The sequence below is a fragment of the Dermacentor andersoni genome, chromosome 6, assembly GCF_023375885.2.
Source record: "Dermacentor andersoni chromosome 6, qqDerAnde1_hic_scaffold, whole genome shotgun sequence".
NCBI lineage: Eukaryota > Metazoa > Arthropoda > Arachnida > Ixodida > Ixodidae > Dermacentor > Dermacentor andersoni.
In genome coordinates, this window is record NC_092819.1 from 55153444 (window position 1) to 55441801 (window position 288358).

General features: G+C 48.8%; 1 protein-coding gene, 1 long non-coding RNA gene, 3 other non-coding genes and 1 pseudogene across 7 annotated transcripts; 4 read left to right on the top strand and 2 right to left on the bottom strand.

Annotated features, from left to right (window-relative positions):
- Positions 1-12298: 12298 nt before the first annotated feature.
- On the bottom strand, positions 12299-12390 carry TRNAY-GUA (transfer RNA tyrosine (anticodon GUA)). The gene is given in 2 exon segments: positions 12299-12334; positions 12354-12390. It is a non-coding gene; the product is annotated as a tRNA-Tyr (tRNA).
- A 1002-nt stretch (positions 12391-13392) lies between these two features.
- Positions 13393-13464, top strand: TRNAW-CCA (transfer RNA tryptophan (anticodon CCA)). The gene has a single exon. It is a non-coding gene; the product is annotated as a tRNA-Trp (tRNA).
- Positions 13465-18096: 4632 nt separating this feature from the next.
- On the bottom strand, positions 18097-196744 carry Blimp-1 (PR domain zinc finger protein 1). Of its 3 annotated transcripts, none has more exons than XM_050171683.3 (6): positions 196197-196744; positions 122956-123039; positions 101871-101914; positions 33842-34018; positions 27225-27597; positions 18097-26524 (listed from the first exon to the last, which is right to left on the bottom strand). In XM_050171683.3, the coding sequence occupies exons 4-6, from the start codon at positions 34007-34009 to the stop codon at positions 24477-24479; spliced, it is 2589 nt and encodes an 862-aa protein (XP_050027640.2). In that variant the 5' UTR covers positions 34010-34018; positions 101871-101914; positions 122956-123039; positions 196197-196744; the 3' UTR covers positions 18097-24476. The 3 variants fall into 3 exon arrangements, with proteins under 3 accessions (XP_050027640.2, XP_050027639.2, XP_054922558.2); XM_050171682.3 differs by lacking the exon at positions 196197-196744 and adding an exon at positions 178780-180078; XM_055066583.2 differs by lacking the exons at positions 101871-101914; positions 196197-196744 and adding an exon at positions 178780-180078.
- TRNAW-CCA (transfer RNA tryptophan (anticodon CCA)) lies at positions 50922-50993 on the top strand. The gene has a single exon. It is a non-coding gene; the product is annotated as a tRNA-Trp (tRNA).
- A 13513-nt stretch (positions 196745-210257) lies between the features above and the next one.
- On the top strand, positions 210258-213531 carry LOC129382399 (uncharacterized). The gene is made up of 2 exons (XR_008610464.2): positions 210258-211543; positions 213408-213531. It is a non-coding gene; the product is annotated as an uncharacterized lncRNA (long non-coding RNA).
- A 4463-nt stretch (positions 213532-217994) lies between these two features.
- Positions 217995-218172, top strand: LOC126523109 (U2 spliceosomal RNA; annotated as a pseudogene).
- Positions 218173-288358: the final 70186 nt, after the last annotated feature.

Below are 288358 nucleotides of genomic sequence, written 5' to 3' on the forward strand. Positions count from 1 at the left end.
ACGAATCAGTGTTTTCGGGATACCTTATTTAACGTGGCTGAGACGATATTTTCATGGGCTATAGTCTTACCATTTTTTCATATTTTCGAGAAAATTAATCTGTGCCTATTCTTCAATTTATCGCGTAAATAAGCATCAGCGCGTACGTGGGGAGTGATCTATACGACGAATCAGAGCTTTCGGGATACCTTATTTAAAGTGGCTGAGACGATATTTTCATGGGTTATAGGCTTACCATTTTTTCATTTTTTCGAGAAAATTAATCTGTGCCTATTCGTCAACTTATCGCAGAAATAAGCATCCGCGCGTGTGTGGGTAGTGATCTATACGACGAATCAGTGCTTTCTGGATACCTAATGTAAAGTGGCTGAGACGATATTTTCATGGGCTATAGGCTTACCATTTTTTCATTTTTTCGAGAAAATTAATCTGTGCCTATTCGTCAACTTATCGCGTAAATGAGCATCCGCGCGTGCGTGGGGAGTGATCTATACGACGAATCAGTGCTTTCGGGATACCTAATTTAAAGTGGCTGAGACGATATTTTCATGGGCTATATAGGCTTACCATTTTTTTCATTTTTTCGAGAAAATTAATCTCTGCCTATTCGTCAACTAATCGCGCAAATAAACATCCGCGCGTGCGCGGGGAGTGATCTATACGACGAATCAGTGCTTTCTGGATACCTAATTTAAAGTGGCTGAGACGATATTTTCATGGGCACTAGGCTTACCATTTTTTCATTTTTTCGAGAAAATTAATCTGTGCCTATTCGTCAACTTATCGCGTAAATAAGCATCCGCGCGTGCGTGGGGAGTGATCTATACGACGAATCAGTGCTTTCGGGATACCTAATTTAAAGTGGCTGAGAGGATATTTTCATGGGCTATAGGCTTACCATTTTTTTCATTTTTTCGAGAAAATTAATCTGTGCCTATTCGTCAACTTATCGCGTAAATAAGCATCCGCGCGTGCGTGGGGAGTGATCTATACGACGAATCAGTGCCTTCTGGATGCCACATTTATAGTGGCTGAGACGATATTTTCATGGGCTATAGGCTTACCATTTTTCATTTTTTCGAGAAAATTAATCTGTGCCTATTCGTCAACTTATCGCGTAAATAAGCATCCGCGCGTGCGTGGGGAGTGATCTATACGACGAATCAGTGCCTTCTGGATGCCTAATTTATAGTGGCTGAGACGATATTTTCATGGGCTATAGGCTTACCATTTTTTCATTTTTTCGAGAAAATTAATCTGTGCCTATTCGTCAACTTATCGCGTAAATAAGCATCCGCGCGTGTGTGGGTAGTGATCTATACGACGAATCAGTGCTTTCTGGATACCTAATGTAAAGTGGCTGAGACGATATTTTCATGGGCTATAGGCTTACCATTTTTTCATTTTTTCGAGAAAATTAATCTGTGCCTATTCGTCAACTTATCGCGTAAATGAGCATCCGCGCGTGCGTGGGGAGTGATCTATACGACGAATCAGTGCTTTCGGGATACCTAATTTAAAGTGGCTGAGACGATATTTTCATGGGCTATATAGGCTTACCATTTTTTTCATTTTTTCGAGAAAATTAATCTCTGCCTATTCGTCAACTAATCGCGCAAATAAACATCCGCGCGTGCGCGGGGAGTGATCTATACGACGAATCAGTGCTTTCTGGATACCTAATTTAAAGTGGCTGAGACGATATTTTCATGGGCTATAGGCTTACCATTTTTTCATTTTTTCGAGAAAATTAATCTGTGCCTATTCGTCAACTTATCGCGTAAATAAGCATCCGCGCGTGCGTGGGGAGTGATCTATACGACGAATCAGTGCTTTCGGGATACCTAATTTAAAGTGGCTGAGAGGATATTTTCATGGGCTATAGGCTTACCATTTTTTTCATTTTTTCGAGAAAATTAATCTGTGCCTATTCGTCAACTTATCGCGTAAATAAGCATCCGCGCGTGCGTGGGGAGTGATCTATACGACGAATCAGTGCCTTCTGGATGCCTAATTTATAGTGGCTGAGACGATATTTTCATGGGCTATAGGCTTACCATTTTTCATTTTTTCGAGAAAATTAATCTGTGCCTATTCGTCAACTTATCGCGTAAATAAGCATCCGCGCGTGCGTGGGGAGTGATCTATACGACGAATCAGTGCCTTCTGGATGCCTAATTTATAGTGGCTGAGACGATATTTTCATGGGCTATAGGCTTACCATTTTTTCATTTTTTCGAGAAAATTAATCTGTGCCTATTCGTCAACTTATCGCGTAAATAAGCATCAGCGCGTACGTGGGGAGTGATCTATACGACGAATCAGAGCTTTCGGGATACCTTATTTAAAGTGGCTGAGACGATATTTTCATGGGCTATAGGCTTACCATTTTTTCATTTTTTCGAGAAAATTAATCTGTGCCTATTCGTCAACTCATCGCGTAAATAAGCATCCGCGCGTGCGTGGGGAGTGATCTATACGACGAATCAGTGCTTTCGGGATACCTAATTTAAAGTGGCTGAGAGGATATTTTCATGGGCTATAGGCTTACCATTTTTTTCATTTTTTCGAGAAAATTAATCTGTGCCTATTCGTCAACTTATCGCGTAAATAAGCATCCGCGCGTGCGTGGGGAATGATCTGTACGACGAATCAGTGCTTTCTGGATACCTAATTTAAAGTGGCTGAGACGATATTTTCATGGGCTATAGGCTTACCATTTTTTCATTTTTTCGAGAAAATTAATCTGTGCCTATTCGTTCATTTATCGCGTAAATAAGCATCAGCGCGTGCGTGGGGAGTGATCTATACGACGAATCAGTGCTTTCGGGATACCTTATTTAACGTGGCTGAGACGATATTATCATGGGCTATAGTCTTACCATTTTTTCATATTTTCGAGAAAATTAATCTGTGCCTATTCTTCAATTTATCGCGTAAATAAGCATCAGCGCGTACGTGGGGAGTGATCTATACGACGAATCAGTGCTTTCTGGATACCTAATGTAAAGTGGCTGAGACGATATTTTCATGGGCTTGAGGCTTACCATTTTTTCATTTTTTCGAGAAAATTAATCTGTGCCTATTCGTCAACTTATCGCGTAAATGAGCATCAGCGCGTGCGTGGGTGAGTGATCTATACGACGAATCAGTGCTTTCGGGATACCTAATTTAAAGTGGCTGAGACGATATTTTCATGGGCTATAGGCTTACCATTTTTTTCATTTTTTCGAGAAAATTAATCTGTGCCTATTCGTCAACTAATCGCGCAAATAAACATCCGCGCGTGCGCGGGGAGTGATCTATACGACGAATCAGTGCTTTCTGGATACCTAATGTAAAGTGGCTGAGACGATATTTTCATGGGCTAGAGGCTTACCATTTTTTCATTTTTTCGAGAAAATTAATCTGTGCCTATTCGTCAACTTATCGCGTAAATAAGCATCCGCGCGTGCGTGGGGAGTGATCTATACGACGAATCAGTGCTTTCGGGATACCTAATTTAAAGTGGCTGAAACGATATTTTCATGGGCTATAGGCTTACCATTTTTTTCATTTTTTCGAGAAAATTAATCTGTGCCTATTCGTCAACTTATCGCGTAAATAAGCATCCGCGCGTGCGTGGGGAGTGATCTATACGACGAATCAGTGCTTTCGGAATACCTAATTTAAAGTGGCTGAGACGATATTTTCATGGGCTATAACACTACTTACAGGTATGACTCGCTGTCCGATACCGTGGTACCAATTTCGCGATAGCTAGAAGTTAACCCGATAACATGCGCGTCTGACAACCCCTCTGCTGCGCAACATACACACATCGAGCCTTCGTACCTAGCTTTATCATTTACTAACATTCGTAGTATAATTTCTAAACGCACCGAAATCGTATCGTACTTGGAAAATAGTAACTGTGATATTATGGCACTAACGGAAACTTGGCTCTGTGACGGCGTGAATGACAGCGAAGTTTTTCCTGATACGGAGGACTATGTCATTTATCGCCGAGACAGACATAATCGAAGAGGAGGTGGTGTCTTGCTGGCAATAAAGAAGCACATCACTTCGTTTATAGTACCGATACCCTCCGCTATTGAGATAGTGTGGGTTTGTGTAACATCGACACTATCAAAGTCACTTTACGGAGTGTGTTACAGGCCTCCTGACAGCACTGATAACTTCGTTTCTAACTTGCGTGAGAACCTTACTGCTGTTCGTTCTAAATTCCCTAAAGCTGATATATTCATTCTTGGTGATTTTAATTTCCCGGACATAGATTGGCCTAACTTAAGAGGCAATTCGCGTGCATCTAATGACTTTGTCCAGCTCATCCTTGATTTTTCTTTTGAGCAACTAGTCCTCCAACCAACGCGCATTACTAACGTCTTAGACCTTGTTCTAACAACAGCACCTAATAGAGTCAGCGCCATTTCAATCACTGATGGGTTCAGTGACCACTCGTTATTAGAATTTACAGTTCGCACACCTTCATGTACACGTAATCTAACAACAAAACGAATATTTGACTATAAAAGAGCAGACTATAATGCCATTAACCGAGATTTACAAAGCTTTTCATCAAGATTTATCGCAACATTTTCTCAACGATCAGTCAACAAAAATTGGTGCTTGTTTAAAGAACAACTACTAGGTTTAGCAAATAAATACATACCTCAGATCTCATTTCGCACCAACTGCTCCAAACCATGGTTTAATAAAACTTTGAATGCGTTAAAAAACAAAAAGAAACGTTTATACAGGGCAGCCAAAAGTGTCAACACGTTAGGTTCGTGGAATAAACATAAAGCCTGCGAAAAAGCCTACTGCAGTTCCCTTCGTCGTGCAAAGCATAAATTCTTTTCCGATGACCTTCAGTCACTGATAAAAAATAATCCTAAGAAATTCTGGAAAACGATATCTCCTTCAAGCAGCACTGACACTCCCACACTCGTGGATAGCACTGGTCTTCCCATACCGCGAGAGCACTGCGCATCTGTATTTAACAACTACTTTCTTTCCACGTTCACAAAGGAAGACCATTCCAATATGCCAAAGATGGCAGACTCTGATTACCAATATATGACTCCAATTACCGTAACAGCCGCTGGAATCGCTACTTTGATTAACAATCTCAAATTATCGAGTAGTTCCGGATTTGATGGCATCAACACGAAAATCCTAAAGAATACAGTAGTCCCTTCCAGTACAATCCTTAGTCATATATTTCAGCAGTCCCTGTCAACAGGGGAGCTGCCGAATGATTGGAAAGTTGGCAAAATCATACCCATTTTCAAGTCAGGTGACAAGAGCGATGTGAGTAATTACCGTCCTATATCACTAACCAGCGTTCCCTGCAAGTTACTCGAACACATCATTTTTACTAATGTCGTTCATCACTTAGAATGTAATAACTTCTTTTTTAAACATCAGCATGGATTCAGAAAAGGCTTTTCATGTGAGACACAACTAATTGAATTCACTACGGATCTTTTTCAAAATATGGACGACAATGCTCAGACTGACTCAATATTCATCGACTTCGCTAAAGCATTTGATCGCGTGGCTCACTGTCGCCTCATTTCTAAACTCTCATGCTTAAACCTTGACGAACTAACAATTTCTTGGATAAGAAACTTTTTGTCTTTTCGAAAGCAGTCCACTGTCATTGACCAGTACTCTTCCTCTTTCAGTAACGTAACATCAGGCGTACCTCAGGGAAGTGTCCTTGGACCCTTACTCTTCCTGATTTTCATCAATGACTTGCCATTTAACATTACATCCAGTGTTCGACTATTCGCAGATGACTGCGTTATCTACCGTCAAATCCGCTCCCCCGCTGATCATATTGCTCTTCAACGTGACCTTCAATGTGTCACTAACTGGTGTTTGGATTGGCAAATGACCCTAAACACTAACAAATGCAAACTGATGACATTTACTCGCAAAAAGTCCTACTCCATTTTCAGTTACTCACTTGACAATAGTATCGTCGACCGCACATCTTCATACAAGTACCTTGGAATTATTCTAACACCTAGCCTTTCATGGTCATCCCACATTGAGAAAATAACGGCTAAAGCATCGCGCACTCTCGGATATTTAAAACGTAACCTTCGCAGCGCTCCTTCCCTCACAAGAAAGATAGCCTACCAGACATTAGTGCAACCGCAGCTCGAATTCGCAGCTTCTATATGGTCACCTCATCAGGCATATCTAATCCATCTTCTCGAGTCGATCCAAAACCGTGCTGCACGTTTCATTGCCAGAGATTATAGCCCATTTTCGAGCGTAACTAACATCAAGCTGTCGTTGTCGCTTTCATCTTTGGAATCGCGCAGAAATATAGCATTACTTTGTCTTCTGCACAAAATCATGCATAATGTACGTCCATCAACTTTACCACTCGTTCGTCCCTCCCGCACATCTAGACGCCTGCATAATCATCTGAGTTTCCAACGCATCTTCGGTCACACCAATGCATTCAACTGCTCAGCTTTGCCACGTGCGATTGCACTGTGGAATGGTCTTCCTGATAACATCGCTGACATTAATGACCCATTAACCTTCAGACAAAAAATCACTGCATATTTGGCTAGTACATAGCTAAAAACAAGTATCTGTTCAGTTTTGTTACTTTTAACTTCATTGTTATTAATTTGTCAGCATTTGCTCTAAGGTTGCTTGCTTTACTGTATACTGAAAGCTAACACCTGTTCGTTTACCTTCCTTGCCTTTTATCTTTGTTTACTTCGCGTTCTTTTTTTATTATTTGATTCTCGTTTTGTTCATATTTATGTAACAAACACTATGTTTTTGCTCCGCATTTGTTATCTGTACCGCGCCCCTCACGCAATACTCCTTCTGGAGCCTGTGAGGTATATGAAATAAATAAATAAAAAAATGGGCTATAGGCTTACCATTTTTTCATTTTTTCGAGAAAATTAATCTGTGCCTATTCGTCAACTTATCGCGTAAATAAGCATCCGCGCGTGCGTGGGGAGTGATCTATACGACGAATCAGAGCTTTCCGGATACCTTATTTAAAGTGGCTGAGACGATATTTTCATGGGCTATAGGATTACCATTTTTTCATTTTTTCGAGAAAATTAATCTGTGCCTATTCGTTCATTTATCGCGTAAATAAGCATCAGCGCGTGCGTGGGGAGTGATCTATACGACGAATCAGTGCCTTCTGGATGCCTAATTTATAGTGGCTGAGACGATATTTTCATGGGCTATAGGCTTACCATTTTTTCATTCTTTCGAGAAAATTAATCTGTGCCTATTCGTCAACTTATCGCGTAAATAAGCATCCGCGCGTGCGTGGGGAGTGATCTATACGACGAATCAGTGCTTTCGGGACACCTTATTTAACGTGGCTGAGACGATATTTTCATGGGCTATAGGCTCACCATTTTTTCATTTTTTCGAGAAAATTAATCTGTGCCTATTCGTCAACTTATCGCGTAAATATGCATCCGCGCGTGCGTGGGGAGTGATCTATACGACGAATCAGAGCTTTCCGGATACCTTATTTAAAGTGGCTGAGACGATATTTTCATGGGCTATAGGATTACCATTTTTTCATTTTTTCGAGAAAATTAATCTGTGCCTATTCGTTCATTTATCGCGTAAATAAGCATCAGCGCGTGCATGGGGAGTGATCTATACGACGAATCAGTGCTTTCTGGATAATTAACTTAAAGTGGCTGAGACGATATTTTCATGGGCTATAGTCTTACCATTTTTTCATATTTTCGAGAAAATTATTCTGTGCCTATTCTTCAATTTATCGCGTAAATAAGCATCAGCGCGTACGTGGGGAGTGATCTATACGACGAATCAGTGCTTTCGGGATACCTTATTTAAAGTGGCTGAGACGATATTTTCATGGGCTATAGGCTTACCATTTTTTCATTTTTTCGAGAAAATTAATCTGTGCCTATTCGTCAACTTATCGGGTAAATAAACATCCGCGCGTGCGTGGGGAGTGATCTATACGACGAGTCAGTGCTTTCGGGATACCTAATTTAAAGTGGCTGAGACGATATTTTCATGGGCTATAGGCTTACATTTTTTCATTTTTTCGAGAAAATTAATCTGTGCCTATTCGTCAACTTATCGCGTAAATAAACATCCGCGCGTGCGTGGGGAGTGATCTATACGACGAATCAGTGCTTTCTGGATAGCTAATTTAAAGTGGCTGAGACGATATTTTCATGGGCTATAGGCTTACCATTTTTTCATTTTTTCGAGAAAATTAATCTGTGCCTATTCGTCAACTTATCGGGTAAATAAACATCCGCGCGTGCGTGGGGAGTGATCTATACGACGAGTCAGTGCTTTCGGGATACCTAATTTAAAGTGGCTGAGACGATATTTTCATGGGCTATAGGCTTACCATTTTTTCATTTTTTCGAGAAAATTAATCTGTGCCTATTCGTCAACTTATCGCGTAAATAAACATCCGCGCGTGCGTGGGGAGTGATCTATACGACGAATCAGTGCTTTCTGGATAGCTAATTTAAAGTGGCTGAGACGATATTTTCATGGGCTATAGGCTTACCATTTTTTCATTTTTTCGAGAAAATTAATCTGTGCCTATTCGTCAACTTATCGGGTAAACAAACATCCGCGCGTGCGTGGGGAGTGATCTATACGACGAGTCAGTGCTTTCGGGATACCTAATTTAAAGTGGCTGAGACGATATTTTCATGGGCTATAGGCTTACCATTTTTTCATTTTTTCGAGAAAATTAATCTGTGCCTATTCGTCAACTTATCGCGTAAATAAACATCCGCGCGTGCGTGGGGAGTGATCTATACGACGAATCAGTGCTTTCTGGATAGCTAATTTAAAGTGGCTGAGACGATATTTTCATGGGCTATAGGCTTACCATTTTTTCATTTTTTCGAGAAAATTAATCTGTGCCTATTCGTCAACTTATCGGGTAAATAAACATCCGCGCGTGCGTGGGGAGTGATCTATACGACGAATCAGTGCTTTCTGGATAGCTAATTTAAAGTGGCTGAGACGATATTTTCATGGGCTGTAGGCTTACCATTTTTTCATTTTTTCGAGAAAATTAATCTGTGCCTATTCGTCAACTTATCGGGTAAATAAACATCCGCGCGTGCGTGGGGAGTGATCTATACGACGAATCAGTGCTTTCCGGATACCTTATTTAAAGTGGCTGAGACGATATTTTCATGGGCTATAGGCTTACCATTTTTTCATTTTTTCGAGAAAATTAATCTGTGCCTATTCGTCAACTTATCGCGTAAATAAGCATCCGTGCGCGCGTGGGGAGTGATCTATACGACGAATCAGTGCTTTCTGGATAGCTAATTTAAAGTGGCTGAGACGATATTTTCATGGGCTATAGGCTTACCATTTTTTCATTTTTTCGAGAAAATTAATCTGTGCCTATTCGTCAACTTATCGCGTAAATAAACATCCGCGCGTGCGTGGGGAGTGATCTATACGACGAATCAGTGCTTTCTGGATAGCTAATTTAAAGTGGCTGAGACGATATTTTCATGGGCTATAGGCTTACCATTTTTTCATTTTTTCGAGAAAATTAATCTGTGCCTATTCGTCAACTTATCGCGTAAATAAGCATCCGCGCGCGCGTGGGGAGTGATCTATACGGCGAATCAGTGCTTTCTGGATACCTCTTACCATTTTATCATTTTTTCGAGAAAATTAATCTGTGCCTATACGTCAACTTATCGCGTAAATAAGCATCCGCGCGTGCGTGGGGAGTGATCTATACGACGAATCAGTGCTTTCTTGATACCTAATTTAAAGTGGCTGAGACGATATTTTCATTTTTTCGAGGAAATTAGTCTGTGCCTATACGTCAACTTATCGCGTAAATAAGCATCCGCGCGTGCGTGGGGAGTGATCTATACGACGAATCAGTGCTTTCTTGATACCTAATTTAAAGTGGCTGAGACGATATTTTCATTTTTTCGAGGAAATTAGTCTGTGCCTATTCGTCAACTTATCGCGTAAATAAGCATCCGCGCGTGCGTGGGGAGTGATCTATACGACGAATCAGTGCTTTCTTGATACCTAATTTAAAGTGGCTGAGACGATATTTTCATTTTTTCGAGAAAATTAATCTGTGCCTATACGTCAACTTATCGCGTAAATAAGCATCCGCGCGTGCGTGGGGAGTGATCTATACGACGAATCAGTGCTTTCTTGATACCTAATTTAAAGTGGCTGAGACGATATTTTCATTTTTTCGAGGAAATTAGTCTGTGCCTATACGTCAACTTATCGCGTAAATAAGCATCCGCGCGTGCGTGGGGAGTGATCTATACGACGAATCAGTGCTTTCTTGATACCTAATTTAAAGTGGCTGAGACGATATTTTCATTTTTTCGAGGAAATTAGTCTGTGCCTATACGTCAACTTATCGCGTAAATAAGCATCCGCGCGTGCGTGGGGAGTGATCTATACGACGAATCAGTGCTTTCTTGATACCTAATTTAAAGTGGCTGAGACGATATTTTCATTTTTTCGAGGAAATTAGTCTGTGCCTATTCGTCAACTTATCGCGTAAATAAGCATCCGCGCGTGCGTGGGGAGTGATCTATACGACGAATCAGTGCTTTCTTGATACCTAATTTAAAGTGGCTGAGACGATATTTTCATTTTTTCGAGAAAATTAATCTGTGCCTATACGTCAACTTATCGCGTAAATAAGCATCCGCGCGTGCGTGGGGAGTGATCTATACGACGAATCAGTGCTTTCTTGATACCTAATTTAAAGTGGCTGAGACGATATTTTCATTTTTTCGAGGAAATTAGTCTGTGCCTATACGTCAACTTATCGCGTAAATAAGCATCCGCGCGTGCGTGGGGAGTGATCTATACGACGAATCAGTGCTTTCTTGATACCTAATTTAAAGTGGCTGAGACGATATTTTCATTTTTTCGAGAAAATTAATCTGTGCCTATACGTCAACTTATCGCGTAAATAAGCATCCGCGCGTGCGTGGGGAGTGATCTATACGACGAATCAGTGCTTTCTTGATACCTAATTTAAAGTGGCTGAGACGATATTTTCATTTTTTCGAGGAAATTAGTCTGTGCCTATTCGTCAAATTATCGTGTAAATAAGCATCCGCGCGTGCGTGGGAAGTGATCTATGCGAAGAACCCGCGCTTTCGAGAGCACTTATTTTACGTTGCTGAGACGATATCTTCACGGGCTATATTATTTATGGCCTAGGGAAGGATTCTCAGAGGACGTAGTAATAATCAGCTTGCGCAGCAGTATTATAGAATAGGCGGAACGCAATCGAAATATACAAAGAAAGTACGATACGAGAGTGCCGAACAGAGAATTGTTCCATGCCAGTGCCGAGTTGAATAACACGTTGCGCTCTTTTGAAGTAAATAGAAACGTACTGCGCATTTCGTGAAAGAATGTGGCATTTGAGAGCAATGTAAAGATCAGTTCACGTCAGACTGGGCGTATCGTTTTAGGAAATCAGGTTAAATCGCTCACACGGAACTCCGCAGTTTATTCCATGAGCGGTAACGTGGCGATGGTGCTGCCACCTGTAGTGCAAGCTCGCCGAATATTTTCAGTTTATGGTAATGTGGCGCCCTCTCTAGTTTGTCAGCGTAGGTATTGAGAGCAAAGTGCAGTTTTTAAAACATAATCTCCGAGATTTTTGTTGCCTGCACGGCAGAATGTTTTACGTTTGCGATTGTCGGCCCTTGGTGGCCGTCCCGGAGGCAGGGTGCCATCGCGGATCCTTTTCTCATTGAGTAAAAGATGGCACTGCCATTCCTTGCGCTGCAAACCATGGCCGCAAACGATTTCCTTTCTTTGTTTCTTTATTTTGCCCTTTTCTCGTCATGTGTTTGCGTGCGTGCGTGTCAACCGCGCTGAAGAAACTAAAGTTGCAATCGGCCAGGTATCTAGGCCAGTTAATGTGACATCGTCGACAAACGTCGCGCGTTTATGCCATATGAACTTCAAGGGCAAAGGAGCGCGTGGTATCTTTAGCCAGAAGAGCCACGTGACTTTCTCATTAAAGCACTCTCATCATATAAAGCGGCATTTATCTATATCGTTTATGTGAGCGTACAGATGTTGCAGTCATACATACCACAACACCGGTTCACTTCAGACGTTAAAAAACGTATCACTCTTATTGCGAGTTTCTAAAATCAGAACGTTGTTAGAACATAGCTTTTGTATCTGGCGTTGCGCAGTCGCAATTCTGCTGCACCATAAATGCCCGTGGAATGTTAAAAAAGAAAAAAAAATCACGTCCGTCGAGCCGGATTCGAACCAGCGACCTATGGATGTCCATAGTGTTGTCACCTCTACAGTCCACCGCTCTACCAACTGAGCTATCGACGGGGATGGCTTTGTGCGATTTATATGCCTGTTTTGTGTTTTCTGAGAAGTTATTAGAATTCTGTTTTCATTTCAAGCGCGTCGTTGTGTGTGGTGACACTGCCTCCTTTACTTTAGTACTACTTTAGTAAAGGAGGCATTGGTGATGGTCATGTTCCCAGAACTTTAACGTGCCGGGTACGACATATGTTTTGCAACAGCCTGACAAAACCGAGGCCGCTTGCACGAAAACCTACAAAAATTTTCATTACGACGCTGCGATCAGTTGTACGGCAGTAAACACCACGGTCAGAATAGTTATCATCAGAAATAATAACCGCGTGTGAAAAGCCTTCATTGGAACAGTACAAACTCAATGTACAATGGCGCTCTGAGATTTCACACACTGCCGGAATCACGAAAAAGAAGCATGGAACACATTGTCTTTTACCAACGTTCATGTGCGATCCCGCTGACCGTACGCCTCACAGGATGTTGCAGTCGCTACATTCACAGTTATGTCCGTGGTTCCAAATTGTATGCATGAAATGCCACACCGTCACTCCTGAAATGCCACACCGAGCAGTCCGCCGAGCTCGCGCGTATCGCCGGCTTCACCGCAAGGTGGCCTTTGAGATTTTAGCTTCAGCTCTAGTTTATTCGAGCTCCGCCAGAAATCGCTACCATATACAAAAACCACATTGCCTCCGAGATTAAAGTGACGCGCCGCCGCAGCGTCATTTAGGTTTCAGAGCTCTCTAGTGTTCTTTATTACCACTAGATGGCGAATGCATACCGTGTACAAACGTTACTGCACCGCAAGCTCTTATGCCTTGGTCGTTGGACGTAGCATTTGGGCTTGTGCATGCTTGCTCATTAAAAAGTCACTTAGAGAACTTGGAAGACGTCCAAGTAAAGGAAAATGGCGGAACTTTTAAAAATAAATGACAAAATTACTATGCGCGAAAGGTTTACTAGTTTTTTCTATTTATTTATATGTCGTATTTAAAACACGCTTTGTACGTTGACTCGGTGGCGCAACGGTAGCGCGTCTGACTCCAGATCAGAAGGTTGCGTGTTCGAATCACGTCCGGGTCAAATATTTTTTTTCAATATTTTTTTTTTTGGTAAGATTATGTAAACCTCTCTGCTCGTTCAATTTCATTGCAAGGGGAGTCAGTGAGTGAGTGAAAAACTTTATTAGCTCTAGATTCGCTGGTCTTCTGCGGTCTTCAGATGGCTTCGTCCAACGTCTTGCACAACGGTCCGTTGCCCTTAGTCCAGGGCTCCACTGGATGCTGCTGCCAGTTGTGCTCGCCGAATCAGACCTTCTTGGTCGACCTGGCGATCGCTGGAGAGCACTCCCTCCCATTGCTCCGCACTCGGGTTTGGTTTAACGGGTACCACGTCTATCTTCTGGCATGCCCACGTTATGTGATACAGCGTGGGTGTTTCGTGGCACCAGGGGCATTTCATTGTATTGTGTGAGATACATTTTGCTGAGTACGTTTAGGTTCGGGTACGAGCCCATTTGTAGCTGCATCCACGTGACAGAGTCCTCTCTGCTAAGGAAGTTGTGCGGTGGTGGATACCGCTTTCTGCAGCCCTTGTAGTAATTTAGTATCGCCGAATAGTCTTTGGGTACAGGTTCGGTCTCCTCGAGGTCACCTACGTTGGATGCTCGGTAGTAAGTGTACCCTCAAGCTATCCTGTCCGCCTCTGGGTTCTCTGCCACTCCCCTTTTCACGGCCGGCTGATCCCATTGTTAACGCGTGCCGGGCGTCTTTCTGACTGTTGGGAAAATGGACCAATGAAGCGCAAGAAGGAATGGTATCGGAAAAGGCATCGCTACAAGATCGCGGCCCAATTTAGCTGGCGCCTCTTTATTATTACGCGTGCAGTGCATGAGCTGGTGCCGAATGTTCGAGTCGCCAGTCTTTCATTAGAGATGAGACTAAGAATAGGCGGAGTAACTTTTTATATTTATTTCTTGCATTATGATCATCGCATGATCATAATGATCACGCGATGATCATAATCATTATCATTATGATCATAATCATAATCATTACGGGTGCCAGTGGTCAGTGATCACTGACCACTGGCACCCATAAGAATTACAACCGAGTTGCCAACTGGAACTTCGATTTTGGATAGCCTGCATGGTTAGGGTTCTCGCGATAAACATATGGAAACTAACTAATGCGTCGATCAATAATAGATCGAGGACATGAAGTAAAACAGTGACATCATTCTCTTTCACCGGCCCAGGCAAAAGCACACCGACTGAAAATGTGGTGAAGTTTGAGTACGCACGATCTATGTGTCATGCGGCGAAAACGAGTGAGCATAGCGTGTGTGGATATGCAAAACTTAGAGCACTAACCAGGTATGCACCTGAACCTTGAATCGGAATCGATTGCACTTTACATGCATATTTCTATACACTAGCTGTGACAACAGATAGAACCTCAAGACAGGTTTGGCCGTGTCCACGCATCTGTGCGTATTTTTCATTACAACGATGTCGTCGTCATCGTGTGACATTGGTGTAGATTGCGTTGCGTGCCACGGACAAGAAAACAACATGGAAGATGTTTGTGCATCGTTTGTAGGAAGTGTGCGTTTCGCCCGTTTCTTCATTTTGTCCTTGTGCGTAAGGCGCTACGTACCCGACGTAAGGGACCATCGCGAAGCCCTAGAGCGCCTCTCATGGCTTTTGCCAGCGAATGCGGGCAATTACGCCGGTTGTAGATCCTGCCCCACAGCGCAGTTTCTCTTTCCGACCCAATTCTTTCCCTTTACCCGTTTTTGTATTAGACAAAACGTCCCTGCCCACCACCCCCCAAATAAAACTTTGCGTTCATCATTCAATTTTGCCCCAACCGATATCCTATTGTGCAGCACATTAATGTCGGCCGTCCACACGAAGCCTCCTTGACAGCAGGCCGCCGCGTATGCTTTGGTGCTAAGCGGAAGAGAGCAACGTCACAGACGGCACAAGACATTCGACGTTCGTTTGAAGTGTTAGCGCCAGTTCAATACTGTGTGAACAATGTGAAGGTGATGCAGCAGGGTGCATAACCTTCGCGCAGCTCTTTGCAGTGGCATGTAGCGAAACTAGGCAGGCGGGAACGAACGTTTGACAACCACAGCCCAATACAACGACACCTGTATATGTTTGTAGCCTTTAGATTAAAAAGAAGCTTTAACTCATGCCCAAGTGCGAGTTATCTTATTAACACGTATCTGGAACTTTCTATTGGTTGCTCGCTACCGTACTGTCACTGCCAAGCAAGCAGGAAGGAACGTTCTTTTCACCACTGTGAGTAAGTGGATAAGGCGCTTTTTGCTGCTGAAGACGAGGTCCCGGGTTCGATTGCCGGACGCGACGTCCGCATGAAGGCGAAATGCAAAAAAAAATTATTATCACGTACTTATATGTTTGGTGCACGTTAGAAAGCCCTGATTGTCGATATTAATCAGGGCCCTCCCACTATACGCCGTGTGCGTTGCTTAATTGGGAGTCCGACCTCTATCCTGACTGCACCGACGCAAGGCACCTCTTCTCTGTCAATTGCGGTTAGGGGTTTGCCTTCACAAGAGCTTACACAGCCCTGAATTGAAGGGGCTTACAAGGCTGCATGGATTACTGCGGCTGCAAAGAGAGCATCGACAAGTTCCCGTGCGGCCGCTGCCCTCTATTTGATTTACAAAGACGATCGATCGATGCATTACGCATTGGGGCAACTATGTACGATATTCCGCTGTCAGTGCAGAGGCTACAGGAATACCGTTTCCGCCATCCACGTGGCTCGGAACGCAGTGAAGTCACTTTCGCGCTTGTGGAGAACGACTGTGGGCCTCTGACTGCGTGGGACTGTCCGCACGCCGCTTTCTGCATCGTCCCTTCCTCTCTCTTTCTCATCTTCTTATTCCTCCTTTCCATTCACCCAGCGTAGGGTACCCCTATCCAACAAGACGTCTATCCGGTTAGCAACCCTGCGTTTTCTCTTTCTTCTCTCGTTCTCTTAGCGGAGACGTCCATCTGAGCGCACTATACTGCTTTCAACATTCGCCTTATAGGAAGCAACGGTGGAAGCGGACAGGAACGGAGGCAGTTGGCGCGAGTCGAAAGGCAGAGTGGCCATCTTTGATCGAGGTGCACACTCCCAACAGTATAATCACACTTGAGATAAGTAAAAATGGTTACATAGCCCTGTCCTGCCAGCGGGCAGCTATTTTCAAATCTTGCCTGCATAAGGCCAATGGGCCGCTTTGGCGTCCCCGCCTCTCAGGTTTCCCACCAAATGTATAGAAGCAACAGTCGCGGGTGCCCGTCTTAAGAAAATCAGAATACCGTCCTTTCGAAACTGCCGAATGTTGCATAGAAAATATAAATAAGCTATAATGTCATGCGCTGTGCATACATGCTCATAACTGGAACAAGCGTTATAGCAACGGCATTGTTTTCACTGATCCGCTCCCATATTCTCTTGACTTCTTGCCCTGGCCAGTAGAGTAACACGCAAAACGAATATACAGATCCAACGCACACGTGTATTGGAATCTATGTCAAGTTAAACTTTAGTGAATCGGTAAATTAAATGATATGCAACTGAATACGACATGCGTACAACTGTGTTTATTTTCATGCTACAAGCAGCGTGCAATTTCTTGCGATGTTTTATCCTTGTGATGTTTATTCTACAAGTTCTGCCGAAGTGTAAACATTAAAAGTGCATCACAGATGACACATGTAGTCGTACACGCCTTTTGCTTCGCATGATTTTGATTTTTTTTTTTAATTTCGTTAGCATCACGCCGATTACCCGGATAACTTGCAGGGCGTGTCCTCCTGAAGTGAACAACGTAGCATAAAACGCTTGCGTGGAAATTCTTTGCCCGCTTGTTCGAACTATGGCCGATCTCGCCCGCGTCTTTGACGTGCCGCGAGATCAAAATCTTCGCGATTTATTGAAAACCTGGAAGCATATACTTAGCCGATCGTTACACTATAATTTCTATTCAATTAAAGGGACAGCACGAATACTAAAGAAGGTTGAACGAGTATGTATATATATATATATATATATATATATATATATATATATATATATATCTTCGTTCATTTAGCGGAAAAGCATTCACTAGACTAAAAGGAGAGGAAACTTTCCCGTCTCCAGTTTTGTGCCGTAACATGAGCGCCGGTGTACGTAACCCAAATTCCAAGTTAATTTCACACCTATGGGACGTTTAGGCGCGGAGCAATTTCTCGAAGCTAGCTGTAAATCGAGCCTTCCATCCTTCAACAGTACGATGGATTCCTTCTTTATCGATAAACAATTCACTAGACTCGAGTGGACGCTGTGAAAAGTTTGTGACGTCAGGCCTATAGTTGACGCGTAAACATTAAGGTGGCGTCGCCACCTGTTTCTCGGTTTTGAGTCTTTCCTGCATGACTTACAAAGTCTCTTTTCACTGCGATGGCCGTTCTATACTATTGCTAGTAATTGCTGCGTGAAATTTACTAATCCAGCTCTGCTCAGCGCTTTTCTTTTCTTTTTGTAAATGTCATTTTAAAGTTCCTGTTATGTACTTACCGGTTTCTCCCTATTTCAGTTTCTTACCATGCAAGCAAGCGCTTACATTTGTAGAGTCCATTCTTGCAACTAATTTGGCGAAGGTGACGTGTCTCGTAGTAAGTGTAGTAAGTACACACGTGAGGCCTTTGGTAGGGTTTGTGTGACACGGAACATTTATTTTTGCTTATGATTCCACATTCGACACTGTCGCGAACACGACAGAACAGAGCACGTCGCCAATGATGGCGTGAAAGGGCAAACGTCGCGATGTAATGAAAGTCAAGGAAAGCTTTGCAAGGAAAAAAAAAGTGGGGGGAGGATGGGGGGGGGGGGCGGTAACGAAGCTATAGAACAAAGCTGGCGAGTTTCTTCATTTAAATACCTGTAATAAGTATACAAGAGGGGCGTATACGTAAGGAAAGTCTGCCATGTACCTCTTTATCTTGTTTTCTATCTCTCTTTAAGATAATTCAGTCCTTGCACAGTGTAGAGAATAGGTAAGGAACCTAATGAACCGGAACGTGTTACAAGTTTAGTCGTCCAGAAAAAGCCACGACGATTAACAGTGAGATACAGTGATACAACATGTACAGCCAATGGAACCGGGAAGTTGGTGATATTTGGGTGGGGGGATATTACGGTTACGTTGTGCGTATGCGTGAAACGGTGGACCCGGCTGGTCTGTCATCTCTTCCATCAAAGAACGAGCATCTCGAGGTTTGGTACGGAGTTCGGCGCACAGTAATAATCTGCAGTTAATACTGCGTTCCCAAAGACGCAGTATACATGCGCAACAAGAGGGTCTAATCAGTTTTGAGCAGTTGTCGAAACAGCAAGTAGCATAATACAACGCATTCATTTTTCACACGGCAAGTGACAAGTCTTTACAAGGCCACGGCAGTTATATTTTTTTTTATTATTTTTTAGACTCGGAAGAGGATGAAGCACTCGTAGTGATTGTACGTTGGTAATGAAGTGCGTTCTTTGACGTCACCAGCTCCACCGTCCCACACGTGTTCACGTCATTACTATAGGAACATGTAATGCACTGCGTTACAGGGATATTTCTTGTTGCACGTCAACTGTATGGAAAGGCGGAATCAAAGGGCATCTCCAATGGCGGAAACTTTAACAAGAGACGCGGCTAAGCGAGCCGTGTGGTTCGAGAAGTTTAGGCAAGGCTTGCGCAGTGACGACTTTTCGTCAAATCGAAATACAGACGACGTCAAATCTGTTATTGCTTTCGCAGGTTCTTTTCAACTTGCGACTCGTCAACGTCACATTAATAAAATGTTAAGATTTCATTTCCCGTTCAAGTAATCGCCATAGAAGAAGCAGACACCAACCGTCGGCAAGACAGGTTCACATGAACAAGAACAAATATGTTATGCGCCTTCTTCTTAGCACAGAAATCTTGCAAGATTTTTTATGCACTTTATTAACGACGAACAGACGACAAGACGCTAACCAGAATGCATACAATGCAGAAAGAAAGAAAAAAAGAAAATAATAACTGCACACGAATTGTCAATTGCACTTTCCAAGATAAAAAAAAATATCTTAGGCAAGGAATGTACATACGAGATCTGTAAGCTTGACCCTTGCAATTGCATCATCTTCGCTTTCCATTTACCAGTTATAGTAAGGTCATTGCAAATTGCGAGGTGCTTACGTCGAACACATGTGTAGGGGATGTTGGCAAGAACTGAACCTATAGCAAGTCTCTAACTTGGGAAAGATGGAAAGATAAGTCAGGCATGGACTCTGGCAGAGACAGTCGAACGACACGTCAGTTATTTTTCTGTAGTGCTAACAACGACAACGCGGATAAGTAAAATTTTTTGCAATCTTCAAGCTTACTTTCTATATTTCTTTCTATTTTCGTTTTTCTCTTTTATGTGATCAAGTGTTATTGAAATATACACCTGCAGCTTCACAGGCGAGATATCCCAAATGGCGCGAATCTTACGTTCTTCAAGTATTCTGACTGTCTCACATTTTTTTCTCATAGAGTGTCGGTCAAATGAAAGCCGCATGAATGCTTTGACAAACTTTTGCTTCAACCGGACATGCAGAGTGCCGTCTGCCAAATCACGAACCATCTTTTCGAATTGAATGGCCTACTGCTGTTCGTTGTTCATTAAGGCATCGAATATGGAAATCTACACAAGCCTGGCGGGCTTACATTAAAACCGTTACATTTTTCGGCCTTGGTCACATCGAACCGGATCATCACTGTACCAGCAGCGAAGAGATTGAAGGCGAAACGTGCAACCAATCCATAAAATATCCATTGGATTCAATGCCTACTTTGTCTTCACGCAACCACAGCTCTATTTTCAGTCAAATGTACATAAAGTTAAGTAACATTTTGAGCAAACACAGCGTTGTCGAGAAGAGAGGATGGCACCAGAAAAGCACAATTCAAGCTTCAGTTTTTTCCTTTTGAGAAACGGTGAACTACAAGCTGGTGTTCGGTTGCGATGTATATGTTGCTGCCGGTTGGGAATGTTTCATTGCGTTTTCTTTGGACTCGCCTCACGATTCTGATGTATGCCGTCTAGAAAGTAGAGAGAGAGAGAGAGAGAGAGAGAGAATTTCGACCAAGAGTGGTGGCGTGAAGGGAACGTGCGTCGAACACGGTTACGCGCGGCGTAAGAGTGGAAAAAAATATTTTATATTATATATCTGACGATGGAAAAAGGACGGGGGCAGGGGAAAAAAGGGGCGGGGGAGAGGTTTTGACATATAGCTAGCGTAATATACTTGATCCACCAGTGTGTTTTGTCGAGGACGATAAATAACCCATCATATCTCTACGGTACGACGATTACTACTACTATAATATTGGCCAGAGCTGGCCCACGAGACAAGGACTAAGATCACACGTAGTACGACGGCGCAAGAACACTGGGAATCGGTGTGGTTCTGTTTGTTTTGTTGTAGACGTTGGGAAATGCCGTGCAAATGTTTATGTGTACGTGTTCGACGCCCTTTGTCGGGGGAAACCCAAATCACGTCTCTGTGTCTGTCCGCACCGTTTGAACGAACGAGATTTACACATGCCCGTCGCACACGACTCCCGCGCGTGCTTTTTTTTTTTTCTTCTTCTTCTCAACTACAACTTATGTACAACCGTGTTTTGTGACAATAAATACCACGGGTGGGGACGTTCCTTTCCTCTTTCCCCATGCTGTGAAATGCGACAACGCGCAGTCGAAATTGCGAAAGAGGAAATGTAATCATTGCGTGAAGTTAAACTTTAAAACGCTCAAGAAAAAAAAATAATTATAAGGCCCACCCGTTCGATACACATGAAGTACCCGGCCCCAGCGGTTGCTGTGTTTCTTTTATTTTATTTTTCGGTTTTCGTTATTTACGAAACAATTTCTTCGGAGTCCTGCGAGGTAAGTAGAAATGTGGAAGGCTGTAGCGTAAATCTACGAAGGAAAGCAGCACAGGTTCGTCAGAAAGAAAGATTCGCAATTCACGAAAAAAAAAAAAAATTTGTCCTGGCCAGGGGATCGAGCCCAGCACCATCACCACCTTTTCAGAGCCAGACGCTCTGCCTCGACAGCTATGGCGTGGCAGCGCGAATGCGATTTAATGGACAGTTCGAGTTGATGGAACATTTATTGACGAATTAACTCGGCGGTGCCCCGCGAGGTGGGGTAAGGCATCGCAGAAGGGAAAGACGTCGTCAACCACGCTGTGGCACGAAGCTACAAAGAAAACCCGCGTAAGTTGTTCGAAACAAGAAAGCGTAAGCATTATTTGTAGCTTCCTTCTACACCAATGCTAGACGACAAGTTTCCCTTGCGCGTGACGCTTTCGTTCGCTTAAGATGACAGTGTTTCAGGGTGGGAACGGAGGATTCGCGACCGTGGCGAGAATGAATGCTCGTGCGCAGAATATGGCCGCTTATAGGTTTGCACAAAACAACAGACTGCCGTAACCACAGGCTCACTGAAACTGGATCGACCAATCACTGAGCAGGTGAGAATAAGCAAGAAAGCTTCGCGTCGTATTCTTGCCCTACTCTATTCGGGTGTCCTCATATGCGTACTAGGTTCGGTGCTTAGAGGAGAAATGCCCTTCTCGAATGGCTTCATGAATAAATCTTGAAACATGCCATCATACAAGTAATCAATCATAATGTAGGCGTTTTCTTGATTTTTGTCCTAGTATCAATAGGATAGAGAGTGAAAGAGAGATTGTATCACTCCGTAGCGGACCCAAAATGAAGACATCCGTTCACGTGCACCTAAATCTAAGAACACGAGTGTTTTGCATTTCACCTCCATCATAATGCGGCCGCCGTGGCCGATAATCAAACCGGCACAACTCCATAGACACTAACCTATCGCGGTGGGTTATCTTTATGATGTGTCTGCACGTTACTATCAAAAACTATGGGACTCACGCTTTATGGTCAGCTTCCTTGCTTTTTATCCCCGTCAGCGACAGCTCGAAACTGTTTCGATTTTGGCTAATCTATCCAATTCGAAGACACGTTGCCGTAATGAAAAGTGCAAAGGTGCGGCCCCACTTAGGCGGCAAAACCACGAGCGGCAAAAAACGCGCGCCCTCTCGCTACTACGCCAGGAATCATCGCTGATACCAGCCGCGGTGACGAGCAGCGCTCCAACCTGAGCCCGGAGATGCGCGGGAATAAACCCAGACGGCTCGTTCATACTACCACGTGATAGCCACGGCAGGGTGAGAGAGGTGCCGTTCAGGCGGTTGCCATGACAACACTGGCGCGTCTGCGGACGCGAGCGGCTCGCCGCACGTGGCTTTTCTCCGCTTGCAGTGCGACCGCATCTTGATAATGGCTCACGATTTGTGCGGACAGACAAAGGACTACCTCACAGATACCGCAGATAACAGCATCGCTTCTTTCGGTGGGAATACTTTAAAAAAAAAAAATGGACAAGAGCGGAATGATGCGCATGCGCCAACTGACCGGCAGCCAGCGATTTCCCAGACTGCGCGTGCATGGGGGAAATTAAAAAAAAAACGGGGGTGGGAAAACGACGGGAGTGACGGATCCCGAGGAAGTGTTTGTTACGACACCACCCACACGATCACTTCCTAAGGTCTGCGTTATCGAGCGCCTCGTAACCTCGCTATACTTCGATTACTGGCTCTTCCAGAACCGCCTCCAGTGGCGCTTTTTTGATTGGAACCAAGTAGCACTATGCAAGCACGATGCACGATCGAGTTGAGCACGATGTGTAGCGAGAGAAGCGAACTGGTATAAGCCAGTGGTACACGATCCGTGGATGATGTCGATGTTTGCACGAAGTTTGTGAGAGGATTGGGGGCCGTCGAAAGACGGGACGAGCATGGAGGAAGGAAAGACATATATGTTTATAACAGTCGTAAAGGCTAGGAGGGAGCATCACATGAGAATTTTGAAGCCTAGAGATGAAAATCAGCGAAGGAACGATCACTGGAAAAAGGGGCCCTTTCCGCGTGATAGGCCAGTGGTAGTAGCTTCTAGCCGCCTCGCCGAGGTTGTAAAGGGTGCGGATAGGGTGGCTACTGTGGAGGAAAGAAATTCCATCCACGGAGGATACTCTAACCGCACCCAAAGCCGATCTGCGGCGGGGTGCCACTGAGAGTTGCCGCGAAGTAAGCGATGCCTTGAACCATAGTTTCGTAATAATACTATGGAGGAAAATCTGAGGTTATTGCCTGCGTGCAACGTCAATGCGACTGTTCAGTCAGCATGGGATGATGGGAAATACAAAACTTCTGATGCGAACCATCTCGGAGGTCACTTTTCATTGCAATTTACGCTTGTCTGGCATTCATTAGTCTTGTTTATTCTCTGATACCATTCGCATCTGGCAAGAACGCGATATTTTTCTTTTCTTCATACATAAAATGCTGAAGTGTTCTAGATAAACGCACTGATGCATTGCACTCACGGCTGCTCCGCAACAAAGAACGAAATGCCGCGTGCTTTCTCAAGGAGTCCAGTGCCAAATCACAGAAGAATAACGCTCATAATTCCCGCGACTTCTGAGCGATAGCGTCAGATTTCCCTCCATTAACGGCCACGAACGGTTCGGCAATCGCGCGCGTGAGGCCCAATTCCCAACAGTTAACGCGTCGATCTGACCCCCGAAGCGAGTAAAAGAAGGGATAGGGTGACTGTGTCACAGGAGTATAAGGGATGTTGGCTTTGCCGAGTTTAGCTGCCTGAAGTCATGCTCCCTCCTAAGTTCTTGCCCTTCCTCCACGGAAACAAGACGCACCGCCGCTCCTGGAATGTGTATGGAAAGAGGGGCCGGCCGGCCCGCAGCCCCCCGCGTCTCGGCCGCGCGAAACAATAAATACGGTCTCGGTTAAAGACCGGTGAGAGGGAGAGAGAGAGACACCGAGCACGCGCGCGCCCGACGTCGCGTTGCGCGATTTTGTGAGAGCGGCCACCCGGGCCCATGACTTGAGTTTTGCTTTGTACAGAGTTCGCGCACAAACGATTCTGCGCGCAGAAGCGCACGCACGCGCGCACAGTCACTCTTTGTCTCTGTCGGGCGTCGGGTGGCACTTCTTGGAGAGGTCGTCGTCGGGCGACGCCGGGCCGCTGGTGATGACCGACGTCTTGGCGCGGTCGGAGCGGTGGAAGGATGACGGGTAGTCGCTCTCCTTGCTCGAAGGTGGTGGCGGCGCGTGGTGTAACGCGGGGGGGTACTCGTCACCGGGGCTGGCCGGGCCAAGCCCGTGGTGAGCCAGGCCCGCGGGGTGCCTCTCCATCGTCTGGGGCGGAGGAGGGGACAGTTCCATGGGACCATAGTCGTAGCCGTTGGGACCCTTGTCGAGCTCCATGTCCAGGACCATGTTAGGCTGGCACGACGTGGTCTTCCAGTGCGTCCGCAGACCCGAGGCGCTGATGTACTTCTTCTTGCATGTCTGGCAAGTGTACGGCCTCTCGTTGGTGTGCAACCTTTTGTGCAACTTGAGGTGCACGAACTGGGTGAACTTGGCCGGGCAGAGGTCGCAGGCGTACGGTTTCTGGCCCGAGTGGAGCCGCAGGTGCGTCTTGAGGTTGCTGGTGCTGCTGAAACGCTTCTTGCAGACGTCGCACTGGTGCGGTTTCTCGCCCGTGTGCACCAGGTGGTGCTTCTGAAGGTGGGCCAGTTGTGTGAACGTCTTGCCGCACACGGAGCACGTGAACGGTCGCTCTCCGGAATGCGTGCGCAGGTGCACCTTGAGGTTGGACAGTTGGCCGAAGGTCTTGTAGCAGATGTTGCACTCGTAGTGCATCTTGCCGTCCTTCTTCTTGAGCGGGTACGGCAACGACCGGTAACCCCGAGGGTTTGAGCCCGGTGAGTAGGGCCTGTTGCTGCCGGGCGAGCTGCCGCCGGATGGCGGGAGTTTGCCGCTCTCCGCGGACATGGGCAGCATCGCGTGGTGAGGGCCGTGGTGCCCGCCAAACTCGGGCAACTTCGGGTAGGGTGGCATGGCCGCCGACGGGGACGCGAGCGACGAGTGCACAGTCTCGGGAACTGAGTACGCGTACATGTTGAAGTGCGCCGGCGAGAACATGGGGGCGATGCCGTTCATGTAGAGGTAGTTCGCCGGCGCCGAGCCCGGCACACCGTAGCCGGGGCTCACGGCAGACGACACGGCGGGCTGCTGGTGCGCTTTGTCCGTGGAGTCGGGACTGTGCATCTCGGGGCTGCCTCCGTTGCTGCTGCTGCCCGGGTGGTAGCGGATGCTCTTCTTGTGCGGGAACACGAGTGGCGGCGGCGGCCCTGGCTGGTGGCCACCCTCGCCCGAGGTGTCCGGAGCAGCCGGCGGCGACACTTCGCTGGACACGATGACCCGCACGGGCTCCTTGAGCGACTCGCGCCGCAACGCGGGCGCCTCCGGGCCCGCGGCGGCGCGCTCCTGGTACCGCTGCAGAAGCAAGTTCTCGAGAATGCCAGGAGCCGGAGGACCCTTGGGGCTCTGCGGCGAGATCCTCTGGCCCATGCCCTCGTAGGTGGAGAAGGCCGAGCTCGCGCTACGCTCCAGCACGTCCTCAGTGAACCGGGGCGCGCTGGCGTACTTGGGACTGGCTGGCTCGTGCAGCGCGCCCAGTCGCTTCTCGTCGTCGTGCCGCCTTGAGGCGGCGTCCGGCGAGCTCGAGCTGTTGGGCCTCGGGTTCTCGTCGCTGGTGGTGACCACCGCGGGCGGGGGCGTGCTGGCCCCGCCGCTGCGGTAGTGGTACGCCTTGGGCATCTTGATCTTGACCTTCCGGAACTCGTTCTGCGACGACTTGTCGGGCTGCTGCTGCTGCTCGGCAGCGACGACGGCGACCGACTCGCACTTGTCGTCTCGCTTCTCCGCCTTGTCGCTGCCGCCCGCGGGCGGCTGCTTGCGCTTAGCCTTGACGCTGAAGTCGAGCACATAGTTGTCGCTGTCGCTGTCACTGCTGTCCTCGGGAGGCGTGAGGCCGTCCTCAGGACCGCCATTGCTGTGGTAGCCCTCGTCGCTGCGAGTGCTGCCCTCGGGCGGCGTCAGCTGGTGCGGCCGGGAGAAGTAGGCGTCGTCCTTGACCGCTGGCTGCAGTTGCTCCCCTGCATGACCAACGAGGAGAGAGAACGTGTTTGATTGCAGCTTCGCATTTGGAGGCACGTGCTCCCTTATGAGTGAAGCTACGCGGTCGCTGCAACTTTAGCGGCCGGTTGTGACTACTTAAGCAACTACTTAAGTACGCAGCTGTTTAACTAGTAATATATCAAAACGTTCTGTTACCGCATCGCGTGCGATAAGCCGCTCAGTGTCGACGCTATAAATCAAAGGATTATACTTAGTCACTCATTGCGTACATGCATCTCAATAAATGCCCGACACAAATACGCTATTCCACAAGAGCTGCGAATACCGTTTCTCTTTGTGAAAAGCGACTTTCTAATGGCTCTTTCCGCAAGGCTAGCATTCAGAACTGGCCTAAAAGCACCCCTGCGGATTTCGAGATCAGTCCGGGCGGCGCCACCGATGTTGGCATGAGCACTCACCAAACACATTTTTATCTCGTTTGAGTGAGCTCCCATCGATCAACTGTAAGTGCAAGATGCGTATTAAGAAATAACAGCTAGAAGATGGAATACTGAGTGAAGGGACGACGTAACCTTGCTTGGTTGTGTCGTTCCTCTACTACGTGTTCCACCTTCACACCGTTGTTTCTTAACAGGGCGTGTGCCAACCGACACACGTAAGCACGATCCTCCATAAGGATCGTGCTTTCAGGAGAAATGCGGAGGCAGGGGCACTCACGTATCCTCTGGAGCATAAGCTCTCCGGTGACGGGGTAGCTGAGTCGTTCCGCAAACTCCCGGCAGTACCAGACCAGGAGCTCCTGGTTCGGGTAGATGGGCTTGACGGTGTAGAAGTAGATGTCCTGCTTGACCTGACAGGCGACCAGATTCTGGTTCTCGCTCGAGTAGGCCGGGTTCACGTAACGCATCCAGTTCGCCTTGCTGACGTCGAAGCCGTCCACGTAGTGGAACGAATCGGGTCCGTCGTACACTCGCCAGAAGTACTTGCGGTTCGCGTTGGCGGGAACCTCATCCTTGCGGTACACATCGCCCATCAAGGGACCGAACCGTGTGCCTCGCGGGATGTAGTCCGTGCTCCAGACGCCCAGGACCTGCGCGCACAAGAATAGCTCGTTAAACTCATGCAGCCCATTATAAGGACTACTTAAACTACTTTCATTTCACTGGCAAGACTCGATAGCCCGTTCGTGACTCATGCCTGTGCGCAAGTGTAAAAAAAAATAAATACTGCATGCTTTGCACATACCGTACATTGGACAGACAATCACAATCACGGCATTATTGCATCATCACCCAGTCTTCCCCTATCCGCCTCTCCCTAACCCTTCGCACATGTTGTAAAGTAGCAACATGTTGTAAGTAGCAGGTCAGAGACGTGCTTTTGCGGCCGACCTCTCACTTTCTACTGTGGTTAAACTTTCCCTTTTCATTTTGCAGCCCGTGACCGCCGTGGTGAAGTGGAAACTGTCAGCCACATTCTGTGCCAGTGCTCGCAGTATTACGTGCGGCGACGATCAGTCGCCGGCTGTGATCAACAAGTTGGAGCCTCTGTCGGAAGGGAACAACCCTACAACATAGACGCGCCTCATCATCGCGTCAGAGTACTGCGAAAATATTACTCCGCTTTTTGCCCAATCTAGCGCCTATAATACTTCACTATATCTTACTTTGTTCCTTGTTCCCTCCTTCTACCTTCTTGCTAGCCCCCTTCTCAAATAAAACCTCATTTAACTGCCTTATTTGAACGATCGCTTGCTGCGTCTGCTGTTCCGTCGTTGTTGGTGCTCTACTGGGGTCTCCCGAGGAAAGTGCGATAAGGACCCCCCGCCGTCGGCTGCCGAAGAGCGCTAATCACGGACCGTGATCTGCGACTCAAGCGTGGGGCAGTATTCGAGACTTACAACACGCTAATCGTTTAAACAAACCACATAAATACAGGTACAGAGGCGGGAGCTCTAAGGCGCGAACAGTATAGAGGCGGAGTTGCATATGGTTTGCTCGTCATGTTGTTGTGTTTTGCTTATCAGACTTACTGGGTGTTTTTTTCTCTCACAACAGGCGACAGGATAACTTGTTTGATTAGCGCGAATTTCGCGCCGGCCAACAATGCTGCCGCGCTTCGTCGCGCACTAGAGAGTAGCCCCCTGGTTGATAACGCCTACAAAAGATAACAATGGGGGCCACTCATGTTTTCGCGAGGCTTTTTTTTTTTCTTTTTGTAGTTACTTCTTTTTGAGGGCTGTGGGCCGTTGATTGGAATCACTTTTCTTTTCCCCCGGCAAACTCGTGTAGGTGTGCGAGCACTGAGCAGCGTACTTTATGTGTTTGTGCAAGAGAGCTGCCACATTTAGAGTGCCGCTTAAAAAAAAAAGAAGGAAAAAAGAAAGAAAAAAAAGAACCCACAATAGCACGCCAATCAGATAGGACGTTAAGCAAGGGCTGCCCTGTTGTTTTGAGTTGATGGAAGCGAGTTAAGTGAACGTACAGTCTACGCCAACGATGAAAGGAAGTACCAGATGAAGAACTTGGAAACCTGTAGATAAAGTACGATGTAGACCGGTGGATGACAGGGGCCAAACAGGTGAACGAGGCGTGGTTAACGGGGCGGTTTGCTACCCTTCTGGTGGTTGGGAAAAGGATGTTAAAATGTGTGGATGAAGAATGTGTTAGGTTTTAGAAGCATGTTAAGGGAGAAGTTAGATGCTACAAAGGTGTGCCTGAAGGAGTTGACGAAAGGGACGGAGGAGTGCGCCCCCACACGGGTAAGATAAAATTATTCGCAGAGAACCTGCATTGTCACCTCGATGAGAGCAGGCTGTACTTGGCCTCAAGTTCTAAAGAAATCGCTCGTATTCAAAATTCTGCCAGAGGCATGCAGACAGAGGAAGAGAAGGGTAGAGTTATAGCATATGTATGGAAAACAAAACCATGCAACAGTAGGAAGACATAAGACACACACACACAAAGAAAAGGGAACACCATCTGCCATGTTTTCAGTCAATAGCGGACACACTTTCGAGCAAAATGTGGGCTATAGGTATGTGACGTCCGCGTCAGAAAAAAAAAAAAAGAAGAAGACGCATTCATCCATATTAGGCAAGAAAGAGCGGAACGTCGTCGACCAAAGTGGTGCGGTTGTAGGGTTAAAAGACGTTTCGGCTTCTTCACGGAAACACGGAATGCCTTGTTCAATATTTTCGAGGCTTCCATACGGAACCCTTGATCAGACAACTTTGGCCGGCGTTAAGCAACCCCCCCCCCCCCCCCCATATTATGATTTTAATCCCAGACCAGACAAGATGGCGTACGAAGAGCAACATTACGCAAGGATTCTTTTCCTTCGAATCTATTTCATTTCTTATCACACGTCGCAACGAGTGGCGGATGCCTGCGATAACGAAATCGCAGCATCATGCGACCCACTGACGACGGGAAAAGGAAATTAAATGCGACCGTAATTATCCAATTCGATAAGCTTTTCTCGTTCCGTCCTTAGCATTCAAGGCGCCTCCAAAGCGCTAGTATATCGGCAACGTGCACTGGCCATATATATCAGTGCGATTGTTCCAGCTTCCTGCAAGCACAGAGTTTCATACAATAATTACTAGAGGGAACTATGGCACTAGGGTCTACGGAAGCTGTAATGGGGGCGGTTCAGTCAGCATGAGAATTATGGGAAGTAGGTTCACGATGGCGCCATAAGGCTCGGCCTGGCAGTGCCGACGTGGACGCGGCCCGCCTCGGTCTGAAAAGACCGGGCTTCAGGACTCTAATAAAGTTTTGTGAATGAATGAATGGATTTGCCTAAACTTCGTCCTTCTGACTTCAAACGGTTTCGTGACCTTGTAAACTCATAATTTTTTCTAATGAAAGCACTGTGAAATGAATAATTAGAGAAACATTATTAAAATTGCCCGATGACAGGATTCCAACACAGGGCATGACCTGACCTGACAGAGGCCCGTTATCGAAACTCTTACGCCACGGACGCCTGCACCGACAAGAGCCAGAGAACGCCCTTGTAAGTTTCTCGCGGTCAAGTCAGCGCCTTCAGACGCTTGGTGCGTTTCGATTTAGCCACCTCGACAGGCTGAACCGCTACAATTAGTAGTGATTGCGTGTGTTCGCAGCGTCTGCTGCACTTGAAAAAAAAGTATTGATTGCTCTGAAATTTAAGAAGACAACGAAGGCAAAGAAAGCGTAGTAAACGAAGTCGCAAGAATGTCTGAAGCCAGAAGCACGGAGATCAGACAAATCCACGTACTCCGCGTCATTCCCATGGTGGCACTGAACTACCGCAGCGCCAGAGGTCCCTCTAGCAATTACTGTAGGAAACTCTATGCCTGCAAGGGCTTCCGACGAAGTCAGGTGCTTGGACTACGCGACGGAAGTACAGACGACACAACAGCAGCAGACGCGCGCCCGTTTCATGACTTGCTCGAACCTGATAAGTTACGCCTTGCACAATCCACGGCAGCGTTAGAGAGCATAAGTTATGGGACGCCACCGCAAGCGCGGACGTAACATACATTTGTCGAACAGGAAGATTCTTGCCTCAAGATAAACGTAGGAGAGGGTCAGAAGCGTAGCAGTTGGTATGTCATGACTTTTTTTAGGCTTGTAGCGCAGCTCAGAACGAGCGAAAAGGACCGGGCTCTCACCCTTGTTCTCCGTTCCTTTTCATAACCCCTTCCACCTTCCTACTTGCTCGTTCTGAGCTGCGCTACAAGACTAAAAAAGTAGGAGAGGGTACACCGCGACGCGTATGACGTCCCCTGCAAGACATGCGCTCCCTTCACTGTTCTGGCGCTGCCGTCAGCATGGAAAGCTCGAACGCGATCCGTCTCTAACAAAGCGCTTTCTCCCAAGCCAATGCAATTTTTCTCACCCACTTCACACACACACGCGTCAGCGAACTCGCCGCAATTTCCTTCCCTCCTCTCTCTCCCTGTGATCTTTGTTTTCCCCTTTCCCATTCCCCCGGTGTAGGGTAGCCAACCGGACGTTATTCTGGTTAACCTCCCTGCCTTCTACTTTTCTCTTTCCTCCTCCTCCTCCTCTCACCCACTTGCTTGCGCGTGCGTCGCCTGCGATTCTCTGACGAGGACATTGTGGCGCTGTAAAAAATCCTACGAAGACCGCGCCGCTCCTCCTACAGCCGCGATGCGACCTGACCGACATTCGCTGCGGGCGTCGTGCGTGAAGTGCGCCATTGCTTCGTTACGACGAGGCGCTCGCACACGATGCCGGCGGGGATGTCACAACCGGACGGAAGGCCGCGAGGCATCAGCTAGAGGCGACCGTGGCCGAAATCGGAGGGGTTCACGGTCGCGCCGCCGGGGGCTTTGTTGATGTAACACTGCGTCGTTGACGGCGGCGCCCTTGAACGGCGATAAGGGTGTCACTGACTTTTTCAGCGCTGGCCCCTTCGCGGTTATCGCGGAACTGTGTCACTCTCCGAACACTTTATCGGCGCGCCTGCGCCGCCCCGACACCGCTGCAGCTATATCCCTCCCGCGCGAGCCGGCTGGCCTGGCCTTTGCTTGCTTCTTTTCTTTTTATTTTTTTCGTACCTTCGCCGCGTGCCGTTTCCTTTCCTGCGCGCTGCAGATTGAAGCGCGGAGTTGACCACGCCCTGCATTCTCACTTCCAGAAACCTCTATGTACGTACATTTCTCTGCTTTACCGCTAAATGTGTACACTCTGCACCGATGTGAAAGGGAACACGTAACCACTTTTCGCCACTTTTAGCCACTTTTCGTGCGAGTTTCGAAGCCTCGCTTTCAATTATCCACGGCGCATAGTTGTGAAAAAATTCGGACTTGTCATTTTAGTGAGTTCGGCACAAGATCGACCGTACTGCGGGCGTTGAACGTAAGTCTGGGTTTTCCCCCTCGTTTTGACCGCGCTTTATTCTTTATGTCTTGGTTATATCCCCCCCCCCTTTTTTTTTTGCTTTTTGCCTTTCATCTCGCAATTTTATTCTGGATTGCCTGCATTGAACGCAAAACCTTCTGCTATTCCTCCGGCTATAGCTTGCGACTTAATGTGGCACCAATCTTTTCTTTTCAATATACACTGCTCTCTATATGTTAACGTTGTGTTTGTGTACGACAAAGGTAAGTCAAATCCTTCTGCGGTTTTCTTCCGTCAGCCTGAATACACAAATACAAGAGATGACATATTACAGAATGCATCACGTAAAGGTAATGGAACAATGAAGCAATTTATCTGAAAGTACATGCTGACACAATAAAGGGCGTCAGACATGTCTGTCTGATGCACTGGCCCGTGCGTCAACCTTGGCGTTCATATAAAAATAATCGGTGCCCTCTTCACACAGATTGCGAAAGAGAATAAAAGAACTGACAAAGAAAGACCAGGGAAAACACTGTGGGTAGTGAATGGACTCCCCTCCCCCTTCCCTTCACACACATACACAGGCCAAAAAGGGGAAGAAAGAAAGAAAGAAAGAAAGAAAGAAAGAAAGAAAGAAAGAAAGAAAGAGGAACAGCGCACCTGAACCGCTACGCTGGAACCTTTGAGCGAATACATACGGAAAATTTACTTTATTCGGCAATAATTAGCTGCCTTACAACTATTCCCTTTCGAAATTAACATAGCTGAATGCGGACTCTTAAGCAGGAGGTCAAATTCAGAACATTTCGAAGTACCCTGAGCGCACTAAGTGAAAGATCACGACAAATGCAATTACGGACCAGACTTACGATATAGCTTGTCATACAAGTCTTGACAGCAAATTGTGGAGGGGCCATGCCATATATCTCTACTGCGCCCACACCTGGTTCCTGCGTTTAAAAACTGTTTCCAACTCAAGCTACACCACACGCCATTGTTTATTACATGCGCCTTGTTGAGCTGCTTAACGCAGAACCATTGTGTCCATTATATCCGGCTGACTGTCCCGTGAACCTTACTGCTAGTTACACGTCCATGTGCTGCTGTCATCTAATGTGATGTCATGTCGGTATAGGCCCTTTTCGCAACTATAAAGCTAGCCTTCCTGCAAGGCAGTTTGCACAACTAAAGATGGCGTAGTTTTTTTTTTTTTTTTTTTTTTGGAAATAGCGTGTGCTGATACAGCTGGCTCGTAATATAACATGGGAAATGCATACGCGTGGCCGTCGTGGTGAAGCCACGCTCAAGAGACAAGTTCCAGCATGTGCACTTGGATCTTCATCTGAACGATTACTGGTGCCAGCATTAGTTGGGCAAGTGTACTTGACATGAGCCAGCAACGACTCCTGGCTCGATGCGCGCAGCCACTTTGAGCCACATCTTGGCCATAGCCAGTACAGGAAAAGTGAAACTCACGTCACTGAGCGTCTGGGAGGGCTTGAGCAGCAGGTTGCGAGGCAGGGAGGCCTCCGCCCTGTTGGACAGGCCTTCCTCGCAGGCCTGGTCCCGCACCTGGTACACGGCCAGCTGCTCGAAGTCCGACTCGCGCAGGCTGCTGAGGTCCAGCGATCCATCTTCCATCATACGAAACACCTGCGACAGAGGGACGGTGGATTGTTGAGAACCTTTCCTGTGGAGCTGCGTGTTTTAGACTGGTGGCCATATGACGCCATGTGTTAATCTGAGCTTGGTGCCTTCTTTTTTTTTTTTTTTGGGGGGGGGGGTAGTGAGCGAATTTTTTCCCCGGAAGGTGTGCCAAGGTCCGTCGTGGAGGTGCGGCAAAAGCCACTGCGGCCCCGTGGAAAGCATCACGCGCCCGTAGTATTACACGTTCATATAGTTCACGTTCATTACAAAGTGCTTGTATTCATGAACAGTGCAGAGCAGAGATTAAATAGCAACAGTGCACAGAGATGAGCCGGCCTCATTTAACAAATGAAATCACCACAAAAGAAAAAAGGAAGAAGAAGAAAAAGTTATCAAATAGTAATAAAACATCACTCAGCCATGTAGAATGACTATGACGATTGTGACTCCTGCTAAAGTTGGGTTTGAAGGGTTGAACGCAACACGGCACAAACTAAATGAACGATGTGAGAAATTGTCCTCAAGCACAGAACTGCGATCCGAAACACTCAAAAGAAGAAGAAGAAAAAAAAAAAGAATAGAACGTCGTCATATATAACGCGATCGACCTTATAACACGGCGGATATTCGCGGTATCACAACTGACCGTTGCAGAGAAACTCCCAAGGTCTACAGTTCCATCGCATAAGTCCGCTTGGACCATAACCGGTGCCGGCAGGAGCGACCGGATCGCAGGCCGCTCGTTTCTTTACGGTCGTGGCTTGTGCAGTCGACGCCGATCACTGTCCTTTTCTGCGCCTACGTGCCGCCAGCGCTGTCATTTTTACAAAGCCTCTTTATCGTCTACGCGCTCGCACACGGTAACTCACACACCCGGGGGAGCGCCCTAAGTAAAAGCGACGTCACACACATATATATAAAAATGGAGGGCTAAAAGAATGAGGCCGTGGGGGCTACGGCCTATAAGCCCTCCGATAAGCAACCTCGGGCATGTTTCAGGCGCATCATGTAGTAACGAACGATAACAAGAAAAAAAAAGAGAAAGAAAAAGGGCTGAGAATTGGGCGAGTGACCCACCTCACTCTTGTCCGTCCTCAACGCATCTCCCCGCAACCCCATGGCGATCGGGTCGGTTCAAACACCTCGGTTTTTTTGTGGTATAAATGCTGCTCCAACAGATAACCTAGGCCCCGCTATCGCCTACCAAGTTCAAGGCCGGGCTGACGTCGCAACGTTGGCCGACGCACAGCATCATCATCATCATCATTTAGATCGTCCCCCTCCCAACCCGCCTTTTCCCCACCCTTATCTTCTTTTTTTTCTTCTCCAATCTGGAACCTTCTCGTCCTATTGATGGAAATCGAATACCTACGGGAAGGCGGGGCAGACCTATTCCACCACCGTTATATAAGCGTCAGAGTTTGTGCGAGTGATGTGAGCTTACATATTGAAAGTACCACTTGGATAGTACTGAACAGCGACGTATCTCGGAGGCAGAAAGTCACTAATGCGCTTGGAGTTTCGGAAAAAGAAAAAAAAAACGATGATGACTGCCTTGGACGGCTTTTCATTGAGGACGCTAAACGTCAGGTTCCCTCTGGTATTGTTACAGGGTCTTTCCTTGGTCTGGTGGTTCCCCTAAATGAGATAAAGTCACGAGTGTTCAGACGTTTCGAGCTAGTTTTGTACAAAAAAAAAAATAATAACTGTTGAGGCTTCGAGCCCGAAGTTTCTGCAACATACAGTAGAGACAGGTAAAACAGCTCGATAGTGCGAAACGTCAGAACAAGCGAGTTTCTATTGGTGAGGCGCACACGCTGCCTAAAGCCAAGGCAAATCCTGCAATCTATTCAAGGAGTCAAGGGAAACGTGAACCCAAGCGAGAGTCGGCCGGAATCCCAGTCAGTCGCAGTAAGTCAGAGTCAGTCAGTACCAGTGGCAGTATTGACCATCGCTGGTACTAGAGTACCACTAGGTCACTAGGACCGCTTGGCGGTCACATAGTATCACATGTCACGTGGTCCACTCGGATACATCATCGGTAGACGGTGAAGCGCGCGCTCCTCTGGCCTGCTTTTGGGCGGGAATCCGCGAGCTCGCTTATTTTGCACCGTCCCCCTATCCTGTAGAACGCATTCAACCCAAATTAGATTCCTTGGCGCAGAGCAGAGGGTGAAGATAGAGTCTTTCCCATATAACATACTGCGAGATCGGTTTATCGAGGAAGCGCTCAAACGTCCAACTCCTGCAAGAGCGTGTTGACTGAGCACGTTTAAAGCGTTAGCGACGCTTTCTTCACGGGTTTCATGATGTGCACTGTCCTTTCTTTCCGAACGTTGGGCTCAAGAAAGAAATCTCTGAATGATCCATTCGTCCTGGTAATGCATGAAACTGCTGAGGTCATATCACCAGTCGGCTCTTTTTTTTTTTTTGATGGGCCAGCGATTAATGATAAAAGAAAAGAGAGAGAGAAAGAAAACAACAAGAAGGAAAGGAAGGAGGAGAAGAAGGGGAAGCATGGTCGACAGAAAGTGACAGTCTCGTCCCACTTACAAGCGAAGCAGGGTCGTCGTCGTTGACAGGCACCATTGGGATAGTCATTTCAAAGTCTCCGCAAGGCTCCGCCGTGGCCGCTACGAAGGCGGCATAGGAGGCATCATCCTCGGGCCTCGCGGACGCCACATCCCCGCGCATGCTCCCCTTAGTTTTGTAAACGAAAACTTTGGTTCTTCTTCTCCGCCTAACAACTATGCGCATATCTCTCCCTGCGGCCGGCTCGCAAAGAGGATCCGCACCGCTGCGGCGAGCCGTTACAAAGTTTTTTCTTTTACACGCGATTACGGTCTGTCTACGTGCGCCGCTAGCTACGTGCCCCCCAGAACGGGATGGCGAGGAGGACGCGTGCCGGGAGAGGGGCGGCTATGTGGATGAGAGAGAGAGAGAGAGAGAGAGAGAGTGCAGTAGCGCAAGCGCGCCGCGGATCTTCTCGCACAACTTTCACTGTCAACGCCGCACCATTATTGGTCGCTTGACGTCCGCGTTATCTCGCCCGCTCTGCCTCCTGTACCGTTGATTTCTTCTTCTTTCTTTCTGTTTTCGCTCTCCACTCTCTTTGTGTAAGCATTTCTCTTACTAGGGAATTGGAGGGCGAAGCAGGCTCGAATGGGCACATTCTCGCTGTGCCAGCCGATGCATCTTATCGTGAACGACGGGAAGGAAAGACAGAGAGAAAAAAGCGCTTTGTAAGGTGATCGCGCAGAATTCGGTCGCATCGCATCCCTGTTGTCGCGCTTATTTATCCACCGATGAGTTGAGACATCATTTTCTGCGGCCGAAATGTACCGTGCGATACATCTTTAAAGGAAACGTGCGACTGTTGAACGTGTACAAGTTTTCGCCCTCTGGCAAGCGTACAATCTCCCGGCTAAGCAGCAGAATGACTTGTGGCTGTATAGCCCTGGCACCTTTCTACGCCCCAGTGGAGTGCATTCACACAACGTCGTTCGGCGCTTCAAAAGAAACCACGCCATCCGTAACCAACATATTTCATTGGAAATGTCGAGCTAAAAAGTGCCACGCCCATTGCGTTCAATGAAATGGTCGCTGCAGCGATTGTCGCAAAAGTCACTTTTCTCGCAAACACTTGACAATTTTCTATTACGTAAGCGACGTTCTACCCCGTCTCGCTTTTAATAACCGCTTCCCTCGCCCAGACTGGCGAAGAAAGTGACAGGTACGAAACAGAGCGTTGCGACTCCTGTCCTGTCATCGTCTTCATCTCTTCCTGTATGAAACCTCCTCCTCACCGCTTTATAATAAACCATGGAGAGAGGGGTTGGGGTAGGGGATGCCTTGCGGAAGCGAATGTTGTGGGCTTCGTGGCTTCTTTAAAGCGAGTAAAGTTTGGGTCCTTCATCCGGAAAAAAAGCGGGGTCGAGGGATAGTAAACAATGCGCGACACCCCACAAGCTTCCAATGCCGGGTTTCAGCCCAACGCTGTCAACTCCGCGGTCTCTCGAAGGGAGCCAAGCAGCAGAGGAGCGCGCGTGTTGATCGCATTAAACTTATTCTTTATTATTTCTCTTTCACTTCGCCCTCTCTCTTACGTATAGCGCGCTCAGCGCCCCCATCGCGTGTCGAGCTACCTCTGCGCGCGGGCCGCCGTCCCAGCCTCTTGTGGGTGTAATCTAGAGTGGCCCGGGTGAGATCCTTACTTGACTCCGGCTTATTGGAATTTAAGTGAGTTCACGCACGGGCCTTCGAGCGAAGCTCCCCCGCGACGACGACTCCGAGTCGCTTTGTGTTCGTCACCCATCCCCGCTTTCCTGTTGTTGCACAGATTTTGCTTCGTTCGTTCGGATCCGCCCCCCCCCCCCCCCCCCGCGCCTGTATACAGAGAGAAACACGAGGTGGCGCAGAATGCTCCCAAACCTGCGCCCCGCGAGCACGCACACACGCACGCACGCACGCACTTTGCTTTCACGGTCTGTCACTTCAATCTCGGTACACCGAGCAGAACCCCCCTCCCCCCAAAGCCCCGATCTGTCCTACAGATGACGTCACCGCGTTGTCTCCGGTCGACAATGGCTGCCGCTGGAGCGACAGCCATCTGTTTGCGCTGCGGGATACTGGGATCCCCTCTGCCTTTCAGAACGCCCCCTCTACTCCCCTCCCTCCCCCCTTCGAGTGCTGCGGTGCGTGTTTCACACTTCCGAGACGTGCCTTCCTAATCGACTGATTGAGTGGAGCTGCCGTAGAATGGCTGTATATATATATAGCGTACCTGCAGCCGGCCCTTTCGGCAAGTGTGTGCTCGAACAACACACCTCTGCGTTGTCGCTGTGCGACGAGACGGCGCAGAGGCTGGCGGGCGGGCTCGTCTTCTCTATGGCTTTGTGTTTGCACCGGTAATTAAGAGACGGACGCCCGCGCGCTTCGAGAAACGTGGGTGTTTGCAAACGTTGATGGCGTTTAATTGCAATTGCTCCGTGCCCTTCGCGCCGACGAGTGGAGTGATCCATTCTACTACGTATCGAAGAGAGCCGTCGACGCTCACATACAAACACGCGCACCCACACACACACTTCCGTTCCCATAGTGTGTAACAAGTTACACTTTAGGCATGATATACTGGACATTCAACATGGAGAACTTCACTTGCAGCAGCATAACGTTTCATGACGTGGCAGCCATTTACTACTTAGAGTTCCTTACTTTATTGGACGCCTTTGACGCCCTTCTTCATTGAGCATAAGTGAGAAGAGAAACACCGGTGCATCTTCCTATTTTTCTTTTTCTTTCAAAGACACTTAAAGAAATGACGTTCGATCCGTTTCGGAAATTGACGCGTCAATAGAGTCCTTCGCGAAAACTGCCCAGGGCAACTGCTCACACGGCCCTTGTAGCCAGCACAGCTGCTAATCCAACCACACGCGCGAGCAGCGACACGCCGCAACACGTCTCCCTGTGCGGCCTACGAGATTGTCGCGCATACATAGAAAGAAAACCGCGCGAGCCAGCCAACCCCTGTAGCATAATAGACACCCGAGAGCTCCGCGTCGGTGTTTGTAAGCACTGCCCGAAGTCAGCTTTCTCCCGTTCTTGGAAAAGAGCCCCACTGCACTGCAGCCGCGGCGGTACTTGGCAGGAACAACGGGCAAGTAAGAAAAAAAGAAGAAAGCAAGAGCTATATAGACACTTCACAGTGCAAAACGGCGAGGTTGGAGCTTGGAAGATGAAGGCGAAGGGAAGGGGGGTGGAGGGGGAGACGGAGAGGATGGGCCGCTGCTTCGCTATCGTCTAATGACCACACCGCGTGTATCCTATCACGCGCGGTGCATCATGGGAAGGGAGCGAGAGATTAGGGGAAAGGGTTGGCGTCCGGCCGGTGATGCTGCTGCTGCTACAGCGGCAGCGGCAACGTTTCGAGGTGTCGACGTCGCGTTTGCGACTGGAATTGTTCGCTTTGATGTCCTTTTATCGGCGAGGGAGGGGGGGGATGCGAACGCCATCGGCGACCGAGCCGCCGACCGCGGTTCCTTGTCGTACGTCGCTTCCACAAGGTTCAAGGCTGCGGTGTAACGAGGAGCAGAGGGACTGCCTGCGCATGCCCCAGCAGCCGCAGCAGCGCGAAACGGGCCGAACTCTCTCTCTCTCTCTCTCTGCGATCGTGTTTCCTCCACGCGTTTAACGCGCGCAGGCTACGCTATTACGCAATGTGCCCCACGCTGCTCGGAGTGTCAGAAGACGCCGTCGAACGGCCGTGACACCAGTGGCCGGCCCCCGGCAGCTTTAACGTATTTAACGCGACGCACTGCTGGATTCTCGCGACGGCAAAAACGCAGATGGGAGGGAACGGGGCAAAGGCAAGATTGTGAAGACAGGAAGGTTTTGATGCCGGGCAGAACGTTACACGGGGAACTGCGAGTTGTGGGAAGGAAAGGGGGAAGGGAGAGGGGGGAGCTAGCCAGCGGGAGAGAAGTGTCTCATCAATGGTCACGCGCATTTATTTTGACTTGGCGAAAAGTTCGTGAAATCCGAGCTTTACTTCACGTTAAGTTCGCGGAAAACCACTTCACCCTCCGTGTATAGATACGGAGGTGTTTCTTTCTTTTTTCTGCGTTGTAGAAGGATAATTTACCAATACAGAAGAAATAATTTTTCTTTCTATTGTCCCCTCCTCTAACCTCATACACGCGCAAAAGTCAGGCGCACTGCCATTCGGCCGGGCTGCATGCAGAGCAGCGGCGTAAACAGCTACAATCGCAGAGCTCAGCGCATTCTTCGCTTCGTTTGTCTTTTATGCACTTGACACGATCCGTTACTTAGTTTTTATTATTCTTTTTTTTTCATCTTTATTCCACCCCAGATTACCCTACAGCGCACTCGAGCGCGCTCGCGTGAACTCTTTGCTGTCGACGGGCTGTGTGCAGCTGATTACATTATTACAGTTACCGCATATAGCTGTTGCGACCCGGCGCATTTCTCGCCGCGACCTGGACATAATGCACGTGTCTCCGCCACGCATTCGTAGAGCTTGTAAAAAAAAAAATTACTAAAGAGTAACGTGGTGCTATAGCCATTGGTTGTTCAGTCAGTCAGAAGCGTTCGTGTAAGCCGGTGGCGTAAAAGCAGATAAAGCGTACTAAACGCGCAAGAGCGTCTCAAACCGATCAAGCACCAAGATTATACAAATCAGCGCACTAACCATCATTTGCATGCTATAGCTAAAGAATCGTAAGTTTTCTCTCTGGTAATTTTTGCAGGAAACTTTACGCAAACGCAATGCACTGGCAGCTATAGCGGAGGGTCGCGCTACTATTTTATTTTCATTTTTCTCACCGAAGGCGGGGGGGGGGGGGGGGCAATGGCGCTGCCCCCCTTCCTCACCGCTTGCTTCACTCTCCGTTACGGGGGCATCGGTCTCTCCCAAGGCCCGGGCCGCAAGAGTCTTATCGCGTGCGGGGCATCACCCAACTGCCAATGACCAACAATGCGGTCAAGCCTTTGTGTCGCTCATTGCCGGTAATTGTTGCTAGGTGCGAATAGCGCCCTTCGAGCGGGCTTTTTTTACGCCTCTGTCGCGTCGCCATTCTGCATGTGCACCCTCTATCTCTCTTCTAGGCACCCTCCTTACGCTAGAATTGTCGGCGTCCGTAATTTATCGCTCTATATCTACCAGCCGTGGAAGTGTGAACATTGCATACGCACGCGTTACGTTAGCCTCCATCGTCGAGTGAAATCGCGCGTTTCCCTCGTTAGCCTTGTATACCGTAAGCAAAGAAATATGCAAATTCGAGAGGCCCACGCGTGATACTTGCACAGTTCTAGAGCTCGTGGTTCGGTGAGACCTGAAGAAAGCAGTTTGCAGTGACACAGCCCTCCGCCAAATCTGCTGCGAACATATCCCTCGCTTTGCCGACAGCCCTTTTTTCGTTGTTATGATGCGGCTCTTAATAGAGAGAGTATTATTATAAATAGCGCACCCAAAGTCACGCGCCCAGCTTGCGTTTCTTTTTTTCTTCTTGCACGCATGGCGGTTTGCGCCCCTTAAGTATGGGCGTATGAAACCTAAATCTCGCTAACACGATAGCGTAAGTTGGGTGCGGCTTTTTCCCAAATGTTTAGGATAACGCAAGAGTAGATAACTTGATTCGTTTCTTATTGTGCAGTTCCCATATCCTTGAGTAAACTACACTAGTTAGTGGTTTTGGGGATCATGATGAAGATCGGGTTCGTGCTCCTAGAGAAGTGAAATAAGCTTATTTCAGTTATAAATGGACAGAGCCTCAGAAACGCATGCTGCACCATCACATCGTCCGCTAAGGGGAGCTATACGAACGTTTAACCGGACATTAGACAGTATAATAGCAAGAGCTTGGTGGCGCAACCCACCGCCCCGAGCGTCCAGAGGGGACGCTCATAACATCCATCCATCCATGCATCCATGCATCCACCCCACCCACCCGCCCGCCCCCTCATTTACCCATACACCCACCGACTGTTTGGCATCGCGCATGTGGCTACGTTAACTGAAATCGAAGTCATTTCGCATTAGACGCTGACCTCGTTCAAGTCTGCCGATTCTGTCCATACATTTATGCGTTGCTTAGCGCCTGTAGTATATTTCCCACGAGCTTATAATGTGAGCAACGCAACCTGCGTTACGAGGCTATATACTCATGTGCCGCGGCTTGCAAAAGCCTATAATCGCAAGTACTAGACATCGAGGTAATTTCTGAGGCGAGGTCTCGCCGTACCTAAGAGTGACTGGCGAAGTGATGCGCCTCATGCCGTTGTAAATCGCAGCAATGTTTGTGCACCGTCACTTTAACTTATTCCGGCCGTTAAAGACTCGTAACGCAGCACTGTGTGTGGTTAGTAGTCACATTTCACGGATAGAGCCCGACCATCCTAACAGCATCCACCCATAACACAACAAGAACAAATTCATGCTTCTGCATTGCCCTGATTTGCTCCCACGTATTGTAAAAGCGCTGCGCTCTTGAGGGCGACCTCAACAAGTGCCGTCTTTAGCCCCGTGTTCTTAAGCAATTTCTGTAAATAGTATTTAATAAATTAACGAATACTGTATTGATATGTTCTAGCGTACCGCTGGCGCTCTACCGACAGCGCATTACCGCTGATAAACATAGCCGGCTACTCCGTCGAAGTACCAGTAAACTATGATTTCCACGTTGTCGTTTTTACTTCTTTGTATTGTTACGTTTCGCCTACAACGCGCGGTAATGCCGGCGCGGATGCAACGGACGCCGGGGCTTTGTTCAAAACGGCGGACATTTTGGCCTGTTCGACGCCGCCGCAACGCCTACCCGCCAAGCGTGTCCAGGCGTGTTTCAGTGCCACGTGTCTTCGTGTGTGCGTGTGTGTGTGTGTGCCCTCGCTTGTCAAAGCGCGGCAGCCGGGGAGCGGAGTTCCCCGAATGAGGAGCCTGGACGTCTCTCGGCTCAACTGTTCACGCCGTCGTGTGGGTGAAGGTTGGCGATGCGTCACTACACTCGGTTCAGCAGGTCTCTCGGCCCGACAGTTCGCGCCGTCGTGGGCTCCTGCTGCGCCGTCCCGTGACCTTCATCCCGTGACCTTCCCTCCTTCCCTTTTGGACCGCGACGCCGAGAGTATAAGAGCAGCTGCCCCCGGACGCCAGGAGGGAGGCTCCGATTTGTACTGTTGAGTTACGTGCTCTCCCGTCTCTCCACTTCGGTCGACCTGACCGGCCGCTCTTTTGCTATGTTAGAATAAACAAGTTGTTCTGTTACCAGTCTTCTCTTGCTTTGCCGGGACCTTCGGATGCTTCCAGTGCCCCAGGCCGCCAGGCCAACGCTATCCTTGGGGCTTGCGACCCATTGGCAATATCGGGCGTCAGCACCGAGACCCCAACAACTCGTGTCTGCGGTGCGATTCTAACATCTGGTTGCCAGCGGAGAGATCGCGACAACGGAGGCCAGCAGCGAAGAGATGCGGTTGACTGTATGCTGAGCAGCACAACGACCATCCGGGAGCAGTGCAACGAGCCCTGTGTGATGACTGGTTGCGCCTGCGCTGAAGTCTTGGCTGCAAGGTTTGGTGAGTGCGGGACTTTCTTCTTCTGAGTTTTGCCAGGCTTTTGTTAGTGTTAGAAACAGAGCTGGTAATTGTGGTTGTCGTTGCTGCCGGGTTAGTTTGCGGCAAGACAATAGTAGGCAGTAGAGAAAGCAGCATTCAGAGCAGCCATGGATTTGAAGTCGTTGCGCAAACCGAAATTGCTGGAGCTTGCAAGAGAGTTGGGTCTGGATGTCTCAGACAAACTCAGAAAACCAGAACTGCTAAGGGCTATTCTTGAGTTAGAAGCTGAGGATGACGAGCTGTCGGAATGCCTTGAGACCATTGAGGAGAGGGAGGAGCAAAAAGAGAAACAGGAGCGCGAACTTAAAGAACAGAAAGAGAAAGATGAGCGCGAACGTAAAGAACAGAAAGAGAAAGATGAGCGCGAACTTAAAGAACAAAAAGAGAAAGAAAAAGAAGAGCGCGACCGTCAACACGCTTTGGAAATGAAGCGTCTCGAGTTAGAGATGGAACGCGCTCGTAATGGAAGTCAGGCACACGGTGCAGGAGAACGAGTATTGTTCAAAATGACTGACCTGATGCGGCCGTTTAAGCTTGGAGAGGACATTGGTTTGTTCCTGGTTAACTTTGAGCGAACGTGCGAGAAGCAGGGGTTCTCTCGGGAAACGTGGCCACAGCGCTTGCTCACTTTGTTACCCGGCGAGGCGGCCGACGTAGTCGCTCGCTTGGAGAGAGAGGAGGCAGAGGATTTCGACAAAGTGAAATCGAGTCTGCTAAAAAAGTACCGGCTGTCAGCGGAGGCGTTCCGTCGGAAGTTTCGGGAAAATGAAAAAGGCAGAAGTGAGTCATATACAGAGTTTGCGTACAGGCTTATGTCAAACATGCAGGAGTGGCTCAAAGAAGAGAAAGCGTTTGGTGACCACGAGAAAGTTCTGCAGTGTTTCGGGCTAGAACAGTTTTATAGTCGGTTACCTGAGAACGTGCGGTACTGGGTCTTGGATAGGCCAGACGTTAGTACGGTGGCTAGAGCCGCGGAGTTAGCCGAGGAGTTTGTGACGCGTCGGGCTCGTGGAGCTAAGGACGGTCAAAAGGGTGAATTTGGCTCCAAGTTTGAGAGGCCAAAGTTCACACCCATGAGAGCAAAGGGGGATACACGTAGTGCGGATGCGAGTGAAAGCAGTCCGACCGAACGTAAGGAGACGGCGGCAACCGAAGCCGAACGCAGAAAGCGGTTCGAGACGAGGCAAGCGCGCGTTTGTTATACGTGCCAGAAGCCAGGTCACTTTTCGGCGCAGTGTCCAGAAACAAAAACACAAGTCGTGTTTTTGTCTATATGCAGCACTGACGAGAACATGAAGCTTCTCGAGCCTTACATGCGAGACCTCCTCGTGAACGGGAAAGAGTGCCGAGTGCTTCGCGATTCCGCAGCTACAATGGATGTAGTTCACCCCTCTTACGTAGAACCCGATATGTTCACGGGCGAGTGCGCATGGATCAAGCAAGCAGTGGAAGCTCATAGCGTGTGTCTGCCGGTAGCAAAAGTGCTTATTGAAGGACCTTTCGGAGCACTTGAGACGGAGGCCGCAGTGTCATCTATGCTGCCCCCCCAGTACCCGTACCTATTTTCGAACAGGTCCGATCACCTCCTGCGCGAGAAGGGGCTTTTGGTTGGTGAGGCTAGCGTTCAGGCCTTAACCAGATCGAAGGTTCGGGAGCTCGCTGCAAAGGCGGTAGTTGCGGGGCCGACGTTGTTGAACGATGAGAAAGGGTCAGAGGCGCAGCAAGCTAGTATTCAGAGCACGCCCGAACGGGATAAAATTGAGCCTGTAGCGTTAAAAGCACCAGATACTGGAGAGGAAATTCCCGATGCGGGAAAGTTAGAAGAGCTTCCGGTCGAGCTTCCGGGACTAGGCTCAGTGACGAACAGGAAAGACACCGATCAAGTCATTAGTGACTTAATAAGTAAAGCATCGCTGTCGCCTGAGCAGAAAACAGAACTACACCAGCTCTTACAAGAGTTTCAAGGTCTGTTCTCTGAGAGGCCTGGTAGGACTTCTGTCCTTACTCATGACATAGAACTTACCTCCCCAGAGCCAGTACGATCCAAGGCGTACCGGGTGTCACCCCGCCAGAGCGATATTATGGAGGCTGAGGTAACGAAAATGCTACAGCTCGGTGTTATTGAAGCGGGTGAGAGTGATTATACCTCCCCTTTGATTTTAGTTGAGGTACCGGGCAAGGAACCTCGTCCTTGCGTCGACTACCGCAGGCTTAATTCCATCACTAAGGATCAAATTTATCCGATCCCTAACATCGAGGAGCGCCTTGAGAGAGTGAGTAGCGCTCAGTTTATTTCCACCCTAGATCTTGTCAGGGGTTATTGGCAGGTTCCACTTACAGAAGAGGCTAGTAGGTATGCGGCGTTCATTTCACCAATGGGGACATTCCGTCCTAAAGTTTTGAGTTTTGGTTTGAAGAACGCGCCATACTGCTTTTCAAGCCTCATGGATAAAGTGTTGCGGGGACAGCAAGAATTCGCTTTACCGTATCTAGACGACGTAGCGATATTCTCCGCATCCTGGCCGGAACATATGGCGCACTTGCGGGCAGTGCTAACCCGCCTGCGCGATGCGTGCTTGACAGTCAAGGCTCCCAAGTGCCAGTTAGCACAGGCCGAGGTTGTCTACCTCGGACACGTGATTGGTCGGGGTCGACGCCGCCCCTCTGAAATAAAGGTGGCCGCTGTGCGAGACTTCCCGCAACCGCGCACGAAGACCGATATTCGGTCGTTCTTAGGTGTCGCCGGCTACTATCAGAGGTACATCCCCAGGTACTCTGATATCGCGGCTCCCTTGACGGATGCTCTAAGAAAGACAGAGCCGCAAACAGTCGTCTGGGATGAGACGAAGGAAAGAGCTTTTAGCGCCCTAAAGAGCGCCCTAACAAGCCAACCTGTGCTACGATCGCCCGACTACACAAAAGGGTTCGTTGTTCAGTGTGATGCTAGTGAGCGAGGCATGGGCGTTGTACTGTGCCAACGGGAAAATGGAGAAGTAGAACACCCCGTCCTGTATGCTAGTCGTAAGCTGACCAGTCGTGAGCAGGCGTATAGCGCCCCCGAGAAAGAGTGTGCGTGTATCGTGTGGGCCGTTCAGAAATTGTCATGTTACCTAGCTGGCTCGAGGTTTATCATTGAAACGGATCACTGCCCTCTCCAATGGCTGCAGACCATCTCTCCCAAAAATGGCCGCCTCCTGCGCTGGAGCCTCGCTTTGCAACAATATTCCTTTGAGGTGCGTTACAAAAAGGGGAGTCTCAACGGTAACGCCGATGGCTTAAGTCGAAGCCCCTAACGTGGGAATCAGCCTCAAAATTGCTTGTTACTGATGTTTTTCTTCCTGAGGCAGGATTTTTTTTTAACTTATTGCTTTTGTGTAGTGTTTCAAAGTGATGATGTGCTTTTTAGTGCAATTTTTCCGATTTGTGGACGCGTTCTGAGTGCTGCTAAACTACTGTAAGGAACTAGGCAGCAGTATAAAAGGGGAAAGAGCCTGGCAGGGCTTAGTGAGGGTTGTGCCGTGCTTGCTGACTGAGCGGTTGACTTTCAGGCGTGGTTCTAACGCTTGCCGGAAACGAGAACAAAAATGTCAACTCTCCCGAAGTCACTTTGCAGTGTCCTGTGTGCACCTGAACGTGAGAACGAGGCCTTCTCTGTGCGCTGCGCTCAAGAAACGCCAAGGACGCCCAACTTCGTTTATGAGCATCATCGAGCGACATCCCTCCGGACAGCGGATGCAGTCCCCTGACCATCGGGATCTCCTTCCCCCGGCGGGGCGGTCTGTTACGTTTCGCCTACAACGCGCGGTAATGCCGGCGCGGATGCAACGGACGCCGGGGCTTTGTTCAAAACGGCGGACATTTTGGCCTGTTCGACGCCGCCGCAACGCCTACCCGCCAAGCGTGTCCAGGCGTGTTTCAGTGCCACGTGTCTTCGTGTGTGCGTGTGTGTGTGTGTGCCCTCGCTTGTCAAAGCGCGGCAGCCGGGGAGCGGAGTTCCCCGAATGAGGAGCCTGGACGTCTCTCGGCTCAACTGTTCACGCCGTCGTGTGGGTGAAGGTTGGCGATGCGTCACTACACTCGGTTCAGCAGGTCTCTCGGCCCGACAGTTCGCGCCGTCGTGGGCTCCTGCTGCGCCGTCCCGTGACCTTCATCCCGTGACCTTCCCTCCTTCCCTTTTGGACCGCGACGCCGAGAGTATAAGAGCAGCTGCCCCCGGACGCCAGGAGGGAGGCTCCGATTTGTACTGTTGAGTTACGTGCTCTCCCGTCTCTCCACTTCGGTCGACCTGACCGGCCGCTCTTTTGCTATGTTAGAATAAACAAGTTGTTCTGTTACCAGTCTTCTCTTGCTTTGCCGGGACCTTCGGATGCTTCCAGTGCCCCAGGCCGCCAGGCCAACGCTACCCTTGGGGCTTGCGACCCATTGGCAATATCGGGCGTCAGCACCGAGACCCCAACAACTCGTGTCTGCGGTGCGATTCCAACAGTATGCAAATGTAAATTGTTTACTTTCTCCTACACTATACTCTCTTCCCATATCCTCTCTCCCTGTCCTTTTCCCACCCTAACCTTCCACCCAATGGTAACCGCCATTCAGGTGTCAGCAGAAGCAGCTGTAGATACATAGTTACAGTGCAGTCAGCAGTAATTTTCTTTCCTTCCTTTCTTTCCATCATGACAAATAAAACAACCACTTAGTGCTATTACCGCGTTCGTCAAGTGCCTGCTCTGCGAGTACTATAGCTAAGCCACGCCATCTATATACTTTCGCGGCGAAGCTTAGCCGCAGCACAAGCACAGTCGGCAAGCGGGCCGAAGCGGCGCTTGCATAACGGTACAGGGCGGTGCGCTTAAAAACTCTCTGTATATCGCGTGCAAGCTGGTACTGCCGGCGTCACACTCCCCCACCCCACCCCCTCAACACACACACACACACACGCACACACACATGTCGTTCAGACACCGGTACATGCGTAGCGCACGCCTGTGACACTTGGCCACCGTATCGCGTGGCTGCACCACGCACGTAGCGAAAGTCTACGCCGATACGCACTCGCAGGGTGGGCAGGAGCCGCGGCTACTCTCTCTCTCTCTCTCTCTCTCTCTCAGTGTAATCGCTGCGGGAGGCGCGTGTGAACGCACGATAATCGGGGGCTGTGGGACACAAGGGCAACAGCGCGGCTTGCGACGAAAGCTGCACGACATGCGAGCAGCACGCTGTCCAGCACTTGCTCATCACCTGCCGCGCCTGGGCGACTCCGGTGTTATTCTTCTCGTTTTTTTTTTTTTAATATACGATGTCTAGCAGATGTTGGCACCTTCAATTGGCGCCAGTTATACTCCTTTTTTTCACGTGGAAATACGTGCAATTGAATCGTTTGCCTTCGCTCGCGTTACCCGTTAGCTAATACGTACGCCTACGAGCGTATATATGTGTGCTCATTATGCAAGGACGCCTGCGCAACCTTGCAGAGGGCAAAATTGATCTAGTTTGCTCTTTAGTGAGACGCTTGTGAGAAAACGTTTTCGGCTGGTCCACCAGCTGACAACGTTAAGTAAAGAAGTCTTCCAAAAAGTTCGTCGTCGCCTTCCTGCGTGCAGAACTTTGAAGAAAGCCCCCCCCCCGCCCTATATATATATATATATATATATATATATATATATATATATATATATATATATATATATATATATATATATTGATAAAGTATTCTTTCAAAGCTTTAGTTTCGTTTATTTCGCTTTAAGAGGTTGAGTAAGGAGACAAAATAAAAGAAACGAAGGCTGAAACTTTCTCTCCTTTTCTTTGTTCTTTTTTTAATTCCCCGCCGAAATTTCAGGGCCGGCACTACAGTGTGACGTCACGGATTCAAAGTTATATACTCGCATTTGGACCGTTGTGGCGGAGTGAAGGTTCTCTAAACTTGTTGACTTTATGCTCCTTTAGAAAACAGTGCAGTCCATACTTGCCAGCAATAAGTTAAAAAATAAAGATAAATAAATCCGACCAGGCGGCGTCAGAATCAACGACCTCACGGTGAGCTGTTGCGGAAACTTCAAAACGGCGTCGCCACTAGTCCCTCGATGTTGCGCATTTTTCTAGCTTACGAAACCGCCTACATCCGGGAACACTGGCCCGAGAGAAACGTTACAGTCTCCCGCTACAGTGTATGATTGAGGCTGCGACCTACAAATGCGTAGTTGTGACTGCATTGTGACTTGCGCATGTAATATTCATCGGTGGGTCACTTTTCATACGTTATATATTGCTGCCGTCCATGCTATGTGTATGACCAGGCAAACTCCAGCCAACCATTAAATAAATTCTAGCTCTCCTATTACGGTAATAGTGGTTTTATTTCTTTTTCGGTATTGTAGAAGCGCTATTTACCGATACAACTTGACCTGCTTTTCTTTTTGGAACCCCTTTAATAGCAACAGCGCAGCAACGCGATCTTCGTTGTCCTTCTCCTATATATACACGTCTGCCGGGACACCACAGTCAGCTAAACGTTTTTTAAAGCACGCATTCTAGGAAGCCTTTACCCCCCACGTGTCATAAACAGCACGCCTGTTTTCGCGGCAAATAAGCAGCGACGCTTCTGGACACAGCAAAAAGAGTAAAACTTCGCTAAAGCAAGCGGCTTTCAGGGCATGTGTCGCCTCCGTTATCTATTCGGAGAAAAGAAAGGCTTATCAGACAAAAAAAGAAAAAAGTCAGCACGCAGCTACTGGACCTCGATAGAGTCTAAAAATGACAACAGCCGTTTCATTAGGGTATACAGCTGGACTCGGTGGCGCAACGGTAGCGCGTCTGACTCCAGATCAGAAGGTTGCGTGTTCGAATCACGTCCGGGTCAAATATTGTTTTTCCTGGCTTATTCGCATTTTTTTATTCTGGAATGCGTGCGTGTGCGTGTGCGTGTGTGTGTGTGTGTGTGTGTGTGTGTGTGTGTGTGTGTGTGTGTGTGTGTGTGTGTGTGTGTGTGTGTGTGTGTCTGTGTTTAGCGTGACATCGTTCTTTGCGCCTGGCTTGTAATGATGTAATTGTAACCAAGCTAGAAGAAGGGGTACCAGGGAGAAGAACACGTCAATTGGTCAGCAATGGGAGAGCGAGGCAAACTTCAGCCTGAAACATTTGCCCCGATGTCAACGTTTCGTCAATGGGCTTGTCTTCGTCATAGTCTCGCGTGTTAACACCTTGACTCCAAGCTAAGGCTCCAAGCGATGACTTTAGACCAAGACTGCACGCTAGGAGCTCTAGGCTGAGACTCCAGGCTAAGAATTACGACTAAGGCAGGCTCCAGGCTAAGGCTCTAAGCTAAGACTGCAGGCTAAGGCGCGAGGCTACGACTCCGGGCGAAGGACTCAGGCTACGACTCCAAGCTAGGGCTACAGGCTAAGGCTTCAGGATAAAGGCCCCAGGCCGAAGACTTTCCTTGAGGATGGCTGCGCGTTAACGTTAAGCGCCTGTGTTCTTTATTTTTAATGCACACAAAACACGGCACACGAACATTTATGCATTCCGCCCCTACAGTAATGTAGCTGTCGCGGCCGGGAATCGAACATGAGATCTAGAACGCAGCAATTAGAAGTCCACACATAGCCACCGTGTCATCGGGTGCAGTGACTGGTGCGAGGCGAAATGTCGGGACAGTGGATCGAGCATAAGATGGCGTCTGAAATAGAACATCCGCCTCCATTGCAGCCGCCAAAAAGAGGACGGAAATAAATAGATATAAGAATCTAGAAAGAAGCTAGAAAATGCAAACTGGGTCCTTATAGATTATAAAGTTTTGTTGGCACCATTATTTGCGTCGGAGGATTGTGCGCGGCGAAAACGAGGATGTCATATATACAGCCGAGCAACGCTCCCAGCTACAATGCTAGCTATATGCGTCGTTAGCTAGTATCCCAGTTACGCTATTAGCTGATTACCGCGCGTAATGACAGTGGGGCAGGTGTCGTTTACGTCCCAGTAGCGACCCTATACAGAGCGGGAACAAGCGCTACGCTAGAGGAGGACCGACGGCCTTCGTCTCATCGTTCATGATCGTGTGACGCTCTCTCTCTCTGTCTCTCTCTCTCCCGGTTCACGCGACAGGTCATTGCCGACGGGTACACGCGAGCATATCCAGGGCGTTCCCTCTATCTTTCCGTTTATGTCTCGCCCGGTTCGCAACGAGGCCAGGGGGATCAACCGTTCGAGCACTGTCGATAACGCGAGACGTTCAGAAAGTTCTTCGATCCAAGCTTGGCAGTCTTGTGAAATAGAGGTCCGGAAACCGTGTTTTCGCCGTTACAAAGTTCCTGGCGAAAAGGTGTGGCGGTCGGTCGAGCGTGGACAAGAGCCGCGAAGCGGGGGGTATATGGCCAATCAAAACTGATGGGTCATATGGAAACCTTCATATTTCGTTCGCTTCTGTGCTGTGTTTAAGGAGTTACTGCCATTCGCGAGGAGCGTCCAGCTAGCGGTAATGTAACGTAGCACGAACGATGAAGAAGGAGCAGTGTATAGCAGCAGCAATCTTCGCCACTTAGTTCGCGTGCCGAGAAACGACCTCCGAGATCGGGAGGCGGGTGTCATCCGATCTCCGAGGCCAGTTTCGAGTGTTTCTTTAGCTGCTCGCGGGCGACAGGCGACGCCATAGCTTGCATGACTTTTTTTTTTTCATTCCAAGATCCGAACTAAAACATATGTATATGTTTTTTTTTAATGTCATCTGTGCTGCTTTGGCTAAGGAAAATTATTCTCTATATTTCTCCTGGATTTACTTATACGTATACGCTAAATTTGATTTAGTTAGTGAAGCACAAAATATTTGTAAAACAGCAACCTTGTCTACGGCGTTAAGAAAAACATCGAGCAGGTTATACTTGGAGACCGGACGGATTAGAATGAGTGTGCGACAAGCAAGGAATTTAACAGATTCAGAATAATACAGGCTTTTTTAAAGAAACTGCAGTTTCGAGGTCTCGAGGAAGTTCCAAGCGATTGCTGTACTCTAAGCACCGGACGCACTCGTGCAGCTTCTTTATTAAAGGCATTGTTCATCGAGACTGCCGCGCGGTTGGTGAAATGAGAAAAAAAAAGTGATAATTTTATGAAGGCGGCACGAGTACTCGTCTTGTCTTGTGTTTCACGAGCCCTATGCCGAATTCTGACATTTTTGACGAAGACTGCGTGCAGTCATTGATTCTCAGCTTTTCACTATGTAAGGAACGGATTTGAAAAAAAGAAAATATCGGAAGAGAGAGAGAGAGAGAAGACTACATTGTCTGTTGGTGGATGAAAGGCACACGAGGGAAGCAGCACTATGCACGAGAAAGGTCAGCGGTCCCACGAATGATAGGCCCAATTTAGCGATCGCGCAGGTTGACACGCCTACGTGCAGTTGTAAGAGCGCGTGTGAGTTGATTACGGCGCAATTGTCGGTGATGATGTGACCTGCACTGATATGGCGCCGGGCAACCACCGCACGCATACTGATGACGCCATACCTGAGCGACTGAAAACGTTAAGCCTGATCACCTTACGTTGCCGCAAGAACAGCCTTCTTTTTGTGTGTGTGGAGTGGGTAATGGTATACGATATTTTTAATGGTATATCTTTTTGATAGGGTATAACTTGCTAATAATTGTATGACGTAAAGGAAGAAATGGCTCGACAAACGCTGGTATTACTAATAACACAATAATTAAATGGCGACGGTAATCTTGGCAACGGTGTGTTGCGGTATTAAATGTTGCGTGAGATGCCCACATATATGCATTTGCGCCAGAAATGTCTGTCACTATAACTAACTAACTAACTAACTAACTAACTAACTAACTAACTAACTAACTAACCAACTAACCAACTAACTAACTAACCAAAGAAGAACACTGTAGGCAGTTTAAGAACACAAACGGATGCGAATTTCATTAAGAAATACACAGAAGAGAGTACAAAAACACGTAAATGCATGCCCATGTGCGTGTTCTCAATTTCCAGCAGTGTAATTAAGCCCAGTTCTGTAAGTAAGCGAAAGTACTGAAAACAGGCTCGACAGTATACACAGAGGTTCACAGTTCTTCAGGGGAGCGGACCGACGCAAAAAGGAATCCATGCATGACAGTATACAGTAAACCTAAACTTGCATGACACGTAAGAGATCTATTGTACATATCTGTTTTTGAAAGTGAGTTTAGACACGCAAGTTGACTATAGCAGCCGATAACTTTTTTTTTTCCTGCTTCGGAGTTCACGTGTCGTACGTATGTACAGTGCTCACGGAATGAAACGCGTCAATTTAGGGCTAAGTAAGGCGCATACTTTCGCTTCAACCGGCTGCAGTTCGTGTCACATCGACGTAATTCTGGCGCGTACACTTACATCGGAGTCCTCGTAACCTTTGGTGACCGAATTCATAGCGACATGACATGGTGCTCTCGCGTACTTTGCACGTATGTAGGGTTGTACTAAATGCTCCGTGTCCTATTTCATTCTAGGAGGGCGTGAAGGCAATACGAGAACGCCGCTTTCGCGGCGTTATTTTTCAACTTGAGAACAATGACGCGACACGATCGGGGCGGTTCAACGGCCTGACATCAGAGTACAGTTGCCTACCATATAAAGCCACGAATCGCGCCAGTATTTTCGATCTATCCCTCTCGCTCTTGTTTTTATCGCTGACTGCGCTGACTTGCGCGGTCCGTGCCCCAGGTCACGGTTTGAAGTGTCGATTGATAAGTGCCCCCACATTCGACCCACGTTGAGTCAGGAGCGAGCTGAACTGAAACTTGCTAGCTTCCAATATTCCAGTCGAGCAAGCGGGTGAAATCAAGGGGGGGGGGGGCATAGAAGCAGTGCGCGACTGAAACCTGCCGACTCTTCACAAATATCTAACGCAATAATTCTTATCCAGTGCATCATGAAAACGGTTTTATGTTGACCACTTTGTCAGTGAGCGCCACGCCGCAACCATCGTACAGATTTCTTTTTTTTTTTTTTTTGTCGAGTGATTTTTTTCGCGTCATAGTTTCCTTCGTGTTTTGTACTTTGCAAAATTTTGCTCTTTCTGTGTCTGCGCAACTGTGGCTTCGTGTTCGTGTCTGTATTTAGCTTTGACAATGCCTGATGACTTTTGCGGGCTATCTCAAAATTGGGTGGGGACTTCACTGTTACTTTCTTTTTTCGTTCTTGCTGAAAGTGGATGTTGATGTTGCCACACCTTGCAACAGGCGGCGCAGAATTGGAAAGCAGAACAAAAAAGCGCACCAGTCCACGAGCCTTACGCCGGCACCTACTTTGACGGACGCCAGTGAAGAGGCAGATCGAAGATCCTCCGATCCACGCGCGAGCGCCTTGAGCTTTTTCGTGTGCTCGATCGACGGTTAGAGACGCGGGTCCAACACTTTAACCAAAGGTCGCCTGTTCTTCTAAAACGCGACAATATATACCCGAAGACGGTTTCCTTCGGCTCCTATACCTGAGACTGTGCGGAAAGAGACTGAGACTGCGTTCATATTTTTTTTTTCTTTTTGCTGCGACTTTCTTTTTTTGTTGTTTTATTATCGCAAATGGCGGCCCACCGAGCCGTATCCAATTGCTTAATATCAGTACCGATTCACTTCACCACACAACGCGATTTCATTCGTAAAACATTGTAAGCGTTGCTAGGTTCGTTGCCAATTATTTCAAAAACCGTAATAAGTAAACCAACCAATCACCAGCAGTCGCTGTATAATCTGCGTGATAAAGCGTTATGGCAGACATCCTCTAAGATTTTTTTGTTCGGAGCATGACTTCCGTAATCAGCAACATGGCCTTTCTCAATCTGAGAATCCGCACAGCGTGCCGCATATCATTCTTTATTCTCTTCCTTTTCGTTCCGTTCAGCGCGCTACGAGCAACGTCTTTTCTTACAAATATGGGATTTTTTTTTTTTACTATTATTATTTAAGGCAACTGCGCCGCATCTAGTATTTACCTTCCGGAACCTGTAGAAATAGCAGCTACTTGAGTAAACCTAACCGAACGTTCCAGCACGCAGAGCCACTGCAGAAGGAACACCTTTTGGTCTTGCAAGTTACAATGTATATATCATTGCGAAAACAAAAGACAAAAAAGAAAAAAAACTGAAAGCTCGAAAGCGTTTCCATGTCCACTTCCTTTTTCTTTTTTTTTTCTTTCTTGCCTTCCCATTACGACAGTGTTGCGTCACCGTCAACCACCTAGACACACTACTAACACGGACACGTCGACAAGGGCTACACATTTTGAAACGCGGCCGCGGTAGCTGGCGCAAGAAGTGCCACGCACCTTTGCAGTGAAAGGAGCCAGCTAGTTTTATTACGTACAGCCGTGATGGTGTCACGAGCTTGATCGATGGCGCCGCTCTCCGGTCGTCAACGGAGGAGAAAAAGCAACCGGAAGGACCTTGGGTTCAGCGACGAGAATTCGCCGAGCGAACACAATGTGTAATGCCCCGCGTCACCAACTCTATGCAGTGCAGCCAAACCTACAGATTGCGTCAGCCAATCCGAACAGAAAACCAGATGAAGAGAGCGTGAGAGAGAGGAAGAGAGAGAGAGATGTCTTTAATGATAGCTAGAGATGTTTGCCTGGCCTCCTACGGCGTGGCATGCTACTCCAAGTAGTGTGTGAAAGTCATGATGTACGCGGTGATCACACACACGCACACATGCATGCATGCACAGCACGCATACACGCGCTAAAACTTCTCATAGAGTATCATTAAGGACCGTAGTTCCTTCGTTGTCCGCCTCTGGTCACTCTCCGTGTCACACCGATTCAGTAGATGCTTTGCGGAAAATATCAGAGGCGTGCAACAGGCGACCCATCCTCCCTTCTCTTCGGAATACGCTGCCGGCTCTGGTTACCGATTCACTGACACGAGGCCTAAAGCCTTCACTGCAGTACACGTAACTAGCGAGACGAAGTATACGTAGGTGGCAACTATTGAATAGGTGTATACGACATATGCTATACTTCCGTTTCAATATAACCGCGTCTGCATACTACGCGTTTGGGAACAGACGGACATTTTCGCTTGTGAACAGACGGACGTCTGTAAGCAGAAGCAATGGATGGGTATACGAAGGATACAAAAGAACGCACGCACCCGCCATGTGCGTGTGCGTGCGCGCGCGCGAAAGAGAGATGCAAGACGAAGACGGGCATCGTGCCAGGACCTCTTTCTTACTGGGGCGCGCTCGATCACCTTCGGTAATTGATGGCCCCGTGATTCAGAAGGCATGGGCGACTTTTGCCGTTTTGTTTTGCTCGTACTTGCTCGCTCGCTCGCATTCTCTGCCTATTTTGCTTCCTTTACGTTCTCTCCCTTTCGCCCCGGGACCGCATGCAGTCCGCCCCTTTCGATTTTTTTTTTTTGCTGTTTCTTTCGCGCCATCTTGTTATCGTTGAAAAACTCGGTCCCCCCCTCCTCCGCAAGGCCGCAGACTGGCGCCACGGCGTTAACCTCGACGCTTGTCGGCGGCGGCGGCGTCCGTTTTTTGGCAACGGTCACCGTATGCAGATCGCGCGGTAACTTTTTCCTTCCGAGACGCCCCTGTGACTTTCAGCAGAGCTTCGTTCAGCGGGGCGCTGAGTCCGTTCTTGGATGCTGGGGACCACCTGCGCGGCCGGGCTCTCGAAAAAAAAAAAAAAAAAAACAAGAGGGTGCCATGAAGGATTTGAGCGAAGCGATTCGCTTCGAACGGATGCGATACGATACGTGTGCACCCAAGATAGTGGTGTACGCTTATTTCCCAATCGCTCGTTTCGTCGAACCGATACGAGTCGACATTGACGGGGGAAGCAAGAAAGGGGGTCAGGGATGAATGTGCAGCATGTTCTTTACAAAGTAAGCGAATGAACTAAATGCGATACATAAAGTGCTAACAAAGGCCTATATCTTTTACCTCTGTCTTAGAAACAACAACAATATGTGTGCGAGAAGAAAATTAGGCTGTGCGGTATTGCGAACTTATGTTTCTTAATAGTTGCGGTTTCTATATTTCTGTCTGTACAGTACACGGTGCAGTTGATATAAAGAGACAATTCATCAGGTTGAAAAGAAAAATAGTAGTAGTAGTAGTAGAAGTAGAAAACTGCTCACTTGGCGCAACAACAACAGCAACAACTTGCACGTATGTCGTTCAAATCAACTTCCCATTCATTCCACGCTATTGCACGCTGTGACAATATTGTTACACGAGAAACCAATCTTGCATTCGCCGTGTAAACAACATTACGCGCGACATCCGACGAATTGAACTTATTTGCAAAGTGTCACAGCCACACAAAAGCATAACAATAACCTGCGCGTAGATTTCAATAAATGGGAGTTGTATTGCACGCTTGGAAAGATCTTAGTGAATGTTACGCCATTCCAATTGTCATTGATACAAGCTGCAAACATGGGAATGTTTTCAAGAGAACACGAAACAGACGTCTATTCTCACTGTCTTCAAGAGGTGAAGAGTCCGAACGCGGGCGTTAGTGAGCGTTAGCGAACTGCTCTATTGATTTAACGGCGCATTTCACTTTGTGATGTCCTTTCGTTGAGCAATTCCCCATTGAAGAAGAAGCCGGCGACATTCGAATCTCTCTACACACCAACATTTCCTCCGTGTGCTAACAATAAATCAAATCTTTCAGGGGGTATTAGTGGGCCGTATCCTCGACTACGTACTTCGAAAGCACCATATGCCCCTGTTTTTTTTTTTTTCTCAGTGCTGTCTCTTAGGCACGTGTAAAGAGCTACATCAGTGGATCTGTTTTTGGCACAAGATCAGGCTAAGCTCTAAAACTAGGGCAGACAGACCTTCCGCAAGTGCCAGTGAGTACAGAGGCGGGGTATTCGAAAAAAGTGAAACCGTCTAACAGACCGAGACATCTGGCAAACAGGTCCCCTGCTTTCGCAACCGACGCGCATCCTCGTTAAACCCGAAGCCAACTCAGTGACATGCTCGCTTTCTAAGTCAGTTCTTATTGCCGACTGTTGTGTTACGAGCGTGAGACATTCATTATTTATTTAAATACTCCGGTTAGGTGCTGGAGACAACATTCCCGTGGAGAAAGTAACTGCTCCCTCATGCTCCCGGTCTTAAAAGTCGTTTTTCTGCCTCGGAACACAAAAGTGTAGGTGTAACGTTGCGTGGTGCGATTGGTGTAACGTTGTGTGATACAGCCGGTATACGTTGATGAATACGTTCTGGATTTTTATGTCGACTAACTCTACTTGTAGCGCACCGTCGCGGCTGATTGTCACCGCCTGTCTCGACACCATGGTCTAGATCAAATAGTAAATTGTCAAATTTTCATGAAAACTGGGGGAGGGGGGAGGGGGGGAGGAAAGAATACGCTTTAAATTCCTTCCACGCAGTTTCGCATTCACCTGACCTTATAGCCGTGATATGTACTTCACATAATCGCTTCCGAGTTAACATTGAGAAGGATCGAAGGCAGCGTGCATAATATTGTAACAAGGGGTTCGAGCGAGGATACAGTGAAGCGCCCAACGGGCGTTGTGTCTGCGGATTGTGAGGTTCGGCTATGCAACGGCTTTTGCGCGTTGCATCGGTTGGCGTTGGAAGGGTCTAAAAGTCATCGCCGACTTTCACCCTCTCGGGTCCCGACTCGACTTTCCCCTCAGCGAGCCTTGGGAGGCGAAATTTCCGGATCAAGGTGAGCGGGACGGCACATACCCCCGCACCGACTGCTTCCCTTTATAACTCTCGAGCGTCGGCCGTTTTGTTGCTGACTTTATCAACCTGGCACCCCGACACCGACGCGGCTGCCAAGAGAGAACGAATGAGCTAAGCTTGCGCTCGGAGTGGAAGGACACGGTTAAATCGGTTTACCTCTTTCTAAACGGCCTTTGTTTGGCTCCGCTTTGGCCTATGGGAACTGTCGAGAGACGAGAAGCACGGGAGATAACGTATGCAAACCAGCACGCATGCAAACTCGGAGGGCGAAGTTGAACACCAATGTTGCTGGGGGGGGGGGGGCTCCGTTACATTTGACTCAAATAAAAGAAATTTCGCCTGCCTGGCTAAGCGCCACGTTGAATCCTTTAATACAGGGTTCGACGTTCAGCCTGGCTCGTCATACGTATCCGTCGCTGGCACGAGAGGTTCAAGGGGTTCGTTGCGCCAGCCTGTCAAATGAGGCGCCTGTGGTGCCTTAATGCATGCTCCGTAGCTCTTCTAACACAGCCTCCACTTCCCGCTTATCACATCTCTACTCGTTTCTGAACATTGTAATCGTAATCAGCCTTCAGAACGCAGTGCCCCACGGATGTTCCCAGACCGCGCAATGCGGGTGAACGTGATTTCTTAAGAGAAAGCGATCGCGAGCCTACCTGGTAATCACGGGGTCTCGGTAACGATTATCGCTGACGCAACGCTTGTTTCATTCATGATCCATTCATTCATAGCAGAAAGTTTCGTTAAAAAACATTCTCCGTTACGTACGGGAACTGTACGGGCCGCAATACCGGCAACATAAATGAAATCACAGTGGCGGGCTTCTCCTCACACAGGGTCTTAATGCGGAGAAGCCAGCCTTAACGAAATGCTTTACAAGGAGTCGCGTTTTCATGGACACTCTTCGAGGCAATGTAAGCAATGTAACTAGAAGCAATGTAACTACAAAATATACCCTTTAAAATGCAAATACAGGTTGCGCCTCTTCTTTGATTTCCATGGCTGTCTTATATAAGAGTCCGTACAAGAAAGAGCTGTCGTGTAAGAGCTCCTCTGCCTAGTCAAACTGTTCATAACCCCTTTTATCCAGCGAACCTCTGAATAAACCATTGTTTCTTGGAAACAAAAGCAAAATGAACTGAATTGAAAGGCCCCAGCAACCTCGTTGTGTTTTCCACTGCTCTGGCGCAAGTGAAAGAACCAGCATGCACGCGTCATTGTGCTGCTGCCGACGCTTTCACGCCACCAGCTAAGTTGCACATAGCCTGTCAAGGCGGCGATAGCTGCATGCGTGCCCGTTGAACTCAACCTCGTATTGTGAGTAGCGTGTACAGCGCAACAGCTGACTAAAGACGGACGGAAAAGTCTTCGGTCCACTGCTGCGCTATACGTACTGTCATGGATTTCCAACTAGGCCCGTCCGATACGTTGCTCGCGATAAACGGAGCCACCAGCGCTGCTGTTGACTTCCCCGGTGTTACAGGCCGCCACTTCACGCGCGCCCTTCGCTCCCCTCCAGGAAAGACACATCGCCACCCGGACCGCGTCAGCGCCACGTGACCTCCCCCTCCGCGACGGCGTTTACGTACGCGAGACTCGCTCACTTCCTCGCGAATGCGAGGGGAAGTTGGGGGGGGGGAGGGGGGGAGGGAGGCGCGCACCGAGTGATCCTTCTGTCGCGCGGCGCCGGACAAGGTCGGCGGTGACAGGCCAGCCTCGCGCCAATGGTCAGCAGATGGATGGCCTGCTCGGTTCGATGGGTCAGTCTTATAGATCGCCGGGCACTTTTCTGGGTGATTCCGCGCGCCCTTGAGCAAAGCGTGTCGTTGGTCAAGGAGCAGGCCACCCTTTCGGGATTTCCTCATCGGACCCAGTATTTATGCGCTGGTCTGAGCATAGATAGCGTGGGCGCGCTACCACGGAACAAATTGAATCAGGCATGGGTGTGGTAGTTCGTTTACTGACTTCGGAAACTTTATCAATACGGGCAAAATTTTTTAAATAAAGAGCGCTATGTCCGTAAACGGTAGGCGATCGAACAAAACTCAAACACGAAGGTACAAGAAAGACGATATACTATCTCGCACACGTAGGTAAGCAAACATCAGGTGTATAAGAATCATGAGCACTTAAGAGCTTCTTCCGGTCGGCTACCCTGTTTCATGCTCAAGTAAAAAGAAGACGTCGAATTGCAAGAGTAGCCACAAGGCTGCTAATAAGCGCGAGTCGGTGGACTTTCTTTTTTTTTTTTCGACATAGTTGGGCAGCGGTGCGCAACTCGATAGAAAGACGCTAGATGACAGAACGGCGGGGCTGCGAACATGAGCGTCCACTGCTGCACGAACGTGTAGTCAACACTATACACGACGGTAAGGTGTGAAAGCAGTTTCGACTCTCGGGTTTAGAGTTTCGACTGCTCATTCGGGTGCTTGGCAAGACAAGGCCCGGCTGAGCGAAGGACGCCACGCGCCGAATCTCGGCACTTTCCCGTTAACCGAAGGCTCGCGCGGTTGAGCAATAAGGCCTCACTTTCGTCTCGCAATCGCCAAAAGGGGGCGCCAGGGTGCCGCGTCTCCAGTGTGCGAGCAAAAGCGAGACTGCGACAAGCGCCTCCTATACCGTCGTGGGAAATTGTACTCCGTGCGGTGACGTAGATCAACGACCTTTATGCATACGCTCTTCTCGGTGCCACACTGCGCCGCTCTTCGTTACATGCGCGTGGAGAGGGGGACCTCACCGGCGCCTGCCGGCGGCCGTGAAGCCGTTATGCGCCCCAACGCGGAAGCAAGCAAGGCGGCGAATGAAGGTGGTCCGGCCGTCGCGTCGTGGCAAGGTCGACGCCGACGGCTTCCACACGCACGCTCGGCGAAGAAGACCGGTGGTGCTGCTGCTGTTATAGTGGTGGCGGCCTGACCGCTACCGCGCCATTCTTTCTTTTTTCTTTTTCCCGGGAGAGCATATCATCATCATCATCATCATCATCATCATGGCTACACCCACTGCAGGGAAAAGGCCTCTCCCATGCTTCTCCAACTACCGCGGTCATGCGCTAATTGTGGCCACGTTGTCCCTGCAAACTTAATCTCATCCGTCCACCTGACTTTCTGCCGCCCCCTGCTACGATTCTCTTCTCTTGGAATCCAGTGCGTAACCCTTAATGACCGTTGATTATCTTCCCTCCTCATGAGAGCATGTACAGCAACGCAAAAACGCGAACCTCGGTGTGATTACCGCGAAAAACAGGGAAAATTGAGCAGGAGCCATCGAAAGAATGAGTGTCAAAGTCTCCTCGTCGCGTAGCGAACAAGATGAAATCACGGAAGGCGCTCAGAAGCAGTAGACAGGGTCAAAGAACACAAACACGTGCACTGTTCTGCACACGAGTACATGAAGGCAATGAAGATATAGTATGCAGGAACGCGCAGAAACGTGCCCAAACTTGTACAAACGTGCGCACTTTTTTTTTAATAAATGTTCTTGCAAAATACCCGCGAAAATGCTGTTATCATATGTTGCCGCGAAATCTGCTGAAATATATCGCTGGTGCTCTTATTGGTTAAGTCTGTTGGTAGATCCTATGATCCTATGTGGCTGACGCGACGCATGGATACGTCGGAAATAGTTTGTCTGTCTGTTTGTTTTATGACGCAGAAGCAGCGTCGTAAAGCGCAAGGTAGATACTATTAAGACTGAAGCGACCACAGCGCAGAAACATGCGAAGAATGACTAAAAGGGAAATACACTTGGAGGCACTGTCAGTCGTCCTCCGCCTGCTTCTGCGCCGTACTCGCTTCAGTATGGGTTACCAAATATAGCGTGTACCTATACGCCGGTAGTATTTAGCCCCACCACGCGACGAGACGAGAGACACGCCGATGCACTCATTTTCCTGGTACCTACGGAGCATACCAGATTACACAATCGCATGCGCTGCGACCAATGTTCCGTGCAGCGTTGCAAACTGGTTCTTACTATTATATTTTTATCCCGCGTTTACGCGCCAGCGCCCCAGCATAGAGCGTCGCGTTCGACAGTGGAACGCTGTGTTGTGTGTGTGCGGGAGGGCGGTAACGAAAATGGTCACGGTTGAAGTCCAAGTCACGAGACGGCGCCACCAGCGCCGACGTTCACGTCCACGCTTCCGGCACTCCGGAAACTGTTCAAGACCTTTAGCGGACAAGCTAACGGGTCTCTCTCTGTTGTTCTCGGGGGTTGAAGCACACGACAGCGTATGCGCGCACGCAACGCACGCCTCATGCCTGCCGTTCTCCACTGTCGTACGCGCCGGCGTCTCCTCGGCGGCGGCCCGGAAGAAGCGGGGGAGCTGCTCGCCTTGGCAGCGCCGGCGGCGGCAGCGAAGAAAGTGGCCCCGGCCGATGCCGCGTTCCTCGCAAGGTTATCGGGCCGATTTAAGACAGCTCGTCCTTGCCGCTGCCTCGCGTTGTCTCTGTCTATCTTTTTTGCTTCTTCACGCGCCGCCTCGTTGTTTACGCGAGCTGGACCCCCGAGTGGAAGGAAACTGGTTAAGCAACGGCGCGCGAGTGCCCCACTTCAATGTCAAAGGCGCTCGCCCCCTACCCCACCGCCTGCTGCTCTAATGCGCCACCCCCTCGCCTCCGTCACGACCGTGCTTCCTCTTCACAATCACACACACTCTCTCTCTCTCTCTGTCGGCTAGAGCTACGTAAACTTGCGACGTCGCGGCGTTAGCGTCGCGCGCATAGAGTACAGTCACCCGCAAAAGTTTACGAGACGCGGGATTTGCGAAAGAGTCAGATTTCCGCGAAGCCTGTGCACGTAGCCTCTAATTAAAAGCTTTGGTCTGTAGCAGTTCTTGCGAACTACACTGTGATCCATTAAATTAGAAGCGCTACGCCTTAACAGAACAGAAATCCGCATTTGCCGTGACAGTCGTGTCCCTTAAGCTTTTGTGGGTGACTGCACTACGTGGCTTCCCCTCTCGCACTTTTGTTTTGAACATCCTTGGGAGTCGCGGTTATTGCTGTCTTCCACTTGAAGGGCACAGTCCCCTGGCTAAACTTGCTCGTTCGTTCAGTCAGCTTTGTGAAAGACGCGGCAGCGCCATTTATTTGTCCGTCTGCCCATTCGTCATCTCTCTCCAATCCGAAGTTGAAAAGTCTCGCTCTTTTGTGCTGGGGGAGGAGATTCTCTCGCTTTCGACGAAGATAACCTGAACGTTCCCGTTTGGAGAGAAACCGGACTGCTACATCTTTCTTTTTCTGGGATTTCACGCGCCACAACCACGATATGATTAATGAGGAATGCTGTAGTGCTGGACTCCGGTATAATTCTGTCCATCTCGAGTTCTTTTAAAGTGCGCCTTTCTCTGAGCACACGAGCGCTTTTTTGCAAGGCGGCAATGCAAGGCGGCTCGTTCGGCAACGAACCCGCGACCTCGAGCCCTACCTACAGCGGAACGCCATATCGGGGAGGATATAAGCCAAATTACCACTATTTGCCTCTAACATTGTCCTTAAATGTTATCGTTTGGGAACAAGCTATAATTGTCGTTTCTTGTTGTTGTTGTTTTCTTTTAAGCTTCCGTATACGATTATAACTCTGATAAATCCCTGCCACCGGATCTAGATTACGCGTCACCTTGTCACACCAAACCGTTGTACACCGATTCGCAGAAAGACGGTCGCGACACACTGTTGTCGAAAACGAACGTGCATCGCGAGTTTAACTCGAGTAAAGCGCTTACCATAGCCACGAACTGACTGATAAGAGACGGTAATCGCGAAGCCTCTGATGCTTCCTGGCGTTTTCATTCCTTTACGCTATTTCTTAACCTATGCCGCTACCTCCCTCCCCCATGTTTTTATACCGATCGCCTCTTCTCTCTACAGGAGTTCCCCATCGTCGCATTCGATGTTATCACCGCCGGCCGCATAAAATGTACGGCGAAGGGCGCAGCAGCCTCGGTGTAGTCTCGTAATCGCGAGATTTCAGCTGGCGATAAGCGGCGAAGCAGTCGCAAGCGCGGATCGCGTGACCTTATCGTATGGCGGAAGGAACCTTGATTCCATCTCTGACCTCTTTTTCTATGCTTCAGTTCGTTCTTCGTGATTGTGAGTCGCCGGTCAGTGCGCCCACGGCTGCCAAGTGTACGACCCCGACTGTGTTGCCAAAAGATGCAGATATCTCCCACGCCGACGGCCGAGGCGTTTCAGTAGAGATTGACAAGATCTCGCGAACTCCATTAGGGCTGCTTTGCAAACTGCACTCTTATAACTATATACCGTCACCCTTAGTTATGCTTAACTATAAGCTACTTTCACCGCATATTGCGGTTAGCTACGTTCAGTGAAGGGAGAGTGAGTGACCTGGCAGTAGTTATTCAAATCGGACCTCTTATAGCGTGGTGAAGTGTTGCTGCGCCTTACAAGCGTTTGGCACGAAACCACGTCAAGCCCAAAGCAAGGGACGTATTCCACGACGATCACTTTCGGCGATACCATCGGCTTCGCCTCACGTAGTGCTCAACCAGCCAATCCGTTCATCCGATTTTGCTCAACCAGCCAAGCATGCGGGCCCCTGACGGCGACACCGTCACCGAGGCGACGCTGTCGCCGAAAGTGATTGTTGCAGAATACGTCTCCAGATGAGGCCCAAGATCGGCGAGCGGGAACGAGTTACAGTTGGCACCAGTTGCTCACGCCATCCCAGCGCGATCTAAAAAAAAAAAAAAGAAGAAGAAGAAGCACGTTCGCTATTGCGTCTTATCGATGGTTTCTTATCAGATCGAACCTGTCGTCCAGCCTGCCAGCGGCCAATTAGCTATACGAGCGTGCAATGTCGAGCACGTCCGGAGGTGCGCCACTGTGGCCACCGCGTACTGGCCAGACGGCGCTGCGGCCTCTTGCAGCTCCCGACAAGTGCTGCTCACGCCAGACACTTCGATTACGATGAAAATGAGAGGCGCGCAACTACGAAGAGCAAATGACGCGCGGCCGTTCGATGGCTTGCAACGAGATTACCAACGGCTTCGCCAACTCGTTAGGCTACGTGGTCTGGTGCACCTGTCATATAGGGGAAGCTTGCGCGCGCGGTGACTACACTGTTAAATACCGATCGAAGTGTACAACTCGGAGCTGAAGTGAGGCTACTAGTGACGTGGCCCAGGTTATACTGTCTGCGTTGAAGTGACGCAAATATTCAACCGGGGCCAACATTTCTTACATTAAAGAAACGCTTAGGCATATGCAGTATGTACGCTACAGTTCACTAGGGAAAAAAAATGCATCCGTTGAATATATTATAACGTGCGCGCAACGAGAGTGAATGCGGGTTTAGAAACACGTAGATGAAACAAACGGTCACCTGTGATGTCTACACGTCTACGAGAGAATTTCTATTGTCTCCACATTGTTGTTGTGGCTTCAAATGTTTGTAACTCAAGTCTTCGCCTTCATTTCGCGCGCATTATTCTTTTCGGTGTATACGAACCAACCATCTCAGCGAGGAGAAATCTTGAGACCATTCTTCAGCGCTGGCTAAGTGCACCTTGTGTCTAAAGAAAACATACCAGGAAAGTTAGTTCGATGCTAAAAGACCCACCATAACGACGCTGGCTCTCACATATCGTTTCCAAAAAGCTGTCTTTTGAGAAACCCGAGGAAGATGAAGAAGATACAAAAACAAGTTCTCAAATGCGATGTTTTCATTTGGTCTTCTTCGACTTGTCTAAGTAAGAGTTCCTAAGAGATGTGCACGGATGAATGGTTTCGATAACATGTCGTTCTTTTGTTTCGTTTCCCCGTTTGACTTCGTCTGTCGCCCCAATTCGTGCCTCCAGGATCCCCCTCTACTCCCTCCCCCCTAGCTATCGTCTCCACTATTTGTCCTTCGTTTGTGTCTGCAAAGAAACGGATCTAAGATCGCATTTTCCTTCAATTCGACACAAACTGGTATCAAAGTGCGGACAGGAGAAGAAAAACAATAGTAGTATCCGAAGAAGAACCGTAGGAGGGAGGGAAAATGTAAAGAAGGGCACGACGGAGAGTGTCGGAAGGCAAAGGCGAAAACGTCGAGAAAGCGCCCACCATTTTTTTTTCATTTCTAATTCCTTTCACGGATACTTCGCAAAAGCCCGAGTGCTTCGAACCGTGCTTGCCAGGCGACGTTGGTGAAAAAAAAAATACAGATAAAAGAGAGATCGCGAACCCCGGCGCCGACCGTGTACAAACATATGACCCGAAAATTGAAGCCCCCGACCGCCGGTCTCTCGTATAAAAGCCAATGTATACCATTCTCTCTCATCTCTCTAGCCGTTCACCTCTTGCTTCCGTCTCCACATCCCGAAAGTGCGCGCTGTAAAAGGGCCGCCGAGATACGCGACCGAGGCGGCGATGTCAGATCTTCTCTTCTCATCACGCTAGCTAAGAGCCCCTTTCCTTTATTCTCCGTCTGTCCGTCTGTACTCGAAGCAAGTCGTCTGTTCTGCAACGACACGCGCCAGCAGACGGCCTCTTCACTCCACGACGGCATAATAGCCGGCACTGGCGCGTACGCGTCTGTCTGTCTAACTGCGCACACAGAACGCAAGGTTCACGGGAGCCGTATCAAAAAGGTAAACAGTCTTAGTCGTCGCCGACTCGACGCTCTCGCTATGTACAGTACGTGGCCCATTGACACGTGTTGACTCTGAGTCGTCGTTCGAAGACGACGACGACGACATAGTCCTCTTTTCGTGATCGCTGCCTTTTTAAGCAGGACGAGGGTGTATCTTATCCTTATATTCCTCCCCCACGGCCTCGCACCCAACCTTTTCCCCACTCGTTCCCCCCACAGCTAGGAACGGCCCTCTGTATGTTATATATATATAGAGAGTGTCGTCCGATCCATCCATCCATCCATCCATCGCCAAATCTTGGGGCCGCCGTTAGTTCGGCTTCTCCTCCAGCAGCGGCGGCCAAACGTGTTTGCCATGGGTCGCGCGCGCGCTGGGGATAGGCTGGTACGCATCGGCGAGCCTTTTCAGCGCGCGCCAGAAGCGAATGTGTACTCGGAGCCCGTGCGCTTTGCACACGGATTCTGCGACCGCGGCGAGGGTGTTCCGGGAGCCGCCGAAGCCAAAGCCCTAGCCGAAGCCGTCGGCCGTTCCGAGACGGTGAGGCGCCGGATGGAAACCTGCGATGCGGCGAAACGAAACGAAGAGGGGAGCTTCTCTGATGCTCCAGTACGCTCGCGCGCGCCGCTGGATGAAAAGCTTCTTTCTCTTGTCTCCGCACGACTTTTTTTCTTTCATTTTCTTTTCTTTCTCTCTTAAAACGCTGTCTCTCCCTTTTCAACGTGTTTGTGTGATCGAAGCGATCGCGAAATTGAGTCTCACCGCTCCTCGTGTCCTCGCTATCTCTATGTCGACCGTGTCGCCGCTTCTGCTTGCTGCGTCGGTGCTCGCAATTTGATTTGAAGTCTTTTTTTTCGCTAGTTCCGATAGCTTGGTCGTGTCTCTAAAAGCAAGCTGTTCCTTTCTTTCTTTCTTTCTTTCGCTCAGCTTACCTCACTAGGCATGCCGTGTACCAGTGAGCCGCTTCGAGTACACTGGTTGCGTTCGGAGTGGAAGTTTCGAATGCACGACGAATTTTCACGCCACACGGGGCTGTGCGTGTGTGTGTATGTCTGTGTGTGCGTGCCGTTCGTGTATACAGGGTGATATCGAACTCGCCACTCTTTGTCGGTGAGCTGCGCCTGGATTGGGCCGAAATTGAGACTTTACTTTGTTTATTATTGCTATCTTGTTCTTTCTAGACTGGAAACACGCGTGTCCGATGCATTTCCCAAAAGAGCAAGAAGAGAGAAGAGTACTCGGTGGAAGAAGATAGGAAAAAGCTCGTTCAGACGTCGACACCACTCGACTTAAACGCCTTTAGGAATTTACGTTTCCCGAAGGATCTTTTCATCTTCTACACTTGTGAATGTAAAATTTTGGGGCTCCAGGAGTTTGAGTTCCTGGTCGGATATCGATGCGTGAAGATAAATACAAAACAGTAAAAATCTTTGCAGGACCCAACAGATTGGAGTATTGGCTATGCGTCTGTTCTTGCTAAGTTTTTTTTTTTTTTTCCCTCTCTAGCTCATTGATTATTGGATAGCAAATGGGCTTTCGCAGTTCCACGAAAGGGCGCGAAGCTGTGTGCATTTTTGCTGTGCTCGATAAGACGATGTCATCACTCGGTGCTACATTCGAGGAATGTTCGGCTTATCTTTTGCGTCTTGTCTGTATACGCCACACTATACGTATACGAGGAGGATTTTGGATGTTCGCACACACAGACACAAAGCCAGCGCATTCGCGCTCTGACCGTCAAAGGCATTGCACATTCGAGTCAACATTATGGTTCGTGGTCCCATGTGCATGCATGTCAGTTAAATGAGTAATCCGGCGAACAGTCTCACTTATAATGCCCCTACTTTGCTGCGACAGTACGGAGACAGTTTCTGAGAAGAAAACATGATGGTGTCCTGGGCACTAGCTCCAAGCTTACCATGTTATATTGACAGTCAAGAAGTATCCCTCGCAACATTGGTGACATAAAGTAGCGCGAGCAGCTATGTCTGATAATATACGTTACATCAATCGTGACAAGTTACAACGCAGGTATTCTTCACTAAAGTGAGCAGGTTGCGACTTCCTGATTTCCTTAACCCGATACAATGGGAAGACCGAGACCAAAGACTTAAAAAAAAAAAAAAAAAACACTTGAATTGGGAAAGAGTCGAGGCTGCCGTTTGACAAACCGTTCTCGCACCCGATTTCAAACATCAGATGATGACGTGCCCCATCGGCTTCTCGTGTGGACTATATACAATGGCTACCCGTGCAGTATTTTTCTCCCCCGCTTTCTTAAAAGTGTGACTGAAAAAGTGTAGGCAGCTGTTACCGTGGAGCACTTTTCGCCGGTTTCAGAAAACAAAAAACTGTTGCGGAGTCGAGGTGAGGTGGACAGCCATGTGTTGATTCTTTATAGCTAAGCCTCCTTCCGTATAGAGGACTCAAATGGTGCGAGCGAGAAGGTTTAAAGTACGTCCCCCCCCCATTTTTTTTTTCTTCTATTTCTTTTCTTGTTTCGTAGACTTACTACCACTAGCCCACGAAGTCCTATAGGAACAGTCAATCTAGGGATTCTGGGAACTCCCATTTTCCTGCTTCGTAACAGAAGAACACGACAATTTATAGCCAACATTAGTCAGCTTCAACAAGCTTAAGATATATATGTATATAAAGAAAGCTTGGTATACACAGCAGCTCGTCACAGTTTAAGCTGAGGTCAACTGCTATATCGAGAAAACTCACGCAATAAGAATCATACTGACGTCCCCACAACAGACGCCGCGTTCTTTCTTTCTCTGTAGAACAATAAAGAAGAAGAAATAAAATAGGAAAAAAAAGCCTGTTGATATCGTAATATCTTGTGCGCCGACCACACTGTGGGGGGGTCAAATATGTCTTCCATGGTGCGTTCCACGAATTGGCGTCCGTAAACGTAACAGCGACAAAAACGCGCCACTGAATCAGTGAACTCAACGCACCACTAGGGGGCGCTATATAACACTTAAAAAGCGCAGTGCAACACTCACCGAAGAAGTGAACCGTCGTCGCACGCCGGTCTTCAGACACTCGACAAAGTTGAGAGCGATATCCACCGTTGCCGCCGAGTGGCCCATTAGAAACCGAACGGCGAGTCGACAGGGGGGAATCAGTGGAGCGTGCGCTGTAAGTGTGTATATAGCATATACTATATGTGTCTCGGTAACAAACACCCCGGCCAGTGGCGGCCGCCGTTTAAGGGGACACCATCACGACTTCTGCTCCGCTGGTCTCAGACTTCTTCTCCGAGTTCCACCATTCGTCATTTTCTCTCCGCGCCCACCCCAAAAAAGCTCGTTCGTGGCCCGGGTCCATCTCGCTCAGTTCATCCGAGTGTCGCGGGAAATGATTCGCGTCCACGCTTTTCGGAATCTTCGGGGCCACTCGCGTGATTTCACTGATGTCGGCCGCTTCGGCTTTTTCTTTTTTTTTGGAGACCAAGCGACAGTGCGGAGTGGAGCGTCGATGACTTGGAAGACAGTTTCGTTGCGCGTAAGACTATCGCTTGCTCCTTTTGAAGTAAGTCGGCGGGTACAGCCGAGGACTCAACAGATCCTGGATAACGAGACCTGCGCAACCTCCACTCACCTCCTAACGTGACGCGTACCACCCATGAACGCTTACTGCGCAATACAGATCCGCACTTTCGAAGTTAGCACATGGTATCGTCTGTCTTCGGCGGCGCGTCCGATGAGTGACCGCTGTGACGCAGCCAGCGAACTGTTCCGAAACCTTGGAGAACGGGTGAGAAGACACACGGTGACAGCGGTGACGGGGCTCGTCCTTTCTCATTCGGGACAACCTTCTTTCCACGTAACACGCTGTCTCACGTGCGTGTCACTCGTCCCAAAGCGGCACTCACAAACTTTCACAGGCAGCCGAACTCGCTAGCTAGGGCTACGTCCCGGTCGTCGACCGCGCGATGTGACTTGACGCTCCTTCGGAGCGCGCACCTACACAGGGCAAGGTGTGGACGGGGTCGAGCCTCGAGCGACACTGAACCCCGACCTGCCGCGTTCTTTTTCGACGCGGCCGCCACCCTCCGACATCCCCCAAGGTAGGGGTCGAAAGAACCCCCTCCGGCGGCGACCTGGTTTCGGCCGACCAATAGACGGACACTTGTAAGAACGGTTTGTGGGGACCTTTTCTTCGCCTTCTCACCCTCGCCGACGTCTCGCCTCCCTTTCCACTTTCTTCCCGTCCTCCCCAGCGGTCTGCGGTGTAAGAACGCCGGGAAAACCGCGGTGTATACTACACCCCTATACCACCTGCGCCGGCCGGGCCATGCCTGCGAATTCTGAAGTTGGCTTCGCCGACGGCAAAGAAGGTACCGTCCGGTCGCACGCATTTCCGCATAGGCGAGGAGGTGGCGTCCCGCGCAGCGGCTTGTTTGTTGTGACCAGCCCGCTGGCCAGACGAACAGCAATGCGGAACAGTCTCGACGGCCGATTGTCCATCGGACTGGGCTTCACTGAAAGAACCGACAGAGGAAACGGGATCGTCCTGGCCGCAACACAGCGGTCCACTTTTTGGACAACCTATTCCCTTCCTTCCCTTTCCGTGTCTCTTTCCATCACCCTTGCTTCCCGTTTCACTTCCTCATTGAGGGAGAGACCGAGAGAGAGAGAGAAAATAATATAGAAGCCCGAGGGCTGTTCTTCCTCATGCCAGAGTTCCTTCCGTTTCACGCAGGGCATATTTTTCTGTGCTGTATCGTTGTATTTCTTCAGCGTGCGTCCTCGCGGCTGTTTAACCGCCCGGAACAACGTACATCTAGCGGAACGCCGCGCTCAAGAAAAGGTTAGAGGCGTGGGAGAATCCGTTCTCCGCGAGACATGCTAACAGGCGGGACCCTATATCGCTCTCTCTCGTGGCGGGTGGTTTCAAGCAGTTGGCAAGTTCTTGGAAGAAGCGTTTTCCGTGAGCAAAGCTGCCCGGAAGTGCACTTCCGTGTCCACTGCCCTCGTGGACTCGCGCCCGACACCCTGACCGCTTGCGGGATCTTAGTTCCGGAGTTTCTGACAGCAACCCCGACCGGGAAGATCAGCTGCCTGATCTCTCAAAAAGCGCACACCTAATTTTTGCGAAGCGTATTTTTTGTGTGTGTATGTGTGTTTGTGCGGGGGGAAGGGGGGGGGGGTTGTGTGCGTGTGAAGAGACTTTCTGGATAATGTTTTTTTCTGGTCATGCTAGTGGATAAGCTGAATCACACAGATTTCCTGTGGTGCACCCCATTACTATTTGTGCTGATTTAGGCAACTCTCCAAGCAGAGAGAGGTCTTGGTCATGCAGTGAACCTAAGCCAACAGATGACGATGAGTGCTTGACTGTTTGGTGAAATACTTATAAGTTAGCGCTGTTTTCGTTCCTGTTGTCATCTGTGACATTCATGTACAACAACATCCGCCTCGATGTGCCAAAGCGCTGTCGGATGACCATGGCCCCGTGCAGCCAAAGATTGGAACGACCTTCCCAGCTCTATTGTTTCCATCACCTGCCCCTCAACTTTCATTGCAGACTTAACAAATCACCTTTGTTGTTCAAACGAATGCGTCCAAATGTATATCTTTATATACAAACTACCCCTTATGTATACCCCCCAGTGGGGTCCTTAAGGAAATAAAAATGAAATGAAATGATGGTTCTGTTAGCGGCACAGAACTTATCCGAGTGAACGTCTTAGTTAAGCTATTGCATGTTGTGTATTAGTGGTTCCACTTCAACTTTCGTTTCATAAGGCCACGAAACTAGAAAGGCGGTGCGAGTACCGGAGTCCACACGCGTTGATGCAAACAGGAAAAGCGAAAACGCGCATTTCTCTTTCTCAGCGGCACGTCTAACTTTCTCAGGAACCGCGTAGCGGAAGGGGTCCCATATGAGTCCTTGCACTTGACAGACAGATATGAAATGAAAACATTCGAAACCACCTTCCAAACCTTCCGCGCAGAAATGTTGCAGCAGGAAGTGCCGCTGTGGGCGAACGAGGCGAAGTATAAGATGACCGACGGGGTAGGGGTTGAACCGTGGGAAAAAGGAAAGGTAACCACCCCTCCCCCCACCGCTTCCCCCTGAATAAGGAGGGGGAGGAAGTACGCCAACGGCGGGGCACACCAAGTAGAGAAAGGGATCTTTCTGCCTGGGCGTCGGGTTCAGAAGGGGGTGCGAATTCCTGACTCTCTCCTCCGCAGCCTACCCGAGCCCCCTCCCAACCACCCGGAACCTATCTCACCAGCACTCACAAACTGTTTGCCCCCCCACTTACACTGCCCCGTCGTCGAGCGCTTTCTCCACGCTTCCGAGGGGGCTGCGATAGTAAAAGTACACATTTCAGCTTGCGCGCCGGCCGTTGCGAGCCTTTCCATTTCATTTCGTTTTTCTCTCTCCTTTTGCGAAGCTACAGGCGTCGCTTTTCCGATTTCATTACTTTCTTTTTTTCGGGAGCAGTGTTGCAAAATTTTCTTTTAACTACTACTTGGGGCCATCTTGTGAAGGTGTCTGGCCGGAACGTTGCTTGCCGTGCTGCCGTACAGGAAAGCCTCTTCGTCCGGTAAAGTGCCGTCGCTTCGTCAAGGCCGTCTGGCCACGTCGTCTGCTCCCATAGCAGACGGTTCCAAACGTCGTCGTTCCAGACGGCACCACGCTGTGCCGACGGTAATAACGTGTCCGGGACTGACCGATCGACCAGTTCATACATCACCCGAATGTGTCCCGTACTATTACCACCCGCGGCTGGCGATATATTAATTGTAGTAAGCTCCTTATATTATATATACACGCCCGTTCTTCGGAGCTCCGTTTGGCTTCACAGACCTTGTAGAAATGCAACGAGAAGTGCAGTGAAAAGAGGCGCTTACTCTTAGATTCACTTCTGCTTCTTTCGTTCTTTGTTTTCGTCTTGGAGACTACCCCGCCTGCAGTTACGACATACGTGTCAGCATATGAAAAAAACAATTATTGGATAGGGTCCTAGACTAATAGTGCCGACTCCGTTGGTGGTGGGAAGGGCGTATACCCACGCTTCAGTAAAGCACCGTCATATTTCACACTTCGCCCAGCGATTTGTAACCGACTCGGCGGGCTGCATTCGACACTGTGTCACTCCACGTGGTGTGCTCGCAGGGCTTTCCGCGTGTGCGCCTTGAATACCAACGACAGTTCTGTAGCGCAGCAATCGGGAAAGGCGTCGAGCGCCCATGATGGCGTCGTTTTGCTGCTATCTCCTTGGCCGTGCGTTTTATTATTTTCTTCCTTTCTTTTTTTGCGACCGTCTGCTGAGCACGTAAGGAAGACGGGATGTGTTGCTACCCATTGTTCGAAACTGCGGAAACTGAATCCGCGGAGTGACGCCATTGGCAATCCGGGAGAGAGAGTACGTGCGCGGATACATAAGTGCAGGTTGCACTTGGGATTTTTTTTTTTTTACTCGTTAAGTACGTTAAGTTAAGTTAGTTGGACTTACTAACGCTTCCCCAACTTCAAACAGGCGTGAGTGTTAACAGGCGCGAGTGTTAATGTGAGTGGACACTATCGTGGTAGGATATACTCCAAAAGAAAGAAAGAAAGAAAGAAAGAAAGAAAGAAAGAAAGAAAGAAAGAAAGAAAGAAACCGAAATAAGGTGTTGATGCCCCATTGATATTGCAGCACCAGCTTGTCCAGGTGTCAGATTTTCGGCAACCTAAGGCCAAGGCTAACTCGAAGGTTTGTTAAAAGATATTAAAAATATACCGACGTTGAATTTATTTACGGTGTGTGATTTGAGAGGAACCTTAAGAACGGGAAGTTATGCCTCGTTTCGCCCAGCTTGTAAGCGGTATTTTCAGAGGGAGCTTAACGAAAGAGTAATCCATCTGCGTAGTCCGTTATAGTTATACCACGGGCAGGGATAAAGTCTTTTACGGTCTTTTGAGAAAACACTCTCATATATACTGTCTAGTACTAGTCAACTATTCTATTTGATGTTCATTTAAGATGTACCAGCCTAACCTCAATTGACCCCACTGTCCCTTCTGTAAGGTCTGTCATTTCTGTCTATGAAAAAAAAAAGGGGAGGAGTCAAGAATATATTTTCCTTTTATTTTGTTGTACATCAAATTATCTTTTATTTTCTGCTGTACATGCTAGATGGTCGAGAACGTTTGACGTCAAGGTGTTGATGTTTGCGGTGAATGATATAAGGAAATCCCTGCCGTAAACGCCGAAAGTGACAATTATTCAGTTGTATAAGCCTAGATGTCACATTACTGGCGAAATTGAAGGTGTGGAGGTTGAACCTTGAGCTTAAATACGTGCTGTGATTTCACATGAACGGCATCTCTACGAGTGGCAACGGATGGAGGATTCTATGTCACACACCTGCGTCACGCTACCCCTATAACTTCGAGACAAGCCACTCGAATACACTTACATCTTCTTTATTATATTTGTGAAATTATTCTGGCAATCGTTTCCAGGTGTTCCTCCATCTTCGGCACTGGATAGCGTTGTTCAAGGTAACACGCAATTCCCTACGTCAGCCGACTCTACAGCTGAGCACATCGTCTGCCAAGCACATATGCAAACAGACGAAACTTAACTGTCACGACCAAAATCACGTGTCACTCTCTACGTCAGCCGAAGTACGCTATAGCATATAGGTAAAGCTGTCGTCTGCAAGCACACGTGCGAGCAGACGAAATTAACGTACCCTGCTCACGCACACGCTCGTGGCGTTACGTCGATCGTTCGGGCGCAACGACAAGCGCAAACAAAGAAACGGAGAGCAGAAGCACGAACGAGACTTTGCGAGAAGTCGTCTCCTCTTATTTTTCAAGGTCAAGGCCACGCGCGCGAGGGCTCGCGCGATACTACACAACAACCCCCGCGTTTCCAAATGCAAAAATTCGGCTGCGAAACGAGCAGGAGGGACACGCAACACTTTCGCACAGCGCGGGCGTTAGTTTCGTATACGTGCGTGTGCGAGGATACCTGGGGCGGCACTATTGCGTTTGACAAGAGTGCCGATCGTCGTATATATATGCATGCATACTATACACGCGGACTGCTCTTGTTGCGATGCGCGTGTCGTTGAAAACGCGTGGGTGAGCTTTAGGGCTAGAATTTGCTTTTAGCAGCCTTGGAAAGCGGCTGTCGCGAGCCGAACCAAACCGACGTATATACTACTGGCCGCAAAAATTGCGAGTCACGCCCATTTCCGACAGTGCGCGATCTAACGCACTGAGCAGAAGCTGTGCGCTGCTTTTTTTTTTTTTTTAGCGCGTCAGTTATTCGCGCATGCTGGTTGCTAGCGCTATCCTTCAAGGTCAATTCCGGTGTAAATTTGAATAACGAAACATGCATCGCGCATGCCCACCCAGGCAGAGCACGCGCAGTTAAGCTTCTTGCTCCGCGCGGACATGCGAGAAATGCTACACGTGTGTAAGGAGAAGCGAACGCCGAGTCCATATTCATGAGTCCGTGTCAGGACTGTCGAACATGTCCGCAACGTCGTTACTGCGTTAGGACAGGCGCGTATGCAAAACCAGGGCGTTCCGAATTATTTTTTTGCGTGGGATATACACTTAGCGACGATTTGCCATACTGAATAACTCTCGGTGAGGTTCTGTATCTCAAAGCCAGAGTTGATAAGAGGCAATGATGCGGGAAGCTTGGGAAATGTGTTTTGCCATATCGGGGTGTGTTTAACGTGAACTGACATTTTGCTACACGCACGCCCTTTTCAATTTACAATAGATCATAGAAATTCGGCTGTGGGCTCGAACGACATCTCGCCTATAGGAGCAGAATGACAGAATCGGATAATCCTTGCGTCTATAGCGGGACGTGTGTTAAACCGGTCATCGAGAAGTCAACACTGCAGGAGGAGATCCTCCCACAAAAGAGCTATGCGCCCGCTTTCCGTCTCTCCACGTTCCTGGAAAATAGGGAGTCTTAGCGTTCCGCTACTGTTAAACCGTTACTGTGGCCCGCATCCTGTCAAATACGCGCGTGCTATTCGAGCCGCTGCGAGATATAAAAAAGAAAAAGAAAGAAAGGGGGGGGGGGAGTTAAAGGACAAAAACAGAAAGAAAGGAAGGAAGGAAAAAAAAAAAACTTCTACGACGTCCCCTGTGACCTGAGCTCGACGCGGCTCCCATATTAGGCGCGGGCTGTTTAACATTCCACGTATGGCCGACCGCCACGCTACAGTTGCCGTTCGCGGACGCAAAATTGCCAAGCGAAAGCGGCTCGCCCTTACGTGACTGGATTTCGCATATTACATATCGCGGCATTACCCTCCTCCCCTCCCCGTATATAACCAGCCACACAGGTGCTCCTGGTGCCTTCCCCACTCCCCCCCCCCCCCCCGCCTTGTCTCTGCTCTTGTGTCTCCTTCCAGTGTTCCTTTTGCAGGACTTGCGTAACGGACTGTCGCTCACCGCAACCTCGCCGCGGTACGATTCCGAGAGGCGAATATGCAAGAAAGAAGAAAAAAAGAAAAGACCAGAGAAAGTCGTTTCTAAGGTCGCCCCTTTCTTTCTTTTACTCTTTCTTTCTGACCGTCCCTTTCAAGGGCACAAAGTCCCGCCTCTGCTGCCCGTGTTTTATAGTAACCGCTCGGACCTCCGGGAAATATCATCGCCTATACAACACTTCGATGCTTGAAGGCAGACAACGAAGCGACCGTCGTTTTAACCCGTTTCATTTTCTTTTTTTTTTTCCCTGTGAGACGACACAGTGGTTTGCGCGAGCACCTCCATTATAGCTGTCGTATATACACTACGGCGTGCGAAACGAAGACAGACCTGTTTGAAACATTTTAACTGCCGTAGTTATTTGAAAAACAGCAAGGGAAAAAATTGAAAGACAAGCTCGCGGGTCGTTTTTCTCATGTAGTCGCCTACCTATAGATTTGCTTGGCGCGACAGACAAAAATTAAATACTAAAACGAATTAGCCGTACAAACTTACGCTTTCACTGCAAGCGTGAACCACTTGTGTAAGAGTTGGAAAAGTCCAGCACTTGGGCTCTTGCTGCATAGCAATGGGTAATAAAACTATTTGTCGGAAGAAGCTATAAAAAAGAAACCGCGAAACATCGTTAGCCTGTAGCTTTGGCAACGGCAAACTACGTTGCATCAGTTTGTTGCTAATTGATGTTTGCGCTGGAAAACCTGCACATGCCGTTGCAGCGTGCAAACGCGCGCGAAATCGAAGAGAGAATCACTAAAATAGGGAAAAACAACGTTCCTCGCATTCATACTGTGTGAATCACACTCGTCTAGAGTGGTCGAGTAGCCAGCTGAGGACTTCGCGAGCGTCCATAGCAGCTACATATAGATTGAGGTGCTTGGTTTCAGATCTGTTTGCTCTATGGCGCATATACATATACTGGGCATGCGTGGTCTTAGTGCGACGTGGGCCTGTACTTTCTTTCTCAAAAGACTGTGACCAAAGTAATTAAATTGTATTGTAACAATTTAACGGAGGGAAAGTACACAAGACACCGTGGTGGAGAGCTCGGGGTTAATTTTGACCACGCGGGGTTCTTCAACATGCACCACATGCTCGGTAGACGAGCATCATTGCATGCCGCTCCCACGAGAATGCGATCGCCGCAGTAGCGAACGAAACCGCGACCTTGTGCTCGGCAAAGCAACGTCATGCCCACTGCATCACCACGACCGGTGGCGACCAGATCGACCGATTGACCGCTCTTCACACGTGTGAAGCACATCGGATAGGCCGGGAAGTATTTTACGTTGGTGCAAAACATGCCGCAAGCTTCTCTGCTGAGCCTCGATTGTGCGGTCGACCTCCTTTAGTTCCACTCATGCGGAGTCGCGTAGAAATTATTTCCGGTTGCACCCAAATTTCAACGTGAAATAATTGTCTAAGAAGAGCGGCCCCATTTCGGAACAGTCGAACACGGTCCAATTAACTAAATTCAACGCGAAAACAGAAAAAAGAAAGACATAACTAAAGCGAACTCACTGTAGTTTGTTACGACCGGCGTTCATGCCGATCACCGAATCCCTCCGTCTTCCTTGATCCACGGGACCGCCTTCATAAATCCATGGGCACAAACAGGGACAGGCAACACAAAAACGCAAAGATCATTCGTCCGCCGCACCGTGTCAGGACCGTAGGTGGACGGCGCGACCACTGATTGAGGCATCTGGCCGTCACACGCATCGAACGCGACCACTGTCCTCGAATCCTCGACAAATAGTCCACTGATCACTTTCATGCGCGACAATGTAGGTACCCGCTGCGCCGCGCGCGCTCTCTACACGGCATAACACACATGTCTGGTGCAAAAACCTCAACGAATGACTCCGCGAAGACCTGCGAGCTTTGAAGGGTCACATGACCAAAGAAAGTAAAAAGGAGAAAAAAAGAAAGGCGAGGGGGGGGGGGTCACAGAGAAGGGGCCTTAAGGAAGAGGGGAGACGCTATGCACGCTCCAACTTTGCCGGTCTTTCTTTCTTTCTTCGTAAGGAAATGAGGGTTGTGCGGAGGAACCACGTGGCGCAGCCCGTTTCTTTCTCACCTGCCCCTCGGCCGTCCTCGGCGGTCTGTGCTTGGTCGAATCCCAACGTGCTTTCTCCTTTCTTTGTTTTTGAGCTAGTGTTGCGTTGGACACCTGCCTCCCTCGTTCGGACTGCAAGTCTGGCACCCTCCCAGGTGATCTCTCTCTCTCTCATCTGCCTTCTCGTCCTCTGCACTCTCAGCGCACACACTCTACTGTGCATATAAGTTGACGAGCTTCTCGCAGATGACACGTGCTAGCTCTACAAACCCGTGTGATATGTCGTCCACGGGTTGGTTACGTTTACGCTTCCTTGACATCTTAGGGAGGTTTAATGATGCCCTACCTCCTGATACAGCGGCGAGCCTTATATTTATGGTTTGCTTATTGCTCTGAAATTAGCCTGATCGGAAAGCTTTGACCCATATTAAATCCCCTCCCTCTGTTATTTCCTCTACAACATTTTGATACCGACTGCGGCTCATCTCTTTGAATGCTTCGTAGAATGTGGATTTTTGTGTACCAGTAGCTTTGTGACTACAGCGGGCCGGATTGACCAGTTTCTCTTTCATGAACCAATCAATGCCTTTTCCCCCCTTCCGGGTGCCAAACAGCATGACAGCGGCGGCACGCACGTGGACGAAAATCCCTGTCTTTCAACAACGAACTTGATGCCGAATTCAAAAAGCTTCGTAAGTGTTCTTTGCCACTCTCCTGCCGCCTTGTACGATCATAAATGTCCCACATCAGGAATGGCTAGAATTTGTTCTTACGGACAATTCTATCGTAAGAGCTCTTTTCTTTCTTTGTTTTGCTTGTCCTTTACCCAGAGACCTCCCTTGCAGGATACACCATGCGCTGTCGCTTTTTTGTTCGTCGCCAGAGCTCACACCATCCTTGTACATTTCGTGACGGACGCACGTGATCGTCATCAAAGTGCGTCGTCGAGAACACAGTAACAACGACAGAGAAAAACGGCAGGGGTGCGTCGCGCGTGTGGGTGACAGAGGACGCAAACTTCGGCGCGAGCACAGCGTATATACAGAGAACGCGAGCATCAAACATCAATAGCTTTAGTTGTATTTTTTTTTCTTAAAAGCAAATGTCTTTATTCCAGGTAAGTGGAATGGCGTAACCAGACGCATGCTCCTCCTTCAAACCTCCTCAGCTGGGCCTCAGTTAACCGCATACCTACCTAATTACATTTAAGTGAAAGCCAAATGGACTGATCGACCGTTTGTTCCATCACGTCGGCCGACTGCAGAGCACATTAAGCTTTCGACATTCTCTCTTTCATTGGATCTTTTCTTCCCCTATCCCAGTACCCAAGTGTAGGGTAACCAACCGGGTTCAGTCTTGATTAGCATGGCTTTCATTTCTCTCTCTCTCTCTCTCTCTCTCTGGTTTTGAATGCTACGCTGCCTCGTCAAAACGGGTAGTTTTGACCCAAACCTGTGTTTCCGACTCGGACGCGCAGGACGCGATCATAACCGTTTCAAAGCCAGCTCTAAACCCGCGCGCTTGAGCACGCCTCAGCGCGAGCACAGACAGCCCTCTCACTTTCGACAGCTGCATCGCCGATCCGCTGGCGGCTATGCTCAGTGGCGCGGCGAGAACAACCTGCCGCCTCCCGCCGGCCGAAAGCTCGTGCAGTTCACCTGGTGGCAGTGGCAGCGCAGTCACGGCTCGCGAACGCGCCATCGCACGCCCGTGCGGGAACCACCGGTCCCATCGACGACCGCTGGTCTACTATACACAGCCTCACAAGGGCACACCCCCCCTCCCCCTCCTCTCACCCCTTGCTCTTTCCCGTTCATATAGGGAACGTCGTGCTTGCCTGTCGAATGTTCCCAACCGTCGCTTTACTCGTTGGACGCACGCTACAGCTCTGCGGTGTCTCCACATCCCCCCCCCTCTCCCTCTCCCCAACGCCTCCCCGAGCTGTGTCTCAGAAGCGACCATCTGAAACCCCCCCCCCCCCCTCGACTTCGCTGAGACGCCGCTTTGGGCAGCTGGATTTTGCGGAACGCTTTCGCTTTCTCCACGTGGACGACTCGTTATCGCGTCTTGCATGACGAATGCGCTTCAGCACGAGACCAACGTTCGCTGCAACGAAGAAAGAAGGAGACAGGAGCCAAGAGTGATGGCATTCAAGAAAACTTGTCCTTGGAAAAAAAAATTGACCTTATCGTAGTGTTTCCGTGTTGTCGCCTATTTCCGTGTTCTCTTGTCGGAGCAGCAGACCTACGAGGAAACTCTTAAGATGGATCAAAAGGCAAAAAAAAGAAAATAAATGAAGAGGAAGAAACAAGAACATTGATCTGTTGAAGCCGAGTTTGTTCCTGCTGTCCGAATAGCTTTAGTCAAAGAAACAGATTGACTGAAAAATAAACTAGCGGGAGCATATGCATAGTTCAACCGCAAATACCACCTGCGCCGCGCAATCGGCAACATTCGCAGATGGCGATGACGCCACCTAGTTTATTCTATGGAACGGTGCGACTGCTATGTATTTCGGGCACGGAAACAGGTGCCAGCGAGTTACCTGGCAATGGCATCCAAGACATATCGAGAAAATAGAATATCGGCTTGCCCAATAAGAAAAGCTGAACAGAAAAAAGGGAAGAGTATAGAGATCGCCTGTCAACGATGAAGTACTCCGGAGCAAGCTATCGGCATGCGGATACTCAGCATCACGTAGAAAAGCTGCGACGTCTGAATATGGTCATTATCGCTATGCGGCCATTCCAGACGTGAGGCATCCCGTAGCTCTCTCTCTCTCTCTCTCTCTCTCTCTCACACACACACACGCACACACACACACACACACACACACACACACACACACACACACACACACACACACACACACACACACACACACACCAGTGGCCGCCGAACCCTCTGCCTTCGCTCGCACTACTCGTGCGATGCTCAACCAATCTGCAGCTACGACGAAAGCTGTCTCTCCACCCGGCTTTGCTGTGTGTTTGTGTATTGTACAAGGCTGTGTTTTCAAAACACATCTTGCCATGGAACATGACTCAGCTGTTTACGCCACCATACATCGACGCGCGCTGATCGAAGTTTGTCGAATGGGTGGCTGTCGTAGCGATAACTGCGTGGACGTATACTTCCGGGAAAGCATAGACACCTTTATGGAGGGGGAAAAATAAAATGCGAGAATACGCCACGGAATAGTTCTCAAGGTTATAGAACTCTTGACAACATTTTGAGTATTTAATATGATTAGGACTGCACTATAACTGGGATATGTTATCTGCGTCCTTTGCACGCACTTGGTCTCCGAAGTCATCGTTTCGATTACGGATATACCTGCAAATAAGTCAATAAAACAACAACAACAAAACAGAATCTTGCTGCAAAAGAGGGCAAGTGATCTCGCCAAGCGGCCGTTCAACACCGCGAGCTCGAAAAACACATCTCTCCTTTTCCTCCTTTTCGTTCTTTCTTGTTTGTCGGATTCTCGAGGTACGTTGCCGCTATGCGACTTTCGAAACATCGTCCTCCAAAGTGGCAAAGGTATGTTCTCGTTAGCACGCGCTAACGCTGCACATATATCTGTACTCGGTCTGTATATACCGCACTCGTCGAATACCAGACAGCCGGAGCTCTGCGCTTAACACATGCATCCGCGGCAGACTGCCCAAGGCTGGGTCCCGGCGTCCATTACAGCGTTCCCGACACAGTCCGCGTATTGTTTCTGATCAACTTCCGTGAGGGTCATCGGCCTGGCGAACTCGTTCTCCTTCACAGTGCGCGAGCGGTGAAGAATGCGAAAAGAGAAGAAAAAAAAACATCAAGCCAGACGGAGAAACATGAGCTTCGCTGTATCTGTACCATACATACAAGCTCCAAGTTTTCCCCAAGGATTTCTCTTAACGCTCGCGTCGCCTTTTCGCGGCCAACATGTAACGCGAGACAAACCCGCGGTGTATAAGCGATGAGGCGCGTTACTTGTGCTCTCTCGCCAGTCTTCGATCACTTATATACTTACTTCCCTCCTCCGCTGGGTGATGTCATTTATCTTGTTCTATACCCTCTTCTTTCTTGCCAGGGCAGCAGCATAGCGGTTATGCACGTCGCATAGCAGTGTGTGGGTGTGTGTGCGTTTGTAAGCGCGGGTCGTCCTACTAGGGTGTCTCTGAGCTCTACGTGAGCACGCACGGGGGCTGCAGTACGCGGCTCACATACCAGGAAGTAAGCGTTTTCGATCTAAACAAGAAGAAGAAAGAAAGAAAGAAAGGAACACTGGAAGGGCTTTTCAGTTTCGGTGCGTAGGTTCGACCGCGAACCTTTGCGACAGAGAATCATGCGTGTTCGCGCGCTTACTTATTTTGTTCTTTTTTTTTTCCGCGTTGAAAAAAAAAAAGTACCTCTGCGTGTCACGTTTTACGCGCCTGTACGCGTTACAACGTCCTGCGACAGTGTAGTTGGGCAGTTGTGGTAGACACTTCCGCGTATTGTTCAATACGTAAGCACGTTCTATCTTTGTTTGCACATACATACATACATACATACATACATACATACATACATACATACATACATACATACATACATACATACATACATACATACATACATACATACATACATACATACATACATACATACATACATACATACATATGCTGACGCACCGATAACTGTCGCAGTAATCATGCTTCAATGCACAACCAAACTACAATTTGCAGAGTGGTTTTTCGCACCTGATATTTCAAACGAACTGTGAATCTAAAACCCAACACTGTTAAGCTCATTAAGCCCGCCAATGGGAACGTGTCAGAGAAGCAAGCATGTGCCCCAACGGTTTCGCAAGGGCTTTCGCACGGAGAAATAGTTACGTGTCGTAAGCCATCTTACCTAAGCAAAGCGTTTCGCGCCGATGCGTCAGCTGCAGGACGTTTATTCCTTCGGGTGGCAACTTGCGCAATTATGTGATTATACCACCGCCGTCAGAAATAAAAGTGCAAGCTGGTCGACGAAGTCTGCCTAAACCACGACTCCTACTTTCCACTTCGGGTCGGTATTTAGGGAAGGCGTACTATGCGCATGTATTTCTTTTTTAGCTTGTTTTCCTACGCGTGCAATATTTTCCTTGTTTGCCGTCGAAGCATAAGCCACGTCACGCTCATATTTTTTTCTACGTGTAACCCTCTCAATACCGGCGTCTCTGGCACAGGCGAGCCAGCGATTAGGTCCTTTACACCGGGCGCGCCAGAACGCTCGGCGCGTCGTTTTGTAGATTACGTAATCCCGCATCGACCCATCGACATCACGGCTACGCTTTCCCTACGGCTACGTCACCGGCGCAAAGCGCTGGAGGTGCGTGTGTACTACGCGTTCCAGCACATACATACATACGCCTCCGAAGACGGCAAAACACATGCGGCGGCTGCTATTTCGAGCGCCTGACATCATCATCATCATCATCAGCCTGATTACGCCCACTGCAGGGCAAAGGCCTCTCCCATACTTCTCCAACTACCCCGGTCATGTACTAATTGTGGCCATGTTGACCCTCCAAACTTCCTAATCTCATCTGCCCACCTAACTTTCTGTCGCCCCCTGCTACGCTTCCCTTCCCTCGGAATCCAGTCCGTAACCCTTAATGACCATCGGTTATCTTCCCTCCTCATTACATGTCCTGCCCATGCCCATTTCTTTTTCTTGATTTCAACTAAGATGTCATTAACGCGCGTTTGTTCCCTCACCCAATCTGCTCTTTTCTTATCCCTTAACGTTACACCTATCATTTTTCTTTCCATAGCTCGTTGCGTCGTCCTCAATTTAAGTAGAACCCTTTTCGTAAGCCTCCAGGTTTCTGCCCCGTACGTGAGTACTGGTAAGACACAGCTGTTATACACTTTTCTCTTGAGGGATAATGGCAACCTGCTGTTCATGATCTGCGAATGCCTGCCAAACGCACCCCAGCCCATTCTTATTCTTCTGATTATTTCACTCTCATGATCTGGATCAGCAGTCACTACCTGTCCTAAGTAGATGTATTCTCTTACCACTTCCAGTGCCTCGCTACCTATCGTAAACTGCTGTTCCCTTCCGAGACTGTTAAACATTACTTTAGTTTTCTGCAGATTCATTTTTAGTCCCACCCTTCTGCTCTGCCTCTCCAGATCAGTGAGCATGCATTGCAGTTGGTCCCCTGAGTTACTAAGCAAGGCAATATCATCAGCGAAGCGCAAGTTACTAAGGTATTCTCCATTTACTCTTATCCCCAATTCTTCCCAATCCAGGTCTCTGAATACCTCCTGTAAACACGCTGTGAATAGCATTGGAGAGATCGTATCTCCCTGCCTGACGCCTTTCTTTATTGGGATTTTGTTGCTTTCTTTATGCAGGAGTACAGTGGCTGTGGAGCCGCTATAGATATCTTTCAGTATTTTTACATACGGCTCGTCTACACCCTGATTCCGCAATGCCTCCATGACTGCTGAGGTTTCGACTGAATCAAACGCTTTCTCGTAATCAATGAAAGCTATATATAATGGTTGGTTATATTCCGCACATTTCTCTATCACCTGATTGATAGTGTGAATATGATCTATTGTTGAGTAGCCTTTACGGAATCCTGCCTGGTCCTTTGGTTGACGGAAGTCTAAGGTGTTCCGGATTCTATTTGCAATTACCTTAGTAAATACTTTGTAGGCAACGGACAGTAAGCTGATCGGTCTATAATTTTTCAAGTCTTTGGCGTCGCCTTTCTTATGGATTAGGATTATGTTAGCGTTCTTCCAAGATTCCGGTACGCTCGAGGTCTTGAGGCATTGCGTATAGAGGCTGGCCAGTTTTTCTAGAACAATCTGCCCACCAAGCGCCTGACAATATCTACCCAATCGGAAAGTCACGCCGACGCCCGCTCCAACACAAACGTGGCGACTGATGCGTGCGTGGCTGAGCAAAAAAAAAAAAAAAAAAGAAACCCAAGAACAAAATAACGACGGCGAATTAGCAGCTAAGCAGGAAAGCAACATCTGAAGGAGGAAACCTATGACCGCGGAGAAAGGATGCGTTCTTCGCAGGTATTTTCACGGGTCACAGTTCCGGCGTTTCAAAGAGAGGGAAAGTTTTTTTAAACAACGTCGATGGCTGCTCACGTGCGCATCACATGCGGCGGAAGCTATTTCGATAGCTTGTATACCGCATTTACTCGCGTAAGATGCGTAGTAGCAATAGTATAATTGTTTGTTGTTTGTTTACATGAATACACGCGGAAAAGAAAGGAAAGGAAGTTAGAAGAGTAGCTTTTGGTTTGCTACCCTGCCCCGGGAGAAGGCTAATAAAGAGGGAAACAATAGCAGAGACAGAAAGATAATGCGCGAAAAATATATAAGTGGAGCGCACTTAAGGCACAGACAGAATGCGGGCTCCACACAAATCAGGGTCTGCCTTAAGAAAGAAACAAAAAAAAAAGCTCTTGTGCTAAGAACTATTCGTAAGAGCAGATTCTAGCCAATCGAGACGTTGATACCTATTACGTATTAATCAAGTCGTCTGGCTAATCGAAAATAGCTTTTAGGAACGAAATACTTTGTGGATGCGACCCCAGGTGTGCTGCGTTCTGCACCACGACGGCTATGCAGAACATGCAAATTGTCAGTGCGCTGTGCTTTTGTGTGTGTGTGTGTGGGGGGGGGGGGGGGGGGGGGGGTGTCCCGTAACACGGGGGGCGAAGCCCCAGGAGCCGAACCTCGAACGCGCCTCCTCAAAGAAGCCCAGTCGGTACGAAATTCATCGATAGTCTTGCACTACGACGTTACTTCGTTTATTACTGGGGTAAGGAAAAAATGGGGAGGTCATCTGTCATAACGGCACCGCAGATGGCTGATTTCGGACACGAAAATCTCATGGTATCCGAAACCTTGTCATCTGCTAAGAAGTACCTCAATAAATGTGCTTCGCCGTTTTCTGCGTCACCGATGCCGATCTATAGCTATGCTCTGTATTGCGACACGTTGACGAGAGTGCCTGTTGGTGACACCTTTCTTTTCTTCTTTTCTTTTTTTGCGCTCTAGCGCTCTAAAACTTAGAAGTGCTTTAGATCTCGGGTCTCATACGATGGCGGCCCTTACACGAGTAAATGCGCATACCCGTCTAAGCCGCGCGTCGCGCGCGCGCACATTTAATGTTTGTAACGGTGAAACTTCCGTGCAAGGTCGTTTACACGTAATGAGCCGTGCGCGAAGCGCGATCGTCCGCTTTAAGAGGTGACTCTCCGGCCCAACTCTCGCCTTTCTCTTTCGATATTTCCTTTCTTTTTTTCCTTTTCATTTCTTCAGTTACCTTTCTCATGTACGTTAGCTTCGCCCTCGGGGCAAGAGACGTCGTTTTCCTTTTTCTTTTTTTTTTTTCATACTCCCACCCTCCTCGAATTGGCTGCCGCACAGGCCTAATGACCGAAGCCGCGGATGTGGTCAGACGAAGGTCCGCACAAGCGCTATATATCATTCCTGACAGCGCCGTGGGTACGTCTTATAACGGCGTGCATGCGTGTACACGGTATGTATGCGATATGCAAGCAAGCGCCTGCATACAACAATCGCGATTGAGTGATACGGGCAAAACAATGAAGCGGTTCCCTCTGGCAAAGCTGAGCGAGGATACTCGAACGGAGACGGTGTCGCAATACTTGGGAGAACTCGCGGTTGGGAGGGCCCAGACGGCGACGATGTATTCAAGCATTCAACTTCGCGTATACCTGGCGTACATCACGTGACAAGGCCGGCGGGGGGATTAGCAATAAACCGTGCGCTTGTAAACATGCGCGTGTACCGAACGTAGCCGAGGTGAAGTGCATGCTACGCAGTACACGAGAAAGTGGTGCGTCATTTCGAGTAATGTGCCGTAAAAGAAAGAAACGTGACGAAGAGGCGCGTATACTTTTCTTGTCTCGGGGCCGACAATTGCGTCGTCGTTTGGAGCGCCTCGCGAATGCGGTTATCTCGGCGAATGTTTGCCCGGTGTTTGGAGACCGTGTGTGGTCGGCAATCAGGTGCTCTTGTTGAGTGTGTGTTTGTAAATATGCACTCGTGCTTATCTCGCAGTTGTTTACACTGTGGAGATGTAGCCGCTTGTGTAAGCTCTTTGAGAGAACGGACGATGAGGAGGAGTCGAGTACGGCAAACTGAGTGGGTTTTCATTGGCGTGCGCACGCCGTTACGAGTTGAGCTCAGCTGTACCCGGAAACTCACTTGAGAGGGAAAGAGCGTTCAACATTAAATGACGTTCAGTGGCGTTTGTGTTCCGATCACTGTTTGTCTTTTTACGCAGCATGTATTGCGAGCGCAATCTCGAAACAACAGGATTTATTCTTTTTTCTTTTCTTTCATTATCGTACTATGTTGTTGGCTCTTCCATCTCTTTCGTGACTTCACACCTCGCGCGTAACAATACCTTGCCAGAGCTGTATACCTCGGAAAGCTGGGGCCGAGCTCACAAAGCTCCGCGTTCGTAACATTTGCTTACCGTTGGCTGGGCGCGCCTTCGGTAACATTATGTCCAGATTGTTCACATGTTCTTACAGACAGTTGTAGTGTAAGATGTATTTCTTTTCTTCTTTCTTTAGTGTGTGTGTGCAAATACGGGCCCACATAACATACACACGCAAACAAATATTTCTTACGTTAAACTCGAACGTTCGTAAGAACGCTAACGTGAGTCAATTGTCATGGCACGTACGTTATTACCGAAGGCTGACAGCCAATGGCAAACGCACTTACGAATGAAATGCGTTGAGAATTCGACCCTAGCGAACCTTTTTTTGTTTGTTTGTTTCTAGAAGCTACTGGTAGCAGGCCAGCCAGCATCGCTGATATCGTTCTCGCTGTCGCTATTTGGCGTCGCCAATTCTCCCGAATGGCCATAGCACGCGAACTGCGTTGGGGAACATGTGCCGTGGTTCCCTTCAGTCGGCTCGCGTCAAAGGGCATTTTTTTCTCTCCCTAAAGGGACACTAAAGTGAAAAATGATTTCTTCTGCATCAATAAATTACCGTTCTACAACACCAAAAACTCCACTCTTACAACGATAAGGCGCTTGGTAAGCCAGAAACAATGCAAGAGCGAAATACGGGTGGCGACGCCTACTTAAGTTCCCACACCCGGGGGCTGTGACGTCTTGTATTTTGATGGCATCTTCTAGGGCCTACTAACTATATATAGCGGTACAGATTGACTACATTGTGTTCTAAAGGAACCAAATATTAAACATGGCATGTTTCGGGAACCTTTACTCAGCCAACGCGGCCCAAATGCGAAAACATACTTTGGGATCCCTTACGTCACGCTGACGTACCGGGGCTGGGGTTTCGGCGCGAAATTCAAATACTGATACTTGGACCTTCATTTTCTCATCTGATAATCACACGATTTTTTGAAACGACTGCCTGCAGGGTTCTCAAAAAATGCTTCATTAGTCTGAACTGATTTATTGTTTCGCTTTAGTGTCCCTTTAATGCTAGCGGAAGCCATCACCGCGGTCGTTGCTTGAGCGTCGCGGTGCGGTATCCGTGCGTGTCTTCCCGGAACGCCTTCCCTTTAAATGCGGCTTTACACACACGCGAAGGGACCAGGAAAGCCGGTTTGTTTATAAATGCGGCGCACGGCGCGAAGCCAGCAAAAGCAAATCTGACGCGACGCCCCATATTATTCGCTGATACCTCCCTGGCACGCATACTTAAGTCTTGAAAAAAAAAAGAGGGAAGAAACGTATAAGGAACGGAAAACGTTCTTGCGTTCCGGTCAACCCCTGGGAGGCAGTTTGCATATACATATATGTATATATATCACGGACGTGACATACTGGCGCAAGGACGAGCATGCTCTAGGTTATTAGATCAATGCAGTACTGCGGAGCCCAGATTTGACATTTGACGCAAGCCAGTCAAATCAGAGTTCACACCGACGATGCCGGTCCGGATTTAACAGGGCGGCTCGTCATGGATCGGAGCACCTGCGCTGACCAGTCAGGGTAGCCGCATACACCACGTGGCCAAGCGTCGTCCAATTGCTAACTGTTTATTGGACTAGGGTAGCGCGAGCCTACTCTTTGAGTGGAAGCACTGGGGAAACTACAAATCCAGTACCGGCCAGGCATACCAGGGTCCGTATTGAAGTCGTTCATCTTTTTAAACAAGGGTCGGGAGAGGCCAGATAATCTGCCCCGACCAATCGATGTAGCTGAATACACCAGACGACCAAGGCGCTGGCCGACTGCGAACTGTTTCCTCCGTTACTGAGTTGCGTGAATCGTCTCCCCGATTGTCTAACGTTAGCTTTAGCAGCTTTCCCAGCACTGCACGGAACTACTGGGACGAAGTCTACCCCGCGTGCTCCGTAGGCAACGAAGCGTAGCGCACAGAAGAAACATTCGTAAGAAGAAGAAGAAGAGGAATAAGAAAAAGAAGAGGAAAAAAGAAACAGTGTCCGGCGCTCGGCTCGTATCACGGCGCAACGCCCATGCCTGCCTGACGTCTTCATTTGTTATGCAGCGTTTCAGGATGAGCGATGATATGCAAGCGCTCGGCGATCCGTGGCAACGCGTGAACGCGCTAACCTGACCGTGATCTATGTTTACCGGCCCGCGCAGAGGTGGTTACCTGTATACAACCACGACCACTGCTGCCCCACATTTCGTGCAAGAATGCGTTCGTGTTGCCTTCACAGAGAGAGAGAGAGAGAGAGAGAGACAGAGAGACGGGTATGTGGATCGAGCTTGCTTTTGAGTGTTTATGGGAGTTGTTACTCTCGTGTGGGGACGAAATTTTGCTCATACGCGACCTTGACCTTTCCACGTAGCCGTGCCTTTGCAGCAAACGTTTCTCGACTTTACTTTTTTGGCAAAATGATTGCTCACTGATGTTGACGCGTGGCTAGAGGCTTTTAGTCATAAATATGCGTGCGCAAGGACAAAGTGCACCTTGAACTTACCTATTTATTTTGGTTCACACGTGCCACAGCGTTGCTCACACGACGTATTTGTCAATCCACGTACATGCAAGCATACGTGGCTGTCGTATGTAGCGTATTGCGCCCGCCGAAAAACTGTACCCGTATTCGCGGATCCATTAACGGTTCGCAAGTGCATACTTTAAGCTGACCATAACAGGGAACGAAGAAACTGAAGACGTTGCTGCTTCCGCCTTTCGTTATACAACGTCAGTTCAGTTGCATTCTCCCAGCGTAAAGCCACAGCTCGTCGTCGCGACCGGCCAGCTGTCTAATTGCGCGCCGTAAAAGAAAGAATGATCGTGCTCGTAGCTGCTCCTTGCCGATGCCGTATAAAGGCTCGTGACGATGGCTTGTCTCAAGAAAGCCGTCAAGTTAAGCTTCCGCTATGCTTGCGTGCATACTTTATATACGCCTCTGATACAGCACACACGCAAGTGATATAACACCACTTAGCTGCGTGCGCTCTAGTCTAATATGTTAATTGACTTTCACATGCAAGCTTTGACGAAGGTATGCCCAAAGCAGCAACCATGAAACCAAAGCGCATTCGGTGTTCCAGTTACCGATCGCTATTTCTGTTATTACGTGAGTACCTCGCCTGTTGATGCATTTAGAAATCACACGCTTCAGCCGACATCCACGCAGGGAGCTGAGGTTTTAGAAGAAGCAGCTGACCAATCGTTATTTTGAATGTGAAAAATTCAGCGCGAAGCCCAGGACAACCCACCAAAGAAGAGACGAGACAAGCGCCAGTTCACCTTCAAAATACCATGTACCAACTAGCGCCAACCGAAGTTTTATCTTTAGTTTCATTCAAACCCTCGTCCCTTCAGAAAACCGTTCGCAAAAGTGCGCTACCTTGAGCAAGCAGAGGGATACGCGGGTGCCCCCCACCCCTCCGCTTCGCTGAACTTTACACGTCCCGCATGACCACTTGCAGCACCTTCAAGACTTGGGTGTTCACGCGCAGACCCACAAGGGACCGAAGCAGTCCCCGACTCTCAACCGGCTCGCACACGCAAGCGCCCTCACGCAACGGAAGCGCAAACCGACACGCCGAACCCATCGTACCCGAGGCTAGCATAGCCAATGAGCCGTATCTTCAACTAACCATACACACTTCTCGCGAGTTTCAAGACTGCCCTTGACTGGCAAGAATAGCGATGACTTGAAGGCTGCATAGGAGCACGGCATCCTTTTCTTTTGAGCGGCTGTGCAACTTCCATGTGTCCGTATGCGGCTACATCCATTGGGCGCTAATGTATGCTCCCCCGGTTACCCCCTTCCCCCTCTCCAACTCTCTCTCTCTCTCTCTCTATTAAGGCAGTGCAAGGGAGTCTTGGTTCTAGGAACGTGGAAGGGGAAACGCAGCGCTCGCCATCCCGAATGCAGATCCGACGGGGAATTAACGAGCAGGAAATGAACGGGCGCTCTTTCGGCCTCTGCTCCTGGGAGGAGGGCGACCAGGCGTGCGGCGACCGCGGTGGGCAAGGCTGTGCACGTCGTGTGTAGGGCAATTAGTCGACGCCTGCTGCTTCCAAGAGGTCAGCGGAGGAGGAGGCACGTTAGGCCTTGTCGCTCAAAGCGTGAATATTAGCAAACGAAACGCATTTACCACGCCTGCCGGAACAGCTGCGCCAAATTAGAACCGAGAGAGAGAGAGAGAGAGGGGAGAGAGAGAATAGGTACTGACGTTGCTCAAGTGCAATGCGTGTATACGAGTTGCGCAATCGTTGCAATGCGACGGTCACGTCACGTAAAGCACTCGCGAGCACGTAAAGCGTACGCGTTTACCTTCCGCGCCGAGACATGGGGGCGAGTGATTTGTATCGGTGGTGTGTTGTAGATGTGCCGGTCCTGTATACGCTCTTGTAAAAACGGTGTCGTAATTCGAGGTGAGCTCTCTGATCTCTCTCCAAATATCGAGTACACTTGGAATCTGTTATTACGACAGTAGTGCAGACAAACGCGATTGAACGTCCCCCTGTACTGACCATCGCTCTCAAACACCTATACATGCAATTTCTGCGCCGTTGTCTTCCTAAGAAAAGTGCGATGCCAGGTATTTTAATTGTTCTTTTTTTTTCACGCAATAAATTATTTGAGCTCCCAGTAATGCGTTGATGAACAGGCGTCATGAATATCCCGAGGCATCATTATAGCCACACTATCAGATATCCACCAAGTCCCCCCAAAATAAGGTGCATATCTTTCTGGGTGTGCTCGCTTTTGATCATTCGCCAGGCAAACGAACATCCCCTAATGAAGAAAGAGTCAGCTCTGCTAAAGAAAATCGCAGTGATACCACACATGCACTCCTCATATCGCGTGTAAGAACTCTACATTGCCGCCTCAAATCAAGTAAAAATTGCATCATCTCAGGAGCTGGCTCCTCGCCTACAATACGGATTCGACCTTGATATAGACATTTGCCTTCATCAATGGGCATTTCAAATCGCACTTGCCACAGAAACGCGGCTTAAACCGCGCCTGCCGGATGTGAAATCGTCTGCGAATAACACGGCAGTTCGCTTGGGGATGCCGAATCTTATCTCTAAAGCTCCCTCGTTATACAAACTGTCAGTTCCAGCGGTGGTTGCTGTCGATAGTATGGCGCGAAGCTTATCGGCTCGGCATCCATCCAAACACGGGCGCCTCCCGCTCTTCCACATTCCCGCCCCTCCCTCCTCCGTCTTCTCTGATAGTTCCGCGACAAAAAAGAACCGTCGCGTGACTGTAAAATCCCGGATGCGGAGCAGAACCAGAAGCGACCACTCCTTGAACAAAAGGAAACGGGGAACAGTCAGCCTCAGCCGACACTGACGCAGAAAGTCAAAGAAAAAAAAAAGCTTTCTTAATTTAGTTCTTACTTCATTATATTTTTTTGTGTCGCTCCTCGTTATCTTCAACGTACCTCTTGCATGCGCACACACACACACACACACACACACACACACACACACACACACACACACACCCTCACGCTCACTTAGGCGCCAGGCCTAGCGTGGCGCAGACGTCTGGAGAGACAGCGTGCGAGAACGATGTGGGCGAGAGAGAGAGAGAGGGAATTGTACGTTGCAAGCCGCGATTTCGACAGGAGGAAGGGACAAAATTTTCATTTCGCGGCCGCCTCCTTTCTCTTTCTTCCTTTCTCTCTTTCTTTCTTTCTTGGGATCGCGTCGTCGCCGCGCCAATGCTAAGCAGTGGGCGAGCGGTGCTCGCGAGGCCAACCGAGGGGGGCTGTGTCTCCCTGATACACACGTCTCAGCTAAGCCAAGCCGAGTGGCCGACAGACCAGCCTGGCTGCGGGCGCATGCGAGTCACACACTTGCACACACACGGACACTCGCGCTCATTGCGCGCAATTAGAACGGGTGTAACAGTGCAAGACCGGTGTGCACTCCCGCCGTGTGCTGCCGCGGAGTACGCACACCGGAGCGCGCGAGCAAAGGCACATTTCTCGGAAGCTACTCGCGTAGAAAGCGGAAAGCAAGCCGGCAGACGCAGGATAACATAGAACTAACATAACATAACTTGCAGGATAACATAGAAAGAAGAAATGACACGGAAAGGAACTATCCTATTTCGAAAAGGAAAAAGAAAATCAGCGCGCTGTGCCAGTTCTAGCCTGGGATGAGGTAGTTTGCAAGATTACGAGGTAACTAACCCGACAGCTAAAGGGCGCCTAACCAGTGAAATATCCAGATAGATAGATAGATAGATAGATAGATAGATAGATAGATAGATAGATAGATAGATAGATAGATAGATAGATAGATAGATAGATAGATAGATAGATAGATAGATAGATAGATAGATAGATAGATAGATAGATAGGCCATGCAAGAACTGCAATGTTGTATTCCTGACAGGTTAATTCGCTAAATTTTCGGATTTGCTTATTTGTCAAACTTTCGCCCGCATACATACATACATACATACATACATACATACATACATACATACATACATACATACATACATACATACATACATACATACATACAATAATCAGCTTTTTATTGCATACATAGGAATCCCCTCTTCCTTCCTTTTCGCACACAGGGAGATTTTAAGCACTGCCTATGTCTATCGCGAGGTTACACAACGGCCTCCCTACCGTTCCATCCACTTCCTTATACCCTCCACTGCTTTCGGGGCCGGAACTGCCCGATCGTACACAGACTTCGCCAGCGCAGCCAGTATCAGCGAGGAAACGCACAACATGCAGTGCGGAGCGCTACGGGCGTCGAGCTACAAGCGGCGCGTCAGCCCATGTAGCTTGCCGGACGGTCCGGCGCCTTCCTTTTGTCGCCTTTATCGCGCGCAATGCGGCGCCCGCGCGGCTTCCCCCGTCAAGGCCGATGAGAGCGAATTTGTCGGACAGGCAACCGAAACAGAAAGCGAACAATGCAGGGGCGGGCTGTCGCCGCCGCCAGGAGACGGCGAGGAGGAAAGAGGCGACGAGTGGAATACATATATGCCTCATCGTTTTCCAGTTTGGTCGGTGGACACGAAAGAAGAGGGAGAGCAGTCCCAGACGCGGCCGAAACGTCGCCGGCGAGCGCGCTTGGGCACAGCTGCGGCGAGCGAGTTGTTTTTCAAGGTCGCGCGTCCGAATCCCTCTGTGTGTATGCGGTTTCGCCCCTATGGAGAATGTACTACATCGGTTCCGGCGACGGCAGAGCAGGCAGGCGACTTCGAACGTGTCTGGGGTACGGTTCGAAGCCACGAGGATTGCCCAATCGACGCGCACTTCAAGAGACGCGTGGTCGCGGGCGGTCCCTTCGTCGCTCCTGTCTTTCACCCTCTCTTTAATGACTGTATCGGGAGACTGTGTTTCTATTTTTTTTTAACGTTTTATAGGCATATCCGTACCTTCGGAACGAAGTGGTTTGACGCCAGCCTTCCTACTCTCTCACGCAGACTCACTTTCTCATTCTGTACGCCTCCGCTGCGCCGGTTACTCCTTTCTAAGTACCTTATCCTTCCAGCCCGCTTTTCAAATGTTTATTTCGTTCTTTCTTTTCTGCTTCACCTGTTGAAGTAGGCTGCCGAAGATTTATGCAGCTGTGCCCCATGGTACTCTTCCTACGCCCTCCAAGTATGGCGACTCGGTACGCGTAGAAAAAAAAAAAAGAGAATAATAAAACCAGTCACAAGAAGTAAAGAGAAATCCGACCGCTTTGCTACACTATAGTTTCTTCTTTATTTTAAATCCGCGATACGAGCTGTGGCTCGAATAGGTTGGCTCGTCGGTTACGACTTCCGCGAATCCATATTCATAAATCCATGTCCGTGCATGCCGCGAACGCGCGACGGCGGAAAAAAAGAAGAAGAAGAATTGTAGCGGAGGAAGGTGCAAAACGTTCAGGCTCGACGTGCATGGCGCCGCCGTTCCTCAGAACAGGCGACGCTCGCCGTTTTGTGTAGAAAGCATGCAAATTTCGCACGGTCTGGCAGAGCGCCATCTCTCTCTCTCTCTCTCTCTCTTGCCTTCTTCGTTCCGACATGGTGGTGCAAGTTGCAGATGCGCATGAACGTATACTGCTTTGGAGCGCGCAACCGCTGAATCAAAAAGTATCTTTTTCTCCAATCCCACGCGTCGTCACGCTGGAGCTGAGAGGGTTGAAGATGGCAAAGTTGTACAACCGCAAGTATACTCGTTGCACCCCTTGGGACATGCTCGACGCCCGGTACAATGAATCTAGGTTGATATCATGTCGCCTGGTATTTCGATAAAGAATATTTTACCGGTGCTCCCGACTCAGCTATATAGATGTTTGCTAGTGCACTTCGCCATCCAAAGATCTACAGACACAGCATGCTTTTGTCTGGTGTTTGGATAAGGAGTGTGCTCCCCGTGTTTCAGCTACTGATATATAGAGGTTCGTGGCTGAGATTCCCGCTGGTAGCCGGCGTAATCTCACGATAGATAGATAGATAGATAGATAGATAGATAGATAGATAGATAGATAGATAGATAGATAGATAGATAGATAGATAGATAGATAGATAGATAGATAGATAGATAGATAGATAGATAGATAGATAGATAGATAGATAGATAGATAGATAGATAGATAGATAGATAGATAGATAGATAGATAGATAGATAGATAGATAGATAGATAGATAGATAGATAGATAGATAGATAGATAGATAGATAGATAGATAGATAGATAGATAGATAGATAGATAGATAGATAGATAGATAGATAGATAGATAGATAGATAGATAGATAGATAGATAGATAGATAGATAGATAGATAGATAGATAGATAGATAGATAGATAGATAGATAGATAGATAGATAGATAGATAGATAGATAGATAGATAGATAGATAGATAGATAGATAGATAGATAGATAGATAGATAGATAGATAGATAGATAGATAGATAGATAGATAGATAGATAGATAGATAGATAGATAGATAGATAGATAGATAGATAGATAGATAGATAGATAGATAGATAGATAGATAGATAGATAGATAGATAGACAGATAGATAGATAATATAGATCCCTATTTGGAACATTAGAGAACGTTTTGTTTGTGCCATCAAGCTGACCATGTCGTATCGCGTTCATTCTGCATCTTGGAGTGCACCGCCGCGGTCCCGTGTTTTTACACGTTACATGTCGAGAGAGCATTTCGACTCCTGCGTCCATCAGTTCCGCAATTCGCAAAAAAATGTTCAATCATACCCGTTATCTCGATCCCGCGTGCCACGCCTTATCGGTGCTATGCAATCACAGTTCGACGGGCGCTGCAGTACAACGATGACTTCAGTATAACTGGCGTATACTCTAGCGTAGAAAAAAAGCTTTCTTTCAAACCCTACTTATATTTATAGTCGCGGTAACCTTCTTTAACGACACACCTCCATCCTCTCTAATTCTCAATGCCCACCTCCTGCTCCGTTAATTACTTTCTTCCCAATATTGGATCGATAATTTCAAATTAACGCAGGCTCAATCACTCATGAACTGCGTTTTGTTCGCGTCCGAACGCCCGACGTGCTCGTCCGAGCAATCCCTCATTCTTAGCCGGAATCTCGACATTTCTTCCCCCCCCCCCCCCCACACACACTTCCAACAAGCAGCTATACACAGGGAAGAAGTGGGTGGGGGGGGGGGGGGGGGTTCCTCTCTGAACTGGCGACGAGGAAGTCTAAATGTCTGCGCAGCTTGGGACAGGCCCGCGACATGACCGTGAAAAAAAGCTCGCAACCTTCCGCCGCCGGCGCGCCAGCGCGCCTAGCGCTCTCCGCATCTCTCCTGACCCGGAATGGCCCAGATATCGCCCTGAGCCTCCCCCCACCCGCCGCTCCCTCCCCACCACACACACACAGGCACACACCCTTCTTCTCAACCGGAGCGCCCACTGAAGCGCCAATAAAGGAGCTCAAAGACAGGGAGGAGGACAGCGGGCAGGACCGTCAGAGCAGAAAAGAAGTAACCACGTAACGATGCCGTCGGGCGACGTCGTCGACTGCGGTATAACTGGTTACCGCGGTCGGCCGAAACTCGCCAGCTTAACGCGAAGCCGTCGATTCCGCAGCCGCCACTTCCACGCACTTCCCTTTCCCACCTCTTCTTCTTCTTCTTCTTCTTCTTCTTTGGCCTACTTAAATGCACGCTCATAAGCACGCGGTGTGTTAGGTCTCCTCGCGCGCGAAAGGCGCGTGGTCATCGCTGTAATGATGACGATCGTCATCCTCGTCGTCTTCGTCTTCTTCGCGGTTTGCCTGACCGCGAAAAAAGTAGAGGCGCGGCGGCCTGCTGGGCCGACCAAGAAAAAAAAGGCGTGATGGTGTCGGAACACGCGACCGGAGAAGCGTGTTCACACCGCTCTCGCAAACGCTACACTATATACCTGCACGCTATATACGTGTGCGCGTGCTGAATCGAAGTGGATATATACTTGGGTGACCCACATATGCTCGAGTATATGTATAAACATTGTCCTCGCACGAAACTCACATTTCTCGCTCTCATTCTTTTTTTTTTTTTTAATGTCTGTTTCTTGTTATTCTGTGCGTATCTGTCGTCGCGCCGATTTGCTATAACAGAACGCGTAATTCGCAATGGCGGGGACTTCAAACCTTTCTTTTCTGTTCATTTTTTGTTCATTGCAGTGTCGTTGGGGCAGTGCAACCGTTTGTCGTTGTTTTAATAAATGTCGACAATAAAAAAAAATTGGAGGACGCTTAAGCTTCGCCTTTAAGAGTGGAACGCGATAGCATTCAAAGATCCTTGACTGAGTCACGCTTCCCGGCAAGTGCAGCTTATGTAACCGTAACGTTTACCGGGAAACGCTGGCTCCGAATGTATATGCACGAAGCCGATTTTTCTGGTAGAAACGCGGCCGTTTGCGAGGGTCGATCTCCTGTTATTGTTTCGCACTTTTAATATTTCAGTCTGAGAATAGCTAACATAAAGGACATGCGCTGTCGGTGTTTTCCTTTTGTTTTCATTACATATGTTTGTGGGCTGCCGTTCTCAGAATTCCGAGGAATAACTTTGTAAAGAATGAAAGACCAGGTATGAACAACTTTGGCGGTAGAGAAGTGGTTGCGTATGGGGGGTTCGGAACTTGGTTCGAAGTTCCTTTTGCCGAGGCGACGTCCGACGCCGGATTTCTCGCGACACGGGCTCCTTAACGCTATCGCGTCAATATAATACGACAACGGTATCCACGAAACAATGACTAAATCACACGCAATGCTATATTATAGGTGTTCTATAGGTGGTGCGCACAACCGCTGCAAAACAGCGCAGCTTGTAGCACTGTGGTACGCGTGATGCACGTGCGATTGTTCGCCCGGTGACGTCAACATTGCTCTTCATTGTTTTACGAAATCGACGCGTAAAGATAAACACTGCAATTTGTACTCACTGGCTGCAGTCAGTGAGAGATCTGCTCTTGAGAGGCTCGGCTTTCTGCGGAAGAAGAGAAAGAAAGAAAGTGCATGAGAAACTTTACAAATATTTTACGAGAATCTGCAAGCGTCGAGTCACGAGCTTGTTAACGGTACAGGACATAGAAACCGGTGTTTAGCGTAAGGACCTTGAAGCGATGACACAAGAAGACGGCCTTCTGTTTAATGCCATCGTCTCAATTTCTTTTGCCCTAGGCACCAGGGCCATTATTCATAAGAAAATCTTGTACGCTAGTATCGTTCGTAAGAGCAAGGTTTAGCCAATATTGATGTTAAAATTTCAGACAATTCTGAGCGAAGGCCACTGGCCAATGCAAATAGCAGTTACGAACGAAAAGCTTTGGTAATTCGACAAACAATCTTTTTCGCTGTTTTCTTTTTGTTTTTTACATTACTGCTAAATAGAAACACCAAATCGTCTTAGACAGCCACCACATTACTCATGTAAAACTCTACCTACATTTATTCAGTGGGATGTTATTTGTTACATTTAGCTGAAAAGACGAAGGCCGAACTTGAGTTTTTCAATGTCACGCTCGAAACACTGCATGCGATGACGCGTGTTTGACGTCGTGGAGTTCACAGCACTTTAGTGTATTTCCAATACGTTATCATGCAGGATAGTTTTACCATAGTGGCAGGATGGAGCCCTCGTGCACTTTCAAATGCTGTGCGTTGCCATCTTTTTTTGTTAATGCTGCCAGAATTTGTGACGTCGATGAGGACTGGTAGCGAGAACTTGCAGGTGGCGACGCCCTTGGTAGTCATGGTGTTGCATTAGGCAGTGTTAGTCGCCCACTGCCGTCAACATTTCGTTTCTTACGACGTTCCGGATATACCGAACTTCCTAAAACGTATTATCGTAATTGCAGTTCCAGAAGCGCGCAGTACGCGCTTGCTCAAAATAAAGGTTTAATCTATCTATCTATCTATCTATCTATCTATCTATCTATCTATCTATCTATCTATCTATCTATCTATCTATCTATCTATCTATCTATCTATCTATCTATCTATCTATCTATCTATCTATCTATCTATCTATCTATCTATCTATCTATGCTCACATCAAAATACGTGGTTGCTGGCATGCATATCGACTCGCAGTCGAACTCGCGACCTCTTCGTGCGCGGACGCAGAATGACATAGCCAATGAGGCCCACATATCTCCCGCGTTGTGTTCAGTATGCCTATACGGCACAAAGGATATATAGCTAGGGCGGTAGCGCTGACAGCAGCTTGCACGCAACGCCGGCAATAATGTGCCGAGTCTATCTATATGTCCTCTGTACTCGCTTTGCGGCCTGCCTCCTTTCCACGCACAGCGCTGCAATGAGTGAAGCCGCGTCACGGTTGGGGAGCCACAACTCGCGCACTCTTCTTTTTTCTTTCCCTCTTTCTCTTCTTTGTCCTCTACATCACCGCCGTTTGACGAATGCCACCCCTCCGTCAAGGCGCTCAAAGAAATATATATCGGTGCTAGCAACGGTGTATGAAACGGCGGCAGCGACACGCCCACCATTTCAGCCGAGGGCTCATTGCGCTCTCAGTCGCGAGTTGGTGCCGTATTCACCCGCGCAGGACCCGCACTTGTTGCTATCGTTCTAAGTTTTGACTGAGTGGGGTGCGTGCGCAAGGTAGCCCTATTTGTAATCTGCCGACGCGATGCACAGCGCCGCGACTGGAACATATGTGGAATGTGCAGTCAATGATCACCCGTGTCGAACAGGTTGATTGATTGATTGATTGATTGATTGATTGATTGATTGATTGATTGATTGATTGATTGATTATAAAGGACAACCAAGGGTACCGGTGCAGTCTCTGACATTTGAACATTTTCTGTTTGTTTATTTGCACATAATAACTTGTATCACGAATAATTGATTGATTGACTGATTGATTGATTGATATTAATGGCTTCGTTGGCAAATATTTCCGCTGCCCCTTCCTCAACGATAATAATTCAAGTATTGTAAGGTTCATTCGCTTCACCTACACTTCCGAACTTGTTCAGCAGACACTGCACGTCGATATGGTTTCACCAGTGCAACCTGACGTCCTGCGCACAATGGCATTCGATTTACCCATTGGAAGTATCGTGCATAGCAAGTTCAGAGCGTTCCCTGCACGGGTGTAGGAGGCGGTGCAGTGCTCGTGCAGGAGGAGCCAGGCCATTTCTGAACGAGTTCGGAAATGGCATTAAATCACAGAGTGAATTGAACGGACCTATATTCTGTTTAGCCTGTTTCAATATACGCATCAGTGGGAGTGCCGTTCGAGGACGTTTTTTTTTCTCTTTCTCTCTCCAAGCCTCTGAGCTCCAAAGCGGAACCAATCGGGTCTCACACGTTCGGCGAGTCTTACGCGAGCAAATACGGCACCTGCATAGCGTGCATACCGATGCGGTGGTAACCTATCGACGCACTTTCTCCGGCTTCGCCTGTTTTTTCCGCGGTGATTTCACGCCTGTTTTGTTCTCCACTGCACGAGTGGCCGGTGCCCTTTTCGTTTGTTCTGCTGGCCTTGTCGCGCTCTCTCTCTCTCTTTCTTTCTTTCTTTCTCTATCTCTAACTTTCCTCTCCGCATCAAAAACAGTGCCGCGCCGGCAAGAGCCGCTGTCACGCAGAACAGCACTGAACCGGGCTCGTTCGGGGAGACAAGCGAGCGACCTTCGCAGGAATGCCGTTCTATAAGGAGGCGGCAAAGGGGGAGTAGCCGGGCGCAAATTGGCCGCTATACCGTTATGCAATTATGGCGGGGCAACGGACGTCAAAATAGACCCCCCCTCCGCCTTCCCCGTCCTCCCCTTCACTCGGTGACTGCGTGAGAGTGATTGCTCGGCCTCTTGCATGCCGCGATATCCGCAGGCGGGCGGTTATGTTCGTTGTTTGCGGTAGCCAGGGCGAGACGACGTGCCAATCTTCCCGACTTCAACAATCGGACTTTGCGCGCGCTCTTTTTGTCCTTCCGGAACTTCGCGTGTCCGCCATCGAGGGCACATGGCGAACGAACCGAGAGACCGCGAACGAACCCAGAGACCGCGAACGAACCGAGAGACCGGGATACCGGGATACCGCTATACGAAGGTAACCCGAGTTTATAAAGGTAACGAAGGTAACCCGAGTTTATAAAGGGGGAATTAAACACGGGTGTACAAACAAGGGCAGATGACGTGAACCGATTTTAGGGACTATATCTTTACAGCGCCTGGATATTATAATGGTGTGTATGACGGTAGTGTCTTTCCCGTAGCAATATGCTGCATAGCACAGGCCACGCGGTGAAAGGTACAGGCCGCAATAAGAAAGGCTTGCTTCGCCACACGTCTATATAGCACGTTTATACACCCAGTGATATAAGGATGATGCATGCGAAACGAGCACGTTCACGCGGTATAGACTATAGTCGCTAAGATCGAATAACATCATATCATTGAGGCCGAGCCTCCGAAAGGAATGCGTCACGTAGGCGCACTCGTTGAGCGCAATGCACGGGATGCGCCACACTACCCCAAAAAATGTCAAGCACAGTATTCTTTTTTTCGAAGGTTCTCGGCACACAATGAGGCCGACCAACAGTTCATGCTCGGTCTCATCATCTCGGTGAAGTGAAGCTAAGGCTGGGGCTCTAGTCGGCCAATCAGTGACGAGAACCGGTTGCACGTCGTGAGCAGGCAGGAGGGCGGCTCACCCATTGTGTGCTGCAAATGTTATTGAGGAAAGCTTCGTTGATATAACTCGTAGCGTATCGTTACTTATCTGGCAATAGGGTTATCTAAAGCGTCACATTTTCAGTTAAAACAGCTCTTTTTGGGATATATAGACTTTCTTTTTCTTTTTTACATTGTGCCGTGGATATTCACTCATCGAAATAAGATGAGGCTGAACCGCGAATTCGCTATAGGGGACGCATCCGGATAAGGCTTGTGTTTGGCGATTAATTGATCGTAGCGCGAGTGCATAAGCAGTAACCGGAGAAATTGGCGATCCGCGTGCACGTTAATAAGCAGCTCTGCTAATAGACCGGGCGGCCTCGCGATGCACGGCATGGCCCGACGCGCGCGCCAAAAGAAACCGAAAGCCTGGCTTAAGACATCATCGGCTGCCGCCACGTAAGCATTAAAAAAAAAAACTAAAAGAAAGAAAGAATGCATCCGCGTCCGGGTGCTCCACAGCGCAGTGAAGCAAATACAATAGTGAGGATGACAGGCAGCCATCCAACTTCAATTAACAGCCTGCCTAACGGAGGTTGCGCCGCCGATACACGCGGCTCTATTACGAGGGGATGTCTCACCAAAGAGGGGCTTCACCTGAACACGGACCCACTGAGCCGGTGGGCTGTGATACGAGAAGTTCGGTGCTGAAACGTTGTTGGAACGTTTATAATTTTACGCGCTGTATCGTTTGTTAAAAGAGTGTATATATTAAAGTACAACTTGCTCCGCAGAGGCTCGTTTAAACGAATTCAGGACAGTTAGAACTTATTCAGCTGATATATGGGTGGCCCCTTCGAGATGTTCTATGTCTGTCCTTGCCCCCCCCCCCCCCCCTCCTTAAACTTTATTAACTTCCTAACTTCTAACCCCTGTTTTTGCCCAACTGTGTAGCGGAAGCGTTGTCTGAATAATTGGCGGGTCTATTAGAGGGATAGTCAAATTCCGCCATATTGTCGAATTCACCGTCAGGTTATGCTCTGATTGGGTCGCAAGGCTGCCATACGCCCTCTCTGATTGGTTGAGAATGCAAACACGGCGAATCTTTGTAGTGTCCACCCGGGCAGGTGGCAATCGCGCATTCGTTTGCGCTCGCTTATGAACACTGCTGAACGCGAAGCGTAGGAAAGAAATCTTCTGAGTTAGATGCAGATAATGAAGATAAGGAATGGCGGGGATGTTAACCAGACAGACGTCCGGTTGGCTACCCGGCAAGTGGGAGAGGGGATGGGGGATTGAAAGAAATAATGAGAAAGGGTTCAAGTGCACATACGTAGACACAGGTTGTTTAAAAGCATCCTCAGGTCAGTTGACCAGGAAAATCATTAGAGCGCGTATGGCTTTGTAGTTTGATAATGGTCGAGGCCATGCGCCCAGGATCCTTGCGGCTGTAAAGGGTCGACCGTCGAGTTGGCTGAACGAGCTCCGAAGAGGTAGACGTTTGAGGTCGAGGCGGGTGCAGCGCCAGAGGAAGTGCTCGACTGTCGCTTCAAAGTTGCAGTGGTCGCACACCTCCAGTCGTAGGCGGCACAGCAATATAGTTTTGTTGCACCATTAAAGGGTTCGTGGTGATCGCTGCTGCAGCGACGGATCAACCGTGCAGACACGACGGTTGAAATTTCCAGTCTTCCAAAGAAGCCAGGCTGATCTTTCGAAGAAATTCCGAGGTGTTCCATAGCTTATAACTCACAAGGTTCACAGGAAGGTACGGAGCAGCCTTTCGACAGTTTTGAAATAACAAGAATTTTTTTTCATAAAGATTAGAAGCAGGCAATATACGCTTTGATAATATGACCGGTGTGTAATCACGCAAGAGCTCGATGCCGTCGCTCATATGCTGAGCTAAACAATATAGAGTGTGTGAGCCTCTGCAAAATCACTATAGGCAGAAGTGTCTTTCATAGCCCATGCAGTGAACCTACAGACAAGTTATAGATGGTCACTTGACGAACGCAGCGAGCTCGAACATTTTAGCGAGCGGGCTCAATCTGCCGGGATGGAACTAAGAAAGGATACACGGCTTAAATGTAAACGAAGTCAGGGAACCGGCGAACAAATTTAACTTACGGTATCGTCTCGTTCTCACGCTGACCGTGTGATGAAACGCCACACGAGATTCGTCGGCTATGACATAATAGATTCTGCCGGCTTTGGATCGCGGAGCCGTTTCGTATGTCAAGCGGAGGCTTGTCGCAAGCGAGACTGTCATGCGCGCTGCGCTGCCTAGACACGCGAGAACGTCGGCACTAACCACGCTGTTACGTCAGCGAGGTCCCCGGAGTTCACATACTTACCGCTATACTCGATGGCGCAACCCGCCTTCTTCGTTCGCGGTGCGAATTGTACCTATAGTATAATTAATGCTGGACCCGCGCCAGCGTCATCTTCGTTTCTGCGTTTGGTTTCGTTACTATGTATATAAGAAACTGCGGCTCTTCGCGCGAACTGGTAATTCGAGGTTGACGCAATCTCGCTGCGTTTTCTCGAGTTGCTCTGTACAGCGTGTGCTCGAGTCTGTTTAATTTACAAGGCGATTCCAACTGCGAAAGCCGGCCGCACGTGTCAATTCACCTCGTGGAGCGGTATTATATACACACTCTTTTCATTTTCCATTCTTTTTTTGGCGCCTCGTCATAGTGTCGCATGAAGAAATGCCTCCGTTATCGCAAGTAACGGCCACTCGCTACGACGGGTGATGGGAAATAAATAAAACCGATATCTATCTATCTATCTATCTATCTATCTATCTATCTATCTATCTATCTATCTATCTATCTATCTATCTATCTATCTATCTATCTATCTATCTATCTATCTATCTATCTATCTATCTATCTATCTATCTATCTATCTATCTATCTATCTATCTATCTATCTATCTATCTATCTATCTATCTATCTATCTATCTATCTATGCATGCATGCATGCATGCATGCATGCATGCATCCATCCATCCATCCATCCATCCATCCATCCATCCATCCATTCACCCATTCACTCACCCATTCCTTTTATTTTCACCCTAGAACAGATCACCGATCTTCCGTATTTTCCCCTACAGTTCTTCTATAATTCGTCACCTTCTATGCCTTTCTGCAGGTCGTGACTTATTACGCGGGCTTTTTGTGTCTTTAGTATCTGCGTTGACGGGTCGCCCACCAAAGTACGGCGCACATACACACGGCCAGGTAGAGAAGCTGGCCCTTCACAGTAGAACCGGCAGCTTAATACAGGCAGACGTAAGGCTTAAGTATCGAGTAGCTACGAAACTGAGGCGCAGGCGTCAAACACGTTCGATCAGGAAAAGTGAGCAAGAGAGATGGACTCAGATAAGAATTATGTAACGCGTTATCGCAATCGTATCTCGCTTTAAGGCCTATTAGACTAGCCTCAGTAAGGGTTGGCCGGAGAGGAAAGGACGCCGTTGATCCGAGACATGCTACACCCCATAGCCCAGCCACCTACCGCGTTGCCAACTTGCCGATATACTGATACCGATAACTGTGCCAAGGTAATAGCAGTCCGTCTTACTTGTCTTTCGTTCGCTGCTGTATTCAGCTTGATTGATTGATTGATTGATTGATTGATTGATTGATTGATTGATTGATTGATTGATTGATTGATTGATTGATTGATTGATTGATTGATTGATTGATTGATTGATTGATTGTATTTGTCGTGCCAAAGCAATAAGCAGAATAGGTGAAGCAGTAGCGGTGAAGTTTCGAATGACGGGATAATTATCACCAACTGTGGTCCCTTAACGTACGCCTTGCTCGATACGTGGTCTTTCTCTACACTGATTAGTAATGTGCAGTTTATACGCACTGCGTCTCAGTGTGGACACGATGTGAATGACATAAACGCGTGGCGAAGTTTGTCGTATAAACGTAATTTTTTGAGGCATGGGAGCCACCGTAACACCGCGGCTGTCGCCAGTTCATCTCGCTGCCTCTCAAAGCCAAGTATCGCATAGTTTCGCTTTCTTTTTGTTGCATTTAGCCTCCGCCGGAACGGCTTTTATTTTAACTTTCTTTACGACGAAGAAATGGTGAAATTGTTTTTAAAGCATCGACATACAAGCCTAGACTGCATCAGTTTCGCTTTGACGCCATTTATCGCAGCAAATTTTCAAATCGTATCACCCATGCCAGCCTCGCCAGCAACGGGTATACACTGCGGAATCGAAGTTTAGCGCAGCTATGCCTCAAAAAGTTCGAGCGCCTCGTAAACGCTCTGACGCCGAGCCACACGCATAGCGGCATGTAGTTCGGGAGCGTACAGTGGCAGCTAACTGCATGCTGCGCCGTGCAAAGCGCTCCGTCTCTCGTGCGGCACGGCGCTCCGCGATTGCGTCAGATTGGCGCGCCTAAATACACTCTTATTACTCTTGGCCCTGCCTTTGTTGAACTGGGCCCCACACGCCATCCGAAGAAATTTCTGTCGCAACTTTTCGCTGCCGATTGTTCCGCCAGCCGGGCAGGTCTCCGCGGAGCACCGCCGTATAGAGCATACATATATGTAATGCCGTCGGGCCCAGGGAGAGAGTCCTTCCCGTTCGTCTAGGTGTCCTGGGAAGGTCGCACGTATAATGCGCATTCCTTGGCCACGGCGCAAGTCTGCCCTTGCGGTTTCTTTTTCTCTTCTTCTCTGTCGCGCCCCTGGACTTTTTTTTCTGTCTTTTTTTTTTTACGTTTGTTATTCCGCCTTCGACCACTCGACGGTGCTGCAGCTGCTGCTGCAATGCAGTGGTTACAGAGGGTGGCGTCGCTCAGCGGCCGCCGCATTTATATGGCGCGATGCTCCGCGCTTATTGAGGCGTGACGAAATAAAATAGCGAAGAAGATTCGCTGTAGGCTACGGGACCTCGCTTCTTCTTGTGCGTTCTCGTTCTTCCCTTGGTCCGGAAGAGGCTATATAACGCCCCGACTTGAGAGCGCGTCAGGAGACATTGAAAAAAAAAAAAACGGGTACGGATTCTTCGCATATCTTCTTTTTCTTTGTTTTTTGTTCCTGAACGCTTCGCATTGTTTCTTACTGAGCTGAACAAGCGCGCGCGTGTTACAGGGAGTTTGGAGCGGCACGCATCTCCCTTTGTCAGTGACCCCCACTGTCACGAAGCAAAGTCCCCGTTTACGAGCTTACTCATGGATTGATTGATTGATTGATTGATTGATTGATTGATTGATTGATTGATTGATTGATTGATTGATTGATTGATTGGCTTACTGACTCACTGATTGATTGGATGACTGACTCACTGATTGATTGATTGATTGATTGATTGATTGATTGATTGATTGATTGATTGATTGATTGATTGATTGATTGATTGATTGATTGATTGATTGATTGATTGATTGATTGATTGATTGACCGGTTTAACATTTCAAAGCCAACACAGGGGCTGTGATGGACGCTGTAGCGGAGGGTTGTCGTTCTAACGCGCTTGTCGACCTGAAAGCCACCCGGGCCCCTTGGCTCAATTATCATCAGGATGATGAAGGGCGTGAATGCGTACGGGTTAATTCTTACGACCTTCTATTCCCTGACCCGCACTTGAGGCCGGCAAACGAAGCCGCGACCATGCGCTCAGCAGGGTGATCACTCGAAGCAAAGTTCGCCCGGAACGCGTCCATATAGCGCACTCGACGGTCAGGACGACCGAGGGCAACGATGACAGAATCAGAGACAATGGCGACGGCAGGGTGCTCGCGGTCTTCGAATGGCGACTTCGACGACGGGATAACGCAAAGGTCCCGCACAATTCCAACACACGCACTCAGTCACACGAAAAAAGCTACCGGAAGGAACAAACTTTTGTTTACACGCGTCCATCAAGAACTGACGCAGCCCAGCACTCAAGCAAGCTAGCACACATGATCTTGCATTGCAGAAGTAGTAAAAAAACACCGGACTTTGCTCACAATCGGCTGCATTCAACTTTCTTTTCAACTGCACGCTGATGTTGCCTGGTCTTGTCCGAAGTGACTGAATACTATACCTTGTCGCTTACGTCTGGGCTTCGTGTTCACCAACGACTGTTGATTGCAATGACCGATAGCCCGGGGGGGGGGGAGGTATTCTGTAAGAGTCCACCTAGTGGACTGTCCATTTCGGCCGCTGCTGATTTGTTAGGGCCGCTTGTCTCCTCCTCTCGCGTACAGCTTCATCCAATCAGCAGCGGCCAAAACGGACAATATCCACTAGGTGGACCCTAACAGAATACCCCCCCCCCCCCCCCCGGACGCAATATTTGTGGCGTCCGGAGCCACAAGTATTCTATGATACACACCGCCCACGTCCTTCGAAAATGAAAGGCTTGTCCTCCGCAACACACCGCTCTAAAGACTGAAGATTTTTTCTCATTGTAAACGGTCTTGAAACTCTTCCCATATCACAGCTGCGGAAGGCCAGTAAGTCACTGCTGCAACTGCCGATGGCAACTGAACTGAGCCACAGTCTATCACACACCGTTCAGAATTTCCATTACGTCGGCAACTCTAGTGCACATCAACTATACTTAGTTCCTGTCCTTGTCTTAATATTTTGCTCCCCGTCCCCTGTCCTAATGCAGGATAACCAACCATGGCCTCAGTCTCAGTTGACCTCCATGCCTCTCACTTATCCTCTCTCTCTCTCTCTCTCTTTCTCTCTCGATGATAATGATGATGACACTGGCGACAAAAGACACGCAAGAAAACGAAACCCTCCTTCGCAACGAGAAACCACTCAGAGTTGCGGAATATAACAGACGGAACTGGACCAACAGCTGTAATATAAACCGAATCCTCCGCATTCGTAAGGCCCCGTCCTTGCCTTATCTATCTTCATCTCAAGAGCGTGCTTGATTATCTCTGAGTAAGCGAGCTGCATCGGTTCCTTGGCCTCAGCAGGCGTCATTGAGTGACGAAGGTGAGCCGCCCTAGGCGTCTGTCGGGGTACAAGCTAGGTCAACCGAACCGTATCCTTGCCCTATTACTTGAATCGCCGCTGTGGCAATGGTGATACGCGGCGAGGTCTTCGGTATCGGCTCCTCGCATCTCTCTCTGCCTGCAGTTTTCCCTTGGTTTCTTTTTTCTCTCTTTTTTTTCTCTTTTTCTGGAGCGAACGCCATATATGCAATGCTGGCAGCCGCAGTTCGGGGTCTCGTACTTACGACACTTCTCTCTTACGCAAGGTCCGCCAGTGATCGTCCGAATATCACGCCGATCGTTATCGCAATTGTAGGACGCTCGAACGAAAGCCAATCAAAACCCGAATTTTAGGAGCTTCTCGGCGCTCGTATTCACAGAGAATTTCCCACGCTATTAAGGGCAAGGGCCGGCCAATCATAACGTTGGCTACACTATTAGCGTAGGTCACCGGCCAATGGCGAACGTTGCTTACGAACGAAATCTTTGCGAATTCAGACCGCGGGCCGCAATTTTTTTAGTTGAACAGCCACTCTGTTCAACGACAAAAAAAAATGAAGAAAACCAAGCTGGAAGATACGATTTTAAGCACTACGGCGTTCGGTCATTGCACATCTGATGATATAAGATCGTAGCTCTTATAACTGTAAACTGCACCATATTCATTATATTATATGGTTTCTAGGCGGGAACCACTGACGTATAGCGCGCTAAATTTGTTAGTACAAGTTGTGCAAGTTTTCGCCCGCATTATACTATACTGCGTGCGCGAGTCACAAAGCGTGTCGTCGATTATCGTCACGCTCGGCAGTCGAGTTAAAAGGAACTTCGCACGAAGCGATATAATTCGCCCACGCAGCCACACCGCCAGCTCTGTGTATACTCGGACGCTTTCGTCGTTAAAAGTGTAACTTCTCTCCCGAAAGAGAGAAAAAAGAAAGGCTGGACCGAAATTGCCACTCACTTCATTAGTCGTCCATAGAAAAACGCACCGCTCCCAAATTCCCACGCTCGTTCGCGTATACGCATGCCAGAACCGTAGAAGTCCTGGACGCCTGATACTAACGAACAAACCGACGAATAGAAAAGTAGTCGAAGAAAAAAAAAAGTCACGATCCGTTTACTGAGGTCGTCGTCGCCTCCAAGTCATTACGCAACTATTATAGCATACACTATTAAGTTTCCTTTTATTTGTTTCTTTCGCCTCTTCTTTTCGTGCCTCCATATGGACACCGACGCGAGTAGCAGCAGAAGAACAACAAAAAAAAGAAGGACACTCGAAACCGAATGGTCTCTCAACTTATTAAGGCAATAAAACAAACGCGCGGAGGAGCAAAACGAGAGCAAAAGAAATAAAGAAAATAAAGCGAGGACTACACACTCGCCGCCTCTTCCCGGCCTACGCGGTCGTTCCGACTCGTCATTGAGTTTAGGGGTGGCGAGTGAATGCAAATGCGTTTGCGCGTACGTACACAGAGCTCGATTTTTTTTCTTTCGTTTCTCTTCGGCCAACCGAACCCCGCGGCCCTTTTTCGGCACAGACAGGCGTCAGACGCTCGGGGGACGTTTAAGTTAGGGCCAGCTGGTAGGCATCGCGTCCTCGCTTACACCCTTCTCCTTCCGTCATGAATCCCAGGGCGCCCATAAAATTATATATATTTTTTCGTTGTCGACTTTGTGTAGTCGTAAGCGTATGGTGCTTCGCGGACAGCGTGATTATTGCTCACGGCTATGCCGTATACATACACGCCTCATCTAACCTTGCGAGTAGCTCTTCCGGGCTGCTCTGGCTGCTCATTTTAAATAGTGTACCACCCCCTTCCCTTCATCCCTAGTCGCACCCGGTTATACTCGCGGAAAAGCGCCCCTAGCTAAAACTACAGACGTGGAACGGGCCGACGGAACGAGCTAAACGGCGCGGTAGCTTGGCGTTGAAGAAGCTGGGAGTAGCTAAAGAGCAATGGTTGCTGCCGTTTATTGCGTGTGTACGATGAATACAAATGCAGTTCTCGCGTTCGCTCATCTGTTGCCCGTGTTGACGTGTGGTCAATGCGTCATTGCGCTGCAGAGCGTTTCGCAACGCGGATGTGACGACTAAAAAAAAAAAAAAAGAAGAGGAGACAGAGAGGAAAAGAAGAAGAAGAGGTGGGAAGAAGAAAGAAAGACTGGTTGAGCGAAAAGTGTTTCCGGCAGGTCCTGTTCTATGTCTGTAATGGTATACGCGCTGAACGACGCTAATCGGAAAGGTCTGTTTGTTTGCCCTCTACTTTTCCTTTTATTTATTTTTTTCATCTTCTTGCTATAATCAATTCACCACTCGTTTTCTTTCCGCTTCTTCATCGTCTCCTCTCTCTCTCTTTCTGTTTGAGCGTGTCCCTCGCGGCTCTGCCGGTCTGTGTATCTGTAGTAAAGGACAGTCTAAAATCTGCAATGTTACGATCGCGCGTGAGTCGTTTTCTATCGCGCGAGCATCATCAACGTCGTTGTTGTCGTTGCTTCTTTCTAACAGCTAGGTAATCGAAAACGAACAGAACCGTAGAAAAGAATAATTCGCACAGATTAGATTAAGTAAATAATTAAATTGTGGCGGTTTAATGTCCCGAAATGGCACGGTGGATCACAAGGAACGCAGTTTAGTGGAGCACTCCCAATTAATTTTTTTGACCACCTCGTGCTCCTTTCTTTTTTCTTCTTCAACGTGCACCCAAAGCATGGTACAAGAGTGTTTTTTTTTTTTTGCGTTCCTTCCCCAACGACATGCGGCCGCCGGGGCCGGGAATCGAACCTGCCACCTCGTTCTCAGCAGCGCTATACGCCATAGGTACACCGAGCCAGCTCGGCGTGGGCTCTGATATGCAAATCTTCGATCCTGATCAAATGAAAAAAAAAAGTTTTTTCTTTGTCTTTATTTTAATGTAGTCACCGCGACATTTGAAAAGTTGCGAGGAAAGTGACCAAAACTTCATAAGAAAGAAAGAAAACAGCGAGGGATCCCGCCAGCAAGAATACTCCACAGTATAAACGACGCAGTCAAATGTAGTCAAATGAGGCTGTACGCGCGAAGCACGTGACCGAGTTGCAGATCTTGTCGCGGAGCGGCAACGAGCTCGGCCGATCCGTCGGCCGCCACCGGCGAGATCGAGGTGTCGTTACATAACGCGCCCCTGCGGAGAGGTAAGTGGGGAGAGCTGCATCTGGGGAAGGTCGCGACATTGAACACAAACCCAGCCCGCGTCAAGGGTAAAGACAAGCCTATATGGGCGCTTATCGGAAGCGGATGTATTATAGTTACATACACTCACCCCTATCGGGCCCTCGTATATATATATATATATATATGTCCAGGACGCGCGCTTCGATCTTGATCGCATGGACGTTGCTTGCCCCCTCTTGTGGGTTGCTCGCCCGCTAGAACACTCTTTTAACGGTACGGCGCATTCCGCGGATGCATGCGGTGGTGTTCTTGTTTTGTTTTTTTGTTTTGTTTTTTGTTCCACGCCAACTACTTTGTATGTCTAGGCAGTGTGCGATAATTCTCGAATGGCCATTTATGACTTAGATTGTACGGTATACGGTGCACTTTTTAAAGAAAGCACCTAATTAGTATCGAAACCAGCGTGACTTAAACATGTCGACTTCATTCAAATAAAAGAAAGAAAGAAAGAAAAGGTCACCGACGCGACGTGTTTGATAGACCTGTATTGGGAAAACGTTATCGCCGAGGTCTTCGCGTGCACGACCAAGCTGTTGTCGGTCGAGAAATAATAAGTTGGTGTTCCCTTTAACATGTGCACGGCGCTCAACACCAGACGACGCTTTCGATAGATACACCAGTTTCGGGCTGTTCCGTTTGGGGTGCCAACTTAAGGGCGGCGGTTTCTGCTTGGTTTTCTTGCTTTTTTGCGATGCATGCAAGCAGGCTGACGAAGAAAACTGAAGCGAAATAGGAATCAAAACACACACAAAAAAAATGAGTCCTTCGCAGTGCAAGGACTGACGGCGGCGATGTCCTTCACACCGACTGCATGCACTGTATTACCCGTGCACGCCGGAGGAGCCGTCGATGCAAGCGGCCTCTTTTTTTCTTCTTCTTTTGTTTTGTTTCCTTTCCTTATTAGCACGTAAGGCCGTAGCTTGTTGGCAACCGCGGCGCGCGTTTCCAAATTGGTGGTGATGAACGCGCTGCCACGAGTAACGAACATAAATCCCGGGCCAGTGATTGCCAGAAGACGTGGACAGATTGCATGGGTCCGATAGTTGGTTTCCTCGGCCTTTGTCTCTTTTCTTTCTTTTTCTGTTTTCGCGTATCGCGAGGAATCCCTCGGGATGCATAGCCACATAGGCGCGCATATGCGCGCGAGCTTGACGCACGTTATCGAGAGTAATTAGCGCGAGCTGTTTTCTGCGCGTTATTGAGAGGAGTTCCATCTCTGATGAATTGCCTCGCGAGAACGCACCAGACCTGGCCCCATACGGCAAGTATTTGTGTACGGTAATGTGTGGCAGATGCATGCAAAGCAACAGGTTAACGGCATTTTTTCGCGCGGCTTGGTGCACTTCTGTAGGGATGGAAGACAGTGTCGATATACTCTCCGTGGACGGCGGGATTTCGAAGACCTGCTTTCACGTGAGGCGGAACCTTCGCAAACAGTCTCTTGACGCTGTCTCTGCAGTAAGCTTTAGAGGTGTATTTCTGTAAAGTATCGACAATATCCAAATTAGTCCGCGCTATGCACGGCCGCCGTGCATAGCGCCGTGCACGCCCTATAGAGGCGCCACTGATAGCCACCTAGCGGACGCTTCCAACAGTACGCTCGGTAGCAGCAGCAGACGACAACCCTTTGAAGCAAGGATAGCTCAAGTTCGCGGCTGCGATTTCTCTCTTGTTCGGATGCCAGACAGCTTCTTCTCCGGTGACAGCTGTAGGGAAGGCGATGGCCTCTGTGGGAGCGGGTTTGAACACGATGTTACCGGTGTTTGGGACGACCCGGTCCACGTATACGTGCCAGGTGCGTCCATCAGACAAACGCCATGAATCCCATTTACATGAAGTGGAGCTCATGTTAACTAGCCGCTAAATTTGTTGAGTAACGCGATGTCTCGATAGCTTTTTTTTTAATTCTACCCTTGCCATAATGCGGCTTCTCTACCTCAAAATAAGCAGCCGTCGTTAATACAAACTTATATCTCAAACAAATCCGCACGGGGCGATGTCTGCACATACCGTTGTGATCTTTCTGCCGATTAATACATGTGACATCGCCGAATAAGTGCAGTCAAAGTCGCCTCAAGAAGCGTAATTGCGAATTTATTGATGGGAACGCGTACACTAGTCAACGAAGTCACCAAACGCACGGGTTAATAAGAGCGCGGGTTAGCGCTGCACCGCCGATGCAATTCTGCTGCATATGCCGCTGAACTGCGGTTCCCGCTGCAGTTTATGCAATTTTAAATTCCTCGAGGGAGCTGCTTGGAAACGTACAAAGCTAAAGCCTGACCAACTTTTTTAAATGTTACCAGAGAGAGATCTGGCATGATATATTTAAAGGCAGGGCAGCGCCAGTCAAACTAGATGAGCGCTGGCGGCAAGGCCGGGTTTAGTACTCTCCGGTGTAAGCATAATGACAAAGAATTCAGTTCAGTACAAAATTCACATGCAAAAAGGGACTATATTGTGAAACAAACAAATCAGTCGGCGTGGTAAGTCTACACAGACATAATAGAGCTGTGATGACTTCCCAAACGTGACGCGAACTTTCAGCGAAAATGGAACAAAAACACCATATGCAGCAACTATTAGCAATTTTCGCCCTGAACTACCTATCTCCTAAACACATTTCCCAGGCAACCACAATATCTAAGATGCCCTCGGGCGATAAGAATAAAGCTGTTAAAGAAGCTCTTGCTTGGTATCATTCTGATAAGACACAGCGTGATTTAGACCCTTTACAAACGAGGCAGTGTGAAAACCTCGCACCTCAAAAAAAAAAAAAAAAAATCAAGAACAGGCATGTATGAAGCAACTAGCAACAGTTCCACATGCACGAAGCCACGCATAAAATAGATGCAAAAACATGAAGTGCGCTACAGCTGGTGCGAGGATTTACCGTGGCGCATAAAACCAACGATTTCAGTTCTTGCAAGCTCCAGTAGCTTTCAGATACAAAACAATGCGCTCGTGCAGTCGTGCTGCCCGGCTAGCGCAACATGGTAAAGCGGCAAACGGAATTCAGAACTTTAGCGAAATGCATTTAAACCGCATGCTGCACTGCCGACGAACCTCGTCGCTTACCCGTCTAAATATGATCGAGTGGAAAAAAAAAAAACCGACACGACAAAGGAAATAATGAGAACAAGAAATTTCCCGCCGAACGGCGGTGATCCATTGCTACCGTTGCTCCCGCTGACGAGGCTTTGCAGGGAATGATTAGAACCGTATCGCCGGCACGTTTTCGCTGGTATTTGAGGCCCCCCACTTTGCAACAATTCTTCTACGACATTCCTCGAAGCTTTGGCCACCCCACATATGCGAAGGGTGTTGCCTCTTTTGCCCTGAAAACGTGAATAAGACCGAGAAGCACGATCAACGACGCGGCAAACTACGGCGCGCGCGGCTCGCTCCTTTCCTGAGTGTTCTGCGCAAGGCCGCCACCATGTGGCGCGTCCATCGGCGCGCACTAAGCGCATAGACGGTCACGTGAACCTCAGTACGAAAGTGGGGCAGTACAATATAGTAGTAAACATAGCAAGTAGCGCACAAAATGCCATAAGCAACGTAGTATAGCCCACTATATAGTAAGCGATGAGGTAAAGCCTTCCGAAATACGTCCTATAGGCGTATTTCTGTTACGTCTCAAAAATCTGTACATACACATCTTCACGAACAGTTGGCCTTAAGTGGTACGACGTACTTAGTGCGCTTCAGGGTAACGCTGGTTCGAACCGTGTATTTAAAATTTTTTTACAATCATTTTTTTTTTTTTTATTTTCATCGCCACGAACGCGAGCTTGATGAATGATGAAGGTTGAGGGCACGTGTGTAGCAGCCCGCTACGTTTCCTGATCTGTCTTTATGATAATCACGTTGCCTTGGCAGCCACTGACAAACATGAATCGTACAAATTGCAGCTCCCAAGAAGTGGGCACTTTTCGAAGCATCCGCATATTATTTTAGTTGAGTAGATACTAAGGTACGCTAGTAAAAATTCTTATCTGCTTTTCTGTCTCACCATCCATAAAAGCACGGAGTTCACACTCATTAATTCCTTCAGACACTGAAAAATTATATATATATATATATAGTGACCCAGTCCGGCTTTCATCAAGAGTTGGTAAGGCCAGACGCCGGCCGAGACGTCGAAATTAAACGTTTGTTATTGCTTTTCTATGTGTGCCTGCACTTCTTTCAACTTATTGAACACCGGAACCGAAAAACGACTGCCTTCATTGATTTCGTTTTGATCGCCTATATATATATTTATATATATCATGTTCGTTTTACATTAAACATCTCTGAGAGTCGCCAAAAAAAGAAATAAATAAAAATACTGATGCCTAACTCACAGAATAGTACAATATGGCCAAACCGGGTCAAGTGGATTTAGTCGCAGCTCCGGCTATATGCGCGACGATACAATCACCTTCCCTTGTGTACGAGGGACCACGTATGCACCAGCGCTCCCGCACATAACACCGACCTCGACGCTCTCATTCGCTTCCAAATGAAAAGAGCACTCTTGCTACTACTCACTCTTCGTCTTCTTTTTTTCCCCCTCGTTTGTTAAGAGGGACCGAGCTCTAGCTAGATTTCTGGTAAGCCCTTCTCCGCGGGGAGTCTGCAGGAGGGTGAAAGTCGCGTGAATTGGAAAAAACAGCACCGCCACCCCGTCGCGGCCGGGTTCCCAGTTTCAAACCCTTTGTTAAACGCCGGGGAAACGAACAACGGGTATATACATGCGTGTGTGTGTGTGTGTAGTACACGCATACCACAGTTTCCGGACTGCTTTCCGCAGACCATAGAATATTTGCACGCTCAGTTGACCCACGGAGTAAACTATATGTACAGGTGATGAAGAGATTGAACATGATGACTTTCGGTGTCACTCGTGCATATAGATCTGGGGCGTACATATACAGCGCGGGCCTTAGTTTCTCAATATTACGCTGACTGAAGAAAGGGGGGGGGTAGACAGGACTGTTATTTCGCGTAGCAGAACGCCACGTGTTCGTTTCTCCTCTAAAATCGCTCACGTTATTATTGTACGCTAATAAAGACCTTCTAAAAAAGAGCTAGACCTCACACTTCTGTCTGTTCACATGATCATTCAAGCACATATTGGAAAAGTTGGCAACGAATGTTGCGAGCATTTTCAACGCCCATCAAATCAGCCAGTCAATTGCGTATACTATATAAGTTAACTGAGTTCATCCTCGCATCCTCACTCTTATTATCATTAGCCTTATTATTACTTCTAAGTAATTTATACAACTATTATGTGGAACAGATAAAATAGACCTGCCGAGGCATCTTCTGTACCTAAGCGCAGCTCACAGCAATCCAATTATAAGAGAACATGACTACATCATTGAATTGATCAGCCCTGTTGCCTATACATACAACGCCCGCATAGATGCACCTTAAGCTACAATAAGAATCTTTTACCCTTAGTCAGATTTCGAGAGCATATCTGGACGGCACACCGACCGCGGTAGCGGACTATATCGAGAAAGTTACGGCACACGCGCTACAAGGTACGTTTCAAACAAAACTTCACTTCGGAAGCCTTGTTTTCGCTAGCGAATTCCGGCCCGCATCGAGGGAATTGTGCGCGGACTCGCGTTTTCATTGCGACCGCTTTACCGGCGCTGCAGTTCTCCCGACACTATAGCATGCGCCATATGCACGACAAGCGAATTGTATTGTTCACTTCTCCGTTGTTCCCCGTGTCTCCGTGCGACAAGTGGATGTCGAGTTCTCGCGAGAGAACCCGAGTTCATCCGCTGTTGCCTTTTCCGCAGCATGCCCGACATGCAGATTAGTTGTGCGATGCGGAGTTTTTTGTACCAGCGCGGACGCTCTAAGTCTCCAAGGGTAACAACGAAAGGGTTATGTTTCTCCCTCCATGCCTCCCCCCCTCCCTTCCCTCGGTACCCTTTGTACCCATGTGCATATATATTTATTTATTTGCTTGTTCGTTTTTGGTGTGGATGGCGCGAACAATCCCAACCGCGCGTTTTGAATGAGAAAAGGAAGCCGATTGTTTGTTTCGTTGGAGACACTCGTTGAAGTTGAGTGGTTCGAATGAAATTGCTGCGGAAAGGGAGACAGCTTTTCTTTCGTATGTGGGCAACTGCGTTCGATTCGGCTATGCGGCCTTTACAAACAAATGCTGGAAGGCGTTTTAAATGGAAATGCAGCGCTTTGCACCGACGGCTTGATTGGATCTTGCTTTTCACTCGAGAGAAGCGGTCGCGTTTTGTCAGAGGCGTACGAACAAGCAGAAGGTACGCGCTAGGAATTTAAGTACGCATTATAATTTCTTCTTTTCTTGTATGGCCTTTTCTTTCAGCGACATAAGTTTCCTGTTGTTGTGGAGCCCTTGCGTCACGCGAATCTTAGTTGTTGCATTTTTTTGGAATTATAATTAAAATATATCTTGGCCATTGCATAATCAGACGTGGAACTCATACACGGCACGAAGCGCACTGGCGAACAAGAAAAGGGAAACAACGCACAATGCTTAGAAAGTCATGTGACCACCGACGACTTCAATAGACTTATTATATTTTTTTCACGTTGAACACGTCGGCGGTATGGGCTGCCATGTCGTTTCTCTTTCTGCACGCTCGTGTAATTTTGCTCTACCTACACTATAGAAAGGGAGAACAAGCAATAAACGCCATCCGGGTGTTAGTTTAGTGCTTCGATGTGCCTGGTCCTTGAGTCCCCTCCCCCCTGTTTCTGGCCTTAGCGCTGTTTTGGTCTAAGAAAATCGTCTACACGACAAGTTGACAGTGCTGCGAAACAAACAGCGTTGTGTTCACAGTGTTGCGACGGAAAGCGCGGTGAAACTCTACCGGACTGCTTGCCGCAGTAGCGCATGCGCAGAAGAAGCTCCGCCTCGGTAGCTATATCCTTTCGGTGCCATAGGAAGTTGTCCCCGAGTTTACAGCCTTCGTGGGGGCTACCTTTCACTCCATGATCATTTTCCCTCTCCCAACGGTGTCCGACGTTCTCACAGCCGTTTCGAACTGGGGTTTCTTTCAGCCACGCTCTTTCATATTGTGTTATGCTCGCATTATCTCTCTATCTCTCTCTCTCATCTCCCGCCCCTCGTCAGCGTTTCGCGCTGCTCACGTGACCGAAGCGCAGTACGGGCGAGAGGTCCAGTCACGAAGCACCGCCGCATACCTTGTCAGATTGACGTTGCTGCCGCCTCCATTGCTGTGTGTCGTCTCTGGTCCTGGGCTTCCCGGGCCACTGACAGGTTTGATACTGCACAGGCAAAAGAAAAAAAAGAAAGAAGGAACAAACGGTTAGACGTCTGTCATCGGACTCATCGACACGCGAGGAGCGCGAACATTGCGAGCGGTGCAACGACCGCCCGCTTCAGTGAAGGCAAAACGATGCACGTTGTATTTCGAAGCGTTTACAGTCGAGACAAACATCAAAGAGGAACGTCAGATTTGCATTCGTTACCATAAGCGTTGCTTCTCTTTAAACGGTGAGGAGAAGAACGTACGCATGGGACGGCCTCTTCGAGGGAAAAGCTTCTTGTGAAACGTAAAGGTGACAAAAAGTGTGAACTGCGGCGGACTAACGACCACAGAGAGAGCATGACACAAGGACATGCGCAGACTTACAACCAACTTTTATTTCACCAGAGAACCACATATGAGTACAGCCCAGAAATACACCGCTGCGCGTGCGCGGCAAAACCAATATCGCAAAAAAAAAATAATAACTTGCCGTTGAGGCAACACACGCAACCTAACTGCGCTCTTCAATGAACCTCATCTCACCGTTATGCAGACAAACTGTGATGTCGCTCACACAGTCAAGTCGCTTCTTTCTCACATGGTACGCCTCGCGTATCTCCCTCGCTCGGCTATCACGCACCGACACAAACTCTTTTACTCCTTTCAAGGGCGGCTTGCACGTGCGCGTCGATCAGTGGACGGGAAATGTGCCCACTCGCGTTATTCTTAATTGACAATTCGTGCTCACGCGAGCCCAAAATTCCCGCACCATCCGGTAAGCCGCTCCTGAAAGAGCATCTACATATCGCGTTTGGCTCCGTCGCACTCGCTACGCTTTCCACGTCATAAGACTAACTGCACTGCGCCCGCGCGCACGCTGCTGGCAAAAGTGGCTACCACACGCCGCCATTAGCTCGGCTAACTAGCTGCCTCGCGGGAAATCTAGCTTTACAATTACGAAAAACTGGGTCCATTCTCCGTGGTCCGCATCTCCGCGTGCGATCAGGTCAATCGTAATGACAGTAAAGATATACGTTGCAACCACAGGGCTGCTACGCTCGCGAGAGTTATTTCCAAGCCGGCCAAGTAGCTACCGGCGTTGTCCGTCCCGCAAACAAAGATCGGAGCGGTTACGCAACGCGACCACCGTCGAAACCTTGCTACGTTACTCTTGCCCCCCCACCTCGTCCTTTACGACGCCAGAGGTGAGAAGAGAGGAGCGGGTGAGAGCGGCGCTCACATAAACCAGTTCTCCCGTGTTCTTTTTTTTCCTTGAATGTTTTTTTTTTTTTTTTTTTTTCGAGCAGTGCAGGCGCTCGCCTCACTTGCCGTCTCTCCGTTGCTGCTGCCGCAGCTTTTCTGGACCCGCGCACCTGTTGACCTTAGCGGGAACGAACGCGGCCTCCGGCTAATCTCGATAACGGCGGCCTTTCTTTCTTTCTTTGTTTTCGTACGCTTCTCTCGCTTCTTTTTTTCTTTGCGTGTGTTGGTCGCGCTCACCCTTGTTACTCGTTTCGCCTCTCCCGTTCGCAGTGCTGTGGGCGACCGATGCATTTTAGTTGAACGAGACAGGCAAGTGAAAAAAAAAAAGAAACCTGTCTCGGTCAGGGCACAGCCATCCTACGCGCGCCCGTGTACGGCAACTGTGGTGTACAAACGGGAAACACGTCCGAGTCGGGAACAGGCGATTCCCCGGCGACGATCTTATAAGAACGGGAAAATGGGCGACTGTGAACGGGGGTGGGGGGCGGTGGCGAGAACGTGAATACTCAGAATTATGGTCGGCGACGACGCATTACGGTTCGCCTCACCAATTCCGTGCAGTGAAGCGAAGTATACCCGATCCAGTCGGCGAGCCTGACGAGATAGCCAGAAGAAAGGCTACCCCCATTCTCCAGTCTCTAACGGCACTCCTGCGCCTCGACACCGACTAAGTGGAAAGAGAGAGAAAGATAGAGAGAGAGAGAAGACAGGAAAGGCAGGGAGGTTAACCAGACCCACGTCTGGTTTGCTACCCTGCACTGGGGGAAGGGCTATGAAGATGAAGAGAGAGAGAGGGGGGAGAGAGAGAGGGAGAGAGCACAGTTGAAGGTTCGCACCGAGTCTACACACGGTTCCCAAGACCTGTCGACTTGAGGTATTTCAACAGCACTTTCGTGGCTTTCTGTGCCATCGACGCGCACAGCCATGGTCTAAGGATCTTCATTACCGACAATGGTCTACAGTCCGGCTGGTTCAGTGCTGTCCGGAGAGCTTCACGCTCGACATCGCAGTGGCGACAGACGCATAGGATGCGTTTAATCGTTTCCGTCGTTCCACAATAGTCGCACGTGGGCGTATCCCCCATTCCAATGCGGAGCTTCGCGGACAGGTTAGCAGCGCACAATCGTCCTCGTCCTCACTTCTCTGAAGCGCACAACCGGCTCTCGTTACTGATTGGCTGAACGCAAAGTGCTAACCTTCCGCGGACTGCGTGGAGCTGGCGAGGCGGGAGTGTGCGGCGGGTACACTGTTGTGCGACTGGAAGACAATTTTGCGCTGCTGCGACTGTCAAATTACATATTCGCAAATTGTTGTGACGCTTGCAGCGCAGGCGCAAACTTTTTTTTCAATATCGCGCATCTTTCGGGAAATACGTTTTCGAGCTCGGATGGCACAAAACGGCCGGCGCAGATGCAGATTTTTGTGGGGTGAGTGTGTACTCAATTTATGGGTATAGTCACCGAATTTTACGAGTGTGGTGCTGATCAAATTTCGAAGGGAGACTACGAAAGGGGGCATTGGTGAGGAACAATGAATTAAGCTCTAGTAGTACATTACGCTTCCGCAGTAGCAAAATGCCCCCTCTTCCCGTGAGGGAGGATTGATAAACCAGAAAAAGAGAAGACGTTTCAATTGAAGCCTTGTTGGGACATCATGGGTTCTGACAGCGACTACATGGGTCTAGCTAATTGTTTTCAAAGAAGAACGACTATGATGCAATATATAAGGAAAAACAATCAAACACGTAGAAAGCCTTTGATAACTTTTCCCAAATCAAAACGACTCAAGGAGAAAAAAAAAATTTTGCATGCATGACGTTACATAGAAGTACCGCGTTCTTATTCAAGAAAGCGAAGCTTAGTTTTCATTTCCTCCTTTAATCACCAACCATTTCCTGCCTTATAAGTGTAAATAAAGTTTCAAAAGATTAATTTGCCAGTTGAAAGTGATTTCGCCAGGCTGTATGTGTCTGAGGAAAGCTTAAGCCCAGAGAGAGTCCAAGCAAGTTGACACACACAACCACTCGTGTGTAACGACTTGCTTGTCCCTGTCTGTTATAATTGCGCTTAAGCATCGCTAAGTGTCTCTTAACAACAAGGCCATACCTCAACGATCTTCGTGTTCCAGTCAACTCTTCTCATACAACCTCTGAAGCCTAGTTAAATCTAACCTATACCTTTACTAAATATCTGGTGCCTTTCAAATAAAGAAATATATATATTTCGAGTTAAAGGAGACAACATTCAAGGGATATCGCAAGCAGGATTGTTCGACGCTGCATCGTTGAAGGTATCGCACACGGCTCTTACTGCACGTTGCAGAGTAACGGCAAACAAATTCCAAACAAGCAGCCTAAGTCGTGCCCTTTCAGCAAATCCCAGCCGAACAGATAAAAATTGTGGACGTATAGCACACAATGTACGGTCTAATCGTGGACGTGATGCAGATGGACAATGCGGAGACATTCCAAGTCGATCTAAAGATAGGCGCTTGCAGGAGTCGGGAGGCTGTACTGATTCTTGCTGTCATACATTGTGACCCGAAAGGTAAGAAAGTTTGACTTCGCTGCACTCGTAAGAGACGAGCGTGCTTTTCAGTTCTTAGTCATAACTTGCAAAGAAACCACAAGATCCTATATAGTTCGCCAGTAAAATGAAACGCGATTTCAAATATTTTATATTTATTTGCTCATTTCTGTTACAGAAGTTCCGGAAGTTGAATTTTACTTATTTCGCGGTTTGGTTTTATTCTCTTTACCGAACCCCCCCGATGTTATATGTCCCGAGGGCAAAGTTCATGTTTTCTTTAACAAAAGGCACGTCGCTGCAAGTAAAGGTTTTCTCTTCGCCAGACCTCGGGGCTGATGTCTGCATGACCAGCTAGCGTAGTTGAGTGCAGTGTTAAGGTTAGGGTTCAGACCTATGCTCTGAGTTAGAGCAATTGGCTGACCTAACAAAAATGGAGAGCACACCGATGCTCATTCGATAACAGTCAATAATTAGAACCCCCGTCCATTAAAAAGAATAGCACACGGTGGAAGAACATCGAGCGTGGAATTCAGAAAAAAAGCTTTTCTTTTCCTAAGAACCTCTTGTCATTGGCTGGGAAACTCGGACAATGTTTTGTTCGTTACCACGACACCCTCCCTTCTGTGGCAGCAACAAGACCGTCAACCTTTGCAATTAAATCGTGAAGATTAGCGTTCCCAACCCAACGAACGTGCTATAAGGCACGCCGCGGCTTAATCTCGACCACCTGACGTTACTTAACATGCACTCAAAACACGCGGCACGAGCGTCTTTTTTTTTTTTTTTTTTTCATTGCGTCTCCGTCGGAAGGTGACCGCGGCATTCGGGAACCGAACCCTCAACCTGGTGCTCAGTTGCAGGACGCCACTGCGGCTTGGTGGCCGTCCACTGTCTGCATACAGTTCATCGTAACGCTCCAGAACTGCACATCGAAACATCGCTGGAGCCACGGCTCCCGCTGCAAGCGCAGAGAGCCGGCCTCCGTCTCAATGCACGCAACTAATGAGTCAAGAGAATGGAAAGACAGTCGGTGCGCTGTCGACTTCGACCATGCGAACGCGCTTTCGAAGCTCGCGCGCGCAGTTCCCATTCATACGCGAGCGAGACTCGTCGAGTGGCGATACGCGAACGTGATCAAACCGCAAAATCGAGCCGACGATTCTTTATTCTGGAGCGCGCAGGTGAAGCGTATCTTCGGTCTCTGTCTCTGTCTCTCTTCTTTTGGGGGGGACCCCGTGCGACTTTTTTTGGGGGGGACGCTTGTTCGCAAGCCGTGGTAGCCATTCGGTCACGGACCGCTTGAGCACGCTTTGCCGGATGAAAGAGAGAAGCGTACCGCCAGTCAGTCCTTGTCTCGAGTATCACGGGCTTCTGCCGTCGATCTCCGACCGCAAAGAGACAGGCGCGGAGGAGAACGCGGCTCGAAGTGGGAGGCAGCAGTGAAAAGAGATTTCGTTGGGGGATCGACCTGGTAATCATCTTTTCAAGAGAGCGTGAGCGCGCACGCGTCCTTTATCATTATTTTTTTTTTCTGCAACGGTGAGACATCTCGGATGAAGTGCTAATAATTTTACCGGGCTGCTTTTCTATGGGTATCGTGACGAGTTCCGCTCGCTTCGCTGCTGCTTGTTAAAAGAGAAGCGAAAGTCGGCCGACGTCCCGGTTTTCTCGTTAGCACATATTCACGTGTACAAGTGATCGTCTTTTTTGCATTTTTCTCTCTCCAATTCTCTTCCTATTGACCTGCTAGCGTATGACTACACCTAGATGTACTTACGGCCACCACTTCACTCGGTGTTGATTTACTGATTCGCTGATTCCGTTTAAGCTTCTAAGGCGAAGACTAGTCTATATGAAGCACTCATTGTATGGGCTCCTTACTAACTTAGCCCACCTACTACTACTTATGTTTGAATAACGTGAGCCTTAATCAAACTACTCTAGTGTTCTGCCTTGCACCCCCACCAGAATGCGGTCACGCCGCCGCGTATCGAACCTGCGACCTCGTGCTAAAGCAGCACAGCATTTGAGCCACTGAGCCTGCGCGGACGTCAAGTTTTTCAGTCACTAGTTAATTAGTATAATAGCCAGACGACAGTTCATTGTTTCGGTTGAACGTATATCTTGAGATTCGAAACAAACGTTTAGCATGGCCTCCCTAGAGGCTGATTTTAGGCGTCGCGTCAGCGGTGGCGCAACACCTAAACATCGCGACTGCCGGCTGGTCAATTGAAGGCCGAAATCTTGTCGCAGCGAGACTAGCGCGCTAGTCTCTTCAGCGAGGCTAGCGTTTACGTCACGTTGCAGATCACTGGGCACGCATGCGCGGTGTGCGCAGCGCAACGTATAACGGAGATCGTATAACGGAGTTTATGGAGCTCACTACACACGCACGCAATGCGCAGTGATATACGCATCCGCATCCCACTTTCGTACGTTCTTGCTGCACTTTACCCCAACCTTTCCTTCCCATCAACAAGAATCTCCTTCTCTCTCTCTCTCTCTCTCTTTAGAAGTTCGTGCCCTCGCCCAAGAGGTGTCTGATAAGCATTTGCACTGCTGTCGACGATGCGTCGTCTTTATACACCGCATTCCGGAGCGTAGTTTTGCAATCGTTCGTTATCGTTCACCGTGCCCCGGACTCGATAACTCTTTACTCGCTCGTCCGGTGCCAGTGAAAGTCACCGAGAGTTTTTTTGCTCGGACGCTCTGTGGCCTAATCGCGCAATATGTTCTCACGTAGACGTGAAAATGGAGGGGGCGGGGGGGGGGGGGGCATTATTTTAATAGAAAAGCTCCGAAAAGGTGCGGAAGAAGGAAACAGAGGACAGCACAGACTCAGCCTGCCGACTGTGAAGCCTGGTATCATAGACTACACCGGATTGTTTTTTCTTCTTTTCTTTTTCTTTCTTTTTGAAGTTTTCACAGACTTTTAAAAGTTGCCTGTGACAATAGCGCAATTCTAATCTTTGAACTGGATCATTCAAAGAGGCGGACGATGCTGGCACTATCAATTAATGTATATTTGGTTCAACTAAAAGCTTCTCATTCGTCCTTTAGCGCTCCCGCAAAATCCGGATGAGACTGACGAACAGACGACAACAGAGACTCAATTCGTCATCTGCTTCTTCCCACTGCAGATGTGTTGGCTTATTCACGCATTCTTAGCTGGAACAGCTCAGAAACGAGATTGAAGGAACAGATGACAGTACACCCGCTGCGTTTTCGATGTGCCGTCTACCTGTCGTCTGTCCTTATTGTGTAAGCGTATGTGTAGTTCGTATGTTTATGGGATCACTATGCATGTATACCACAATTATCACCCAGTCCATAGAGTATCATGAGACGATCAGCTTGGCGAACGTTTCCAGCTTATCGATAATGTTTGCACCTCTTTTCTCCTTTCATTTCGCCCGTCCGTAAAAACCGGATGACACTGGTGAGCAGACAACAAAACATACGAAATTTGTCATCTGTTTCTTTCTTCTGGTCGATGTCTCGGCTTAGTGGCGCATCCTTAGCGGGAACAGCGGAGAAACGGTACGCAATGAAGAAACAGACGACAGCACACCCGCTGTGTTGTCGTCTGTCTGCAGTCTGTATCTCGCTTCGCAACCCGTCTCTGCGCTGTTGCAGTCAAAAACGCACAGTCAACTAGGCCGCACTATGAAGAGCTTCTCGTCGCTCCATTCGTTTCGCGCTTCCGTAAAACCCGGATGAGATCACCCACCCCTAAGTAGGCGCCGGTGGCAAATGTACACACTCAATGCATAGCACGCAGGGCCCGTAACCCTGCGGCGGGAGTAAAATAAACAGTGTCGAAGACTTAGGGGGGAAGCCGGCTGGGCAGCCGCTCACGATCGGCTAATACGCTCCCGCTGCGAAGAACGGGTTTCCATCGGGGCCCCCTCCGACGAAAGCGCCCCCCGAACGGCCGCGAAGGCGGATCGCATGTATACACATCAGGCACTTGACTTGCGGAACCAGAGCTCCGCGCACAGCTGAGGGCGGTATATAGCAGGTTTCGAACTTGCATGCAGCGACCCTATGCTAAACCTAAAAGCTCGAACATGTATATATACGCATATACATGATAGGGCGATGATGACGGAGGTAACAATGAAGTATGTTATGCACAGGTGCTTACCCTTCCACAGTTACCGATGCACCCTGCGGCCGAGCGCGCAAGCGCAGTTTGGGGCCGTAGTGGGGCAATGATATGCCGAAATCCTTCAATTAAAGGGTTAAGTATAGCGCCGACAATGACGACGACAGGGACCAAAACAACCCTAGCAAGACGAACGAGTTTAGTGTTATGTCCACACTGTACCAGAGCTTTAATGCACATTGTTGCTTGGACTGGTACCTCGTGGCGTTTCTGTGTCGCACATAATTGTGACTGGAAATTCGTTTCCTTAGAGAAACTATATATGGTCAGAAGTCTTGAAACGATCACCAGACGATCAGTAGACGGTGCCATATAACCACGCAAATATATTTCTTGCACCGGGGGATAAAAAAAAGACGAAGTCAATTCGTCGACTTAAGATTTCTCCAGCAGGAAGGCTGGGAGGCTTTCGGGGATAAAAACTACTCTAGATACAGTAGAGCGAAGGAGGAGACTTGTTGGTACGAGATCGTGTAAAATGCACTATTATAAGGACCACACATCTACGGTCGTATTATATGTGTGTCTTCATTCTTCTTCGTGCGTCTTCTCGTAATACTTACCGCAGTTTTTCTGATTACTCTAGACACCTTGACGCTTACCTGAGAATCCCCTATCAGGAAGCGTAAAACAAATCAAACAAATAGTAATCAGCCAACGGCGCAGAAAATACAACTCAGTCAATCATATCTGAAAAAGAATTAGCACATGTTATCTATATAAAAAAAAAAAAGCGTATGACGTGTATGATTGTTCAGAAGACGTGCACTCACGAATAAAACCTCAGCGCACATGTGAAAGTAACGCGACCCTCACTGCAAAAAAAGAATAATTAAAAAAATAATCAGACGTGGGCGAACAAATGAGAGAGGCTATGCCGAACGCGGCCCCGTGCCGCCTAGCACGTCGCCGCTTTAGTCTCGCAGGCGAAGGTGGGCTTCACCGTTGCGCTGCGAGGAGGATACGTGACCCAGTGCGCGGCAGCGGTGAGCCAGCCAGCCCAGCCTGTCCCTCCGTTGCAGAGCCTCTCGCTCTCTCCCCTTCCCTCGCATCCTCTCCCGCCCGGAAGAGACCGACTAGCGCGGGCGAGCGCGCGGAAGACCCGACCGCCGCTGCCTGCTTCCTTCTTCCGTCAAGTTCACGGTCACTCACGGCCGTTCACCCCTCGACGCACGTTTAAAGGCCGCCCGCCGCCGCTGGGCAGAACCCCCCCCCCTCCCTCTACACCCCCCCAACCACTCTCGAGGGAGCCCCGGCGTGCCTCCACCGTGCTACGCTCGTGGTCGGTTCCCGTCGATTTTGGCCGATTTCATGACTCCTTTATTTCTGCCCGCCCTCCCTTTCTCACACACACCCTCTCTCCTTCTTTCTCACTTAGCCCTCATCGTTCTTTCCGAGAGCACGCTAAGAAGCGATGGGAGGACACGGCGTAGGCAAAAAGCGTGAATTCTGCCCTTTTGATGCGTTCCTCCCTGCGCTACCGCACCCTCCCCCCCAAGTGCTTTTATTTCGCCGTTTCTGTCGGGTTCGCGCTGACTACAGCCATAGCTGGGTCACGTGGTGCCTGCCTCCCGTCACCCTCGCCCATCCACCTACGGGTTCCGTGGTGCAACCTGCTCGGCGTTGGTGGCGGCGGTGGATCCGACCGTGCATATTCGGTGGCGTCCGACCGCTTGTTTAATGCATCGCTTGGTTCTGGGCGCGGCTCTCCGTAGGCGGTCCCTCGATTGTTCCTGGCTCTATGTAGGAATCGCGGCTTCCCGGTTTGCCACGGTCCTCTGCCTCCTGTTCTCTCGTTCGCCGCGAGACGACGCGATTAGAGCTTCCTGGCTTTATCGCAAGTACTGAGTGTTCTCTTCCTTTTCCTTTTCTCTCTCTCCCTCTTTCTTTTGTCTTAGATAACGAACGCGATCGTGATGAGGCCTTGGGATGAGACTTTCTCTTACTCCTTAATTATTTCCATTTCCCATCTCTTCTCCTTCCACATCGATCGCGGGACAGATGAGGAACCCGGTTTTACGAATCTCCCATTTAATCTTTTTTTATTTATTTATTGTCGTATTTTTATCATCCGTCGCTCAGCTGAATGACCTATCTCGGTGATAAAGGGCAGTGCGGTGGCAATGGCGAAGTGCGAGAAAAAATGGAAAAATGAAATAGATCGGTATAAAAGCGTCCCAGGTATTAAGGGATGAATTTAGACAGTCTATAGGTTATATATATTATGTGTCGCTTTGTCTTCAGGTAGACTTGTCCTTTCTTATACTGTTGTACTGTCTACAGAAAGGCTTGCTACATCACAAATGGAGGTAATTAAGCTTACAAGAAAACGACACAAGAAATCAATGATCAGAAATTAAATAAGAAGTCAAAACGATAGATTAAGTCTACATCATTGGAACGTTGAAAGTATGTGTAAGTCTTTAGTTATTATCGTTGTTCAGTATAAAAACAACACCACTTTCGGAGGGTCCACGTGAGCGGACGCACAAGAGGTCCGCAGGCAGTGGCAGTTGATAAAATGCTAAATCTATTTTTATAATAGGTCATCAACTTGCAATGCCAGCGCACCCGTATTATAGGAGTGATCTATGCTTCGTGTTCAATAAACCGAAATAAATAAATGGAATTACACGTTTTGGTTTTCCTTTAGTGTCATCTGATTTAACGTTATAGGAATTATTGCCTGCAATAAAATTGTGGAACAGTGCTTTCTCTCGTTTTTCTAATCTGAAGTAGTCAATGATATTTCAATCATTCCGGGCAGCATAAATAGTGCTCCGTTGTCACTACTAAGTTTTTGAAGCTTGGGCAGTCAAGTCGCCCGTCGACGAAGCCTTGCCACAGAAACCTTGAACGTTTCTGTGCCCTTCTGCTATTCGTTGTGGACACGCTGGCTTCTTCAGCCCTCAACGGTTCACTTCCGTATAACGATGTGAAGACAAGTGCTGCGTCCGCGGATTACGTTGGCATCCTATTTGCACGGGACACGGCGACGCCAAGCGGCGTGTTACGCAACTTGCTTTAGCGCCCTCGGCCGCCCTCTATGGCAAAGTTCGATGGCTTTAACCCGGAGAGTTTGCTCAGGTCACGGCACGCTAAACAAAGATGGAGTCGTGTTCGGATAGGCAATGTAGATGTTTGACTGCGGTGCCATGTAAGAGGGCAAATAATGCTCTTGTCTACCCATCTTTCCCTCTCTCTCTCTCCTCCCCTCTCTTTTTTTTTTGTTTTTAACCATGGGTATCAACTCAATGCATACGTTCCTGACGATTGCCTCGCTTTTATTTCAGCATTCAATAAAAAGCTTACAGACTTGCGGCAAACTACCCGCTTGGAACTCCGCAAACCAGAACAAACATGAGGAACAAGACTCGTTAACTAGTTTTGTATAAAATATAGATGTACTTCGTATCGACACCGTGTCTAGGAAGTCAAAGCTCTTTCTAAGGACTTTACAGACGGTGTACAGACTGACCAGATTCAGCTCGATAATCGTTATGTCACAACGCGCCCTCTCCGCCATGGCAGTGCTTTAGTGCGGTTAGCGCTCAACTACAGATCGCGAACCTCGCGTTTAGGGAAACAAATAAATACATATATGCGGCTTGGACACATCCTTGAGGGCCACGACTGAGACCGGGGGTGCTAGCCCGGACGTCGTCGAATTCCGCCATATTGTTGAATTGAGCCAATCGGAGAGGCCGCAGCAGCCCTCTGGATCAATCAGAGCTGACAAGATGGCGAACTCGACAACACGCACGAGTTTGCCTGGCAATGTCCATAATATCTCCCATGGCAACGCACTTCTACAAACGTGGCGCTCGGCTCCGGCGCCAGTTTTTGGTACGTCACAGTTTCTGTCGAAGCCCAGTGATCCCTGTACCCAATCAAGGCTGCCAGGTTCTTGACAATCGTGATGAGTCACCGTAGCTGCCTTTCATTGAGTGTCGTAATGACGCGGGATCGTTTTTACGATCCCGCTTCACGCGACCGCGAACGTCACGTACACGTCATCGGCTACAGCCAACGCCGTATAAACATGCATGTCACTAGAGTAAGCGATGTGACGTTGTGACCGGGAAGGCATGCCTCCACTCAGCCGCGAGTGAGAGCTATATACACGCATTCCTGCAAGCACTGCAACGGCTGCGTCGTCATTGACGGCGACCCTGCCCTTATCGAGGCCCGCCGACATCACGTAAACCCGGGCCTGCCCGACGCTTTTCGCGGAATCGAGCGCCGTATCATGTTTTCTCGAAAGCGATCCCGCTCGCCGCGCGGACGTCGGGCATTGTTCTTTCACCCGCGCCTATCGTGTTCGCGCTGTGTATACGTTTCTCCCGATAACCCTGTGCTATATATAGAATTGCAGTGTCACTATAGGCACTGCTGCTTGCCGCACTGACACTGTTTCGATAGCAGTGAGACGAAAACAATAAACTGTTAGTTTTAACGTCTCAAAACTGGAGCATTCAGTTTTGAGGAACGCCGTAGTAGAAGCATCGTGATCATCATCAGCCTATCTTTGTTATGTCGACTGCATTACGAAGGCCTCCCCCAGCGATCTCCAATTACACCTGTCTTGCGCTACAGCTGATTCCAACTTGACCCTGCGAATTTCCTCATTTTTTGCCGTCCACGACTGCGCTTCCCTTCCCTTGGCACCCGTTCCGTAATTCTAATGGTCCACCGGTTATCTGCCCTACACATTACGTGGCCTATACCCAGCTTCATTTTTTTTCTCTTAGTGCCAAGTAGAATATCGGCTATCGCCGTTTGCTCTCTGAGCCCCGCCGCTCTCTTCCTGTCTGTCACGGTGTTTAGAAAAAAGTTTATTTAAGCAAGAGACGGATACGAACACTCAGTCACAATCACGGCACGATTCCAACAGCCCAACATTTTTCGTTCCATCGCTCTTTCGCGCGGTCCTGAACTTGTTCTCGAGCTTCTTTGATAACCTCCAAGTTTCTGCCCCGTGTGTTGGCACAGGTAGCGTGAAATGGCTGTACACTCTTCTTTTCAACGACAGTGGTAAGCTCCCAGTCATGGTTTGGTAATGCCTGTCGCGCATGCACTTCAACGCATTTTTATTATTCTGTAAATTTCCTTCTTGTGATCAGGGTTCCCTGTTAGTGATTGACCTGGTGTTGTTCAGAAAATTCATTCTGAGTGTATACGCCCTGCAAGCTCATCGGCTACAATTCGCGAATTGCGATACGGACCGTAACGTAATAAATTGACATTTTAATCGGTTGTTTTTTTGCCAGTTCAATACATGTTTCGACTTGCCGTGCAAGTAACGTCCTCCTCTCTGAATAATCCAACTCAAGGACAAGAGTTAGGTTATCTGCAACAGGGGATTTCAAAAAAAAAGAAAACCTCGGGCTTGACACATTACTGCAGTGGTGTGCACCAAGCACTGCTGGATTAACGTATGCGCCTCGGGCAAGCGCGTTCAAGCATGCTCGAATTTAATTTTTTTAGCAGCCCTGCCTCTGCGTGACGTCGCACAAAAAAATAAAGCGTGTTCCAGGAGCACTGTAAACGTGGCCTCCCCCTCCCGGCAGGAAGCCTGTTTGACAAATTGGTCACATGACCCCAGGAGTCGCCGACAGTCGTTTGGCTGCGTCCCGGAGTTTATAGATAAAGTGCAAACAGTGTGTACCCATGTAACCTGCGTGGACCAAACTGGTCATAGTTAATACGTTGAAACCGCTTTACACGTGGGTGGTATAGTACAGAAGCCAGATAAACCTTTGGTGTTGCCGTCAAAAAAAGAAAGCGCTATACCCTCACTTCACCGTCTTCGGAGGCATACAGTTTTCTCTTTACCGTTGGCATCTGGATTGGATAGATCACGACATCACTAAATACTGCTACTTGGGGCGTAGGCAATTCCCACTGCCACACGTAAAGTTGAACAGGGCTCAGGCAGTCACGCTACGTTTACTGCAAACCGGGACGTACCCCCACTCCGTATTTCATAAATAAAATTCACGCCCGAAAGAGAAATAAGGAAAGAATGCAACGTGTGCTATGGCATCATTGACATCAGACACATGCTGGCGGGCTGTCCCCTGACTCTCGCCGACCCCGAAAAAATATGGCTTTACTGGCACAAGATGATATCAAGCTCTTCATATCAAGATCAACTACGGGCTGTACAGAGGGTCCACGATAGCGCGATAAGGCTCGGCCTGACGGTGCCGACGTGGACGCGGCCCGCCTCGGTCTGAAAAGACCGGCCTTCAGGACTCTATTTAATAAAGTTTTGTGAACGAATGAATTGCTCTCAGTATTGAACACATCTTTATAACTGGCACGGTGAGACTTTCCTGCAATGTGCTTGCCGGGATTTAGCCGTATCACCGATATGCATGTACAGTAGAGAAGTATGCAATGATAAACGCGGCCTCGCTCCTGGAGTACGGCACGCAGCCCTATAATAATAAAACAATAATAATAGGCATCGAGAAACTCTCGCTTTGAGATGCTCATCATTCATTTCCCTCTATACGAACTGACGGCGCCATGGTTTGCAAACAGGGGCAGGTTGATAATCCAACGATTCTATTCCAGTGGCATTCTTTTTTCGCTTTTCGACAGTGGCTTGACCTGCGTTCCGGTGAGCGACATCAGCAGCAGGCCGCGAATAATGTACAAGAAAAAAAATTAAATTCTAGGGTATTATGTGTCAAAATTATGATTTGATTATGAGGCACGCCGTAGTGCGGTGGACCCTGGATTAATTTTGGCCGCCTGGAGTCCTTTAACGGGCACCCAATGCACAGTACACGGGCGCTTTTGCACTTTTGCTTCCATCTAAATGCGGCCGCCGCGGCCGGGATTTGATCCCGCGCACAGGCACTTCGCAGCGCGAAGCCAAAACCACTACGCCACTACGATACCAGGCTGGGTGATAACATGAAAGGAATAGAATCGAGGAAACGGAATCCTTCCGTTGTACCGGCACAACTCGCTTTAGCGTTTCTGCCGAAAACTGCGGACGCCCGCCGCCGCATCCCTTTCCTACATATCTTCTTCAATTCCGATCCCGCGTGCTCAAGATCGGAACGGTCAAGCGTACTTCGCGTGGCCGTAGTGGACTCGGACCCTCCAATTGCGTGCAGTGCCACGGAAGCTAGGAATCCCGTAAGCACGAACACGAACTGCGCGAGTGCTTCGCCGAGAAAGAAGGCCATCGCCCACTGTGCGCCGCTAATCCTTCCGTGATCCCTCCCTTTGCTTCCCGTTAGACACCGAATCGTACGCAATTTTCTTGGCCTTGTGTCATAGATTACCGCAAGAGCTGGCTGTAAATAGATACGGAGACATCCAGTTACTCAATGTAACGAACTACGCAAACGAAGCAGTTTGTTATAACCATGTTTCACACTGCATACATATGTACTTTCGCCGTTCGTTTAGGCCCCCAGTTGTGCGTAACAAGGCCGTGTATAACTAACGCACCATAAAAGTTGGTTTAAAAGTGTTCGCATACATCGAATTTCTCGATACAACGAACTAAGCCCACGAAGCAGTTCTTTAATTATTCGGGTTTTACTGCACACGCCCCTTGCGTTGTGTCAGGCCCTCATGAGGGCCTGTTACGCACAACTGCAGTTGTGCGTAACAATTAAGGCCGTGTATGACGAACGCCTCATGAATTGTCGTTATAAACGGGTTTGGATACACCTGTTTATTCGATGGACCGTGCTAAGCGCACGAAGCAAGTTCGTTATAAGCGGGTTTGACTGCATACACCTGTTGCGTTTCCTTACGACGTAGCTTCTTGGCGCTACCACTACGCTTGCACGAGACCCAGCGCATGAAGTGGTGCCTTGTGGGACCGACTGTAAGACGACAGGGTTCACCTGCATAAAACTGTTGCCTTCCGTTAGGTCCCTAAATGTACGTGAGAAGTTCGTGCAATGGCACGGCCGAAAGAGAATTGTTTTAAACAGTTTCTGCATAATTGAGTTTCTGGGTTTAACGACCTAAAATCACGAAGCAGTTCGTTATGACGGAGTTCAATCGAGTAAAACTTGCGTTCCATACAAGGCTCCAAATTGTGAGCAACAAGCTCGTGAATAAAGAACGACTGATAAAAGAAAGAATGAAACTAAACCTTTTCTTAAGTTCGTTATAGAGAGTTTCAGATGCGCTAACATACTCGATATAACGAACGAAGAGTGCACGAAGCCGTTTGCCATAACCAGGTTTGACTGCGCACACATGTATGTTTCCGTTACGACGCAACTTGTTTTCTCTTGCTGCCGCTAGAGGCAGCGCACCGGTACTTTCGTGACGGAACTTGAGACTAAGTGGAAGACGGGAGAGGGACAAACTGCAAGACGTTCGGCGCGCTGCCGAACGATTGCGCGAACGGCCACGTGAAGGCAGCTGGCGCCCAGCGCGGGAGCTCACGCTCTATCTTTCTTTCACTGTCGCGCCAGTGCAGAGGAGGTCTTCGCGTCCGATCGGAGCTGGAGATACGGGCTCCGCGAGTACGCCCAGGCCAAAATGATCGTGTGCACCGGCGCTGACGTATCCTGAAAAACGAGCGTCCACTCGAAGGCTCGCGGTTTCGATCGTGAGATTGCGGTTTCGCTTTTAACGTGGGAGTGAAATGTCTCTTCGGGCCGGCTGTGTGTACACGTATCCGCTGTGCCGCTTGTAGGGAGCGCACGATATTTCGGTTTGGGAGCTTTTCGAGAAAGTATGCTCTAACTGTCGATGGGATCCAGCGATCTGATGCGGCGTTCTGCGCACGTGATGAGAGAGAGGGAGAGAGAGAAAGGGATTGGTTGTCAAAGAAGTAAACAGCCATGCTGACCGCGTCGAAACTGTCTAGCGCGTGGTTGGCGTCGGCAGTTTGGGGGAGCGGCGGAGAATGGGACAACGGGCAGAAGGATGACAGGGATACGAAGAGACGCATGTGATCAGGTGGAGCACACTTCCAGAGAAGCGCTCCTGCACTGAACGTGAACCTGTTTTACGGTACGTTTCTTTCCTCAAAACGCGTTCATTCTTTCTATTGATGCGACGTAATCAAACGGCCCGTTGAGCGAAACGGCACTTAAATCCCCATTGGCTGCGACGTCCCGTCCCGAGCGCGTGCCTCGACGGAGCGGGCGAAACGGGCTTGCGTGAGGGAGGAGGGCATCGCCGCGACGCCACGTCACCGACGCGCCTTGAGGGAACGCATACGGTGACACGGGCGGGCGCGTTGTCGTCATCGAAGCAGTCACGTTTGACGAGCGCGCGTGCGACTGCTGCCGTCTCGCTCTCGGAACTCGGCGTGCGGTTTTTCTCTTTCTCTCTCGTGCCTGCTGTGCGCGCCTCCGACCTTGGTGGTCGCCGCTGCTGCTTCCTCGGTCTCTCGTCGCGCAGGACGTCGGTGGCAGGCGTCGTTGGCACCTCAGGCTGCCGCTGCTGCATGCTGACTCGGGAAGCACGGACCGCTATGGTACAATACTCGCAGCGCAAAACTCGGAAGAATGGCTCAGAGGCGTTCAATTGGACATTAATGCTTTCGCATTCCCAACTCATAAGAAATGCTTGGGTGTTCTCGAATTTTTTCTTTTAAACTTTTTTTTTTCTTTTTCCATTTACACTGCTACTAACTTTACGTGAGGTTCAGGCAAATCTGCAGTCAGAAAGTCTTAACGAAAGGTAGCTAGGAAGCTGCGACTGAAATCTCACTTGAACCTTAACGCGAAGCTAATAAATAAGTGATTAACTTATTCCCTATATCTAGAGCGGTATATCCCACGGCGGCAGGCTTCAGCACCGAGGAATTCACGCACCGGCACGTTACCGAATGTCGCAATATTAGAGAATGTTAGTGCTTATTTTCATAATACCGCGTCGAGTTTATCACATCACGGCGCTTTCTTTTTCTCACACGTGTGGATACTGCGCCGCGTGGGTACACAACCGGATAAATATTCAAATCAGCTAGCACGCGCACCCTCGTATATATAACGTCGAATTTCGATAGAGACTTCTATGATGCGGAGAGCGCTTCTGCAAAGTCGGGCGTAACACGCGCTAAATTTCGCGAGCAAACGAAGCGCGCGTTTATTAAACGCGACCTAAATCGAGCACCTCCATTCTCTCTCTCTCTCTCTCTCTCTCTCTCCTTTTTTCTTTTCTCCGCCTTTCATCGGACGACACATTTGCCACGCAGATGACTGCGTTGAGCTCTGACATGCGGCTTAATATCGCCGCACCGAATTCGAGCACGCCGCAGCAGTCTTGCTTCGTTGCATGCCAGCTCTTTCTAGCCGCCCGCGTCTTTTGCCCACCTGCCTTTTTCGTCACTCTTCTGCCTCATTTTTTTGTTCTCTTCGCGTGATACCACGTGACAGTTTTCTCCGCCCCGGAGAGCCAGCCGATCTCGATTGTCAACAAACAAAGTAGCGGAGAGGGGGTGACGTGTATACGGCAGGCGCGCCGTGCGAACACCGAGGTATAGCGACAGTTAGCAGCAGCAGCAAAAAGCATCACCGAAGCAATCTCATCCGCGTCAACTCGTGCACGGCGGACGGTTCCTGTTTACGCATATATTTGCGAGCGCTCGAGCGCGCCAGCGCGCGGTTCGGCTGCGAGATCTCGCGAGAGCTCACAAAGAAAACGAAAAAAAAATGCGGGCACGCGTATATGCGCATTGCAGCCGTTGCTCTTCGAGAAGGGAGCGTAAATTGCCATACCTCCAAAAGTCTGTTTGTGCGACGCAAGCTTTCAGCTATATACGTATACATCCTCTGCACAACAACTCCACCCCCTTCCTCTCTCTCTCTCTTTCGCTCGCTCCTTCCCACCACCCAGTGTCGCTGCTGTTCGTCCCAAGCCGAACGCAGTCTATATGAGCCCTTTGCATGCGCATCTTGTTTGTTGTGGGAAAAAAAATGTTTGCTTCCTTTCGATAAACTGTCGCTCGCGTTACCGTGCACCCGGCGCTGTGCCGAGATTCTCGCGAATCGTGAAGTGCAGACAGCCTCTGGTGAGCCGTACGACTGACTCACGTAATACTGTGCAGCAATACGAATCTCAAGAGTTTGGCTTCTCGTGATAATATACATTGCAATTTCTTTTCCTTTTTTTTTTTCCTTTGGCGACTTTCTTTGCGCGTGTTATGCAGAGTGCGTTGTTTCCCCTTGTCCGAATGTGACCTGCGCAACTTCCAATCTACTTTAGTTGGGCGAAAGTGCTAGTCCACGACATTATAGACCGTAAATTAGCAGCTCTCTACGAAGTTATCTTATAGCTGCCTACAGAAAGCCTATGAACCACAGATGGTCGAAACAGACGTCGTAAGCGAACGTGTTATAGATCTACTACTATATTGCGATAAGGAAAATTTCCGTAATGGTGTCGGCTAATCAGGCGCTGTACTTCGCTAAGTGCAGTTTGTGATAAGTTCTTCCCACGGATATCATACCCCGGAGTATCGCGATTGGTCGACTTGGAGGCGCAGGGTCGCTCTATATACCCTTCTAATGTGCAAAGTTCGAAGTCGAATTGGCCCCTGGTTAGTCAAACCAATAAGCGATATATAGACGGCGTTAGTCCCTACAATAGGAACTATTGCGTTGTAACTGTACGTAAGCTATGAAAATTGTGTGAAGAATACAGTTGGTTGTAATTGTAAGGCACCAGGCTTATAGACTGTTTGCAGTATGTCGATTATAAGAAGTCAACAATCATTCCACAGATATTTCTTTTTAATTTCGATAACCTCCCGTGAGAAAACTTATTGAAAGCAACGCGTATATATAGTTGGCAGAATGTCACTTATATGTCAACCATTCTTGCAAAGGTGGGAAATGGCTGAATGTAAGCTACGGTCATTATCAAAAATTATCTATGCTTACTTTCTATGGAGTGGCAAAGTAAACTTTTGCAAGTGGATAACGCGAGCTCTGTCGCGAGGCTGCATGCTTTTCGTAAGGAGCGCGTACGGATCTACGAACGCATTAGTTTAGGCGAGGCGTAAAAGTGGCTTGACTTTGAAGCGGTACTTTAATATATTTCACTCTACACTTTCCTTCTTTCTTCCTCTCTCCTTACTATCCGCGTATCCACATCTCTTATATTCCACCTACGTCCTTCACAGTTTTGCGAGGCGGCATATTCGCTCAAAACGCGCGCACACGGGTTGATTCTTATACGAAAAAAAAAAACAATAAAAAGGAATCTCTCTGGATGCGCGGCGGCGGGTTGTCGCAACCGCGTCGTTTGGTTGCGCCCCGTGGGGGCTTTTCAGGGCGTATCGAAATGTGGAGCGTGTAAGCGAAGCGCAGCATTCGTTGCATCTGCTGTTGCCCGCTGCCGCCGCCCGCGACTCTTGTCATAACGCGCTCTGTCGCCACCGCGCTTGATGCCGGAGGTTCGCGAGCGCCCCCACACAGAGGGGGGAATCGCGGCAGTCAGCGACGCGCGCTACAACGGTGAAAATATCAAACCTTCTCTGTGGTTCTTGCTTATGATAGCTCGCCACCTACGTATACTTGCGTGTGTGTGTGTGTACGTGCGCAAGGAGATGACAGAGAGAGAGAGAAACAGAGCTAAAAGCTTCATGTACTCGGCGACTCTGTGGCGAAGAAATCAAACAAGCTCCCTCTCTCTCTCCTTTGCGCGCACGCGCGCGCCGGGATGCGACATTGGTGGAAAGGAGGATGGGAGGACTGGGAGAGAGTGGTGCGCCGCGCGGCGCCGTTGCTGTTCACGCCGGAGGTATAATATTATATCGAGAAGTTCGCGCGGGAGGTGCCTTTTTTCCTTGACAGCTGCGGCGTCCGCAGCGCCCATCGAAGCCTGAAGACGACCGCGCTCACTATATTGCCGACCGCAACAGTTCATACGTTCGCTTGTCGCGTGTCCCCTTGTGAGCGCCGTTCTAACGTTCTCCTTTCTTTTTTTTTTTCTCCCGCTTACACCTCTGTCTAGCCGTGTTCCTTTCATTTTGCTTTCGCAGCCCTCGCACCCATGCCTGTTTGTGCGACGCTGTGGTGGTCGTGCGTTATTTGTGTGTACGGCGTCTGGCGGTTTCGGTTATTAATGCAGGCCGCAGCCGATGGATGACTTCAGTTCTCTTTGTGTGCGCTTCGAGCCGCCGGTGGCGATGCCTTTGCCGCTCGGGCGAACGTGAGCCACCCGCCCCCTTCCCTCCCCTCCCCCCCTTTTTTTTTCTCTTTTTCTCATCCAAGGAAGGGCGTGAATTGAAACTGTCCCTGTCGTCAGCTGTCGTCGCTGCTGCTGCTGCTGCTCCTTTTATGAGAACGGAGAGCGCTGGGACGCTATATATACGTGAGAGTGCGTGGCGGCCATTCGTCAGTTTTCGCTTGGTTGAGCCAAGGTGTGTGTTGCGCCGTGGTTCTGGCCCTGCTCCGAGGGTTTCGGGGGAAGTGTATACAGTGGAGAAGGGACTGGGAGGAGGAGGAGGTTGCGAAGAGGACGGTCAGCGACGAAGTCCAGTTGTTTCTGCGTGTTTCCCTTCGTCTTTATTTTTCGCAGCTTCGCCGATCCAGTGTGTGTGTCCACCCTGTGCGCGGCCCACTTCTTCGACCGGCGCGCCGGATGGTCGCTTTCGGTTTGGCGAACGCCGTGTAACGCCTGAAAGAGTCCCGCCGAAAGTATGCGCCAGCGTCGCCATAGAAAGTTCCCGTTTCTTCTCTCCGTTCCCGCGAAGTTTTCACGCTTTCTGGACGTTGTTGTCGGAGCAGGCAAAAAACTGCTCGCACGACTGTTCAACTTCGCTCTGTTTGTCGTTTGATTCGTTGCCATTTGTTGCTGTGCGAGGCGCCAGCTCTTCGAGAAGAGAGAGAGAGAACAACTTTAGTGAAAATGCCTGCAGAGTCGGTTAGGCTCCCTCCACGCAGGGAGGACAAGCTTTTACCGCGACGCGGCCACTACGTCAATCTCGTGCATTGTGCTCCTCGAGGTCTTGGTTCTTCGAGAAGAGAAAGGCGAATTTTTTTATCTGAGAGCGAAGAAACCACAGATGTGGCCGCACGGCCGTCCCCGCCTCTTAAGTCTATTGGGTTGCTTTAGATGAAGCTGGCCAGTGTCGCGGGTACGTCGAATTACTATCCGGGGCTGCGCGGAATAGGAAATCACGGAAAACCGGTGCCTGTGTGTCACACCGCATAATAAGGATATGGTCAGACGTACCCTCACGTCTCGCATGCCCTACGGAAAAAGGCCATGCAGATAAAAGGAATTCGAACGCGCAAACGTCTTTCGATCACAAGAGGTGTTATCGGTCGGTTCACTTTCATACGATCCGCTTCATGCTCAATCCGCTACAGAATCAGCGCAAAACAAACTCCGCCGTGGTCAGAGAGCGAGAGAATGGAGAAGATATATATATATATATATATATATATATATATATATATATATATATATATATATATATATATATATATATATATTGAGAGAGAGAGATTGCGCTATTGAAGCCGAGAAACGCGTTCCGGAAGATTGAACGCTGCCATGAACAGCAGGCGGGAGGGATGCTAGTACTCATCCTGAGACCTGGCCATTTCTTTAGGATTCTAGACCCAGAGCCTCCATATTTGTCTGGTCAGACGATAAAAAAGCGGAGAAGTCCACTTGCGGATTTTGCATAATGCCTTATCGTGAAGCGGAGTACAGACGGGCCCTTGCCAGTGTGATTGACGTAAGGATTTACTTCACTCAATTCTAAGCACTTTATTTAATTGTCCACCGCTCGCGACCAACCGATCTTGGGAACTTAAAAGCTGCCACGCTTTGCCCACTGACGAAGCGCCAGAACAGCAAAAAGATTTGCAATAGAATCATCTGTACTAGCCCAGGTTAAGTTTCCTACGGGTGGCGGGGTGGGTGGAGGGGGGGGGGAGGTGTTATACACCGATATCGTTCAGATCGCCATATAGCTGTACGGAAAGCGCAGTGAAAAGCTGCGCATCAACTCGAGTCCAGCTCATCTCCATCGACACAATGGCAGCTGCGAAGATGGCAACAAAAATCCCGGACACGACGTCACGCGAACATTTTTTTTTTTTTAATAATATAATCCTCAACTTGTCAGTCCGCCTACAGCTCCATCATTCAAGTTCACTCAAGTTCGGGCGCGCCTCTCGCGTCACGTCAACAGGGTCAACTCGCTCAGTCGACCAACAACAACAACAGACGCCTCTCTCTCACTATTTCTCTCTCTCTCACTCACTCTCAGCAGTCAGTGGTCGCAGACCGCTTCCCGTAAACTCTCTTCGGCTCATCTGCTCAAGGTTGAGGAGGCGGAAGCGCCTCATCACCGCCTTGAACCCGGTCGCGGCAGGCAGGCAGGCCGGGGTACAACACTCGCTGACATGCACAGCTCACGCCCCGTTATCCCCATCCGTCAGCGGCCTGTAACCCACGCGCGCGCCTCGTTTGTCGGCCGTGACGCAACCTTTCGGGTAACGGAGACGACGCCGCCTGCCTCTTCCAGTCACGGCGGAAGGAGAAACGCGATGATGAGCGCACAAGGAAAATTTGTCGGGTTACGAGAAGAACGAACGAACCGACGAAAGAAAAAAAAAAGGAAAGAAAGGAAGAAAGAAAGAAAAGACGGAGAGCCCCAGAACAGGTCGCTCTCGCGCGCCTCCACGCTCTCCCCCCCCCCTTACGCTGCGCACTTCTCGGTGGCTATACGGACGTACGAGCGACTCCGCTTCCTCGTGGATGGATGATGTAAACGACGTGCAGACGTCGTACATCACGATCCACGCGCGCGGTGCGCGTATACGGCGCTTAGCTCTCGCGGCAGAGAGCGGCGTCGTTACATATCCCCGGCTGCGGGTTCGACGCGCGCGAACGAGAGACGATATGGAGACGCCTCCTAATGAGCTTAATGAATAATTAGACCCGGCTCACATTAGCTCTCGCCTTCGGCGCCTACGTGCGGCCGCCAGAGAGGCTGGACGTTCGGGAACGCATAGTACGAGGGAGGAAGCCGTAAGAAGGCTTGGTCGCTGCTCTTTTGCATGGACCCCCACCTCCTCCCCAATAAAGGAAAGCTATACGGAGCTTCGTGAGAAGATGATGGCTTGAAGTGATGAACAGTGGTAGAACAAGGAATGCCTTCAGAAACCTTCCTTGTACTACCTCAGTTCATCTGTAACGTAGACAGTAATGGGTTGTCCGCGCGCTTTGCGTGCGTGTTATGAGCACGTCGTTTCTCGTGTGTCATTTAATTTATCATTGCATGCACCTGGGATATAGTACGCTAGGCACAACCCAGTTTTCATTAAAGAGCCGCTGTATCTTTCTCTCTCTTTTACGCGGCTGCTTCCGCGTCTTGTCTAAGGAGGAGCAGCTTCGCAGTATAGTACACTGTAAAATAATTTACACCCTTAAAAGTGAAAAAGAAGGTGTAAGTGTGTCTATAGCTCACACCCTTACGGTGTCCGTTACATAAATAACACCCTAAGGGTGTGAGTAATAGCCACATTTACACCTTTTTTTTTTTCAATTTTAAGGGTGTAAACGATTTTACAGTGTAGCATACGGTGGAATAGCAGCAGGCTCGGCGTCACAGCTGCGCCACGGGACGCAGCTGTGAAGCCGGAGTCAATCCTTGTTTTTATTGTTTTTTCCTTAGTGAAAAATCTGCATGTGGCAGGACGTACTAGGTCGAGATAATGAATCCACGAGAGCTGGCGCAACTTGATAAGTATCGCAGCGTTTAGTACGCGTGTATGATTGCCCGAAGACAAGGAGCTTTGCATACAAATCACGACCAATTGGCGTCTTTCTTTTGTCCCGGTTTCATTTCTAAGGAGAATCAATATACGAGTAAAACATACTGTCTCCCGACTTTAAAGAATGAAGGCCGAATTCGCAAAGCTTTCTGTTCGAAAGTCCGGTCATGATGGCTAATACAGCGCACTATATATATATATATATATATATATATGTATACGCGCAAGTCCGTCTTTACTAATAATATGTGCAACATCGCAATCGGCTAGGATATGCTCTTACGAACAGCTTTAGGATTTATTGTGAATACTGGCCCAGAAGCAGGATTCGCAAAGCCTTTTTTTTTTTTGGAACAGCTGTTTGTCATTGGTCGGTCACCGTCAGTAATAAATTGCCCTCGACATCACGATTGACTCACCTGTCCTTACGAACAGTAAGCACAGGTAGCTGGTAAGAATATTTGAAATCCCAGATTAATGTGAATGGTTCGCCATAAGCTAAGAAAAGGAGGACACGAAGCTATGATTCTTTGCAGCTTTCGTCTCTGTTCTGCTACGTTGTTAGAAACCAGGGTGCACGTTTCCTTCCTTCTTTAGTCTTTTTTTTTTTTTTTTGCAATATTCTTGTGGCGAAATGAACTCACCTATATGGTAGAGTGCACGTTCTAAATGAGCGTCTCATCGCTCGCTGTTAAGGCATTAACAAACGCGTTGTCGTCGTATTTAAGTGCGAACGCTTAACAAGTACTACCTTTATTGCCTGCGCGAACAATTGTAAGTAGCTGTGAACGACTCTTTTCTTTTTGTACTTTATACATATACACAGGAGTACTTTGTACTCCTGTATATATCCTAACCGCAATCCTGTAGTGAACAAGAAATGTTGAAGTGTGCCTTTCTTTCCCATCCAGTTATTGCGTGGCCTTCGTCGGAGGCTACAGTACCTGGCCTGGTGCCAAATTTTTTTTTGTCTTATTTTCTTGAAACGCTTACGCTTGCATGCACGTGATTTGTTACCTTACCATCTTACCATTCCAAAATAGTTACACATTGTAGCTGAAGCAGTGTATTTTCGCAGCGTTTGACTTGTGAAGCGTGACAAGCGCGCGCCTCATAGATCGAGATCGACATTGTTCGCGCAGAGTCGAGCAAATTGAGAAGTGATTAAAAAAAAAAAAACGAAATCAGCCGTACTTTAGGAGCACATTTCCTGAAAAGGCGCCCTTCGCTGTAAACTTGCGATTGGACATTACGCAACGGTCAATTCAAAGAGAGCCTTGAATAAACACCCGTCGAATACCTCGAAATAATATTCAATACGTAGTTGGCTCAATCATCGATGGCTTTAGGAGAAACGACGGTGTACGGCTGCCGGCCAACGTTAAACAACATATGATTAATTCACCCGGAAATGATTAGGCGTGGCTATGAACGGAAAAGGTTGAACTTTATCGAACACCTGTTTCGCATGCTAAGAGCGTAGTCGGCCGGAATACGCCGAGTCAGTCGAATATCTCGATGTGATCTCAAGACATCAATTAAAACTGTCCGCTCTTTGGAAGGAGCGAGAGAGGTGAGGGAAGGGGGCAGAAGCTTTTTTTTTTCCCTCGACTTACGCTGTTATCTATCTACAATGTATACCTTTATACGCGATCGGCGAAGGAACTCAAGAAAAGGCGCGTCCACTTGTTTCCGCGGAGGCCCCTGTCGATGAAGGGCTGTAACTCTTTCGTGGTCTTCTAAGGACCACACAAGAGACGTATGCACTTCAATGCGAACTGGTTTCAGTTCGCGATAAGCTAAACATGAGGGTCCGTGTTCACAAAAATATATACATAATAATGGTTAAGCCAAAATTATTCCCGAGAGCGCCCCTTACTGAAAAAAAGCTTTGTGAAAACGGCCTCTGGGACGCAATGGTCAAAACTTTTCGACCGTGAGGGCTGTTTGCCATTGGCCGGTCGCTGTTCTGTCATCACGGTTGGATCGCATGGCGACTGACTGGTTCTTACGCACCAACGTTGCTTACGAACATTGTTAGTGTGAATACTAAATCAGCCGGGCTTCTTTCACCCTTTAGGCGTCCCGCACGAACTTATGCAATTACTTACGAATTTCTTACTTGCGAAGAATACAGAAAAATTTGAAACGTTGTAGCCTTCACGGAACTATGAGACAAAACCTGAGACGAAAAAGCTTTCTTACACATCTCTTCGCGAGTTTTCTTGTTAATTGAGCATTTACGTTGTTTTTATTTCAATAACTATCGTTGTTTAAAGGGGAAAAGAAATTGGCATATCGATAAAAAATTGCAGTGAGACTTAATGGCCGGTCAGTAGAGGCAGTTCTGCTTAAAATCAACGCAACCGCGCAGGCCCCCAGACAAAAGATTATTCTGGCAGGTTCGTCAGTTTGCTTCATTTCTCGTCCCTAATATATTCACATTTCGATTCCCGTGGTTTCCCTCGCAAACCTTCCAATTCATTCAATTTGCGCCTTTCTTTCATTTCTTTTTTCTTTTTATTCCTTAGCAAGGACCGTCTCTGTCCAATAACTCAGTGGTACACCGTACCGGCATAATCCCCGAAGCTATCGATCTTTCACGACGAAATAAACGCCACTTCAGTGTCAGGAGATGGCATCCTTTCTTCGCTAATGAAAGGGTAACCCCTTCATCGTGTATGCACCCGCATATTAGGATAGTGACAAATTATCAAGAGAGAATAAAAAGAAAAACAAAGAGGCCTAAATTTGTAGACTTGTTTCTAAAGATCCCCGTCCGTTTAACCGTGACGTCCCATCCGTTATAGTTTCGTTAGTGTCACGAGGTACAGCAGAGAAGCGTACGTTCGTTTTTTTTTTTCTTTTTTTGACCTCGATAACTTCTTTTTGTTCTCTACCATCTATAGTGTCACGAAGGAGTGAACGATGTGATATTTTCCTCGCTTCAGGGCAACCCATGTTAATTAAAAGCCAAAGCCAACAGTCAAGTCAAAGGACTTGAACAAGGTGAATACAGGTACAAATAAATTAATAATGATAAATAAATAAACATACAAAAAAAGGACACCGCGACACTATAGGTGCTGCATGAGCTGAAAATTACACCTCTGCTGACCGGTTCCTTAATCTCGGTTCCCAACTTTCCATGTGAGCAAGGAAAACAAAGGGGAGGTGAGGGGGGAGGGGGTAGTGCTTCGCGTTCGGAGAAAATTATCACTTTAAGAAATTATCTCGGTTGTTTCAGTGATACGATGTCTTGAAATATTCGCTCAAAAAAAACAAAAAGGAAATATCCGAAACATCTCTGATTTCTCTGTGTGTGTGCGTACGCGTGTGTTTTTTCGACGCTGTCATAAAGTTCAGCAATCTTGTACTGCGACGTCGGAGGAACGTAATGAAGGCAGTGTCGCCGTATCACAATCTTTCCTACCAGAATTTCGGTCACATGCAGCAACTTGTCCACATAAAGAAAAGAAAAATAACTTCAAATTAGGGTTGTTGCGAAGTGGAAAGAAGATAACGGCGCGTGCGCTCGGAGAACCAACAGAAGGCGAACGCTGACTAATTAATGAAAACGGAGAGGACAACTTTGAGTGAATTAGTGCCACTCATCAATGTTACTCACGTGCCCCGTGCCATCTCCTTGCGCTCACTCAGCAACGCGTTTCTACGGAGAAGTCGGCCACCCAGTTGTTAGCAACATCACTTCCTTTTTTTTCTTTTTTTCGTGCAGTATAAGTGAATCAATCAATGCGAGAGGTGGGTGACCCATTTGTCGGCAAAATTGTCAATTTGGTGACAGTAATTGTCACTCTGTGGATGCAACGCGCGCTCAAAACACGGTCCGAGAGACAGACACACGCACAGACACATCTCGCTCTCATTGCAGTGAAGAGATGACACCCTTGTGTCGACGCCGCATCGCACGCGAGGGCATTCTTTGCATACAGCACCCTATTATTACAAGAAGATGCATCATGTGGGACATTGCCAGGGGGGCAAAGAAAAAAAAAACAAGAGTGTCTCAAACAAACGAGCCAAAAAAAAAATGGAAGGGCAAACAAAAAAAGACGCAATGCAAAGCGGCCCCGAGACCTTTTTCAGAAGTGGCCAAAACAAAAGGCTGCTCCTCCACAAACCTCCCCGCCCCCACCCCTCCCCCTTGACGTTGGGCTCTGCCACGATGCTCGGCTGACCCGGACGGCAGTTCGGCCGCAGATGCGGCCCTCCTCCCTGCGTGTTGGCGGCGGCGATCCGACGCGTACGCGGGCAACTCAGCGGAATAAAATGGCGAGGGAAAGGAGGTCGCTCCGACGCTGGTGGAGAGAGAGACCGGAGAGGAGGTTCCGTCCGAGGTCGAGGTCGGGGAGAATCCCCTAAACGTCGACCGTCCGTCGCTCGGTGAGCCGGCGTTGCGTTGTTGCACGGCTGTATTGCGGCGGGATGCACCCTCAGGACGTGCCTTGAACGCGTGCGGCGCGCTATTCACAGAGCACCGGAGTGGGCGTGAGACTTCAAGGCAACCATAACGCATATAAACTCGTGCCTCCTTCTTGTCCTCACCATCATCTTTCATCACATTTTCTGTTGTCCCCTTTCCTCTTTTCCCTGTATAAAAAGTAGCAGGCTAGACCATATTATAGAATACGGCGTCCAGCGCATCTAGTATTTACAGATGGCACTAAGCTGAACTGGACTCTAGAACGCTTCCCAGAAAGGAAGGTTCTTGGACCCTAGCCCCATCCGTCGATGGCGCAGGAAGCTTCTTCGTGCGCTGTGCTGTTTTTGATGAACACCGTCCTCTGAAGTGTCCGATGGAAGTCCTGATGTGCGTCCTAGTGTCTCTGCGCAATGCGTTGGCGGGCTAGTTGGTGCGAATCCTTAATTACTTTGTTTTGCGCTAAACAAAGTAATTGTGGGTCATATTGTCTGCTTGCATTCCTTTCTCTCTCTCCCTCTTTCTACTCCCCCTTTCCCTTAACCCCAGTGTAGGGTAGCAAACAGGACGCTCGTCTGGTTGATACACCCTGCCTTTCTTCGCCTTACTTTCTGTCTCTCGCTCTCTCCAGACCCTATTACAGCTCTCTTACGACTTCGTACCGAGCGAACTATGCCGCACGCTTATTTGGTCGTCTCCCAGTTCCTCGAAGTATTGCCTACACAAACTGTATTTTTCTTTGAAGCTATAACTGCCATCACGAATGTTCCCCTCCCACGCAACATTGTTACGCTGCCTCTGGATCCGGGTAGCATTTACAAAAACTTACTCATTCAACATTGGAACGGGTGGGACACCTATGTACGCCCCCTGTGACACCCAAGAAGGTATCGAACGCCTCCTGTGCATTTGTTGCCGTTAGGACGTCCGACGTCGCCCTCTTCGGACAGCAAATTAAGCCGGCTTGGCGCTAAACCGTTTTCGAAGACGTGAAACTAGTGCTCTCTATCTCTCTCCTCCCTCCTTTCTCTCTCTGCGCCCTTTCATCCCTTTCCGCCAGTGCAGGATAGCAAACCGAACGTGCCTCTGGTTACGCTTGCTGGCTTCTCTCTCTCGTGCCGAGCGTCTTAAATGGAACACGAATTCGAATAATTCAAAAGGGAGTCAAATGTGTAGCATTAACAAGCTCTCCGCGTAGTTTCTTGCGCGTCTTCACAATTTAAAATGTTAAATTTAAATAATTCCGTGTTACGAACGTCGCATAACAAGATGGCTCACTTTTCGAGGCTGCTGCAGATTGCTAAGCGCACCAGGAAGAATTGAACGAAAGAAGTCGACAGGGGAGGAAATGTAGATGCAGCTCTCCGCAGGACAAACTTTCGGGTACGCGGCGTAGGCATGATTCTGGCTTTCCACATATTTTAACTGTCATCACAAAGAAAACTGTAATAAAATTTTGGTTACCAACCGGGGGGGGCGGGGAGTCTGTGTCCTCTACAACACTGTTACTGTTGATTTCGTAATTGAATTTTATTGTGAGGACTTCAGGGCGCTCTAATGCCTGTGGTCAAGACACGATCAAAGAAAAGCAACACACCAATACTGACTTCCCTTAAATTGCGCGGAAATGACATCTTGCGCCTCACAGCTCTAAGTCGTGACTCGAGGGAATAACGGTGCACATTATTCGAGCTTGCGAAACAGTCGAAGGACTTCCGCTGACAGACGGGGCAGTTTTGGTAAGGGGACACCGTCCTCCGAGTCTACATACTCTTAAGTGTCACATCCAGCGAAGACACAGACTGTAACTAACGACGTGTGTGGCGTGTTATGTGCTCTCTATCTCTTCTCCCCATCTTTCATCCCCCCCATCCCGCTCCCATGTGTAGGGTAGCAAACCGGTTAAGCTAAACTGGTTAACCTCCCTGCCTCCCTTCACCACTTTTTCCTTCCTTCTTTCCTTTCAGCGAATACACGGCCCTAACCGGCACGTTGTTCTACATTCGAATTCGACGGAAGGTCGTCGGAGAACATCGATTCCGGACAACAACGAAACAATCTCCGCGACGTGGCACGAACACGTCGCAGACGGAATTCGCTTCGGTCCACACGCACCGTCAAATTCGGAACATCGTGTCCTGTTTGCTCCGCGCCAAACCACTCGCACCTGGCCCAGAACAAGAAACAAAAAGACGGAAGGAAGGAAAGAAAGGCCTTCTCGTCCGTCATGTCCATTCACCACCATTTCAGGAAAAAAAAAAAAAATGGAAGACCGCGATATGGCGGAGTGACATTTCGCGTGCGTCTGCCCGACCGCTAGATACCCCTTGGCAGACGACGAAAGGCAAACAATGTCTACCTGTTCGCAGTATGTCCCCGCTGCCCACGTGACATTCTTTCTTTATCTCTCTCCTTCTCTCTCGTCGATGACAAAGCACATGCGGCGCAGGAAGTGCCCGCTCGTGACCGAGGCGCCCTCTGCCGCGAAGTTTTATTTACTTCCGGATTAGCGTCAACCACCGGGAAGTGCGTGAGCTAGCCGCGATTCGGGATACCTTTATGACCTCACCCCCCCCCCCCCCCCCCTGCCAACAGGAGGTAGTAATATGCGGAAGGTGCGAAAAAAATGTTCGTTGCCGCTGTAGCCGTTTCCCTCGGCAATCTTTTGAGTTATGCGCGCCAGCGGTAGCAGCGGTAGAAGGCGTTCGCGTGTCCCGTACCGGTCGTAAATAAGGTGATTCGCTCGCGCGTACAGGGTGTGCGTGTATATGAGGGTGTGTGTGTTCAGTGAGGGGTTTGGAGGAAGCAGCGGCGAGCGGTTAGTACAGCGCGCCGCCATGGCGGATGTGCCGAGTTATGTACGCGCGTGATTTGTGACGTTTCCGCACGTGATGTCGGACGGAAAGGGGCGGGAAATATAACGTCCCTTCTCTGAACTACACAGCGAGCTTTTTTCCTTTTTTTTTTTTTTTAAGATGGCTGATTTCCGTCATACAGCTTTTGCTTCTTGGACGCATACTCTTCGTGCGCATGTCACGTGACCTTGTATGCCCGTGTTTCCGAGGCCTTATCGATTTCAGTTTCACGGTCACGTCCAGGAAACAGCGTCGGGACGTGTGTGTGCGGGCATATATATATATATATATATATATATATATATATATATACGCACACACACACAAGATGTTTCAGCGAACACATTAAAAAAGATTAATTTGCCGGTGGCCCAACTATAGCACAATTCTAGTCCATAAGCTGCTATACCCGAAGAGGCGGACAATACTTGTACAGAAAGTTGAAATGCGTAATTGACTAATTAACAAAAATCCACTAATTAAGTTTTAACTAATTACCATATGGCGCATATTTACAAATTCTAGCGGATGACACTGCAAGGCATACCCACTTCAAAAGAATTGTGTAAATGACGCCATCTACGAGATATTCGCCGTCAAACTTGCGGTAAAAATGCACTGTCGTTCCACTTTCTGAACAAAACGTAGTTTTATGCAATGAAGCGCAAAGCTAACTGGAACGCCAACGCATTCCTCCGCAAGGTTCGGGAATTCATATATAGAAATTGGTGCCATCCTGAAAATTCGTTCCAAGCGGATCCGTCTTGCGAGCTCCCCAGCTAGAATTTGTAAATTGAAATATTTGCGATAAGGTAATTAGACAGGCACTTAATTAGTTATCTTTTCTTAATTAGTCGATTATGCATTTCAATTCATAGTGCAATCAATGCCCGCCTCTTCAAGTAGACCAGCTCATGGAGTAGAATTGTGCTACTGCCACGGACAGAAAAGCATTTATTTTTTTTAAGTGTTCGCTGAAACACCCGGCGATAGTATCTGACTAGCTAACTTCTAGCCTGCATTTTTTACCTCCGGGCTATATGCTGCACAGCAATATAATTTACGCCCTTATACAAATAAAGGGCGTCAGGGTGCGATTTATAGACACAATTACACTTTTATAAGCTTTTAATGGCGTAAATTATTTTACACTGCGCGCTTCTTTTGTACCATTCGATGCAGAGTTGCTGAATCGATGCTTGTTTATCTGCATTGTGTAAGGTGGACTTAAGGCACCAGCATTTCTGCAAGTACACATGAAATAGAGAAAAACGCACAAAGGCACTTGGCATGCCCACATCCACTTTCTGTCTCTAGTTTCGTGGAAATTCACTCGCTTCCTTATGGCACACCGACAGCAGGTAAATTCGGTAATGATTGCATGGGGTGTATCTGCGTTTCCTCGCTCTTCACAATTGCCTTTTATTTTTTGATGCTACTATTTGAAACACGGGTAACTTTCTCACAGCTATTTTTGATAATGAAAGGAGCGAAGAAACGGGTTGACGTAGATCTGTGGGCTTCAAATGTCTTATCGAGGTATAGCGGACGGAAGCGTTCCAAGAGTTGTTGCTCAAGCTACTAGAACATATGCGTTTAAGCTTGACCTTGTACCGCAAAGCGCTTTAGGTGCACGTCTTTAAGGCTGGCAGCCGGCCGCGAAGAGGTACTGGTAACGGCACAGTGAGGTATAGCGGTATTCTGATAAAGGGCTCTACAACCGTAACGCGATACAGCAAGCCTCAGGCTCCGAGAACGCGATAACTACTGCGCGTCTCTACGCGTCAACTTATCTATGTATATAGACTTAACACGTAATGATTCGATAAGCCCGAATAGGAGCGGCCACTATACTCGGCGATCATTCCTCTCATACACAGTCGCCCCGGAGGCGCTCGAACGCAATTCGTGTGGCGCGGCCAGGTCCCGTAAAAAACAACAAAAAAGAAGAAGAGGCGCGTTTTCGAAAGACGCGGAAGTGGCCCGGGCGCATCTCCTCACTGCTGCCGCTTCTTCGCCGCGGGTAGCGCGTATAGAGGAGAAGGCTGGGATGGGGGTGGGGGGGGGGGGGGTCTCGCTGTCTCGCGCCGTTGCTGCCTGCCAACCTACCTGCCAGCCTCCAAACTGCAGGCGTGCTGTGCTCGCGAAGCGCGAGCCGACTCGCCGTGCGGCCTGCACAAACAGATGCGGCCACGGTCGGCGGGATAAGAAGCGGCGACGCTGTGGGGCTTCTTTACCTCGCGGCCGCTGATGGACGACGACCGCGCGGAGCGCCTCGGCGATGCGTGGCTGGCCGAACTCATCGCGGAAAGAGTCGCGCGCCGCCGATTTCGACGTTTTATACACGTTTATTAGACGTTTTTTTTTTGTCCGCGGTCTTATATACGTTTATTACGACGTTTTGTATACGTTTATTAGAGGTATTTTGTCCGCGTCCTTATATATGACGTTTTCTATACGTTTTTCAGACGTTTTCTTTTTTTGTCCGCGTCCTCATATACGTTCATTAGACGTCCTTTCTATTTTTTTGTCCCACGTCCGCGAGCTTCGGATACAGGAAAGAAAGAAAGGCGAGAGAAACGTATAACTTATGCGTATACTGTACACATAATGTCATAATCCAGAAGAGGTTATTGAAAAAAAATTGAGAAAAAGACATATCTGGAGTCGCAGTCGATCGTCGTTCCGTGTCACACACGACTCGTATTCTTTTCCTATCAGCTTTCGGTACAACCCTCTTGCGTATAGTTACAGTCTAAGCGCATGTCGTACTGACGTCAGAACGATTCAACCTGTTCTGCTTTGAGTGGGTTTTGAACGCGAAGCAACGAGGTGGGGAATACTTTGGCCAACTCCATCTCCATCTCTCTCTAGTCTTCAGAAAGGAAGAAAATTGCATTGCCAGGTAACGAAGATTAGATAAAGGTACGCCGAAGAAAGCAGGACATTAGCAAATAAAATGGGAAGACACAACAAGCGTTCCTTTACTGCGCCCAAATTACATAGGCCGTGGTCAACGAGTCTCCACTCCCTCGACCACGACACCAAAATTGTCTCTCTGTATATAGGTGCCACGCCATTTTATTTGTCCGTTTAGTTAAGTGTTAGTAGGCAGTCATTAACGTCGAGTCAAACAAGAGGTACGCAGAAAAAGAAAAAAAAAGACGAGAGGAAGTGGAAGTTAGCGGCTCGTTATGGAAATAGTCTTATCGGGAGCTCTAATTTCGCAATTATACTCCGCGCCGCGGTGACCGCCGCCTCTTCGCAAACGGAGGGAGTATAAGGCTGAGCTCTCTCTCTCTCTCTCTCTCTCTCTCTCTCTCTTAACTTACTCTCTCTATCTCTACTTAGCAAAGGGCGCAAGAAGGTCCCGTACGTGGCTACCCGGGCAACACCGTCGCTGCCTGTTTTATTCGCCTCTGGTAAAGCTAAGTGGGGAGGGTGGGGTTCGGGGGGGGGGGGGGGGGGGGGGCGGTGTAGTGTTGTTCGCCGGAACGTTTGCCTGCGAACTTGCACGCGGCGCCGAGCGAGAAAACGCCTCATTAGCATAGCGCTCTTGCACGATCGACCTCTGGCTTCGAAGACGTTCGTTCAACCCCCTGGGACATGCAGTGCAGCATCACGCTTCGCTCAGACAACGCACTTTCTTTCCTTCTTTCTTTCTTTCTTTCTTGCTTTTTCTTTGCTTAAGCCTTTCCCTCTTTGCATCGCGTTCACCACTTTCACTACAGAGCACCGCGCTAAGAGACGCGAGGAATCTCAGGGGTAGTGGTGCGAGGGGTGGGGACGAGTCCGCGAGGTCAGCCCTTTTGCGGATCTTTGCCGAAGTGGAGGAGGAGGGTTGGGTGGGGGGCGGCTTCCAGAAACGGGGAAACACATCACCCTGGCGTTTCGGAAAGCCAAGGTATATACGGTATAGAGTATCCGGTTTTGACGTCGCGTTTGTTTCTCGTCGAGAAGCTTACAGCATATGCGCGCTTCATATTTCAACCGCAGGTCGCTTATCAGTCTTGGCGAACGCAGTAGGTGTAGTTTAGAGATTACCGATATCCCTCAAAGAGCCGTATCTTAGATATTCGTACCTCGCAATTCCGGGCTCGTATTCTGTAATTATTTTTTTTTCTGTTAAATTTGCCCAATTCGTCATCACTTCCCGCGCAGCTGCGCCTCCCTTATCTCCGGTCTCGGTCGCTCGGTGGGACGCGCGATAAGAAACCAATAGAATCAAAGAAAATGGATCCTGATAGTAAACGGCCCCACTTTTGTTTTTTTTTTAAACAGACACAGTTGACCAGATAGTGTTGTCATATGGTAGAGGGCACCACCCAACGTCTCACTGTGTTAACGTTCTCAAACACGCATGCGAAATAAACCTGGCTCGTGCCTCTCCAGGATTCATTTTTCTTTCCTTGGGAGAAGCCGCTTTGCCCCCGCCAACGTACGATTCTCCGATTCAAGTTCCCCTTAGCCATTCGTTTTCACTTCGACACTGTCCTTACGCGATGTTCGGCTTATAGCCGAACATCGCGTTAGGACAGTGTCGAACATCGCGATGTTCAGCATATAGCCGGAGCTCGCATCGGTTTATTTCGTTCGCTGCAGTTCCCGAAGACGCAGAGAACGTCTCTCACTCGAGACCAGCGGCGTATAACACGGAATAGTGACGCGTATTCCTCACGTACGCACCGGCACCCATTAACCAAGACCATTAACTCGCGTTTGATCTATCGCGCAAGAAGGCAAGCTGGTACCGTGAGAACAGAATCAAGTTCCTTGGTGAGAACCGCCCGGGCAACAACGCCATTGGCATTCTGCAGTTATCGAACATAAAAATATATGTACAAGCGAGACGACCGAAACTACTTCAAAAGTGCACATGATTATCACTTGTTTGGCAAGAAATCTCCCTGCGTCCTGGCGATTAATATGACACATCACCAAATGGGTATAGCCTGCAGTTATTTTGCCTCCTTCACATCTGACATGAGAATAGTTAATTATTATTACAAAGCAGCTAATATTTCTCTAACCATTATCTCGACGTGTTTCGCTTTTCTACCTTTCTTTTTTAAATTTATTTCCTTTCCTTGAAATCAAGCGTTACCGAGCAACTCGCAGTTCAAGTTGGCACACGGCCCAAACGAGTTGGCCTCCACGACTTTTTTTTATTATTATTCTTGTTCTTTCGGAAACTTGGGTTGCAGGCAATATTAAACGTTTTGTGTGCACATTTTGCAATGTACTTTGCGTCGACATGAAATTACGAGCCTCGTTTGTTAACTATACCTATGGAAGATGGCGTATTTATGTTTATAGACATACAGTCACGCATAAGACATAACGTATTATGAAACATAACGAGAACTCTAGCTTTATTTTCGCACTACGTATGGCACGGAAACAACCGACAGAGGCGTTCCTTAGTTCGAGAAGTGAGCTTCCCTGCGTTGCTTTTTTTTTTCTTTTGCCATGGCGGAGCTTCGCGTGTTTCACTACGCACAGGCTGGAATGCTGACGTCATCGAGTGGCTGGTAATCGCTGCGCGAGCAGCTGGTTCTTGCTTCTGAACCTGCAACTTCACCTACGGCAAGATCGTGTACTCCATTGCCAATGTGAAAAAAAAAAAAGAAAGAGAGAAGACTGCAATGCAAGTTGAAGCTGACTCTTCATTTATGGCGGTGATTGACAGAACCACTTAAGATAAATATATACAAAGAGAGTGCGCATCAACGATGAAACAACGGCAGAACCCGTTCCTCTCCTATGCGTGACAGAGTACGCACTTGAACCAACATTTATCTCAGTGACATGCAGTCTCGTCGGAGTGGCACAGGGCCGCGAAAACTTACCTCTTTCCTACGAAAACATACCAAGTCGAAGAGCAAGCACCGTTATCCTCCGCAGATCCAGGAAGGGCAAGCACGGCAGTGATCGCAGTTTCAGAACAGGTGGTGTCCGTATCACAAGTTCGCGTATCCCCGTCACCATCAATCTGCAGGACACCCACGGTCTGTCAACGAAGCGCTCGCCCGTACTCTCCGCAATACACCGGCAGTACTAACTCGAGAGCACCCCCTAACTCTCGCTTCTTCTGCCTTTCGGCAGAGTCCCGTGTGGCCAACTTCGCACGAGGCGGACGGGGCGGAGGGGAAGACGCGACCAAAGTACCGCGCTAGGACCGACGAACGAGTAAACGCCCCGTCTCGGACCAAGCCTCGCGCCCGCGATGGCACACCGACGCAGCGCGCACGTGCGAAGAGAAGTCCTCCGCTCCTTGCAACGTCTGCGTGCGTAAAGAACCTCCTGCACGGTCTGGACTCCGTGTTTACAACCCGTGTCGTTGACTCGGTGAACTTTCGTCTACTCACCTCATCTCCTCCTCCTCGAGTTAGGTAAGAACCCATGGCGCCTTCCGATTGGAAGACCTCCTTTTCGAGCTCAAATTCTCTCCTTGATGCCATTCTTCATAGCTTCTTCCTCTCTCTCTCTCCGTTTTCTTGCGTTCAGCGTCTTCGAGCGTAAGATGCCCGTTAGACGCGATCCCGTATTCCTCCCTCGCTACCTTTCCCAACGTTCCTTCTGCTCTCTCTCCCTCTCTCTCCTTCACTCCCTCCACAGCTTTCTCGTTACCGTTGTTCCATGTTATGGGTTTCGGGAGAGAAGGTAAAGATGCTTAACCTTCAGCAACTCTCTCGCCATATTCGGGAGACGTCGCTACACTGTTACTCGAAGTGCAGATCACCCGCCAAGTATAACACCATTCACGCACAAAAGAGACCGAAGCCGGCGAAACAATTCCGTGCCTTCCTACGACGATTTGCGAAGGTTCCCCGTTCTTTCTTTTCCCCTCTCCACACCTGACCTCTCCAGCTCCGCCCAGCATTGTGCTGCCTGGAGTACCGCACCGCACCTTCAGTTACGCAGTACATTCCCCTCCCCCCATTTTCCCCCTTGTTCATTCATCCTCGGTTTATTCCTCTCGCGCAAAAGCATCATCTCCTCCCGTTGCATATGGCGTTGTTTATTACCTGTTACGGTACGTCGTATCCGCGAAAGTCTCGAATCCGCCGGGTATCCGGACTCCCCCCAAAAAACCCCGGAGCGGGAGGGGGCGAGCATGCTCGGGGGAGCTCAGAGGTGAAGGTCTCCGATTCGGTACCGGGTTCATTGATCGCTCCTGCGTGTGTACCTGACCTCATTCCCGTAAATTTCGGGATTTCCTCAATTCGCCGCCTCACCCGCGACCACGTAACAGAACCAAAAAACTTTTTTTCTTTTATGTTCATGCTCCTCTTTAAAGTTTCGCTTGCTTTTTTCACTGCTGCCACCTCGCAACTACGATGGTCAACAACCTATGGCCGTCGCCGACGACAGCGATCCCGTAACGTGCACCTTCTCGTCTCATCGTCGCTGAAAAGCTCCCTCAGCGAAAGCAGTCACCGATGAAAGTTGCGACAAAAGAAAATTTAAAAAAAAAAGAAAGAAAGAAGGTCTTAACAGAGAGGGCGCCATCATTCTCCAAGTTTAGATATTCATTTTCTTTTTTGTATCTGCGGCTTGTATGAGTACATCAGGGCCACCACCTCTCCGCTTCTACGCGACGCAAACCACGCCACAGACGGCGGCTATGAAAAAAGTGAAAACTGCCAAGTTCAAGGGTACGCACGACGTGGAAGCCGTAAGGTGGTGACGGGGGGACCTGCGGCGCCCCTTCGCTGAAGCAGTGCACACACACAGCGAGCCTAACGGACAAGGAATAGTCAGTGAACGATGAAGAAAATAAGAAGAAAGAAAAGTTTGTATGTTACAAGGCAGGCAAAAGCGAACGTCGCCTCTTTTGTCAACTACCCTTGAAAATGCCGCCTGCGAGGATAAAGTACGAAATATGCATCCGCGTTAAAGAAACAAACAAACAAAGAAAACGCTGCAATAGGAGAAAGGAGAGAAAAAAAGATGTTTAGAGCTCCTTTCAAGTTCAAACTTTTTTTTTAGAAAAAAACCCCTCGCCCCCATGCTTTGCAATCTATTTTTCTTATGGTTGCATGCACTTTTTATTTTTTTGCGTATGCGGTGACCTTTAGAAGTCCCCCGTCGTTCATTTATTTAATTTTTTCTATGTTTTTTTTTTTTGTTACCTTGCTACTATCATTTTTATTCACCTCCCCGCAGCTTATGCTAGGAGGCAACGTCACCGCGCGACCAACCAGAAGAACTGCAAAAAGAAGAAAAAAAAAAGCAAATAGAAGGAAGCGCTCGCTAGCCCAAATGCAAAATCGTAACTATAATGAAATGAAAGCGGCAGGGGTCGGTCGCCCCGTTGTCGTCGGGTTCAGGCCAACCTTGGCCTTTTACCCCTCGTACATCGCTCGGCGTGTACAAAGCTCGAGAGATCGGGAGGACCCACGATCGAAGGAAGGTGGGGGAGTTCGTAGGGAAGTTAGGTGCCGTTGTGTCGAAAACCCCACCGCGCCTACAGAGTAGGTACGGCGGCGGTCTCTTCACCAGAATGAGGAACGTATAGATTTACACCATGCGAACGCTCCTTTGCCGTTGTGCGTCTTCATGCGTGTGTGTGTGTGGCCCGACTGCTATTCAACGGGACCTGCCGAGCCGGTCGAGCAAACAGTGGCTCACTAATAGGTTCACGCTTGAAGAGTGAGCGCACACGGACACGCATATACATGGCGAAGAAGCGACTACGGCGCGCGGCAAGGCAGGCTAGGCCGTCTCTCTTGACGACGTGCCGGACGTACTTGTGTGTGCTTTGATCTTTTCTTGTTGGGGTGGCCCGTCCCCATCTTTGAACGAGTTCTTCAACCTTTCGACCGAGACACGGCAGGCTCGATGGCTTTGCCGCTGCCCGCCTGTCTGGATCGTTTTCATTGCCACTCGAACTTGTACGTTCGGTCAGCGAGAAGAGGACGGACGGGCGGATGGGATTCAAGGGTGGTGCGATTACAGCTGCGAAGGCGCGGGGAAAAGGAAAGGGTGCGACGCAGGCCGATTGATCGAGGGAGCTCGAACGGCGTCCTGAAAGCGTAAAGCCCCGCTTCATGTGCTGAGAATCGTCTGTGGGTTCGGCCGCTGCAGCGGCAGAAGCTATGGCGGTATTGCGTCTGACCAATGGCTGCGCGACAATGTTATCCGGGACAAAGACAGTCCGTCAAATTGTACTCAGGGGCGTGAAGTTGAGAACCGGCCACCTGGAAGGTTATGCGCAATAGCATCATGGACAACGCATTCCTTCACACGTTTTAGCAGTGCCTGCATGAAACGGGGCTACATGCTTACATGTAATTTCATTCTAACGATATGCCGCCTGGCAGACGAAGGAAAGAAAAGAAAAAAAGAATTGATGACAGACCAATCAGAAATGCCGACAATAAGGATATGAAACTAACAAAGTAAGCAAAACATATGTAATTTGAACACGGAGAGCTCTGTCTTACAGGGCAGCTGAAATATGAAAGGATAGGTACGGCGCATAGGCCGCTGCGAAACGAACGCCTATCATTGCATGTTTCTTCAGTCAGTGGCCTTTCCTTTCCGCGGCCACGCATTCCGTTCTTCCGAGTTATTCCCTTCTTGACCTTCAAGAACGCTCCTGCCTGTCTGCCGTTCTCCTATGTCGTCATTCTTTTTCTCCATGCCCCTTCTCCCCTTCACCTCAACCTCTACCAGTTTTATTTTCCCCACTCCGTTCCCCATACCTTTGGCCGCGAGCGGTGCAATCTCCTCGGCTTTCACTTCCGCGTCGTTTACGGAGGCACCCAGGCACTACCGGTGAGACCCGCCCCATTCTCCCGCCCTTCCCTATCAAAAAGGGGCACCGCTCTCCCACGATCGCCGAGACGCCGAAGGTCAAGGTTCACGAGGGATGACGCCTCGGTTCGGGAGCTCAGGTTAGAGCAGCGAAACGGGGAAGCGAGAGGAAAGAAAGGAAGACGTGGAGGCCGCCGGTGGTAGCTCAAAGGGTGCGCCCAGGGTCGACGAACTTGAACTTGGGGTGAAAGGGCGGTTTCCGATTGAGGAGAAATCCCAGCACCCGACTCCCGTTCTCTCTTTCTCGTATTGTGCTCCGTCGGTGCGCGCCTCCGTGTGTGGTTGCGCAGGCCGCTCTCTCTCTCCCTATTTTTTTCTCTCTCTTAGTGTGCGTATGCGTCCTTCCGGAAATACTATACCGGCTACATCGACAATCGCACTTGTGCAACAAAATGCCACCTCGCATTTCACCTCTGCCTTTTCTTCCCGTGCGAACTTTCTTTTTTCCTTTTTCCCTGTCAACATTCGCAGGTTCTATTATGGAATTGGAAAAGGCCAGCAACGGCGGAGCTCGTCTTGAAACTGGTGCTACTGACGACGTATTGAAAACCAGAATCCAGCTGCTAGTGGCTTTTTCTTAGTCCTCCTGCAAAAAAGAACGCCTATTTCTGACACATTTCACTTTATTCCGTTGAAATGCTCTAGGTAAGTGATAATGAGAAGCTGGGTGTTGTAAATCAGGGTTGGATAAAACTCATTTCTTTCCCCTTTTACTGCGAGAAAACAACAACGACAACGCTGAGCTGAACCGTTAGCAACGAACCGTTAGCAAGGAATCGTTGATTAGGTTTAACGTCTCGCTGCGCCACTGACGCTTAGTGGGTCGCCATAGTGGAAAGCTCTGCAATGTGACATACAGAGATTCCTTCATGGACAGTTAATCTAAATGCAGAAGCATGTTTTCTTCTTTTAATTTCTCCCTCATCAAAATACGGCCGGGCATCGAACCAGCGACCTCTTGCTCCGCGACGAGGCGTTTGTTTGCGTGCGTTCCACTATAAAAGTTCCTAAGCCACGCGCACTTATAAGGTCGGCAACAGCCTCGAACAATAAAGCCGTCACCTTCACGAAGGCAGTTGGTCGAACACGCCTTGTGTTCTTCGCAAGAACCGCGGCAAGCTCCTGCAGTACAAGGACACTGTACGGTTGAAGAAGGAAGTGAGTCCCGAAACACATGGCGGCAGCTGTCTTCCTGCCAAGCCCAAATTGAGCACTTCGCCAGGCGTTACAGTTATACGTCGGCTTTAGCGAAACCAGGTTGATTTATCCGTTGAGTCGGCGGAAGAGCGATTCCTATCGAAGTGTGCCTCGTCCTATACATCCACGGCGCACAAAGGGACAAGCTCAGGCTCTCGTCAGGGCAGAGCCGTTTCTTGCGAACCGCAGATGGCTTCTTTCACCACCTCGACAGCAGAGCGAGGAAGAGCACACACCTTGCATAAAACGAGAAGATTGGATCGCTGACCGTGAAAAGATGCATCTCCTTCGGACAGCTATAGAGCAACAGCTTGAGAAAATGAAATACATGCACTTTGTTATTGCAAAAATACACATGCAGGAAGTAAGATAGAACGTGAGAGAAACACGGAGAGTCATCGGTGGGCAATAAGGGGCGAGGAAAGAAAGAAAAGTAAGAAAGCAAGCACAGATGTAAGACTGTTCCGGCCCACTCCTCTCTAGTCGTAGACTTCGGAAGAAACGGGAGGAGGGTACTTTCGCGGTTTGCCCTTCAATTTCCGGGTTCCCAGAATCACGCGGGAGATAATTTGTGACGTGCTGAGGGGTGCGGCCGATTGTTAACCTGGGAAGGTAGAAGGCAGAGGGCAGACAATATTTAGAGCAAACCAGTAAAAGAAGGAGAAAAGAAAAAAAGACGCGGAAGAGGGAAAGCGTGTAGGAAAAAAAACGAAATAAAAGGAAAGCTTAAGGTAAACCGGGGGATCGGCGGGAAGCAAGTGGCTTCTTCTTCTCTCCGAGTACCGGCGGATGCATTCCCATCAACTCAACCGGCCGCCCTCCCACGTTCCCCCTCTCCCTCCCTCTCCCTCCCTCATTCCTGCGACCGTGACCCTTGCTGGTTTACGGTTACGCGTATGAGCGCTTGACTTCGGGATTATCGTGGTCGGTGCCTCTCTGTACGTTTGTTCCCTACACGCCGCGCGCGTCGTTTTCTTGCCGAGTTCGCGGCCCTGACTTCGGACGCGGTTGGCCCGGAGTTCCGGAAGTGATTACTGGAAAGATGCAGCTTCCGGTTTGCCCCCCCTCCCCTAGTTGAGGCCCTCATCCGCGTTTACACGCGCGCGCGCTCGCTCGGTGTGGCAGCAACAGTTTTGGTTTTGACCGTATAGACCACACAGCGTTTTTGGCGACGAGCGCCGGTCGTGCTAGGAGGTGATTGGAAGCGGCAATTTATGGTTTCCCCGTCATGTTTTGGGGGAAACGGCCACCGGTCGTGACGTCACGTTGCTCCGTGCCTGCCAGTGCCTCTAGTCCTCAGGTTGCGCGAGAGCATTGCAATAGTAACATTAAAAAAAGTTACAAACTTGAAGTCCGAGTTCAACCGCCTGCCTGCACGACGTTTGTTTGGAAGCTGCTGCTTCGATTCTTCGGCTTGTTCTTGAGGTCTGGATAGTCTGTCATTTTATAGGAAGAAAGACCACATAGTTCTTTATTTGTTTTTCGGGCAGCTGGTCTAGGTCGAATTACCTCCGTGTTTGGTTTGTGAGGGGCCCCCGGTCTTTTAATTGCGCAGTAAGGGCGCGTCCGAACGAAAGCCAGGTCATGACTCGTGAGGTGAACAGAATGCATAGCGCGGAACCACAAAGATCCCGCTTTCCTGTTTCTCGCCCAAGCAATTACGAAGAATGATGAATGACGCAGTTACCGGGCTCCGGCTTCCTTTGCGCTTATGCATAAACAAGAGCGTGTCACTGTGGTCGATACGACGGGCAACAGTGGTTCTTTGAGCATACGTTGGAAAGACGTGCTGAAAAGACGTTGTTATAATGCGTGTTTTGATCGGATTCTTTGGCAGATGTTTGCTACTGATATTGCCCGTCTTGACGGCCGGCCCTTTGTCAGATGACGTGATAATGTGACTATCCTTGGCTGGACAGCAAATCTAGTTTTTCAGGCCTTATTTACTACTTTTTTTGTTAAGCGTGGCTCTCGACTCTAGGCTGTGTGGAGATCTGCCCGTGTCGCGAAACTGCCGTTGCGTAGACATTCCACGTAGTTTGTACTCATCACGACAGCCCAGTACTCCTCGATCCGCTAATCACTCTCAGAGGCTTATGTCACTGCCACAAAACCAAACTTCGTGGCCACGTGACATCGCCAAGCTGCACTGCCGAAAGTTCTGCTGCACAGAGTTTTGGTGTTGTCACGACAGACTATGTCCTGCTGAATGATACACGTTGACTGGGAAAATAAGTTTTTTATTTTTTATATGCATTAATGAAAGAAACTGTGCACGGACATTCAGGGAGCAAGCAGCAGTTATCTCAACTTGTCAACACGATTGCCACGTCCGAGCCAAATCTCACCAGTTGCACAGATGCAATCGCCTCAAATATTGCCTACATACGGGAAGCCCAGAAGCAAAACCTTGCAACGAGGTTATTATTCCAAGATCACTCAGTCGAGTACGGAACAAGGGCTTGAAACAGTGGCTACACCGATGTCGGGGCGCAGTGAAATGTTTGATTAAGCTTGTTGACTTTCTTTCCTCCTCCTATTACCGAAATGGAGCTGGGCCGGAGCCACTTCCTTATGCCGAATTGACATGACGTCACATACCGTGGGTGACTGAGTAATGCAGTCACAGGTGTGACCGTTTTCCTTTCTTGTTTAAAACATTTCTACGGAGCAAGCAACCGTCCGCGCGCCCGTACGATTAGAAACTACCGCCAAAATATTATCGGCCTTTGCGTGTATATCGTATACATGCAGCCTCTTCCCTACAAAGCGCTCGCATATACACACGCGAGACGACGACGCCTCGCAACAACAGGTTAGCGTCCTTAACCAGCGCTGCGCTGGTTAGCTCCGAGCGGTTACGTTTTGCTCGGCTTGTTGTACTTGCCCACGGCCGCGAGAAAAAATTCCCGTCCGCCTACGATGCGCGCTTTTCTGTCTCCAATAGCCTCAACGACAGCAAAGCACCTGCCGGAACGAGTTAAGGAGACGTAGAGACAAAATGAAAGAAAGAAAGAAACAAAGAAAGAAAAGCGTATACGTTTTGCTTTCTAGAACCCACCACCAACTCAGATCTAGTAATCCTTCCGACGTCAGGGTCGCGTGAGCTGCCACGTCGCGAGTAAGGCCGGCCGCGCGGTGTATGTAATATACGCACACGTAAGGCCGCCGCACTGCACACCGAAGTGGCGACCTTCGAAGCGACGACGGGCGACGGCCGTGCAACGAGCCGCCGCTTCGTAGAAAGAGAAAGCGTGAGCTACCATTCTCTTTTTTCGTTGCCGCGCACCACGACCCCTTCCCCTCCCCCCCCCCTTCCCATACCTTCTGCCATCGCAGCTCCCCCTCAGAAAACCGTTCCGCTTTCTCGCCGACCGTTTATGAATTTGTATCTCATACGTCGCGCATGCATCGCAGGGATGTGTTTTTTCCTTCCGACAGTCGACCCACGCTCGCTACTTGTCGGGCGTCAGAGTCGCGAAGCCCTTGCCTGCTCCGAACGAAGGTGTCTCTTGCCTTGCTGCTGCTGCTGTTGTTGTCGTTGTTTTGGTCGCTGTACGCTCTTCCGGACTGTCTGCGTGTTCGTTTTACGCGCACTATCGGCGTGATGCGAGCCTCGTGCTAACCGGAGGACGCTGCTGTGCCCTGTGCGACCACGTTCCATAACGCTTGACGACCGAGCGCGGCGAGACGTCGCGTCTCGAAGAGGAGGACGCGATGCTTGCGCAAACCGCACTGCGACGCCGAGACTTGTCGCATCGGTCGCCGCGAAGCGCCGGCAGCGTCTGTAGCCTTGTCACCTCCAGGGCCGGCCGAGCGAACGGTGTTAGTTCCAGGGAGATAAAAAAAAATGTGTTCGTTGAGGGTCGATGTGTCGCCTGCACGCGAAGAAATCGAAACCATCTCTCTCTCTCTCTCGTGTCATTTCTTCCTTCCTAGAGAAGTTAGCGAATAGAATGCCCGACAATTGTAGTTACACTTGCTCGGACGCGAGAAAATATCGGAAACCCCAGATGTTATCAAAAAAAAATTTATTTTTTTCGCAGTCTAGACATGCAGGTTGAAATCGAGGGGTGTTCGATAGCAAGTGGTGTACACTCAGTCACGTCAACGATTGCCTGTTCTACCAAATCAATGTGTTGGCTATCGAAGAAAAAAAATAATTCCACGTTGCGTGGTTGTGCTTGGAATACACGCGGAGACGACATTGCGCGATCTATTTAGCTATGCCGCACGAACGTGCAGCATCGGCGGTCACTAAATGCCCCGAAATGAAAAATAAAAAAAGCACGAGCTACGAAACTATCCATTCTTCGGCACACACAACGTGAAACACGAAAAAAGAAGACGGGACACTTACGCTGGTTGTGCCGTCTTCATTTTCGTGTTTCGTTTGTGTGTGCGCTGGCCAAGAATGGATATAGGTTCCAACTCGGCCGCTTTTCAATCCTTCTATGAAACGATACTTCCTGTTAGTGGAAATTGTCTCTCTTAAGTCATTGGTCGGCTTGTGCATGTGTACCCAGAACTAACCTTGCCTGACACTACAGACCCAACACTAACCTAACATGACAATCCAGCGCCACTCTCAACCATGTTGGTGGTCGACAGGCAAATAGTAAGTGGTTCTGGAGGAACCTGAAGCTAAAGTTAGGAGTAAATACAGTGTAAAACTTACATGACGCAAGACACGGGCCATCAGTCTACACGTTCTATGGACAATTATACGAGCAATAATGACACAATGTATGCACAAGCAGCCGCAGCAGCAAACTGCTACTGCAAAGACTGTTAACGCCTTCGCATGATGGATTCATCGATGGCTTCGGAAATTTAGAGAGATCGCTGTACAGATTCTCCACGTTGTCGTGCGTACACGGCCCAGCGCGCTTGGGTCGATGTTAATTGTAATTATGCCGTTCGTTGAGTTCACCCTTCTCGCACGCAGTTTCACCCGCGCTCTCCTTGGTCGAGCGAAAAACCGGAAGAGTTAACAGAGTTCCACTGAGGCGGCCGCGACGCGTATAATTGGCGGACGCTGCGCTAATCACTGGTGGCGACGCCCAACGAGCTGGAACGGGAAATACTCGTCGGGCAGGCTTCCCCGGCTAGCATCAAAAGCTGCGCCGAGAAACAAACAAGAACACTGGATGAGCTTCTATAAATAGCTCCTTGGAAAACGTGAGCAATGTTGGAAGCGCAAATCGCCGGCAAATGCATAACCAACCAACCATTCATTATACATAATACTGTAAAGGGGGAGATTTAATAATCCTTCTGCAAGCGATCGAAACAGGTTAAGAACCAACAGCCCTTTAGCCGGAGTTTGAGTCTCACGCCAGCGGAGTGGTAGGGCCGGCAACAACGCTTGCGTCTTCGTCTTCTTTGCTACACACACACACAATACATACATACATACATACATACATGCATACATACATACATACATGTGATTCACTCACCAAAACAACTTCCGTAAGGCAAGCACGCCTCCGTTCCTGTGTAAATCGTTCGAACCTCTCTTTTTTTCGCTTCTACTGCAATCTTCCTGACACTGCATCTAAAACCTTATTTTAATACTGTGTGTTGTGTATTCTGGGGAGTGTTCAGAGCTTGTCTTTCTTGTTTCTCAGTTGTCGTAAGCATTAGTATAAACTTCTTTTTTTTGTGGACACGTGCTCTTCATCCTTTGTTCATAAATTTCGTGCGACTATATCCATGTCTATGCTTGCACTGGGAAATATTACGTCTTACACTGTGATGTTACAATTAATCTTCTCATAATGTCTGTAAGAAATTATCGCAATTTGAGCGTATGCTTCATACCCCATCGCATCGCCCAAGGGTTAACAGTATGAACAGCAATAGTGCATAATCTTTCAAATATTGTGTACACTGTTCGGCGGCACCACTCGTTGAAGTATCACGTAAACGTTTTTAAGCTAATAAGCGTTTTCATTGTAAGTGTTACCTTAAGCGTTAAGCCTTAAGGCTCCTGCATTCACCTTGTTCACGTTTTGCTCATCGCCTTAAGCGTTATAGCGCTTTCAGAGATGCGCAGGCTTGTAATGCTTTAGCGTATGGACTCCGCCTTCGCTTCTGTTCACGGAGAAAATAAAACAGCGTGTTCCTTACAGTCATACATCAACAGTCATCGCGAGTCTACGTCGTCTTCAATTAAAGTGTCAGCGTTACGTTTTCTAGAGATCAAATGTTCTCTGAAGCAGGTTGGGCACCATCGGGCAGAGATAAGAATTCGCTATTTCGGAGCGACGATTTCAATGGCTGCCTGCGCGTGCCGATACCAAGTTCGCGACGATTTACATACTACCACAATGCGATACCAAAAAAAAGCACATTGTAATTTCGATGCTAAGTCAATGGTAAATAAACGAAAGAATCAACAGCATTATTGCAGTGGATGCACGTTGACGAGGCCATGACAGTGGTTTTTTGAGGCTCTATGCAAACTCTCTCTCTCTCTCTCTCTCTCTCTATATATATATATATATATATATATATATATATATATATATATATATATATATATATATGTATGTACCATTATGCAAACAGTGCGATTGTACGCTAGGTCAACTTGATAAAATACTAGAAAAAATATGAAATAATATTTTGATCATCAAGCGCAATAACACCGCAAGAACATGTGAAGCCACGAGCACGAAGACTGGACCAATTCACGCATATTACCCAACCCCTTACAGAAAGTGTCATGTGAATACAGTTGCACTTCCACTGAGTTTTTATTGACTTCATCAGACTGTCTGTTGAGATGCAATTGAATGTCACGTTATCACGTGTTGTTTCTGTTTGGGCCGTCCTTGCGGTAGCCGAACAAATTCGTACGTGCATATAGTTGTACTTCTATTGTGTTTTTATTGGCTTCAGCAGACTGCCTATCCAACGCTAGCGCATAGGTGCGATCGAATGTCACACACGGTATGTTTGTTAGGGAGTCGTTCCCTCTGGTGGGCCGAGCGAACGCAGCGCCAAAGTTAACTCTAGTGACCATTGCAGGAACTCCCCGAGCCACCGCGCCGAAGGGTGGACTCGGAAGAACACACACACACACGACGCTCGGAGAAGCGCAATAGGATATGTGTATAGCTACGCGCCAGAGATGCGGTCTCCACTATAGCGGGCGTTCGCACAGCGGGGGGTCGGCATAGCGGAGCGCACGCAGCGGGAGGGGGGGGGGGGTGAGGTGAGGCCGTGTAACGGGCGCCGTACGCTCCGCCACTTCGCTTCGGGAAAAAGGTTTTCCCGGCCGTCGACCTTGCACGCAACCTGTTGCGGTGGCGGGGGCCCGACCGACCGACCGCGCCGGCGTCAACGCCGTGCTTCCGCCGTGCGACGTCGTCGGCGCGCTCGCCGTACGCTTTCGTTCTTGTGCTGTTTGCTTTATTGTGCTTAGCTTTTTTTTTTTTTTTTTCATATCCATACGCCGCCGAAGCAGAGGGACAAGCGCGGAAGAGGTCTCTCTTCTGCGCTAACCGTACGAGCGTCCGAGTCTCGTTCGGTGTCCCCCGTACCATCCTTCGAGAAGGGAGGAGAGCCCGATCCACGGCCCTGCCGGCGGATGCTCACCCGTTGTGCCCGGCCATCGTGGGGGCTCGTGTGCGTGGTCGGCTGCAGAGCCCGAGGACGCGGGTTCGATTTCCCCGTTGCTGTGGGCCACATTTCGATGGAGGCGGAATGCGAAAAAAAAAAAAGAAATGCTCGTGTACTTAGAATCATATAGGAACCCGCCTAGGAACCGCAGATGGTCTGAATTAATTAAAACTGCGCCTTTTTTTCTCGTAGCCCCAGTAGGACGTTGGGACGCTAATCGCTCCGTGGTATTTTAGTCCACTCTCCGTTGTTCCGCCACGGGCAAGCGGTTGCGGGTGCATAGGCGCACGCCTTCGAGAAACACTTCTCTGCGGCTCCTGCGAGTAGTTCGGTGCAGGAACGAAAGCAGACGGGGTACGGCTACGGGCGCGGAAGCGACTGCGGTTGTCGACTGCGCCATAGCTGGGCGCTTCGCAAGTGCGATTTCGATTCTCACCAGCACCTCTTGTGACGAGAGAGAGAGGGATAGATAGATAGATAGATAGATAGATAGATAGATAGATAGATAGATAGATAGATAGATAGATAGATAGATAGATAGATAGATAGATAGATAGATAGATAGATAGATAGATAGATAGATAGATAGATAGATAGATAGATAGATAGATAGATAGATAGATAGATAGATAGATAGATAGATAGACGAGGCACGCGCCCGTTAAGACTAAGGAAAGAAGGAAGATGAAGAGAAGGCACCAGGCAGTGTGGCTTGAGATACTGCTGTATAAGGCGGGGGGCAACTCGCAACTGTTATGAGACAGCTATGGTAGTGCGCGGTCAGTAAAGAGCTGTTTATGGTCATTCCGTGTGCTCCCGTTTCCGACTGTAAGCCCATGGGCATTTTTATCGCTTGGGAGCGCCATTACGAACATGAAAGACAGAGAAGACAGGGCGAACTGTTCGTAAGTTCAATCAAACTGACTGGCCCGAAAGTATATGTATTTTTTTACCTGCAGCACCTTGTTAACGCCGGAGACGTAATCTGAGACGCACATTTATTCTTTATGCAAGAAATACAGCGGATGCTTCTCCAGCATCCTAGAAGGAGAGGGTTACCATCATGTTCATAAGAAAGGAATCGAAGGCATATGATGTGGGGCTTGCGCGTAGTCGGAGGGCAGTGAATTCCAGTTGTCGATGGTTGGCACAAAAAAGGAGTACTTGAAGGTGTCATTTTTTTGGAGCATATGGTCTGGTCTGCCATTTTTTGAATGATTAACCTTGCTGAGCGCCGTTGTTGTGGCAGAATATACGTCTTTATTTAAATCGGTTTAGTTGCTGTAAAGCTCATTAAAAAAACTTCATCTTGCTCTTTTCCGCCAAGTTTCGAGTGGTTCTAGACCGCATTTGTTCAACATATCAGAAACAGAGAAGAAGGGCCTCAAATCAGAAGAAAAAACAAAAAACAAATCGGGCGCTTGGTCACTGGATCCTCTCCAATTTGTCTTTTTTAAGTATGGGTCCCACACAACTGATGGATATTCCATCACTGCATGGGCGAACTGAAGTTTCATAGGCAACTAGTTTGACTGTCAAAACTTTCTTAAAACGCAGTTTTTTGTAGGCGTTGACCCACCCGTTGTCTATGAGAATCTGCCAACTAAGTTTCGTATTAATAGTTAAACATTACATGCGCGGGAAGGAAGTGCTTCAGGGTCACGGTTTATGTACCGTTGGCGTGTAGTTCCACATATTGGCACCTGTACGCCGTTTGGGGTAACGGTACAGAAGTGCAGCGGTGGTTACTATATAGTCGATGACAACCTAAAAATTACAAGGTTATATGCACGCCATCCAACTCTAACACAATTTGCATAGATGCGTTTGCAGCCAATTACGCTTGCTTATTTGCCTGACGTCAAGCGTTCTCGTGCGTTTAAAGCAACTTTTATTCTCTGCACAGATTAGACTTTGTGTCAGTGTTTCAGGGTGAAACCTTAACGCCTAGGTGGAAATTTTATGGGTGACTCTGATGACACTGCTCAGCCATAGCTAACATTTTAGCTTGAAACAACAATCTTATTTTCCGATTCGCCTATAGCATTGATATTAGCAGAGCAAAGTCACTAGGGTGTCAGCACGCTCGGCTCTCTTTCAGAGGAGAAGGATAGGTGCGTTGCTGCTTCGTGGGAGCAACTGGTCTGTTATTCTTAGGTTGTCATCGACTATAACAGCATATGACAGTCGGATTGCGATTGTGCTCAAACGCATGTCCTGTTCCGGGGAAACATTCGACATTTAGCGAACGTGCGCGAATAATGTGGGAGTTCCTTTATGAACGTTGGCTGTCTGAAAGACTTGAGAAAGAGAACGAACGTATGGAAAAATATGGATATTTTGTAAGAGTTCGCGCAGCCAATGGCGACAAATGGGTTTAAGAACGGAGCAGCTATCACTTCCCCGTATTTCGGCCACCGTAGTACAACGTTCACCGTCGAAAAACTATGTGTGCCACGTACCTATATGCACATTCTGCTGAACGGTTTACCTCCCTTCAAGTTTCGGAGCAAATTCAAGCTTTAGGAAAACGAAGTGACGCTTATATGCACCTCGGTGATTACGGTCAAACACTCGTATAGTTTCTGTGAATTCGTGTTTAGAAACGGAGTTCTTGTATATGTGTCTACAGTTGTAGCAGCCGCTACGCCGTCGACATCGCAATGACTCACCTAAACCGCAAATGGACGAAATCCGTATCTGCGGGCGAGTGATACTGCATTCGCACTTCACTTTTACGTGAACATACAACACACGCACGCACACAACAGACGTACGTACACTTATGATTGCCGGATGCCTCCAGGTTTTGCTTGCATACAATATCCAACTGAGGAAACAAAAAGGACTCCTCCCGAAGAGGAGGAGGTTATGTATGCATGAGCGTGATGTGCCGCGAAGACAGGATGTTCTGCAGCGCCACCCTGCGGCGAGCGCGGCGTGTGAAGTCGTGCACGGCGCGATGTAGCATCGCGTGCGTAACGATGCCATAAAACGCCACATGCTTTCTAATCAATCACGCTGATTACACGCGCGCATGGGTTGCCGGCAGCCTTTCCGCTCCTTCTCGGGTATAAACCAGTTGCGCTCTTCTCCCGCGCCGAGAAGCTGTGCTCCTTCGCTGCCAAGTGTGCATAGCACATATATACAACAACGACAACGTGTGTTCTAGGGAAGCCTGATGTTGATTTATTACGCCGGTGTCCCCCGCTTCTTCCTCTTTCATTCGCTGGCTATTAAGGTGTGTACGTAAGCAGGCAACCAAAGGTGAAACAGATCCCGCTGTGTTCGTGTTAGAGACGTCCTTTCGCTTGTTGTTTTTATTTTCCTTATTTTTTGGTATTCCATCTTTCTTTCTACTTTTCTTTTTCTCTCTGGCTGTCGGCAGAGCAGAGATCCCGCGGACATGTATACACTCTGAGGCATTTCGATCATGATCGCGTGTGTCCCGGACCGCGAAGAAATTAACAACATTGACAACGGGCTTCGGAGAGGGCTCGGAAACGGAGTGGGAGGGTTAGGCTCCGTACGCGCTGTCGTGCCGAGACGGGCTAACGTTGCGATTACTTCGTATGAAACAGATATTTGTCAGGCTTAAAGGGGTACGTGATGAATGGTGCCAGCGATTATCCTACCGGGATACGCGCTCATTCTTTTTTTTCTTTTTTGAAGGCTAGAAAACTGTCGCCGCTGTGCGACCGTTACGGCGGACTCAATCTCTCTTTTCCGGTTTGACCAGAAAAGTCAGAGAGCTCGTATTATTTGTTTACGGTTCTTCGTTTCTCCCTTCCGTGCGATGTTCTCTGGACACCGACAAATAAGAAAGGACAGAATCACAGCGTCTCTCGTTTTTTCGAATAGGATGAGACTAGCAATTTTCTTTAAAGGTTCACTCGTTACATCGTTACTCGAATACGTCCAACAATTTTCGTGCGGCAGAAACCTGCTGCTGATGTCACGCACGAACACGGGAAGCAACGTAAGAGTCCAGATTTGAATTGCGTCCGAGACGGCGAGGTCGATTCCGCCACCACTGTTCTTAAGCAGAAAAGTGTGTTCATCAGTGCGGCTGATTTGTCATGCATCAGCAGCCACCAGTGTGCACGAAATAAGACGCTATATACGCGGAGCCTGTCACAAAGATTATCCGGACATCTCAACGTAGCCTACATCCTTTCCAGCAGGAGATGACTGGAAGCAAAGCCCAAAATAACACTGATTCTACGCCCAGGTTCGTTTGCTGGTCCCGCAGGTCAGAAAATTGAAACACGAGGGATCATGGCGGAAGTTTCAAGGTCACGTGTCGATTTCACAGATATAGAAAAGGAGAGCGGCATCAGTTCTGGTCTGTGTCCTGCGGCTCTACAATGTATTTGCAACCGAGCATCCATCGTTCTTTGAAAAGAATCGATTATATATATGCATATATGTATAATGGCGACATGACGACAAGCAAGCTCATTGGGATACCTATTTGCAGAGTGTTTGCGTGATAGGTTAGATAAAGCTGCGCGAGAAGGCATCGAGAGTCAGTCCGCAACAAAAGCCAAAAGCAGAAGAAAGTCTGAGGCTGACTCAGACGTGCTGAAAATAAAGTTAAATGTATGTCATGCCCCAAAGCAACCAAAGGGCTATGAGACAAGTTATAGTGGTCTAGGTTGCGATTTTCGGCCCTATACCGGTGAAGGCTTCATCCATAGATTCACTTTATAAGAAACCAAGTTGGTCTATAAGTTAATCGGGAGGCTTTAATAATGACATACACAGGTCATAGCTTAGTCTGCAGCTTAGCGGCGCAAAAGAAAGCATTCATATGGGACGTAATAAAAAACAATCTAATGAAGGTAAAAGGCCCATGAGCATGGATTCGGCTGCCTGTTAACGAAAGCCAGAGTAGTGGTCGAACAGATTGACAGGCCCTCAACGGCGGCGTCTACAAATAGCCCACTTTTCTACGTAAAGCCTCGTAGACTATTAATAAGTATAGCCGTTAATAGAACTCTCGATAGCCAGACACCCAAAGTCGGTACATTGTGCGCGCGACAGGCATTCGTTCTACGTGCGCGCCTCAGGCGCCTGAACGGTCGGCTTCGCCGCACGATGGCACCTACCTCGGCTTTCCTGTATGCCCTGGGTCACGCCGCTTGCGCGCACAGTGCGACGTTCCTGCTTCCGCCCGTTCCGGTAGCGGTCGTTCAACTGTTTCGACAGTATATCCAAAAAATGCGAACCACAATTCACCGATGATCGAGGTCAAACACTTTCACTTTTCCATTCCTTCGCGCACTTTCAAGAACGAACCGTCTCCGGAACATCCATGACCGTTTCGCTTGCGAGGCTGATGAACTTTCTTTCTTTTTCCTTTTTTTCCGTGTGGATTCTTAGAGAGGGGGGCCAAAAGGCACGTCCTTCTTTTTGACCTTCTTGAAGGTTGTAGCCGTGTCTAGCCGACGGCGGTTCATGCTCACGCCGAGGGCTTCAGGACTTCCGGCATCGTCAATGCACGGGCACAGTGCACGGGCTTGAGGCCCTCGCTCGAAACCCTACGACGTACGAGTGGCACCCAGTAACAGCAACGGAGGTGTGAACGGGGTTGTGTAATGTTGAAAGAGAAAACCGCACAGGCCCAGTCCTCCCTTCCCTCCGTTCCTCGAAAGGAACTTCACGCGCAGTTTGTACTTCGGAGTTCTGCCACACAGTAGCAACACCTCGGTTCGGCCGGAACGCCCCCCTTCTCTCGGCAAGTTTCTACTCTTCCGAAATGCAATCTGCCACTTCCTTCCTCTTCTTCAAAGCGCTCGAACGATTGCCTAACGTAAACTGGCAGTTCCAAGAAAGAATCGCTTTTCCGGGAGCTTTCGGATGAACGTTGCCTCGAGTGTCACGTGTTCACTGGCGCGTGTGTACCAGGGTTCTTGTTCCGTCGCAGTTCAAATCCTAGACAACGGTGCGAGGACACTCGGCGTCCGCTCCTTCTTCGAAGAAGCGCAAAACTACCGACACCAGCACAACAAAACACGGACGTCGGGAGCGAGCGAACAAGCTTGTCGAGCGCGCACCACGAGGGATGACGGAGGAGCTCGTCCAGGAAGGACGCCGGCCGCACGGCACCTCGTTCCTTCGGTCTCACGCGCGCACTGTCGCCGGCCACGCGGATGGAGTCTTCCAGGAGAGGTTCGACTGCACCACACCACGACGAGTCCACGGCCACAATCCGGCGGCGGTTTCGACCGCTCCCAGAACTTGGCGGCGCCGGGATCCCAAAATTTGACTCGCGAGGTGCAAGGCGTGGAAAGAGTTACGTCGACTCGCACGCAACGTGCTCCGGCCGGCACACGGGACGGGACGGGTTGGCTTGGCTTGGCGCGCGGGGCGACCCCCTCCGAACGTTGGTTTGTTACGCCTCGAGCGGGCGCTGAGGCCGACTAAGCGGACAGGTTGCGGCGGCGAAAAAAGCGGCAGGTTGTAAAAGGGAGAGGGGGTTCCGGAGGTCCCGCTCTACCGCTGCTGCTTCTTCCTCCGCCTCCTCCGCGCGCTTTCCCTCCCCCTCGTGAGTGGCGGAAGTGACCGCCGCCGAACTTGACCCCATTCCATCGAGGGGTAGCGAGCGCAGCCCCCCTCCTTCCCCTCCCCCTCTCGTTTCTAACGGAACTGGCTTTGCTCCGGCGGTACTAACCCTCCTCTCCGTCAGCAGGCCTGGCCTTCACGCTTCCCTCTCCCCCAGCTCTCCTTTCCCTCTCCAGTCGGTGTAGCAGAGCTCACTCCCTTGACTGGCTTCGCGGTCAACGTCTGTTTCGCCGCCGGCGGCCAAGTGCACAGGCAGCAGCGCGCTGCCCTAGCGCTGTCTCTTCTCTCCCTCTCTCTGTGTGCTGTCATTTTAATTTTTGTACGCTGTGCGCAGCTTCCGATTCTTGCTTTCTGTTCTTTTCCGCATCGTTTCATTAACTTTTTGTTTCTTTCTTTCGTCGCTATTGTCTTGTTGTCGCTTGCAGTTCACCCCGGACGTTCTCAGTGAAGGCCGACGCTGTCACCGCTCGCGTGGCTCCGGACTCTGCAATGGGTACTGCATCATCCCTTTCGGGTCAACGCGTTTCATCCACTGTCCTCCATCATTTTCGCTTCCTCTTGCGCAGGGCGACCGCTACACGCCGCCTGTGCTTCACGCGAAAACGCACCTTGATGCATTATTGCAGAATACCGCAAGACACAGTGCTACTTTTATTTATCAGAGACCATCTTTCCTCTTAGTTTCTTTATCTCTTCTGGCGTTGCGGTCTTCTGTGGGGCACACGAGGTCGGGCATGTCTCTCAGTACTCGGTAAGAGAACTGTGTTCGCCGGGGCATTTATCGTGTTGCACAAGATAACGACTTCACTACCATCACGTGAACCAACCGAAATTTTCCGATTATATCTTGATGCGGGAGCTGACGCTGCATTTAACACACGCGCACCACTGCAGTTTTCTTTTTGGCATTCCGATACGCCACGTGCGCGTCACGGATGCCATGTTGTTGCCCTGTTCCACCCTGCACTTTTCACAGCTTCCACAGCACCGGCGCAGATAACTGGAAACAAGCGGATCATGGTATAGTTGCCCATGCAGATTTCTGCCGTACTGTCTGCACACCAAACAGGCGTCCGTGGATTACGTCGGTGCACAAACCTTACACTGGCGCTTCAGGTACGAACGTTCCGGCGTAGCATTGTTGTGTACTACAGCATTGTAGTAATCGATATGGGGGCCGTGACAACTACATTGAATGACATCTACGCTACATGTTACTATATATAGCAAGCTTTCGGAATTGTTGGTAAGAGAGCCGCGTTACTGAAAATACAGGCACTGAAGATAGCTGTCCTTCGGCAACTCCTTAACGACCTTATTCTGCTTGCTCGAGAGGCAAATTTCGCATTGAAGCCTGTATACATCGCGAGGCGCTAATTAGAACTTCATTCAAAGAAGCTGAAATATCAGGTACAATGTGAGGTGAACTAGCGAACACCCTTCATACCATGGGCTCTACGTTATTGGTATACGTGCGTTGCCCCATACCACGATAGGTATGCGAAGCCATGTTTTCACTTAAGATACGACGACGCATTCCGTTTCACACACCGCTGCGACAATCTACACTGAAGGAACCAACATGTGCGGCTACATGTGACATGCGCGTAAGAAAGAAAGCTGTGCGACTGCCTACCTCAAGTTTCCAAGCCATGGGCTGCGTTGTACAGTGCTCAGCGCTTTTCGCACCACCACGGTGAACGCTGGAAGATAGCTGAGGGGCCGAATGCAGTCACAATGCGTCACAAAGACACTCGCTTTCATGTGATATAGATAAAAAAAATCACCGACGATTAAGGTGTTCCCTAATGCGAAATTTGAGCGCAGCTCTATACGTGTTTTCATTTCGCGACATAGGGGCTGGCGCGGACAAACTGTCTCGCGCGGCACGTTGAAAACAGGGCGAACTGTGGTGCGACTGCCTGGCTAATCGGGAGATTGCGAGAGGTGGCGCGTGGGTGACGCGCGGGCGCGATACCCAGCAGCCGCCGCAAACGGAGCTCCGCTCACGCAGCGCTTTGTTTCCATATGTCTGACGCGCGCTGCTCTGGTGTCATCTCGCATAGCACCCGTCGCCGCAGAGCAAGTCCTGCGCGGCACTATAGACGCTTTTCTACTCACGCCTTCGCCATACCGTTCTCCTCCACTTTCTGCCTCACGGTTCCGCTGCCTCCTCCTCTCCTCCGCTTTCCTTCTCGCGCTCTCTTCGCTATCGCCGTCTTTCATACCCCGCAAGCGGGCTGTGGGGATACCGAGATGGTGCATTTTAGAGCGCAGCTATTAGGCGCCAATTCCTGCGTTGAACGTCGGCGTGCCTCGTAACCGAGCGAATGAGCAAAGCGAAAAATAAGATAGCGCGCGCGGACCGCGTTCGCCCTTTCATTCGCTCTTAGATTAATTCATCCTTCGCTGCGCACTATTGTCCTGTTGTTCCACTTACCTTTAAAAGAAAACGCTCTTTTACGAGTCCTGGGGTTTTGCGTGCCAAAACCAGGATTCGATTATGAGGCACGCCGTAGTGAAGGGCTCTGGATTAATTTTGACCGCGAGGTGATATTTAACGTGCTCCGTATGCACGGGACACGGGTATCTTCGCATTTCGCCCCCATCGAAATGCGGCCACCGCGGCCGGGATGTGATGCCGGGATCTCGTGCTCAGCAGCGCAACAGCATAGCTGCTAATTGGTCGCCACGGCGGGTACGCTCTTTTGTGCATTGAAGCACAAGAGTAACTGGAACGCCCATGTATTTCGTCCTACACGTTGGGAAACAATATCTCGAAACTGGTGTCATTCTGGAAATTAATTTCAAGCGTATACACATTGCAAGCTCACCGGCTACAATTCGTAAATTGCGATATGTGCCGTAATGTTATTATGAAGATAAGTGAGTTTTTTGTTAATTAGTTGCATATGTGCTTCGATTTCTCGTGCTATATTAAAAATGTCCACGCCTCTTCGAATAGTTAAGCTCAAGGACGAATAATTACGCAATCTACCACAGGCGATATCTAAAAATTTCATGAAACTTAAAATGATCACTCCGAAGATTCCAGGGCCGTATACATGGGTCGTGCTACCGAACCGTGGCGAATTGCGATAATGCGCGCAACTATATGGACAGGCGCAATTCTCGCCATTCCAAGGTCCGAACAGATCTTTGGGTGGGCAAGGACGCTTTGAAAAATGCGATGCTAATTAATTTTTTTTTCTTCTTTTTCTTGTTTCCTTAGGAAAGGCCGCGTGTGATCGACCAACCAACAGCTCACAAGTTCCCTCAGGCCTCACGAGTAAGGCCGTAAGCGTTAACGAATGCGCTGTCGCGCTTGTGATCATCGCCGTAAGATGCGATTCGACTTACCTCAGCGTCGCATGACTTGACGCTTGTCCAAAACGCTACAGCTACTCTTTAATGTAGCATCCCGCTTTGTTGTGGCAGCTACTGGCGATGAGAAGCGCTTATAACCTTGCAGCTGCGCTTCAAGCTCATGCGTGTGTATGTCTGTGTAGGTTTCTTTATGCGAAGGCTTCTTCCCGCTTGTTCGTGCGCGCAGTAGAGGTCGAATGCTAATCTAGAGTATACCGAGGTTACGCTGCTCGGACTACTCATCGTAGCACCCGCGGGTCATGGCGAGTTATTTATCTCTTCGATCCTGATCTGCTATTGAGAGAAGCGAGGTTTCTTCGAAAGCCGCGGCAGATGCGTAAGGTTTCTTCTTTTCTTTAATAGATTCTCTCTCTCCTCGCTTGCAAGAAACAGCAATACTGCTCTAGTATTTGCCTTTTTCATTTGTTCGCCTGGCTTGTTGTCTTTTTATTATTATCTCGTATCTGTCATTTCGTTACACAGTGTCTGTGTAGCCAATAAGGCGCCAGATAATGTCTGTCAGGCAGACACGTTTCACTGCTGTTACGTACTATAGCTGCCAGTGTGCAGTACGAGTAACGCATATTCTTCCCTACCTAAGACCCCATCATTAAAATATTTGCGAGCCGCTTAATAGGCTGTGGCAATTCAGGGTCACGTATAATATAGGACTGCAATATACAGGATGACGGCAGCGTCGCTGCAGCAGAGTAGAGACGTCTTCCCAAGCTCAAGGCGAAATCGGAAGACACCCACGCTTTTAGCCGTCAGCTGTTGTACTCCGACTCGGTATTATGGATCTACGAGGCTACAAAAAGCAGAAATTTAGCACTGCCGTAAGGAACCGGACTCGGTTTTGCAGGACACATTTAGCGTGATCTATCTATCTATCTATCTATCTATCTATCTATCTATCTATCTATCTATCTATCTATCTATCTATCTATCTATCTATCTATCTATCTATCTATCTATCTATCTATCTATCTATCTATCTATCTATCTATCTATCTATCTATCTATCTATCTATCTATCTATCTATCTATCTATCTATCTATCTATCTATCTATCTATCTATCTATCTATCTATCTATCTATCTATCTATCTAGTATACGGCTCTCTGTATTCTTGCAACGTTGGCAATAATGGCCGGGGCTCAGAGAGAGATTGAGAAGGAGAGAAGGAAATAAAGGAAATGAACGACGGTTAGGCAGACGCACATCCGGTTTGCTACCCTGCACTGGGGTAAAGGGATAAAAGGATGAAAAAAGAGGGAAAGAAAGGGGCAGAGAAAGACAGGGTATGCTATAGTTACGCGAAATCATAAAGGCGCAGTGCAAGCAGTCTATATGCACGGTCACAAAGACCTGCCGACTTGGGGTGCTGTAGCAATGTACCCGTTGCTTCCTGCGTCAAAATCATGACGCGCACGGCCGCAGTCCGAAGATCTTCGTTCCAAAAAACGATTTTGAGTCCGTCCAGCCAGACTCGGACATTCGTAAACGTCGAGCATTTGCGCTGGCTTGCTGGCTGCCCACGACTTCCAGATGGCACACTAGCTATTACGCGCTTGCACTGCGCAACGCGGCAGGATAATGGGGCTCTCCTTTTTTCACGGTATTACGTTAAAGACCCTAAGGGGGTATTACGTAAGGGATGAGATAGCAAAAAAATTAATATAACAATTACTGTTCACTTCGTCACAATGTGTGGAGTGAGGTAACTTTTCTTTCTTCCGTAAAGGTAGTTGAACTGGCGCAATATCGCAAGCACTGTCGTTCCAGTACCTGGCTGCGAAAAAAAAGAAAAATTCGTTCGCTCCTAGGTGGCGCGGCCGGCAGGCTTCATCTTCCGTCACGTGCACGGCCTTGTCTACCGACCGAACGCCCTTCGGTTCGACTTCCACGTTCTCGACCCGTTCATCGCGCGGCCCCGGCACTCCACAGTCTTCCGCACCGTCGCGGGTCGGTGTCAAACTCTAAAGCAGGCTGCTTAGAGCCTTCACAGAGAGTGCGCAGAACAGAGCAATAAAAGAAAAAGAGGATGTGGGGGAGGGGGGGGGGGGGTCAAAGGAAGACAACGCGAAGAAGAAAACGGCATCGCATCGTGTCTCGGACGGTCGTTCACCTGGTCGCATACGCGGGGGGGGGGAGCTTTCTGCCCCCCCCCCCTTCTTGACGACGTTGCGACGCGCTAGCGCGACGTTTGGGCAGCGGGCGCAGCGTCGCCGGAGATCGTCACTGCGTTTTGCGCGTCTTCGTCGGGTAGTGCCGCCCCCCCCCCCCCCCTTCCCCACCTATGCTTCTCGCTCGCTTCCCTCGCACTCTCTCTCCCTCTCTGTCTCTCCACACTCCTTGTATAAACCCCTCTCCTATTCCATGCCCGCTTTATTGTTTTTGGTGGCCGTGCGAGGATTTCGGCGAGCTTTGTTTTGCGCCGCCGCCCACACACACACACGCACGCGCGCTTCTCTCGCGCTCAGGGAGAGACGAGAGCGCGAACGCGTAATAATGACGTGCCATCCTCCTCCTCGCCACCCTTGAGTCTTAAACGATGCCGAGCGCGGGCCCTTTTGCGCCGTTCCGCTCGCTTTGTGCCCTGGCCATGAAAAAAAAACAACAACAACAGAGAGAGAGATAGTTGAAGAAGAAAAAGAGCGAATGAGCGAAATAACGATGAAGAAGAGACAGAGGAGGAAGGAGGTGAGGGCGGCTGCGGGAGTACGCTGCTTTTGTTGAAATCGTTTCCTGAAACCTTCCTTCTTTGAGTAACGCGCCGCGTCGTCTTCATTTTCTGCGCTTCTTACTTCTTCGGGATCTTCTTGATCTTCTTCGCGACCTCTTCCCCCGCCTCGCTCATCTGTTGTGAGACGATGAACGAAGCCGCCCGACGCTATGCGGAAGAGCGCCAGAGGTGGCTGCCGTTCCGTCGTCTCCGCCACCTTCTTCCGAAGTACGTTACCTGCGTCCCTGTCTCGCCTTTTTTTCTCGTTCGTGACAGACGCGGGACGCAGATAGGTTACTTCGAAGAATAAGGCTTGTCCTGCAGATTTCAGTTCTTGCACCTGTCATCAGCTTGCTTGCGCGGGCCCACTGGCGCAGCTATAAAGAAAGGAGGGGAGCTAAAAATTTACTTCATTACTGACTTCTTCTTAAACTTTGGGGTTAGGTACGTACTATAGGACTTGCGTTATTTGTCAGCAGTGGTAATGTTCCTTTTATAGTTATTTGCTTGTTTCAACACGAATGGAAAAAAAATTGAACTGGTGTAGTGAAATATATATATCTATATATATATATCCCCTCTGTGCACAGTTTGAACTGTACCTCGGTCAAACGCGGGTGGTGTCTCATACGTCCAGGTGAGAAGTAGTGAGTAGTGTTCGGCAAAATCACTCATGGAAGAAAGTGTCGAGTGCATGTATGTTATAGCTAAGTTTTGAACGATATAAGGGGACAGAGGGGGGTGGCAGAGGGGGGGGGGGAGGCTAAACATCAGCACCCATGCTGTCTTGAAAATGCTGCCACAATTTTCCACGTTCACGAAAAGACTGAAATTACCTAACCATGCTGGCATCTGTTTCTGGAAAAATAAAACGAGACGTTTGGTTCAATTTCTTTGCCTCCTTCGATTCCTCGTCGTTTCTCTCGTTCTCATTCCTTTCGTTATTTGTTTTCTTTTTCTTTCTTCTGTTCTTTTGCTTTTTATGCAACCATGTGTTGACTGTCGAAAAAGAAAGACTTGCCTCTCGCGCACCCCGAGGATGAGATCACCAGATCACCAGTTCCAGTTGTCAGAAAGTAGCGGTGTGCAAGCAGCGAGCGGTTGTGGCGAAATAGCGAACGCCTGAAAAGCGCCGGTGTGCGCAGGGACCGAGTCCTGTACCGCAGCGCCATCTCTCGGCGTACGCCGGCACTAGAGCGCCGCCCGCTTCCGAAGGTTAAGGTCGCTGCAGGCGCATAACTGGAACTGGTTCTCCTTCCCCGCTCGGGGCGCCCGCGGCATTGTTCGCATACTTCCGCACTGCACCACTTGGGTCGCACGAAGCCCGGATGACGACGACAGCGCCATTCAACAGCGCTTGCGTGCTTCAGAGTTCAGTTATTGCTGAACCGGCTGGCAGCGGCCTCTGCCGTTATGCATTGCGACACGCTATAGCGTGCCGTTGACGGCTTGTCGATTTGTTGGTCACCACTATGCCTGCCCCGGAGCCGCCTTAATTTCATCGCGCGCGCTTCGTTTGCCTAGCTGCGCACGCGCACAGAACGCTTGGCGGGTGTAGTGATGGTAACGTAAAAGCAGTCACGTTACGCTATAGCGTTACACCAGAACGCTTTAGAATATTGTTGCCTCTTTACAGCCGTCATTACCAGTCGAACCTCAAGACGACAAAACTCTAGGAGCAATTTTTTTTTTAATGTCCTCTAGGTTGTCACCCAACAGTTAATCGGCGGTCTCGCGTACTCTTCCTTATTTAACGTTCCGCGCTCGCTATTTTCTTGTCAGGAACGCCGCGTCACTTTGATACGCTCATGCCGTTTTCGTGACCTGGAAGTATCGGGAGCGCAGACTCGGGAAAATGGATGATAATTATCGTTGGGGGGGGGGGGGGGACAAGATGGGCCTTAATTAAAGGGCGTCAACCGTCTTAAAGTGAACTGCACGAACTGTTAGCAACGCGTCGCACATGTGCAGGTAGTACTCGTCAGGTGTGGCAACATTAGATGCCCAGCGGTTCATACCGTTCAGAAGGTATGAAAGTAGCGTCACCGTGCACTTAGAAACCGCTTAAGCCAACCGGGCGCACGCTGGCTCTATTGCCCCACCCATACACGCGTGGTACGCAGCAGCGAGGTATTTGTACCGTTATAGCGGTAAGGCCGATCAAACAGTGTCGCTACGCCGTGCAAAGATGCGGAAGTCCGATTTAAGGCCAGTTTGCTATTTCAGAAGTTTGAAATTCCAAGTCCAGGGGGCGATAAGGACTCCCTTCAAGCCATCCTTGAGTGGCTTTTCACTCCACCTTCCATCACGTCTATTGCGTCAATCAGTCAATCAATCAATCAATCAATAAACCAATCAATCAATCAATCAATAATCTTGGAGCAGTTCACACGCTTTCGTGATTACCTACGGGCTCTCGCCTTCGCTGTTCGCTTCATCCGCACGTAAGGGGTGATTGATTTCTTTTTAGACGTTGTTAGCTTGCACTGTTTGAATCACCTACCTAAGCGTCATGTGGTCACTGTCCGATTCGACGACGGCGTTCTCGCCAATCAGAAATCGGCCGCGATTGGCCGGCGCCTTGGACGCCATGTTGTAGGCTTTGACGATCGGCCAATTCGCGGACGTTAGCAGTTCAAGGAACGTCACCACCCTTGAGTTTGGTGCATTCGACCGCTAATTAGTCGAAGCGGGTCCCATTTTTTGTGAGAAATTGCTGAGTGGACTAATCTGGACAGGAGCGAATTGTATAATAAAGTCTGATATGCCTAGAATTGTCTAACGCACATGTGACGACTGCTTATACTCTCATTCTACGTTAACGCGTTACCGCGTATTTCATAATCCGTGACGCAGATACATCCCGAAAACCGAGTGTGAAGCAATTATAGATATGCCTGATGTTGTCGTTACTGTGCTGCATACCACCTTGTCGCGAGTTGTGAATCAGAAAGGAGGATTAATAAGTGATTGCGGAGTTCATATTCTGGTGCTCAAATTCTCGCTCTTGTAAATTTTATTTGACAGACTGAAAATTGACCCCGTGTATCGGCGAATTCGACGTTTATTTATTTCCCCCTTTCTCTTTTAGCTAGCTTTCTCTGGAGAACAATCATGCATTGCAGTGTAGATAGACTTGGATGGAATACCTCTTAATGTCTTTGCACTTCGACACACAGTGTTGTACATGAGAACGCAGAAATTCTTGTAGGATAGTACTGCAGGGACAGGACTCCGCATAGTATCGGGTAAAGAGGAATCGCCAAATATATACGAAATGCAGCGTTCCCCAAACGGTGGGTCGCGAATCCGAGGGTGGGGACCCGAGTTGCGGGATTGATCTGTGAATCATGGGAGAGCCTGGTGATTTGGAATGATTGCACAAGGAACGAGTTTAATTAGACATCTTTTGAAAACTACAGAAATACAATAGCTAAAACTGAAGCCGTAAATGCCGACTGCAGCGTCTCAACAGCGAGCGGTCGTTCCAAATGGCACTCGCTTTTGTTTCCTTTCAACATCGGTACCCTTGCGCCAACTGCTTTACTGTCATCTTTGTCGTCGCCATCATTGTCCGGATCATCATCAGCAGCAGCAGCAGCCCATTTCACGTCCACAGTAGGCGAAGGCGTCCCTCAGCGTCAGCCGTGTCCATCCTATGGCTGCAAGTTTCCTAATCTGGTCATACCACCTAAATATTTACCGCCCAATGCTTGATTTTTTATTCACTCCGCGTTCATTCTGTCACATGCTGCGTGTAACATGATGTGTCCAATTCTATTCATTTCTCCTAATATGAACTAGAACATAAACTCACTGGCTAACCTCCTTGTCTTTCCTTCCCTTTTGTATCTCTCTCTCTCTCTCTCTACACCCGTTTGCCCAGGAATGCATGGTACCTTCTTCTTGCTTCTTAACATCTGCTGGAAGAGACCCCGGCTCCGTGAATTGTGAAGTGTTGGAGGGTTGTGAACTGAGATTGTTGGTACTTGTGAATACTAGAGAACAAGCGCCAAAAAAGACACCTAAGATTAGGTAATATCCGCACGTGTCCTCTTATCGAAAGCTCTGTCCGCAAGTGTTTACGTTATAATGTCAACTTTAACACTTTGTGTTGATGCACGTGCGTTGAGATTGAACAGACTATTATCGTTATTTGATTTGAAAAGATATACACACGTGACACGAAAGGGTAAGCTAGAGGCAGGCTGGCAACTGGCACCGGAAGGGGCTCAACGCCTTCCTGCTCTCCAGCAAGGAGGAGAAAGAAACATAGAAATGGGAATGGGAAAAGGAGGAGGAAAGAGCAAAGAAAGAGCGAGATGACATATCTCGGGGAATAAAGCAAAACACACAGCACAGGTCACACGCAGTAGGGCCAGTCACTGCAGGTCACGCTACTAAAGAATGTTACAAAAGAAGTAGTATCTGCAGGTCTTGTCATTTGAAAAAAAAAATTACAGACGTGAAACTAATTTAGTTACTTCAAGAAAAGTAAGAACAGACTCCACAGCATCTCGACTACACGCATCGAATATACAGCTTTATGCTATATAGTAAATGAAGAACAATATAATGAATAACGTATCAAGAAGAATATAATCACAGGCTGTGGTTTTTCAGCGGCGATCTTGTATTTAATACGCAAACTTTTTTTTTCGCGCGTAACCTCAGGTACGTAATACACCCTGTATATGCATGCCCCGCAAAACACTTCTTCGACGGGCGGCATGTTTGCCTGGCGCGCACCACGCAACCCCATTTGACGCGACCGTCTGGCCCGACCGACGGGCGCCCCCGTCTAGTCCATCCGTGTGGCCGTCTTTGTGCTCTTCCGCGGCGGGTCGTCTCCCGAAGTGTCGGGACGCGCCCACAAGTTACCGTGCCCTGCGGCGCCCCTGAAGGAAGACCGCGCTCTTCCATTGTGCGCACCGCCGACCCAGACGGTCGCTCCGGTGCTCCAATGCACGTGCTCGCGTCCGCAGACGCGCACAACAATGCGCCACGTCATCACTCATATATACACATCGAAGCATGCAGCCGTGCTCGCGCCTCCTTCGAGCCAACCCGCTCTTTCTCCTCTTCCTCGTCGTCGTCTCTCAACCACCTCCTCATCAACGGAACCTCCTCTTCATGCTCGATGCGCAGTATGTTTATAGGTTGTGCACGTACTTGTGAACTATACATTGAAGATGAACGTCCGCTGAGTCGTGCGCAATGGGGACACAACAAAACGACGTCGGCTCTCGTGGGAAGTGTACAGGTTGCCGGGAAGCTTCAGATGAGATGCTGACTTCAATGAAAAGCCGGAGGTGCTTGCCTTGGCCGACGGCTATAGTCTTCTATAGGGTGCGAAATGTGATGCACGCAGAGATCGGAAAGAAAGAGGACAACGCGGGACTCGCGAATTGAATAACGGTCGGCAGAATAATTCGGCAGCGGTTTGGAAACGGCACTCGTGCCCGGCTATTTCCGTCAGCCAGCGACGATGTTGCAGGGCACAAGATTTACTTTATAGCTGCATTACTATCTCACTACTGACTACAGTCAGGCTGTGCCATCTTTCTATATCATCATCGTCACATTATATACGTCCACTGCATAACGAAGGACTCAGTGATCTCCGATTGCCCCTGCATTATTCGATTAGCTGACCTCATGCTATGCCTCCGAATTTCCGCATTAAACCACATCACCCAATTTTATGCCATTCTCAACTGCACTTCCCTTTCTTTGGCACCTAACCTGCAGCTCTAATAGACCATTGAGCTAGAGGAATTACATACTAGAGCAAGAGGAATTACTTAAGAGCATGGAGTCGAATTCGCGAAGGCCCTCTTTCGTAATAATATTTTGTTGTATTGGACGGCTTCCATTGCTAATACGAGTTACACGTTAGTGATTTTTGACTGGAGGGTGTCTGTCCTTACGAACTATTTTAGCGTACGAAGTGTCTTGTGAATCCGGGTCATTGTTCCGACTATAAGCCACAAGAAAGCAAGCAACCTTGGGTTGCTTGCGCTTGCAACTATGAAGAAACCTAAGGCTGCTTGCATGCCTATGTCCGCCTGTCTTACACAACTACAAGCAACCAAAGGCAGCTTGCAGTTGCCATGTATCACGCTTTGCTTTAAGAAGCAGAGCGAAATGACAAATCAAGAAAAAGCCTCAGCATAAAATAAGACTGAACTTTAAAAGGCAGGATGTGGTGGTGGTGGTGAATTGTAGCAACAGGCGGGTTTAGCCTGGCGATCAAGGCCGGCAATTGCTCCTCCCGAGCGTCTCGCACAATACCTCAAGTTCGCATCAACCTACAAACTTGCGCGAAGAATCTAACGGTCGCACGCATCGCCAGGAACCTGCATGAAGTCGTATCAGGTGGGTTCAGACTTTCGCATACTTAAATCCGGAGCGCCCTAGCTTTGCCTTCGATGGAAAGATACCATCGGTGTTTATCTGTTGTGTGTCGGAAACATTCGCTTGCACCCAACATGGAGTCAGGCCAAGAAGCAGGCACGCATGCGCGCTGACAACGAAGGACTCTCGAAGGTTTCGACGGCGTCAACTCGACCACTGAGCTTTGTTACGTCACAAGGAGGTCACGCGATAAGAAGTGCGCGGCGCGATGCCTGCTTCAGCTCGCTGCACTCTGAACTTGAGGTGAACGCGAACCTGGCCGACCGCTGGCACTTTTGTAATATACGAGTTCCACCCAGCAGCGCTGGTCTACACTACATAGATACAGTTTACCTCGCGAGGTATCCGCGATACCACCGGTTTGTGCTGCGTTGCACACATAACGTAGAAGCCGCCCGAACCGCGTTCGACAGTTGATCGACCCCGACGCAGATCACGCGGAGGGTCGGTAATTAATAAAACCGAGGCTGCTCCATTCAGGAGCGTACACTACATGGGAGAGAAATAACCCCGGACGAGTCGCCGAGAGAGACCGACCGCGATGATTGCCAAAGCTGATAACGGCCTTGCCTTCGCTGTTCGTTATCTCACCGTTTAGTCTACGTATACTCGGCGGAGCTGTAACCTTCTATTTCAGACCCGTGAGCCTTCGAGCACAAGGTGAGACGTCGCCTTTGCGAAGGTGAACTCGGTGTCCCCCCCTTTTTTTTTTACCTCGTTTCAAGGAGCCGTCGTTCGTTGCCAAAAAATGCTTCGATCTCGTTCGTTTATGCTATGTTTAAGTGTGGCCGCCGAAACGTGTATTACACCTACGAAGGCGAATGGCTTCAAAAACACGCGACTGCTGATGCTGGCCGACTATTGGCTGCTGTCACATTTGCGAACAGAGCTCACTTAATCTCCAGATGGCGGTCGTCGATGTCATTGTAGACTTTCTATCTAGCATCTAGGTTACCGAGGCAGGGTCGAACGTTGGAACTTATACACTGGTTTTATCTGTAACTTGCACGAAGCATTGGATAAGGAACGTGGCTGTTATGTAACCATAAGCGAGGCCGATCGGTTCTTGGCTTCTTTTTTTACTACACCGTTGATTCACGCAAAATCTATAATGCCGATAGTTCGATCCCCAACTAACACAGGTCAATGTCACTGTTACGTAACTGACAGCGATATCGTTGACTAGCTGTGTGCGTTTACTGCATAAAGTCGGTTCAGAGCTAACCAATGAGGCCTATCGTTTGACGCCTAACGCCAATCAACGCTCTCGTTACTTAATCGCCACTGTGATGCCGGTGGCTCAAAGGCCGGCGCCAAATAAAATGAGTAGTACCGTGTTTTGCCGAGCTCAGTTTATCAGTGGCGTAATCAACTTGGATGCTTGCGCACGAGGGTCCTCAGTGATAACACCTTCTGTGAGCGATACGGACGGCTCGTTGTGTACGTTTACTATAAGCGGCCGATTCAGAGAAAACATAAGGTCGATTGTTCGAGGCTAGACGTCATTCAACGCATCTGTCTCGTGTTCCGTCATACTCGCATCTGTCGTGGATTCACCGGATTACACGGGATGCACAAGCTTAGTACTGCACTGACTACTTACAAATGACGTTAATATTCAAATTAAATTCAGGGGCTTCACGTACGTGCCAAAACAGAGTGATGTTCTTCGGTATCGTTCACTGGAAAACCTTCATCACGTATTCTTTCTCTCTTAGAGGCAGAGCGCGGACTGAGACGTCATAATTCTTCACACTTCAGTAATATTAAGCTGATTAATAATATGGTTCAAAAATAACATCAAAGAAAGAAAAAAAAGTGAAAACATTGATTCTGCTCGCTTTCATCTCACTCGAAATATTTTCGCCAGTATTCCTCTCACGTCGGTATAACACCAATCCTCCCTCATTTCTAGACTGTTGCATAATAGGAGCGCTGGGGGGTTTTTGGAGTGCTAGAGGCCGTCAGACGCTCGGAGCTCTTCTTGAGTCACATGGTGTGACTAAGTTTCGAGCTCTTCGCGGGCTTCCATATGCAGACGGGAGAATCGGTGTCCCGGCAGCTGGATGGTCTGCTTTGCGCTGGCGTAGTTGAACGGTGACTCGAAGCAGGAGTACGAGGCCTGATGGCCACTCTCGTGCATTGAAAATACCCCTGTGTCATCTAGCGGAAACATCAGCCCTCTATAGGAGCGTCGAGACACGTTCGTTTGAATGTAAAACAAGAAAAGAAAGAAAAACGTCCATAGCGAAAGATTGGAGAAGAAAGACGGGAAAGGTTTCCCGTCCATCGCGAATGAAAGGAGAGGTCCCTATCACTGGTCGCGAACAGGTTACATTTCGACACAGATAAATACTGACAGAATAGGACGACGCAGGTGCAGATTGTAGAGCGTGAAGCGTGACGTCAGCAGGTTGCGCGGTAAAAGTCAGCGCCGGTTGTCATTTTTTTTTCTCTGAATTCATTCTTTCTAAACTTTGGAATATAAAAAAAATAAAGAAAAAGAGAGGAAAGGAGAGAATGCTCGAAAACATCCGCTAGGGAGTACAATTCTTTGATTTAAGTAACCGTATACCTTTTCTAGATTATTACAGAAACATAAAAGTTCGCTATCTTGGAAGCTGCGCGCGTGACAAAATGACCTTTTACTATGGGACGTAGGTTGAATTCGCTTAAGCAGGATTACCACTTATAGCAAAAGTTTCACGGATTCCTCTTGAAACCCCGATCTGAAGACGTCTCATCTGTAGCGATACCTGTGTGAAGGTTGGGTCTAATAGATCCAGTATGCAGCGTACACAGGTGAAGCAACTAACAACTACAGGTAAAACGAGAATAAAGAAAGGCACTAGCAACTGTGCCTTTGCTACTCATAGTCATTCCATCAAGCTGTTCTGCGTGCGCGTGGTGGCCACCTGTTGACTCCCACGAGCAAAACTAGGTCGACAGCAGTCAATGCAGTACTCAACATCGCTGAATTCCGCCGAATTTCAGTGAAATTAGTTGATTCCATTGATAAGAGAATGGCGGAAACTGTGACAACTGCCGCTACCTTGAAGTCATTCATACACCTCATGTCATTCTCAACACAACGGATACCACTGTTTCCGCGAAATAACAACACTGCGGTGATAGCCACACATGCCCACTCACTTGCCGACTTAACAAAATAATTTTCCCGAACTAAGCTGCCGAATACAAGTGACCGCTTCGCTCAAAGCCAAGGGGCACGTCCGCTCAGCAAGTTCATCTTGCAAAGGAAAGATGTCATCACCTATAAACAGCTGTGTTGCGCGGTGAAGCCGAAGCACAAATGAATATTTTGCGGGATTGTGTGTTGGCGTATGCGTTCGCAGTGGCGTTGGGCTACCTGACATTAATACCAATTGTTTTGAAAGGATAACGCACTTCGAGATTTCTAAATGAAGAATGAAAGAAAGGAACCAACTTACCGAATAGCTCAGGTTTCCAGCTTGGCATCCATAGGCGAAAGGTCCACGCGCTCACTCGCTGCCACAGTCATCAATCCAATCGATCCACCCTGCCAAATCTCTTCACACTCACGCACTCACACACTCAGCACAAAGTAAAATAAAATTAGGCAGTGGAGGGAATAAAATGTGACAAAAAAAAGAAGGAGGAGGAAGCGGGGTTAAATCCAAGCACGCACCCAGGCACACACACCCGAAACTCGGCGAAAAACCGCTGTCACTTCATCCTGGTTGGGGCCGGGCCTCGGGTTCGAGCACCAGTCACCACAGATCCGCTTCGACCCGCTCCTAGCACACGGGAAAAACACAAGTCACTGGTTCCCCCTTTCGCAGTTGAGAAAATTCGTCTCGGGACGCCGTTCACTTCACACACGCATGGAATTTTCGCGTCGATCCGCTTTCTTTGTTTTTTGTTTTTCCGAGCCTAGTCCGACGTCCAAACCCTCCGAAACCGAAACGACGACGACGAGGACGCACCGCACACCTCCACGCGCGTGGACCCAGATTCGTTCAAAACGCTGCCACCATCACGAATTTGTTTAAGTACTCCCGCTCGGAGCGCGCGCTTGGCTCGCTTCCTTCCGCGCGAGAGGGGGGGGGGGACGTGGGGGAGTTCGCGGTACCAGCCTTCCACCGGCGCCCCGTCTGGGCCAATGGCGAGCGCCGGAACTCCTCCCACGTCATCGAGCGCTCGCCTCCTCGCCCAATCGGTGGCGCCCGTGGCCCCCTGACCGCACCTGCTCATCTTCCGGAGCAATCTCGCCAAGGCGCACGAGCGCAAGCGCCCCCCCCCCCCCCCCCCCCGGAACGATCCGGGAGGAAGTACGGCCGTTCTCTTCCTTCCTTCGTTTCTTCCTTCCTCCATTCCTTCTTAAGTCTGCTCTGTCGCGCTCGCTCAATCCCCCGTCCCTTTTTCCTCTCTCGTCAGTGCGGGGTTTAGAACCGTACCCTTCTGTCTATCCTCACTTCCTCCCCCCCTTCCCGTTCTTCTGCTGCTCACCTTTCTCTCTCTCTCTTTCTTTCAGTGTTGTGCGCTTCGCTCCGTGACTTCCTCGTTTCGGAGCGTCCCCTTCCGTTCGTTCGGTTTTCTCTTTCCTTTTTTTTTCGTGATTGCGCTCGCTCGCCTCACTCCTCTCTCTCGCTTTGATTTCTTTCTCTGGAGTAGTGTGTCACAAGTGCCAAGCCTTGGCCTTCACTCGTTCACCCTCCTGCCCTTGCTGAGGCCCAGGCGGAGGCCGGAAAAGAAAGAGTTTGCCCGCCGAATGGAAAACAAGAAAACGAAGCTACGCGAGTCTTCGGTCTGTGTTTGTTTGCATTTTTTGTTTCGGTGAAGGGCTGCATATCCATATTGTGTGCCGGGCGATGGCGGAGGGATGCCTGCATGACAATCGCGTTTCTTAAAGAGAAGTAAAAGCGGGAGAGGGCGGTCAGTTTGTAATGCCAAGCTCAGTGTCAAGTTAGCTCAGTCTGGGAATAATCACCACGCTGTCATTTAGCTAGAACAATGTAGGCTTGGAGTGCCAGCGCCTATGAAAAGCTGAATCGTTGTGGGCGCCGGACTGCCTTTCAGTTTTATCGTAGTTTGCCTCAGAAGATAGCTTTATCCGCTTGATTAGTTTCTCCTTGCGTGAAAAAAGCGGTTGCGTAATACGTCTGTGGCTATAATTCAGTATTTCGCAAGACCAGTTGAGAAGCCTCGAGTTTGATGGAATTAACCTTAAACGTTTCAGCTTTAGATGGTGGATGACGGAGTTCAATGAAGTCGGCCTGATCGTTGAAAACACAAGTCATTTCTTGCCTATCAGTAGTAAACAAAGCGATTGATTTCTTGAACAGAGTAGCTGTCTGGGATCTGTCAAAGTACTTTGGTAGGGAAGTGTTATCAGTACGAATTTATGGAACAGCGCGGTAGACTGGCTTCACAGCCTGTACATCATTGCTTTCTTTTCCGCAGTAATTTAGTGTAATGCAGTGAAGCTAAGATTTCGTTCTAGACACGAGTGACAATTTGTATGAGTGACAGCAGTGACAAAACTTGTCATGAAAGAAAAAAAAACGAAGTTTTAATAATGCCATTTGAACGTATCTTGAGGTTTCCAAAAATGGTAAGAAACGTCGCATTGCCCGGTGATTGCACGCGTGATAATCTGAGGAAATATAGAATCTTTGCGTCTTTCTAAAAGAATATCGCCAATATCGCTCCTTGAACAGCTGGTTTAGTTAGGTCGGAATTAACCCCTTTCTTTGCTTTAAGATGTCTGCAGTTTATAATAAAGCCAGCCATATTGCAAAAGTTTTCTGTGAACAGGCGTGAAGTCGCTTTAAGAGCCTCGTCGAGACTGGCGGACACTTGTTGCTTGAAGTATCGTCAGAGCATGAATTCCTTAATTTCTCGGCTCCCTGTCTTATTCTCTGCGTATCTCATCGAGCCGTATTTCTGCTGTCTGAAGTTGTCCACTTCATAATGTCGTGTCGTTATACATCGTACTTAGCTGGGTCATTGCAAGCTATTTAATAACTCCGTCTTTCACATTCGATGTACAGCCAAATGTCGTTATAACGAAATAATGAATATAACGAAGTAAATGAAATTTCCTTTGAAATCCCCATATGCATTCACATAAGTAGAAGCAATAATGTATATAACTAAGTAATGAATATACCGAAGTAATTTTGACTCCCACTTCAACTTTGTTATAACGAGGTTTTACGGTATATTCAAGAGGTGTAAACGAGAGAGATAAACCAAAGCAGGGAGGTTAAATGGTCTTCGGCCAATTTGCTACTCTATACGGAAGAGGAGGAGTGAAAGAGAGACGACGAGATTTCATGCTATGCTACGTTATCTTAAGTTCAGTGAGGCACACTCAAGTCTTGCTTTCAGGAATTGGAGGTTTTTGAGAGCTACAGTACCCCCTCCCTTTTCATATTATTTTATTTATTCTCCTTTCAAAGCCCATCTCTTTCCAGGATTGCTTCTTTTCTCCATTACACTGCGGAGGGAGAGAAAATTTTAAAATTTGGCTCTTAAGCGACTTGTTTCTTCAAAATGTCGGCAGTTTTACACCAGAATAACATTTTCTTTTCATCCCACTCACTCACTGGCGTCCATCAAACGTTATACCCGGCCGCACTTATATTGCTCCGGCTTCCCATCTACGCGAGAAAACTGTATGCTCTCCCGCCGAAACGAAATCAACAAACGTCTAAATCAACTATACCCAGTGAAAAAGAAAGACAACAACAACAGAAACATCAGCAGAGACGTTTCTGAGGGTCGAGTCTAAAAAACGCGAGCAGAGGGCGGCGCAGTAGAGCGGCCCGCGTGCCCAGTGACCCAGTGACTGCCGCGTCGGCGAAAAGAAAAAAAGCAAAAAAGAAGCATAGAGAATCAGCAAACGCCGGTGGCCCCGGCGAGGCCAGGCGGGCGCCGGGACACACCGTCCCGCTATAGTATAACGTTACAGCAGCGCCACACTCTCGCAGCTCTCTCTGCACGAGCGGCGGGCAGCCCGAGCATCCGCTAGGGAAGAGGAGGAGGACACCAGCGCGCCGCGTATGGCGGGGGGATGCTGCACATACCGTACGTATACACGCACGCATGCCACCATCATCACCACCCCGTTCACCGCCGGCGCTTCTCTGCTGCTGCCTGCCTGCCGGCTTCTCTCCTTCCTCGCCGATTCTCCGCATCCTCTCCATCTGTTGGCCTCTCGTTCGCTGGCGGCGGACGCATCGCTCTCTGGGTCCGCAGTGACCGTGCGAGCCGGAGACGTCGCCGCGCCGGCTGCCGCATTTTCCCCTTTCTTTTTTTTTTTTCGGCAGTTCGGGGATGGCGCGGGTTGAACCAGGAACCGCCGCCATCGCAGCTCGTCGTTGCTGCTGCCTGTAGTGCAGTATAGTGGCCCGCAGCGGCTGCAGCTCCTCTCCTGTCGAAGCCCCGTGCGCGGTTGCCTCTCCTTCGGCGCGTGCTTGCTTTGCTTGCTTGCTCGCTCGCGTGCAGTTGCGGCCAGCGTTTCCGCAGCCTATTCTATCTACCTACTTGCCTCTCTCTCTCTCTCTCCCTGCTTCTGGGCTTTTGTATTTTGTCGCAGACGGCGCGCCCACTTAGCCTGGTTACGAAACTCTCGTTTTGGGCGGACCTGGTGGTTCCTCTGCCGTGATGCCAGCGCAGGTGCTCGAGTGTCTGAAGGAGTGAGTGTAGGTAGGAAAAACGGGCGGGGGGGAGGGGGGGGAGGGAAGTATGTCGTACAGTCGTCGGTAGCCACTCGAAGGATGGGAAATGCGTGCGATCTACAATGGTTCCTGAGCGAAAAAAAAAGTTAAATAACAAAATAAACAGAAAGAAACTTGGTGCGTCCTTCATCTCGGCTAATGGGACGGGTTTTCTTCGTCTCGCGTCGAGGAGGAAGAGGACAGAAAATTTGAAGCGAACGCAGATTGGTCCAAAGTTCTGTTAAATACAGTGGAAGTCGACTCGTGGGATAGATAGAAAACCGGCCAGATGCAGTCAAAATTTCGTTTCGAGTCTGCATTCTTCTTTTCTCTTTTTTGCATCGTCACCTTGCTCGAACTATACCGCTGCCTGCAGCGAGTGGCGCAAATGTAAAAGAAAAAAAAACTAACGATGCGGATATGTGAGCAGCGCGTTCGTTTAGGTGAAAGAGGATGGAGAGCTCCCGGATGCTGCAATAATGACCGAAAGCAAAATTTGCAGTCGTATCCACAGGCACCTGAAACGATGCGCATGCTATAAGCAGTGCTTAAAACCTTAGTTTGTGTTTCGTCACCTCGTAGCATTGCAAATAGAATGTAGGCCATTTTGCGCCAATCTTGATTTAGAAAAACATACGAACAACTTTGAGGCGCACTTCCCTTTCTGCACATCCGAGTACTTGTGATAGTTTGGTGATTCATTTTACAGGCACGCAGGTTTGAAGCTACAGAGCGTACTAAGTGCCCAGTTACGCCGCCATCACGCGTCGCTTCGTCAAGTATATTAAACGATGTGTTCCCCTTTGTTATCACTCGCGCTTCGTTCAGACGTGATAGAGCTCGTCGCATTATCATGGACGCTTAGTTTATAGTGAAGGGCTTCACTCGCCACAGACGCTTTTTCATGGCTACGTCTTCCACCAAGGTTTCCGTGGATACCAGACAAGAATAGGAATCGGATCAGCCTATGCATACGCTTCAGTTAGCGCATGAAATGGAAAGTTAACATCCAGCCATCTTGTAGCACGAAGCTACAAAGGAAACCCATAAGGGTTTCACAGAAAGGAAGCTTCGAAGGTGAAGAAAAATTCATCTTGGTCCGGAGATCGAACCCGGACCAGGACGATAGTAGCTTCTATTCTACAAGTCGTATGGATGTTGACTTTCCTTTTCACGAACCTCCCTCTACTTTGCGGACTTCTGCAGAACCGATTTGCTATATCCAGATTAAGCGTTCGAAATTGGGCGTGCTTCTGCTTCGTTATTATAAGAATGTAAGGAGATTGGTGACGCGTTAAATTTCACTTGGTCTTATAGGTAATTCAGTGTCGAAAGGCAGTCTTTGTTTGACAACATTGCAAAGAAAAAAAAGTCGTTCCACGTGGGTTTGTGCAACAGCGTTCCGCCAAGGACCGAGGATGGTGCGAATAGAGTTCTCACGCCTTCTATATATGCTCGCATATCTATGAGACACTGATCTGATGTACGCATGGAACTACGTTTCTGAACAGAGGAAAAATACACGTGGGCGAAGCAATTTCCGGCCCAGGCTGCAAAGCTGGTAGCAAGCTCCTTAGCCAAGCAACCACGAAATAATTGAGAAATATGTGAAGAATTCAGTCATCCATTAAAACACGTATACAAATTGATGCAGTTGCCGCAGTGAATCGGAATTTTCCTCTTCCTTTATATTTCCTCGTGACTAAAACGCCCTTTGTTTCGGTCTTCGCTGTTTCCTTATTTTGAATATCATGCTTATACTATTGTCTTGCTGAATAAGCATGTTATGGCAACGTCTGCCACTAAATCCGCTGTGTAACTTCACAGCTTGAACACAACTGAATCACCGCGATATTTTAGCTACAGGAGATACACATTCTATAACCTTCTAAAAGAATCATAAAACTTATAATCAGATTCGTAGCTTCTGCCTTCATATAGTTTGATTCTGATGTCACGCATATATGGCGAAGGTGCAGTGCAAGCTACACTTCTTCCTTAAACACACTTCAGGGCTCAGCTAGATTTTCTCACTATAAATAAATGAATTCCCGATTGCGTGATGACAGCAGTCTAAAGAAAGAAAGAAAGAAAGAAAGAAAGAAAGAAGGCAGTTTTCATGAACAGACACAACCTTTGACCACCTCAATCTGTGGTATAGATCAATGCACCTTCGCGTCTAAGCAAGCCAGTCGAAGACGCGACATCACGGAGGAACAACATGCCGTGCGAATCTCTATTTCTCATCATCTGCGGCGAAGTGCATCACGGTAAAGAAAGAAAGGAAGGAAGGAAGAAAGACCCAGCCGCCCAACCAAGGAACGACCACCACCACCACCACTGCCCCGAAAACAAGCCGCACGAAAGCGCGCGCCGGAAACACAAAACTCGTCCTCACACCAAGCGCGGCGCAGCACCCGCTCCCTTTTATTTCTCTTTCGATCGTCGTGATCAAGCGCGGCCGCTACGTACAGTTATGCGCGAGACTCACGACGACTACCCCGCGACGCGCGCCTTCACCTCCGCGCGGCGGCAAAGTCCATCGGCGAGAAAGAAAGGAGCGAAGATGGCCAGCGGAAGGGGCTACGACTCTACGGTCTCCTCTTCCTCATCTATACAGCACCTTCTCTCAACCGAGCGTTGTTAGCACCGCGCGCGCCTCTGCCGCGTGGAAAGTGCGCGAGGCGCCAGGAGAAGGCTGTTGCGGCGCGTTCCATAAACTCTTCCGAGAAGCTATACACAGCCAGGTCCCGGTGCAAGTCCGCGACGGCACCAGAGACGCCGCCAGACCGCGCGTTCCTTCGGGAGGCAGGGCCTCCTGCCGCCATCTCTTTAACCTATTCCTTCCTTCCCCTCCTCCTTTCCCCCGTTACTCCGCCGCATCTTCTTCTTCCTCCTCTGCGACTTTGTGCCTGCGATTCTCCCGTCCCCTTCCCTCCCTCCCCCCCTAACCTTCTCCTCGGCAACTCCCTCAGCGCGCGCGAGCGTGCGGCTTGATGGCACGCCTGAAGCGCATCTCTTGTTTGGGTCGGGTTTTTTGCTGCTGCGCAGGCTTGGTGCGGGTATATACATACCCTCGCTGCTCGAATCTCACTCAAAACAAGCTGCAAACTTACTTCCTCGATGCCAACGTGATGCTCTCGTCGTTTACCGCTCTCTCTCTCTCTCTCTCGTGTGCACCCTTCGCCTCCCACTTTGCGTGCCAGGAGCGCGTCAAGTTCATGTAATTCGACACTTGATTAATGTATTTCTCTCTCTCTCTATCTCTCTCTCTCAATCTCAATCTTCTACATGTGTAATACTTCCTTCCAAACTGTCCCCGAGTCGTTTACGCTTATATATATATGCATATATGGATTATGGAAAGGGAATAAGGCATTTCCGAAGGCTCTTTGCTGAGCGCCGCCGCCGATATAATGACGACACTTCGACGTCGCTGTTATCATGCATGCTGGGACACTGTCCCGTGAGTGAGAGCAAAGGAAGGCGGCCGAAGGGAATTAGAGGATTTGCTTCGAGCCGCGACGACTCGAAATTACGCCCAATTACACTAGAACACGTTCACAGACCGCAAGAACTGGTGCGTGGAAAGAACAAGCTGCCCCCCCCACCATCGTAGATCATATAGAATATTTCTTAGGAGCCGCGTGGCAGCCCGTGGAGTGTAAAAAATTGAAAGCTGATGAATGAAAATTAACATTTCATTCGATTAGAAAGGCGCAGTTGCGAATATTTAGTTTCCCTGCAGAACAGTTGTAAACTTATTTATATTGTAAAGGTTTTGTTATAAACTGCTTTGTTCGTATACTGGGGCCTCAATTAAAAACGTGAGATCCTGACTGACCAGGAAGAAGCCGTTCGTTTATGAAATACACCTGTTTCATCGTCGAGCTTGGCCTAAGTCCTTTATTATCAATGCCACACACCGCTAAGCTCGGCCGTTTTTCGTTGTGTGTATGTGTGTCCGTGTGCGTGTGTGTATGCGTGCGTGCATGAGTGCTTGCGTGTGAGCGCGCGCTGTAATCCTGTTGCGGCTTCTGCGTCTGCCTTACGCAAACGGCATGCCCATCAGCGTCGACGGATTATCCGGGAGTTTACCTTTGAATATCGAGAAGAACCATTATGCACGACCCGTTCACGTAATCCCGGGAAAAAATACAATGCGAACAATAATAAGCTGCGATAAAAAACATCTTTTACTCTTTTAAGCCCCGGCCGTACTCGCGAGTCAAGCGTTTCCTCCTCTCTGCCCTTCTTCGTCCTCTCGTCCGCAATCCAAGCTCGACCCGCAGGGATTAACGCTGCGTCCCTTCCTGATCCTGCAGCGAGCCTCTCCGACAGTGACCCGAGCGGCCGAAGCCGGCCCACACAGGAACGCCTAGCGCGCGCCCTTCAGCGCCCCGCGGCCATTCTCGCTTGTTACTGGGTCGTGTGTGTGCGCGCGCGCGTCTGCTTCGCTTTTCTTTCGCCGCCTGCTTTCTTTTCCCATCCTCCCATATGGTTCGTGCGCGGCGCTAGCGGCACGCGTTCGTTACGCGCGCCGGCGATGGCGCGAACGGCGCGGCCATTGAGAGAGGAGGAATCCAACTGGCAGGAGGGAGAGAGAGAGAGCTGCTCGTGGCGTGTGTGTGTGCGCGCGCCCGGCATGCCGGCGCTTACGGGCATGCATGCGTTGCCGGCTTCACGGTCTATGTGCCAAGTTCACTGGGTCCCAGCCGGGAGGGGATAGGGCCGACGCGGAAGCGATGCCGCCGTCGCTGTTCGCTAAGCGCGCAGTTGTGGTGGGGGGGGGGGGGGGGAGGTCGCGACACACTGTGTATCGCTCGCTCTCGCTCGCGCAACAGTGCGCGTAAGCCGCGTCGTGGCATAACTCCTTTCCTTCTTCCTCCGTTCCACAGCTGCCGCGTCATATAGCCGCGCATCGTAACAATGTGCGCAAAATGCGGTAACTGTTAGCTAACTTTTTTTTTATGGTTCTGAAACGCGTAACTGGCACACTGCTATCATAGGCTGCGGTTCGGGCGTGTCATTTGGACCGCGGTGTCCGGTAGAGGCGCCCTGGGCGGAGCGATTGCCGGCCTCAGTCGCAAGGCTAAAACCACCTTTAGCGAACTGCCACAGCCGTCACTGCCGTAGAGTGAACAACGTCTCCGTTATGCGACTTAGCAGGAATTTGACCTAAGGTGCTATACTGCCGCCGTGATGTGGCCAAGCACGACACTGCCATCGTCCGTTGCACCATTGTCACTGCCTTTGTAGCCATACGTTCAGTTGTGGGCTCTAGCTGAGAAATAGTGGCCAAACTAGCAGTGACGCGCTGGCTACGGATGTTACTATATCTTCTCCAATGTACCCTAATGAAGGTGAACCTCTCTATCACGTCATTTACAGTTTGGCCGTACACCGCTAGCTGCACATATAAGACTTGACCAAATGAAAAAAAAAAAAAAAAAAACATTGTAATTCACCTGACAGTAGCGCAAGCGAAACGCGTGCGAGGATTTGTGTTTATCGGAAAACTTCGCAGTTGAAGAAAAATTCGTGCTGCTTCGTGGGCGGGAATCAAAGCTGAGAACAACTTTCTGTGCATGCCGTTCTACCACCTCTGCTAACCAGGAAGCTAGCAGGTCGCAAGATCGAGGTCTAATTATTCGACAAAGCAAAGTTGATGGACGCTGAATATGGCAAATCACTATTGTGAGAATCCGTAATCGAGAAAGCCATTACTGCTGCCTCTTTACATCCTCATGTTACGTACATTTCAGCTAAATGTACGCGGATATCATGTAATGGGTTTGGCCCGCTCTTTACCTTCAGGCGTGACGTCGCCAGGAACGACGACTGCTTGATGACGGAGCGACGAACGCATGAGTAGGACGTCGACGACGACGCGAGTGATGCAATGCAGTGTGACGCCATATACGTACACTTGACCCCGAAGCGATGCACACTCTTCATCCCGCTTGTCGACGACTGTAGCGCTTGTGGACGGCGACCACCTTGCCGACTAACAACGTTCAAAACCCAGCTGGAACTGTAATAACCAAAGCGCTACTTTACGCGGCACTGTCACTGCCTTCGGAGAATATCTGTAGAAGCTGTGATACGCCGATACGAGTGTTTCACGACCGCTTCTTTACTGCGACAGCAGTTAAAAGCTCGATACTGTGTGTGCAGTGCCTATCCGCCCGCCCTTTCCGCTACGTCATCGTGTCGTCGCGAGGCTACCTCCTCGCCCTTCGATTCGTACCCCCTTATCGTAAGGCGGCGAAAAACAAACGTTTTCTATACTGCCGCACCGGCCACAGATGAGTGTCGAATTCCTGCTCTGCCGGGAATCAGCGGCGCGTTTACATGAATGCGACAAGTGGCGCATCGCATCGCTTTTTGAAGAGCATCGCATTCATGCAACCGGTTACAGTGTGCCAGGAAGGCGAATCGCATTGACGCGACGAGAAAAAGCATAGTTGGAGACGTGGTAAGTCTTAATACTCGTGCGGGGCATGCAAACGCTGGCGTGTCGCATTGAGTGAGAGGAACGGCTACCACCGCGAGTACTCTCCTCCGCTCGCCGGCCGAATGCAAATCACCAGAGACAGGTTCTATACCTTGTTTCGGACGAGGCCGCATGCGATCGCTGTCGCGTAGCAAACACCGCGTGATGCATCAAAGAATTCGACACGCTGTACAGTGTCACATTCATGTAAACGCGACTAGGATGCACTTGGAAGACAGACGTGCTAATTACTCGGTTACTTTATGTCTCGCACGAGCACGTGATGTCGTCTATAACCTTGGTTCCTGAGGCGTAGAACAATAACAAGAGAGAGAGAGAGAGAGAGAGAGAGAGAGAGAGAGAGAGAGAGAGAGAGAACACATTCACGATGACTGTGGTATTGAGATGACATTGCAAATTACTTGTATTGGCACCGCCTTAGCACTGTCTCGACATTGCATTCGAGCTGCAATGACATTGTATTCGAATTGCATTGGAATTGTATTGGTGTCGCATTGCCACTGGATTGGCATTCCATCGGCAATGACTGTGCTGTGCAATTCGCTGTAACCAGAGCGTGTATGCTTCACATTCGGACGTTCCACGGGCAGACTCGTTCCTTACGCCGAACAGCTCAGTGAATATGCGAAACCACACTCAAACACAAACACACAAAATTTAAAAAAAAAAAAGAAAAGACTTATTGCGTCGTTCGGGACTCGGTCACGGGAGCACCGTGTCTCCAGAGCCTATAGCGGCTTCCTTTATTGTTATTCGTAGTGCCTGCGGCGATTAGCTCAACCAGTCGCGAACACAGTTTCAGAAGCTAATCTAACCAAGGAGTCGACAACAACAAAAGAGAAATAAAAGGTTAGGGAAGGAGGAAGGACGCGCTGTATAGAAAGGAAGAAGCAAAACGCGCTGCCGCATCTGCACGGACCACCGCGCACGCTGAAAACAGAAAAAGAAAACACTTGCTACACGCACGCTCCTCGCGGCCGGGAAGGCGCGACTGCACAACGCCCAGCCACTGGGTCATCCGGAAGTGGCGCCGGTGACCGGGACGCAGCCAACAATGACGGCCACACCAACGCGCTCGCGAGGGAGACGGGCCAAGTGCACGCGGCCAGCACGCGGAGAAACGATAAGGAGAACACACACACAGACATACAGACACACACACACACACACACGCACACACACACACACACACACACGCACACACACACACACACACACACACACACACACACACACACACACACACACACGCACACGCACACACGCACGCACACGCACACGCACACGCACGCACACACACGCACACGCACACACGCACACACACACACACACACAAACCGGCAAAGACAGCAGAGGGGGAGAAGGATGGAGAAGAGGGACGCTTTCAGCCAACCGTTTTCACAGAGTCAGTGGCGGAGAAGTGTGCGCGGCAAACTATACCAGTCGAACCCGGATAATGCGAATTATTGCATATTTCGAACACGCGAAACTCACTTCGCCGATGTTCTCGTCACCGAGCAGACGGGGCGATGTGGAGTAATGCTAATATTTCTTTTCGTTCGACCGTGTCCTCCGAGCATCTATTTTCAAAATAAAAAAAAATATATATACTAAATTTACTTAGAGATGTACAGGCTTCCCTGAATGAACTAGATGGTGGAAGGCTCTGTATAATAGATAGTTTCTAGCGCAGCTAACAACTCACTGTTGCCGTTACCGCCCCGCCAGTTGATGTAGTTTCGTGCGCGCTAGGCCATCCACACTCCACATGCGAAGGTTGCACGCACCTGATGGAGACGATACGTCTGTACTATATCTCCTTAAGACACAGACAGTTCAGCGGCGACATAATCGCTTCTCACATAGTTTCTTGTTACTGAATGGCATACGTACGTTACAAACGTTACCCCCGCCTCTCTCTCTCTCTCTCTCTCTCTCTCTCTCTATTTTGCTTTGTCTAAGTGATAAGGTGGAGGCGGCATCTCCTAAGCAAGCGTCTTCAAATGTTTGCCGTCGTAAAAAGCGTTTTTCTTTGCCTAAATACAGAGCTAAAGATGTGTCGTCGTGTACGGCATTGGACATGTGCATATATACACTGCATTTCTTGTTCATTTATTTTCTCGCCGTGGTTGCTCAGTGGCTATGGTGTTATAGGCTGCTGAGCACGAGGTCGCGGGATCGAATCCCGGCCACGGCAGCCGCATTTCGATGGGGGTGAAATGCGAAAACACCCGTGTGCTTAGATTTAGGTGGACGTTAAAGAAATCCAGGTGGTCCTAATTGCCGGAGTCCTCCACTACGGCGTGCCTCATAATCAGAAAGTGGTTGTGGCACGTAAAACCCCATAATTTAATTTTTTTTCCTTTATTTTCGCATTGTCTTATGGTATTGTTAACGCACTTCACGGCTGCGTTTCGTCTTCCTGTGATGTCACAACAGTCTAGCTTAAATTTGTGTCCCTTATTTCGAAAGCTCAGGCGTGAATGCCATTGAGTCGATTTCATATAGTCCCACATGCATCTCGCGTTATATCCTTTTTGAATAATTTACGCGGTAGCTGCCAAATTATATATATATATATATATATATATATATATATATATATATATATATATATATATATATATATATATATATATATATATATGTCAAGAGAATACGGCAACGACACAGAGCTGGAACCCCCTAACTCCACAATTTCAAGCTCTTTAACACACAACTAAATCTCAGTTCTTCGGCGTTTTCGCGTTCCGTTTTCATCGGTACCGCTGCAACAACCGCCGCAAGGCATCGAACCTTCGATTTTAATATCCGCAAGAGATCTCCCTGAGTCGTGAGCCAACGCTGCAAGTGTGATATCTACGAACAGGGCTTTAACGTGCGCATTGCTCGTGAACCCGGTCTTTGTAGAACTTTCTCCTAGCTAGCTGGTTCGTGATTGTAATATACATTGCACGCAAGGTTGTCATACATGATCGGAAACGTTGTCGCACGTTTACGAGAAGACGTGTGTTCTCAATTTTTTTTTGTCTTAGTTTTCTATCTTAGCTGTAGCATTTTCACCTCGCGCGCAGAGTGTACTCACCACAAACCTAGTAGGCCTCAGGCTCTTACGCTCGGACTACTGCAGACGGAGATGTACCCTAATCTCAGCACTCTGCACGCAATTTATCCAGTGGTATCCCCTAACAACGCTTTCCCCCCATGCGGGGACGTAGCCACGCTAGCGCACATGCTCTGGGAGTTCAAGGCAACGTACACTAAAGCTCTTATACTGTCTCGGGTAGGTGCACTGTAAAAAGCAACCGTCATTTTGACGGCCATCTTTTTATCTATTTTGACGAGCCGTCGTTGTCAAACGCGAAAGACGGCGACTTCTCCGTGAACGTGCGAGCGAGGAGAAAGAGACGGAGAGCGCAACACAAAACGAGAAACTCTATTGGCTGGCGCGTAGGGGACGTCATCTGTGACGTCGTTCCACGTGCGCTTCGGGCCCCCGCGGCTGCTTCAAGGAAGGAGTCCTCCTCGTCCGGTTGTTGCCTGCGCAGGGGAAGCTGGTTCCGTCCCCTCGTTTTTCTTTGTGCGCGCTGCTACTGCCTGGGCGTGCGGTCGGCTTTTTTCGCCATTTTTGCCTTTTTGTGTGTGGCGCGTTGGAAGGCCGCGAAGACGCAGTCAAGGAACGTGTGGGCATCGAGCTGCAGCCGAAAATCAACTGCAGCGTGTTAAGGTAAGTGTAGTGTGTTCTGCTTATATGCTTCTTCGTCTGTTTACATGCTTCGTTCGTGCAGCACGTGTTCTGTGAGGCACATAGCTCACGAGAAGCACGCTAGTTCTCAAGCGTAATGTACTACACGCTCCGACGGCCGTGGGCGCGAGACTGCCGTTTAGAGACGTGCTTCTGCGTAAAGCGGAAAAGCGGAAACCACACAACCGCGATCTTTCGCGCGTGACTCGCGGCCTCATGGTTCAGCCACGTGCAGCGATTTTCAGGGGCTGCCTGCACCCACGTGTAAAAAAAAAAAAAAAAAAAATCTTCATGTGAGGGACACTGAAGCGTACGAAGAGAATTGGCGCACGTTAATTGAAGAGAGTAGAAGAAAGTCGTTTTTAGTGCCCCTATCATGCAGGCACATATATCCCGATCGAGTCTGACTTTCGATCACTGCTACGCGGGCCAAGGATCTAAAACGAGTTGGTCGAGCTCTGGCGCGCTATGCGTCGCTGTTTAAATGCAGAACACCTGATGAATGTGCTTAATAGGCAGTAAAAGTAGTTGTAATTACCATTCTTTACATTTTCATTTGTTATTCAGGCTAAGACATGTGCTATGACTACCAGATTCGTAAAATTATGCGTCAATAAAACCAGACTACTTTTCGTGCACTGTTGTTTAGATCAGCCTTTTCTGCGTTATTTCTTACGCTCTTTATTTCTTTTCTTTTTTCTCTCCTCGCTTCCTGGCACACCGAGTTATGGGGAGCATACGTCGGTGTCCGGTGGCGATAGGACAGCTCGATCCTGTTGCGGACGTGGCGTACCCTCCCGACTGCCCCCTCACCATGGAGTTTTTGCAGAGGTAAATGAGTGAATGTGGATGATGCTTTTGATAAGTAATCGGAAACCGAGACAATAACGTGAGCAGTAGGCTTCTTTTTCCTGAGGAATGGCACTCGCCATCCTTAGCCAGTGCCTGCAAGTGACCAGTCCTGCCCTATTCCCCTGGAATTCAGATGTCACATACATTCCTCTCGTGCATTTCTTCCTTCACTGGCACGGCATCATGTTGTTTTGTGGCACAGCTGTATGGTGTTTCGCCCATCACGGCCGTCTTTAGAAAGTAGAATGGCAAGGTTATTGACATAGTGCTGCTTGCCAGTGGTACATGCTGACAAGCCTTGCACATTTGCTAGCTCTGGCAATGAGTCAGAGGGTTGCGAGGTGAAGGTTGAAGTTTTGATTTTAATTTGCACCCAGTTCTGGTATTCTAAGACTTGCAAAACTGCAGATTTGATCATTGTCGCATTTCTAATGCACCAGCTTGGCAGTTTACAATGCCTAAACTTGGTCACGTGTCCTGTGAGCGCATCTAGATAGCGCTTTTCAGTTTTATGCATAGTTTTGTTGGTTGGCTACCGCAAGAAAGGCGCAAGGACGAAGAACCATATAGCTCAGGTGCTACTGTCAATGATTGCTAAATGTAATGTGTGCAGTACTTTTATTGTTACCGACGTCGGGAAAAATGGGAGCGAGAATGAAGTGAAAATGCAGTTCTTTTAAGTCACTCTGCTATGTATCGTGTCCATTGGCTAATGTCCTAGTGCAACATTACAGTGTGCCTGACTATGGGTTGCGTCCACACATGTGGCACTAAGTTGCCTAATGCCTGTCTGCACTTTTACAGACCTCAGGTTCCCTTGTTACCATTGATGCAGTGCTCTCTCTAGCCTGTGTACAATCAGCCCCAAGAAAATAGAGCTCACTACCTCAACTTCTGGGCGCTCAACAAACCTTTTGCAATGATGAATGTCAGTTTTTTTTTCGTTTTGCATTGAAACTGGCGACATGACACATAGGCAGGACAGCTTCACAGGTACTGTCACAACCATTACATGGCACTTTCGCCTTTCACCTGGTGATCTTTTAGGGGCTGGCAGGGTGATTAGTGCCTTTAAAAAACATTATACTGTGGTCCCATATTTGCCCAGAACTGCTGAGTACTTGAAATGTACAGGTGAAAGAGCCATCATAAAGGTTGCTATGGCGGCACCTGAGAAGTTGGCCACCCTGTGTGTCAACAGTTGCAGTGTAAAAAAAAAAAAATTAGACATTCATCATCGTGGCAGGTTTGTTGATTGCTCAGAAGATTTCAGTAAGAAATTCCGCTTATTTGCAGCCAAGGGCACAGAAACTAGAATGAGCATTCTCTTAATGGTAAGATGAAGCATGATACTGAGGTTCGTAAATCTACGCACGACTGCCATGTTGCAATTGCAGCCTATACCTGGACATCGGGGTGTTACATCAGTACTGACCTATGTATGCGGCTGACAGAAGAAACCCTGAAATGCAGCAAAATGCTCTTGTATAGTTACGGTTTCTAGAGTCTGTGCATGTTCCCTGTATATGATGAGCACCTATTGTTACTATTAATCCTTTACGGGTATATGTGCAATTGTGGGTTGTTTTTACGAGTTATAATAATGGTTACATGTAGGTACATCATCCATCATTAGTGCCTGTATATGTAGCTATTTAAGCGCACTATTAGTGTGCTCACATTTGCTGCTACATGATTTTAATTGTCTTTTCATTTCATAATACTGTGTGTTGCAGAAGGCAGTGCAGTTCGCACATTCATGGCATTTCACGTGTGTAGCCAGAGTATGTGATTGGCACAGTTTATGGAGCATGGATTTATTCTATCCTCATTTTGTTTCCAGGTACCTTGGGCAGATCAACCCAACGAAAGGGCGCGGCAAAGGCAGGGCCGGCGGAATCGCGCCAAGGTTACTCAGCCTGCTGAAAGCACTTTAATTTATGAATAAATGTGCAAGTAGAGATGTACGTTTTTGTCTTTTGTTGCATGTTTTATGAGGTACTGCCCACTGCAAGTGACTGTCATGTGGTCATGTTGACCACACAATATATTGACACAGAATTATGTTGACACTTGTGTTGTTGGGCCATCATACTAACAGTACAGTTGCATTTCATGTTGCCAAGCCAAATTTTCGAATGGTTAAAGGCATCGTCATTTTTAAATGACAGCCTGCTATTACCTTGACGGCCAACGCTGTACTGACAGTTATATAAATTTCAAATTTGCAAAAGTCCAAGTAATAAAAACAGTTAATTGACAGCTTGCCATCACAGACAATCAAATGGTATAATTACGGTTTGGTTGTATTTTGAAATTTATAAAAAAGACATAGAAGTCAGGAAAAAACATTGTCTTTTAGAAATGACGGCTTGCTGTAACTGCTACGGTCAAGTGCTGTCCAATTGACGGTTTGGTTGTATTTCACATTGACAAGAAAAACATCGAAATGATGCAAAAACCGTCATTCAGAAATGATGTTCTGCTGTCACTTTGATGGTCAAATGTCATCAAATTGACGGTTCGGTTGTATTTCAGATTGACAAGAAAGACGTCAAAATGATGGAAAACTGTCATTTAGAAATAATGTTCTGCCGTCATTTTGATGGTCAAATGTCATCAAATTGACGGTGCAGTTGTATTCCAGATTGACGAGAAAAACATCAAAATGACGAAAAGACACCGTCATTTGAAAATGACGGTGTGGCATCATTTTAACGGCCAAATGCTTGGAAATAGAGCTGCCAAGGTATTTCCCGTCATTTTGACCGATTTTTTTTTACAGTGCATGGGAGGCGGCCCTCCGCAGCCCGCTGCTGGCCGACCAACTCTGGGCCGTCTAGCAGCACCGCAAAGCGGCCGACAGGCTTGGCCTGACGGCCACCACGTGGGTGGCAGTCGCCCGCTGCGCGCTAACGCGCGCCTTGCAGGACATCAATAAAGTTTTTCAACCAACCAGCCTGCAGTATGGCATCAAGCCGACTGGATGTATTGAAGCTCTAGGTTTCAGGAATGGACTCCTATGCGAGAACAGAAATGTCAACAGAAAGCTAATTGATTGCGCACCCATGAATGCTTCTTTTATGGCTTCCAAGTTTAAGGGAGCAACAGTTAGGAGCTGGAACCACCAGAAAAAAAAAAAAAAAAAAAACAAGGATGCCTCCTAAGATGTCATTGATGCTGCCACCGAAAATTCAGCTTAACAGCGCCAGCCTTCTGAAAAATACTCAAGGTGGGAGTAGAGATCGACACAGCTGGTGTTTCAAATGCAGAAACCACACGCCACCTGACTGGAAAATGACACAAATACATTTTTATGTGCCTACCAAGTCACTGTGGCATAACTAGCAACGGATGTGCAGGTGAAGTGGCTCCTACAGTTCATACAGGAGAACACCACCTATCAATCTCGCTTTCTAGGACAGACGCTGCAAGGGACCTCTAGATGGTTGCGCGCCGATGCAATATGTCTCAATGTGAACCACATTTACGCATGCCCGGCTATATTCACTAGATGCTACCTTAAGCCTTCCACTTAAAGAAAGACTTTTCCAATGAGACGCCAATCTTTTGTGTATATGGGCACGGTTTGGTGTGGCATTCAGCCATGCCTACCTGTCCCCATTAGGGACAATAGACATCGACATCTTGTACCACCGCAGTGAAGACCAAACGACGTGTCATTTTCTGTGCCAGCGCCCGCAGTACATTGTACAGAGGTTATCACTCCTCGCCATGCTCAACCAGCTGGACGGCCAACAACTGTCGGAATAAATCATTCCAGAGCATCGACTGGACTTATCCCATCACAAGGCCGCGCAAGCGTTCCTGCGCTTCTTGCGATCCACCGGAATGCGTGAATGCCATAATGAAAACGCCCATACTATATTCATTTTTTTCCCTTCATTTTTTCATCTCTCCTTTTCCATGCTCTTTCCAATCGCCACTTTTTTTCAAAATCCCAGTTCAGAGCAGCAAGCCGGAAGCTCTAATCTCGTTAACCTCCTTGCCTTTCCTCTCTTCCTATCTCTTTATGTGCACTTCATGCGACCCCTCGTGTATCCAGACTGTGAGCTTCGTGGCATGTGCCTGACTATTAAGACCAAGCACTGTGCGGCTGCCCTCAATACATGCAAAATCGAGAGAGATCGGCTGAAAGTCTCTCCCGTCCTGACAGCCGACCATTGCCAGATGGCGATATACATGATGGGCTGTTGGGACTGCATAAAGTTTTAGGAGGCTTTGCTTGATTTTATTGAGCAGTATGGGTCTGGAATGTAGGCTCTGAGTAAATATATGCGTTTTCTTCTTCGCCTCTTCCATCTGTCCTAATTGTCACCCACATTGTCCATCCTTGTTTCCCCTCTTCCCTCAGCGCTGAGTAGCTGGCTGGAGGAGCGTCTACGTGACGTCAACCTCTCCGTCCTACAAAACTAAACACGTTGAGCGCGGGAAAGAACCCACAAAACGACAACAGAAAAAAAAAGAAGGGCAGACAACAACGGAGCGCCACTTCTTATTTTACTTCTTTGTGATGTCTCTTCCGCTCCGAACATGTTCAGTTCTGAAGATCACTAACTATATTCCAACGCTCACGTCGTTTTGGGATACATCTGTGCCATTCCTATCTTCGAACTTCTCTCTCTCGCACTCCACGCTTCAGAGCAGAAACTTAATCAATGGCAGCGCCCTGATCGGCCGCCGTATATGCGCCACGCTGTGTCTTGCAACCAGTTGCACTGTTCTACAGCGAGACTGCGCGCTTAAAGGGGCGTCGGCAAAAAACACGGCACGTCAACACGAGCGCCATCCCCGGAAGCCCCACGAGTGAGGCCCACTTGGCGCCGAGCGCGCCAGAGACGCTATATATACATACAGGCTGTTGACACGGTTCGGCGTCGTCATCCGGATGCCGTCTGACGCGCCCGGCCGTTCGTCACGCAGTATGTGTGTCCTCGCCCCCCCCCCCCCCCCCACCCACCCTCCGCCGGCCCCGTCATCGCCGCTGTAGCTTAACTGTGCCAAGAGCGTGTTCCTGACCCACCTTCGCTCACCGCAGCCAGTGGGAGGAGAGCTGGCCTCGCAGCTTACGTCACAAGATTCCGTTGGACACGTTGGGCTTTTCTTTTCTTTAAAAACCGAATAGCTTTCATTGGTTCTTTCGCCACGCGCTCTAGCGCCACCTAGTTGCAGAGCGTGGAGGGCGAACCACTTCTCTGCGTGCGAGCTGCCAAAGCTCTCCAAGATGCATGCACTGTCCACCTATTATAGACCTTTTTCATCCGCGATTTGGCAGCAGTGCGGTCATGACCCCAGAGAACTTCCGGTCAGTCATTTTCGGGAGTCCAGCTAGCCAAGGAAAAAGAAGTATTTTGAAGTATAGCATACTGTAGGGTACATATTCTTGATGTTTTCAGGTATAAAGAACATGCACCATGCGTCGAACTCATGTGTGGGCTTTCTTTTTGTTTTTTTTTTCGCACTTAACAATACAATTCGTTGTCAGACACTCCAACTCCCCACAAAACTGGTGCCAGCTATAGGGTCCTGTAAGTTTATAGGCTATTGTAACGTGTTGCTCCTGAAGGCTCAACCGAAAGTCTTGTGGAAACTCCGTAAGCGACTACGAATGCGTTAATTTACCGGCTCTGTTCTTTGCGAAATTGCGCAGCTATGCGCGACGAAACAACAAACGCCACCTAAATGTTCTCGCTGCAACAAGTCATCAAGGACATCATTCCTAAAGGCGATTATAGTATTCCAGATGAATTCGGCTGTTCATCGCCGACGGTATTCATTCGTCACGTGCATGCCTGGCAACCCTGGCAACCCTGGCAACCTCCTTGATTCCTATAGCTGCCGCGTGCGAAAGACATTGCGAAGCGTTCTCGCAAAACGTGGCTGCTGACAAATTCAAATACAAATCCAATTTCGTGACAACTGACTTTGGCTGCGGACGGCATTTTGGTTAAGGCACACGTGCGACCATCGATAAAACGTTTTGTCACCACGTTCTCAAGGCCAAATCTCACAAATGCGGGAAAAATATTTGTGAAAAGACAGGAACTGAGCAGCGCTACTTTGAAGGTTGCTCTATGTAGCGTGCAGAAAGAACCGCAGGACGTAAGTGGCACAATGTGTACACTGATCGAGCACCGAAAGGACACGAGCCATTCCACTTTTGTAAAGATGGATGACCAGCGAAGCTGTTTAGCATACGACACAGAGGCGACACAGGCATAGGTACGCACACATTTACCCGGGTTTTTATGTACATTCACTCGGACGATGGAATCGCCGCTCCAAGGAGCCGGAGTAAACTAGACACGCGTGACGTTTCGACGGGACCGCCACAACGGGAGAGCGGAAGGAAAGGAGTTACGCAAGCGCTTGGAACGCCGACAAAAGAGAGGGCGGTGCGACTGTAGACATGGCCGACGCGGGTCAAAGTGTACTATCTGTTCCTATCAGCTGAACATCTGGCACAAGCTGTGTTTGGGCCCAAGATATTAAGCTTACTTTTGCAAGCTGACGGAGTGCTTGGTCTGCTTTATCTCCCCCGCGGGTCGGCCCGGTATTGCACTATCTTCGAGATCGACCCATGACTTTTGGTCTACGGACATCGATCCGCTGGAATCTAGCCATATACAGCTTCGCTGTGAAATACGCATAGCTAGAGTTTCATACCCTCTCATCACCGTATTAATATGTAAACTGGCTGGCAATCAGTTGTCCATGACTTTCATTCCAGAACATTGGAATATGCTATTCTACTCTGATTTTACTTTGTGTGAGCGCGGCTGTGGTGAGATTGAGAGGAGAGCCTTCGATCCTGCGCTGCATTAAGAGAAAGTAAAGCACCAAGCTAAAATTATACGGATGTATGAGGGCTGTGTGTTGTCTCATGCCACTTCTATGTCGCTGTTCATTCTGCCTGAGCTACAACGGATTAGAAAATGCCATCCGCAAGCCCATGTAGATACCCGCATCGCATGTCCAGGGTTCGGAATTCGGCTGCGGCGAAGTCATCCTGTCGGCGCAGTGAGATACTCGCGTTGTATATATTTGCTTAGTGTCAGCTTCTGAATAAATGATGTGTGTATATTGCTCGTAATCGCCCGTAAGCGGCGTCTGCTCCTGGCCATATTCAAGCACCAAATACAGCAGCAAGCACCAACCCGAAAGCCCACGTCTGCCCCTGAAGGAATCCGCAATTGATCTGTGTGTGATTACTGAACGTGGAATGGAACCTGTGTTGTGAACTTCAATCTCAGCGCTATAGCTTGGTTCGTCCACCGCGGTGTTTGTACTGTAATTATGTATATAAGTCATCTCTGAATATTTCGAAAGGTGTAAAAGCCGACACCACAAACTTTTTTAGGAGCCGCAGTCACTCGCTTATACGTAGCATCATAGCATCTTAACATTCATGGGCATCGTCTACTTTCTCGTCGTGCGTCTCGCACTGTTAGTATACTATGAATATGTACTAAGATGCATTATCAATATGACTGCAATACGTACTGCGGCGCAGCCCCACGGCAAAGATGAAATACGTTGTTACCAGTATATTTGTTTGTTTGATAACAAAACAGAACGCTAGAATTTTTGTGTTCGTAGCGACAAGGGGCGTAAAGAAAGAAGCTATCGTAACTATCTGCCAATCTCGTTGATGCGCGTGTGCTTCTATACTGTGCCGCCTGCGTGTAGATGTTTCTTTCACAAGCGCCTACTCATTCTTAATTGGAATGGAGGACAGTGCCAATTGCAGCACATGTGGTGTCGAATAAACGACCAAACATCTCCTCTGTGACTGCCCCACATGCGAAGATGAGAGGAGTGCCCTCCGGGCAGCTTTGGAGCATTTAGACGACAGGCCTTCACACAGGAGAAGATCTTGGGTCCGTGGCCTCGTGTGCGTAATATGTGCAAGGCCACAAAGGTGCTGCTGGGTTTCTTGAAATGCACCAGCCTGTGACTGACTCAGCGATGGACGCTTGTGTGTGAAACGGTGCAAAATGCAAACTTCTCTCTTCCTTCTCCTCTTTCAATCCCCTTTCCCCAGTGCAGGGTAGCCTACCTGGCTCAGCCTGGTTAAGCTCCCTGTGTCTCCCCCCCCTCTCTCTCTCTACATGCTTAGGCACATTATCTTCAAGTGGGGCTGAAAACCCCAGATTACAAAAAAAAGAAGAACCTGTCACATGTTATGGTTCCTTCATTGGAAATTAAAGCAAGCATCCCGATCTGTTTGTTAAGGTAATCATGTACTTAACGTATATTAGATCAATGTTATGGCATGCTAATTGGAGCCGTTTCAAGCTATATTAATCGAGTCAAATAAGAAAGCGCTGGGAAAGCCTCAAGGTACAATCTGATCTGGTTTTCTTGAACTGATTCCATTTGCAAGATTTTTATGCCTGCTTGAATTACCTGCATTGCCTAAACGCTCGAAGCAGGGGAGACTGATTTATTTTCTTGCTATTTAGGAGCTGATAGAATATCAATGGCATACTACATATTCTTCTGAGGGAAAGCGTTAAGCAATGGCAATAGCTTTAAGCTTTTATATGAGCTTTCTTCGTGAAAAACAATGGAATAACACTGTTTACCTTTACAAGTTTCAGACTCCAAACACTGAAATTTTTGAGGAAAGAACATTAAAATTTTATGATATAGACAATAAAAAGTGTGCCTAAGTACAAGTAGAAGCATACTTGAGTGGTTGACTGGCCGGCTGCGGAATGCAGCAACGTCCGTAGCTCCTACCGCGAGGTAACTGCTACGTTCTACATACTTTTCTTTTTTGGCCCATGACCCCGGCAAAGCGGCACGATCATGCAATGTTGGCCTGTGAATTAAAAAAAAAAATTGTAATATATAGGCGGCCAACACGGCTGAAGTGCGATTCCGTCTCTATATGTATTTAGCATTCGTGTGCATCTTATTGTGAACATGTGTGTGTATCGCGCTCTCTTTGTTGTACTTGCAGTGATGTAAGCGTTTCCTGAACGTTGCACCACAGTGATTTATTCAACTTTGTGTTGAAATGTTCAAAATGTGGACCCGCCGTGGTTGCCTAGTCGCTATGGTGTTGGGCTGCTGAGCACGAGACCGCGGGATCGAATTCCGGCTACGGCAGCCGCATTTCGATGGGGGCAAAAACACCACGGTAAAGAATGTCAGGTGGCCCAGATTATTTCGGAATCCCCCACTATGGCGTGCCTCATAATCACATCGTGATTTTCGCACGTAAAAACCCATATTCTTTTTTAATAAGGCCACCCAGTAATGGCTAAGATAGCCGTCGGTATCGGCAAAACTGTATTATGCAGATCAAGTGCACTTGTTGGAATCGACATCAGGCTAGGCTTTTATGCATTGATCAACAAAATTCTATAAAACTAACTGCAATGTGTACAATTGTCCCTATTTTCATCCGATGCAACACTGACTCCTATGCGATGTTTGCTTATGCACCGCACAGGTTACGACGTTGATGTCATGCAGTTTATACATAGGTCGGTGAACTCACTCAGCAGTCGCCTCAATAAGATTTGGACCGACCCGTGAGGTTGTGATCATGTGAACCTAGCTGAGCAGTATTGGTGGACCTGAGTCGTCGTAAGTTGGACCGAGTATAATTTTGGCAGAGTCCTGGTTAACCTCCCTACCTTTCATTTATCATTTTCTCTCTCTCTCTTCTCTCTCTCTCTCTCTCTCTCTCGGGGAGCCTGCACATGCACGCGATAAAATCGCACCGTGGCATAAATCGGTAAGCAGTTGCATCTCACAATGGAACAAAAAGCAGGCTCAGACACACAGTTGCAATGATGTCTTTGTATATCCTGCAAGCTGCACAGTACTTTAACTATGAAGGCAGTAATGACAGGATATGGTTATATGAGTTCATCGAGTAGTACATGTAATTGTAAACTCTTGATCATCTTTGATTCTCTATAGTTGGACATGGCTTGTGCCTCTTGATACGTCTGCACGCTTGATTAGTGGCGGACGTGCAAGAACCATCAGCACTCGAAAGGATGCAACTGGCTGACTTATTCACTGTGCTACTTTGGTTTGCTTTTGTTTAATGTGGGATCTACTCTTTACAGAAACCAGGTGTTTGCCTGGTTTTCACATTGCTGCATGTGTTTCACTTCCGGAATTTCCGGCAACGTACAGAGAGGTGCTTGGCCACTATAAGAAAGAACGAAGAAAATATCCACGACCCCACGGGCGCCTAGACAGGTCCCAGGCGGTCGGCCTGAGACGGCTGCAGACGGGCACTTTCACCAACCTCTACCACCTGCACCGCCTGTGGCCCGCGCTGCACCCGTCGCCCGGCTGCCCGTGGTGCAAGCACGAACGGGCCGATATGGCCCATGTGCTTTGGGAATGCCAACGCCATGAGGAAGAAGGACAAGGAGGAAGGAAGAAGACAACATCAGGACCCTCTGAGGCGGGGCGCCTCAGTGAGAGATGGCAAGCCACCCTCCTGAGCGAGGCACCCGAAGACCAGGAGTGGGCCGTCCAGCGGGCCAGCGCCGTTGTCGAGGATCTCGAAAGATTTTCCTCGGGCGATGGACCCCTGGCAGCCTAGCCCCGGGCGCCAACATTAAATAACCGTTGGACAAATAAAGTTTATTCCTATCCTATCCACAGGAGGTAGAGAGAGAGAAACGAGAAAATACAGGGCTGTCAACGGCGAAGTAGTTTCTTAGGATACTTTGGTACGTTACGACCAGCATAAACAAAAATCCAATGCACTGAAGTAAGTGCAACATTCGATTACCTTTTAAAGTATGGGTTAATACAGGCGCAGCAAGGATACAAAACCTGCAACACATTGAAGGTTTATTGGTTTCCGTGCAGGAAGGAAATTATATACATCAGAAGAAAGAGACAGAAACTGTTTAAAGGATGCTTTTATTGCATTAACGCTTCCAAAAGAAAACGATGCTGTTTATTCCCAGTTGAGGCGTTAGATTTACTACTATATATAAAATCCATTACGATATATAGTTTGCACGTTCGCTTTGCGACCTTGGTAAGTAATCGCGTCTGGCCGTGACAGAAGCATGAAATCAGACGCTTAGTTTACCGGAAGAAATAGGCGTGAAAGCCGACACGAATTGACTGCAACTAAATGGTCTCGTGTATAGCGCTACGCTGAAACGTCGGATACCATGCTGTCATGTCATATTCCCTTTGCACAGCATTTGACCGTAGTTGCATATTCTTTAAATTGTTCCGTCCGTAAAAGCATACCGCGCTACAAGATCGACGTTATCGTATACCGCTAGTATAGTTTGTACGCAACAAACCAAAAAAATTGGGGCGACATCCGAAGGCCATATGTCTTTCCGTGAGGGACACCTCGTAATATTTACAGCTAGCAGTGGCGTAAGTAACCTGAAGGCACTCAAAAGTACGTACAATAAGCACCCAAAGCCAACGCGAGAAAAAAAAAAAAAAACGTCGCTTGATTATCAAGCAAGGAAATCACAGAACCGAATCTGACCTACCGAGTTTTTATCTGCCTTGTTCGCGTGTCGGTGCTGATGGTACGTACAGATTGCTCAATCCACGACTCCATTCAATTAGTTGGACTGTCCCAGGGCTTGTTCAGCGACAGAGGCCATTTCCCAAAACAAACAGCGACATAGCTCTCGCGCCGTTTCTCGTGCGACCGAAATCGCACTTCCGGTGCGATAAAATTCGCTTCGTGTGAAACGGCCTTTAGAGGGTTTTTATAGACGCCGAGCGCGTTTCGCAGAAAAAAAAAATATTGGCAGTGGCTTAGGTCGGCTATGCCAGGATATACGTACGTAGCGAAAGCCAAGGAATAGCATGGTTAGCCTTGGTTAACCTTGATTGCAAGTCCAGGTTAGCCTGGTTGTCTAGCTTTGTGGCGGCGTTTAGCCAGTCGTCCGGCGCGCTGTTCGTCTGTTTCCTGGGCGATTCGTTTCCTCTTCATCTCGTTCCGATGTCGATTCCAGGCCTCCTCCTGCTTACCAGAATTGCCGCCGTCCATACTGCCGCCTCAATTGTGGTTGCGGCGCACGCGAGCACTCCTTTTCAATCCTCCGACATGTTATCAGGCATGCGACGCAGCTGGCGAAGCGAGCGGAGGCAAGCGCAACGACGAGGAACGCGGTGTGACGTCATACCAAACGGCGGCAGCAGAAATGCGCGGCGCTGCCCAGCGGCGGAACACGTGTGGCTCGGTGCTACTAGTGCCGCATGCGCAGAAGTGACTAGGAAGCTGGAGAGAGAGAGAAATATCCGCGGCGAAGCGCACGTTGTGACGTCATGTGCCTCCTCGGAGAACTGCCACGGCGAAATCGCAAGTTCGCGGCCAGTAAAGCTTTCGCTTTAAAACGACAAAGCGAAACGGACGCACCGCCAACGCTCTATACTCAATCGGCTCGTTGGTGGAGCCAGGCCAACGTTCTGCCTAGCACGCACCCTATAAGCATGCAGGATAGATGGACCTTGATACTAGCGTTCCTGCTGAGCTGTTGTGCGAATGCTCTGGAGCAGCAAACGACAGGCTAACGTCATGAAATGTTTCATTTTAGTGCCGACTGACGCCGACGGTCTCCCGCCGGTCTCATCTCGCGCAGCATCGAAGTGCGACGCCTATTAACGCCTCAGGCGGCGCTCACCACGCCTGCATTCTGAGATACCTGGTAGCTGTCAGGGCGCTGTTCCTCCAGCACAGGAAGAGTTGACTTGCGTGCTGCGTCGCGCCAACATGTTCCGACAGGGTACACTTAATATAGAACATGGTCCGAGGAGTTTCAGTGCAATGCTAAACGTTGCTTTCGCTGCCAGTGCTTTTCGCTACGGCTGAAACGGATGGATGGATGGATGGATGGATGGATGGATGGATGGATGGATGGATGGATGGATGGATGGATGGATGGATGGATGGATGGATGGATGGATGGATGGATGGATTGATTGATGGACTCTTCGTTCCGTAATTATAGAGTCCACAGCTACTTCAAAAAGCAAAAAAATGCGGACACGAAATTTCCAGGTGAGTACTCCATTAACGAGCAGCCATTGCTCGCTAGATTGTGCTTTTACGTTCCGCCCCATCAGAATGCCACGGCTACGGCCGAGGATCGAAACGCAGAATCATCACCGTCATCAGGTCGTCATGGAGTTGATAAACTAAGAAGAAAACACTGAAATACGCAAGTCACTGCGTATATATTCAAAAGAACAGTGCCTGCGCAGGTGGCTAGGCTTCGCCTCATTAACTTGGGGCTCGCGGTGAAGCAAACTACATGAAAGAGCGCAAATGTTGAGGTGAGAAAGCTCTCAGTTCTATTTATTGACGTGTGGAATCTTTCCGTGCCGTACATTGTGACATAAAATAATAATAATAATAATAATAATAATAATAATAATAATAATAATAATAATAATAATAATAATAATAATAATAATAATCCCCCCCAAGTAATACGTACCCTCGTAATGAGGGCCTCTAGGGGTATTTTTGAACAATAATGAATAATAATAATCACGCGGTACGGTAACTGGAAGCTGTCAGTGTCAAACGTCGGGTCAGACTCTTGAGCGTCCAAACGCTAGGTAAAACGTATCACAGCAATTCAGGAGAAGCTGTCACTTCCGATTATTCGACGCGTAACATCTAAATGATTGATATCCCCACAGAAAATGCAAATGAAAAACAAGGACAGCGCAAGAATAATTAAGCTTTTCCCTTGCGTTCTACACTTTTATTGTGTGTTTTGTTGTTCTGATTCCGAGTGTTTGTCGTTTAGCCTATAGTGCAGGTGAAAGCTGCGACCGTCTGCGGAAAATATTCCAAGTAATATTTCTTTCCACTTTTTACCTGAAGGAAGCGCCATTCTATTCTCAATGCACCGAGAGACGCAGTCAGAATCCGCGCTTTCTCATTTTTATTTTTCGAACTAAGCTTTCGCGATATATGACGAGGTCGTTGCTCCTGTTTACACTGAGCTCAGAAACAGAACGCCAGCCATGGCATAGAGAATAATAGAATAATATCAGCCGGCCAAATCTCCACGGCACTTTATACTTGGCTGTTCATCATAACCTTCACATTTGACATTTCATGTGTTCGCAGTAAATGTGCCGCTCCACCACGCACTCGTTCTCTGACCTCCAGATAGGCATCTACGAAAGAATAAAAAAAGAAAAAAAAGAGAAAAGAAACGATAAACACCCAAACGCTACGTTATGGTCCTCAAAGCTATAGTCGAAACGTTATATCTAGGCAAAACGTGATTTACTCCCGTCCAATCCACACGGCGCAGCGTCCAGCCACAAATCAAGCACGTTTTTGATTGTTGAATCTGTGAAAAACCTGTATGGACTTCTGCGACGGTCTATAATGGCCATGGTCGATTCACTATGCTCACACATTCGTCTCCGATGCCATTTTCGTTTGGCTCGGGTCGCAAAAAGAATGGCCGCCTTCGTACAGTTCGCACCTCCGCGCAACAAATCACGCCCACCGCTCCTTCAGCGACATGGCCGAATGCGGCACTGCGTGAACGGAAGCACGGCATAGGGGTGAACGGGTACGGGGTGTGGGGACAGTATAGGTGCCTTGATGAGAGGTATAATAGCAAAGGGGGGCGAACGGCCGCCGAAGAGCGGGAGGCCGGGAAACTGGACACCGCGTTGAAACAGCGCTGAAGGCGTGAGTGATTGAGTGACTCGACGGCTGTGCTCCGCGGAAGCACGCGAACACCGGGCCGACTTCGCAACGCTTTGTCGCCCACCGAGGCACCGCTCCCTTACCTCGCTCACTCAAAGAGCGAAGGTGTCTGCACGTACGTGCGTGCGGGTGAGTACGCGAACGAACGGCCCCACAATGAACACGCAGAACCCGCGCGATAATATAGACCCGTTCACGTGGTCCGTTCCTCACCTCGCCTAACTGTGAAGGAGAAGAAGAAGAAGGCAGCGTCGTTCTTCAGATCCGAAACGTCCGAACGACGTTTTAAGGTTCTCGCGCGGTCCCTGTCGCGTGCCTTATTCTCTCCTCCCTCGCAACTGCCATGCCGGCGTGTTTTTCTTCACCGGGACCGTCTCCCCAAGCTGGCCTTCGTTTTGTTTCTCTTCTCTCTATTTGGGCATTTGTCCTCTCTTCACTGGAACCGGGTGTCGGCAAACGAAACCGGCAGCAAAGCTATGGAGCACGGCCGTGCATATATACACGGCGTGGGGGGGGGGGGGGGGGAGGGGGGGTGACAAAAAGCCGCCCGCTGGGCGTCGCTCTCTCGGGGGCTCACGTTTCTTGAATGCGACGGATTTTTCCTTCCTTCGGGAGAAACGTTTGTGGGTCGTTTTCGTTTGCGACGTTCGCCATTGTGCGCCGACTCTCGGTGTTCGCGCGGACTCCTTGCCCGTCAGCGCGCGTGTGCCGCGAACGAGGCAGCGAACGCAGCTGAGTCGCATTTGCAAAGGCGGACACCCCCCGCCTCGCCCTCCCCCCCCCTAAGCCTTCTAACAGTGAATTTGTACCTGCGGCTGGCACTGTGGGCCCCGTGTTGCTTTCGCACAATCGGGGGGGTGTCGTTTTGATGCCTCGCGCCGGGGTCCCGCGGGTGACGGAAGAATTGTGGTGCTCTGGAGCGAAACCCCGAACGTCTTTAAGGCGGTCGTTTTCGCTAAACGGCTCGAGTCTGTGCTCACGACCTTGAGGAGCGTCGTCGGGCGTTGAACTCGAGTGGTCCGCGTCAGATAGACGCGCAAGCGTCTTGAAGAATTGCATCTCATTATATTTCCCATCTCTCTCTCTCTCTCTCTCTCTCTCTCTATTTCTCTCAATTTGCATTAGTTCGAGCAGATAGGCAGTCACTATTCGGGCCCACGGCCATTGGCTCCGAGTCCGTATAGTACGCCCTGTGATTCGGATTACGCGTGAAGCAACACCTGGCAAGTGTGCATTGTGTCTAGCAATGAACGCAATGTAACACAATATGACAAAATTCTAAAATTAAAACAAGGATAGCTTAATTCTTTGAACGGAGACCTCAGTTGAATTTTTTTCTTAGCTTGGAGGCCTATTATGCACAATCTCAAATTCCATCACGGATGGTCAACTTGGCCATATTCTCTGCTCTGATTGGCTGGCATGGCGGCTGCGTGTTGTCCGACTGGCTCAAGACGCTAACATAGGGACAATAAATAGCGCAATTTGAGCGTCCAGAAAATGAGATGCTTGAAGTTTATTCGAAATGAAAGCCGAAATAATAGGTGTATATTTAATGTTACATTAAAAAGAAGAAAGAAACGAAATAGGAAAAATTTTGTGAGAGCAATCGAAAGGGCCATCGAATTGTTTTAACCTTTCATCTGCAAGACTAACCCGTCCGGTGCACTAAAACAAGTTGTTTACTTCATTGATGACCAAATATGTGTAAATGGCCATGGTGCCACAAGCTTCATAGGTTCAGTGCTGAATTCTCTAGACAGTTCTCGAGACTAATACCACACTTGTAAAACTGGCTTGGTGCATTAAGACGTGCATGGAAACTGCATGGTGTAAAATGTCCACGAATAGCGACACAAATCTCTTTAAAATATTCGTAGGTTTCCACCAAGAAGTTATTGCCAGCCAATTGAACATCAGCAGAAACTGATCAAAGGGAGAAAATAAAATGCGTAGACATTACTTTCTCCCTTCCCTTCTTTCTTTAAAGTAGAGTATCTGTGTATTTGCTGCCGGATTTACAAAACAGAGACCACTACAATTGCCAAAGATGGCCCAGAAGGAAAAGTGGTTGGTGGATGTACGGCATGAGCGATCACACAGGCTTGTCTTGTTATTATTATTATTATTTTTTGAGCTGGTGTTTCTGTAGGATACTGTCTCCTCACCCAAGTAGACCTCCCACTCGTATTTTGATAGCTAGGAGATTGGGCGCCTTTTTTGCAATTTGCTGTTATATCCATGTGTCCGGACCTGAACTATTAAAGGATTGCGGGGTTTTCCGTGCCAGAACCTCACCCTCTGATTATGAGGTGCATGCCGTACAATGGGGGACTGCAGTATAATTTGGACCACCTGGAGTTCTTTAACATGCCGCCCCCATCGGGACGCGGCCACCAAAGCAGGAATCGAGTCCTCAACCTCGTGCCCAGCATCGAGACGCCATAGCCTCCGAGCTACCGCGACGGGTACCGAAGTATTCCACCCGTCCCACTTAAAGTGTACATTTGAATAAAGAAAGGCCTCAGTGACCACCGGTGCCTAAAACGTCTGAGCGGGCGCCTCGCCACGTCATTAATACCGACACCTAATTAACTCCACCGGAGCAAACGGGTTTCTCCCAGTGGTATCCCATTACTCCAGTTCCGCGCCTATACCGCGCGAACCCACACACATCCGCGTTTTCTTTTTTACGGCACCCTTTCATCCAGCAGCCCAGAGAGAACGTTGTATCGTGGGATAATTTAGCCTCGCCTGTAAGCGGTGTTCTTTAAAAGCGTTCTCACGTGGTTAAGTAACGTTTAGAGGGGTCTTATCACGCAAAAACACTTCCCTTGGCTACGCCTTTGACATCATCTTATAAACCACTTTTTCTGACTATGTTTGCCTAAACCCACGCAATCGAATCCCTCACTGTATAATCGACCAAGGGTGTACTAAATGGGCAATGCATCATATTTTCACTACAGAAAATGTATGTGAACTGAAATTGCAGGATATTTTTCTTTAATTTAAGAAATGATTCTTTTTTTGTATCTTTGAACCGAACGAAAAAATTCTCCTTCGTTTAGCAGAACTCATCCCTATAAGGTTGATTGAAAATTCTGGGTGAAAACTGTGAGTGAAAATATTTTCTTCGTTTCTTCACTGTCCTCACAGGCAGAGATAGTTGTTCCTTGGATGTGTCGCGTATAGTGTCGGTGGCCTCGTCGCTTCTCATACCTTCTGCGTAGTGGGATTATTCATTTCGGTGTGTTATCTTACAGCCGCATGGCCAGCGTTCGACTTTTTCGTACACTCTATGGCAAACGCCATATCGTGTTTTGTTGTAGCGCAAGCTGAACGAGGACAACAGAAAGGCACATTTGACACACACAGCGCTAGCTTTCAACAACAGATTTATTTCCTGTTCTCGTCGCTATGTATACACCCTCGAACCGTCATACAGTACGTGTAAAATTTTCGGTAAAGATGAACAAAAATATATATATATATAGGCTGGGAACGACACGTAAGCAGTTTCTCGACTCACATATTCACAGACATACACATGTTCAGCGCGAACAAAGATAATTGAGCTCATTTGAGGATAGTGAAATGGGAGGTATACTGACGCATACGTCGCCGAATGTTGATATGTCTATAGCTTCTATTATCAAGCGCGTCATCTCACACCTGCTTCTACTCGTGATGACTGTTTCATTAAATCTTGGTTTGCATTTGCACCTCTGGCAACGGATTGCAAGAAAGCCGTCAGCGGCCACGTTGTTTACTTTGTTATTGTGTTCTCGTAGCCTGTCATTTATGCATCTGCCTGTTTGACCAATGTAGGATAGTCCACACCCGAGAGGAATGCGGTATACCACACCCGCGATGCAATTTGTTTTTGTGTTCTTTTTCGCATGCGGTACGTGCGATTCTTTTTGGCTTTGTGCTTCTACACAGGCTGACCAATTTATTAGGCGCCGAAAATACAACGTTGATTTGTTGAGAAATCTGGTCTTGAAAGTGAGTGCTTTGTGTGTCAGATGTGTCTTTCTGTTGTCCTTGTTCAGTTTGCGTTACAACAAAATAAGATATGCCATACCAACAAGCCCCTATAGCTATCCTCATCGGCAAATGCCAGTCAAGACGGGGGAAGAAGTTATTCCCATAAGGGTGTGAATTATGTAACGTATATTTTCCCGCAACATTATGGAAATGTCATCAATGGAACTGCAGCAAAATCGATAAAAAAAGCACGAAAAGAAAGCAGAAAAGATACGTAATACTAAGATAACCACACTTCTAGTTTCTATCATTTTTTTTCTTTTTTTTTTCTATTGCGTGATATGAGAAACGCTGCAACGGGTGTTGTCTCCGGAGTAGTTACCTCTACCTGGAGTTTCGTAACGTGCACCTGAACACACAGAGTTTTTCTGCATTTCGCCTACAACGAAATGCGGCCTTTCGAGGCCAAGATTCGAACCTTCAACCTTGTTCTCTGTGACAGAAACGCTACTGATCCACTACTGCAGCGAGTGATGTCACCGTCACTACATCGTGACATTGCAATTCCCGTTACTGAATACACTCTCTCGCAATGCCGCATCCCAGCGGACACCGTCTCCCGGGTCAAGGAAAAAAAAAAGTCAGGAGGAGACGAAGCTGTGCGCATCCATTGTGCGTCGCGCAGTGGTGGTGAGTCTTCGTCTCGTGCACGGTCAAGCGTGGGCAATGTTTGCGCTCTTGAAAAGGAAATCAGTGACCCGGGGTCCCAATGCACGCGCCCCTAACCTCGGCCGCTTTTGTGACAAGGGTGCCAACAACAATGCACGCTACGGCGCGCGGAGAGAGAGAGAGAGCGAGACCGCGCCAAGGAGCGGGGCTTTCCAAGGAGGAGAAGCAAGAATTAACGGACGCTGACCGCTGCTGCGCAGCGGTCCGGTACATACATACAACAGGAGATACGTGCGTCTGTGTGTGTGCGTGTTCTGTTGACATTGTAGTGGACATTGCTCGGTGACCCCTGAATGCCCCCGTTTTTGACTGGATTTTTGCAGGTGTGGGGTCAGGCTATAGCCCAGTCAGGGCCGTCCCGTCCGAGGTTACCGTGAATGCATGGCGTACAGTACGCAGTGCAGAACGAAACGAATGCTATACCCCTATATTTAATGGCCTCTCTAGACGTAACCGTTAAGCGGTACGTTCTACAGTGTGTTCGGCTTGTTACTACGAGGTACGACACATTTGGTTCGTGATTGTTCGCGGCGGTTTTCCTTATAAACTTAGTTGCAAGCAATAATGAGACCCCTCCTCCCACCCTTCTCGCTACTTTTCCCGCGTAGAAAACATTAAGACTTGCCTTCTTGGGCGCACCTGAAAAGCTGCTGACGAAAAAAATATTTTGCTCCGTCATAGTGCGAGAGAATGGTAAAGATGCCGCCTGTACGTTGATTATGAAGACCAAGCCAGAACAGTGCACAAAACTACGGACAGGAATATTAACTGATCTATTGCATGATCTATTAACTTATCTACACGGTCAGGTTGCCTAGAGTAGAAAGCTCACGCATGTCTAGTGATACCGTGAACCGTTTGCGGTTTTACAGAAAGAGTCACGATTTCGGTTCCACCAAGACATTGCGCATAATTCGGGCTGCAGCAGGCGTGTTCCCACCGTTCGCGTTGACAGCGCGCATACATACTGCCGTCCGATGGTGAGTCAACTGTCGCTGGACCCTCGCATGTTATACGGCGAAAAGGACGGCACCGCGCGTCCGGTGGATTTAGACGCTGTTTATTCGAGAGCGGGGGCGGAGCTCGGACAATAGCGAGGTCAGCGGGGGGTCAGGAGCGCGCTCCGCTACAGGGAAGGTGGGGTCGCGGACACTGAGCCACCGGGGGAAGGGTAGGGTGTAGAGGGGGGGGGGGGGGTAGCACGTTCGAAACGGCGGCGTTCGAACCCCAAGGTTCACTCACCTTCTTCTACTCATCGGGCACCCGGCGAACGAAGAGAGGAACGCAAAGAAAAGGAGGAGGCGGGAAGGATCGGGAAAAGAAAGGGAGTGATTCAAGGTTGGCGACCTCTGGCCCTGACTGAGTGATACGAACGGTGTGCCCCGCCACTCCCCTATTGCGTCTGGCTCTATATACATTTCTTTTTGCTTGTTCGCTTGAGTATTCTATATTTTCCTTGAATGGGCGCCCGCCCTCGCTTATCCGCGCGCGCGGCGGGGTTCATAACAAATCGACGCCCTTTGCGGCATGGCAGCACGGAATTGTGGAAACACGGTACACAATGCGCGCATATACATGTTTCCCGCGAGGGCTTGAAGACTAAATTTGTTTGCGTTTCCTTCGCCGGAAAGTTTTCTGCGTTTCCTTACACTTTCCGGAGAAACGCCGCGACGCGCTGGAAATTTATGTCCGCGCGCCTCGAAGATATGTATTTCTAGGGTGGCGGTGCGCAAGCTATAGTCTATGAGGAACGGGTTATACTATTTGCGACGAGATCGAGGAAAAGCCGCGAGTCCGTTTTCACCTCCCCCGTCCGGTGCCAGTGTGGTTGAGAAGAAAGCATGCGATCTGCTGCGAAGCAAGAACCCCGGGTACAGGGGATTAGCGAAAGGGGTATGATTGCGTTTCTTGTGCATGATTTAATGCCTTCTCCCGGCAGCGGGCGCACCCATATACTATACACGCGCCCCTTCTTTCCTGTGGTAACGCCGCCATGTAGTTTTGGGATTACAGCCTGTAGGAGAACGCGCGGCGTTATTCTGTTTGTCGTGCGCGAATGGGCAGTGGCCGGCGCGGACGCAAAGGGTTTGACGCCGTTCGTGTAAGCCCGAGGGCGTCGAACTCTCCGGCTGCTGCCTTAATGGCGACCAAGTGTGTGTAAAGGTGTAGGATTACTTGCGCTTTCCGCCCGCGTAGCATGAGCGTTTGAACACCTGCTCCATATTGTACGCTAGAATGCGCTGTATAAGTCTTTGTTGCCACCACGGCCACAGCTTGTGGTTTTGCGAACAAGGCATGCGCCCATTGGAATCGTTTGTGTATATGACAAACGTCGTTATCACGGAAATTAGCCGAGATTGGTGAGATTAGTCGGAATCCGACCAGCCTGTAGCCTTGTGCTCTAGAACGTTCGGTAGCTAGTTAATATCTTGCACTGACGTCGCTGCGGTCGCCATGTTGGAGCCCCAGCAGCACAGCGAGAAGACGCGTCTCAATTTCATCTACTTGGAACGATGTGGAGGCTAATGACTCCTTGCGCAAGTTGCTAGTTCTTTCTTAACTTTAACAGCTGCATCGTCTATGTTAGATCACCGACGTAGGCCCCCTGTGCGTTACGCGCATGCTGCCATTGCAACAGGAAGTCGACGGCCTTTCAAGCTGCGTCACTTCGGCTGATGAAGCACGGGGTAGCGGATTTTATTCCCGGTAACGGCAGCTGCGTTCCGATGTGGACGGAATGCAAGATAATTCTCGGTTACCGCGTTGTGGGTGCACCTCTGATAACACAAGGTAGTTCAAAATTATTCCGGTTTCAACTTTTTCAAATCGAACCTTGTACTTCTCCATTCGTACTACATGGTGCACATGATCAATACGGGAAGCAAATTGTATGAATGGTACTCCAACGTGGCGCCCATGACATCACGTATAGATGCAAGCCACCTATATTGCACTGGCTTGGTGACACTTACGGCTGTTACGGAAAGGGCAACCGCAATATATGACGCCTTTGACGACTTCTCTTGGCTGCATGCACGATGATTTCCGCTGCTACATCAGCGTAAACGACCTCAACGACTCGGAATTTGACCTTTCTTTATCGGCCTAACAACGTTGCCATGGTTACCGAGTGTGCGCTCACGTACTTGCCCCTTGTCCGGCGGATCCCGTTGCAGCGCAGGAGTGTCAGGATAAATAATAGCACGATCACACGCTCGCTTTCAAATAGAATCGAAGGCCCTTAAAATCCGCGTGTCTTATTGGCTCCTCTCTGCGAGCTCCCGGCAGGGAGCCATTGGGACTCTTCTTGCATTTCAAGTATCTCTTATTTCAGTGTATTTTGAAAGTGTGGTCCTTGATATTGCGGTATAACTCGGACCGAGAGAAGCCATTCCCTTTAACATGATAGCATGTAGCAATCGGTTGTTTGTTTAAATAATTAGATAGATAAATACATGAAAATGGGAGAAGGAATATTGCTGCTGACCGCCGTCACTAACTATCTAGCGCAATCTAATGGCACCTGAACTGCGGTCAGCGGTGGATGAGGCAGGGGAGGGAGGGACAGTAAAAGAGAGGGAAAGAGGACAGAGTAAAGGAGAACTACGTACATATGTACAACACAGCAAATAGGTAAAAAAATCACAGTTTCTTCCTAAAGGCGAAGCATCAATTGCGATAGCAAATCAGTAGACAGCTATACGAAGTAAGGAGAATAGCTTTATCGGCCGTATAAACTTGGAAAGGCTTGCTTAACTAAATTAACAAGCATAATGTCACGCGCGCACAGGCAAACATGAACACATCACACTCGATTACCACGGACACACCCTGTCAAAGCGCTGGCGTAGGACAAGCGAAGTGACCTTCGCGCTGCCAGTCGCTTCAACACAAACTGAGCTGCGAGAACAGCGCCCACGCAGCTAAGAGCCTAGACTCTCCCGATAGCTGATCGCTTTTAAGATAAGGCCCGCGCGGCCGCGCCATACGCTCCAGCTGCCGGAGTAGAACGCCGCGCGTTCCTCCCGCTCCCCCCCCCCCTCCCGTGTCTTGCGCGCGACGGAATACGGCGCGCTTCCTCCCCGCTTTCCTCCTCGCGCGCTCGAGATTGAGCCGCCATCGTCGGCTCACCTTCGCACGCTTTCACGCGCACATACAACATACGGCGCGCGGCGACGACGCTATCGCCCTTGGACTTTATACGGAACGTCACGGCGACGGCAAAAAAGCGCCTGGAGTGTCCATATAATTGTTATCGCAATAAAAAGAAAATGCCCGTGGTTCTTGGGAAGCGACATCCTCGGGAGAGTTTGTCCCCCGGCCCCGCACATCGGCACTGTCTGGTCACGCAGAGAAGCCGTGTTGCGAAGCCCGACTGCTCGATGAAGTCGCACAGTGTTTTCGTGATCTACCTCTCGTGCGCAAGGAGGACCGCGTGGCCATAATAGCGCCTCGACCCTGTCGGCCGGCAGCACGCGGTATAGCGACTCACGAGCTCCTCCCATGGTGCCGTGAAAGCACTGCACCGCAGCAACCAGTGTTCGCGAGGATAGCATGCTTACAGCATGATTGGTGCAAGCATTCCTGCGTTCCTCACGAGTCTGTCTTCGACGAGGGGCTCCCGATGGCGTGGAACCGTCAACGCGTTTGCGCGGATGAAGTGAGCCGATACGGACACGCGGATGTTGCCGAGGAAGGTGATACGCAGCGGCGCAGGGGCGGAAAAAACGAGAGTGGGCGGAGATGTAGCATGCGTTATTCAGGTTCAGGCAGCCCCGCTCCGTTTCTGGGAACCGGCGTCGTGAAAGTTGCGTCGGATGGCTGCCACGGCACTGGTCTCGCCTCGCGCGCTGTGATTGTGGGAGAAGACAGCCGTAGAGGAGGCGTTCCTGTTCTTCCATACAGAAACGAAGTTGGAAGGGGGCCGGGGGGAAGAAGTAATGTGTCTTCGCATACGGGATGGTGAATTGATGTCTACTTCTTTTTCTTTTCTTTCCGCTTTCTTACGTCGAACTCGCTTCTACCATGTGCTCTTATATACAATACGCCCACGCGAGTGCGTTTTGTACGTGTCTACATTGTGTGGTGTGCCCCTTGCGCCTACAACAGTTAAAAAAAGATGGAAAAGGAACTCAGCAAGCATCACCGAAGAAATAACGAAAGAAACAAAGAAGGGAGGAAAGAAAGACGAAGCAAAAAAAAAGGAAATATGGTCAAATGATGCGTGGTTTCGGTATTTGTGGCAGCCAAACCCACTGTTCTCGAAAGCACTGCAGTGGACGCGGGGGCACAGCTTTTTAAAGTCGCAGTTCTGTCTTGCGCCGCTGTTGTATATACTTGTTGCACTTACGTTCGTTGCCCCTCTTTGAAGTTTCGAGTCTGTTCGAAAACCTCTGAGTTCTCCACACGTTTTGCCGCTATCCTGGCGCCCCGGCTCCCCGGCTCCCCGGACGAGCTTGACCGATCTCTCCGGCGTCGTTTGTGGGCTCGAGCATCCAATAATGCGTTCGCGGAAGGCTCCTATAACACGTTGTGTGTTCTAAGAACGTACGAGCTGCTTCTCCTAAGTTGAGCTTTCTTTTCGACTTCCTTCCACTTTGCGGACACGGCCTGCTGGTTCCGGACACAGCGCAAGCTGGTACCGGATGTAGTACAAACCGAGGCAGCCCGGGGCGGCGGGTGACGTACGTATAAGCGTGGACGTGTACATCAACAGAAACACGCCGTCGTCGTATTTTCGCCGCCTTCAATCCGTTGTGATCATTCCTTCCTCTTCGTGCCATAGCCATCGCTCAGACGTCTTCGCTCTGTCGCCGTCTTTGCAATTGTCATTAGACAATTACGAGCCCTGTAGCTTTGCCAAGATTGTTTCAACAGTATATACTACGAATTTATAACCAGTTGAGCTAAAGTGAAATAGCCCACTGCAGTTGGCCTTTTGAACGTGGAGATGGCGCCCACAGGAACGCTGACGCACATTAAAGCTACCCACATTAAGATGTGTAGCCCTAAAGAAATACTGGAAGCACGCTTCTAGCGCTGAACGTGCAAGCGGTACTTCTTCATAGGCCGAGAATGTCCTGTACAGCTCTAAGTTCCAGGGACACTTTTTGCGGCGATCCCGTGGGCGTTGCCATGGTTTATGAGGTGGTGACGCGTCCATTGCTTGCCTCAACTGCTTCCATTGTCTCCGTGTTGACAATGGATGTGTATGACGCTGGTGCGGCTTAGCAAACCTCTGTTTCGAGAGATATCGCAGGCGGTGACAGGGTGGACGGCACGAAGCTTTATCCACCGCTTCAGAGAACACGCAAAAGCGCTTTGGAAGCTGATTAAGCTACGTCCAAACGGCGCGAGCAACGCATATAGTGCTTGTCCTAAAAGCGGGGCTAAATATGTATTCCAAGCTTCCGCTCATGAATTGAATCAGGATTAGTGTGCTTTGCTCTTTGTCCTTTATTTGGCAAATATTTTGAGACACCGGCGTGTCGTATTTCCGAATTAGTAAATTTCCTTGGTGCGGTTACTATCAGGTTATTTTCTGCCTAATAATCGCGGGCTTGCTCAGTTGCAATAAATTTGTTCTTGTTGAGCGCAAAGCTTGAAACGTATACCTGCTTTCTACATTGCAAAACCTTGAAGCAAAGATGCTTTATCGCTAGTAGCTCGCTTACTCTTGTGGACCATCACGAAATATTCAGCTTCGACCATTCGTGTGCTATCGGTGTAGTCCGTCATTTATTGTGCATATATGGGGCGCATATATTCAAGTTGGCGTCCATTCACTCACTGACACGTTGGCGATAGAGTTGGCGGAAGATTCCGTGCCAGTTGGGGTAAATGGTAGGTGTGCTGATACCGTGCGCGAAACGTACTATGACAGGAGGCAGAGCTAGTCCTTTTGTAACTGTTTAACGAGCGGTACTCACCCTTTTCGACGTTCCGGGGCTGACGCACTTTCTCTGAAGGTTAGCGATACAACGCTGGCGGATGAGCAACTTTCTGCATCCTCGAGGAAAGCCGCACATCTCGAAGTGCGGGAAACACGTACGGACAGTTGCAGCAGTGGTCCGCGAACTTGGGCGTACATATTAATTCCATTCCTTAATATGCCAGTCACTGTTTTTGCAGCCAACTACTGCACACGTCTTCAATCCACACGATTCAACCTATAGCATGATTGGAGCACAGTGCGTTAGCGAAAACTCAGTTGCACTTCCGACAGCTGATCACACAGAAGCAAAGTGGAAGCGGTAATGGTTTCGTATTCGTGCGCTGTCGCTGAGGCCACGTGCGGCGTGCCGCCGGAAGCGCCACCTCGTTTCCCTAGAACAAACTGCTCCACGAAAAGAGTTAATACGAGGGCGAATCAGAAAGTTTTTGCCCTTATTTTTTTTCTAGCCAAATTACGGCTGTAAATGCCAAGTGAACATATATCCATTCCCAGCGGTGGACCTTTCTTGGACCGGCCCGGCCTTACCTACCATTGGATTGGATTGGATTGGATTGGAGCCAGTAGCTCCGCGACACGGCACTACTGTCAGTTGTTGAAGATGGCGGTTGTGCTTCACACGTCCACAGCTCACGAGCAACGAAGTGCGATCCACAGAGAAATGCAACCCACGCATGGGGAAAGGTGTCTCGCTTTGCGAAGTGTGATGTGGTGCTGTTTTGAGTTCGCAAAAGGCTGTGAAGACTTGCATGACAATGAGCGTTCCGGGACACCGAATTATACCACAGGGGCATCTTAAATTTAGTGCGGCGACGGGACAAATGTCTGAATTGGTGGGAGTACTATGTGAAAAAATAGTGTAAGGCACGTAGAATAGTACGTATATTTGTGACGAAGTATTATTGTGGTACGTTAATATAGTACGTATATCTGTAATTACCTGTATGTACCATATTGTGGCTAATAAAATATAGGGGCAATGACTTTCTGATTCGTCCTCGTAGAAGTGTGATGCGCCCTTCAGAGTCTGTCTGTCTCATACGTTACGACTGCAGCCCCGTGGTACATGTTGAACCCGCACTGAAACAGTTCACACAAAACAAACTATTAGACACCAAGAACGACAACAAAGGTGTTGTGTTCAATAACGCCGTTTGCACATCTAAGTGCAGTCGTTATGCCGTTGTGTTACCAGCCGCGCTATGCTAGCAGTGGTGCCTGAGAACCATTGTACCAGAAAAATACGATACATCATGCGTAGAAAGAATCAGAAGACCATAAGGTGGAGGTGTGTAGGTTTAGGCAGTGCCAGTAGATCAAGATCGCAAAGAGGTGGGTAGGCAGCATCAGTAGATCATAACTTGGTCATAGGCATAACGAATGACCTTGAGAAGGGGAGGAAGTTTATGTGCCTGTTGACTGACAGCCATGGAATCATTGGAGGTTATAATGCTATTGGATCCCAGTTGCTCAGGCGTAGTGTGAGAATCTGTTAACTTTGTATTTTCCTCTTGTTTTTACAGGTAAACTGTTAGCCTGTTGGTGGTCGGCATTTTTCGTGTCCGCGCCCTGTAGAAAAAATGAGAGCCGATCCCGGCAGCAGCGCAGCGCAGTGGCTCATGTACCCTCTCAATGCAGAGGCTTCAAGCACTCGGCAAAGTGAAGTGAAAAGTGCATACATCTTTTTTTAGTTACGCATGCATGCAACATAAAGAACAGCATTCGTTTCAATAAAGAACAAGCACAAAACAAGCGTCCGAATGACATAATCGACGATAAGGCGCTCCTGATAACATTGCGAAGCACGTAGCGCTCCCCGCATACGTTTCCCGGCAAAGATTACGGTTGCGCAAGCTGCCGCCGCGACGGCAGCTTGCGACGTGGAGAGTGACGTCACTAGTCTTTCGCATATTTATTTATTTATTTATTTACAATGACCTTACAGGCCCCCGTAGGAGCATGACGTAAGGGGGGGGTATAAACAGAAACAGTACTATATGAGCTATTGAACATATTATGTAGCAAGTGGCACTTATACATTTCTACTAAAAAGCATTCAAACACAAAAGATACAGCACTTTAAAGAAAGAAAAGTAACTGATGCGCAGTACATACCACGATGCAGGTGAGAAATAGCAATGAAAAGCAATAAGTTGGTGAACAGATTAAAAGGGTGTTATTGAAAGAAGACTGCTGACTTGGTTGCGGAAGGAATCATGGCTTGTTAAGGAAGCGATAGTGTCGGGCAAATCGTTCCACAGAGAAATGGCACGTGGAAGCGCAGAGCTGTTGAAGGTTAATGTGTGACCGAAGATGCGCGAGTAACTGAAATTGTTATGGAGGCGTTTTGACATGCGCAAAGGCCTTTCGAGAGGTAGCGGAGACAGCCTATTACTATTAACGTACTTGTGGAACAAACAGAGAAGTGCGATGCAACGGCGAGTTTCAAGTGAAATGATGTCATGATTCTGTTTAATTTCAGTTACGCTATGAGAATAGTTATAATCGCAAGAAATAAAACGTGCTGCTCTGTTCTGTACGGCTTCTAGCATATTTATTAGATATTTTTGATGAGGCGACCACACAGGACTTGCAAATTCTAGTTGAGGCCGGACAAATGTTGCATATGCAAGCTTCCGGATGCTGGTTGGGGCGTTTTTTAAGTTTCTTCGTAAATACCCCAAAGTTCGTGAGGCTTTGGCACAAATGGCGGTGACGTGGGATGCCCAGGACAGGTTAGGAGCGAGGTGAACTCCGAGATATTTATATGAAGATGCTTTCGAGACCTGAGAGTAGTTAAGAAAGTAGGTGAACTGAGAATTGACATGCTTACGGCTAAAAGTGATAATGTTACATTTAGATTCGTTAAGAGGCATTTGCCAGGTGCTACACCAATCAGAAACATTCTTCAGGTCATTTTGAAGTGCGATGTGGTCGTCGATAGAATTAATGGTGCGGTAAATTATGCAATCGTCAGCAAAAAGACGGATGGAAGAAGATATGTTAGTAGGCAGGTCGTTGATGTATATTAGAAATAGTAAGGGTCCTAAAACACTGCCTTGTGGAACACCGGAAGTCACATAGCAAGGGGGTGAATACGAACTGTTAACAACTGTGAACTGCTGGCGAAGTGACAAAAAATTCCGTAGCCAAGAAAGAGTTACCGAATCTAGCCGGAGTGAAGATAATTTCGAGATTAGACGACAATGAGCGACACGGTCAAAGGCTTTTGAGTAATCAAGGAAAATGCAATCGGTTTGTTTGTTGTTATTCATGCTAAAATGTAGGTCGGTTGTAAGTTCAAATAGCTGTGAATCGCATGAAAACCCTTTCCTGAAGCCATGTTGGTTAGTAAAAAAGAAATTATTTGACTCAAGGTGGCTGTAGACATGAGAAGCGATGATATGCTCAAGTAATTTACAAGAAATGCAAGTTAAGGAGATAGGACGGTAGTTACCAGGCGAGTTTCTATCTCCCGCCTTAAATACAGGCACTACCTTAGCAGTTTTCCAGTCAGAAGGGAGGCGACCGGATGATAATGATTGTCGGAATATGTGAAGTAATATTTGGCTGGAAATATCAAAGAACGAGCCTAGCAAGTCGTCTCATTGTTATTGTAGGTAGCACCGCTATGGGTACGCAACACATGCTTAGGACTCCCGAGGATCAGCGTGAATACGAGGATCTCCAAATGTAAAAAGAAACGGCAATACGACCCGAGATGGCGTGCTGCCGAAATTATCATTACTCTAAATAACCACTACTACCACTACTCTAAAGCAATGAAGCATTGCATAGCCTCCTCAGCATTTGTAGTGGTGGTTTTCAACAGCTTCGCTGAACATACACTTTCGCAGAGCCGGTATGGCTCTGCGAAAGTGTACACCGGCAGACAGCGACCCCCTGCGCCCATTCGCTGCTGGTCAGCTGCGTCATCACGAGTAACACGTGGAAGTAAAACTGGAAAGCTGGAAAGCAAGAGCGATATCCTGCGTAACCTGCATCCGTTCCACGAGCGAACGATGTACCCCTAACCACTGCAGGCACAAAACCGGCGCCAACAGCGGCCCTGTGCGACGGCAGACTGTTCTCACTAGCATACACGCAAGGGAAGCCTTCGCTATAGCGCTGGTTCTCGTCTACCTATAGGAAATAAAGTGAGAGAAAAAAAAAAAAACACTCGAATGCTGTCTGCGCAGCCAGCAGACGTTTTCGCTTCTTCGCTTCTCGCCCCTCTATTTACGTCTCGCGAGCACCGCGCACACAAGCAAACAAACAGGAGACTCCTATAAACGCGACGCGCCAGCCGATGAACCTAATATTACGGCACAACAAAGACCGCCCACTCCGCGACACAAAAGTGGCGTTCGCTTGTTTGTCCCGCCCGCTCGGTTTGTTTGCGACGCCCGGAGCGGAAACGCGATGACAAACCCCTTTTAACAAATAAGGGGCCACCGCGCGCGAATTGCGGAAGACTTCCTCCTGCCCCTTTCATCTTCCTCTTCTTCCTCCTGTGCGTCCGCACTTCTGTATACGCGTCTGGACGTGCAGCGAGCAGACGAAAAAAAAGAAAAGGAAGACCCCACTCGGCAGTTCGACCCGCGGGGTGGCGCTGGGAACAACGTGGCAGACAGCAGAAGGAGACAAGTGAGAACGACGCGGCCAGCCTATACGAAACGTCCGTTGCATCCGTTTCCGATAAGTTACCTCACCGAGTTTGTACGCAAACCAACCTTACGCCGCAACAATCACCCACCCCAACTCCCCACTACGCCGCCGCCCGCTATCCCCTTCCACCACCTCAATCGCGTTCCCTCGCTCCTTTCGACTGTCTTCCTTGACTTCCCTTTCACGCGTCCCTTCTTTTCTGCCTCGGGCTTTCCCGACTTCTTGGGTGGACAGCGCTGTCGCTTGACCCCGCGGCTGATGACCCTTGGCGGATGTTTGTCGGAACCCTTTTTGTCGTCGCATTGTTGCCGAGGGTCTTAAGAGTTGCCGACGCTCCTTTTAAGGGACACCCCCAGCAGAGCGAAGAAGAATGCCTCTCTGGGAGCGTCAGGTTCCCGTTCCCTTGCCGCTGCCTGCTGCAGCCTTGGGACGAAGGCGAACTGTACTTCTCGCACACACAAATGCAATACACTAATCCCCCCCCCTCCTACCTTCCCCCTCCCCTTTTAGTGCATGTGTGCCTTATGGGTCCGCTACAGAAACTTTCCGCGTTTCCGCCCGCTCGAGGTGACCGCCTGTGCCTCGGCTTTTGTGGCTGGTGTATGAGGATCGAGCATTCTGGTACACTTGGGCGTCGTCTGCCTGCCCTGTTAGTTCTCGGCTCTGGTCCAGAACTGTGCTGTACTGCGCACTGGGTTTGGGCGCTCGAGCGGAAATAAAGAAAGGGGAAAAAAAACGTGACACGTGAAGCACCCTCGCGCGCTCGGTTCTTGTGCGAATTTGTTCCGGTCGTCTTCCTTTCGCGTGACACACGTCACCCGAAAGGACGCGTCGACTTGGCGGCCGGACCTGTCAGCGTGGCAAGCAAAACGTCAAATTTTTTTCTTTATCATTTTCTTGAATGGCAGATTGTTTGCTGGAGGTGGCAGCAGCGGTTCGACGCGTTAAGCGTGGTCACGAAGTGTGACGAAATTTGGGAGTGTCCATATTCGGGTGTGACAAGTTTCGTCGGCCCTTGTGAACCAACGGGGTAGAGATGTTAGCTGAAGCCTTCTTTTTTGAAGTCCTGAAGCCGTTTCAGGGCCGTCCGCTGCTAAGTCTGGAGGTTCCTCAGGGCGCCTTATTCTTAAGCTTGCCTTTAACAGGTGATGTTTACTTTAGTTGAAAATCACATTCAATGTGCGCGAACCATTGTGCAAGGCGATTCGAAGTGGTCGATCGCGTTTCAGTCAAGCGCATTTTGGAAAATACTGGCCCATGATATAATGGATGACAAATGAGTTCATATGCACCCACGTGAGGTCGGATGTTCCCGTCGTTGCAACTTACAAGTGCTTAGTATGCATTTGGCACCACGTCGCAATAGATACGAGCATATATATTCCTGTATCTTATCTGTCGTGTGGGTGTTCTAACCCTAAAAGACGCCCAAAGACAAAATAAAAAAATATTGCTGCCGCACGAACTTGGGTATAGAATAACCCTTAGATTAACTTACTCGTTGCTAAATATTTTTTTCCTTCTTATCGGGCATAAATTTTCCTCGTTTGATTTTGGAATAATGTCCATTAAGTCAAGATTAAACTTGATTGCTTTTCTTTATTGCTGAATTGTTAAATTTCTGTTTTCTTATTGCGCCGTGCCCGACATCTACATCACATCCCACAGTTTGTACTGCACAGAGCTCCGTTATGTGTTCTTGTGCCGGTCATTATTGCGATGAGTCGAGCAACGCATCATCTTGAGAGTCATGGCTTCTCGATGATGGTGCTTTCGCGATTATTCTTTTCTCTAAATTTTTAAATTACGTTATTGTATTGTGCGCCGCATACATCAGCTTGCATTGCCCAGAGCTACCATGTGTGTTTTCGTAAGTTTCACTCTTTTCTGTATTCACACGCAGTGCACTGAATTCTGCAAAAGCCCACTCCTGCCAATGCATGGTACACAAGCCGGCAGTACCAAATAAATAAATAAATAAATAAATAAATAAATAAATAAATAAATAAATAAATAAATGACCCTTCCTGCCATAATCACCGCTTTATTCGCTTAAGTGTATCTTCCCTTCGAATGTCCTCACAATACCTCATACTCTCAGCATGAAGCCGTTTCTCTGCAGACAGCAAAAGAAGAGAAAAATATATTTAAAAAAAAACAAGCCGCCCATCCGGAAATCACTTCTTTTATGTGGTGAGCGTTCCTCTGTTCTTTATTTCAATCTTCTCCTTCTTCTTCTTCTCCAAGCGCCGGTATCTCACTTACGTCGCCAAAAGTTCACGGTTCCGCTAGCCCCCCCCCCCCCCCCCCTTTTCTGGCTGCGTTTCCTACACATTGCCTCCGCTCGGTCGAGCCAGGTCACACAACACTTTGACGGGAGAGCCCCCTTTCAGGGAGCCCCCCTTGGCCTTCCCTCCCTTAAAAAGAATAATAAAAAACAAAAGCCGGGACGCGATATCGGCTTCTGATAACTTTTTCTCTGGACTTACAAGCCTGGCGCTGCCGAGGTTAACTGTCCTCTGTGTCTTGAACGCCCCGTAGTGTTTCATCTTTTTTTTTTTTTTTCGCTCAGCCGGTGCGCACGGTAAAGCCCCCAACAAAGCAGTGGCTCTCTGTCGCCGAAAGGTTGCGTATTCGCACCACGTACTTCAAAAACGTATACGTGCCCCGGTACAAATTCTGGCAGCCCGCGCTCCTTGCCGTTTACCGGGTGTTCGTTTATTCTTTCGGTTGGCGCCGCGGCCGCTTATTTCTCTTCACGTTATTTTTCGCGTTTGTATCGTCGCCTCTGCTGCAAACGGGTGCGTTACCTTTCTTTCTTCTTTTTTTTTTTTAATGCTCAATGCCAACCGAGTGTACCGAGCTCCGATATCGGCGGCGAACGACATTTAGAAATTTATTTACTCCTTCGACTCGCTCGTCTTCTTGTCTTGTCTCTCAAACCGGTAAACGGTCGAGCACCGTTCTCAGATAAGGAGTCGCTTATATATATATATTTTTTTACTCTTCGTATAGATACGCCGGTAAACGCCCAAGTCTACAGCAGCACGTACGCACTACGTGTGGCTACAAAGTAAGCAAATGCGCAGCTCTGGCACTGCTAAACAGTGCACAAAACGACTGGTGGTGGTGGTGGTAGTGGTTGTGGTGAGTTGTATAGCAACAGGCGGGTTTAGCCTGGCGATCAAGGCTGGTAATAGCTCTGCCCGAGAGTCTCTTACAGTATCACTGCGGTTTTTCATCACGTGTCCATCAGGCAAGTCTCTCCTAAGAATGCGATAAGGAGAGACGTGAAGTTTCTTTGCGGGTATGACTGATTCTTCGGGGCAACACAAGCTGTTGCAGGAACGCATGCGGAAGGTCCTTCTTTCTTGCAGACTTTCCAGAAGAGCGTCCCTTTCATCTTGCGAATTTCGGGCACGACCACAGAAAGTGTTGAATGTCTCCTGTGTCGCCGCATGACGTAGGGTTCGTATACTATAGAATTGATACGCTCCGTCTTAAATAAACATGCTGGCGTACCAGCAGATCCTGTCCTTATTCGATATATAGAAGTGAAGCTTCCTCTCGAAGAAATCTCTTGGTGGTGGAACCCAAAACGACCCAAAGTGATTTCGGATGTCAGAACTTGATTACTCTTTGGGATCTTGGCTTTGGGAGGATGATAAAGCGCTGCGTATGCGAGAGCATCAGCTTTTTCGTTGCCAGCAATATACCATTGTGGGAGGGAATCCATAGAAACTTTACTGCGAAGCCTCTTTGTTGCCGTATTCTTTCACGACAGTTAGTGATTTGCACGCGTCAACGTGATGGACGGTAGGCCACGATAAAGTCATTGCAACGCGGCCTTTGAGTCCGTAAGGAGAGCCCCATTTTGTGGATGTAATGTCACTAGTTTTGCGCAGATCAGCAGCTACTGCAGCGTCTTCCACAACTGTCGAAGAGGCTATACAGTCGAGACGGCCAGGCCACGCATATCTCAGAGAGGTAATATAGAATACAGCGGTCTTCGCTTACTTTTACAGAGCCATCTGCGCATACTTGGAGGTGATTCGGGTAAGCCGTGCTCAAATGTTCCAGAACTAGTGACTTGGCTTCTGCAGCTGGAACGCAGCTCTTTGACTACAGTCGTGGGACACTTAGGTTGCATGTGATATCTTCGAATTTCCAGGGTGGGTCTACCGTTTCCCTCTGTCTCGAGCTGCGCAATCCTAAGGCTCGAAGCATGCTCAGTGCTGCATAAAAATGTGAGCACGGCCTGCTACCTACGCGTATTAAGAGCGCTTTCCCGCGCGAATACTCACTCAAATGTAGTAGCTGAGTCATGAGAGTCTGGGAAGCCTGAAGTCGCAGTGGGCGTGACCCAGCTTCGTAAGACACTTTTTGTTCGACGCCGGCGGCTGAGGGACTCCCAGGTACATCCGAAGCCCTTTCCTGTGTATGGATTCTAAGCGCTCGTACTGACTACCTGAGGGTGACATCAACGGTAGCTTGTGTAGGATCCGACTTGTAACCAACGCGGTGTGTAGCCGTAGTATCGACATCGGGTGGTTGATCCAGCGCATATGCCAGCCACCCGCTTGAGCACATGAAGCCTCTGTGGTGATGACGCTAAAACGTGGTCAACATCGCGGCGCCAGAGTAGTTTTTGGTCCAAGGTAATGCCAAGAAATCGGACGTTGGTGAACTGTCGAATTTGGTATCCATTCAAATTCCGCTTCAAGCGTCTAGATTTTCTTTTAATTCCAGAAAATAGCATGGATGATTATTTCTCTGCTGATAATGATAAGCGTTACCAAGTGTCCCTGAATGGCATTTACTGCTCCCTGGGCTATTCGTGCGAGGCGACGGTGCTGGTATCAGATACCACCGGCATATACCGACATCGTCACTGGTCTCCGATGGTTTAGTATTCTTGGGAGACTAGCCACGGCGCTGTTAAATAATAAGGGAGAGAAAATACTCCCCTGTGTACGACGCGAAATATATAAATTTCATCGCTCAAAGCATCGCAAAGACGAACTATGATGCGGCGACCATTGAGAAAAAGAAACAACGTATGTACGAAATGCAAGAGATGACCCGTTACGCCTATAACTTGTAACTGGCTGATGTTGACTGCTTGATACACGTAGCCATAAGCCTTGGATACATCCACAAAAATAGCAAGTGTCGACAGGCCGTCTGCATTGTAATGTTCTATGTGAGTTAGGAGCTCCTGCACAGTGTCTCGAGCACTTAGACGCTGGCGAAACCCAGTCATGCACGACGGCAGCTTCCGACCCTGCTCGACGTCCCCCAAGTGAGTCTTGCGCACGCCATAGTCTCCGTTAGCTTTGCTGCACAGGAAGGTCAGCGATACCGGTCTGTACGGACCCAGAGCGGCAGGATTCTTTGCGGTGGTAGCGGTTCTGAAACTACTGCTTACAGGTATCGTGTACCGGTATGCAGATACCATGCTTTGCATCCAGTACTCATGTGTTGTAGCCGTCGCATTGTTGCACCTACTGTGTGTTGTGCCACAGGGGTCATCTGCGACTTTTTCTTCTACCATTCCCATCTCATGTTTTTGGACTTCGTTTACTTCAGCTCCCTTTAAGTCCAATGATATTAAAACCGCCGGTATGTTTTGAACTTTTGAAATAGAATAATTGTTGTTGAAGTTGATGCAGTGCCACGACGGCGCTTCTCCCGTGAGTAAATCCGAAGTGGTTTTTGTGAAGTAAGATGAACGAATGCAGGAAAAAATATAGTCGCGAATTTAGTGAACTCTCCAAAATTTTACCAAATAACGAATTCAAGTCCTGTTCTTGTTTTTTTTTTTTTTACTAGAGTTACGATTCCATTGTAATATCTTTGCTTTTTGCCTATGACACTTTTCCTGATTGCACTTGATGATCGTATCCCCTTACCCAGCATATGTGTGTCCTCTAGAGGTTTTTGAAGTATAAATAAATAACGCATTATTGTGTGCGCGCGTGCGTGCGTGCGTGTGCGGACAATTCCTTGTCCACGACACTGCTTTAAAGGCCACGCATGAACATGCGTAGCCTTTACATGCCGGTAGCGTCAGTCTATACCCCCATGCGCTCGAACGTACGTACACCAACACACTCTCGCGGGCGCACACAAGCACTCACGCACATTCGCACGCTCCCGGCGCGCAGGTGGTGGCGTGTGTATGCACCAGCTTGCTCCGAAGCCCCCCAGGGATACAACTGCGGCGTCGCTATACTTAACAGCACCGACGCCTCTCGGTCGGCCGGCGAGGATCATCATTTAATTACTCCTCACGTCTCCGTGTTTGTAACGTAACGCAACAGTTGCCCTACAGCGTGATCCCGCGCTATACGTATACAACCAGCACGCACACTGTCGGTTTCGCTTTCCGCGCAGGTGTTCCACAGCACGTGTGTTTGCGTGCGTGCGGGCGTGCACGGTTTTTCTGTTTTTGTTCGTCCACGTCTGCACGAGATTCCTCTTCGCCATCATTACACCGCGCTTGGGGTCAGCGCTTCGGTTCGCTAATTCGGTGCAGCGAGGTTTGCGATTGTTCGCGTCAATTCCTGATGCGCCTCGCTTTTCTGTATTCAGTCTACCTCGGACGTGGTAGGTCCTGATTTTACATACAATTTTTTTTCATGCAGAAGCCTTATAGAGAAACATATTTAACTGTAATGCCTATTTCAGTGAGGATTCCCGCAGCCTTCTTAACGAATTACATCGATCCGACAAGCTCAATCTACGGGAGGGCAGTCGGATGGGTGTTTGGCATGACAGAGCGAGGATTAACGCAGTGCCGGCCCTGAATTCGCGGTTATCTGCAGCTTCGCCACACGACTTATGCATTGCTGTGCAATCTTAACATGACCGTTTTGGAAGAGCCCCTATACTGCGTACAGCCCTCCGTTAACGAGCCTATAGCTCTTTCAGATCCCAGTACTTAGTCGCTTGAGCGTTTGCCACGAAATCGGTACGTCCTCTACCGCAGTATAAGCACTCTAAACCAGTTTAAGTATCGAAGTTGTCGATGTACTGAAACGGCTAAGACGTTAACGCTCGCATCCGGAAGGCTGGTCCTGGGCAGAAAGCGTTTCGCGTATACGACGTCCCACTCGTCGGGAATCTATCGTTTCTCGCCGCATACGAGAAGAAGCACATATGGCGCGCAATGTCGCGAAAACGAGAATGGGCTCGCCAGAACGAGATGATGCGACGAAACGTGAAGTGCGTGATGTCACCGTGCAGTTCAAGCGTGGCGAGCGGATTCCCCGGCAAGGTTCCATACAGAGTCGGTTCGCTTGTGCAGGTCTCTTCGGTTTTTTACCCAACGGGCGCTTCCGTTTTCTTGGCGGCTGGGGGAAGGGGCGCTGTTAGTGGGAACATGTCGTCCTAGTCTCAGGCAAAATCGCTAAGCTGACTAGTCAGCTCAAGGTTGCGCGCGTATACTTAAGGTTGGGATACTGCCACCAGACTGATCCGTTATGCCGTCGTTAGTTCTAGTAATAGTATATAGTGATAGGTTGGTTATTTTAAAATATCGATTAATAGAAGAGATGTAAGAAAAATTGCTTCTGACCTCGTTGTAACTGTGAAGCAACACCTGCCGACACCTGAACGGCGGTCAGCATTGGGGATGGGGCTGGAGCAGTTGTGTGTGTTCGATCAGCATATAACGCGGCGGGCCGACGCAGCGGTCGCGTACATACGTTATACGGATTGGCCCGCGATCAGCACCACGCAGGTCCAGCTACGATGGCGCTGCACATAATTACGGGAACGAGTCCCGGGATCGTATTTCCGAGTGACGACGTGCTGCCGACTCTTGAGGAGGTGGCTAGCAGCTGGTCCAGCTAGATAGACTCGCGCGAGACGCCTTGCTCCTCGTGTGCGAGACCTCTAATAGAAGCGTAAAACAGAACACGCAGGGCACAAAACGGAGAATTAAAGTGAATCGCAAACTTAAAAAAAGGAAAATGAAATTAAAAAAAGGAAAAGCAAGCAGCGAGTGGAGTAGCGAGAAACGTGGTGCAATAGAAGCGTCACGCGAGAGGAAGATGGAATATGGCGTAAGGTATAGACACACCATCTATAGGCGGAGCGCGGTGTGCGAACTACAATAGACAGATGACGGCAGGCAGATGTGATGGAGGCGGCGTTGTGCGTAGAAGGAAGCTTCGATCACGTTTCAAACGACTACAGGGGGTTGTCGTACAGTTATTATATAACGCAACGTGCGCTCGCACCACCGAGGGATGAAGGAGGGGGGGGGGGGGGGGGCGGCTCACGCTCAAAATTTTTTTACGGAGCACGGTTACCTTTGGTACTTTCTCGATAATTTAGTTAAGACCACCTGGCACCCATCTGCAGAGCTCTCGGATCGTACCCACAGTTGGAGGAGCCGAACGACGAATAGAGAGAAATTATAATTTATAGGGACTGTTTGCTGCATCACGCAAGAAATACTTCTAACGAGTTGAATATTTGCTTTACTATCGTTTGGTTAAGAACCCCTGCACCGTATGAGCTCTCAGATCGTGCTCGAAGTTGGTACCGGGCTGAGCGACACAGAGATAAATATTAGGTTCAAGGGCGTACCATTTCATACGTCGCACGACGAACACTCCCAACAAACAATGACATTTCTTCGCTCTTACAGTTAAGTGGAAAGGTATGCTATACTCATCGGCTGCGGGAGAGATAAGTCGTGCTCTCTATAGCCTCTTTGACAGACACTCATTTAGTCGTGAGAACGCCGCGCATCACAATGCTACCGCTCGCATAGGCTTATTAGAAACACAGTGATGATCTGTTTTTCATATCTGAGCCGGTGGAACCAACTGGCCGTGAAACATGCAGGGACTACCGATCGCCAAGCTTGACACCAAGACTTTTCGTGCACGCTATACCGCTTGAAGCAATCGCGTATAAGCGCGAATCGCAGTAAAATAACCCCTGCGGGAAACCAGCGAGGTTGGGATGCAGTTGTATAAAAAGGAAAATATGTTCCCCATGTGCAACCAACTCGGTTTCTGACAATCAAAGAATGCCGTTGTACGACATCTGCTCACAAAACTGCAATACGCCTCTCCTCTCTACATCTGCACTCAAAAGAAATTATTCCCGTGAGACGCTCGGCATGTGTTGAAGTGCACATCCTCCATGACGCCACCGAAATGAGCGAATGCGATTGGCTGCGGGACAGCGGCGTGTTTCGCATTTCATTCTTAGGTACGCACAGCAACCCCTCCGAGCGATAAACCTGAAACACTTGTCAGAGTGGAAATGTCTGTGAATTAGCAGTCTCTACACATCGTAACATGCGATCAATAACGCATCGTAAGTGACACAAGCACGCAGTGTAAGTGCTTGCGTAAATGCAGTAGAAAAGTATATTCTGTGGTCCTACGTGCCAAAACCACGATGTGATTATGGAGCACGCCGCAATAGAGAATTCTGGAATAATTTTGACCACCTGGGATTCTTTCACCCAATGTACGGTACAACGGCGTTCTTTTTTTTTAACATACCGGAGTCCCTTACTACAGCGTGCCTTATAATCAGATCATGGTTTTCGTACGTAGAACTTTAGAATTTAATTAGATTTTCTTACTTCCTCGCCCCCCCCCCCCCCCCCCAAGCAGCGTGCTCTAGAAGCTCAAGTCTCTACGTCTACGCAAAGCGGGCGCGCGCGTAACCACAATGCCCAAAACGCCAACACACTTCTGCACATTTTAACTCAGATATAACTTATCCGGTGGTGACGTCCTGCGGAGACCACTTACTGCATTCAGTTTCTCCTCAACGTCATCAGTTATTTTTCTTTCTTTTTTCCTTTCTCTAAACAGCCTGTTCTCGTTTCAATCACATTCTGTCATTCAAAGCTTGCGAGATGATCCTACTATGACCTCACTAAGAGAAAACGTCGCATCCCTTACAAGCTCTGATGCCATGATAGCGCCATCTTTTCAATTCCCTCTGAACCCACTGACAAGTAAACGCATCTTCTCGGAGAAGGGGGAAACAAACAAAAAAATGGGGATGCATCACGGCATTCCTCAAGGGCGTCGGACACAATTTATTCGCGTAGCTGCCGGCACCAGTTCATCATCAAACTCCTCGCACGCGACTACGGGAACCGCGACGCCTGACGTCGCAAAGCTGCCGCGGAGGAAAGAGGCAGGCAAGGCAGGCAGGCGAAGTCAAAAGCAGCGAGGAGCACGCCGTCGGCCGGCCCGCCAACACCGGAAGAGACACCGCGCGCGTTCAACGCCCGCCCGTGACCTTCTCCACTCGGGCGTCGAGAAGAGGAGGAGGAGGAGGACGCGGTGGGGTTTTTGTTTGTTTATTTGTTTGGGGCGCGCCCAAGGCACCGACGCTTCTTTCTTTTAAAAGCCCACTTCTCTTCTCTCGCCCTTCGCATCTCCGCCGCCGCTGCCTGTTCCGGGGCTTGTGACGCAACGAAGCCGAGGAAGAGAGAGAGAGGGGGGCGCAGCGCTCCGCTGGCTGCGTCGGCCGAACGGCGTTCGCTCTCTCTGGAGAGCGTGACGCCGAGTCGGTCGCTTGGTTGGTAGGGCAGCAGTGCGAACGCGCTCTCCGTACCATCCCGTGCCTGGCTGCGGGGGGACTTGCTAGGGCAAGCCAGCCGGTGGCTCTTGCTGCTGCTGCTGCACTTTTGGTTTTGACCGAGAGACCGCCACCCCCTCCCCCTCTTCTCACCTCTAGTTTTGTTTTCGTTCCGTCGCTTCCTTCCTATCGTCATTCCACTGCCCCCTCCCTCCTTCTCCTCACTCCCCCAAACACTAACACGCGCTTCCCGATCCATCGCTATATGCTTCCTATTTGTCGGCTCTTCTCTGCGTACTACTGCAGAAGCTAATCTCGGCCCCTCACTGTAACGTCTGCCGCTTCTTGGGCTTCCCGGTTTTCAATCTGGCTGACCAGACACCCGATATTATTTTTCCTTTATATATATGTCTATGTTCGTACCAGCTCCGAGCTGCTTTGCGCTCGGTTGTGTCATGGTTTCTGGCTTCAGGCGAACAGCCCTGTTCCTCTCTCTCTCTCTCTGATGAGCCCTCTTTCTGGTGGTCCACTTTTGCTTCATCGAGCGCATTTCCATCTTCCTAGAATTCACCCCCCCACCCACAACATCCTCCTGCATATTCTTCCGTGAGTTTCGTGTTCTCGGGTTTCGCTAATCCGCGTAAGCGACGACCGCAGGCTGTCTCACTCTCTCTCCCCCTCTTTGACGCTGGGCGAACAAGCTAAGCATCATTCTGGAACCTCGAAGGTAATGCTAGTAGAAGAACGCCCAGTGAGGCGCACGATGTGCCTACATTGGTTACTTATCTAAAAAAAAAAGAAGAAGAAGAAGAATTTTTTCACACTGTGATCAGTCATCTCATGTGTCGCTGCAGTCTCTAAGATCGAGTGGTTCTAGGCAGATATATATATATATAAACCCGTTTAGTATTAGCGCTAACAACCTAACTAGACAGAGGAGGGGGGCAGGTAATTGAAATAAACACGTTATCCTTCAGCGGTACTTGCACCTTATAAGCTAACTTTCCCGTCGGGACTTACAGTCATTCAGGAGAGCCAGCCAACGCAGAGTATATTTCTGCGTCTTGGCAATGTGTTAAATAAACGCGCAGCGATCCATTCAACGAAAAGCATAGGGCACCACCTCAAACAGCAATAAAAACAACAGCTAAAAACATCGATGCCATAGCCAGACGTGAAGACGATGGCAAAAGGATAAGACTACGACCATAAGACGACGATGACCGATCTCTGTACGCGATGACGATATTGTGACTGCAAGAGCACGATCACTTAAACGACCTGGATCCGAGATCAAATCTTGCGTGGGGACAGATAAAGGCCTTGTATTATGAGGTTTAAATCAATATGTTACAAATTTTCTCACCGCTGCACAAATGCGGGATAGATTTCGCAGTCTTTAACCTTTGTTGCAGAAGTCCTTCATGTATAACATGAAGGACTGTACACTCTTATCCAGACGGTGTTCCGTCGAACCCTGGACTATGTCGAACATTAATGCCTTGGTGCAGTGACTAAGCTCAGTTCGAGCTCAGTCCACAGTACTGAACACATTTGCGCCATTGCAAACGACCTATACAACTCCGCTTAACCAAAACAACTGATCCAACTTTGCTTCCTTCTTTCTTTCCTATCATCCACTGTCGCGCACGAAAGGCCTATTTATTGACAAAGCACGAAAACAAGAATTTGAATAGAATCGTTACATTATTCCTATACAAATTTTTTATTTTTTTTGCTTTCTGACGAATTATGCCACGGAAACGCAATTATGATAATTGCGATGGTAACATCTGATACAAGTGCCTCGAAATCTAAACGAAGTATCCTGAACAGCTCTCGATGTTATTCGAGTGTGCTCTGCAGGACTTGCGCGTGCAACCTTCCCAACGCGTTATTAATTGCAACATTTTCTTATGAAACGCAATCAGTTATTTTTAACATTGTTGCTCCATTGACTTGTGGGTTATGTCTGTCAACTTTATTTAAACGGCAAGATGTATGCTACACAAGGTCGCAAGCATCTAGGTTCGGGAAATAAAGAATGAAAAAAGAGGCATCTGTTAGTTATCGACAGCAAATTGTAATTTAAGTGCGAAGTCAACTGCGGACACCTCGAGCTGCGCGCTTGCGACTTTTTATACCAGTCATGTCACACAAACACTGAGTTGGCTTACGGCATTTGAAAATCTAGCTTCTCGCACTCATTCTGTCGGAACACGGCACAGAAATTGAGAACCTCCGCAAACTTCGATCGAAGAATGCAAGCTTACAACAAGACGCGATATCATCGCGTTACCACCACTAATGAATCTAAGTGCACGTTTATCTCCTTCGGAAAACACCTGTCCGGTGCTACGTGCCACGGAAAAGGCTCCAGATGGCTGTCGCGTTATTTACCGTCTTCATTGCGCTATCTACTGCTCCGATGGCTCGCTCGCGACCGGTGACTCATCGTCGTTTACCAACGACATTTCCTCGCGGAATCCCCCGTACCGCCGTGGTTCCAAAACTTTTTTTAACGACCGCCCCGTTACTTCTCCATCTTCTCTCTCTCTCTCTTCCAAACGTCTGCACAACAAGATGCAACAGGGCAGCGAGCACGCGACGTCTGGAAGCAAACGAGACAGACAAACAAGAAAAAAAAGGAATCGCGACGATATATGTAGAGAAACAAAACGAAGTGCCCGTGATCCTGTATTTGGGGCAGGCGGCCGAGGTCAAACTTCGTGATGGGGAGGCAAACCTGCATTATCCGGCCACTGAAGCGCCGGCTCGCGGCGACTGAAAGCCTACAGGGGGGAAGGACACGTGACCTGCAAGCGGAGAAACCTGCTGCTCCGAAGAAACGAAAAGTTGGGCGCTTCCAAGGATCCGAGCACGGACACATAACTATACACGCGCTGAAGATTCTTGCTTTCCTCGCTACAGCGGAGGACGTATAGCGGAAGAGAACAGCTAGAAAAGAAATACCCAATAGACTCACACGTACAGGTCAGATTCCTATAACTTTCTTGGTTTGCCCCCCTCTACGGAACTTTCTCGAATGCCCCCCCTCCCCGCTACCTGCACTCCCCCAAGCCGCCTTCGAGACGTCACCTGGTTTCTTCGTTCTCTCCGCCTATAACGTACTTTCGCCGGCTTCGTTCGGTGGGCGTTCTACGTTCACTCTCGCGAACGTCGGCACGGCTTCTGCGCGGAGGTCACCGCAAGACCTCGCCGACCCCCCCCCCCCCCCCTCCCAGCCACTCCACCCTCTGTAACATCCTCTCTATCTTTTTCCTGCGGTAATCTTCCAGCGCGACATAGGGCGGCAGTCGTAAATAATTCGGGGGGTGCATATTTTCTTCCACGCTGTAGCTCTTTGTCTTTTTGCCTAGCGCACCTGAATCCCGTATCCGCTCTCACCTACCCCCCCCCCCTCCCCGCGCACTTTCTCTCTCCCTCCTTTGAACGTCATCTTACTTTCTTCTGCCTGCCCCTAGGTCACACAGCGTGCATCGAATTTGAAGAAGCACTTAGGAGCCCGAAAATCACGGCGTGAACCTTTGTCTTGTAGTTTTTGCTATTGTTAGCATTTTGCTGTTGATAGACGTATATAGCTGAGCAACTAATCGATTACGCTATTTTATTTACTTTCGCGAGCGACTTAATGATGATGATGATGATGGCCTCATGTTATGGCTCATACCCACGCTGGGGGATTGGCCAAGAATTGCGTGCTGAAACGTTCACCTAATCTTTTGAAGTGCTACTTATTCGATGAGAAAAAATATAACGAAAGAGAGATTAAAAAAAAAATGTACAAGAACAAACAAAATACAAGACAAAAGCGACTTATTTCTTCTTCTTCTTCTTCTTCTTCTTCTTCTTCTTCTTCTTCTTCTTCTTCTTCTTCTCGCAGTGTGATCACTGGTCGTGCATCAAGCTCGGCATTCTATGTAGCGTAGATTCTGTTATACACATGTATATTGCGCGCAGACGGCGCTGCATTGTACCGATTGCGGGCTTGCTGTACAGTGCCTGCTTTTGCGAGGTAGTTCCTGCCTCTGGTCCAGTGGCTTCATTGCAGCTATCTCAGTTATGTCTGAGCACTTTATCATCCCTATCGGCAGGTTCGTTAACGAGATGTCGCAGACTCTGACGCAGTGGTTAGTACACGACTCCTCCTCCTCCTCCTCCTCCTCCTCCTCCTGCTTCTTCCTCTGCTGCTGTTTCGCTAGGGACTGCGCTTCTCGAACTTAATCGAATGATATCCGTCGCGGCGCACCTCAGGCTCTCAATGTTCCTACATTGTTATCACGTCCTCGAGGTAAGGACAACTGCGCCAAACATAAGATGCTCAAGATCCTATAACAGCTCTAAACTATACTTTTTTTACTGCCCACAGAACAGCGTTCGCACGCCACCGCACATCTCGGACGGGAAAAAGGACAGAAGTTCAAGGTCATCCGAGGTGACGGCTTTCTTCGACTCCCTCTCTCTCTCTCTCTCCTCCATCGCGCCATGCGTCACGCACGTCGGAGACCTGCAGACCGTCCATTTATGGCGCTGCGCACGGATAACGCTTCAGCCGCGCGGCTAATGGAGTCCACCAGCAAACAGAACTGAACGAAAACTGCGAAACAGGAACAACGAGAACCCGACCACAGGCGTCGACACTTGGAAACTTCTTAGCGTCCTCTGTTCGGTTGCATACACACATTCCGCCCCGCCTAGCCAATCGCTCACGTGGTCGTCCGCGAAGGCGTACCGATGTTGATTCTATGGCTGTGTTGTGGGAAGGACCGCGGGCATCACGTCATAAAAGTGGGCAGCGCGTCAGGAGGCCTTCGGCGCGGTTTAGTGCCGTTCTATCGCGATTCGCCGTGACTTGCTTTTCGCCTGCAGCGGCAAGCCTCTGATATTTTGTTTTGTTTCGTCTTCTTTTCTTTTTTTTTTCTTTCGCTGTCCGCTGGAATCAGGAAGAGTTGGTCCGCGCGTGAAACCCGTCTCGGGCGAAGCGGTGCTCTTGGTCGACCTGTTCGCGCGAGAGCGGTCCAAATTCCGTCAGCCGCAGATGACAGCCGTGCGCTTATACGGAGCAGCGATCGCGATTGTGAAAACGGCAATCTCACCCACGACGGCTATACATTTCGCGCGAGAAGAGTGGCTGCATACGGGAACTCTCGCAGGGCCCTGACTGCAGAAGTCCCGCCATCTCTTTGCGTTGGCGAGCGGATAAAAAGCCTGACGAGCGCCACGACAGTGTACGGCATAACGGCGGCATAATGTAACGATTAGTTTCGTTCTATTCTAGTCCTACTTCAAGTCATCCACCGCTTACGACCACTGAAGTGTAGCGCGAAAGAGGAATATCATTGGAAAATTATCGTTACGGTGTCTGGGTCTCAAGATTGAGATTCTGCGTGGAAGAAAAAAAAAATTGAACTGACTCAACTTCTGTTGAAATCCATGTGATTCCCGGCTTGGTAGAGAATGGTTCTCATGAATTATATATATATATGTTCTACAGCGAACGCCTAATGCTTTTGCGACGTGTTGCGAAAGAAGTGACGTCTAGCGCGGCACATGGTGCTATCTATTATTGTGTTACTGAACAATCATCGGGATCGGAGAACGCGTCGAGACAGTCGTTGCAGAAAACTGCAGGTTGAACCTGCCAAGAATGAATGTCTATAAAACGGCGGTTAGAGGAGTCAAGCTAACTTCTAAGAAGTAAAATTATGCGGTTTAACGTCATCGAGCGACTCACGGGCTATGAGACACATTGCACTAGCAGGAAATGAGAAGGGGGGGGATGAACTCAGGTTTAATTAGACCCCAGACCATTTTTAACGGGCAACCAAGTCAAGGTGCACCAGCGTTTCGGTCGCTACTGTCTGTAATCGAGCCCTCGACCTCGTGATTAGCGGAGCCAGCAGAACGCGATAACCTTTGAGGCACTGTATAGCGGGAGGGGTGTTCAGCGACACGATTATGCGGCCACCGCTTGGTCAGTTTTGCGAACGCGGCTCCCGAGTTGCTGACCTCCGCGCTATAATTTTTACAAGGCAAGCTACCAGTTTCATCAGAGACAAAGTATTATACGTGGAACTGAACGTCAGGGCCTTTCCGTGGACCCGGAACGAATCGCCACTTTTCTATAAGTGCGAACTTGTGCTTGCAAATCGTCAAACGTCTTTACAATCATTAGTCATCTATACAGTGCCGAATTCTTTGAGACCGCCGTGAGGCTGGCATTTTACTCGGACCAAGCGAAAATTTCACCTGTCTCGACAACGCTGGTTATAGTGTAAACCAGTACTGCCTATATTTAGCTTCTCACTTCAAGTTGAGAAGTGCATAAACCGCGGCCACGCTCAGTGCTTCTTGTTTATTTCTTTTGTCGCGTAATTCGGTGCACTGTGCAACCTCACCGAACCAACGACGACCGAAGAGTCGCAGCGGAAACGGTGCGTGCAACATATAAGTTATAGGAAAGAACGCTTCCTATAACCAAGCGCGTTACACTTCTATAAACGTGGTCGTTGTATATAGCTCTGCAGGACCATTCGAGTGGTCGAGACAAGCGACGCACTCCCGCGCCGCGCATCACAATGCCAGCGGCGGGGGGTCATTACGCAAACGTAAACGTCTGTTTCGGGACAACGACGTCACGCTTTGACCAACTGGCGACTCAGTCTGGTGACCCAAATTGCCTGTGCTCGCCGCTAACCGTCGTCGGCTGGAACGGTAGTTGATCACGCGGCACCGCGGTTCAGTGTATGCCGTGTTTATGTTTTTGTCAATGATATAGTTTGGTCCGCGTAACAATCGTGAGAACGCGTGTAATAAGTGGGAGCAGGGGGGGGGGGGGGGGGGTCCGCGCGCATTGTGTTACGTAATCCTGATAGTGGCAGAGATTGCGTGGAACGTACATAAGAAGTATAGCAGGTCGACGTCAAGACTTACAAAAAACAATATTACAATGAAACATTTTAAAAAAGAAAAGAGTCGCGTAGGCTGTATCAGGGACGCAGCCGCAGGGGTATCCCTGAAACGTCTTGTGCACGCTGCAGAGGGCGTATGTGCACTGTAGGGTAGAAACGACGTACCCCAATACACAAATTGCATTTGTTCGCGCATTAGAAAGTTTTACCTGTCAAGTTATGTTGCAGCTTGTATTACAGTCTAATTTTGCAATCATGATCGCTCCCTATTCGAAAGCCGGCCCGTTATTTTTTTGCAGATGGCGGTTGAATGCCAGGGCAAAGAAATGACTGTCGGTGCCCGAGACTGCGACGCACCGCTAGAGCCCGCCACCCTCGTGCGCTTGCCTCAATCTCCTGTATAGTGTTTGCGCTCCTTATGGACACGGACAGTTCCGCCGTGGTCATAGGGGTTGGCTATCACTCTCTCTCTCTCTCTCTCTCTCTCTCTTACTGCCCGAGCCTCAATTCACGCCATTTCGGCACGCTACTTGCCGAACTGCGGGGCGCCATAGCCATGGAAGCTTGAAGTCGTCTGCAACAAACTGCGCATTTGTATGCGTTATAACTGCCAATGAGCACCAGCTTGAGTTTGATGAATTATACCTACTATGGTTGAGCGAGCGCTCACAAGTGCGATTACTCCCGTTGGGATCGACAAACGTACTGCCGAGCGGCGCATTCTCTGAATGCCGAGCGTGAGGCAAAATTTTGCACCAATCGCGTCACGCGCTTCGCTGATGGCGCGACAACAGCGCCATCTGTGAACGCGACACACGAATGACGTAGTAATGGCTTCATTTCTCTACGCAACGATACTAAAGTAAGTTGTCTAGGAAGCTCGGTTGTAATGATATGAGCGATGATAGTTTAACATGCTTTCGCTACTTGCCATTTTGGCAAGTGACCTCCCTCTGACCTACTTTAAAGACGTTTCACGTCAAAACTGCATGAAATAAAGTCGTTCCCTGGAACACACGTTCTGCCAACTTCGGCTTCGTCATCAACTGCACGGTAGTTTTATTTTCTAATTATTTTTTCTCTCCGTGTATATGTGACTGCTCAATACAACAAACGGAGGTAAATGATGGCTTACGCACACGAAACACTTTGCTTTATTTTACTTTAAAAAATGACAGAGAAAGAACAAAAAAGTGCATACACCCTTATTTTCACGGTGCAAAGAAGAATGGCGTCAAAAAATAAATAGTAAGAAAACAGAAAGTTACGTTATCTTCATTCCTAACAAAGCATAAGACGATGAACTAGTACTAAAATTTAAACTTGGCAACTGGCAACATTCTTGCAACGACTGGAGCACGAAACTAAACTCTGAAAAATTTGTGCGTGTGCGCATTACCCATAAAGAGAGAGAGAAAGAGAGAGAGAAAGAGAGAGAGAGAGAGAGAGAGAGAGAGAGAGCCCTCAGAATTTTCGTATGCCTCCACTGATCCTCTACCACTCACTGAAATTACTGAGCATAAATATACATACACCACGCTCATTGTGAGCGTCAAACAATTTAATCTTAGCTTTGTTAGCTCTCTACCGAAGTGTAGTGTGCGCAGTCCAGACATGTTCGTATATGGTCTGGGGACAGTACAGCGTGATAAATACAGCCGTTCCAAGTCGTGTCATAGCCAGAATGACGAAGCTTAGGCAAATTCATGCGATACCCGTCAGCCTCAATTTGACAGGGCCACGCATGCTTGGAGCTGCCGTATCGACCTTACGGAGCCAGATTTTGCTCTAGCGAGTTCCGTAGGAAACTGTGCCGTTCCTTGAAGGGCGGAGGACGCAGCATTCTCTTCGAACGTTCTCGATCCATCGTTGCGAAAGCGCGGCCAACGTCCGCTTCCAGTTTGCTGTTCCGCTTGCAATGTATAGACACCGTTCTTTCCGGCTAGGCGTCTCGCTACGGCGGTACGGTGACGTCATCAAACGAACTCCGCCGCTAAAAGCACCGAGCCTGACCTCCAAGGCGGCGGGCGAAGGAGGGGGAGGGTCTTCGAAAGTAGGTTAAGGATGTTTTTTTGGGAAAGCACATTCCTCGCGTTGCGCAACCAGCTCTTCCTGTCATTGTTGTTATTTTCAATTCGCTACCACCGCTGCCCGTTTCCTCGACGTAAAACATAGCTGTCCGTCTTTCCCACCCTCTCCCCTGTCGCCCTCCCTTTCCCCGAACATACTCACGCGCGCTTCGATGACATCAGAGGAAGGAAAGCCCCAGAACGGCTATACGGCATGGACTTTCGTTGCGCAATAACGGGACCGGATTTTCGTCCGAATGCAAAATCGATCATTTACATGGCATCTTCGAGTGGTCATTCAGGAGCGCCCTGCGGGTGCTAGGTCGCGTGAGACGGAGTTCAGGGTGCATATCGAGGCTCGTGCATGGCATCCAGAAGTGATGATCATGGCTTCGTTACGCATACTGTCACATTCGCGTACAACACCGCTCGCCAGGAAGCCACCCTCGAATGAGACCGTTTAGCTCGGGGCCCGATTGGGAAGGCCTCGACAACGTTGGGCGCAGATGAAGAGTGCGATGACATCCGACGGATGCCGAAGAAGCCAGACAGCTTGCCCGCACACGCACCTGCTTGCCATCGGCAAGACCAGCATGCAAAGCGATACAGTCATAGGGCACAGATCAGTCACATGCGAGTTCGACGAGAAAGTGTCGATACGCCATCAGAGCCTCACCGATCTGTTTCTGAGACGATGCTTCAGGCCGTACGGAGTGATCCGACGGCTGAACGACGTGAACTACGAGGTGGTTACGGCTAGGGAGAACGTTGCGAAACGCCGGAAGCACCCACCCGAAGTGCATGAAGCCGTACCTGTCCAACTGATTTACGTCTCAACGTTTTGTGTATGTGTGTTTTGATGAGGAGGGCGCACTCGAGCGCTTAAGTTGCCAATCAGGACGACATTTCCTTTGGAAGGGAGGCAATTACGATAAGGATAACGACGATAATTGTTAGAAACGAAGTTGAGCGGCCTTTCCAGTTGGGCTTATTGGCAGTTGGTTGCACAGGGCAAGAGTCCGGAAATTCGACGAAGAGAGGCACATACAAGATAGACACAGAGCTGCGACGATCAGGACATCACGACGATAAGAACCATATATAGGCATTCTAAGAAAACATAAAGAACAAGAGGCAGATGTCGCCGATGGCGCGGCATCACGATTACTCCGGCCATCCTATAATTAATCTTCTCGCTTCTTGCTGATCAGCGCTCTTGGCTCCCGAGTTTCTGGTATCGCAACAATACTGAAGCTGCGGCTCATGGTCGCGTATACAGCTTGGTTTCCACGGCGCATGATCTAAGTGGCATGTATGGCCGTATAACACTCTGAAACGACCACTCTCATACGCAATCAATTTCTACCCTAATGGTATTCCATAAATGACAACTCTAAATTAAGCTTCATTTGTAAATTACGCTTCTGCAACAGCAATACCGCCCAACTCGTGTACCCTCAGAGTGGGCTTTGTAAGTCGGAAAAGACGCAAAACGGAAAGACAGGTGGTGAAGCCGCCCTGGAGCTCCCATACCATGTAGTCATGAAGACGTGAACTTTCACGCCATTCGCTTGGGCCTATATAGTAAGTTGTCTATCCGTAAAGAAGGACCGGCACAGCATTCTGAAGGAACCAGAGGCTCACCCTGTAGCGAGATTGGGGAACGTTGTCTGAGCCAATCCAGTCTAAATGCGAGGAAGCGCCTCGTGGTATCCATGACGTCACAGAGAATAGAGTCGCCGAGATTCCTGCGCGAAATGGCGCTTGTGTTGTACGCGCCTTTCTTTCTTGTTAGTGCGTTTTTTTTTTGTTAGCCCAATTTTTTTCTTCAGTTCTCATTCAAAGAAGCTTTTCCCTTCATTTTCGCTACTTTTTATCCTTGAGTCTAGCACTATTAGAGCCATAAGCAGGCTGGGCGATCGCCCTTCTACATTAACTGGCCTCACCGCGCATCAGCCCAGAAAAGGCCTACCAACGCTTCTTGGGTATACCCGACGTCAACGGAGTTTAGTGCCTGACTGTAAACATGCAGCTCCTCACACAACGTGCAACGCTCTAAAAAGCAGAAATATTTATTGCTGTAGCTATACGTTCGCACCAAGAAATAGTTCGTTGTATTTTAGCAGCATTTACAGGCATTTCGTTTTTATTTAGGCTCAGTAATAGATGAAAAAAATTATATGCCTTAAAAATTAACAACCTATGTTACACGCACAAGTAGCGAGAAATGGGCGATATTGAATGTGTTCATGATCTGTCAGCGCAACAACTATACACGTACGGACGAACAAGAAGAGACGATCACGGTGATTATATACGGTTGCTATGCGGATGTTGTTGCTATACGGACGTTATACGCTTGTTAATACGTTGTTTTATATAATTTTACGTCTCGTTGGTTTCCTTCTCGGTATTCGCTGCCCATCGCGGCGCCTCACGCACTTGCTCGCGCTAGAGTACACACTACGTCTTTCCTTTCTTTAGATCACTATCAGCATCAGCATCAGCATCATCACCATCATCATCATCCCACACTACTCGCGCTCGGCTCGCGCGAATACATGCGACCACCAAAACTTGACCACGGAACGAGCGGAGTCGGACATTTTGATTGCCGAATTCCTTGCGCTGCTTCCACAGCGTCGCACGCTAAGCGTGAAACTGAGTTTATAGTGCATCTGGTTAACCCGAACTCGCTTGTCCTCTCTCTCTCTCTCTCTCTCTCTTTTAATAAACCTTCCCTGCCTGTAACGATATCGCCAACTGGACAAAGTCTACGCTATAAGCATTCCTGCCTTCTCTCTCTCCCTCACGACGTGTAGAACAAGACAGGGCAATTGAAATATAGCGCCTGTTCAGGGGAGAGGGTAGAGGCTATTCTGTAAGAGTTCACCTAGTGGACTGTCCATTTCGGCCGCTGCTAACTGGATGCAGCTATACGATAGAGGAGGATACGAGCGGCGCCCTAGCCAATCAGCAGTGGCCGAAATGGACAGTCCACTAGGTGGACTCTTACAGAATACCCCCTCGGGTCACGTCGCACTACTCTGCTTCCAGTGTGATTCATGCTGCAAGTGCCAACACTCGTTTAAACGGCACACCCGATCGCTGCACTTTTTTTTTTTTTTTTGTAGGCGATGAAGCAGCGCCACCTCTGTTTGCAAATGGCGGGGTTTTGCACGACGGCGGCACCGCTGATGCTGCTGCTGATGCGGCTGCCGGTGCGCGCAGTAGCGGTGTGACCGGCACCGTTGCGCGCTGAAAAGAAAGAGAACTTTTTTTCTTGCTACCGGGGGCGCCTGCGACGAGCTAGACGGTGAGAGGGCAAGGGAACCCGGGCGGGTGCGTCGTGTAGATAGAGTGTAGCGAGCGGTGCGGCCGCACAGCCGGCCCAAATGCAGGCCAGGGCGTCGCAGCCGTGGCTATTTTAATGCCCCCCCCCCCCCTCGTGCCAGGCGGTTCCTTCGACGGAGAGCACGGAGCGCCCGGTTCCTTGTGATAATCCCTGCGGGCGAGCTTCCTCGCCAGCTCGACTCTCTATACCCTGTTGTAATGTGCGTGCGCCTTCGAGCAGGCTCCAACAGAAGGGTTCGGTAGATGGCCAGCGTTGGGATAATCGTACGAGCGCTATTTAATTTCGTTCTTTGACTGAGCACTATATGCGTACATACAAGTGGGAAGACCGCGAATTGCGGTTGGCCCTTTCCCTTGCAAAAAATCACGCATTATAATCTGTAACATCTCAACAAAATGCATATCGAAGGCAACAAAAGCTCAAAAGAGACACAACAGGTTTTGACGTAATAGTTCTGCGGAAACCCGCAAGGTGGAGAGAAGTAATTTATTGAGGGAAAACGAGACATCCACCCCATCGTAACACGTTTTATATATGGCCACTTGTGCAAGGGTTGCATAACTTCAATGTTCCGGCCAGCAAAATCCGCCCACAGAAAAGATTTGAGTGAAATCCAATGGCGTTTATTAAGATAAAATGCATTGAAGCCTATAGAAACTCAACACGAGCTCTACTCCTCGAGTCCCTCCACCCTACTGTAGCCGGTGCGCGCTGGGCGTTAGATGGGCTCTAACGAAAGCGTTGGTAGCGGGTCAACGTTGCAATTATGGCTGAAAGCTGTTTGACTTCATTTTCTAGCTGAGCACTGTACAATCATAAAGTTCAGGTTAATAGCACTACCACAGCCGCCAAAAAAAAAAAAAAAGTAAGCTCATGTCAGTAAACTCGCTCCACCCATAGAAAAAGATTAGAGTGAAATTCAATAGCGCTTTTCTATAAAGAAAGCACATAGAAATTGATAGAAAACAACGCGAGCTTCCCTCCTCCACTCTCTCTGCCCTGTAATAACGGGTGTGCGTTCTGCTCTGGGCAGGCTCTAACGGAAGGGTTCGGTAGCGGGCCAACATTGTAATTATCGCTGAGAGACAATTAATTTCATCTTCAGCTAAGAACTGCGCAAGAGCCGAGTGCAGTTGGCTCTTGACACCCAAGGTGAACTCGGGTCAGTAAACGCTGCCCTTCTATAGAAAATTTAGATTAATGTTGGACAGAATATATATTGAAAACCGTACATAGAAACAGGTGACTTTCCCTCCTGGACTATCTCAACCATGCGGTGGCGGGGCGCGTTCTACGTGTATTGGGGTAGGTTGTAATGGAAAGGTTCGATAGCGGGTCAATGTTGTAACTAGACATGTGAACTAATTCATTTCATTTTTAGTTCATTAGTGCACAAGCGTAAAGTGCACTTGGTTGATTATACAGCGTCCTAAAAACAAATTCCGGCCAGTAAATTCTGCACGTAGTGCGACGTTCAATAAGCTTTGTAGAAGCAATGTTGAATTATATGGAAACTCAACGGAAAATCTCAGTGTGGAAGCAGAGATTGTTTTAACATATATGTGCTCACATGCCCGTTCCTTCACTCTTCGTACCAGTATGCAAGGACTACATAATGGCATTCTCGCCACTGCCGAGGCTCCCGTCCGCATAAGCTCCTCAATTTGGGATAGACAGCCCATATTCCACGAAGGCTTTTGAAGTACTTTGCATCAATCAATCAATCAATCAATCAATCAATCAATCAATCAATCAATCAATCAATCAATCAATCAATCAATCAATCAATCAATCAATCAATCAATCAATCAATCATCTGCTACAGACAGACAAACGCACTAACCAATGATCTTGGAGCAACAAACTCGCTTGAAAATTTATGCAGTGTTCGGCGCGCTATACAGACTGTGTTGGTGGTGGCGCCTGTGCATGTATTTCGGAGACCGCAGCAAGGAGCAGTGTGTAGCGGACGAAGACGACTAGAAGGAAGTTATTCTTGAGAAAATACTGGTGTCAGCTGTAAAGGAGATTGCTAGCTGTCGCATTAAACAAGTCCAGTGCCGTAGGTGTCTGCTCACTTCCCCGTAATCTATCTCGGGTGCCGGAATGCATCTCTTCGTAGAATATGGGTTCAGGGCGCCAGCCCTGGTTCGGGGGCCCAACCTGAGAACGATTCATAAACTGCGTGCCCACGGCCCCAAAGTGTGCTCCTCCAGCATCTACAGCGGACATTAACGACTGACTCATGTCCAAGAACGAGGGCTACTTGAGAGAGAATTCCGAGATCTTCCTAGCTACGAACGCATTAAACATACAGTTATACGCATTAGAGAGCTTTAGTTTAGGGGACGCAAGCGGCTTGCGTAGACAAGAACTAGGGGCCATGGTACCGCGCATGCGCAGACCGCTACGTCTGTGTCTGCCCAGGCGCAGTAGCGTCACCCCTAGTTCTTGCGTACGCAAGACGCTTGCGTCCCCTAAACTAAAACTCTCTATTGGCTCGTGGACGATACGTTGGCTACGCCACTTGTGCGATCTTTATACGGGGATCGAGGGCATCGGCGCACGCTTTCGTTTAAATAAGCATCTATAACTCGGGACAAACTGTTCGAATGAGACTCGCTGAACTACGCTATCCCTGATTTGCGTTTGTTTGGCTGCTTCTGCGGCTCTTCCTCCCCTCCTTCTTGCTCCTCCTAAGCGTATGTTTATACGCCTCTGCTTCGTTTCATCTGATAGCACGACGACGGCGGCAGCGGCCCACTTTGCGTCAGACGGAGCCGTCACCCAAGCCCGTCGAAGGCTCGTCGAAGTTTCTCGAATCGTGGCCTCGAACCGGTTCAGCCCCCTCTCTTTTGTTTCTGCCGGACCCATTGTTCGCAATCACTCGCCGCCGCCGCCTGCCGGTAGACGGCGCTTGCGAATGCGCGCTGGACGCGCTGGTCTTTATACGCATGGTCTAAAGCAGCGCCTGGATCCGCAAAGCGAAGCGCTCGCGCATTTCGGCGTGGCGCAAAATAATAAACCCCTGCGGAGAACGGATGCCCAACGCTCGAACGCGCGCTAGCTTCTGCAGCGCGGTTCTGGTCGTTTGCCTCGTCTTGCTTCCTCTGGCGATTTTGAGATAAAAGCGCCACACCTAGAGGAGCGGGTGGGTGTGATGTGATGTACGGCAATATTGTCGTACCGTCAACGCCACGCCTTTATTTATTTCCTTTCTATGTGCGCGTGGGTCAAAAACAGTATTTTTTGGTTTCTACGTACGCGCGCTATAGGTGACAGATACTCCTGCCGTTGCTCTTCACAGCGATGCGTAGACTGCTCGCTGATATCGTGATAATTTCAAGACTGCGCGCGATCCTAGCGTACGTGTGATGCGCACGGTTTGCAACCATCTGGATTCTGCATTGCACAACGCTGTAAGTAGACAAGGCGGAGGCTGTTGATATCCAATGTTATCGAATGGTATCTGCCATAGTGATTTACTGCCTGACCTCGGCCTCTTTCTTTTTTTGCCACGCCGCCGATGTTGTCCGATGCCTTCTAGGTTACAAGGTCCTGTGCGCTTTGAGCGGTGACGTCATGTAAGAAGAACGAGAGCCTACACTCACTGCTGGAGGCGAGTAATTCGTTCATCGCGAACATCTTCCTTCTCAAATGTTCGGTTTGCAATGGGAGCGTAGACTTTGCTATAGATGCCTTAATAACATCATTTAAATATCCCTTAACGCTTAGCTCGTTCTTGTTTCATTGGGTTTACTTGATTGATTAACCTTAAGTATAATCGCACAAGCTGAAGAGCGTGCCATTTTATTGGTGATTCTTTCTTTTTTTTTTTTTCTTCTTTAGTGACAACTTAAGACGAACTTAGACCTTGGAAACTCCTATCTAAAGACGTGGAAACAGAGAAATTGATTTTCACGACCTCCAGTGCACCGAATTTGATGATATTTGACGCATTTAACGTAAGAAGTTAAACTCTAGTGACAGTACGACGCAAATATTTTATTGCGATATCAATTATACCCACACTTCAAGCGAAGTTTTGCCAACCGGAACTGTATACCTCTGGTTAACCTACCTGCCTTTCTCTGTATTCTTTTCTCTCTCTCTCTCTCTTGCCGTCGTCATTCGGCGTGTTTAAAAAAAGTTTATTTCAGCAAGAGACGATACGAACACACAGTCACAATGAAGGCACGATTCCACCAGGACGATAACATATACAACGTAGGAAGCATTGTATACATAGCACGTTTTGAAAGAAGTGTCCGACTCCCCACTCACTAACATATAACCACATAGACTCACGGGAACGCACAGTCACACGTAAACTAATTGTCCCAAAACGCAAAATGACGTTCAATACATACAGTGTACACAATGGTTATGCGCAATGATGATGCAATCTTACATATTTTTGTAGCGAGGCTCTAAGATGTGTATGTACAAAGATGATCATGGACACGAGAGCACACAGAAATCACGGGCACCTAAATTCTATGCACGTTCAATTAATACTTCTGATGGCCTGGCTACAAGCACCAAGCCACACGCACATATTTGGGTATATTCATGCTATATGCTTATCCGTGCCGCATATGCGGGTTATATTACTACACTATTCAATCGCCAAAGTTGCTCGTACCAGGTCTGACATCCTTCACTAAATGATTCCTCAGGATTTTGAGAATGGCACCCCACAAAACAAATGTCAGAAAACGTAACATTCACAGCGCATGCCTTTTATCTTAAATATTCTCGGACTATTAAATGTTAAAAGTGCAAAATAATATCAGTGCTCAATCCTGAAAGTGGTGTCATTTCTACCGGCGCGGATATTTACGGTCAGCGTATAGACCTTTTCATCGGGCGAGGAGGAAGGGCGCGCGGAGAGCCTTTCCTCCTCTCTGGCTTGGGCGAGCCGGCGCGGCGCTACTTGAAAGTATTGCTGTCGCGTGCTGCGGAACGATTTCGAGATGTTTTAGATGGTACTTTGTGAAATTTACGCCATGTCCGTTCATATAAGGTCGTCAGGGAAGCTTTTCGATGCATCGGTAACTACAGTAGGCGGAAATATCTCTTGGGGGCGCAAAAATGTGACGTGCTTTATCAGCCGCGGTGTACGCACGGTGTATGTATGTGTTGTGAACTATTTTGCTTATATCGGTTCTAATTCAACAAATAAAACCGGTGTCTCTGTATCAGCAGCATGAAATGGTAAATCTGATCACTATCTGATCACTTGGCGTAGGAAGTAAAACATAAAGCATAAGAGCGCATGCTCGTGCACGGCCAACCTAAGGCAACCACGAAACATCTAAGCGGCAGGCGCTATCAAATATTTGTGATGTACCGGCATCGTTCTCGCGCATTTCAAGTCTAGTAGGCTTCAAATTACCATGTGTCTACGCTAGCCTTCCTGCATGAGGCTGATGGCGCTGCTCAACACAGCGATCTCTGCGGTTGGTGAACCAGCACGATACATATGTAAGCTGTGCGTTTCAGCATTGCCTTTTTGGCCTGTATACAGCCATAATATATGAGAGGGATCTCATAAAAAGAATGCGATGCCTATTTTTGAGGACAAAATTTTCGCAATACGTGTGAGTGCGTCGTAGAGAACGGAACGAACACAACCGAAAAAAAAAAATTTGGTTATCATCCTCTTTCTCGAAAAAGCAAGAGAAAACGGACTAACGCCGCAATACGACCTCGCATAGTCACGCCGCACAACGTTTATAAATATATAACCGCTGGACCATGCGGTATATAGAACAAAGATATCTGTAATCCAGCACCTACCACTGCTTACGACGCTTGCGCAGTTCGTAAAGAGTCCCTTTGCTGGACAAGCTTAATTCAGACTGTAAGGTATGCTACTATTGCTTGCCAAAACTATTTTATTCAGGGGCGGAAACCTTATCCATCGAACCAAGTAGTTACGCAATGTAACCTGCAGCGAACAGTTTTAACGATTGTCAAAGTATAACATCACAGCTCCTATCGTAGCAGAACGGTACCCACGCGATCGTCGCGTATGTTTCATCGCTCCTAAACCGCAGCTTAGAAATAGAGGATAATACTGCAATAAGGTCACATTAGTGATCGGAACATTCACAAATACACAATTGATCTCCGAGGCTGATTGTGGGCTCAAATATGCACGCACACATTGCGCTGCGTGTTCTGTCCACCTCAACGCCAGCAGAAATTCCAGCCATGACGCCTTAAACCACTTCAGCACGTTTCACAGAACCGTTTACCACGTAGAATGCGCACGTCATACTAAACAAACCGCACGACCGCGAAAACAAACGCCAGAACCTACCGCCGAGCGCATACCTGCCATGCAAAAGACCGCTTTCACCCAAGCCAGTATGGCGCTGCTCATAGGCGGCGCCACTGCGTTCACAATATGGCGGCGCCTACGAAAAAACGGTCTATAGCGGCGCCTGTGCGATGTCATTACAGGCCCCCACAAGGCGTGTGCCAAAGCTTTTAAGAGTGCCAGAAATTTCGACGCAGCTGCGTATGTCGCATCCGCGTTAGTCGGACGGACCGGCTTACAGTAAGAAACCGTCGCAGAGGTTTGAGCGCAGCGCTAGAGAAAATAATTGCTTCTCCCTGACATTGAAAGTACGGCTTTCTTGCATAGCTCTAAAGCAATGCAGAGAAGCAAACTTTTACTTTGAGGGTGCTTTGAAAGCGTATTACGTCCAACGACGCCACCGTGCGAGACACGCCTTATCCAGCGGTTTATACATTACGTTTGAAACGGCCTCTATAACAATAGCACGTATCTGCATTGATTAGTGGTCATGATCATCACTACCTTCCTGGTGTATACTAGGAAGGTGGTGCTACAACTGTAGAAAGACATGGAAAGATATACTTTCATTCGTGTCTCATGCGCGTATGACGTAAACATTAAGAGAATCCGCGCTTCCAGGTTCTCTATATTTATCCTGATCAGAGGTCATTGCCTACCCCTTACATAGGGCCCAGAGTTAAAAGAAAAGCTGGCATCATATATACGACGAGAAGCGCATTGATCTTGTCAGCGATCGCGCTCATAAGCGTAGGCAACCAAGAGGACTCTGTAAACATCCTTGCAGCACTCCCCCCCTTCAACGTTACTTTGTATTCCAATCACAAAGCTTCCGAGATATGAAGCGTACAGCTACGTCGTTATGCATCCGCTCCCTCTAAAAAGCCCCGCTTTTCTTTCAGATCGCAATCAACAATTAGCCGCGCGCACGATGCCCACTTCCTATTTGCTACCCTTCCATATCTTCGCCTGCCCCGTTACTCCGTTAAAACTCGCGAATCGACAACCGGCCCCTCCCGATTTCCCGCCCCCCAATCTAATCGCCGTCAAGATTCATTCTTGCGTCGTGAACCGACTCATTTAAAGCCCGCTCCTCTCGCGCGCGCCGCGCCACTCGCTCTAATCCACTTCCGCCTTCGCGCACGTTTACCGCATTAGTGGCCTTCGACTGTTTGCGCACGCTTGAAGCTTCACTTCGCGTACCCCTCCTCACCTCACATACATTTCGTTCCTCGATTACCCACCCCCTCTCTCTCTTCCCGTCCTTCCCCTTCTTCAGCCTCCTATCCTAGCTCCGCTACCTCTTCCAATCTCGCACGACGACTGCCGAACCAGTACAGACACCGACAGAAGCAACATCATGACGCCGCAACGCACAGCGAGGGTGAACTTCACTGCGCACAAAAAAAAAAAACATCCCTCCCGCTTTACACGCACGCACACTCCGCCACGTCCCTTATACTGCAATCACGCCGGCCTCGTCACGTGACGCAAGCGGCGGCCTTCCTTGCTTGCTTCCAACGCAGCGCCAGACAGCTTGCCGGAACCAGCTCCCTCCGGCCACCTTCCATCGTAACGGTCATTCGAAGACGCGCCTGGCTCCGGCCACGTCGCTTCCTATACGTATGCGTGTGCGTATCGGCGAAGCCCGCCACTCCTTTCTTAGCTTTCTGTTTTAGCGCCGGCACGGCGCGGTGTGTAACGCTCTCCAAACATGGTCAACGAGGAAGCGTGTTCGGCCAGCCCCTCCGTACTCACTCGCCGCTGCATAACACCCGTCACACTCGGAGATCCCGCTGAGCAAAGGTATAGAAATATGCAAAATGCAAAACAAACAAGTACGCGGCGTAAGAGAAGAAAAAGAGCGATAAGAGAATGCCGTCCCTCATTAGCTTCGACGAAGCGAACGCATGTCCGTTCTTGTACAAATGTATCCTTGCCTCTTCGATGTCGACATTGCAGCTTATTGAAGGCGAGTACCGCGCAACAACAACGAATCACGGACATCAGGGCACGATAAGAAAAAAAGCAAAGAAACGCGCTGTCATTGTTGCGCTGTTTGAGTTTTGAAGGTGAACCAATTTGCAATACTCAAAGTTTTGCTGTAGGATGTATATGCGAACGCACATATATATTTTTAATGCCAAACAACTATTAAGTGTATATTCTCCAGACCAGTGCGTTTTCTTTCCCTCTTTCTGCTGTTATGCCAAACTTGGTTTCTCTCTCTCCCTCTGTTTCCTTTCTTATCATCTAATAACAGCGCGTAAACCGAGGAAAGAGCATACAAGAGACATGCACAAAATACACATCGCCGCTTATAAGTTCTACGTTCGCCCCACGCTGAATAGCCAACTATATATCTCAAATTTATATATATATATATATATATATATATATATATATATAATCTTATTGCAGAAGTGAACAGGGAATGTAAATATACAACTCTCAGCTGCCCGCATCCTGGCACTTGGGGCACCAGACCTTGGCTAACAAAAATACTTACTCCTTGGTCTTTGCCGATGTGGCCATTTAATTATATTTTTTCTGTATTGTTATTTTTTCGTTATAACTATTATTTTTTTGTAGTAAATATCAAGGAAAGAGCCTCGAATTGCTTGCACTTCTGCAATAGGCACGTCATTGTCGTGCTCCCGTGCGCTCAGCGCACTCGATTTATTAGATAGTCTTGCTTATCAGTGCTCGCTTTGTGACCAGAGGGTCTGGGTAAATTCGTCACTCCCTTGATCATTTCCTCTCCGTCTGCCCTGTCGTGCTGAGAGGCGTCGCGTTAAGATTAAACAAAAAAATTGTGGGGTTTTACGTGCCAAAACCACTTTCTGATTATGAGGCACGCCGTAGTCGAGGACTCACTCCGGAAATGTCGACCACCCGAAGTTCTTTAACGTGCACCTAAATCTAAGTACACGGGGCGTTAACATTCATCGTGATACTCACAATAAACGAGTTCGAATATTAAGCGTGCTGTACTACAGCCTGCAATAAACGATTTACCTTTTGAGATTGATTGATTGATTGTGACGTCCCAAATCAACACCTGGGCTGCGAGAGACGCCACAGTGGAGGGCTTCGAAGTAATCTAGAATGTTGTGACTTGCGCTTATGTGGCCATGAAATGTGTAATATTTCTTTAGCTGGTGAAATAAAGATGTATGTATGTATGTATGTATGTATGTATGTATGTATGTATGTATGTATGTATGTATGTATGTATGTATGTATGTATGTATGTATGTATGTATGTATGTATGCATGCATGCATGTATGTATGTATGTACGTATCAGAGGTTCAACATGGGCCCAACTATGTGCAACTACGCCACCGCTGCAAGGTGCAGCGGTGGCGTAGAGGTAGAACACCCGCCTCGCGTGCAAGAGGTCCGTGGTTCGAATCCCGGTGCCGGAAATTTTCCACCGGATTAAAAAAAAAAAGAAATCCGCGTGTTGATAAAATTGCACAAACAGGCCTGGAGTGTGGCCTGATCCCGGTGACCAGAACCGGTAACGCACTCCCTCACCAGAGCAGGATTGGCCACCCTGGTGCAGTACTTGGCCACAACCTCCTATATGAACACAACAAAGAAAGGCGTCAGGCAGGGAGATACGATCTCTCCAATGCTATTCACAGCGTGTTTACAGGAGGTATTCAGAGACCTGGATTGGGAAGAATTGGGGATAAAAATTAATGGAGAATACCTTAGTAACTTGCGATTCGCTGATGATATTGCCTTGCTTAGTAACTCAGGGGACCAATTGCAATGCATGCTCACTGACCTGGAGAGGCAAAGCAGAAGAGTGGGTCTAAAAATTAATCTGCAGAAAACTAAAGTAATGTTTAACAGTCTCGGAAGAGAACAGCAATTTACAATAGGCAGCGAGGCACTGGAAGTCGTAAGGGAATACATCTACTTAGGGCAGGTAGTGACGGCGGATCCGGATCATGAGAGTGAAATAATCAGAAGAATAAGAATGGGCTGGGGTGCGTTTGGCAGGCATTCTCAGGTCATGAACAGCAGGTTGCCATTATCCCTTAAGAGAAAAGTGTATAATAGCTGTGTCTTACCAGTACTCACCTACGGGGCAGAAACCTGGAGGCTTACGAAAAGGGTTCTACTCAAATTGAGGACGACGCAACGAGCTATGGAAAGAAGAATGATAGGTGTAACGTTAAGGGATAAGAAAAGAGCAGATTGGGTGAGGGAACAAACGCGAGTTAATGACATCTTAGTTCAAATCAAGAAAAAGAAATGGGCATGGGCAGGACATGTAATGAGGAGGGAAGATTACCGATGGTCATTAAGGGTTACGGACTGGATCCCAAGGGAAGGGAAGCGTAGCAGGGGGCGGCAGAAAGTTAGGTGGGCGGATGAGATTAAGAAGTTTGCAGGGACGGCATGGCCGCAATTAGTACATGACCGGGGTTGTTGGAGAAGTATGGGAGAGGCCTTTGCCCTGCAGTGGGCGTAACCAGGCTGATGATGATGATGATGTGCAAGAGTCATCAGAGAGGTAGTGGCCAAATGCTGCATCAGAGAGGCCAATTTCTTGTCTGATGAGGTGATGTCCTTGTTGAAGTTCAGTGGGCCTTTGGTTGCACCTGCACTAGCATGTCCCCACTAGTTCGCGGAAATCTTTTATTTATTTATTTATTTATTTATTTATTGCCTATTTCAGGCGCAACTCCAAGATGTAAATATGTAGTGGCCCGGACGGGGATTCGAACTTATGACCATGAGATTTGAGGCCCGATGTTCTACCTCTACTCCACGTCACTACTATGTCATGAGAAGGAAATTTACAGAAGAATAAAAATGGTTTGCAACGCATACGGCAGGCAGTACGAAATCATGACCAGTAGCATTCCGTATGTCATTAATTGCAAAGAAAAGTGCACAACCAAGATGATAAAGCACGTGCAAGCGTTTTTGCATTTCGCTTCCATCGGAACGTGGCCTCCCGGCCGGGAACTCTACGCTGCGATCTCTTGGTGGTAGGATACCTTGAACGTACTCGAAATACACTCTAATGAGTACGTGAACGGCGCGAAGGAAATACAACGACAAGCGTATGAGTAACGTGTGGCTATAAACACAAAAACACACGGGCACCAATTACCCAACTGCGCCCACAGCTGGTTATAGATGGTGTCCAAATCCACGACTCATAGGCTGGCACCCTCTAGATTTTTTTAAAAAGTTTGCTGAACGGCGTAAGCTATTAAATAAAAATACGCGTGTTAAATGCTATGCTGTTGCTGGTTGAATGCACCGTACGCGACTGCGATAGCCGGAAACGCGTCTTAGACGTCGGGTTTTGGACACCACCTATTGGCGGTCGTGTGGGCGTCATGGTCCATTTGATGAGGTATATCACTAACATCTGCCAGCAAGATAGCCAAATCAAGCCTGCGGAACGCACAGCCAGACGCCGACGTCGGTGTCTATACAAAAGAATGTGCCGGATATAACGAAGAATATAGGATCATTAAGCTCGGATATAGCGAAGTGCTTGAAATGACTCGGGTATAGAACTAAGGAATTACGCTCGATATAACATAGCATTTGAAGTCTTGGGTAGAATCCGAGCAGTGCGAGAACAGACCTGGGACTTCTGAAGGGCTTGAGAACTCCTGTTTTACATCTTCTCTGCCTTTCGCGTACGAGTTGCTCGTATTAGCACAGACTTGGCGATTGTTCTTTTTATTTCCGTCTTTTGAGGTGGCCAAATATCCCGAATTCATGACGGATCATGGCGTCAGATACGCCGAGCCGGCGATTCGAAACGACTCGCTTCGTTTCACGAAGAAGGCAGCTAGCGCGCAGTGCGAGCCTCGCGAAGCGCAAGCGCGTCGGGCCGGCAGGCAGGCAGGCAGGCGAACGACCTCAGGTAACCGAGCTTGCCCTTGGCAGTGAATGGGACGCCAACGTCGCCGGAGGCACAGAGCGCTTGGTCGTGCGGCGGCCACCATCCCGGGAGAGAGGGGGGAAGCCGCCGGAACTCCTCTCCCTACGTCATTTCCTCCCCCTTCTTCACCTTCCTCGCTTAGATGGCCGAGGAAGGACCCTTCTTCCTCGTTATTATGCCCTCCGTTGGTTGAAAGGAAGTGCGCGCGCGTCGGAACTGGGTTAGCTTACTACTGTGTCGAGTGACGACGCCCCGTTCTTCACCCTGCTCCTCGGCGCCGTTCTCCTCGCCCTTTTACAGTGCGGAGACGACCGACAGAAGGGGGGAGGGGCGGAATAGGAAATGGCGATACTTGCAACCCTCTACCCATTACTTTATAGAAGTGATGATAATACTCTTAACGCTGACAACCCGAGGATGAAGTAACCAACAGGGCTGCGGAAGATACTCATTAAAAACGGGACTATGCCGTACTATAAGTTGTAACATAGCCTATAGATAACAGGAAATTGATTGATTGATTGATTGATTGATTGATTGATTGATTGATTGATTGATTGATTGATTGATTGATTGATTGATTGATTGATTGATTGATTGATTGATTGGACAATCGCATTCGCATCCAACTTCCGTACTAACTGACCGTGAGTGAGTGAGTGAGTAAGTGAGTGTGTGAGTGGGTGAGTGAGTGAGTGAGTGAGTGAGTGAGTGAGTGAGTGAGTGAGTGAGTGAGTGAGTGAGTGAGTGAGTGAGTGAGTGAGTGAGTGAGTGAGTGAGTGCATATTCTGCAAATTTTATTCACAGTGGCGAAATCACACACGAACTGCAACGCAATCGACGTCAGCCAAGATAGGATGCGTAAAGACTAGGGCAAAGGGCCTACCGATCTCCCGCAGTTGCACTCAAGCTTACTGCGCGCTCTTTATTTCCCCGATGTTACGCAACTAAAGCAAACTACTGAAGGGCGCATGGACGTGAAGGCAGAATGATTATTGCAAGCGCATGAATTCGCTCGTTATTCGTGTGTATGATTTTACGTTTATCTCTATTTCAATTCAGAGATCTAGGCTGAGACAGCAGATGAAAACCAGGCAAAGAGGTTAACCCGGACAACCATCCGATCAGCTACTCTACACAAGGGTGAAGTGGTACTGGCTTTAGGTAAGCATTCGACAACCTAAATTCGGTTCTTTCTCGCGTTTCTTCCACCGATGCGCCTAGCCTCCTTAGTTTACATTTAAGCAGCGATGGTCCTGATCTTTCCGTGTGGGAGTCAGTGTATCGTGACGTCTTATTAAATAACGTTTTTTCTTTTTTTTCGTTGACCGTACTCTAGCGCCAGCTCAGCGAAAAGTTTCACTCCCACGGTATTCTGAGGAGCTAGACTGCGCATATCTTATCGACTCGTTCTGCCAGCATAATTACCTAAGGGACGACAGAAAGGAAACAATAGCACCACTGCCTGAGAACTGAAACTTATTGAAGGGTTGCAAGAACTTGCATAGGGGTGCGTAATAACCAAAGAAAAAAGAAAAGAGAAAAAAGCTAGAAAAAGGGAAATTGGACAGTGTATGCTTGAAAGCTTTTTCACATCAAGAGGCCTGTGCATGCGAGAGAAAGATATATTTCTTATTCGTATAGGGCGATTGACGGCATGACACGCGCGTCTGTGTCGCTTTTCTTGCTGATGGCATCAACCTGTTCAAAGAAGGCGCTGTGACCACAGCTAGAAAAGCTCCAAACGACTCGTCACAACACGATTAGCAAGAAGAATGAATGAATGAATGAATACTCTGCTTGAAGATGCACGAGTGACAGCACCTTGGGGACAACCAAGACATACTCGACTGGCCCTCGGACCTATGGTACACAAGCGAGTAGAAGAGAAAAAAAAATGAACGCAGTACGTTTATAACATATTGCACATCGCTAGAGCAGCAGCAGGAACGGGAAAAAGCGTAAAACACCCTTGTGGAGCGATAAATTTGGCATGACAGAAACGGCATCAGTTAGAAATGTAGAAGAATCATGCCTTCTAGAATGTGAGAAATGTAGAAATAAATGTGAAGGTACCTTGTTCGTCAAAAAAACGACGACTCTAATACTACACTATCGTTTAGGGCTCAGTCACGGTGACACGTCACCTGCAGCCGATCATACGTCAGCTGTTAAGGGTGTCGACAGCCAGGGTCGAATGTGCGGAACAAGGTTGCACGAGGTCAGAGCGCCAGCGGCGCCGGCATCTTTATTTACAGGCACATCAAAAATTAATGAATAAATAAAATCCTCTAGAGAGCCGTTCTAACCCAAAAGCTCTGACTGTAACTTACTCGTACATTGAGGCCAAGAAGTTGGGGCAACAATTCTTACTATACGTGTACAGTGGGCCACAAACGTTAACGGAACACGGCTTTCCCGATAAATGTGAATTTCTGCTGTTGAGGTGTGAAGCTTCTAATTTACCGGATTACTGGGTATGTCACAACAATTACTACAGGGCGAAACGTTGAATGGGCGGCCCAAGCTTCGCTGGGAACATGGCTTTTTCAGGAATCCCGGGTCCCATAAACTTTTGTGCCTTACCGTAAATATCTACATTTATTTATGGCACCGAGCAATTCACGTTACGGTATGTAATAGCAGGAGCTGGGGGTGAAGAAAGACAAAGGCATAGACCACCTACAACTTATATTCCTCGTACAACCAGATGGACGATCTTACCACGCTTCGTTATTTTACCCTTATTATCATGTGCACGAATAAATTCATAAATTGATAAAGCGCGAAAACAGAACCCTAATAGGAGGAAGTCCACTGAAGGCAGTGTTGGGTTTGTTCACATAAAGGGCTACAATTAGCGCAAGAAGTCGCGTTGTTCGGAATAAACAAAAGAGTAATTTCGGAGCGCACAGTGTAAATGCGTGTAAAAAAAAGTACAAAACACTGATATGAGGGCAGCAGCTACAAATTAATCACTATCTTTAGTAGAGCTTGCAGGTGAAACCGGCGCAATGTTATGAACTCCACCGCCAGGCGTACACCCGGCGACAAAATATTGTGGGGCACAAGATCGGAGAGAAACCTGAATATCTCCGCAACCTCACAACACAGTCTGGTATTTACTTTTCGTGCCTCGACTAGAATATGCTACCAAAACTGTCGTATACAGTTTTACCGGCTACTGCTACAGGCTGCTCTGGAATCGTACGTTTTCGGAGATCCTGTGGTCCGTAAACTTTTGTCGCCGGGCGGGTGTACGTACGGGACACAAGTATACAGGAGCACGTGACTCCTATTTTAGGAGACGTTAAAGAGAGAAAAAAAAGAGGAATTGAGCTGTAGATAATTAATCTTCTGCAATACGGAAACAAAACAACATAAAATGAAAAGCCACTCTTACCGCGATAAGAGACCTGATAAGTTCGAAAAGGAACAATAAAGAAATACAGGTGGCGACGCTGCGCTGAAGTGACGTCATATGTTTCTATATATGACGTCAAAATCTATGCATCACAGACTGCTCGCCGTGACGTCATAGATTTTGACGACCGTCTGCTCGGACCTGGTTACTTTTGTTAATGCTAAAGCTTTTAATATGATAGAATGCTTTGAAATCTGTGGCGTCTCATTGACGTATACCGGCGCTGGTCTTCTGGAGCGAAACTTTTTTTTAAAGGAAAGGAAGAAATAAGCAGAAGTTTGACGAATCTTTTTCTTCTGATAATCAACCTACTACCGCAAAATTAACGATAAATAGATGTTTTTAAAGAATATCTGTGGAAACTGAGTTGGTGTTCCACTTTAGCATCCCTCTAACTGTTTGGCTCGCTCGACGTGGAACCCGCAAAGAGAGACAGAGAGAAAAGAACGAATGTCACAAAAGTGAAGGCTGACCCAGCTTCCCAAAGGTCACGTTAGGTTGACCGGGTTACACACATTTCGGAGGGGAAAGAAAAACTAAAAACCGTGCCTTTTCAATCGGACGGCCGGCTGTGGTTGTTATCCCTTTCTCCGGAGGTCGTTCGCACTAAAAGCTATCGAACAAAAGGGGCGGAGTTCTTCCAGATCTTGGGGTTCTCGGAGGATCCTACAGCGGGCGTCGTCGGCTATAATATATATATGTGTGTATACGACGAAACTAAAGTAGTACTCTAAAAGGTTAAAAAAAAATGTGAGTGAAGCAGCGCACTTACCCACTGCATATGGGGGAGAAACCGAAGCAGAACAAACAACACCTCAACCCTTTCTTGCCTTGGCTGGCGTCTGTAAAGAAACCTTATAGCTACCTTGTAGCGGGCGCGCAGGAGGCAAGGTAAGTTAAAGCGCAAGAGGTACAGTAGAGAAAGAGATTAAGGGAAGGGGGGAGGGGCAGTTGAGTTCTTTTCTGAGCGACCTTTCACCCCCGGCGAACTCCACAATCGACCTCCACAAGCTCCGTCGCCCCCGACTTTCGAGCCGTCAAGCACCGACCGCTCCAACCCCAAAAAAGAGGCGAAACGGCCGCGTGTTCCCCGCGCGATCCGAGACGGAAGGGTTGAAATCCTGAACAGAAAGGGTTTCTTTTCGCTTTCCTTGTTGCCGGTTTAAATTTTGTGCATGCTTTACTTCTTCGCGCTTTATTCAAATATCGCTCTCTCTCTCCTCTACGTGTTCTTTTCACAACATACAATTCAGGTGAGCATGCAAGCTTAAGTATAGTATAGGGTTAAAATTAAGAATCAAGGGGGGCCGGGGGGGGGGGGGGGAAAGAAGACGAAAAAGTGAGGAACAGAAACTCCGGCCCCAGGAGAAAACGTGCTCACTTTTTTTTTTTTTTTTTTTGCACTCCCTCATTGTGACAGAAGCAGCGGGTCGTTCTGCACGCGGCCTCTGCTCAACTCTGCTAGGTGGCGCTGCTGTGCTTCGCTCCAACAAACCGCTCCACATTCAGACTCCCCAAACGTCCTCCACCGCGTCGTCCGTTGCGAAGAGAGCGTACGGAATCAGTCGCGCGCTTCTTCGTGCCGAAAGGGTTCGATAAAAAAAAAAAAGAATAAGAATGGTGAGATCGTTGTCGCCGTTTGTTTAGCCGGTCCATACAGCACGCGCTGCCACTAAAAAGACCTCTCGTGAACTTGCGCGCTCTTTCCCTCAACTACGTCCTCGCTTTTCCCAACTCGTGTAACCGCTGGTGTTATTTCTCCAAACAGCTCGCGCTTCACCTTTGAGTACCTCCCCCCCTCCCCCCCCCGCCATTTTTTTTTTCTAGTTTGAGAGCTCCCGTTTACCGAAGATGCGCCCTGGCACAGAAAGGGTTGGGGGAAAAAATTGCTTGGTGCTTCGGAGCTCCGAAGAATGCCGTAAAAAATGGGATCCACTTTCAGCGAAGATAGCGCCAGGTAAGGCGGCAACATATGCTCGTCCGTTTCAGTACCAGTTCCTCGCTCTCTCGACTCGATTACTCAGCGAGGAATTCGAAAGAGACCAGAGAAGGGGCCCTACTCAGCTATTCGTGCACAATGCCGCTACCTACCGAGGAGTGGAGCATATGGCCGGTAATTTGTTTCTCCGATAGGAGATGGCAGAAGGAAAGTGAGGAGAACAGAGAACGAGTGTTGTTTGCCGGAGCTACACGGATGGCTCGTGGCTCCTGGACTGTATGTAGGTGCTCGTGTATGCGGCATTGTATGGAGCAGGGAAAAAAAAAAATGTTCCCGCTGAAATATGTCGACGACGCGATAACACGGATACGTCAACTACCGCTCCCTGAATCACCGCCTTTTTTTTTCTGCACAAAGAAAACCTTTTCGCGTTTCTTTTATATGAGTAACCACCCACAACGTTCGAGACCGGTGTGCACACGTGACGGGAGTGGCTATATGGGCGTGAAACGGATGTCCCTGGCCACCTGTTGCTTGAGCGAGGCGGGAACGTGATTACGGACAGCCGCAAAAGGCTTAGTGTGACCTTCAGCTAGCCTTAAACCACCGTGGTGATATCGACGTGTGTTATTCGACGTGCGCGATTAGGGCAAAATTCATTCTAATCCTGCGGCTTGTTTACGTCAGCCGTAGCACTTTGCTGTGCGTGCTTGTATAAGTCAGTCGTAGCAGTATAATGGGCGAAACAAGTGCTAATATTGCGGCGTACCCTTCTTGTGCGCCGTATCACTTTTTGTACAGTTGGTTGCAAAGGTTTACGGGACAAGAGATCGTTGGTAGACTTGAGTTCTGTGCCATTTAAGGCATGACGCTTCTGAGTTAATAAATCCCTGTGTAGTTTAGAGAAGCTACTGCACACTGAAACTTTGAATTCGAGACTATTCGCCTAGGATTTGCGGAAATTCAGCCTTTTCACTTATCCCAAGCCTTCTAAAGATTTGTGGTCGACTGTAAGTCTTTGGGTACGTTTGTACGTCCGTGTATGTCGTACTAAGGTGTGTGAGCGCCTCTTCAATAGCACAGCCGATACCGTCACGTTAGGTTCGGCGGAACGACCTCAGTAGTCAAGCTTAATTCCGCCAAAGTATATCCATTTTTCTTTTTTTTTTTCTTACTTTAAGTGTGTACATGGGAGAGGTTGGCATCACGGGTGATGTCCGATACTCCATCTCTCTTTACCGAACACTACTTGTAAAAAAATAGCCAGCTAAACAAACGCGTAAAAAATACAGATACAGTAGTAACAAAGATCGGCCAGCTAGAACAGACACTGCATCTATCCATCTTTCATTTTCTTTTTTTTTTCACACGCAACAGGGGGGGCAGAAAAAGCTTTCTTTTGACGTCTCGAAGGTAATTTGTTGAGTAATGCGGAGGCCCTCGCTATTTCGGGGCCACTTGTTAAACTTTCGGTACTTCATCGCGCACCCCAAAGTGTCTAATCCCATTCCTACACTTGCCCCGGTTTTCGTGTTTCTTCCACCTCGTTCCCCGCTAGCTCAGCGCGGAACTCGATGGATCGCGTCCGATGGTAAAAAGCTCGACCAGAAAGAACAAACGCTGCCGATGAAGAAGCCCACGTAAAGTGCGCTTCGTCGCACGACAAGTAGTGCTTCGCTGCACGGCAAGCAAGGAGGCGCATGAGGCTGTGGGGTCGCCGGCCTTCTTCTTGCTTAGCGCCAAAGGGACACGCGACAGTCGAACGCGAGACACGTGCAGTGACAGATTGGCACAGGCGGCTGCGGCGGTGCTGGTGTTATTCCGGCCTCGGGTCTCTTCATTCAAGGTCCCCGTCGCGCGCGCATTGTGATGTAAAATCCGTGTGACCTAATACCTCGGCGCTTGCACAATGAACAGAGCCTATACGCTCCCCCTCCCACCTTCTCTACGGTCTTAGCCACCCGGCTTCTGGCTTTCTTTTACTTCTTTGCATTAAAAAAAATCGCTTTGAATACAAAACGGTGCCTAAGTGACGACGGGACTACTAGGTCGCCGGGACTCTGCCGGATTTGACGGGGGGTCCTTTGCATATTACGAGGCAGGCGTGCCACTTTTTGTGCATTCTTTCTTTCGCTTAGCGGCAGGCACGCCCGCTCCGTCACCTTGTCTCTGAGTAAGGCGGAGGGAGGGCATACTTCTGAGTCAAGTCCCTCTTCTTAAGCTCGCGCTTCTATTGACTGGGCCACTGATGTTATATCCCCGTGCTATATCCGATAGGTAACCCCTCCTCCCCCAGCCTTTCTCTCTCTCTCCGCCTTCTTCTTTCTATCCCCTGGAAAGTGACTGAAGGACAGCGGGATTGCGATGGGGGGGGGGGGGGGAAGCCGTTATGTAAGGAATCACGTGCCCGGCACGCGCAACATTGAGCGCGCCGTCTGCTCAAAGGAGTGTGGCTCCTTCCTCCGACTTCTGCTTCCGGTGGCTTCCGGGTCACGAGGACCAAGCGGCGCGGCTTTTTGAGAGCGCGCGCGCGTCATAACATCCGGCGCGGGTGCAGAAAGAAATAAAAGGCAGATTGCGTGCGCGTGCTCTGTTGTGAGCGCACGCGAGCGCGGGACGTTTGTACTGGGGCTACCTGAGGCGGAGGAAAGAAAGAAAGACGAAGAAAAGAAGAAGAAGAAGCGGAACAGAACCGTAGCGCGCGCTCCACTTTGCGCTCGGGGTTTCTTTCGCGCTGGAGTCGCCGTCGCACGCCTTCTTGGCGGAGCAACGACCGGCATTGACCTCGTGAGCGCGCTAAAAGCGCGCGCGGAGCCTGTCTTTGCAGTCGTTTCCCTCGGCGAACCATCTGCTTTGCCTTCTTGCTTGCCAGCCTCACTCATTGCATGTCTGTTTTTCGTCTGCTTCCGAAGGACGCCTGTTGCGCCGTAACAACGGACGCGTATGAGAAAAACACACACGCACACACACTCTCGCCATGCGTACGCACATGCATACATACGTAAGAACTTCCCCGCCGAGTTCGCGGGTTGCCAACTGACAGGAAAACAAAACAAAGAAACAGAAGGGGACGCGCGCGCGCGCCTCGAGTTTGAGGAGGACCAATCTAAACAGAGCGTATAGCGCGCGCGCGCAGTTCGTGCTACGTATAACGGGGGCTTGTCAATCGCGGTTCGCGACCTGTGCATGCATCGCGAATGTTCTTGTGGTCCTGTCGCCGACGTGGAGCGGTGCAGATTGCAGCTCGGATGCAAGCTGCCGCCGCCTGCTGGGGCTTTAGCGTGCCGCGGTTTGCTGCTCCTATACCACTGCCGTTGCGCTGTCTTTTTTGCGGAGTATGTAATGCCCCCGCGCGGTTCCCTTTCCCACTGTGCGGCTCGCGCTTTTCATATACACCGCGTGGAAGAAACGTGCATACGCGCGGGTCGGTGTGTAGGATGAAGCTAGCCGCAGGGCGAGAGATGCGTAGCGAATGGTGCTGCCGGGAAGGTCGCGGCCGCGCCCCACGTGACAGTTACGTGATTGATTTCCCCGTGCCCTCCTCGAGGCAGGCAGACCGCATCTCGGGGTGCGGAAGCGCCGGCAATCTGTCGGGAACGCGCGGCGTTGCGGTTGGTTCCTTTCGTACACTTCGGGTGCCGCGCAACGCGGAAACCCATGTGCCGCGGTGGCGCGTTTATTATAGTGTCGTTTCTCATTCTATGCAGCGCCTCCGATTTAATTCCTTCGTGTTTGTTTTCCACTAGGTCTCGGTTCGGCCGAGATTCGTTATGAGCGCTTTACATATCCGTCTCCTTATATAGTAAATTCTTTTCGAACTTTTTTGACTATAGTCGAACTGCGAGCAAATTAAAGCTATCGAAACTAATCTCGTTTTCATCGCCTTTAGCATCTCTGCGCAAAATTTTTCCCGTTTAGGAAGACCGAACACAAAGTTGAGCGAGTTGGCAGGAATTCATGTTACTTAAACGTAGGCGCGCCCGCACATGCGCCCTAAAGCCGTTTGATTGCGTCTTTTCGTTCCTTCTCGTGCGTTTGCGTGCATGCCTTTCAGTAACGTGCATGCATCCCGTGCAACTTTGTTCCTTAAGTTGTACCAGCAAACTGTTGCTACGCGTGAGAAGTGAATTCCACTACCGCAGTAGTGCATCTGCCATCGTCGTCATATATGTCGCACACACAAAAATGTTTTTTTTTTCCAGTCTTTTCTTCATTGCACATCAACAACTTTGCCGCACCAGTTGTTTCTATTAATGCTAACCGCGCTTTTCGCCAAGCACCTCTGTAACATTGTATAGGCAACACCTATATATTTATAAAATCCTCGCATTTCTTCTCACTTAGTAGTTCTTTCTATTGTAAGATTACGCGCGCGCACACGCACACATAATGAGAGAGGGAGAGAGAAATAGACACTTCAGAAGCTACTTTATCATTGTTACATTTGCTTGTTGTCATTTTGTAACTATTTCCATCTTTATGCTGCTGGCCCTGAACTTACCACAAATAAATAAATAGATAAATAAATAAATAAATAACTTTAGGGTATAACGTCCCTAAACTACACAGTGTATTATGAAAGACGGCGTAGGGAAGGGCTCCGGATAAATTCTGACCACCCGGGGTTCATTAACGTGCGCCCATGGCATGGTGCACGGGCGTGTACCGTGCCATGGGGGTCGAACGGCACCGAGCCGCCAATCTCGGAGGCCATGCCTTGTGCACATCAGCACGACCGCCATAGCCATGCACTCGGCCACACCGGTGGACTCCGCGCGCTGTGGCCGAGACTCACTATACGCATGGGTGATTGTACAAATCGACCACGGGTAGTGTCATTCTGGACATCGTCAAAAAAAAAAAAAAAGAAAGAAATCCGCCGTATTTCCAAATTCTTCAATGCCAGTATCATGAGCCAATCAGACGTAGCAGCCCTCCGGGCCAATCAGAGCTGGTAAGATGGCGGATTCGACAATATGGCGGAATTCTGCAGCGCCCAGAATAGCACCCCGGCAATAGGCAATGCTTCTCACAGTCAATATCCGCAAAGGTTCTTTTGAAACGCGAGAATACGAAATTTTCTCCAAACTTTAGAACTTAACCTAGGATTCAGAGGTGCTCTGTGCTGGTCCCACGGGGTAAATATCATGTCACGCTATCCATCGGATCGAGGCGTCGTTGGTTACTAT

Excerpts from the sequence above, each read along its gene's own strand:
- Blimp-1 (XM_050171683.3), bottom strand. The coding sequence starts at position 34,009 with ATGATGGAAGATGGATCGCTGGACCTCAGCAGCCTGCGCGAGTCGGAC. Across the intron at positions 27,598-33,841 it reads CCTCCCAGACGCTCAGTGAC|GTCCTGGGCGTCTGGAGCAC; the intron begins GTGAGTTTCACT and ends TTGTGCGCGCAG. Across the intron at positions 26,525-27,224 it reads GCTTATGCTCCAGAGGATAC|GGGAGCAACTGCAGCCAGCG; the intron begins GTGAGTGCCCCT and ends TTGGTCATGCAG.